The following is a 288,358-nucleotide window of genomic DNA, read 5'->3' on the forward strand; positions in this document are numbered from 1 at the left end:
GCTGCCTTGAATTCCATTTTGGGGGAGAGGTGGGATATAAATCCTATAAATAAATGAAGCAAGCAAGCAAGCAAGATCCCTATACCAATAAAACTGAATAGTTACACTACAACAAAAAAACAAACAAACAAACAACCCTCCTAATGTTATTCCTTGTTTGTTATGGTCACTATGTACACTCGTCCCTCCATGTTCACTGGGATTAGGGACACAGGACCCCTGTGAATGTGAAAAAACCTCAAATAACAAAAACACTGTTTTCACCTGAGAGAACATCTCTCTAGGAATCTCTAGGTCCTCCAGTGCAACTCTGTGGTCAACATCTGCCAGACATTGACCATTGAATTGTGCTGCAGGAGCCACAATGGCTTTGTGGAGTGTTCTCTTTATTTATCTCCAGGTCTTTCAGTGTGACTTTTGGTTAAAGTTGGCCATAGAGTTGTGATGGAGGACCTAGATATTCCTAGAGAGAACATATTAATAAAATCAGTGAATAATAAAATCTGCAAAAGTCTAAGCCGCTAATGTGGAGGGACGAGTGTAATTTAGTTACATCATCATTAAGGGAATTACAAGCAATCTGTTGTTTGTAACTCATTGCTTCCACACTCAGGACAATGCTGGATTAGACAGACCCATAGCCTGACCAATATAAGCCGTTTCCTAATTTTTTTTCCAGGCAGGTGTTTCTTTTTAAATTGCCATGCAGAACAGGTAAAGGTGACAACACTGCGACAAAGCCCTGCCTTGTACAGCGCTGTCTCTTTTTCCTGACCCTCCCTTCCTGCCAGTACTCAAATAGCACTTGAACAGGCATTAATCAGAGGAAGCTATTCCAAAAGGCATCAGCAGTTCCTCTGAAGTATTTGATTTGAATAAGCACCTCTATCTTTCAAGCTCAGGTCAAGAAAAGTTCAATTGTATTTCATTTCTCTTTTGCAGACAAGTGGTGCAAAGCAGATTTCCAATCAATTCAATACACAGGTTTGAGATAGAGGCAAACCATTTTGTAAAGATTCCAGGACCCTGTATATAGGTGTCTAGGTATAAACAGGGCTCTTTCTTTTTAAGTGAAAGCTCAAACGTAAAAAAAATTCACAGGGTACTCACTTTTGTACTAACATACCTCCATTTGATGTTCTAACTTGTTTAAAGTGTGCAATTTATTAATCTATGTAATTTACATTTGTTTCAGAGAGCCAGTGTGGCATAGTAGTTTGAACATTGGATTACAACTCTGGAGACCAGGGTTTGATTCCCAGCTCTGCCATAAAACCTACTTGGTGGCCTTGGGCAAATCACATGCTCTCACCCTCAGGGGAAAGCAATGGCAAACCTCCTCTGCATAAATCTTGCCAAGAAAACCCCGTGATAGAACCACCTCTTTTTCACAATTCTAAGGTGCTATATTATTCTAAATAATTGATTCATGGGGAAAGGCCAAGAATAATACTGATTGGATATTAAAATTTATCAAAATTCTTTCCAATTTCTGAGATTTCAGCTGAGTCTGTATTGTAATGGGTATTGTTTCCATTCTGTTGCTTCAAAAGTGCTAGAAATACTTTTTACAAACACCTAAACATGCCTGAAAGCAAAGATATTTGGCACCTATTACCACATTCTGCACTTCATCCCTGGTTCTGGATTATTATAACACACACAGGCTGGCATTCTGTTAGTGACATATACTGTACGTGTTTAAGTCACTCTATGCATGCAAAGCAAACGATTTGCCTTAGTGCAGAGCAGTGTTCTGCTGAAAACAGCAAAAGCAGAGTTGTGCACTGTGGTTGTAAACTACACATAGCACAATGGCCCCTGGTCATTGACATGTGTTACACAACATTACTAATCTGTGCAGGGCTGGCATAGCATATCTCCTTATGTGGACATTTATGTTACACCGAGGGAATGCTGGACTGCAGCCACAGCCTGATCCCCTCATATTGCTTATGAAAAAATATTTCTACACATTAGACATTTTAGGCAAATAGGTCTAGCAGACTAAAGTCTAATTTGCACTACAGAATTAATGCTGTTTGAAACCACTTTGACTGCCATGCCTCCATCCTATGGAAACCTGGTGTTTGTAATTTGTTGTATTACCAGAGCACTCTGACAGAGAAGGCTAAATCAAATGACAGATTCTGAAATTCCATAGTACCCATGGCAGTTAAAGTGATGCCAAACTGCATTATGTTTGCTTGCAGTGCAGATTAGACCAAATTGTGCAATCCTATAATGCTTATTCAGAAATAAGTCCCATTAAAGGCTTCTCAGTAGGTGGGTACAGGACCAGTACAAGTATCAGTGACAGTTGACCTCTTAAGCTGGAAAACACAGAAATGTGTTTGTTCTTCTGGACACTTTTACTTTCTAAAGTCCTGCTTGCTAAGTAAGGAAATAAACTTTATGTGGTCATAGGGAAGGCTTCCTATTAAATTCTTTTAAACACAAGAGTCCACTAACCCAGAGTAACTGAAGTATTGTACCAATCAAAGCAGAGTTCTTTAACTTGCATGTATAATGCAAATAGTTATTTTGCATTCTATTTCTGTTAGTCATTATGAAGGGCCAAAAGCTAGATGGGAAACTAGGGCTCTACCACCAAAATTCTTTGTTTTGAGTATGCAAAGGGATCTTGCAGCACCTTTGAGACTAAAGGTGCTTTCTGAACACCAGTTCACTCCATGCATCTGAGGAAGTAGACCTCTATGAAAGCTCACGCTACGCTTTTTCACAGTAAGCCTCAATGGTGCTACAGGATGCCTTGATATTCCTTGATGATCTGATATTCCAGGCTAACATGGCTATGTCTCTAAATTCTTCATTTTGTGATCACACTTTTTCAAGACAAATGTCACAACCATAAGGCCTAGCGACCAGCCCCAGGCAAAGTCATCTCTCTGCCTAGGATGTGAATGAAGTGCAACCCATGAGTTGTATTGGACTTCCAGGTGGTTACCCAAAGAACAAGTGGAAGGACTGGGCATCCCTACCAGCTGTCAGTGATACTTCAAATGTTGGGGAAATTAGCTTTGCAAGAGGCTTAGGTAACCTTTAGACAGGGGAGCACCATTATCTACTAGTATTAACTGAGAGGACTCCAGATTCTTGTTAAGTTAAGAAACTTAACAGGGATGCAGTGGTTTGGTGGTTAAGACAGATTCTGATGATTGCAAGATTGGCTGGTTGGTAGTTCGAGGCCCAAGTGCCACATGACGGAGTGAGATCCCATTACTAGTATCAGCTTCTGCCAACCTAGCAGTTCAAAAGCACATAAAAGTGCAAGTAAATAAGTACCACTTTGGTGGGAAAGTAACAAGAGTTCTGTGCAGTCATGCTGGCCATATGACTATGGAGTCATCTTTGACAATGCCGGCTCTTTGACTTAGTTACGGAGATGAGCACCAGCCCCTACATTCAACCATGACTTGATAGTCTTGTCAAAGGGCAAACCTTTACCTTTATCTTTACCTTAGAAATCTTTATTTGATATGCACAGTACAAAGACATACACCCACGCAATTCAAAACACATATATGCACAGCATACAGAGCTAACTGAAACTGAAAAATGAAATGAGTTAGTGGAGTCTTAGGTAGTGGATATAGCTATCTATCTGAAGAGAAGACTGTAGATAGGAGTGGATGAGTCTGAGGACACAGAACATACATAGAGTACAGGCACGTATGTGGGCTGGGCTGTGTTCATAGAGGCTAGGTTTGGAGGTCATATTCATGACTTGAAAGTAACCCAAGGCAATGGGATATCCAGCCAGCTAACAAGGGCTGAATGGCTTGTTCCAGGAATCTACAAAAGGATTCTGAATTGGTTGATAGTATTAATAAAAGCAACTATGGGTTCAGGATGGCCCTGGGAAAAGTACATGGAGAAGTTTGGCTAGGATTGCAACAGAGGGTAGGCAGAAAGGCTGGTTTACTTCTTTAGTAAGCATTTCTATGCCAACTTTCTCCAAAAAGGGACTCAAGGCGCCTCACAATGTACTTGGATGTTCACATGCCAAGGGAAGCCATTCCCTTTTTCCTGGGAACTTGACCTTTTATTGCTTCTGAAAGGTCATGGATCTCTCAAAACATGCTATATCCAAATATCACATCTCTGCTTAAAAGAAAGTGAAATGTAGCCCATGGTCTGTATGGTGTCCCACCCAATGTTCCCCCAGCACATATGTATGCAAAACATGTGCTCTGCCACTGAATACTAATATTCAGAGGATCACTTTAGAAAATCAAAACTCCCAAGGACAAAAGGTGAAATTGGATGGAAGTCTTTTAAATTTCTGCACAAGGGAACTGTTAGGTCACAATCTATACTGAAATGAATGAGTTCCTTCATTTCAGAATTTTGGCCCTTGATTAGTAATATACACTCATGTTGCTTGCATAAATTATGTTTGTCACATTAAGCCATTAGCAAGTTTTTTTTAAAGTGCCCTGTAGAGTGCTGAGCTATAATCGTATTTGGATGATTAGATTCACAAACTGTGTTTCCATCTGTTCAGTCAAACCTATGGGGAAATTCTGTCTGGCCTTTTCTTTAAAAACTATCAGCTTCCAAACACAAAGGTTATTTCAGGTGCATTGCTCCTCCATATTGCTTTCTGCTCACTGACTGTGTATGCCTCTTGCTCTGTTTTAAAAGGATATACAGTGCTACCTCGGGTTACGAATTTAATTCGTTCCGCGGCACCGTTCGTAACCCGATACATTTCGCAACCCGAAAAGGCGCTGGAAAGCCGCTAGCCGCGCTTCACATTTGAATTTCGCGCCGAAATGAATTTCGTAACCCGAAAAATCTTTCGTAACCCGGAACAGTTTTTTCCAATGTAACTTTTTCGTATCCCGGAAATTTCGTAACGCGGTCAATTCGTATCCCGGGGTACCACTGTATATGAATGTCAACAGAGGTTGCAGGACTTACAGAACACAAGTGAACAATGTTTTCTGAGAGTTAGAAAATGGAGAACACTGCACAATTACCATCTTCTTGATAAAGGGCTTGACTATTTGCCTTTTGAGCTAGCAGAACTGCCAGGTTAAATCTTCCTCTGACAGATGTTCTGAGTCTTCAGCAGTTGTATCAGAGGCCAGGAATGTAAACAGCAATTCACCTGTGTTGATCAAAAATCTCATCCAGTCAACCAGGCCAAGCAGAGAATGCATTCTAACACAAAGGTATTGTATTTGGGATTTCTCACTTTCTAGGCTGTTCAACATCAAGAATGGTTAACAAAGGGGGGGGGGGGGGGGAGGGGAGGAAAAATGGTCCCAAACATATTCACAAAGCAGACATTTGCTAATCACTGCAGCCCTATACAAGAGAACCCTCCAGCTTGGACAAGCAGTGTAGTGTAACAGTTACAGTGTTGGACTAACACATAGATTTAGGTCTAAGTCCCCAATGACCAATAGAACTCAGTTGGTGACCAGTCACTGTCTCTCAGCCTGATACAGGGTTGTCATGAGGATTAGCATAGGGAGGACTGAGAGGCTGGAATTTACCATGAATCATCATTCTGGGATGGCAAGAGGAGCAATCACCTTGAGCACACTGGAGAAAAGGTGGGATATAAATGTAATTAATAAGGATAAACATTTTCAGCACACTCAATTCCCACTTGCCCTTACAGTGCTTGAATACAAAGCTGCCCAATGCCAAAGTTAGATGGAGCACTAAGACATCTGGGGAGTACAACACAAAACACTGCCAAGTTAAGATGTTAGAACACATGAGTTCAAGTGCATGCTGAAATTAAAAGGGCCAATCTTAACACATTTCACTGGGCTTCTGAGGCCATGAAATGTTGTGAAGATATATTACTACTAATCTCTTTGGAGGAATATGGGAAAATAACCAAATAGCCATTCTGACCTCAATATGTTCCCAATATATTGAAAGATTATCTATAATGCTAAGAAGTCAAATAAAATTGATCATGGATTATTTTAAAAGCAATGTATATCACTTCTGCAGAAAAAAAATTTATTTATTAAAAAAATACAGCACAAATACTTTCTGTTATTTTCTTTAAAAAAGGGATTCCAATGTAAAAGTACAATTTGTTTCCATATCCGAATGATGGTGATAATTTACAAAATACGTATTTTTAAAAACCCACACAGCAGGCATGTTCTCTCCAGTTGTTTTGAATGTGTGTGGTGAGAGGATAAAAATGACCAGTCCTATTGACTTGGGTGTTATTCTTCCAGTCTGAACTTAGCTAGGAGTGGGAGGTGATCAGAAGAGTTGGTCTTGTTGGGAAGTCCATTGACTGCCCACAGATCTTGCTCAGATACCAGAGACAATCGACCAAGGAGATTCAGACTTCCATCAAAAACATATCCAGCTCCTGTAAGAGAAAGAAAAGGCTTTCAGGTGTGTGTGTGTGTGTGTGCAACATACAATATTGTGGACAATACTAGTGCGTTACATAGGCCAGAGATGTGCAGCTGTGGCTCTCCAAGATGCTTTTTGGCTCATAATTCCCATCAACCCCAGCTATGTTAGCCAATAGTGAGGAATTATGGGCCTTTCCCTCCTTTAATGTAGGACATTTTTGTGAACATTCCTGAGATGCACATCTCTGGGCACACCTTTCATTAATACATGCATATCTCAGTCCATTTTGAGCTGCAGACTTGATTGCTGAATTCTGAGATTTGCAGCTTTCCATATCAAAGTAGGTCCTACAATTTTTACAGGACTGACAGGTTTAAATTTTAACAACTTTGTGTAAGAATACCTGCTAGAGTGACATATTTCCCCTCCTGCCTGAATGGAGATCTGCTTGAAGACAATTAGTAACATTCCAGCACCACCTGGAGCCTTTTGGAAGAACTACTATTGCCAGATTGAATGGTTTAATTTTAATTTTCAAAAGAGTGCAGCCCAGACATCTTTTATTTGAAGCAACCAGATCACTTAAACTATAACAAATTGAGCACTTAGGCTTCACAATGCTTTCCCTCCTCCAAAGGAAGAAACAGATCAGAATATAACTGAACCGGACAGGAAATATTTTTTCTTACAGGTCCTTGCACTGCCATGTATAACAACAGCCTGAACCACAGAAAGTAACAGGAGTAATCTCTGTGCAATGAACAACTTCACTGGCTCATTACCATGGATCCAGCTTATGTTAAATGCGTAAGAGTAGGTCAGGTTCATTTATTTTTTAATCCATCTGCAACCCTAGAACACAAACATGTAGGGAGCTGAGTCAGTTCACATAATAAAGGCTATGAAACAAGGAACACTGGTCAGATCAGGCTGCAAATATGTGTGGCCTGTAGTGGCAACAATCCATTAGCTGAGTGCTAAGGCATGTTACAATTAGCATGACAGCTAGAGTGGAATTAGCTGTTTGTGCAATCAATATGGAAAATCAAGGCAGAGTTGGTGTCTGGCTCTTTTTCTATTTTCCAAGCAGCTCCACTGTGGTGGATTATTGGTACTCATCTTGTTGACTGCAACAGAATGAAGAGAAACAGGCAGATGTTTGTTACAAATTCAATCACCTGATTCCTTAGTTCTGCTGTCTTTTGTTGCAGAATAGAAGATGTAATCCACAGTGACTGCACTTCTGGAGTGGCAAGTTGTTACTTCTGGAATTCCACTTTCAGGAAAATAATGAGAGTAGACTGAAGACAACTGGAAACTGTGGTGCAAGTCCGTGGGTAATCTAAATTGGGGCATAGTGTTTCAAGAGTATCAGTCTCTGCTGCAACACAAGATTACAAATGAGGTATACTGGAGTTTCTGAAGGTTGATACATTTCCAGATAATTCTGTCCATTGCTGTGCTGTTCTATCTATATATAAATACAACATTCAAAGTTGAGAACAGTATGACTACAAAGGAGATTCTAATGTGCATGAGCCAGAAGTGATTAAAGGAGAATTTGTCATCAAAACAAGAATTTCTTCTTTTTCATACAAGTTTCAGTGTGATTATACATTCAATTACTGCATCTATCTATCTATCTATCTAGAAATTTTAGACAAAAAATTGACCCCCCCCCCCCCAAAAAAAAACCCTCCAAGTTGACTTTTCCACAGGTCAATGTAAGTATTGCACTTTAACTGTTATTAAAAAAGGAACCATTCCCTAGTGAAAGTGTAATCTGTACTGGAAGCACTGAGCACTCTCTCATCTACCCAGCCTTTAGTGTGAGCACAAATGCTTATGCCTGTTGGAATTTTGTAAGTTCTTTGACATAGTTTACCTTTGCTTCATCCTTTATATCCTTTGTTACATTCCTCTAAGTTTTACCCTCAACTTACCCAAGGGTCATATTAAAATCCATAATTTTGACCCCAAAACCTGTCCTCGACATATACATGAGGTCAAATGATAGTCAAGTAGATACGATATATTCTGGTTAAACTAGTGTGGGGTTTGCACCTACCACTAAGTCGCAGTTTAGCATTTTTATGGACAAAGCTAGAATTTGAATGCTCTTCCTACTTTCTCCACCCCTAGCATAGTGAGAAGGAAATCAGAAGTATATTATGCCCAAACTAGGACAGACTCTAATTACGGTAATTTCTTCCATGGTTGACCATGTAAAGCCTCTCTATGTAAAGACTAAACTATGGCGTAGCTTAATTACACCCACATGTCAAATTACATTATATACTGTAATTCATGCTTGTTTCATACAAGACCGTGTATGGCATTTAGTTATAGCACAAAATTATTTCTGAATTTTTCCTCCAACAAAACCCAAGTTTTCATGGACTGAAATCTGCTGACAAGACAGCAAATAAACAATTATCAAAAATTACCTTTTTGCTACAACTATGATCTCTTCTGAATTTTTTGCAATTTCTTCTTCAATCTCTTCTTTCGCTTAAAAAAAAAAAAGAGAGAAAAGCACAGTATTATAGGAAACTGTCTTATAATAGATCATTATTTGTCAATCTTTTCAAGTATTGGTCCAAAACACACTGCAGAAATAATCTAGTTTGAGATTGCTTCAACTGCCCTGGCTCAGTGCTAGGGAATCCTGGGTAGTTTATTGTGGCACAAGACCTCTCTGACAGAGAAGGCTAAATGTCTCACTAAACTCCATGTCCTGGAATTCCCTAGCATTGAGTCACAGCAGCGAAAGTGCTCTCAAACTTGATTATTTCTGCAGTGTGTTTTGGAACATTGTCTACAGTGAATGACAGCAAATATCTAGGGTCTCAGGTGGAGATCTTTCACATCACTTGTTGCCAAACTTAAAAACAGTAACAACAACAACAACAACAAAAAACAAACCAAAAAACCTAAATATGCCAGGAATTGGGTCTACATTAAGAATGGGCAAAGTGCAGCCCTCCAGATGTTACTGAACTACAACTCCCATCCATCCTTGCCAGAACAGCTAATAGTAAGGTATGCTGGGAGCTGCAGTTCAGCAACATCTATAGAGCAACACTTTAAGCACTCTTGTTCTGCATCAGTAGTGTGGAATTGTTTTTAGTCTAAGAGGTGAATTTCATTCTCAAGGGCCTCAAAACAAAAAAGAGGCATCTGAGAACTTAAAGCTCTTACTGCCAATAACTACACGTCGTGAGTCATTTCAACCTTTTAGAAAAACATTTTAAAAGTTGAAAAACTACTAAATGACAGTGTGATGGTGAAGGGATGTAACATCTGGGGAAGGTGTGGAGTGGACTGGAACCCCTAAAAAGGCTGCATTTGGATGCAGAGACCGAAGTTGCTCAGCCTTGTTCTATATGCTAAGGATGTGCTCTCCACAACCAATGGGCCCCCTTCACCCTGCTGAGAAAGCCCCACAGCTGTTGATTATCTACTCAACCCCAAACCTGGCCATGAGTTGATCTGCAGCTGCTTGGCCACAACAACAGTGAACCATATTTTCTGTTGGTTCTACTGAACTCACACCAGTCCTACAAACATCTACATGTGTTCCCAATACCTTTTTTATTTTTAGGTATGCGCTTCTATTAGCAAATACAATTATATGGTCAGCTATCAGCATGTATCAGCACAGAAATCTACCTTTTTCCTTTTCCCGTTGCTTCTCCTGCTCTTCATACACACAATCCTGAGAAATGCCAAGGCTTCGAGGCCAAATAGGGATAGTAAGTATCCTATTACCTCTTGGAGACCTTTCTTGGCCAGATACCTTTAAAAAACAACAACAAAGCCAAACAACAACATATTTCTTGATGGCTTATATAGCTTTTTACAATCAAGTTTCACCCTTACATTCTGAAAAGGGGATCCATGTTGATTTTCATCTTAAAACTATCTATTTAGGCTGACAGCAATATGCTGAAATGGTTGGAAGGACATTTTTGATTCCTATAATGCCTTGGTGGGCCAAAAGCAGTTTCTGGAAGTGAGGTGTTGAGCAACTGTAAACCATTTTTCATTACCAGAACAATGACACAAACCCCCGCCATTTCAGATGCTCAACAGCATTTAAGGTAAAAAACCTAGCTCCTTGGAGTCAATTTTGGGTTGGGAAAATATGTATTATTCTCAAATGCATTATTTATAAATGCCAAGAGTACTTTTTGGACATAAGCCCTATAGCAACCCAATTGTTTTACTTCTACTATTGTGAAAATTGTTATGCTTATTCTGATACAGTAGCTTCCTGCTTAGACAATTTTCAATTAAAGAACTTATATCCCATAATCACTTGGTTTTGGAATCTCTGGTGAGAAATGACCAATTTTTTTTAAATCCAGGTGTGATCAACATGTGGCCATCCCAGCTGTTTTTGTACCTGCTGAAATTGATGGTATGTTACTGAATTTTAGTGGCGCTTTACCAAATTAAACCGCATTTCCATGTTTAAAAAAAAGCTGCACAGGGGGACACATGGGTTGTTTTTGAGAATTACACTCCTAGAAACCCATGGGAAGCATGAGATAGCCTGTTCAAAAGCATTTGAGTAGAGTTTCCATATAGATACCCCTGATACTACAATAACATAATAGAGATTGTGGGGCTGTTCAGGCTAGTGCCCCCTTCAGATTTGCAGCAGCCACACACCCCAATATATAAAGGGCCCTGATATATGTGTGTTGAGTTTCATCTCATGAGTGGGGATTCTGACTGGACCAAGGTCTCCCTTTATGAAGAAAGCCTGTTGTCCAGATCTTGGAATTGTGTGGTCCTCAAGATCATGTTGAGTTCATGTTGAATTGCAACTCCCAGGAGTCCTAGTCAGCATAGCTAATGGTGAAAGATGGTAGGAACTGCAGCCCTGCAACCTCTGGGGGATCAAGTTCCTACATCTGCTATAAGCATATACATCTGTATACAAAAAGACCTTCTCTACATGGTGGTTGAATACACGGACAGCACTGGCATATAGTTGCTGTGTTTATTTGTGGTGGGCTATCCCATAAGGCCCCTTCTATGCTCTTTCAAAGGATGGAATGCCCTCCCCAGCATGTTGCAATACAATGAGGCAAATCCTAAGGATGGCACCAACTTTTGTTCTCTTTTTTTGTTGCTGCAGCTAATCTTCTAGCATTGGACAACTCCTTGCATCTCATTCTATCACTGCATCCTATCACACCATTCTCTCATTAAGCTCAGGATGGCATCCATAGGCTTAAATATGAACTGTGGTCTCCCTTATCCAACATTCTACCCACTACACCTTTGGCTTTCACATTTTCTCCCTCTAAATGAACAGTTTCCACCTTGTCTTGTCTACTGTGAAACTCCTGAGCCTTTGATGTAGAGGCTTTGCACAAATGAGGGAGGTTCTGGGATACAAATGTAACAGACGCAGGCCACATGGCCTTGCTAATACCCTATAGTTATGAAGCATACTCCACATTGCAGAAGGGGAACAGCTATGGTCAATTCCTTCCAGGGAAGGTCATCTGACACTACCAATCAACTCATAACAGAACCTAAAAAAAGCTTCCAAGGAACTCCAGGATTCTCCCAAACATAATTCTGAAGGTTCCTGCCATATACTCCACTGGTGTCGGACCAGTGATTAATAGTATTGTATGCCAGGTGCACTGGGCACCAAATTTTTTTTTTAAAACTCCAGCTTTATATAGGGGTACCTACTTTCCCTATAGCCAGTCCTTCATAATTCAGCTTTCCTTCCCTTAGGAAATTGTACAGTGGAGAGTGAGGAACGGAATTGAAGTCACCACAGATGACAAGGGGACAGAAATGCCCGTCTTCTCGAATGGCTACATTGGTAATTTCTGCCAGTAGCATGGCTAGTTGGGTGAGCTTTATGTCCCCACGTCTTGGATTATAGAGGAGATGTGTGTTGGCCACGCAAATGGCAGTGGTGGTCTTGCAATAAAACCGAGGCTGCAAGAGCAAAACCAAGCCCACGTTATCTCTGTCCAAGAGTGGGATGTTGTGGCGGAAGAATTCTACAGGATTTGATGAGAGGAGATTGAACTTGGAGGTCTTGAAGCAAGTGGCACAACCATCTGGTTTTCTGCCAGTTCTCATTTTGTATTCACAATGATAGCCTGCAAAAAGGAGAATAAAGAAATGGGGATGGGTAGCATTTCATGTTGTTTTTCATTTTGCAATTATGAGAACAACAACTTTTGCAATGGAAAAATACAGTACAACTGAAAAATTCAAAATGAACTGGCAGCATTTCATTTTCAACCTTTATAACTGTTTACAACATATTAAATTAATTTACAATGATGTATTTATTTTAACAATCTCCCAATGAAATAGGTTGGAAGATCAAGTTCTGTTTATGTATGTGTGCACCACCAACTTATTTAGTTACCTATTTATACTGCGTGAAGTTGAAGGCTTTCATGGCCGGCATCCATGGTTTTTTGGGGTTATGTGGCCCTGTTCTAGAAGATTTTCTTCCTGACGTTTCGCCAGCATCTGTGGCTGGCATCTTCAGAGAATGTTTGCCTGGAAAAAGTGGGTCTCACACAGTATACATAGACCCACTTTTTCCAGACAAGCATTCTCTGAAGATGCCAGCCACAGATGCTGGCGAAACGTCAGGAAGAAAATCTTCTAGAACAGGGCCACATAGCCCAACCCCCCCCCCCCCAAAAACAAAAAAACCAAAACATATTTATACTGCTCTTCTGCAAAACATTTGGGGATCTTATTTTAAAAGGACAAAATATATTGATAACAGATAATAAATAATAACCTGTTAATTATTTCAAAGGTAGTTTTAAGAATGCATCCTTTAATTCTACATTTTATTTAGTTTTATTTTGCAGATGCATTTCCATCAGACTCCATGTAGAAGTCATCTGGAAGTCAGGAACCATAATACCAAAAGCAAGTCGTTATCAAAGGAGTTGCTTAAGCACAGAGCCCTTAAAACGAAGGAATAATCACTGGGAGGCTATTCTGCACCTGATGAAATTGTTTCTGACAAAGTACAAATCGTTAAAGTGCTTCAGGATCCTATTATGTTTGCTATCCTGGACAAAAACATCAGTTATACTAGAATTGGGGGTAAATGGCTAAAAGCAGCAAAGGCAAGGCAAGGTAAACTGGGAAGGTCTTGTCTATAAACTCCACTTGATATAATCAAAGGAGTCAGTACATCCTCGATAAATACATACACATTTAGTCAGATCCTCTGTTTGGACTAACATTTATTCTAAGCAATCTAAACAATGACATATATAACAAACGTGTTATACCTAAGGCTTCCAAACTTGGCTTGATCTGTGTTCCATATTGGTTTTCTTGTACCTCTTGTAAACAAAGTACCTGTGGAATGAGACAGGAAATGGAAACACCAGATCAACCCCCGTAGCATCTGAATGCCTCTTAAAATTACTACACTAACAATTTTGGGAAGAAACTGATTTGTGACTTTGAACAACATTGTTACAAAGGAAACATAATGCTACAACAGAAAAGTATTGCAAATCAGGCAACATTACACAGATAAATTAATGCACACAACATTTTCAACTCTTAATTAATTTCAATAAAGTCTTTCTAAGTGCCTGCTTATATCTCCCAGTGAAATCAATAAGACTTAATTACCTTTAAGCATAATTTTTATGCACGTTTTCTTGAACTTAATGCCCAAGACTCTAAATCCTACACAGTGTCTGTCAATGTGATGGATCTTTCTCTTTTCTCCTCTATGCAGCCATCTGTGCTGTAAAAACCTGCTCCAGAGGTCTCCCCATGTAAAGGATTACAGGGGGAGGGGGACCCCCCTCCCAGTTCTGTCAGTGGAATGACACCTCTGGATCCAACCTGTTGTTTTCAGTTTATTCTATTGCTTATATTACACTGAATTCAAAGAAATCCATCTCCAAGTAAAACACATGGGATTAAAGCTTTAAGGGGAAAAGTCAAAGTCTATGTATAAATTGTGTGTTTTGAGAAATGATTAAACAAAGAGAAATAGATGGCATCATGTATATGTCATTACACTTTAAAAATGTAATGTGCAACTTACAGTCTGAAAAAGTTATATCCTGCTACACATGTACTGCTTTCATATTGATAGCTGGGGGCTTTCCACTTACATCTGCATCAAGCTGTTTGATCTCCGCAAGTATGTTGGGAAACCGATAGTTCCAAGTGAGTATGTGCCCTTGGCAGTGTTTATACAGGTGTGAGTTGTCTTCTAACAAGTCCTGGGAAAGGATGTTGTATGACATCACAGTAAAATCAAACCTTTCCCATGGGTATTTATTATCCTGATTGACTTGCGTTTCCTCTTCGATGATCTTCATTTTTTCACTTTGCTGATAGAAGTATTCCCAGTGTCGTTTGATCAAATCTGATAAAACACAACAAATGGGGGTTTTCTTTCTTTCTTGCATTAATATTCCTGGCTTTTAAATAATTATTTATCTGTGTGAGTATGTAGGAAATAAGTAGGAACCTGCTCAGTCTGCACCAAGAGCTCTTCTCCAGTGCTGACTAGAGAGAGAGAGAGAGAGAGAGAGAGAGAGAGAGAGAGAGAATCTTCCTAGCAGTGGCAACAAAGCTTAGACAAGTTCCTTTGGTGGACTACAATTTCCAGAACCCCTGTGGCCATGCTGGGAGACTCTAGGAGGTATAGTTCAACCATGTTTCCAAGTTCTAAGTATAATCTTATTCTCTAGTCACAGCTAGGAAATCCCAAGTTAACATTTAATTAAGTTTTCCTGTTTGCTTTACTGCATTTTTCTCTCCCATGATAAGCCCACCTGGAAAAGTATTTTTTTAAAGACAAGGTATACGTGCTTTAAAATAAACAAACTAGCAGAAACAACAGGTATCTTATTAACCAGGATGTCTAATAATTATGCAGAACCATTTGCTTCTTTTTACAAAGGAGGAAGCATGTTGATACATGAACTCTATGTAAAGGGACCTCGTAGTAGCTGAGACTAACAAAAAGATAGCAGTTGGTAGCATGAGCTTATGTAGACTTGAGTCTACTTCTTCAGATACATGAACTGTTCATTCACAACAACATTACCCAAAAATTACCTGCACCATAACTCCCACAAGTGCCTCACAGTTTAGTTCCTCACAGAAAAGACAGCTACTTTATTGCACAAAAGCAAAAGAGGTAGGATACCCTGGAATATCCATTCTATTAGCCTGGATTCTACAGGGGAAAACAAAAGGATCAGAAACTAATTGAGTCCATACCGTGACAGAAGAAACCTATTAGCATACGTTGGAAGAGAAAGATTCCCTTTCCCCAGACAACCACCACAAACTTCAATATCTGCTCTACAGGATTAGGCAAGAGCCCCAAAAGCAAAGCTTGTGTGGCAGGGAGAGATTGGGAGAGTGTCCCATTGCAGTGATGGGATGAAATTGGTTCTTTTGGGTTCTACTATCAGTGCAAAGAACCATTTAGAAATCTAGCACAATGTATGTAAACAAGATGAAGGTAAGGTGTGCTCTTGTGAACAGTATGTTCATGTGAGTAAACTAAATAAGTATGGTATATTGGTGAAATTTAGCATTGCTGGCAAACAGGTGGAAATATAGGAAAAATATTTACCATTTTAAAATTCTACCCTTCTTCCAAGGAACACAGGTACACAGTGTCTTCTGATTTTATTGTCACAACAATGCTGTGAGCTAGATTAGGCTGAAGAGATGTTCACTAGCCCAAAGATACCAAGTATGCTTCAAAACTGATGAGCCGAGGGCTCCCAAGTCTAAATCACAGAACTGGAAAAGGGCTTGTAGGCCATCTTGTCCAATGCCCTGTATGAAGTATTATTCACCATACTGGTTCTCTCTTCCCTAAGTAACAAACACATGTGCAAACACTCACACAAAGTTAACATTAAGAACAAATTATTAAGGCATTAAAATGCCCCAGTACCTCTTGATTTTTGTGTGCTTTCTTCACTAAGTTGAGGAGATGGTGGTGCTTCATTTGAAGAACAAGTATTCAATATTTCACTAGGACTGCAAATAATGTCCTGATCCTCACTATATTTTCTCCGTTTTAAAGATGGCTCCTCTTCCTCAGATTTCATCTTTGTAGTACACAAATGAATGGAACAACTCTGCACAAAGTTGGAGAATTGCCAGTTCCAAAACAGAGGAAGTCTCCAGCTCATAAAGCAATCCTGAGAGTTTACGTATGGATAAAAAGCCCAAGAATAATGCTTAGTCCTCTTTATGCACTGAAAAGATTGACTATTCTGGAGGAGGCTTTGAGCAGGATTCCAATGGAAAATCTTCTCTCTGCCCAGCCTCTGTACATGGCGGGACAGCATGGGATATCTAGGAGGGAAAAAAACAACATTAGTAAGGTTTCTTTGGTATAGGACATAGACTGTACATCGTAGGCAGGTTGTTATTTATATTTTGAATTCTTTTTCGTTGTAAAGCGCTGTGTAAAGTCTATGGCCCTCTATAAATAAAAATACTAACAATCAATAATAATAAGGAAAGTGCCCATAGGATTAGTTTGGTGGCATCTGCAGAATCTTTAAAGAGTCTTCTTTGAAGTATTGCAAAAAGGTATTGACAGATGACACTAATATCAGAATGGGATTTTTGTCAGCAAGTTGTACAAGCTACTGGGATATTTTTCATTTACAGTACAGATGTGGAACTTTTGGCCTTTTAGATAGTTTGGATTACAATACCCACAATCCCTTACCATTAGCCATCATGATCAGTGTTGTAGAAAAAATCATCTGGAAGGCCAAATGCCTTCCACCTTTACTGCAGAAAAACGGCAGCCTGTCAGTGCCTGTTTTTCTACTGGAGGGAAGCTGCAGCTGCCAAACCGTGTGGCTTTCTGCCGGTGGAAAAAGAACCAGCGAAAAGTGGGTTCTTCTCAAGCTGTGATGGTGGCGTAACAAGTGCGCCACTGGCGCACTCATAATGTAAGCCCCATGCAGACGCCATGCATCACTTATGTAACAATGGCGGTGCTCATGTATACAGAGTGGCACCACTGTTACGCCCTCGTCATGTGCGAGGGTTGAGGGGTGTGTGAGTGCGCCGCCCCAAGGCAGCCCTAGCACGTGACGAGGGCGTCACGAATGGGCCTTAGTTTCCTTTCAAAACGAAACCAGAGGTGAGGTGAAATGTATGGATTCAGTCCACATGGGTAATTTTGTTAAGCAGAACTCAATGTAAACAGTAGTTTTTGGGGAAAAATGAATGCGTTTTAGAGCAAAACAAGGATGAAGCCTCACTAGAAGTGAAGATGACTAAACTGAGGCTGTCATGCTTTGGATGTGTGGAGAAGATGGCAAAATGCTAACAGGGGACAGAGAAAGGCAGAATTACACAACACCTTCTTTGATTCAGTCTTCTCAGAAAAGGCAAAGGATGCTCAACCTGAGGATAATGGAGCTGAAGACAGATTAGAGGAATTTCAGTACAGAATAAGTAAAGAGATAGTAGAGGAATACCTTGTTAATCTAAATGAATTTAAGTCTGCAGGACCAGATGAACTACATGCAAGGGTACTAAAAGAACTGGCAAATGTAATATCAGAGCCATTGGCAATCATATTTGAAAACTCCTTGAAAACAGGAGAAATCCCAGCAGACTGGAGGAGGGCAAACGTTGTCTCCATCTTCAAAAAGGGGAAAAAAGAGGATCCCAACAATTATCGTCCAGTTAGTCTGACATCAATACCAGGAAAGATAATTAAACAGAGAGTCTGTGAACATCTAGAAGGCAATGCCATAATCACAAAACGTCAACATGGGTTTCAGAGAAACAAGTCATGCCAGACAAATCTGATCTCTTTCTTTGATAAAATTACCAGCTTGGTAGATGAAGGGAATGCTGTGGATATAGTATATCTTGATTTCAGTAAGGCCTTTGACAAGGTTTCCTATGACATTCTTGCAAACAAGCTTATAAAATGTGGGCTAGACAAGGTAACTGTTACATGGATTTGTAATTGGTTGACTGGCAGAACCCAAAGAGTGCTCAACAATGGCTCTTTTTCATCCTGGAGGGAAGTGACCAGTGGAGTCCCACAGGGCTCTGTCCTGGGCCCAGTGCTATTCAACATCTTTACCAATGACCTGGATGAAAGAATTGGGAGCATACTTATCAAATTTGCAGATGACACCAAATTAGGAGGAAGAGCTAATACTCCAGAGGATAGGATCAACATTCAAAATGACCTGAATAGACTAGAAAGCTGGGCCAAAGCTAACAAAATGAAACTCAACACAGAGAAATGTAAGGTACTGCACCTAGGGCAGAAAAATGAAATGCACAGATATAGGATGGGGGACACCTTGCCGAATGAAACTACATGTGAAAGGGATCTGGGAGTCCAAGTAGACCACAAGTTGAACATGAGTCAACAGTGCGATGAGGCAGCTAAAAAGGCTAATGCAATTTTAGGGTGCATCAATAAAAGTATAGTGTCTAGATCAAGAGAAGTAATAGTGCCACTGTATTCTGCTCTGGTCAGGCCCCACCTGGAATATTGTGTCCAGTTCTGGGCACCACAATTCAAAAAGGACACTGAGAAACTGGAGCGTGTCCAGAGGAGGGCAACTAAAATGGTGAAAGGTCTGGAAACCTTGCCCTATGAGGAACGACTCAGGGAGCTGGGTATGTTTAGCCTGGAGAAGAGAAGGTTAAGAGGTGATATGATAGCCCTGTTTAAATATTTGAAAGGAAGTCATATTGAGGAGGGAGCAAGCTTGTTTTCTGCTGCTCCAGAGAACAGGACCCGGAACAATGGATGCAAGCTGCAGGAAAAGAGATTCCACCTCAACATTAGGAGGAACTTCCTGACAGTAAGGGCTGTTCGACAGTGGAACACACTCCCTCGGAGTGTAGTGGAGTCTCCTTCCTTGGAGGTCTTTAAGCAGAGGCTAGATGGCCATCTGTCAGGGATGCTTTGATTGAGATTTCCTGCATGGCAGGGGATTGGACTGGATAGCCTTTGTGGTCTCTTCCAACTCTATGATTCTATGATTCTATATCAAGAGATGACTAAAGGGCTATGCAAACAGCCCTGAAGGGGCAACCTCCAGCCATCCCTTCTTCAGCCAGATTGAGGCTGTGGCAACCACACATTGCAGTCCTGATCTGGCCTTTCCAGGGCATGAAAAGGATTCACAAAAAGCAGTTCCTTTTTGTACCCTGGAAAGGGTGCGATAGCTGCAGCTATACGGCACTCCTTCCTCATGATATCGTGCAGGTGCAGTGCTAGAGTGCCATGATGCCACGCGCCATGTGGTGCAGAACGCGGTGTCATGGTACCCTGAGCTACTGGAGAGGGTGCAAGGACAACTGGCTCCCATATCCATATGGGGGTTGAATGCCCCAAGATACAGGACTTCTGACGCCTATTTGTACATCAGATCTCATATATACCAAATGCTGTACTTCTGCCCGGCCTCAGTTTTACTCTTGGTGCTTATTGGTAGAAATGCTGTCCTTAAGTATAGAAAACTGATCGCTTTTTAAATTATGGCTGCTAGATTTGAGGTGGCCAAATGTTGGAAACATGGGAATCTGTCTATTGAAGGCTGTTGGGAAAGGGTATTGAACCTATGGTTAATGGGAAAAATTTCCACTACAATGAGACTTTGCAACAGACATTCAAAACAGAAAATGTTTTATGAAGATTGGAGGCTCTTAATTGAATTTGTAAATGAACCTTCACACCTCCTCCAACCTCCGGAGTGTCACAACAATTTCTCGTAGGACACATTACAACTCAACGCAAAGACTGAACTGACTGAAGATGAATCACATCCATGAAATCCTGCAAACTAATGATTACTGAGTAACATCCATCCTATAGTTATTATTCTATTTGTTCTTATGTTGCCCTGTAATGGTTGCCTACCCTATAAAGACTTGAAAATCAGTAAAAATAATTTTTAAAAAACCAATAAAAACACCCCACATAATTAAAACAGCCCAGTTAAAAGAGTATTAAGATTGCATCATTTAAACAGCATACCTCCAAAGTGACCTGAAGCAGCTTTGGCCTGTCTATATGGGCCCTTACAGAGGTTAAAACACTCATAATCTAAAACACCTAAAATCTAAAATGCTATGGAAATGGAATGTATTTTTATGGGTTTGTCTTTTATTTTTGGAAAACTGATAATAAAAGTATATAAAAAATAAAAACCAGGTCAACACACACATACACATATCTACATATAAAATTATATATAATATAATGCATAATACACACACACACACACACATGTATTATATATATGTGTGTGTGAACGTATTTGTTGTTAACGGCCTTTGAGTTAATCTCAACTCCTGGCGACGCTATGGATGAGAGATCTCCAAGGTCCCCTGTTCTCTCGCTCTGTTTAATTCCTGCAACTCCATAAAACCTGTGACCTCCTTAATAGAGTCCATCCATCTGGCCTGTGGCCATCCTCTCTCTCCACTTCCCTCCACCTTTCATGGCATTATTGTTTTTTCCAATGAGTCCTTCCTTCTCATGAAGTGTCTGAAGTACAACAGCCTCAGTTTTGTCCTCTATGGCTTCCAGGGAGGTTTCTGGCTTGATTTCTTTGTCCTTCTGGATGTCCATGGGATCCTGAGCACTCTTCTCCAGCCCCACATCTCAAAGGAATGGCTTTTCTTCCTATCTTCTTTCTTCACGGTCCATCTCTCACATCCATCCATCCAGGGTAAGAGGGAACAGGATGGCTTGTAGGAATGTAACTCTTGTGCTGAGTTGTATATCTTTGCATTTTAGGATCTTTTCTAGTTCTTTCAGAGCCACCCTCCCCATTCTTCATCTTCTTCTGATTTCCTGACTGCAGTCCCCATTTCTATCAGTGCTTGATCCCAGGTCTGGGGATTCTTTTACTGTTTCTATGTCTTCCTTCTCTAGGCTGAACTTCTGTTTCCTTACCTTCAACATGAAGCCGCTTTCTTCCTTGGTCTTCCTTGGCGGGTGTTCCAGGTCTGTGAGGTCTTCTGCTAGCAGTATGGAGCCATCTGCCCTGTCTTAGACCGACCATATTCCTTCCTCTTATCTTCACTCCTCTTTCTTCTGTGTCCAACCTGCCTTTCTTACAATGTGTCCTGCATACAAGTTGAACAGACCGGGGCAGAGATGCAGCCTTGCCCGAGCGCTTTGCCAATGGGGAACCGTTCTGTTTCTCCGTGTTCTTTTAATAATACAGTTAGAGTTATATATATATATTAATATTCATACATATACACATATATAAACACAAGGTAAGCAGCGTTTGTTGCCTCCTTGGGATCCGTTTGGAGCCCCTCTTCTGCCCCCAGTCCTCAGCACTGGCTCTGGGGCCTGCGCATGACGGCAGTGTGCCTGAGGCCGCCCCCGGCCCCACCGTCCCGCTCAGCCTCACCTCCGGAGGGACGCCTTCCTTCTCCCTCGGCCGGCGCTGCTCTTCCTGCCGGCGCCCGCCCTCCGAAGGGGGCATCGCAGAGGGCCGCTCCGGTTCCGGCTCCTCTCCGCCAGTCCCAAAGGAGCGGGAACGGGAGGAGGCTCATGGGAGTTGTAGTTCCGCCGTCTTTTTCCGCATGTAGCTCATAGAGCTATACGTGTTGAAACTCGCTGCCACCTAGACTTCCGGGTTCGTTTAAAGCAGGCGTGTGGCGTTTTGCCATTCCCATCATGCCTCGCGGCCAACCAGCTTGGAGGAGGCTTAGCGGGACGTACTGAAGCAGTACTTGCCCATAGAGAATCACTGAGGGCTACTTGCCCATCGTGGGTTGTTTTCTTTTTGGGGGGGGGGGTTCAGAGGGAGATGGTCGTGATCTTCCTCTGAGCCTCAAAACATGCGGGGGTCTTATTTATGATAATGAGGTCAGAAGGAACCACGGAGACCATTTGGAAAAGCAAATAAGGGGGGGGGGCGGTCTAAGAAGCCATGTTTGTTGAGGGAGTTTCGCGAGAGCCGCCGCCATCTTAGTTGAGGGCGCGCGGGCCTTATCTCAAGCGACGGAAGCCGGGTCGGGCGCGATACCTCGGAAGTCTGAAGACGCCGTTTGTTCAGGGTTACGTCACCGGAAACGTCCCCGCCGCCATTTTGTTTGAGGGCCATAGGCCGGAAGCCGCGCTGAGGCGGCGTTGTTGCTGGCGCTTGGCGAGATGCCGCTGGTGCTGGTGTGCGGCCTCCCGGGCAGCGGCAAGAGCCGGCGGGCGGAGGAGCTGCGGGCGGCGCTGGCCGAGTCCGGCGAGGCCTTCGTGGTCTCCGAGGCGTCTGCCGGCGAGGGCCGCTCGGCGTTGCGGGCGGAGGCGGAGCGGCTGCTGGGCCGCGGGAAGGCGGCGGCGGTGGTGATCGTGGACGGCGGGAGCGAGGTGAAGAGCTTCCGCTACGAGCTCTTCTGCCTCAGCAAGCAGGCCCAGGCCCCGCACTGCCTGCTCCTCTGCCCCGGAGGCGCCCCTCGCCCGGACAGGCCTCCCTTGGAGCCCCCGGACGCCCGCAACCGCTGGGACCGGCCCCTCTTCGTCGCCCCCGCCGACCCCTCCGAGCCCTTGCCCCTGGCAGACATCCGCGCCGCCCTCTTCGAGCGCCGCCCGCCGGCCCCCAACCGCTCCACCCGGGCCCAGCCCCTCCAGGCCGCGGGCTTCCTCCACCGCCTCGACCGCCTCACCCACGACGTCCTGGCCGCCCTCCTGGAGGCCCAGAGGAACGGCGCCCAGCCCGGGCAGTTCGTCCCCATCGCCCTGGAAGGAATGGACCCAGGAGGAGGAGGAGGAGGAAGGGGAGCAGGCCCCGAGGTGCCCCAGGGCCTCCTGCTCCGCCGCCCCGTCAGCCTGGCCGAGCTGAGCCGGCTCCGGAGGCAGTTCCTCAGCTACGCCAAGATGAACCCCGGAGAAGGAGAGGAGGACCTGCCTCGGCTGGGCAGCATGTTTCTGCAGTACCTCAGCCAGAACCTCTCCTGAGGAAAGCCTGGAAGGGGGCCTCAAAATGGAAGAAAGACTGGAAGACCTCGCCTGAGGAAAGGGTTGAAGGCCTTGGAGCTGAGGAACGCCAGGAAGGGGCTCTCTAAATTGAGGAAAGACTGGAAGACCTCACCTGGAAGAACTCGCCTGAGGAAAGCTTGGAAGACCTTGAAGTTGAGGAGAGCCTGGGAGACCTCCACCTTGAGAAGTGCCAAGTTGGAGACCTCGCCTGAGGAAAGCCTGGAAGATCTCGATGCTGAGGAAAGCCTGGAAGACTTAAAAGTTGAGGAAAGCCTGAAAGAACACACATGACAAAAGCTTGGAAGCCCTCGAAATTGAGAGAGGACCTCACCTGAGGAAAGTGCAGAAGACCTCACTTGAGGAAAGCATGGAAGACCTTTCCTGGGGAACGCGTGGAAGAACTCACCTGACAAAGCCTGGAAGACCCTGGGAAGCAACAAGGTCTTTCCACTCCCCTTTGGGCTGCAACTGCACTGCAGGAATGATCCAGATTGACATCACTTTAAAGTGCCCTGGCTCCACACAGTGGGGTTCTGGGAGTTGTTGTTTTCTGATGCAGTGTTTTTGGCAAGTTACAGACCACCCGTTTGGGGCGGCCTGTAACTGGCCCTTTCCCCGCTGTATTGGGGCCTCAGCTGCCACAATGGCAGCCTCTGAGGCCCCAATCTGCCACTTTCCAGGCTGCGGGGAAGCGGCAAAAGGCCGCTTCCCCGTGGCCTGGAAAGGGGTGTCATTGGGGCTTCATGCCCCAAGGACACCCGGCAGTGGCAGGGATGCAGAGAAAGGGGCCGCTCAGCCCCTTTCTCATTTGCGTCGCTGGCGCAGCTGTGTAGAGGCTGCACCAGCAACGCAAATCCTGGAAGGAGCTCCGAAACGGAGCTCCTTCCAGGGCCGCGGAAAGGGTGCTCCAGGCACCCCTTGCGCAGCCCCACTACGTCACTTCTGTGCTGCCCCGGAGGTGGCGCGGTTGTGACGTAGTCATGGCAACACCCATGTGTATAGGGCGCCACATTTTCTCCGTGCGTACTAACCCTAATACGCGCTCTGCGCGTACTTTGTGCCCGTCTGTAACACGCCTTTGAGATTAATGGAAAGAGAGAGGTTGGTTGCATAAGCTTTTGAAGACGAGTCTCCTTCTTCAGATGCAGAAGAACTGTCACAAAGAGACAAGCATACTTTCTCTATTCTGTTGCCTTGATATTTCCATACTGGTTTCTCATATTGTATTGAAGAACTACAGCAAAGGGCTGTAATCCCTTGCCTTTCCACATGCTTTGCCTGGGTTGCATCCACACTGCAGGAATGATCTAGGTTGACACCGCTTTAAACTGCCATGGCTCCATGTTCCATGGCACTGGAACTTCTTTTATTGAAGAGTGGCATGAAGATGTTTTAAATTAATATTTTTTATCTATCATGTTTGTATTTGTATTTAAGTTCTTCTTGTGTGCCTTCAAGTCATTTCTGACTTATGGTGACCCTAAGATAAACCTGTCATGGGGCTTTCTTTGCAAGACTTATTCACAGGCAGTTTGCTTTTTAGGCTAAGAGAATATGACTTGCCCATGGTCACCCAGTGGGGTTTCCATGGCTGAGTGAGAATGTGAACCCTGGTCTCCCAGTGTCCTAGTCCAATGTTCAAACCACTATACCATGTGGGCTCTCTGTATTTAAATTGCTAGATTTTTATTCTGCATTATTAGATTTCTATTCTGCACTTTGAACCTTATGAGGTAGGCTAGGATGAAAAACAGTTCAGCCTTCAGCCAAAAGTAAAGAAAAAAACCAGGTGCAGGTAAGGCTGTTCCAGGGGCTTTACACATATGCATTCAAGTGTGTAGGTATTACTAGAAACTGGCAATTCTTGGCTTTCTTTTCTCTAAAAAAATGGATTTACATGTTAGGTGTGGATAAACTGTGCTCAATTCCTAAACAGAATTCAGTGGGAGTTCAATAGTTCTTGATCACTTAGGTCCAAACCACACTGTAGAAATAATCCAGTTTGAGACCGCTTTAACTGCCCTGGCTCAGTGCTAGGGAATTCTGGGAACTGGAGTTTTGGGAGACATTTAGCCGCCTCTGCCTGAGAACTCTTGGGACCTCAGTATGCTACAGTTACCAGGATCCCCTACCATTGAGCCAGGGCAGTTAAAGCGGTCTCAAGGTGTATTGTTTCTGCAGTGTGTTTTGGACCTAAGTGATCAAGAACTATTGAACTCCCACTGAATTCTGTTTAGGAACTGAGCACAGTTTATCCACACCTAACATGTAAATCCATTTTAATTAGTAGTTATGCAGGTGTTTGACTGGTTCTGCTTTTAAATTATCTTTCCAGCATTTATTTAATTCACATCTCACCTTTCTCTGGAAATAGAATCCAAGATCATTTGTAAAAATGTTAAAACAGAGTTATTGTTTTTTTTAAAAAACATCCTAATGTTAAAGACAAGTAAGTTCTTGTGTCATCACAAACATGATACCAATATGGTAACATCATAAATTAAGTATAATTCATTTAAAAACTTAATAAAAATAAAATCACAGCACCTATCCTGTTAAAAGACCTTTCTGCACAACCAATTAATGACTGTTCAGATGAAAAGGCGATTAACTGATGGTTGAAGGGGAGCAGAGGGGGCAAGCCTCACTTGCTGTGCAAGGGAATTCTGGCCTGTTACAGACAGCCAAAATAAAGCTGCTTCGAGTCACAGTGGAGGTATGGTGATTCAATGATGCATGCGTCCTAAGAGTCCAGAAGTCGCACCAAAGCCACGCTCCAGCCCTAAGGACTGGAGTGTGGCTTTGGTGTGGCTTCTGGACTCTTAGGACGCATGCATCATTGAAACACCATACCTCCACTGTGACTCGAAGCAGCTTTATTTTGGCTGTCTGTAACAGGCCTCTATAATCTGGGACCAGCTACTGAAAAGGCCTTCTCTTAGCATCCTGATCAAATGGGCCTCTCCCATTAGTGGGATAGAGAGAGCTGCCCCACAAGGAGCTTAAGCCTCCCTCGCACTGACTCCTAAAGAAAGAAGGTTTTTCAGATAATCTGAACCTGAACAATATAAGACTTTTATTGGTTATAAGCAGCACTTTGAATTGAATTGTGTTAGGGAAAGCAAAGTTACCATAATTTGCTCTTTTGGTGTTGCTGTGTGCCCTCAGGTGATTTTGGACTTATGGAGACACTAAGGTTTGAAGAAACATGCCAAGAAAACCCTGTGATAGGCTCGCCTTAGAGTTGCCATTAGTGAAACGACTTGAAGGAAAACAACACTCACACAAGGTACACCTATCACAAGGCTTTCTTGGCAGAATTTGTTCAAAGAGGTCACCCAGTGGGTTTCTATGGCCAAGCAGGGATTTGAACCAGGTGTCCAGCGTTCAAATCACTGCACCATGCTAGCTCTCTTACTCAACTCTTAAGGAATTCCAATCTTTATTTGTTTCACTTTTATCTTAATTTTCATTTCAAGCTATGGTCCTAATGTGCTTTTGTAAATTGAGGCAAACAAGTTGGATGTATAACTCTCTAAGGCCTCCTGCATTTTAAAGCTGAATACCTCTAAAAGTACATTTTACAGCAGTGAATGGCAATTTGGGGCTAATTTTTCTATCCCTTGAGCCCATGATCATCTGCTAATTTTCTGATGTAGCCTGGTTAGACCAGATTCTGTTGTGCCTTTGGCAAACTTTCTTTCAGTGCCAGCAAATACCACAAACAACCATAATGTGGACTCAATAGTGGATACTTTTCCAGTAGTCCTACAAATAGCATGAACATCAGATACCTGATGAGAAGTATGTTTACATTGGTTTTGTACATCTGTTCACTGCTTGTTTTGATATGTTTGTAATAACATATTCACAGGGTGGGATATAAACAAATCCTTTCTTTCTAAATAACATGGGAAGGTTTTCTTATGCGGGTTTGTTAAATTAAATGGTAATTAATTGTTTCACTGAGGCTTGCTTGGGAGTCCTTCTTAGAAATGGGTCCAGCAACCAAGCACATTATCAGCCTTGAATGAATTACTATTCCCCTTTTGTGTCAGCCGCTTCAGGCGACAGCCTCTTACCTTTAATTGGTTAGCCAAAATCTCTTTACCAAGAGATGCATCAAATTCTTCTCGTACAAAAAGAAATGTCAATGTATTCTCCATAGATAGATACGGCACCATCCCCTTAAGAAATCTATGCAATAACATTTTTAACATCTCTGCCTGATGAAGCCAGTGAAGTTTTGAAAGCTTACATGATGTCTTTTCGGCGTTTTGGTTGGCCAATGAAGATACTGCTCTTTTGAGGATTTTGTTGTATTTTGCTGTGTGGCCAACATGGTTACCCCTGAATATGCTATAAGTGATTACATACCAGTAAGGAAATAATATTAAATGAAAAATTGGGCTGATATTGTGAATACAAACTATAAACCATTTCAATATATGTATAGAAAAGGTCAAAGATATAATTCTATGTATGCTGGGGAATTTGACCCCACTGAATTAGGGCTTTTGAATAATTTTACTTGGCTGCAGTCCTGTGCACACTTACCTAAGAGTAAGCCCTCCTGAGCAAAGTGGGACAGCCTTCCAAGTCAGCATAGGCAGAACTGGGGTATTCATTCAGTTTCTATCTATATAATTAACTTATGAACCACAAACCTTATAGCCCTGTTGCTGCTCCGCATGTAGTTTGAACTTTAAATGAAGATATTGTCAGTGAGCAGTTAAGGTAGGATCTGTCTTCTGGAAATGAAATTGAAATAGCCATGGAGAACTGTTGAAGTTGTCATGGCAATACTGGCTGCTGTGTGTCAAACTCTGGAACCATTGTTGTTCTAATGTGATCTCACAATCCAAAACCAGGGGAACCCTGAGAAGCTCTACACATAGACATCCAAAAAGCAGGGCTATCTTTAATCAGCTAACCAAAATGCACAAAATACATAATGCAAGCTTTTTGAAGCTCAACTGGTGTCACCAGGCAAAGGTGTTAAGAATTGTACAGGAGAAAAAATTATACAATGACAATATTAGTCTCAAGGCATGCATTTTCTCAAGGTGTTGTTGATGTTCTTTGGAGGTATATCTATGTAAGCATCATATTTTGTGCATTTTAGTTGACTGATTAAAAAGATCACTGTTTTGTGGATTGTGGATGTTGTTGCACTTTGCAATATGGCCAACACAGCTACCCCTGAATATGTTCCCTACATGTAGACATGTATAAGGAGTTGTCACTGGGGAAATAATATATACAGCATTATATTTTATGCCATGCATGCAAAAACTGTTCATATGAGGGCAAATAACCCTTTCCTGTTTTGCTTCTCAGATTTATATAGATGCATTTATATATAGATCAAGTCAGAGGAAGGGCTATTGGCATTTCCTTTCCCTCACATCTAATGTTGGCTGAGTACATTATGAAGAGACTTTAACAAATCGCTTGATATAGTTAGTGGTTCTCAACCTTTGGTCCGCCAGATACTTTGGGCTTCCAGCTGCTGGAAATTCTAGCCAGCAATTTAGGAGTTCTGGAAACTCAAATCGAAAAGGATGGGGAACAATGAAAGGTTGGGAACCACCTTTAGAAGTTACCTTACAACACTCTTGGCACATATGCAGCCATGACATAAAATAGGCTAGCAACTTTTCCCCCTGTTGGGAGCCACATTTACTTGAGGTTTTTGCTGTTAGGGACTGAAGCCTGCACCCAGAGTCAACTTTTCTCTGTTCTTTTCACCATCTTTATTCTCTGATCTTCCCTTTCTCTCTCTCTCTCTCTCTCTCCATGTAGCACACTGCCAGGAAGACATTGTTCCTGCTAGGAGTACAGATTGATCCCTTTGGTTGCACACCTTGCTGAGAGTGACACCAAGAGTGACATTTGGGATGGAGTGGGCACCTATTGTCTAACTGTTTTAAACTCTACTTAGGGTGAGGCTAGCCTACTAAGTTACAACCTTTTCATCTCAACAACATCATGGATATCTCTTTATCAGGACTGTTTTCAGTCACTGACCCACATAATCTCAGCCTGGCATTCCTTCTGTTGGACAGAAGGAGACTTTCACTTGGAGAGCATTAAACAGGCTCTGAATACCCGGAGGAGACCTTTATAAGCCGATGGTTCTCTGTCACACAGACAGTGCTGTTCTCTCACTCGTGTGTTTTTCTCTTTCAGGCATTCTGGCTAGCACTATATTTTGCTATTTTGTTTTTGCCTTCCTCAGTTGTGAGCCGCCTTGAGTCCCAGTTTAGGGGGAAAGGGCAGGATATCAATAAACATCATAATAATGATGGTGATTCTAAGAATTTCAGCAGCAGGGTTGAAAAAGACCCGTTTATTGTCCAAGTCCAATGTTTTCCCTGGGTCGGTTCAACCAGGAGTAGCAGGGCTGCGTCCACACTGGAGAAAGAGCCCGGTTCGATGCGGCCCCGGCGCCCTCCAGGGAATCCTGGGAATGGTCTAGTCCTCCTTGAGGGCCACTGGGGAAGGAGGACGCGTCCAGGAGGAATTCCCCAAGGCCCTCCATTTTGAGCAGGACTGAAAAGCACGAATTGCTCTTTCTAGGAGTGTTGTTTTGGCTCCACAGCAAAGTGCCATCCCCGGGGCTCCCTGGCCTGGCGATGAGGAAGGAGAGCAGCCTCCATCTTCCCGCCCTTGTGTGGCTCCCTCCGTCAGAGAGAGAAGCTAGAAAGGGAGCCTAGTCCTTGGAGGAGGAGGAGGAGGAGCCGGAGGGGCTCCGTCAGGAGGAGGCGCCCGTGGGCCGGCTGCGCAGCGGAAGCGGCCGGCGGAGGCAGAAGCAGAGGCTCCCTTCTTGGCGGCCTGGCTGTTGGGCCTCTGCCTGGGGCCTGAGTCGGGATCCGGGCCCAGGATGCTCTCCTCCTGCTCCTCCTCCTCCTCGGTGGGCCGCTTCTACACGGTGACGGAGCCCAAGCGGCACCCGAGGGGGGGATACACCGTCTATAAGGTCACCGCCAGAGTGAGTGCCTCCTCCTCCTCCTCGGCGGCCCAGGGAGGGAGAAGGGAGGGAGGGATGGGAGAAGCCCGGGCAGCCGCCCTTGAAACGGCAGAGACAAGGCCCTGCCTCCAGGGCCCCCCTCGCTCTCCCCACAAAATGGAGGAGGAGCAGGAGGGCCGCTCTCCCAGGAATGTCAACCTAGGCTCCTTGGGCAGGCTCAAAATGGAGGACATGGTGGGATTCCTCCCGGACAGAAGAGGTTTTGGGATGTAGGAGGGTCTGTCCTCCTGGGAAAAGGAGGACGCCCCCTTCCCCAGGGGGACCAAGGCACTCAAACAGAGGACAAGGACACCCACGTTAAAAAGAAGGAGGAGGAAAAAGGGAGGGCAAGACCAATTCCAAGCTCAAAACACTCCCAGGAATGTCAACCCAGGCTCCTTGGGCAGGCTCAAAATGGAGGGCGGTGTTTTTGGAAGTGCCTCCTGTGGGCAGAGGAGGCTGAAATGGAGGACATGGCGAAGCTAAGGCGAAAAAGACTCCCAAGAAAGGTCAATTCATGCTTTTGGGTCCTGCTCAAAATGGAGGACATTGGGGAATTCCTCCTGGACAGGGGAGGTTGAAGTGGAGGACGTGTCCTCCTGGGAAAAGGAGGACCTCTGGCCACCCTGGTTCCAGGGTGTCCTAACCGTAAAGGAGGACAAGGCACTAAAATGGAGGACAGTCAAGAAAAAAATCTAGTTCCAGTACCAGTTTAATGTTCATGTCTGCAGCCTCTGTGTTTGCAGTTTAGGAAGGCACTAGGTCCCAAACATACTGCAGAAGTAATCCAGTCTGAGATTGCACTAGCTGCCCTGGATCAGTGCTGGGGAACCCTGGGAATTGTCATTTAGTCTGGCAGAGAAGCCAAAGCTCTCACAGAACTACAGTTCCCATAATAATACCCCAGCATTGAGCCAGGGCAGTTGAAGCGCTCTCAGACTGGGTTATTACTTCAGTGTGTTTTGGACCTAAGACTCTCTGGTCCTTGCATCGCAGACCTTTCCAGCTTTCAGCTTCTGTGATTCTGTGGTTGAGCATTGTAAATATCTGTCCTGAAACTGGGAATCCCGGGATTATCTTAGATGGAGCTGTGGCAGTTAAAGTGGAATCATAGCTCTATAACTGTGTAATGTGGAAGGGGCCTGGATTCTTCCCATTAGTAATGCTGGCTAGGGTTGATATGGTTTCTAAAAGAAAAGCATGGGGAGGGTTGCAGCTCCCCATTCCTGCTTTAAAACAAGAATGGCAACTTGTAGCTCTCCACTTGTTAAAATTATGACTTCCCAGAGCCATATCTACATGAAATAGAGAGAGGCCTCTCTTTGCCTCAGGCAGCAAATATATGGGACAGATTTTGCTCACCAGATGTTTCTGGGTTTAGTTCTATTTGCTCCTTCTCAGGGTTGGCTACTAAAGTGCATCTTGTGGGTAAAAATCTAGCATTATTTCACTTACAGCACAATTCTTGTGCTATAATATTTTGATTGCTCAAACTGAAAAGCATTTGCTTTCCAAAATTCTCCTTTGGAACGATTGAACAACAGAAACGATGCTGGCGATACTGGTAAACATTTTTATCATGCGTTGTAATGTTCATTCGTGATTTGTTTCATAAGAGTTCTTAAAATAACCGCTGCAGATAGATTGATATTATCATCATCCCAGTAATGCAGATGCAGCGATGGGAACTGAAGTTGGGAGAAAATGAATGATCTGACAGAGTGTTTCTTAAACCATTTAAACATTTGCTCCTTTCTTTGCTGTTGTTAGCTGCCCCTGAGTCAACTTTAAGTCATGGTGACCCTGTGGATGAGACACAGGTTGCTGTGAACTGCTCCTTTCTAAACCTACTTTATTTGTGTTAAGTATTTCTGTATCGCCTCCCAGGTCACAAGGGCTTCTGAGGCAATGAAAAAAGAAAACGATTAAAACCGTACAAATATAAAAACATTTAAAAAACACATTAAAATACTCTTTTAAAAACTCCTGAAAGCAGTCTAAAAAAAATATCCCAGAATTCAGTTTTGAAACAGTTAAAATAGCAATTTCAAACACTGAAAGCCACGTGGAACAGTACTGTTTTGGTTGCTGGCCAGAAGCTTAAAAGAGATGGGACCCAGCCTAACCTTCTTGGGTAGGGAGTTCCACAGTCGAGGTGCTGACATACAGAAAGCACTGTTATGTTAGCCACAAACTTAGGCCTGTTACAGACTGCCAAAATAAAGCTGCTTTGGGTCTCTTTGGAGGTATGCTGTTTAAATGATGCACGCATCCTAAGAATCCAGAAGCTGCACCAAAGCTGCACTCCAGTGCTTAGGAATGGAGTGTGGCTTTGGCGCAACCTCCGGACTCTTAGGACCCATGCATCATTTAAATAGCATACCTCCAAAGAGACCCGAAGCAGCTTTATTTTGGCAGTCTGTAACAGGCCCTCACTTTGTAGAGCAGCACTGGGTCCAAGAGCACCCTCCAAGCTATGGACCTGATCTTTCAGAGGGAGAGCAACCCTATTCAGAACAGGCTGTGATCCTAATCTCAGGTTGGTTTTCCTGCTGACCTGTTAACCCTGCTCTTCAGCTAACCAGGTTTCAGTTATATATGCAAGGTCAGCTTGCTTGTCCAAGATGAAGTCCTGGATCATACAACTTTGGAAGAGACCCCATGGGCTATCCAGTCAAATCTCCCTGTCATACAATAATACACAAGCCACTCCCAACAGATGGCCATCCGGCTTCTGTTTAAAAACCTCCAAAGAAGGAGATGCCATCACATTCCAGGGCAGTGTCGAACAGTTACCCTCAGGAAGTTCTTCCTAATGTTTAGGGGGACATTTCTTTTCTTGTAGTTTGAATCTAATGCTTCGTATCCTAATATCTCGAGCAGCAGAAAACAAGCTTGCTCCATCCCCAGTATGACATCCCTTTAGATATTTATATATGGCTATCAAGTCACCTTTTAACCTTCTCTTCTCCATGCTTAACATACTCAGCTCCCTAAGCCTCCTAGGGCATGGTTTCCAGACCTTTTACCATTTTGGTTGCTGTCCTCTAGCCACACTCTTCCCAGTCATTGACTTGGCATTAAGCAACTGTACTTTGTAGTCTGATGGGGTTGAACCAGAAGGAGGAATAGCCACGAGATGTCTCTCTCCCTTCCTCCATTGGCTTCTTCTACCTCCACTGCCATACCTCCTCCTGCCCGTTGTGATTGAAATACCAGCGCCTTTTGTTTTTGGCTGACCAAAAATCAGAGAACAAACAGCCTGCTATAAACAAAATTACAGGTCAGTTTAGCCTGAAGGAACTCCCAGTACTTAGCCAAAGCTAGCTTCATGAGGTTCTACTACTCAACAGGTGCTCCATTTTCTTCTTTAGAGAACAAAACACGCAGTTCTGGCAAAAACCTCCCTCTTTTCATCTCTCTTCCCTTGCATCAGCTATCTGTCCAAATGCAGCTTTTGCAGAGATCGTTACACAGAGTTGTGTCCATGCAGTCTACTACAGCTCTTAGAATATCCCAGGCAACAGGGCCAGTTGGTTGCTGAATTGTGTGTGTGTGTGTGTGGTGTAGTTCCCAAAAGTAACATTTCCAAGTGACAGCTCCATTGTTTTCAAGTCTGGGATTCTGGTGCAGAGAGACCTTGGTTGGCAAGTTATCTAGCACTGGCATGAGGATAAGAATAGATCTGGGCATCTCTGACTCTGCTTAAAGTCACATCCGGGAAACACTGCCAGGACCCTGGAGAGTTTCTTCTGAAATTAAGGTGGTTTAATATGGTAAAAAGTGGAGCAACTGTCTCCACAACTGCAATGCTAAATCCTTTACTAGAGAGCAATCAACTCACCATTGTTTGGACTGCTGCATTGAGGAAAATACCTTTGTCTCAGGATGCTATCCCACATTGGAACTTTGCTCCTCACCTTCCTGGAACCATTTTCATGTTTCAGCTGTCCCCTCCCTGAAGCCAGTGCCAGCACCATAACTTTTGCCCTGAGGTTACCTAGCAATTCTGTGATGGGCAGAATGAGAAGTAAAGAGTTACTGATTTACAGATACTAATATTTTTCACATAAATGGGTGAACTACCTCTGTAGCAAGATTGGAAACTTCAGTTAGTTCAAAACATGGCAGTGATATTGGTTACTGGTACATCTAGGAGTGATCATATTATACCAATGTTACATTCTGGCTGCCAGTTAGTTTCTGGGCAAAGTACAAAGTGTTGGTTATTACTTTAAAGCCCTACATGGTTTAGCTTACATATTTATGAGATTGCCTTTTTCTGTATAATCCATCCTATACATTCAGGTCCTCAGGGGGACTTCAGTAAGCCAGGACTAGGCTGGCAACTGCCACCCAGAGAATTTGTCAGAAAAGATTTGACAATTGAATTTAAACACCACTAAAGACCAGTCTCTTCTGGCAGGCAAAACAAGATGCATTTTAAATTATAAGTTTCAAAGTGTTTTTAGTTTTATATATTCTTTTAACAGGTTTTGAATGTTTTTAATGGATGTTATGTGTTTTTAACTGATGTTATATGTCTAATCTCTTGATATATTTTAATTTTTTGTTCCCTGTCTCAATCCATAGGGAGAGGCAGGTTACAAACAACAACAAGAACAACTACACCTTTTATAATGGCCCAAGCAGCATAACAAATAGGTTTCTGGGAGCTTTAGTCCAAGAACCTACTGTATATACTCAACTATAAGTCAACTGCATGTATAAGTCAAGGGCAGGTTTTGGGGCCAAAATTATGGATTTTGGTATGACCCATGGATAAGTCGAGGGTAAAACTTAGGGATATGTAACAAAGGATGTAAAAGATGAAACAAAGGAAAATGATGCCAAAGAACTTACAAAATTTTGGCAGACATAACTGTTTGTGCTCACCCTAAAGGCTGGATGCATGCAAGAGTAGAGATGGTTGATGCTTCTTTTTAGGTGCTCCCAGGATGCACAAAGTGTTTGGATTTTGCCTCTCTATTCAGAGAAAGGAGGTGACTGTGTGTGTGTGTGTGTGTGTGTGTGTGTGTGAGAGAGAGAGAGAGAGAGAGAGAGAGAGAGAGAGAGTAAGTAGAGGACTTACATTGACCATGGATAGTCGACCCATGTTTTTTGGGTCAATTTTTTGACCAAAATTTCTAGACTTATAAATGAGTATATACAGTAATGTTTTGAAGCTTTGGCCATTACAGTTTTATGGTACCTATCCCTATTCCATGCTATTCCTGCTTTTGCTATCACATTCTCTGTTAAAGAAGTAACAGCCAGGAACATACTTACAGTACGTGATTAACTGAGGTAAACTATATGTAGAGAAACTGCATTCTGTTGAGCTTTGCCCTTCATGACTAATGAAAAACAAAAACAAAACTTTTAATTCTTTAGAACAGACATGCAGATGAACAGTTACAAATATTAGAAATACTTGAAATATAATTCCAATTGTAGTTAAGAATGTGTGGGATACTTTAATTTGAAGGGAATTCACAATGAAATCCTAAGGATGATTAGTCAGATGTAAGTGCTCATGAACTCAGTAGTAATTACTACTGAATTCCGATAGGAAAAGAATTGGTACCTCAGATAGTTTGAATATTTATTTGAAATGAAATGAAATTTTCAAAAATCAAGTTGTTTAAAAATCTCTTTGAATCAAAATGATTTGTCTGTCTCAGAGCACTCAAGTATATATACTGATCTGAAGTAAGCCAAATGTAAGGTGTCTTAATAAAAATACAGTTGCCCCTCTGTTTTTGCGGTCTTGGAGTCCATGTCCCTCACTTGTTCGTGGAGGGGGACAAAATGTGGTGCGTATCTCTGGGTGTTCGCCGCCATTCAAGCCAATGGGGATTAAATAAAATTGCGGGTGTTGGTGGTGGTGGGTCCAGAACGGATCCCCTGTGAAAACGGAGGGGCGACTGTACTTTCTTGTTTAATCTGCATCCTTTCTGTTTATAAATAACCATCAAAGTGCAACCAGTGACAACATATCTGCTTTTGCTTTTCAGATTGTTTCACGAAAAAATCCAGAAGATGTCCAGGAGGTAATGTGTTTGTATTTTGAAAGTTGTTTTTGTTCACAATCTTGCTTTTATCTTCTTTTTAAAAAAACAGTTTTGACATTTGCAATAGTAATTCACATATGTATGGTGCAAACCTCTTCTATCTTTGTTACAAAAAAGGCTAGTTAGATGTTTGTAATACAAATGAAATTTGTAATACTGACAAAATTTGGTATATTTAACTTGAACGCTTGGGAAAGTGCACTTTTCCCCTCATAATATGTACTCAGTGTCAGTCTAATTAAACTGGTTTGTGTCTTTGTCTTCCATGCTAGCAGGGAGGATGTCATGATAATATGTTACATATCTTCTCCTGGTTCCCTCCATGATTTTTAAAAATGTCATTGCTCATTCTCTGCACACCCCAGCCTTACTGCATATCCATCTGTAGGTTCATAATAAACCATAACAGCTTGAACTGGGACTGTGCAGCAGAAAAAGGAAGTGAAAAGTCAGCTGGTCAAAGAGGTACTGTAAGGTAGAAATAAGTAGCAAATGCTTGCTTGCTGAGAAATTCACATATGCTGTTATTGTATATATTATTATCGTTGTCATCATCATCATCTTTATTTATATAATTGTAATGCCCATATTTGCCAAATACTATATAGACCATGAAAGTGATGCACTAAAATGGTAGAGGAAAATAAGGGAAAATAAGGCTGATAAAGGAGGATCAAGGTTAGAAACTTCGGAAGCTCCTTATATGCCAGATCACACTGTTTGTCTAGTTACACTACTTTGATTGACAGGTGCTGTCTGGAGCCTGCGGCTGCATCTGGACTGCAAAAATAATGTAGCTTGACACTGCTTTAGTTGCCATGGCTCAATGCTATGGAATTCTGGGATCTGAAGTTTTGTAAGATATTTAGCCTTCTTTGTCAGAGGGCGCTGATGCCACAACAAACTAGAAGTCTCAGGATTCCATAACACTGAACCATGGTGGCTAAAGTGGAGTCAAACTGCATCATTTCATTGATTCATAGAACCATATCACACTATGCTCTTAAAGTGCTACTATTCCACTTTGACTCCTCTAGCTGCCTCCTGTTGCATTCTGGGATTGGCAGTTTTAAGGAGGGGTATTTAGAATTATCAGGCAGAGAATCTGCCTGAGAATTCTAAATACCCCTCCTTAAAACTGCCAATCCCAGAATGCAACAGGAGGCAGCTAGAGGAGTCAAAGTGGAATAGTAGCACTTTAAGAGTATAGTGTGATAAACATCATAGAGTTAGAAGAAACCACAAGGGCCATCCAGTCCAACCCCCTGTCATACAGGAATTCACAATCAAAGCACCCCCAACAGACCTCCAAAGAAGGAGGATCCACCACTTTCCGAAGGAATATGTTCCACTGTCGAACAACTCTTACTGTCAGGTGGAATCTATTTTCCTGTAATTTGAAGTTTAAGGCCATGTGTTGTGTGGCCTTTATTTCCCCAGATTCTGGGGGAGGGCAGGTTTTTAAAAGGAATTTGAAGCACTGTAGGCAAGTCCAAAGTTTAAAGCTGGGAGAAGTAATCTGCAATAAAGAAATAGAGATGTTCTCTTCTCCCACTATGTGGCAGCTCCCTATAATAGGCATAGAGTGGGAAGCCCTTCAAGATGCCATACAGTTAGACTGTGGTAACAGTGTTCCCTATCTATCCCAGTAGCCATGGCACTGCTGAGATGAGGTGAACACAGTAGATTGAATCTTACTGTTTATCCCAACTAGAGTAGGCCCATTCTATTTAGCACTAAGCAAAATGATTAATGCCAATCTGTCTAACTATGACATTTGCATCACTTTGGTTGGAGGTTTTGGTGTATCAGACTAAGGGTTATTCCAACTCCTGTGACACTGGGTATTTTTGAAGATAGTTAGGGTATAATAATGTCCTTTTGTCTGTACCATGCTGTAAGGTATTACATAAATATTTCAAAATGCTGTCTTTTGTTTAATGAAAGCTGTATTACAGTGGTCCCTTCACATTTGCTAGGGTTAGGGGGAAAGGACTTCTGTGAATGTGGAAAAACTGCAAATAAAAAAACCTATTATTTTTACCTGAGAGAACACCTCTTGAGGATTTTCTAGGTTCTCCAGTACAACTCTGTGGTCAACATCTGCCAGAAGCTGATCACAGAATCATGTTGGCAGATCTACAAATGGCTAGAGAAGTATTTTCTCTAGGATCTTGCAGGTTCTCAGTATAAGTCTATGGTTAACCTCTGGCAGAGTTGCACTGGATTCCTAGAGATGACATATTAATTAAAACCACAAATAATCAAATCCGCAAAAGCAAAGCTGCAAATGTGGTGGGCCAGCTATATACTACGCTTCCCTAGCTTGGAGTCCTGTGGGTAGCTTGAAATTCCCATAGTGCTCAGCCATCATTGACTATGCAGCCTGGGAATGATTGGTGAACACAGTAGATTGCAGTCCTGTGAATCTAGAGGGAATTGATTTGGGGAAGGGTGTGTTACATAGACCTACATCACTGAAGTTAGGAATAATTTGTTGTTTGGTTGGTTGGCTGATTCACATGTTTATGGGAAGTGAAGTAAATTTTTAAATCTTATATTCTCTGTACTGTACTGTGAAATTTACCTGGTGCTATTCAGGTTAATGTCAGATTTACCCAGCAGTGCTGAAAGATCCTGTTTACTTTTGATTTCAGTGAAACAAATGTTTGTCTAGTAGCATCTACAAACCTTAAAATTTGTTTCAGTCAATATTCTTTGCAAAATGTGAGAAAACAGCAGTTTTGGGGTTAGGAGAATAGGTGAAGTTTGCTAGTAAGTTTAAATTTGCATGAAAATATTCAGCATGTTAGTCTAAATATTATTAGGTCAAAATCAGTTCATAAATGTGCATTCTAGAGCAAAAAATACAACAATCAGAAGTGTTTGCTTGGAAAATAACCAAAGGGGTTGATAGACTGGGTTCATTCCATTGCTGTAGTGTTTGTTGTGGTCCAGTTACATATCACGACAAGTCTGATGCCTCTGTGATGAAATATGTGGATTAGTATAGCATGACAGACAGACAGATAGACATATTAATTTATAATATAGAAGTTTGCCAGTGTAAACTTGCAGGAGTTGAGTGGATTTTGGATATGTGATGTTTAACAAATAAAAAGAGTTTGTTAAAGAAGTAAACATTATTGTTTTATTGTCTAAGAAATTGCCTCTGCTGTCTGTATGCAAAAGTAGTACTGAGTAAAGAAGTCTTCTCATGTTATGATGATGATGATTTATTTATAGCCCACCCAATCACAAGGAATCTGGGCGGATTACAGCAATAAAAATACATAGAGAATAAAATAAAATAAAACAGAGCGATGTAAGTCACAGTAATTCATAGCTAGGCCTGATGGAGTTGGGCCTGTCTTTTTCACTCCCTTCATTCATTCAGTTCTACTTATCTCAGTTCCCCCTTTATGTTTTTTTCTTTGAACTTCTCTTTAAGAATATTAAGAATATGACAAATCTGTGCTAGCAAATTAAAATGGGGCCCTGGTTTAGGTATGTTTTGATCTAGTTCATAACTTGATGCTCCCCTTTTACAAGGAGAATTCCAAAGAGAACACATCTGGAAATATGTTTTCTGAGGATCATATTTATTTTGTGAGCATAGCCATAGATATTCAAACACTGTTAACTTTTCAGACTGCCTATGACTACGGTAGTCTCTGAGTTAAACAACACTAAAAGCCATTTGAAGGGGACATTCATCTTTGTGTTTAGTTATTATGAGCCAGCATAACAAAACTTTGACACTCCTATAGATCTTAGTTTACAAAGTACGTAAAGTAATACATTTCTTGTATCCAGTTAGTGGTTCCCAAGACTTGTTTGCTCATGTGAGAGGACTTGTGTTGAATCAGACAAAATGCCTGCCTTATCTAGCATTCTGTTTTGCAGTGGCTAACCATCAGGAAGGCATGAATGTATCTCTCTATGAATGGATAAATACATCTCTTGTATCCCATTAACTGATAGATTGTTGTTGTTGTGTGCCTTCAAATCATTTCTGACTTACAGCAGCCCCTTCACAGGTTTTTGGGACAAGATTTGTTGAGAGGAGGTTTACCATTGCCTTGCTTTGAGGATGAGAAAGTGTGACTTGGCAAAGGTCACTTAGTGGGTTTCCATGATCTAATGGGATTCAAATACTGGTATCCCAGTGTCCTAGTGCAGCACTCAAACCACTGCAGCACATTGGCTCTCAGTAAATTTCATAGGGTTTTCTTTGGCAAGGAATACTCGGAGGTGGTTGGCCATTGCCTTCCTCTGAAATACAGCCAACAGGATCTGGTATTCCTTGGTGGTTCCCCATCCAACTGCAAACCAGAACTGACCATGCTTAATTTCTGAGATCCAACAGGATCTGTACATTTAGGGCATTTAGGCCTCTTTACTGTTGTTGCTATGTACCTTCAAGTCATTTCCAACTTAAGGTGACTCTTAGGGTGACCCCTATCAAGGGATTTCCTTGACAAGATTTGTTCAAAGAGGACTTGCCTTTGCCTTCCTCTAAACCCAAGAGAGTGACTTGTCCATGGTCACCCACTGGATTTCAATGGTTGAGTGGTTATTGGAATCCTGGTTGCCAAAGTCATAATCCAGAGCTCAGATCACTACACCAGTAACTGATGTACTAAGACATGTTGCCTCTGATACTGGAAGTGATATATAACTACCATGACTTGTAGCCACTGGTGACCACAATGCCTAGAGCTGGATCTGCATTGCAGAATTAATTGGCACCACTTTAACTGCCATGCTTCAATGCTGTCAAAGTAGTAGTAGTTTTGTGAGATAATTAAGTTTTGCTGTCAGAGAACTCTGGTGCGACAACAAACTACAGATCCCAACATTCCGTTGGATGGAGCCATGATAATGGTGTCAAACTGCATTAGTTCTGCAGTGTGGCAGCAGCAACCCAGGATGGCTTTAAATGCTGTTTTCAGAAGGCCTGTTGAGAGCAGTGTGTGTTCCTCTGAAATAGTTCAACCGTGCTTTGTTTGTAGAACTCCATTTCACTGGTGAATTGGTTAGCACCTTCCTTGCTCACTTTCTGCCAGCAGGACTAAGGTCTTTCTATTTAGGCAGGCATTCGACTTTTAATCATATGGTAGTATGCTGTTTAAAAGTGGTATGCTCTGTTTTTTCTTGTATCTTTTAAATTGTTTTTTTAAAATGTATTTTGAAGTATTTTAGCCATGTGTCTTTTCATAGATTTGACATTTAATTGTTTGTTTAAAATTTTGTAAAATATTTTTTTAGCTAAATATTTTTAAACTTTGGCATGTTACAGACAGCCAAAATAAAGCTGCTTCGAGTCACAATGGAGGTATGGTGTTTCAATGATGCATGCGTCCTAAGAGTCCAGAAGCCACACCAAAGCCATGCTCCAGTCTGGAGCGTGGCTTTGGTGCGACTTCTGGATTCTTAGGATGCATGCATCATTGAAACACCATACCTCCACTGTGACTCGAAGCAGCTTTATTTTGGCTGTCTGTAACAGGCCATGGTAAGTCGTCTTGAGTCATGTCTTGGGAGAAAAGCAGGGTATAAATTGAATGAATGAAAGAATGGGAATGGGAGGGTTTGTAAAGAGAAACAGTTGTTTGTCAATTATTCTAAAATTAACATAATAGTTTTGGGGGAAGAGAAGCTCTAAGTCCATTTTGACATTTCATGCATGTCACCTAGAACAGGTACACTCATTTAAATAACTGGAGCTGCACTTCAATAAGAAACTTTATTGGAAGCGACATTTAGAAACCACTAAAATCTCAGTTTATTAGACAGCTTAAAAGATTTTTCTATTCTAGAGGGGGGCAGTTAATACCTAAAGGTTTTTACAGCTATAATTATTGCTCAAATGTAGTATGGAGTGGAAATCTGGGGAGAGGATACCAAGTCAGATTTGGAATGAAATTAATTAATGAATACCTGGTGTAAACTACAGTACTGTACTTGGTACTAGGGAAAGACTTTTGTTGTTACTGTCTGTGTCTTATGTTGTTGTTGTTGTTGTTATATTTATTTATATTCCACCCTTTTCCAAAAACTGGGACTCAGGGCGGCTTACAATAGTAAAAAACAGTACAACTTTCATGTGTGCTTGTCCTTTAGTTCATTCTATTTATCTACTAATCTTTGGTTGTATTAATTTAAAAACTTGCATACTGTGCAGAATATGATAGCATCCAAAATTCACAAAATTGGAATACCCTTATTCGACAAACCAAAAATGTACAAAATATATTGTGCAAGCTTAATTGGGCAAAGGTGTTGAAACATACAAGAGAAGAAAAAATGATGATGGTATTAGAGTCACAGGCCTACATTTTGTCAAGATGTTGTTTTTGCTGTTGTCAGTTAAGATGGTGGGGAGGGGTATCCATGTAGGCAGAGACCACTTATCCCTTTGGCCATGTGGGCTCTGGGAGACAAAATGCCATAAAATCCAGGTAATTTATACTAGTGATAAACAGAATGATCGGGAGAAACCTCCAGTTTGATAAGGAGAATTCTTGAACTCTGAATCTGAGAAAATTCAAATTGAATAAAGCAGAAGATTACATAATAAAAAAATTGTTAAGAGTGGCACATGCTGTAATAGCATTGGGATGGAAAAAAAAACAACATTAGGGGGGGACTGGCCACAATTTATTGTAGAATAGCATTTATTTGATTATTTAAGGGAGAGAAAAGGGAAATATAATGGTGAAATAAAGGAAATGATCCAGTGGGACAAATGAGGTTGTTGGATTGAGAATGTTAAAGCTGAAAAGGGGTATGATGAAGTTAGGAAAACTACTAATAAGATATTCCACATCTTAGGTACTGGTACTAATTTACTTGATTATAGCCATTGGATGGACTGAAAAGTATGTCCTATAATATCATTAATATTTAGTAAGGATTTATTATATATGTTGTATAGTATTATGGACCATAAAACTTATAAATAAAATAAAATCCAGGCAATAAAATTTAAACTCCATTAACAACAGGGAAAAAAAGTAATGGCATCAGATTGCCATTGCTGCTGTCACTGCATAACAGATGTTGCTGCTAGCAATGAACATAGAAACATAGATGTACATAGGAATGTAGGAACATAGGTGCCCTTCAGATACTTTACTCTCTCACAAGCCGTATGTTGCATTATCTGCTTTTAAGTCATTTCTGACTTATGGTGACCCCTTAAGGGTTTTCACAGGGTTTTCATGGCAAATTTCTTCAAAGGGGGGAGGGGGTTTGCCATTGCCTTCCCCTAAGGTTGAGAGAATGTGACCTGCCCAAGATAACCCAGTGGGTTTAATGGCTGAAGGGGGAATCAAACCCTGGTCTCCAGAGTCGTAGTCCAACAGTCAAAGCACAACACCACGTGGGCTCTGTTCTACAGAAGTTACAAGTTGTCTTCCTCTGAGGCTGAGAGACTGTGACTTGCCCAAGGTCGCCTAGTAGGTTTTCATGGCTAAGCGAGGATTTGAACCCAGAGTCATGGTCCAGCGTTCAAACCACTGCACCACTAGGCAAGCAGCAAATGTTCAGGAGTGAAGAGCACTGTAGACCCAAAAATCTGGGGGAAGGCTGTATAGAGGATGTTACGATTCTTCTTCCCAAACAGAAGAACAGAGTTTCTTTGATAGTGGCAAGAACTTCTCATGTGATAGTGGCAAGGTTTGTAGTTTGTAGCTTAGTGACTGAAGCTAATTGCTCTAACTCTCTATGGAATGGACTTCAAATAACCCGGAGTGAGAATCAGTTGCCAATTGTTTTGTAAGCTTATATGTATCTCTTGCCACTAGTTTCTGCTTCCTCTCTTTGCAAATTTGAGAGATTTTGGTGGTGAGTATTCTGTCTTCAAAATGCTCTTCAGAGGCAGACCTGGTGACTTCAGTGGTTCTTACTTCAAAGTTAAGTGTGCTTAAGATTGTAGTCTTCTTTCCCCATCTTAGGTGGTGAAAGTCTAGATTAATAATAATATTAATGATGATGATAATAATAATAATAATAGGTAGAGAGATCTTGTAGCAGGTTTGAGACTAACTGAAAGAAAGAAATTGGCAGCGTGACTTCAGTCTGCTTCCTCAGATACATTTGGTGGAGTGGAAGCCAGGCATATATATGTCATTGGTGTGTGAGGATGTCAGTTTAAATTACAAATCCTTTGTGTATGGAAATGAAGTTACAGGTCCAGTTTTAACGATGGTCGTTAGTACAAATATGTTTTCTTTCATTAGTATTCTGTAGTTTTTGGTCTTGTCTTTTCTCTCCTCTCTTTCTATTGAATATGTGATTGTTGGGAGACACTGGTGTTATTATATATACAGTATTTTGTTTGTTCTTTTCTCACCTTTCTGTATCTTTATTCCTGGTTGGCACTACTTGTGACTTGCTATGCTGTTTGAGGACCGCCAATACTGGATTGTACCAGAACATGGAAACAGTACTCTTTTTGTACTACATCTCCCAAGTCCTCTCAAATGCCATGGCCAAAGGCCATGAGGGGGGGGGGGGGTTAAGAGTTAATGACGGACATTAACATGTACTAAATAACCTCTAAACTTTGTTATAGTCTTGCAAATACTATAAATACAGAGCTGCATTTCAGAAAAAAAGAGGAGATGGCCTTAATTCAGTTCTAACATAGGCTGTATGTGCACACTGAGGAAATATTCCATGTTGACACCACTTTAACTGCCATGGCTCAGTGCTATGGAATTCTGGGAATTGTAGTTTTGTGAGACATTTAGCCTTCTCTGTAAGAGAGCTCTGATGCCCTAAGAAACAAATCCCATGCTATGGAGTTCCCAGAATTCCATAGCATGGAGCCATGAAAGTTAAAATTGTGTCAACTTAGATTATTTCTGCAGTGTGGATGCAGCCATCCTGAAATATTCTATGTGTACTCATCTTTGCATTAATGGTCAATTCTGTTGATTGCTCTTTCCCGCATTCATATTTTTAAGATTTCATTTTTTCCAATCTTTTATGAAGAAATCTGGAAAAAGCTGGTGGGTTTTAAAGCCAATGAAATTCATATCCATCTTTACCTGTTTTTGCAAACCCACTCAAGTAGCAAAACTTGGAGTCTCATTGTGTGCTTGGTTGGATGTCACATAGTTAACAGACTGTGGTCCAAAACACTGCAGAAATAATCTAATTTGAGACTGCTTTAGCTGCCCTAGCTCAGTACCAAAGAATCCTGGGAATTGTAGTTTGTTGTGGCATCAGAGCTCTCTGATAAAGAATGTCTCACAAAACTATAGTGTCCAGAATTCCCTAGCACTGAGCCAGGCTCATTAAAGTGGTCTCAAACTGGATTATTTCTGCCATGTGTTTTGGACCTTTGTAATGGCCCACACAATGTCCAGGTCTAACCTGTTTTAACTAGAGGAGCTTTATTCTAGAATCTAGCAGAAGTCTGCCTCTGTGTTAATCTACTGAAAACAGAAAGAAGGCCTGTCATGTTGTTAAAGATACCATTGTTTTATTACTGGTATATTATTAGTGCCTTTTGAATACAAACAGTTGTTCAAATTAGTCATTAGGCATAAAGCATATTCACAGCACTTTGGGAAACCAGAGTTTGTACACTGAAAATATACTTTGGCCCAGATGCTGGGTGCAGAGTGAAACATTTTAAAGCCTGCCAGAAAAGATTTTGCCATTTGTCCATATGGAATGTCTGATGTCTAAAATGTGAAAATGAAGGAAAATTGGCCAGAGAATAGTTAGTGCAGTTTTGGTGAAATTATTTTACTAAATATCAATCAGCATTGTATATGGTTGGAGCTATGTAAAGTTGATTTTGTGTTTTGTGTACATTTCTGTCTATCTCTCTGCAGTTAGCCTCTGTGTCTGTCTCTGTTTGGCTGCATAGGCACTGTAGAAATAATACAGTTTGACACCATTTTAACGGCCATGGCTCAGTGGTGTGGAATTCTGGGAATTGTAGTTTTATGGGATATTTTGTCTTCGCTGTCAGAGAGCTCAGGTGCGAAAACAAACTACAATTCCCAGAATTCTATAGTATTGAGCCATATTGAGCAAAAGTAGTATCGAACTGGATTATTTCTGCAGTGCAGATACAGCCTTTATCTTTCTATCATCCTCACATAGACATATCACAACTCCTTCACTGCATGATGACCCAGATTCTGCACTTCTGGGCAGAGGTGTGTAAACCTTAGAAAATAAGGGATGGGGACACTATTTATCCTTCTCTCTCCCCCCCCTCCCCCCGCATTTCAGGAAAGGGGAAAAAACTCTTTAAATCCCAGTTTTCCAGGAACTTCACATTTGTATTTCCCCCAAATCAGTTTTGGACCCCTCAGAATTTTGAACTTGTCTATATTCAAAGCCGTTCAGTCCTGCAGTGAATTATAATTTTAATGTTAGTGTAATTACTTGTCAATTATGATATTCACAATAATTTTTAAATTAAATACAAATAATGCCTAATTTGTTTTTGCCTCTAAGAATCAGTTTTGGAAAGAATTTGCATTTTTTGAGGTGGACAGATACAAGAATGGAGATACTTGAGGTTGGAAAGTAGGACTGGAAAGAAGCAATTAAAAATATGCTAGTCTCTGAGCCCTTCACAACTAGGGGTCCAACAGATTTGTACCCATTCTCCATCCTTGTTTTCTATATTTGTATCTTGGGGAGTATATATAAGTCCAGGAATGAAAAAGTTGATGAACTGTTATTCTCACCATGTTTTATGTTTTTAACTTTTGCATGTTTTTGACTTAATTTTATATTGTTTTAGCTAGATGATTTTAATTGTTTTTAAATTTTTATTGTAAAGTCTTTAAGTTTTTGTAAGCTGCCTTGGGTTCCTTTCTGGGAGAAAGGCAGCATAGAAATGAAATAAATATATAAAATAAATACATCATCCCTCATTATTGGCTAACATGGCAGTTTAGATGTCTGTTTGTGTATTAACGATGCTTTCATGGGCACAGGTTCCCCAATCCAGATGAAATACTTCTCTACCATTACAAATAGAAGCTTTGATCTAATAATTTTGTAAACAAATCTTTAGTTTGCAACCAGTGTCAATGTTGCCTGTCTTTTTCTGTGTTCCTTTGTGTTGGACACAAGAGGTGATAGCATCTTTTCTCTTTCTAACAGAAAAACTGCAATTACTACCAATACTGATATGTAATGAGTATCATATATGTCACTTGAACCAAAATGATATATATAAGGGGAGTATGCATAATTCCTGTTTCTCCAATGTTTAATTTGTTTAGTGATACATTTTTAGCTCTGTTCTTATTGTCTGGTCCTCTTCATTGTTTCTTTTGGGAATATAACACTAGGAAAGTGTTTGTCATGCCAGGCAGAACATGTATCATTGTCCTCTTATGTGTGTCATCCATTATGAGGTACTGCAAACACTATCATGGTGTTTGCTACCTAGCTGTTCTGAATGAGTCTGAGATTTGAAGAATCGTAGAATATATGCATAGAATGTTACAGTTGCAAGGGGCCACAAAGACCACCTAGTTCAGCCCTCTGCCATGCAGGAATACAGTCATTACTCCATATCCACAGATTTTTTAATCCATGGATTCAACAATCCACAACTTGACAATATTTAAAAAAATATCCAAAAAGCAAAGCTTGATTTTACTTTTTTACATAAGGGACACCATTTCACTCTGTCATTGTATTTAATGGGAATTGATCATCCTCCAATTTTGGTATCCATGGATGATCCTGAAACCAAATCCCAATGGATACCAAGGGCCCGCTGTACATAGCTAAAGCAGTCCTGAGAGAGGGCCATCCAACCTCTGTTTAAAGACCTCCAAAAAAACCCCAAAACAGTTACAAACAAAAGCCATGTTTGTTGCACTGTTATTACTTTTGTCTGTATTTAAAGGTAACAATACAAACTTAAAATATAATATATAATTTGTTTCTTTCTTACTGTTACTCGATTGGAGATAGCACAGAACTGAAAGACAAGCTGCTTGCTCATGGAGAACTGGTGGCAAAGTGTCTGTAACACCTTATTAATGGAAAAGTTATTGGACAGGATCAACAGCCTGGCTTTGTGTCACACTTCTTTTAAGGAGAAAAGCTTACCCTTTTTGACTTTTGTTAATTCTTTAGAACACCCTCCTTTGCCACTGTTTCAATATTTGAAGTTTTGGAATTATGTTTTCTTATTTGACCTATTTGCTCCATGATATATATTGTATTCATTAATATTTCACTTTTCTCAGGGAATTTATGATTTTAATAAATTAAAAAAAACAAGCCTCCAAAAAAGGAGACTCCCCTACCCTCTGAGGCAGTGTGTTCCACTTTCAAATAGGGCTTTTACTTTCAAATAGGGCTTTTCCTTATAAAGTTCTTCCTAATGTTTAGGTGGAATCTCTCTCTCTCTCTCTCTCTCTCTCTTTTTGCAATCTGAATCCTTTGGTTTGTCTTTGGAGCAGCAGAAACCAACCTTGCTCTCTCTTCTACACGATACTGCTTTAAATATCTAAACATGACTATCAATCTTCTCTTCACCAAGCTAAACATGTCCAGCTCCCTAAGTTGTTCTTCATAGAGCTTAGTTTCTAGACCTTTAGTCATCTTGACACATTCCAGTTAGTTAATATCTTTCTTGAACTGTGGTGTCCAGAAGTGGACACAATATTTCAGACTAAAGTCTGTGCATGAGTAAATAGGCAAGTCTTATTTAGATGTTTGATTGAATATAAGAGGGCTTTAAACTGTGTTTGCCAGTCACATCCAGAATGTTTTTGTATATGCTGGCTCAACTTTGGGCACTCACACATTCAGTGTGAAAATCTGAAGAGGGCTTCTGAAATCCTATGCAGGTGTTTAGATAGGGTTAACCTGAACACGTGAACAAAGGCAGCAGGTTAGCTCTGCAGCTCCTTTGTTATTATTCTCTTCACATAGAAAGTAATAATCTGAAAAGAGGAACCATTAGTACCTGTGGCACTCTCTGTGTGATCAGAACACCGAAAAATCAAAGTTTCTGTGTTGTTCTCCACAAGAAGACAACAATGGGTTGTTCGCTGCTTCTCTTTTTAAATGTCTGAAGAGTTAGCCTAAAAGTGCTTAGAAGCCACTCCGCCATCCACCTTCACCTCGTGTTATTAGCTTCTCAAGAACAAAGAAGCTTCCTTGTATGTGCAGTTGTAAGTGCTATATCTCTGCAGACATTTTTGGTATTTTCTGGTATACAAATTGTTCAATGTAGAGCAGCCGTGTGGATTTATTTGGGCTCAAGCTTAGGGGTATGTTCCACCATCTTCCTCACGTTATATCCACGTGTATTTTATTTGTTGAGACATCAAAAAAGAGCTAGTAAGAAGGTAATACAGAACATTAGTTGAACACCAAAGGATCTTGGGGTATTGAGGGTCTTTTTCTTTCATGTAGAGATAGTGGATCTTCTACCTTGCTCAGAATCTATAATGTTTTCTTTGTCTGTGCCCTATCATTATCTGCCTTTTTATTTTTAAATGAATTGAATGAAATCTGTCAAGCTACCATAAATATTGAGAACCAGTGTGGTGTAGTGGTTTGAATACTGGACTTGGACTGTGTAATTCAAATCCTTGCTCAGCCACAGAAAGCCATTGGGAGATCTTGAGCAAGTCACATACTCTCAGCCCCAGAGAAAGGCAATGGCAAACCCTCTCTGAACAAATCTTGCCAAGAAAACCCCATGATAGGTTTGCCTTAGGGTCACCATAAGTTGGAAATGACTTGAAGGCACACAACGATAGTCTTAAATATTACAAGATGCCACCTGTGTATATGTAAATAAATTGAATATTTCAAAACACTCGTTTCTCTTCAAAAACAAAATAGAAGCAAATCCATTTTAGATAGAAAATAGTTAAGCCTTATCAGTTGAAGGATTTTTTTAAGGAAAGGCTATAAGTATAAAAGAATATATTTTATGTTTTATGTGATAAATATATACATGTAAGAGATATACAGATGTAAAGTTATATATGATTATATGGTTACAAAAGTAAGATAGATCGGATAAAAAGAGAATTTTTTTGGAGTTCAGGTGATTATATGTTTGTAAGTTGACAAGTTTATATGTTTAAGTGTGTGTTATGTGTTCTATGTGTAATACTTGTATTTATATATAAAATTAAAAAATGTGTAAATCAGGTAAGCCATGAATTTGAGAACTGTGAGAGTCAAAATGGTAACTTTTCTAATGGCAATTTTTTACTTCTTGGGTAAGAGACAAGTATGTGACAATGCAGTTCTGACTCTATACAGCAGTGATCTGGGTAATGTTGAGTTCATTGAGTGTATTACTGAGGCCATTTCTCCCCTAATGATGGTATAGGCAGATTTTCTGCTTCTGTGTTTTATTTTTATTTTTTTACTAGAACATTAAGATCTACCAGTTAGAGCTAGATACAAAATTGTGGCTTAGAGGATGGAGTCAGCTATCAGCTCCAGGGCTGGGGAACTTGTTTCCTTCCAGAAGAATGTCCATAAACCTGGCCACTAGAGGTAGGATGGGAGTTGTAATTCAACAGTTATTGGATGGCTATAGGTTCTCACTCTTTTTCTGCACCCCATGAACCACCACTGGGATATACATAAGTCTATATGTCAGTTACCAGATAGCAGGGTTCTTAACATGGTACTCCAAAACTGACTCATAGGACTGACATAATACTGGTTATAAGCAACCAGTTAGTACTTTTATTTTCTATATAAGAAATCACTAAGGCTGAGAAATAAGCATAAATAGAATAAAGCCAGACATGGTAGAACTTTTCTTCTAATTTTACACAACTGTTGGTGTGCTTGAACTTCTGTGTTGTTCACCCATCACTTTCTGAGCAACGATGATGCTTTATGTGGTTTGAAGGACTGTATTGGACACTTTACTGTTGCTGAATACACTGACTAATCTGGGGAAAGTGTAAAAGAGTGGTGGAAAGAAAATAGACCCACCCTGGGTCTATTTTAAGTTCCAGTGACAAAGACTTGGCTAAAATTTATTGCTTTAGCTAAGGATTTTAGTGACTTAAAAATATGTCTCCTAGGGTATGTCTAGTAAATTACCATGTTTGTTTCTGCCGTACTTAGTAAATGCTCAACTAGCAGTGATAATTGCTTCATGGGTGTGTTTGTTTTCTGTTTTGCTTCAGATAGTCGTTTGGAAGAGATACAGTGACTTTAAGAAATTGCACAAAGAACTCTGGCAGATTCATAAACACTTATTCAGGCATACAGAATTGTTTCCTCCTTTTGCTAGAGCAATAGTATTTGGTAAGCATAAGTTTTTTTAATTGCTAAAATTGTTGGGAATGATTGATTGATGAACAAATGTGGACATTGACAGTTGTTTGTTGTGCTAATGGAAGTTGGCTTTTGCTGGAAACACCTTACAGACTGATAAGTATGTGTGGGTGTGTTTGTGTTGTGTTGTGTGGAAATGAAATAATCACTGTTAAAAAAGTTATTTTCTCTTTCTACCTGTAATATAGTAATAATTGATTATTGCAGACTTACAGATGAAAGTGATACATACCGTGCAGAGCTGAAGATTTGTGCTAACACTTCTGTGAATTCAAAGTAGATGTAATTTGGTGCAATCTTTTTTTATCTCTTAACTCTGATTGCAATTTCAGGAATATTTCCCATTTGTGCAGATTCCCCCCCAATATGCATGATTTTCAAAATCACAGTTAACCCCAGATCATAGTTTGTAGTTGCAGACCTAGCAATGAGCAGCTGGCAGAGGTGGAGGGGTTAATATAAAAAAAAAAAAAAACAACTCTTGGACTACATACTTTTTAAAAGCCACAGATTTATTGTTATAGTTGTAAAGTGCTGGCTTGGCATAATCCAATAATTGAATGACCCACCTATCATCTGTGATAAGCCTCATCTTCTGATATGAATGTCAGGGGGTAACCACAGGGTAATAACTGAAGAAGCCCATTTTGTGAACTACCACTCTATGACTTCCCATGATCTGGGAGTTAGGCAGATCCTTGTACGTCCATAGTCCCTAGAGTGACCCCCCAACAGGATATGGAGGATGTACCTGTCCTGTTTTTTCTCACAAATAGATCTTGCTCCATACCATACTGTTAAAATTGTGAGAAAAGGGGAAAATTGCATATAACAAAACCTTGAAAATAGAGGGTGAGCAGGATGTCAGTTTCTGCTAGTGAGCCAGTGTGGTGTAATGATTTAACATTGGACTATGACTCTGGAGACCTCGCTCAGCCATGGAAACCCGTTTGATGACCTTGGGCAAGTCACATTCTCTCAGCCTCAGAAGAAGGCAAAATGCAAACCCTCTCTGAACAAACCTTGTCAAGGCTGCATCTGTACTGCAGAAATAATGCAGTTTGACACTGCTTTAACTGTCCTGAGGAATCCTGGGATTTGTAGTTGTGGCACCTGAACTCGGACACAGCAGGCTAAATAGCTCAGAAAACCACAAAGCCCAGAATTCTGTAGCATTGAGCCATGGCAGTTAAAGCAGTATCAAACTGCAATATTTCTGCAGTTTAGAAACAACTTGAAGGCAGACAAGAATAAAAACAGGAAGTCAGTCCAAGACTGAATACAGTAGTGGTTCCCAAATGTTGTTTTTCCAGATGTTTTAAACTTCAGCTCCAGGAAACTCCAGCCAGCTGTCAACCGTCAGGAATTCTGGGAGCTAAAGTCTATATCTGTAGGACAAAGGTTTGGGAATCACTGAAATACCCGAAGACCTTTGAGGCTCCCAAAGTAAGTCTCTGGGCAGACTGCAGCTTCAACATCTGGATTCCAGGTAATTCCTTGAAGGATGTTGATATCCATTAATTCCATCCTTACCAGCCTCCTGCTTGGCAGGATGCCTCCTGTTTCTGTAGCTCAGCTGCTGTTTGCTTCTTACATGATGCAACCTAGCTGTTGGCCCTGGGTGGAGAAAGCTGCTTCTTCTTTGTTCCTTCAGATTACTTTGCCTTGGTTGGCATCTTGCTTCTTGAATGATAATATAGAATGTCAGCGGTAAATGTTTAATCCCATTTTAGCTCCTTGAAGTTACAAGATCCTACTAAGATTAGTATATGAATAGTGGAAGATTCAATTAGCTGGGAGGATAATGAGTAAATAATGATCCCAGCTCCTTATCATAAGAAAATCAAGGAAGAAAAATGGGGTAGAGAGAATGGTTTCAACATGTTAAAAAGGGGGTTAGGAGAGTCTAGTAAAGGACAAGTTCTGTCCCACTGTTTTCATTTAATAAAGACAGAATGAAGGATTAACTAGACTCATGCATCACTTCTAGATAGCCCTAACCTTCTATCTAATGAAATGCTCCACTTAAGGCTGCCCATTTCCCTTGACAAAATTTCTGAGCCTCTTCCAGTTACAGTTCCCTTCTTATTAGTGTCCAGCACCTGACATAGCTCAATAAGATGATTCCAGCCATAGTTAAAGCCTGAGATAGTACTGAACAGAACTTAACTGTTACGAGGGTTATTGCATTTGGCCAGGGAATGTGATGCAGCTTTGACATGAGCTTTGTTATATCCCTTGCAAGGGTTTTTGTTCCTCTGGTGATGGTGGCTGCCTGCCTTTCCCCCTGCTAAATTCCATCAACTCTCTTTCCTGTTTCTGCCTCTCTCTGCTGCCTCTTTATCTTCAACTGCAACTTTGTCACCATCACCATTGATCATTCTCCCTCATTATTACTACCACTGTTGTTTTGTTATCATGGCAGTGGCTGCTTCCTACTCTTCGTCTTCGCTGCTGCCTCTTGGTCTTCATTGCCCCTTCTTCTTTCTGCTTCCTTGCTTCTACATGAGGCACTTTCCTGCAAGCCAGTCCAGCCCTGAATGCTGGAAAGAGCTTTGAAACTCCCAATATCATCTCCCTGGATGGATCAGAGTGAAGACTTAAACTTAAATGTTCAGCTCCTGGGACATCCTTTCTATTTGGTTCATTGATGGGCTGTCTTTCCCAGGCCTGTGAGAAAGACACAGGCTCATGCAAAGATCAGTGAGCGAAGGGAAACATAGTGGCTCCATGCTGCACTGCACTGTCCTTCAGCCTGCAAAGGGGCTGCAGGTAAGTCTCGGGTCCTGGTTTATGATTCTATTCTATTCTATTTATTTACTCTCCAGCCTTCCTCTCCGAAGGGACCCAAGGTGGGTCACAATAACAATTCTAAAAACATAGTACCATAAAACAATTTAAACATCAGCTAAAACAATATAAAATTACAAACATTAAAACCACAAGAAAACCACAGTACCCATCCCATATAAAACCCATCCCATGTCTATACATTAAAAGCCTGCCTGGACAGAGTCATTTTTACTTGCCGATGAAAGACAAGCAAAGGGGGGGCAGCCTTGCTTTTGATGAAAGGGCTTTCCAGAGGGCAGGAGCAGCCATAAAAAGGCTCTCCTTCATGTTCTCACCAGGCAAGCCTGTGATGGTGGAGGGACAGAGAGAAAGCCTTCCCTAGAAGATCTTAGGCTCTAGCAGGTTTGTATGGGCAGATATGGTCTCTCAAATAATCTGGACCTAAGCCGTGTAGGGCTTCATAAGTCATAACCAGCATTTTGAATTGTGCCCAGAAATGAACTGGTAGCCAGTGAAGCTGTTTCATCAAGGGAATTATGTGGTCCCTATAACTGCTCCCAATCAGCATTCTGGCAGTGGTGTTTTGCACACATTGAAGTTTCTGAACAGTTTCCAAAGGCAGCCCCACGTAAATGTGCTGTATTTTTAACTTTGTTAGCTGCCCCGACTGTTCTCAGAGGGGCAGGGTACAAATAAAAATTTATTATTATTTTATTATTTTTATTAAAGTGCATTGCAGTAGTCCAAACAGGATGTAATCAAGGCATGTGTCACTGTAGCCAGATCTGACGTCTCAAGGAATGGGTGCAGCTCGCGCACAAGTTTTAATTATGCACACCTGGTCCCTGCTGAAACCTGGGCATTCAGGCTCAGAGTGGAGTCCAGGAGCATACCTAAGCTGTGAGCCTGAGATTTCAGTGGGAGAGTAACCCCATCTAGCACAGGCAATGTCCCTATTCCTTGATCTGCCTTATGACTGACCAGGAGCACATCTGTCTTTTCTGGGTTAAGTTTCAATTTGTTTGCTCTCATCCAGTCCATTACTGATTGTAGACACTGGTTCAGTAAGGAGACAGCTTCCTTGGAATCAGATGGAAAGGACAGATAGAGCTGGATGTCATGTATATACTGGTGACACCTCACCCCAACACTCCAGATGACTTCTCCCAACAAAATGGAACCCTGTGGGACTCCATAGGCCAGTGGCCAAGGAGCTGAACAGGAGTCCCCCAACACCACCTTCTGAGTCTGCCTCCCAAGAAGGACTGGAACCACTGCTTAACAGTGCCCCTAAGTCCCATCCCAGAGAGGCGGCTCAGAAGGATACCATGGTCAATGGTATTGAAAGCTGTTGAGAGATCCAGCAGGAACACACTCCCCCTGTCCAGTTCCCTGCGGAGGTCATCGACCAAGGTAACCAAAGCTGTCTGCGTCCCATAGCCAGGTCTGAAGCCAGTTTGAAATGGATCTAGAAAATCCGTTTCATCCACAAACTCTTGTAGCTGGGAGGCCACCACTCACTCCAAAACCTTGCCCAAGAATTTAGAGATTGGCTGATAGTTATCCAGGATGGTGGGATCCAGGGAGGTCTTTTTCTGTAATGATTTCACCACAGCCTCGTTTAGACAGGATGGCAGTCTACCTTGCCCACTCAACCAGTCCCTCTCTGGTTGCTTTCATTCACCACTCCCCTTGCCCTCTCAGCCAGTCCCTCCCTGGTTGCTTTCAGAAGCCAGAAAGGGCAAGGATACAGTATGCATGTGGTGGTCCTCACTTCTCCAAGAACCCTGTCCACATCTTCAGGCTGCACAGATGGAAATTTATCCAATAAAACAGGATAAGCAACAAGAAACTCCCCAAGAGCCATCAGAAATCCATCCGGATCCATAAGCCTCCTGGTGCGGACCATCTTAATCGGCCCTCCACCAATGCAAAGGCTCTGTGTCCCAGTGAGTCTAAACCCTACCAGGTAGTGATCAGTCCATGACAACGGAACTACAGAGAGTTCCTCCACTCGCAGATCACTGTCACCCTGCCCAGAGCAAAAAAACAGGTCCAGAGTGTGTCCTGCTGGCACCAGATATTACTTGGGATAGCCCCATGATTGTCATGGCAGACATGAAGTCCTGAGCTGCTCCTGACAGAGCAGTCTCTGCCTAGATGTTGAAGTCCCCCAGGACAACAAGTAGAGGAGACTCGAAGGCCACTGCAGAAACCAACTCAGCCAGCTGAGGCAGGGAGAATGTTGTGTAGCAAGGTGATTGGTACACTAACAGAATCCCTAACCTGTCCCAGCCACCCACCTTTACATAGACACACTCATAGAGTAGACTGTGAGACAGGGCACCTGGTAAGGGAGATGGAATCCCGATATACCACTGCAACTCCGCCTCCCCACCCCAGGCCTCACCTACTGCTGTACAGAAAAAAGATGTAACACCTCCCCCCCCCCCCAAACCTTCATCCAGCCAGGTCTCCTTAATACAAGTCAGGTCGGCATGCTCATCCAGGATCAAGTCCTGGGTCAGATATGCTTTTCCATTCACTGACTTGGCATTGAACAGCAGCATTTTCAGCCCAAGGGCCCTGTTGCCAAGGCCATCCAGATTATTTGAAATGAGGGACAGCTTGGGAGAAAACACCCTGTAACTGTGAAGACAAAGGCTTTCATGGCCAGCATCCCTGTAACTCTCCCTTCTACCAGAAGAAAAGAGCTGACTCTCCATACCATATCTCCCTTGCCCATTATTGTCATGATGGCTACTCCATGGGTTACTTGTCCTCCTTATAACACATGTTTGGCTGGTAACAGGCAAGTTGTTTCAGGATCACAGTCTGTAGTAGTCCTCCAGATGACCAAGCAAGCAAACTCTTCCTTGGATGTGGGGTTTACAGTTCATCTTTCCCATCTGTGCTAGCTCCCTTCAATCCCAGCCAGCACCCAACTTATATCCCCTTTCCCAGGGGCAGGTGTTCCTCCCTGGCTATGTAATCAGGAACCAGCTGAGTGCTTGGGCCTTGATTCTGGCAGGGAGCAGCTCACAGAGTCCTCCAGGTAAGGTGAGGTTAGCAGCAGCAGCAGCACCAACAGGCAGGTGATAATAACTTCTTCCTGGGGTGTGGGGTTGGCAGTTCTTCTATCCCCACAATGTCAGCCAGCACCCAGCTTATATCTCTTTTCCCAGGGGCCAGGTGTTTTCCCTGGCTACGTAGCCAGGAACCAACTGAGTGCCTGAGCCCTGCTTCTGGTAGGGAACAGCTCAGAGAGTCCTCCAGCAAAGGTGAGGCCACCAGCAGCAGCAGCATCAACAACTGGCAGTTGGTAATAACCTCTTCCTGGTGTGTGAGGTTGGTAGTTTGCCTCTCCCCTCTGTGCTAACTTCTAAACATGCTTGCAAGCTGAAGGGACAGTGAAAATGGTACAGTTGTTGTGATAGCCATTCTTAGTTGTGAAACAACTGGGAAAATGATTTGCAATTTATACATAAGACAGGAAGAAGGAGGGCAATTTATACATGAGATGGGAAGAGGGAATTGTAAAGATGAATGGACTGTAGTTGATCAGATATCATTATATCTTTACTAGGCCTATACTACAGGCTAAAAAGAAAAAATTGCAATTTCAAGCCCCTTCATGCTCCCACAATTGCACTGAAAGAATCTACGTCACAGCTATGTTTCTATTCTTCAAAATGAGCCTGATTATTGTTATTTGTTGTTGTTGTGTGCTTTCAAGTTGTTTTCAATTTATAGCAACCCTGTGGTGAACCCATTGGGTTTACTTGGCAAGATTTGTTCAGAGGAGGTTTGCCATTGCTTTCCCCAGAGGATGGGAGCATGCAACTTGACCAAGATCACCCAGTGGGTTTCAGGGCCGAGCAGGGAATCAAACCCTGGTCTTCATAGTCATAGTCCACTCAAACCACTACACTACAGCGGCTCTCGATTATTGCTATGCTTGATAGTAAACAAACATACAAAAGTAAGAGCATGTGCAGCCTTGGTTCACAGCCTCTTCTAGAATGAAGAATGAACTATTATGAATATCAATTGCTCTCATTCTGTGATCAGTGCAGGTTTGTTTAGAGATTTTCTTGTGACAGAATATCTTGCCCTAAATTTAGTGATGTCTGGATAGGGCTTATTCACCTCTTAGTGCAAAGCTGGACTATAACTAGACTGTATGTCAGATGTGGCTACTGAATTGCTTTTGTGTGCAGAGCTAACATTTCCCATCCAGGTTCCTAAAATATAAAAAAGTTCAAATCTCCTTGTTGCAACCTTGAGATCTGAACCCAATGCTGGAGGATTCAAAAAGGGTTGGGGCAAGTTAAGAAATAGGTGGAAGGAAGCCAGAAAGTAATTTTTGTCACCTTGAAAGTCTTACTGGTTGGCATATGGGCCTGCTATCCCAGAGGTCACTGGGGCTGCATCTGGACCTAATAAATAATGCAATTTGACACCGCTTTAACTGGCACAGCTCAGTGCTGTGGAATTCTGGGATTTATAGTTTTATGAGATATTTAGCCTTATCTGTGAGAAAGTGCTGGTGCCACAACAAACTGGAAGTCCCAGGATTCCATAGTACTGAGCCATGCTAGTTAAAGCGATGTTAAACTGCATTATATCTGCAGTGCAGATGCAGCCTAGGAGAGGAGGCTCCAAAAGGCAGTTTTAGCCAGACTGGTAGACACTGTCTTCTTTTAAATAAAGACAGAATTGATTGCTCTCTCATCCCTTTCTTGAATCTTAGAAACATAGGTTTTCTGGATATAATCCCATAATCCTTCAGCTAACAGGACCAATGGGAGTTTTTGGAAACTGCAGTCCAAAACCCAACTTTTCCAAGCATTCCTCACCTTGGCCAGATACAATGACAGTTGATAGAAAAAGTTCTGAGATGGAAACACAGACATGGAGTAGACCTTGCAGTTCTTTATGGCTTCCCTTTTTGTAAGGTCTAGTTCTGCCCTAAGCAGAACTACTTTCACCTACAACTGATATTCATGGTAAGAATATAGGTACTGTTAGCTCAAGGGCTACCTTGTGAGGTATAGATGTCAAGTATATTGATCTCTGTGGTAGGTTTAAACCAAATCACTATGGCAGAAACGCACAGAATTAGAATGCTTAGATCAATATGCCTTCCCAGCCCAAACAGTGTAAGTATTGAAACTCCCTCTTCGAAAAACCTGGGGCTTGAAATTATGGAAAGCCGCCAAAGCGTTTCTAAGTAATAGTGCATTTATTTGTCTTGGATCCTCAACAAGGAGAAAGGTGGGATAATAATGAATGAATTAATTAGTAGTGTTGGCAACTTATCGCCCTCTAGAAGTTGTTGGACTGCAACTTCCATTAGTTCTAACCAGCAAAGGTGAGAGCTTATAGGAATTGCAATGGTAGTAACAACTGAAAGGATGCTATGTGCTAATAGTGGATATATTCTCTATGCCAGTGGTTGTTAACATTTTGTCCTCCATATGTTCCAGACTTTAGTTCCCAGATGTCTCAATCACTATGGCCAATGGCCATAGATGGTGAGAGGACCAAAGATTGAGAACCTCCAGACTCTGAGGACCAAATGTTGAGAACCATTGCTTTAGGCAGTGTTACGTATGTTGCTGAAATGGCTCCATTGACACCTAAGAGAGAGATATCATGCCTGGAAGAATACAAAGTTTGAGACTACCAAATATACTTGACTATAAGTCGACCTCACGTATAAGTCGAGCGTGGGTTTTAGGCTCAAATTTGTGGATTTTGATATGACCTGCGGATATGCCGAGGGTAAAACTTAGGGGCATGTAACAACAATGTAAAGGACGAAGGAAAAGAACACCGTTGATTCCAGCAAGCATGACAGTTTGTATTCTCCCTAAAGGCTGGATGAGGAGGGAACTGCAGTAAATGATGGTTGTGTGATGTGTGGGGGAGGTGACCAGGCACAGATAGGGCTAAGGAAACGTACACGTATCAAAAAGGATGAAAAGGCAAAGCTATGAAAATGGCAACTACATTAGCAGCAATTATAGCCTTTAACTTTAATATAACTTTGCCTGATTTTAACCCAGAAAATGCTGATAGACATACAGAAATGTCTTATTCAGATCCTTCAAATTATGATTCATCTTGCTGTTCCTTTGAGGGGAAGTGCCAAAGAGCTGCCACGGCCATCATTTTCCCACACAGGCATTCAAAAATGTCAGAAGTGGTACCGTGGTGGTGAGAGTAGAGGAGGTTGCTGCTTCTTTTAGGTGCTCTTGGGGTGGATTAAGCTCTCACTTTCACCACTCTACTCAGAGAAGGGGATGGTTCCTTTTTTGATAAGAGTTAAAAGTACAATACTTTGACCCATGGGTAAGCTGACCCAGGTATTTGGGATCACTTTTTTTAAAAAAAACTTTATTAAGAAATATAACAGACAAACAAAGAAAGCATTACACACAATTCTCGGCACACAACACACAACACATAACAAATAATGTACATTTTATAATATACAACACTATAAACCATACACCATACAAACTACACAGCTACAGAAATTTAAAATAAAGACTTCCAAAACCTGGTGTCCTGGAGATTTTCTTCCCTATCAGTTTTAACTCATTTTTATGTTTAGATTTTATACCATCCTTTAAAACTTATCACATTATATTTATTCCCAAGAGGGAAAATAGTAAAAGAAAAGCTGAAAAGTTAATATAATACTTTTTCCTTATCTGGCATTCAAGTAGGTAATTTCACAGACAGTTAGATTTCAGAACTTTTGACGATTTCACTTTACTACAAGACAGAGCTTAAGATATGAATAACAATTCTAGGATCATCACTAATCATGCAGAATAACTTATTTCTATCATATATTTTTAATATCCAGGAAGAAATTTCATCAGTTTTTTAACATTTTTGTAAAGAGAGCTTTTGAGTCCAATACTTGTCAAAAAATTTCATAACCGGATTCCATTTGTCTTCAAATTTTCCTAAAGAATTAAATTTAATTAAATAAGTTAATTTATCCATTTCTATTAAATCATACAATTTCCAGATCCAATCTAATACTTTTTAACAAAAATTTCCAGACTTACATTGTCTTTGTTGTGTGTCTTCAAGTCATTTCCAACTTCTGGCACCCCTAAGGCAATCCTATCGTGGGATTTTCTTGGCAAAATTTGTGCAGAGGAGGTTTGCCATTTTTTCAGAGGAGGCTGAGAGAGTATGACTGGCTCAGGGTCACCCTGTGGATTTCATAGCCAAGCTGGGAATCAAACCCTGGTCTTCAGAGTCATAGTCCTAAGACTCGAACCACTACTGCATGGCAGGGGGTTAGTCTGGATGGCCCTTGTAGTCTCTTCCAACTCTATGATTCTACACCACGCTGGTTCTCTCTAGACTTATATATGAATATATACAGTATTTCATGAGGAAGTAAGGGGAAGACCCATCCAAAACTGTAAAGTGAAGTTCAAGCATGGTCAGTGGGTATAAAATGCTATGGTGGGGGGAGTGGAAGAGAAAAAAGACTGGGGGAGGTTGGATGAAGTGCAGTGTCATGGAATAGGATGTAGCACTTAATGCTGCAACATGTTCTGGTAAGTCTAACATATTAAATAGAATTTTCAACTTTCACAATGCTTTCCTTCAAAGTTTTTCTGCATAGGAATCCATTAGAGACAAAGCAGTTATATTTTTACTTTTTTTCCTTCAGATGATCACCTTTTTTGTCTAGTTAAGTTTTTTTGTGTTGTATAAACAACAACAGGATGCTGGGGGAAATGTGCTCAAAGGCTGTATTATTTAACGGCTCTGTTGAAGTAGAGATTGTAAAATATTGTTGTTACTGTGGCTTGGGTTTACAATGATGTGCATGAGGAGTAATACTTTGGCAAAAATAATAGCCCAATAAAAGGGATAATGACTACAGGGAAGGAAGATGGCAAGACTGGGAAGTTTTATGTGTTTAGAATAGAAAAATTAGGGAGATGTGGCTGACAATCATTGTTCATCTGTTCTCTCATTTAAAAAATACAAGCAAAACCTGTTCTCCTTACTTTCAAAAGATTTGTTTTGAACAGAATGCTTTACAAAACTGTCAGGAAATTCTGCTTTCTGTATACTATCAGTAATTTTTTTTCAATTAGAAGTATATTTCATTGAGATAAATAGGTTCTTATTGTGTGCCTTCAAGTCATTTCCGGCTTATGGCAGGGTTTTCTTGGCAAGATTTGTTCAGAGGAAGTTTGCCATTGCCTTCCCCTGAGGCTGAGAGCATTGCACTTGCCCAAGGTCAGTGGGTTTCATGGCCAGCTGGGAATCTAACCCTGATCTCCAGAGTTGTAGTCCAGTGCACAAACCACTGTGCCACACTGGGCTGTACATTCATTCTCTTAAAAAGGTTTATACTGGAAGTCCAGTTCAAATCTAGAGCTAGATGCATTGAGGAACCATAATTAAGTTCAGCTGCTTTGTGGTAACATTTCAATAGTTCAAAAACATATTCTTTTTTTATCTGTAGCTTTTAAATGCTGGTTTCCAGTGTGTGATGAACTGAATTGTAAAATGTATTTTGACATCTTAGTGACTGTTATCAAATAGGCAACCTGAATGACCATGTGTCGAAAGGGTATACTTTAGTATGGAAGATATTACAAGCCATCTTTCTTCACCAGAGTTCTAATATCTCATTTAGTATTTTGTTTAATAAGAATGAACTCAGTGAGTTGTCCTATGTAGCCAAAATGGCATCTGCCATGGGCAGGAGGGAGATATTAGCTAACTTGAGGGAACGTTACCATTTGGCAGAAGTATAAAACAAAATAAATGTAAAGATGTGGGGACAACCTAACACAGCTGAACAAGAACAAAATATGCTCATTGGCCACAGAATTTGTGTGAATTCGCAGATGACCACTCAAAGAAATATGGTTACAGGTAAGCAACCTGTCTGCGTCTGTTGCAGAAACAAAATAAAAAAGAATTGATGAAAATGGACTATTCTAGACAATGGCATGGCTGGCTAGAAACTGCATTGCACATTCCAGTTTTTGTTGCAAAGCCACTTGTTTCTCCCTAAGCACCATCTCTGTGGCCTAAGCCCAGCCACATTTAGTGTATCCTGATCCTACTCGTCTTCACTAGTTAGAGGCTGCAGCTGTGTGTCTTTATCTCCCTGTTGATGGCCTTGTGGCTTGTAGGTGCTTTCTAAAGAGGTTTTTTTTATTGGGCAGTTCCATTGCCTAATTTACTGAATTTCCCAGATGAACATGATGATAGCAGTTTCTAGCTCTTTTGCTATGTTTTCCACTTGTTTCTTTTGGCCTTTTTCTTGGGAAAAATGTGTTAAGAAAGAAAAGTTAGAATAGCTGCACAATTTCCTTTGATTGTTAGCATTAGCCACCTTTTGTCTGGAAGCATCCTTTGCACCTTTAAGTGATTTGTGGGGGAAATCATGTAGACTGGTGACCATCAGTGCTGCTCTGTCACAGAATCAGAGGGCCCATTACCACTGTGAATTAAAGTGAATTGCTGATTGCTGTATATATGCCTCCTTCCCATTGGAAACGGTTTCAGATGCGACTCCAATCATTTGGAATCACTTGGAAGCAAGTCAAATCCAAACAAAACAAAAACGCTCTTTTCAAACACTAGCTTTTGGTGGTTCTTTTGAATTCAGAAGCATGTTCAATAAGTGTGAATGAGGGATCTGAATCTCATCCTGCCAAAGTTACACTCACTGGGAGCTGACCTCGTTTGCTTTTGGAAAGCTGCCTTTCCACCATCCTCCTCCACTGCCTCCACTTGAGCAGGAGACTGCGTGCCCCACTAACCAAAAGCTCGCCCGTTCGGCCATATCCGCAGCCACCTCAGTCAGGGGGCAGAGCGATCTCATTAGCTTTGCCAAGGACTTTGTTGACTTGGTGGGCTTCAGGGGGCAAAACCTGGGGAGGGGAGAGGAATGGTCAAAAGGGCCCCTTGGCTCTGGGGGAAATCCTCTGCCAGGCTCTGCCCTGGAAGGCCATATTGGACTCCTCCAGCCCTCCCAGCCCAAGATTCCTTGGGAGAGATGGGGGGAGGCTGTGAGAGGAAGAGAAGACCCCCCCCGCCAGCACTCTCTGGGGCCCCAATCCCACATGGTCACCGGCCTGGGCTGGACACCACTTCCTCCCTCCCCACCTCCCTCCTTTCCAGCATGGCTGTTTCTGTCTTCACCTCCACCTCGGGGTGCCTCTTGATATGTTCCAGCTTGTCAATATCCTTCTTGAACTGTATTGCCCAGAACTGTATGTAGTTGAGGTCTGACCAAACTCGAATAGGATGGTACAGTTGACTCTCTTCTTCCTCAGGGTTGCCATCTACAGATTGGAGCATCAGCAGGTGGCCCCACTCCATTCTCCCCAATGGTGGCGTATACATGTTGCCACACTGCCACTACAAACAGTGGGACTTGAGGTCCTGTGGATTTTGTTATCTGTGGCAAGGTCCAGAACTGAACCCCCAGGGATACAAAGAGCCAACTGTTTTGTGACTGCTCAATGTAATGCAGCCTAGAATTGAATTGGCTGTTTTGGCTGCTGCATCAAATTGTTGGCTCATGATTAGCTTGAGGTTTATCTCTGCTTTTATACTGGTAGCCATTCCCCCCCCCCCCCCCCCCCCCGGTGGAGCCTCCTAGTTTAAAGGAGATTCACATTTCTATACTAGCCCTACCCAGAGTAATCCTTCCTGAATCCACTACTTTCTCAGCCCCTACAAGAATATGTACCAGAATAATTGTTATGATGTGAACCATTATGGTGGATTGGTTAGTGTGACCTTGGTACCAATCAATCGGTCAATCTAATCATTTTCATTAGGACTGTAATGAGGATAAAATATGTGATGGGGCTGCTATGCAGACTGCACTGAATCCCTTAGAATAAAGGAAGGATATAAAAGCAGTACATTAATAACTGGTAATACACGAAGAGAAACTCTTGCCTCCCATTGACAAATTAATATGTATTTATTAGCTTCCTGATGGGAGTACTTGAAGGTATTAAAAATATATATTTTCTCCTTTGTTCAGGCAATAAGGTACATAGTCTTTTTGAAAAAAGCACTCATTCCCTCTATTTCCCATGTTCAGGCTATGAGAGCTGCTGTGTATGTAGCCACCCACAGGTAACAGGGACGTATCTACAGACTTAATTGCAGAAGCACAAAAAAAATGTTTAGAAACAAATACCTGGGTGTGGGAGGAAATGGTGAAAATGGCCTAATGAAGATGGACAGAATGCCTACTTTACTGTCGAGCTGGGGAACTGGAGAACTAGGAGTGTGGGATTGGAAATGGAATGGAGTGATGGGTCTTGAACAGAGATACATCATACTTGGAACATTTTGTTGCTGCCCCCCTTTCTTCATCTTTGTGTTAGAAAAACACATTAAACTACCACGAATTGTATTTTTTCTGTGTGTGTGCTATAGTTTTCCTTCTAATTCTGGGGATATTATTTATTATTTATTTATTTTATTTATTTATTTCTAGAGTATCTGTTATAGCTGCATAATGCCAAACCATGGTTTGTAGAGTGTCTATGACTTAAAATTTAACTGCATCTGGAATAATTGCAGCCCCTTCCAACTCTACGATTCTATGGAGTAGACCCATTGAATCAGTTGGAACTTACATAAGTGTTGACTCAACATTAATTCAGTCATTATATTCTTGTTCAAAATAACAGTTGGATTTAGTTCTATGTTTGAACCTATGCTACCCTACAAACCATGGTGTGTGAAGATTTGGCAAATACAGATATTGGCCCGTTACAGACGGGCGTATAGTATGGACTGGGTCTGTACTAGGGTTAGAAAGGGGCATCCCTTCCGGACACCCCAACCCTAGTACGGATCGAGTCCGTACAAAATGGCGGCATCTGTTCCACACGGGGGCCGCTATTGCTATGTCACCACTGCGCCGCCTCCAAACGAGGCGGATCGCTGCTCCAGAGGCTGCCGTTCTGGCAGCTGAGGCCCCGATCCGGCAGGGAAAGGAGCGCCTACAGGCCGCCCCAAAGGGGCAGTCTGTAACGCACCATCAATTTGAAGCTGGTATGCATATCACTCTTAGTAACAACTATGATCCTTGAATATCACACTGTTGACAAACCATGGTTAGGGCCATTTTAGTACCTTAAGAGATTGCTGCATTATAGTGACAGTAGTGAGCACAGTGATGTAGGAAGCAATGTATTCAGCAGATGGTGAACAAAAGACAATGAGCTTCATACTGTATGCTTGGAAGCTAAAGCCATACAGGAGGTTGTTATACACAGTGGGCCCTTAGTATCCTCTGGGGTTTGGTTCCAGGAACCCCTGTAGATACAATAATCCTGGATGCTCAAGTCCCATTAAATGCAGTGGCATAGTAAAATGCTGTCCCTTATTTGCTTTTTGGACTTCATTTTTTTAAAAAATATATATATTCAAGCTGTGGATGGTTGAATCCATGGATGAAGAATTTGTGGATACAGAGGGTCGACTGTATTGTTATTACAAATCATGGGTTGGCAAAGCGGTTGGATTTAACCAATAATCAGGTAGTGTATATAATAAAAATAAAATAAAAAGATGTAGTACTGTAAACAATATATGCTGCCAACTAAGAAGAGATTTATTTCCTTAGTCAACAATATCGCATTTCAAAAATGAAAATAAACATAAAAAGGATCAATAAAAAACAGAATATAGATTTCCCCCCCTTAAGACTTTATAATTAATTATGTTTCATTACACTGTTGAAGTATTTATCTTAAAATAAAAAGTACAAATGGCCAGTAGCATTTTTTTTTACAAGGATTAAAAAAAATACTAAGCTGTATAAAACTATAGCCCCTCAAAGGTCAGTAGGGCTTCCTCCTACAGGTCTGTGCCCTTGATGGCTGCCTAGTTGGCCTAATGATAGCCTGGATTCAGAAGGCTAAAATGAGGAATGAGTTTTCACAGGCATTTAAATTGATCTTGCTTGAGTTTTCCCTTAGTAGGATTCTTCATAGAGACTAGATTCCAACAGTCCTTGATTCTCTGGCTCTTACCAGACAGTCCTTCTTCTGCAACAACATACAACCAAAGAAACTGGAATTTATTAGAATTGCTGTTGGCTGCAAGTGCTGTTGCATGCCTGCCTTCATCCCTTACAAAATGGATGGAAAATTCTTCAGTTCCCACATTTGAAGTATGATGAGCTGTTATATTTGTCCACTGCTGTTACAATAGAGCCCCAACCACTACTGGATGAAATCCTTTGATGGGAAAATTTCATGCTGCTTTCCTGAATTTTACTCAGTTTTTTTCATCTTTCCCACTGGAAAAAGAGCAGTGGCACAAAGCATGGGGACACCACGTAAATGACATTAGAGTTAATGGCACAGGCTCCAGAAAGGTGAGTGTGAGTAAGAAGAAAGTATCACTGAGTACAGTGAAACATATACCCACATAACTAGGAGGTTTCCAAAAACTAAGAACATCCCACAGAAGATTCTCAAGACTAGAGTCCCCAGAGTACCTGATGACCTCTCATCATCCCAAGTCATCACGAACAGTGATGAGTCTATCATATCTGGAGGATGCCACATTAGGGAGAGTTGGTGTTGAGGTTCATTTGTGACAGGGAAGTGCTGCTCTAGAATGTATGTATCTAAAAGCAACCCTTAAGAACAACTCAAAGTACAAAATAGTAGCCATCTCATGGTGCATCTGAGCTGTAGAAATAATGCAGTTTGACACCATTTTAACTGACATGACCCCATCCTACAGAATTTGTAGTTGTAGTAAAGGTACCGGATTTATAGTTTTGTGAGGCACCAGCACTCTTTGGCAGAGAAACCTAAAAACCTTATAAAACTGCAAATCCCAGGATTCCATAGGATGGAGCTACAGAATTTAAAGTGGTGTCAACCTATATTACTTCTACAGTGTAGCTGCACACTTTACCAATGTGACAGAGCAATCCAGCTCTTCCCCAGCAGAAAAGCCTCCATAAACCCCAAGTCTTCACTATTTTCTTAACTGATGGAAATGATCTTAGATGTACAACTTTTGCTCAGCATTGAGTACCAGAAAAATGATGTCACTACATGTGAAGCTTCTGGAAGGAACATATTAACTGTCAGAGCAATGGTCACCCCATCTGGGTTTTAGTTAGTAAAATTATTTTTACTTCATTGCTTCTGTTAAAGTACTTTACACCATTTGGGAAGTAAATGCATTAGTATTAGCTAGTATTGTTTACTGTGACCTTACTTGGCTCTCGATCAGAGGTCTCTCTTGGTGTCTGCTACTGGATTTCTGTTTAAGAAAAAATACCACGGATTAAGTCCACTAGATAAGAGAAACATTGGCTCTCTTTTTGGACTGTGGTATACAGTGAGCCCTTGTTATCCATTGGGGTTTGGTTCCACGATCCCCCTGTGGATAACAAAATCCATGGATGCTCAAATCCCATTAAATACAGTGGCATAGTAAAATGGTGTTCCTTATATAAAATGGCAAAATCAAGGTTTGCTATTTTAAATGTATATGTTTTTAAAATATTTTATTTTTTATTAATTATTATTCAGTAATATAGTTCATTACATATAATGCATGATATCTTAAACAATCATATGATATTGTACAATTCACCTATCTATTCTTGTTTACATTTCATACCTTTCAATGTTCCTTGTTGTTTTCTCTACATTTAAATATCCCGCCTTCCACCCTAATCATTCTTACACTCCTTTTTGTTTGGTGTATTACTTAAGCATCTTAGAGCTGTGTTCTTTAAATTGTTCTATTTAAAGAACCCTTTCCTTTTAAATTTACAGTTCAAATCTGTATTCGAAAAGTATATAATAAATTATATACATCATTATCTGTATGCGTCCATTCGTCTGCGCACATTAAAAAAAAACCCATTCATCTATTCGTTATACATATTTTTCCGGAAAAAAAGAAAAGTTAACTTGAATAAACTACTGATGCAAGACCATTTGTTACAAAATGGTGAATTTTGAAAGTAACTTTTCCCCCAATACAAGCGAAGAGTTCACTAATGATGTTTGCCTATTCAGTTTCTTTACATTATTTCGTATAACTAGTAACATAAAAAGGAAGATGACCTAATATGAGTATAACCCTAAACATGTATAAGATAAAATTTGTATGAGTTATTTCACCTGAATAAATACAAAATTGCTGTAACTGTGTGTTTAGAAAGATAGGTGTTTAGACTTCTTATAGCTATGACCAATAAATTTTACAAAAGTTGATTAAAGATTCCCATAGTAAAATGCTGTCCCTTATATAAAATGGCAAAATTGAGGTTTCTTTTTTGGAATTTATATATTTTAAAAATATTTTCAAGACATTGATGGTTGAATCCATGGATAAAGAATCCGTGGATATAGAGGGCCCACTGTATATGCAAATATTACAAAATTAATTCAAAAATTTATCTTATGACTACGTAGACCTGAACTGAATTAGGTCCTGTATGGTACCATTTGTATTATGCAGCCAATGGGAGAGGAACATGCAGGTAAAAGGGAAGTTGGGGGAGCTTTGGGGCCAGAATACGCTAGGGGCAGCCCAGAGTATTCTGGCCAGACTTTCTCCAGATAGAAGGGGCAGTAGGCTTTACCAGAAATGGTAAAACAATAGCCTTTCATTTCTTCCAGCAGTGGGAGTTTACTGTGGGTGTAGTGCTACTCAGTGAAATTCAAGTTCCAACTCTCTGTCCCTAATATTAGCTGAGTAACTGGTGCTGTTGTCTGTATCAGAAGATGTAGGCTGTAGCTGAGTACAATATGGGTGAGCATCCATGTAATGTGTGGAATTTGATAGACATATGTTAGTGTCTCTTGGCTAATCAAGAGTGTTGCTTTGCATCTCCTTGAAAAAGATAGGGCCTTGGATTCTGCTAGTGACTGCCAGATTATATCATTTACTCAATTGCAGAACACAAGATTCTGGGGACATTTGAGAATGGGAAGCGTGAAGCTTGTTGATGTCTCCTGAAGCGATTTTGTGACTTAGTAGACAGAGACCGCTCTTCTCATAGGGGGTTCTTCAAGAAGAAAAAAGCTCAATTATTTCTCAGAATGTTGATCTTTTTATGTTTCAGGGCGATTTGAAGAGAGTGTGATTGAAGAGAGAAGACAGTGTGCAGAAGATTTGCTTCAGTTTTCTGCCAACATCCCAGCACTCTATAACAGCAAACAGCTTGAAGATTTCTTTAAGGTTAATACTTCTGAGCTACTCTGCTTTTCCTAAATTATTCCACTTGGCAGTAGGAGTGAAGTTCTCATTCTACTTTATGACAGTTGATAGGCATACTGTTAGACATAAACATCAGGAAAGTATATGTTAACTGTGATAATGATGGAGTATTAGAAAATGCTTAAGGCCACTGGCCACCCATGTTTTAGCTTCCATTTTCCATCTGCAAATGGGATTGGTAATGATTGGCCTCCCAGGGTTGTTTGAAGGCTGAATTAGAAGGCTTGTAATGCACTTCATGGGGGCTTCATAAATTGGCAGGAAACTTGAAGGCTCATATAATAATAATAATAAATAATAATAAAAGCTTTATTTTTAGCCCGCCTTTCCTGGAATCAAGGCGGGTCACAACAGCCAAAACACGATACAATCAATATACAAAAAATTAAAATGCAAAAAATACAAAATCTCACAATATCTTAACAACAGTTAAAATCCAGTTAAAATTTTTTTCCAACTAGCACAGGATTACAAGAACAATGAGGAGAGAGAAGGGGGCAACATGGAATGTTAGGGGTAAGCCTGCTGGAACAAAAAAGTTTTAAGCCCCTTTTTGAAGTATTCCAGGGAGGTGGCTGAGCGGAGCTCATTCGGAAGCGAGTTCCAGAGGATGAGGCCAGAGATAGAAAAGGCCCTCTGAGTGGTGGTAGAATATCTTGCCTCTGGGACACGTAACAATTGCTTCCCAGCAGATCTGAGTGTGCGGGGCGGAATATATGGGGAGAGGCGGTCCTCCAAGTACCCTGGGCCCAAGCCATATAGGGCTTTATAGGTAATAACCAACACCTTGTATTGTGCCCGGAAGCGAATAGGCAGCCAATGGAGATCTTTCAGAATTGGTGTTATGTGATTGTTCCTGGAAGAGCCAGTGACCAGTCTTGCTGCCATGTTTTGAACCAACTGAAGCTTCCGAGTATGGTACAAGGGTTGCCCCATGTAGAGCGCGTTACAGAAATCCAAACGAGAGGTTACCAGAGCATGTACTACCGTTTCAAGGTCTGCCTGGCCCAGGTAGGGTTGCAGCTGGCGTATCAGCCTAAGCTGATAACAAGTGCTCCTGACCGTCGCATCCACCTGGGATGTAAGATGGAGCGACGAGTCCAGAAGCACCCCCAGACTGCGAGCTGAGTCCTTCACGGGGAGCGTGATCCCGTTCAGGACAGGTGGACAAACAACCATTCCCGGGCCAGGAGAACCTATCACAAGCACTTCCGTTTTCTCTGGATTCAAACTGAGTCTGTTTTCCCTCATCCAGCCCATTACCGACTCCAGACAGGCATCCAGAGGAGAGATGCCATCCCTGGTCACTGCAGCAGCTGGAGGCACAGAGAAGACTATCTGGGTGTCATCAGCATACTGATAACACCGCGCCCTGTGTCTCCGGATGATCTCACCCAGCGGTTTCATGTAAATGTTGAATAGCATGGGGGACAGAATGGCTCCCTGAGGGACACCAGATGTAAGTGCCCTCCTATCGGAGCACACGTCCCCCAGCTGCACCATCTGGGACCGACCCGAGAGGTAGGAACGGAACCACTGGAGCACAGTGCCACCAATTCCCAACTCTCTCAGGCGTCCCAGAAGGATACCATGGTCAATGGTATCGAAAGCCGCTGAGATGTCTAAGAGCACTAACAGGGATAAGCTACCCCTGTCCATGCCCAGACGGAGATCATCGACCAGGGCGACCATGGCAGTCTCAACCCCGTAGTCCGCCCGTAAGCCAGTTTGAATGGGTCTAGAAAATCAGTTTCATCCAAGATCGATTGAAGCTGGATGGCAACCGCCCTCTCGATCACCTTCCCTAGAAATGGCAATAGCGATACCGGCCGATTATTATGCATCAGGGGGTCAAGGGAGGGCTTCTTTAACAATGGTTTTACGATAGCCGTTTTCAAATTAGATGGAAATTTCCCATCCCTGAATGATGTGTTTATTATTCGGCGTAACAAGGTAGTTACCACCGATCCCCCCTGAGCCGCTAGCCATGAGGGACAGGGATCGAGAGAGCAGGTTGTCCTCCTAACACTTCTAAGGATCTTGTCCACATCCTCGGTACTTACAGACTCAAAGTGATCCAGTCTAATTGAGTCCACGGAAGCTCTGGAGACCTCTACACTGGTTTCTGACCCAACAATGGCATCGAGATCAGCCCTTATCCGAGAGGTTTTATCCACAAAGAAGTTGTTAAATTGGTCACAGCAGGCCTTAGATGGTTCCAAAATAGGGTTCAGGGAGGAGGGAAACTGCGTAAGTTCCCTCACTACTCTGAACAGCTCTGCTGGACGTGACTCCGCGGACGCGATACGCGCAGCATAGAATGAGTTCTTTGCTGCGTCTATCGCCTCTCCATAGTCCTCCAAAAGGGAAGCTAGGAGAGCCTTGTCGGCTAAGTGCTGGTGTCTCCGCCATTTGCGCTCTAGTCAAACAATGCACTTTGCACACTAAGGTTGCTGTGAGTCAGGGATGGTGGGAGTTGTAGTCCCACACCTAGAGGACCATGGGTCCCTCTACTTCTGTGCTAAGCAAGGAAACAGTGCACATGTAACTGAATTGGACAGTAATGAAATACCATTATGAGCAAAGCAATTATTCCTTCATAGCATTAAGTAGGTCAGGAGATCTTGATGTTTTGTATATCACTTAGTATATTTTACACAGCAGTATGAGCAGGGTTGCGAATAACTGGCTCTCTTATAAGTCTCCCATTTATAGGGTCACTATAAGTTGAAGCTAACTTGATGATACGGAACAACATCAAGAGATTCTGTGATGGAGCCCAGGAAGAAATTGATAACAGGATTGTTTGCTAATAATAGGTGACTAGAACAAGAAAGTAGGAAGCAAGGAAGAATAAAAAGTGCAAGAAGATTCAGATTAGGCAAAAGAAATGAAGCAGCAAAATGACTGATAGAATATTGAGAGGCCATCTATTCATTGCAAATATATTCTTATACACATGGATATCACCAAATGGTCAATACAAAAATCAGATAGACTACATGATTGGAAGCAAAAGATGGAGAAGCCATTCTTGCGCCCAAAACTAGACCAGGTGCTGACTGTGACACAGATCATAAAGTATTTATATCAAAAATTAGAGTAGAGCTGAAGAAAAACACCAAACCAGTCATGATACCAAAATATATTTTGAGCAACATCTCTACAGAATTTACAGACAGTGTAAGAAATATGTGGAGTTGAAGGCTTTCATGGCTGGCATCCATATTTTTTTGTGGGTTTTCGGACTATGTGGCCATGTTCTAGAACTGGTGAAACGTCAGGAAGAAACTCTTCTAGAACATGGCCACATAGCCTGAAAACCCCATAAAAAACAATGTAAGAAATAGACTTGCATTATTAAGCATAACTGAAAGGGAACCAAAAGAACTATGGTTAAAACTCAGGGACTTGGGGGCAAACAGACAAGCAGGAAGGTGCAGCTTGAAGCAGCCTCTTCTGAAGATGGATTGGGACCACGGCAACCAAACATGGTCCTTGAAGCTGACCATCTGCCTTGAAGCTGACCAAAAAGGAGTGGATTCGACCCACTCCTTTTTTGGTTGGAAAAAAGCCAGCTTTCTGTGCCCTGTTTCAAGATGTTCCAGCGGTGTGCATCATGTAAATGCCACACTGTTGGAGCATCTTGAAGCTGCCTGTGTTGATGATGCCCGGAAATTTTTTTTCCTGCCTGTCTGTTCAGGCTTTTTGTCAAGGAAGAATACAGAAAAACACTATCGGTGCCCAAAAAGAAAGAAGAAACAATGGATAACAGATGGAACATTGCAAGCAGTAAAGGAAAGACAAAAAGCAAAAGTAAAGGGAGAGAGGAATAAAATCAGAACCATGAATGAAACTGTTCAAGGACCAGTCTGTAAGGACAAAGAGAAATACTGTTTGACAGTGGAACACACTCCCTTGGAGTCTGGTAGGGTCTCCTCCTTTGGAGGTTTTTAAACAGAGGCTGGATGGCCTTATGTTGGGGGTTGTTTGCATGGCAGGGGGTTGGACTGGATGTCCCTTGAGGTCTCTTCCAACTCTATGATTCTGTGAAGACTCAGTCAGAGAGGTCACAGTCCTGAATCTGAAAGACCTAAGCAGAGCAGTGAAACATGGGTCTTGGAGATGTCTCATCCACATGAGTTGAGGCTGACATTAACAACAACAACAACAACAACATTTGCTCCATGGTGATAGACTAACTTTCCTTCCAGAGAAAGGTCTTGTGCATGTGGCAATGGCCTGAAACAGATGGGCAGACGGGGGTGGCTTCGTGGCATTTACCTGAGGCTGCCCAAGGCAGCCCAAATCCAGCTCCAAAAGGAACAGATCTTTTCCATTCCTATTTGGAACCTTGGGAAGAGGCGTCTTTGGGGCCGTAGCATGTTTTTGGTGCAGCCCAGGGCGATTGGGCTTGGCCATGCCAACATAAGGCCATCCAACACATTCATTCTGAATAGGAAGAATCTAGAACTTTGGATCTTTTTCTAAGCCTTCATCATCTGGTCACTTTTCTTATTGCTCCCTGCCCAAAAATGAAAGTTGAACAAATTCACAGTAAATAAGTGGAATGATAATATCTCTTGTCTGTTTCTCTCTTTCTAGGATGGAGAAGTACATGATGGGTCTGAGCTGATTGGCCCTGCAGAACCTCTTTTAGATTCTCTGACAGACAGCTTATCTATCTGCAGTTCTGAAGGTTGGAATTTGCCTTGTTTTGTAATCTTTCTCACCACAGCAAATAATATGCTGAGTGGTAGGATGGTCAAGAAATTAAACGTATATTTTGTTATCCTTATCTCCTCTAGATGGCAGCATTAGCATTTAATCTATATTTTTTTGATTCATGCAAGCATCTGAAATTTCTCAAATCCATTAAATGGGAAGACATCTTCTCATCTTCCAAAGTTGTCTTTTTCTATATAGGATAAAGCCTATTACATTGATACTTATTCAGATTATTTGTGGAGTTTTCCCTCTAGAAGATCCTTTTTAGCACAGCAATTCTATTTATTCACTTACTGTATTTCTGTATTTCTGTATTTCACTGTCATTCAAAGACATAGCTGTGTTAGTCTGGAAAATCAGTATGCAAAGGGATCTTCCAGCACCTTTGAGACTAACTGAAAGTTAGATGTTGATAGTATGAGCTTTCGTATTGTTGAGCCTATTTCCTCAGATGCATGTGGGATTTCATAGGCTGGGAGCAGCCACCGAGCAGGCCCTCTCCCTTGTTCGCACAAAATGAGCCTGAGAAGGTAGTGTGATATTTTTTTCACAGAATGAAACATATTTTTGTGTACAGTTTTCATTAAATTGCATACTTTTGTGTGATTTTTAAAATATAGTTCACATTTTCTTCCTGGTGAAGTGCTGCAAGCTTCAAATATTTATGAATCTTGATAGAAAACATACTTCTAGAATTTTTTTATGTTCTGGAAGTATAGGTTTGGTAAATTCTCAATGAAATGAAAACTGAATTAATTTTTCATATGTTATTAAAGCCAGCAATTCTGTGACAACTGAAAGGCTAAAAAAAGACTTGTTACTGGAAATGTGGCAATATTGGTAGGAGGTGAACCTCCTTGGAGATCATTCAATAAATGAGGCATCACCACTGAAAATTGCTCTCTTAAGTATTTTACTGGCTTATATCATTTGAAGAAGGGTTTCAGAAAGGCCTCAGATCTGGACCATGGAATCCAGATATGTATATCATGGAATAATCTAATATAAGGAAAGAGTTATCCTTCAGGCAGACCCTTAACTATAAAGGTACTACCCACTGAACTCAGTGGAACCTTTTGCAAGTAAACATACATAGATACTGCTGCAAGTCTATAGTTTAAATGGTTTATTTACTACAGCTCTTGGAATTTCTCAGACTGCGTTTGAAGTGCTTAAAATATCCCAGTATCTTTCAGTATCACAGATACATTTAATATATTGTTTTGTAAATCTTCAAGTCGCTTCTGACTTACGGTTATCCTATATTGGGGTTTTCTTGGCAAGACTTATTCAGAGAGGGGTTGCCTTTGCCTTCCTCTGAGACTGTGAAAGTATGACTTCTCCAAGGTCACCCAATGGGTTTCTATGACTGAATGGGTATTTGAACCCTGGTCACCAGAGTCATAATCCAGCACTCAAACCGCTACACCATGCTGGCACCTAGTAAAGCTTTAACCAACAGTGCTTAAGCCTTTTTTCACAAGGTTGATTTTACTTTACTCTTATTAGTGAATTCTCAGCTGTTAATCATGTAATGATGAACGCAAGGTGAAAAACTTGCACATTTAAGGAGGGCAACCTGCAAAAGATGACAAAGCCCAGATGGAGTCAGTTTACCTGCTGTGGGTTGACACAACCCATTTGATCAAATATCTTGCTTTTTCTTTTGTTCCTCTCTTTGCAAACCTTCATGGTTTGGATCTTATTGCTTGTAAATTTGTTGCTTTATTATCTATCACACCTGATATGGCAAGAACAGATTAATACTGAGGCTCATGACTTCAACAATTGGTTGAGGCCTTTAGAATACAGATAGCCTGGACTTTATGAATTTAAAATATATATATTTCTTTGTAATATGCATTCATCTGTCAGTCTTTCCTTTTTTGATTCTGAGCTGCAATAGATTTCTTGTCCAACTTCTTCCTGACTTTAATTAGTGTAATCTCAGTACTTGTTCTCATTTATAAAAAAACCATCAACTTTCTTTCCACGTACTCTCTCTCTTTTCTTTGTTTTTGAAGCTCGGAAGGATGTTGGCGTCCTTGATGATGTTACACATAGCCAATCAGAATATGGAGGTAAGAATAAATGGAATGAATTGGGAAGTCCTTGAATGTTTCTTTCTTCTAGGGTTTAATGCAAACAGGGCAATTGTGGCATTTCTTGTCGCTTCAGAGATGAGCTGAAACCTTGAACTGCACTCCACGCAGTGGAGTTTCTTTTGACTAAGCACATAACCTGGAGCCAGTTTTGTAACTGACAAGACGCCCACACGAAAATGGTGTTTTGTCACCAGTGTCCTTCAGCACTGAAATCTTAACACTTGAAACAGTAGTCCTTCACAGGGTGCCTGTTGTGGGAGTGAAACTTGAAGGAACTTTGATGATGAGGGAGAGCTACACAATGGAAATGAGTTGAAGGAAGGCTGAGCTTTAAAAAATTGATTTAGGAGTATCTTTTGGTTGTTCTTGGTTCTTGGTTTGATGACTGCTTGTTTGTCTGTTCTTCTTTCTAAGAGAGCTTTGGACTGTAAACCTTCTACTGATGTATCTGGAGCCCAGTTTTTAAAAACTACACAGCAGTTTAGGGTGTTGAAGGTGCCTCACATACATCCTCTCAGGTCATCCTTAATGCTGACCCTTACGTTGGTGTTATCACTGCTAGATAGTATTGCAGATTGGTATGGGTGTGGGAAGACTGGGCGAGAGCAGGCTTGCTTTTAACACAAATATAGAAAGCTGCTTTTATTTATCCATATTGCTGTAATACAGATTGAGCTCCCTTGAGTCTCTGGAATTCTGAAATCCAAAATACTCTAAAATCCAAAACATTTTTCAAGGGTGGCTGAGATAATGACATCTTGCTTTCTTGTGGTTCAATGTACACAAATTTTGTTCTATGCACAACATTACAGTGGGCCCTTGGTATCTGCTGGGGTTTGGTTCCAGGAACCCCCTGTAGATAACAAAAGCTGTGGATGTTCAAGTCCCATTGAATACAGTGGCATAGCAAAATGGTGTCCCTTGTATAATAGGGCAAATTGAATGTTTCCTTTTTGGAATGTATATGTTTAAAAATATTTTCAAACGGTGGATGCTTGAATCCATGGATAAAAAATCTGTGGTTACAGAAGACTAACTGTATTAAATGTATATCTAAAATTATTTTCAGGCCATGTATATAAGGTGTATATGAAATACAAATGTATTTTGTGTTTAGACTTGGGTCCCATCTCCAAGATATCACATTAAGTATATACAAATATTCCAAAATCTGAAAAAATCAAAAAGCCAGAACACTTCTGATCCCAACCATTTCAGATAAGGGAGACTCAACTGTGTGGTGTGGAGGCTGGGGCATGTAAAAATAGGTGGAGGATGGATGCAGCCACAGGCCAATTGTACGATACCACTAGTTTAAGAGATTCTATCTCAGAATAAGAAGGCTGGACTTGAGGAGTTTTTAGTGTACTATGACTCCATTCTTCTTTTACTCTTCAGGTTTCTCCAGTGACAGTGACCTAATTTCTTTGACTGTGGATGTGGACTCTCTTGCTGAGTTAGATGATGGAATGGCATCTAACCAGAATTCTCCCAGTCGATCCCTTGGCCTCAGCTTTACCTCTGAACCTCCAGCACAAGCCTCTGCCTTTTCAGATCACGAATGGAGCAAACCTGATGGTGAGAGAGAAAGCCGTGGTCTGTTTACTGGGAGCTTAAAGGCCAGGCTTGGCAGGAGAGACTACCTGGACAAAGCAGGGGAGCTGATAAAGCTGGCCTTAAAGAAGGAAGAAGAAGAAGACTATGAGGCTGCCTATGGTTTTTACAGGAAAGGAGTGGACCTGCTCCTGGAAGGTGTTCAAGGTATGATCTATTTCTTACTTTTTTTTTTTTTGCTGTTCTGAAAGCTGCTTTTTAGTGTATTTAAGCCTATATCAGCAAAAATATTCACAATCATTTGCCTCCCACCAAGCAGAAATGTTTGCATCTTCATCATGTTGATAGATGTTAGGCTGTCTCCAAGCTTGGAAATGTCAGGTTTTTTTAGACTACAGCTCCCAGAGTCCTTCAGTGAACCAGGGTCATTGAGCAGACTTTCTAGGGAATTTTCAAAGTTGTAGTTAACAACATTTTTTTCCAGAGCTTGAGTTCTCTCATAGTATGTACTTTTTACCTAAATAAAACACCAGAACTTGCTCCACTGCTAAAACATGCCTGGGTTTAGAACCTATAGCTGTTTCACTGCTCATTTTGTATAGCCATTTCCCATGGCTGATTTTTTCCCGTGCCATGTGATAAAACAAGCTATGAGAAATTTGGTTCCAGAGAGCTGACCTTCCAGACACCACAGACAGTGTAGAATATACCTTATATACTCAACTATAAGTCAATCTCATGTATAAGTCAAGGGAACATTTTATGGCCAAAATAATGGATTGTGACATGAACTGTGGATAAGTTGAGGGTAAAACTGAGGGGCGTGTAACAAAGGATGTAAAGGACAAAACAAAAGGAAAACACCACTTCCCTCCTTCCTTCTCCCTTTCTGGACTTCTCCTGACTACCAAACACCACTTCTTTGGTGCTGGAGGAGAAGATTTTGTATTATTTTGTATTTTGTACTATCTTGTATTATTATCTATTGTTTTATATGTATTTTATAGCATGTATGCCATTGGCAGGTTTCATTTTTAGCGATTTTATTGTTTGTGTGTACAGTGCTGTGTAAATCTACAGCGCTATATTATAATAATAATAATAATAATAATAATAATAATGGTTTTAACATGGGATTGAGAAGGGAAGAAAAGTGGAGGGAAATGGTTGTTCCATGGTGAGAGAGATCCAGAGGAGGAGGAGGATGGGAAGGGAAGGTTTTAACATCTGATTGAAAGGGGAATCACCCCTTTCACACAGAGACACACACTCCCTGCCTCAACAGCTCTTTCAGAAATCACTGCTGAGGCACAGAGAGTGGGGCATCAGTGTGGAACATCTATCAGGACCTTTCTAAACATTACTACTGTATTGACTCGTATATAAGTCCATCCAGGATTTTAGGGTCAATTTTTGGGCATATATTTTTTCAAAAAATTTAGGATAGGGTCACCATAGGTTGTAGCTGACTTGAAGGCACATGAAAACAGTGCGATAAGAAATTAATATGCATTCACGTTAATTAGAAAACCTTCTATGTCACTGACATGTATGAGGCTTCAGATGGTTTTATTCCCTTTATTCTTGAGACTTGAGAAAAGTATATTCTTGCTTTCTCAAAACATGAACAAAAGGGGACTTATTTCCCCCCTCCTACACCGCTCTTTACAATTTTATTACATTGATGTGACATTAAAAATAAAAAGCATGCAAATGTCGATGTAGTGGTGGTTGAAACTGACAATAAAATTGCAGATTTGTATTATTACCACTTGGTGGCACCAAGCAAGTATGATTTGATGCTCTCAAATTTCAGTGGCAGCTTACAGGGAGGGAAAAAGTAAGTAGGAAAAAAATTCCTCTGCTATTTTGCTTTTGCCCTGTTAATGGCTTGTTATATCTATGGATTTGAGAACACTCTACTTCCAGTTTCAGAACTCCCCCCATTCCTTTTTACTCTGTTTATGTCATATTCCTGTTGTAGTTTTTAATCAGAAGTTAACATCAAGCTTGTTTAGTAGTTGAATTCTGAAGAAGCATCTCATGCATGTTTAAAGTTTCTGTAATAAAAAGAGATCAGTTTTCATATCCTCCTGAATGAATTGCACAATGACTGATGCTTGCATCTGAAAGGAGCTGAAGGGGTCTAGGATAGTAGGATACATGTTCACTGGCATTTAACTTCCCAGCTCTTGCTTGGCTTGTCTGTACTTCTGTGAGGTTTTCATTTGATTCATTGATAGTTTGGTATTAACTGGATTCCATAGCTGCAACATCGTAGTTTGACACTTTTACACAGATTGGTATCAAGTATTGTCTTTGTAGCTCAATGAACATTTATTGTTATGGTGTATGGAATTCTGTTAGCCTTTGGGGAATCTTCATGCCTTTCACCAGTTAATACAAGAGTGGTAGAGTTTTTATGCTCTTAGCTGGAGGCTCTGTGTACTGTAGTGTGGCTTAGTAAGGTTCATTTGGTTTGGATATGGAGAAGAACCTTCTCTGTTGTGGCTCCTACAATTTAGGATGGTCTCTCCATTGAGATTGGGCAGATTGTTGGGTATTTCTTTCATCAGACAAAGACTGATTTCTTAGGCATTTTTTGGATTACTAAGATTTTTGTTATCTCTGTATTTAATGAATTAATTTTAATGATGTCTAGTGATGTTATTATTGTTGTTTAATTATTTGTAGCAACTGGTTTGATCATATCTGTACTTACTGTAAATCACTGTGATCTTTTTAAAATGAAAAGTAGAGTGAAATGTTTTTAAACAAATTAAATAACATTTTAATACTCTATCTGTCAAATGAAAGAAAATAGTGTAAAGTGAGAAACAAATCTGAGATACTGCCAGAGCTTGACATTCCCCCTCCCCAATATTAATGTTTGATTCAATGTGAGCTGCTGCATAGGAAAATTGTTTGAAGGTGTGCATGGAAACATAGAAAGCTGCCATATACTGCCAGACTATTTGTTAATTGAGCCTCATATTATTTACTCTGACAGGCAGCAGCTTTTTGCGTTCTTTCTATCAATTGCTGTGTGAATGTTTTATTTGGACCTGGGATGTTTTCTGCCAGTGGGCTACAGTCTGTTTCCTTAATATGCTTTTGTTACAGATAGATATTTTGAATTGTAATAGATGTTAGGTGTGTTCATTGCACTTGCATATTAAATACTACAGATGTGCACTGATCACAAGATTTGGTCAAACTTGGTGGTTCCAAAACTGGCCTAGTTTGGCTTGGACTGTTTTGAAGGTCCAAAATCTAGGTCACCACCCACTGACTATCATTAGAAATCACCTTTTTTATAACCTTTGTAACCTTTTTTCTGTATGGGAGTAGTAGCCCCTGAGGAGCAAAATATGACTATCAGATTTCTGACAAATGGATATTTTGTGTTATACCTTTAAATTTGATATACATTGAAAAAAAATTAAACTGCCAAGAATATATTTATTTCATGGCAGAATGGGAAGAAATGTGTAGTCATAGTTCCTTCTTTTGAAGGGATCAGGTGCTATTAGGTTCAGAAATTGTTGTACAATGGCAGCTGTTACATTTTGATAGTATTTAAAAGAAGACACATTTTACCCCCAGTTCTGAGTGTGCACCATTGTTCTCAAATTGTTGGAAGTGATAAATTTAATTCAAAGAATAAAACCTGTACAATTTTCCATGTATAGCTGTTACATTTTGTAAAAAGGGATTGGCTTCCTGTTCCATCTTTAAGTAATTTTATTTGGACAGTTTATGTGAAAATGGAGGACATAATAGTGGTAGCCCCAAGGTAAGAAACTTTCAAAGTTTCGGGAAGATGGGTGCAGGAATGAGGGAGTTAAGTGAACTGAAAACCAGTTCAAGGCTTTTAAAAAAGTGACTCTTGGTGGCATTGATAGAATGGATGTTAGAGAAAGGACTCAGGCAAAGGCTTGAGGTTGGAAAAATTCCTTACTTTTCCTTTATCATAAGGGCAGTGGGATGTTGGGGGTGTGCTGTACAGTATTTTTTAATACAGGCATTCCCCTCTTTTTAAAGACTCCTTTTTGGATGTTCAGTTGTTTCCCTATCTAAATTATAGCCACGTACTGCACTTTTGACCCAGGTCTGCGCCACTATTCTATGTGCTGTTCTCCCCCTCCCCCATCAACTTGGTGCCAGTCAATTTCACTTTTTGACAGTGTTTTGGTCCCTAACCTGTAGGATAACCGGGGACTTCCTCTATGTGTTAATATGTACTGAATTTGTTTTTAAATAGTTTTTGTGAGTTTTTCGGGCTATGTGGCCATGTTCTAGAAGAGTTTATTCTTGACGTTTCGCCAGCATCTGGCATCTTCACTTTTTAATTGTTTTAAATTAATATTTTTATCGGATTAGTTGTTTAATGCTTTTTAAACATTTGTACTATATATTGTTTTAGGTGTTTTGGTTTCACTTGTATTGTAAGTTGCTTTGGGTCCCATACTGAGAGAAAGGTGGGTTATAAATTCATTCATTCATTCAGTCAGTCAATAAAAAAGTTTTGACTCATGACCAGTGTGATGGGGGGATTCTGGAAGCAGCAATCCTGAAAGTTCTGTTTTTGAGCTCTGGCAAAAGCAGTGTAGGCGATGTTGGCAGCGGAATAGAGGGAATGGATTGCACAGTGCTCTGTGAGTGTTCAGGAGCACAGTAGCAGGTATATATTGGGTGGAGAGGAAGCAGGCAATCTGGCCTGTTACAGACTGCCAAAATAAAGCTGCTTCGGTTTTTTTTGGAGGTATGCTATTTAAATGATGCATGCATCCTAAGAATCTGGAAGCTGCACCAAAAGCTGCACTCCGGTGCTTAGAAATGGAGTGTGGCTTTGGTGCGAGCTCCGGACTCTTAGGACCCATGCATCATTTAAATAGCATACCTCCAAAGAGACCCGAAGCAGCTTTATTTTGGCAGTCTGTAACAGGCCACAGAGGCAGAGAGGCAGCTGTCCAGAGCTAAATGCTGCACTTACCAGGTAGGTGCATGCTCCCTAATCACAAATAGGAGTCTTGTATTTGTGGAGCACAAGATGAGGTATTCTCTTAGGCTGACTGGGAATGAATTGCTAGATGGGTAGACAGTGGAGGTAGGTGATGGGACCTCACAGACCAAGGAGTTGAGAACAGACTTATAGAGATAGGTGAGTGTCTAACTTCACCAGATCGAAAACAGTCCCTGTGATGGTGAGAGGGACCACACTACAAAGTGACAAAGGTATGCCAGGAGTTCTACCTGAAGCATCTACACCAATCTCATTTTGATTAGTCAACTCTCCTTACTCACGGATTATTTATCCGCAAACTCAACCATCCACAATTTGAAAATATTGAAAAAAAATGTAGATTCCAACAAGCAAACTTTGATTTTGCCATTTTCTACAAGAGACACAATTTCACTATGCCATTGTATTTAATGGGACTTGAGCATCCATAGATTTTGGTATCCATGGGGACTCCTGGAACCAAATCCCAGTAGATACCAAGGTCCACTGTACTGTAATGTATTCTATGTGAGGCTGCATTTGGAAACTTTTTAGAAACTTCAGCAGGTCCAAAATGCTGTGACCTGACTACTGACTGGGACTGATTATAGGGAACATATTAACTCCCTTGTTGAAATAGCTCCACTGGTTACTGGCCTGTTTCCAGGCAGAATTCAAAGTACTACTACTTATGACCATACTATCTGAAAGACCGTATCTCTGTGTATGAGCTAGCTTGAATTTTAGGATCAGCAGGAGAGGGCTTTCTCTCAGTCCCAGTACCATCACAGTCACATTTAGTGAGGATCAGCAGGAGAGAGCCCTCTCAGTTGTGGCCCCCAAGATGTAGAACTCCCTTCCATATGAGGTTTCGATGGCCTCAACCCTGCTGTCTTTTTCCTGGTATGAAAATATCTTTTTATTTAGGCAGGCCTTTGGTTTTTAACTATTTGCACCAGATGAAATTTTTAATAGGACATGCTTTACCTCTTCTATTATGTTTTAAATGTGTTTTTTTTCCAAAACTGTTTAACTTGTGTGTTTATAAGTAGTAAAAAAAAAAGAGAGAGAGATTGATAAAGGTAGATAGGTAGGGAGCTCAGAGAGTAAGATGCACTCTGCTTGCCAGGTGGGCACAGTCTGGATGGCAAGCAGGATTGGTGTGGTAAGCAGCATCTGGTTTGCCAAGGGTTTTAGGTAGAGAGACCTAGGTTTGCAGGAGGCTGGTAAGCTGAGGCAGCTGGTGATGGTTGGCAGGCTGGAAGAGAGAGGTGGCAGCTGGGCATGGAGGAGGTTGGCAATATGAACAGACAGTGGAGAGTATCAAATGCCAGGAGCAAGGAAGCTTTAAACCTGTGAGCCAACATCTCTAGGATACCACTTTGTTTTGGCATCAGATGCGTCAACAGTGTGATGCAGCAGCTAAAAAGGCCAATGTGATTCTAAGCTGCATCAATAGAACTATAGTGTGTAGATCAAGGGAAGTAATTGTGCCACTTTATTCTGCTTTGTCCTCACCTGAAATACTGTGTCCAGTTCTGGGCACCACAATTCCACAAGGATGTTGACAAGCTGGAGCATGTCCAGCGGTGGGCAACCAAAATGGTGAAAGGTCTGGAAACCGTGCCTTATGAGGAGAGACTTAGGCAACTGGGTCTGTTTAGCCTGGAGAAGAGAAGGATGAGAGATGATATGATAGATAGCCCTGTTTAAATATTTTAAGGGATGGTACTCTAGAGAATAGGACCCGGAACAATGGATGCAAGCTAAAGGAAAAGAAGTTCTACCTCAACGTTAGGACAGTAAGAGCTGTTTGACAGCAGAACACACTCCTTCAAAGAGTAGTGGGGTCTCCTTTGGAGATTTTTAAACAGAGCCTGGATGGCCATCTGTTGGGAGTACTTTGATTGTGAGCTCCTGCATGTCAGGGGGTTGGACTGGATGGCCCTTGGTATTTCTTCCAACTCTAGGATTCTTTGATTCTAGATGGGCACACTGGAATAGAGAGTTGGTCAGACACCTAAGCTTTTTTTAAGTCACACCCTTGCCATTTGGGCATAGTCCCCCCATAGCTTGCAAGGGCAACACATTAAGGGACTGAAGTGACCTGTTGACTGTGGCTGGAGTGGCAGCACCAACAGGACATCTAGAAATATAGCTGGAGGTAGGCAGGTGAGTAGCTGGTGGTGCAGGTTGGGAGAGCCAGGAGGTAGCACTGGTTGTGGTGGAGGAGGAAGAGGAGGTAGTGACATGTTGCAAATTTAAGACACCAGGGTGGGTGCTAGGTGCAAATGACCCTTACATTTTTGAGCCACCGCAGACAAGATGCTGTTTGTAGGGGCCTACAACTTCAGCAGTAGAGAAGCAAAATACTTTCCTGTTAACTTGAAGGAATAAGTGGCTGTTTGGGGACGAGTAGGAGTGAAGAATATCTCCAATAAGCATCTCGTATTGACAAATCTTGCTTTAGGGCAGGAGTGAGCAACTCTGGAAGGCTAGGTGGCTGTATTAGCCCTTGGCGGGATACATCTGCTCCTGCAAAAATACCCCTCCCCTGCCAATGCCTGTAGTGGTTATGGTGGCATTTTCACCATGTTTTGGATTTCCAAAACAAGCCTTTCTTGGGTCTAAATTGGTCTAAGGGTCCTGCAAAATGTTGTGGCAATGCAACTCATGGCTCCAGGGGACATTTTGGAACATTTCAGGGCAATTTAAATATTTTTTGCAATTTTTTTGACCTCTGGGAGTTCCAAGGGAGCCTCCAAACATTATGAAAATGCCCTCCATACCCCCTAGAGTGCATTCTGTGAGGCATTCTGAATTAGTTGCCTGGAGTCCACAAAACAGCCCTGGCATCCACATTTTGCCCACCTTTGCTTTAGTGTAACCCGAAATCATTCACTAACTATATTCAGCTCTCTCCTGCAGTTCAAATATTCTATAGCTATGTGGAAGGGTTCTTTTTGCAAAAATAAGTCAATGGTTCTTTATGGACAGGAGTGAGGTATGTAACTTAGCTGCTCTTTGCTACTTCTCATCCTGTTACACCTATTGTCACTAGCGAGCAGGATACTCCATACCTAGTGGTTACTATGAACGGTGTTTCTAAGTATGGCTAGGTCCAGGCCAGTTTACCTTCTGAAAAGTGGGATAATTGTAAAACCACACATGATTGGCCTGCTTAGATGGAGGTGGTCTGGATTGGAAAAATTTATGTACATTATCCATGGATCCTTTATACATGGTTTCAATCATCTACAGCTTGAAAATATTCAAAAAATACTGTATACTGTATATAAATTCCAAAAAGCAAATCGAGATTTTGCCATTTTATATATGGGGCACTATTTTAGTATGCCATTACATTTAATAGTACTTGACCATCCATGGATTTTGGTATCCATAGTGGGTCCTGGAACCAAACTCCAGTCCAGTGGATACCTAGGGCCCACTGTAAATTGTTGGGATTTTATGTTTAACTTTGAGAAGCTTAGACAGAGATGGAGGAGCTGCTGAAACCTCCAGCTCCTCTATTTAAAAATAAAATTAATGTTATGTACAAGAATGTGGCTGAACAAATCCAATGTTTATGTTAGTCCCTCTTGAAGATAGTTCCATGAGATGTCTGCAACAATTCTACAGCCATAAGCATCACCACATTAATAGAGATGATTAATGTTGTTTTTATGTATTTTGCTTCTGTCTTTTTTTTAATTGTGTGTTTTGTATTTTAACATGTTGTACCCTGCCTCGAGTCTTGAGAAGAGGCGAGAAATAAATAAATAAATACATTTATTATTGTTGTTATTGTTAGGAGTGGCAGTGGTGGTGAAGGCTGATTTGCCAGGCTTGGACAACTGTAACCTTTCAGATATTGTTAGCATACAGGTCCTGCCATCTCTAGAGAGGATAGTTGACAGTGGGGAGGGAAGAACAAATCCCTCTCTCTCACCCCTCCCTCCCAATGTATGCAGCACTGAGATCCTTGAAGAAAGGGATCCTTAGTCCAATTATAAAAAAGTTTATCATCCTGAAGGGTGCTTACTTACATGACTTTAAAAGTGGTTGTACAAGTTCATGGAGGGTGGGGCTATCATTTGCTACTAGTCATAAATGACATATATCCCTTCCCATACCAGAAAAATGTTGTTCTTTAAATCCGTTGTTGGGAGATATGAGTAGGTCCTGGGATGTACCCTTTTCACTTGCTGCCCCTCACTTCCCCCATAAACACGAGTCATCACTTCTTTAACCAGTTTCAAAACTGAGTTGAAGAGTGAAGACCATCCTGTTCAGAAGCGTTCCCAGGCATTGTGTGACTATTATTTGTTATTTGATGTTTTTAATATGTTGCCTGCTTTACTTTATCGAATCCTTTCCTGTATTGTTATGTATTATTTATATGTATTATGCTATTATTTCTTAGATTGTACGCCATGGGCAGGCTTGCTTAATCCATTTTATTGTTTATATGTACAGTGCTGTGTAAATCTACAGTGCTATATAAATAAAGCATTATTATTATTATTATTATTATTATTATTATTATTATTTTGTGTCTTGCTTGTGGGCTTCCCATAGGCAACTGGCTGGGCAGTGGGATTAACAAAATGTTGGACTCCATAGGTATTTGACTGATCCAGCATGGCTGTTCTTATGTTTTCACAGTAATTCCTAAAGCCATGCTTCTTTGTGTTTTGAACCTTGACCATCTTGGTAGTCAGGAAGGAAATGCCAGCTATCGAGAGAGCTGGATGCCTAGCATATATTTATTTATCTACTTATGTATTGACAAATGATTGGTCAATTAGTTGTTGTGCATTAGCAAAGTTATGTACACTATAGCCACTATAGCCTATAAGCAATTGTCCAAACAACACTGGATTGATTATGACTTGGGAGATGTCTCAAAGGTCATTCAGCAAGTACAGCAAATAAGGAAGTAAAATGTTAAAAGAATGTTATATTGTCATACTTTTGTATCCCCAAGCAAAAGCCCTTCGAACTTCTGAACACACTGGAGCGTGTCCAAAGATGGGCGACTAAAATGGTAAAGGGCCTAGAAAATATGCCCTATGAGGAACAACTGGAAGCTGGGGAAGTTTAGCCTGGAGAAGAGAAGGTTAAGAGGTGATATGATAGCCCTGTTTAAATATTTGATGGGATGTCATATTGAGGAGGGAGCAAGCTTGTTTTCTGCTGGTCCAGAGAACAGAACCCGGAACAATGGATGCAAGCTACAGGAAAAGAGATTCCACCTCAACATTTGGAGGAACTTCCTGACAGTAAGGGCTGTTCAACAGTGGAACAAACTCCCTTGGGGAATGGTGGAGTCTCCTTCCTTGGAGGCTGGATGGCCATCTTTTGGGGATGCTTTGATTGAGATTTCCTGCATGGCAGGTGGTTGGACTGGATGGCCCTTGTGGTCTCTTCCAACTCTGATTCTATGATTCTGTGATATTCCAGCCAGATGTGGTATGGGTGTGTATCTGTGTATTTTGATTTGGATTCAGCTGCCTTGGGTCCCACCCTGGGAGAAAAGCAGCATCTAAATGAAGTAAATAAATAAATTGCTAGGCATCCAGCTCTCTACATGGTTAGCCTTTCTTTCCTCAGGCTATTTTACATTAGCTGTCCCAAAGCCCATCCTTGCTATACTAAGGAAATAGCGAGTTTCATTTTATAATGTTGATTAATCTCATGCTCTTTCTCATACTGTGTTATTATGTAGTATTTATCCTTGTTGTTGCATGTATTACCAACTTTATTTAGAAATAATAATTAATTTTTAAAATGGAGAGAAAGAGATATGTAATATGTTTCTCTCCAGGTATGAACTTTAACAATGTGACTGAAAAACACTCCATCCTCATATCTTTAGGGTTATCTGAGCACAAATACATATGGTTATTCCCCATTGACTGGGAGAGAGCCACTGTGATTGTAATTTCTTCATCACATGAAGAGAGTCCATGAATGAAAGCATGTGTTACTATTTTCTCTTCAGATCATTCTTCAGAATTGGCCCTTATGGTTTTAAAATCTCTGCACAATCCAAACAAGGGAAACTAAAGTGCAAAAAACAACAATAATATGCATATCTCTTTGGCTTTATCCTTTCATCCTGGGCTTAGTTCGACCAATAAATGTTGGTTATGGAGCCAAGCTTCTGAAGATTGCCAGATCTTCTGAGGCACAGAACTGTCTCTTGTGGCCAGAGACATCACCCTCAGTCAACAGAGAATTTGAAATCCTTGGTTAGGCTATGTTGTTTTTGCCTACTCTCTCTTGTCACTTTCTGCTTGCAGGTCTTTCCAAGAAAACTGATTTGCTTGTCACTTCAGGGCAAAAGTAGTCCTATGCCAGTCTCTTGTTGGAGGCTGGGAAGCTGCTATCTGATGACTTCCCAAGGCATCAGAACAAGAAACCTCTTGGCTCAAGTTCTGTTCTTGAGGAGGCTCCAAGTGAACAGAGCTGTGTCCAATGAAATGACTAGAGAGCAAGACCAGCCAGTTGACATTCTTATTTCTCCCTCAGCTTGGGAATGGCCCAAATGTGTTCTTTTTCATCTTTAAAATCTGCCCTAACTTAAAAAGGATAGATAATAATAGCCTTCTCCAATGTGATGCCCTTGAGATGTGTTGAACTACACCTCCCATTATCCTTTAGCCATCCTGGTTGGTGATGAAGGGCACTGTAGTTCAACACATTATGGGGGGACCAGGTTGAAGAAGGCTAGATAATGTTCTTCATTGTCTTTTAGAAATAATTATATAATATCTGTGCAGACAGTATCTCTTTCTCTCTGGTGAAGTGATAGAATATGGATATGGATGCGTCATAACAACAAGAGAATTGCCTTCTGACTGAGACAAAAGATGGTTGGTTTCACTGTTTTGTTTGTATCCATGACAAGACACATGTATGTGGTATTCTCACAAGAAAGTTCCTTTGTTTATCTCCAGTATTTGGTATTCAAAGATTGTGGATTGATGGGGGTTCCTGGGGAGAGGAATGAGCTGTAGTATTCAAGATACTTCTTGGTCATTCTGTAGCATGCTTTATTTTGGATGACTGACAGTGCTCTTTGACTGAGACAGCATCATTTCTTCCAAACTTTACTCATCTGAACCAAGAAAACAAAACACAGTATAAAAAACTTTCTGCAGTATTTCCAGAGCTAGATTTGCCAGAGAAAGCATTTTAGAAATGACCTTGCACTGGATCCACAATAGGGTTTTCACTATGACAAGAAGCTATGATGGCTACAGTAATCTACAGTTGCAGTATGTTTCTAGCCCATTACACTTTCCCTGATCCTTGCAAGTGGCAACCATTGAAATAGAAAAGGAAGAAATGTGAACAGGATGCCATGTCATGGCTGTTTTTTCTGAGCTACACATGCTAAGGAGATGTGTCTGCAATGTCAACACATCACTACATTATGTCATGAGATTGAGGCTTCAGTTTCACAACACTAAGGTTGGTTTGGAGTAGGTAGACTGATGTCCTCAATGTGCTTTGTACTGTAACTCCCATAATCCCTGACCATTGCTGTGTCAGCTGGGGTTTATGGGATTTGTCAGACAAAACATTTGAAGGGCACAAGGTTGCCTTTCCCCCTAGGCTAAGTGGTGGTGCCTTAATCAGAGATTCACATTGATTCTTGTGGCCTGTCTTGACTTCCCCATATCCAGGATAAACTCTACTGTCCAAATGCATCTGAGGAAGTAGACTTAAGTCTATGAAAGCTCATTCTGCTAACTTTTTTCTTTATTTAGTTTCAAAGGTGCTACAATATTTCTCTACATACTGATTCTACTGCTATTAGTTCATTCTGATCCTTAGTTAGGGTCTGTAGGGTAAAAACGAACAATCTTAATTCTGACTTGATTCCAAGTCAATAATAATAATAATAATAATAATAATATTTTATTTATATACCGCCTTTCCAGAGATCAAGGCGGTTTCACAACACAACACATATAACATATTGTGATAGTATCTTTGTTAGGAACTGAATGACTATAGGTAATTAGATTCTATAGTATCTCAAGGGGACTTTTTGTGAAGATAGAAGTAGAGGTGTTTTTCCACACTGAGTCTACCCCTACATTTGTACAGAGGTTACTTCTGATTCAGTACAACATTACTACCTTTTACAGATTGGGTTGGCATAAAATTATAATGTTTGGTTTATTAAAAGTACACTTTATTCAGAAAATAATTGCAAATTAAATTTACTTATTTTTATTTAATTATGAATTCAGTTATAGGATCCTGACCTTCAAGAGAAGCAGGCAAAAACAATAAAACCAGGAGAAATGATCAATATTAGTAAAACAAAGTTTGATTTTTGTTGTCCTCTAGTCCTCCATAGCATCAAGCAGACATAAAGCACTCATTCCCATTAAAAGAGATGAGAGGAAAAAAACTAAGACCAGGAGTTACAATGATATGATGCTGTACATAATCTTAAATGAAAGTCTTCTTGTTATATAATTTTTAGATATAAATTTCGGGAACTAATGTATGAATAGCTTGTCACAAACAAACAAGAAGAAAATATTCAAGAATCCATATTTCCAAGGTTTTTTTTTTAAGAAACCAAAAGCTTTGGGGAAAATGGGTGGACAATCCATTTTCCTTGCCCTTCAATTCTTTTCTGATTCTGATCAGTTCATGTCTCTGCAGTGAATGTCATAAGAACACATTGATTCTGCCTGAATTTGTATGGCTGTGGTTCATAGAATCATAAAATTATAGAGTTGGAAGAGACCACAAGGGCCATCCATTCCAACCCTCTGCCATGCAGGAAATCTCAATCAAAGCATCCCTGATAGATGGCCATCCAGCCTCTGTTAAAAGACCTCCAAGGAGGGATTCCACCACTCTCCAAGGGAGTGTGTTCCACTGTTGAACAGCCCTTACTGTCAGAAAGTTCCTCCTAATGTTTAGGGCTATCATATCACCTCTTAACCTTTTCTTCTCCAGGTTAAACATCCCCAACTCCCTAAGTTGTTCCTCATAGGGCATAGTTTCCAGAACCTTCACCATTTTAGTTCACCCTCTTTTGGACATGCTCCAGTTTCTTCACATCCTTTTTAAATTGTGGTGCCCAGAACTGGACACAATATTCCAGGTGGGGCCTGACCAAAGCAGAATAGAGTGGCACTATTACTTCCCTTGAGACTTCTATTGATGCAGCCTAAAATCGTATTGGCCTTGTTGGAAGGACACGACCTGCCCTTTCTGTAAAATGGATGCTGCCAGTCCTGTCTTTGATCAGCGTGCAGAGCATTCTACGGTCGGCACAACCCTCCAGGCCCATTGATTGCCCTCTGCTTTAGCGAGCAGCCTCCTTCTTAATTGACCCCTTTCTGGGTAAGTCCTTGAATGAACTGTGTGCCACGCGGTAACATTGCCTTCCCTATTTTCAATGTTTAGTTGCAAGAGAGAAACCTTTTCATAATTTATTTTTCTCCCCAAAGAGTGGCTATCAAAAATTTCTCAAAAAGGGAATTTTTTTTCATGTTGATATTACCTTATTTCATTGTTTTGTAAGCTGCCTGGAGCGTTTGACTGGGAAGGGGGGGAAATTTAAGTAAAAATATCAGCCACAGAATCTGTGCATGTCAAAGAGTGGGGCAGGCCACTTTTGGTACCTCCCAGTTACATTGGGTTAGAATGGACTACAACTCTTACCATCCCCAACCAGCATGGCCAAAAGGCTGAACATCACCTGCCTCTTTTGTAATAGGCTACTTATTCCTGTTGCGGGGTATTCTGGGAAGTATCTCAGTTCTCACACAGTTCTGTTTGAGCTACTATATTTCCCCTGCAGCAGTTTGCACATGGAAACACCTTCAGTATCAATGAAATTTGGTCCAGTATGATAGCAGCAAAGCTCATTCTTAGCTTCTTTTATGTTGTTTTTTTATATATATAATGAAAAAGCAGTTTGAAATTAAAAAAAAATCAGGCACTTCAGTATCTCCCAAGCAATGTAGAATGCAAATTATTCTCTTCCTGAAGCCTCTATATGTAAGTTGTGTTAGTTATTCAAGCTGCCATAGCTCGTTTCCCAGGATCAGGCATCTGCTGAGTTCTTCTTTGTTGTCTAACAAGCTCCTCTCATGCTACCCTGATTCTTGGCCATCTCTCTTTCCCTCTGAGCTGAGTTGAAAGCTCTTCCAGAACATAATGCAGGAGGGCCTGGAATCCTTCTTGGTCTTCTCAGTTCTTCTCTCCCACTGTTTTGGGGTTGTCTGAACAGGTTCAGAGTATGGCTCTGGAAACAGATTCCTCCTGTTTCTGTGGTGCCTAAGCTGGAAGATAGAGTGCTTCTGGCACCATTTTGTTTTCTTGCCGGAACTAGGAAGCTGTTTTTTCTCCCTCTGTTTTCTTTTCTTCACGTTGAGCAAAATCCCAGATTTTTACAATTCAATATGAACGCATAATTCACGAAAGAAAAACAAAACAATCTCTTGCCAGTTTAGCTGCTTCCGAATGCCAGCCCAAAGGAGGCCTGAAGGATTCTGGAATATATTCCAGTTTGGATTTTGAGAATAATACAAATGAAAGAAGGAAGCTCTTTCTCTCTGGAAAGCACTAACTCTGTTCACAACTAAGCAGCTACATGAGCAGGATTGATTAGGAATGACCTACCTTAGTGGACAGAAGAGCCCTACTAGATGAGATCAAAGGACTCTCTAGTCTGGCATCCTGTTCACATAGATAATTATGGGAAGCCAACAAGTAGCACCTTACGGGTCATGTTGCATGCTACTGGTTATGAGAGTCATACTGTTCCCCCCCCCCCCCCCCCCATATTGGAAGTATATACAGTGGACCCTAGTTATACGCTGAGGTTTGGTTCCAAGATCCCCCATGTATAACAAAATCTGTGTATGCTCATTAAATGTAATGACATAGCAAAATGGTGTCCCTTATAAAAAATGGAAAGTAAAGGTTTGATATTTGATATTTTTACCTTTTTTGAACATTTTCAAACCGTGTATGTTTGAATCCGTGTATAAAAAACCCGTGTATAAGAATGGCCGACTGTATAGTTCTCATAACTATTAGCCATAGGTAACACTGTTTTCCACTTCATTGGCCTCATTCAAAAATAATTTTTGAAATAATAGTTCAGAGGATCTTGCAGATTCCAGGTGTGATTAAGACGTACTGCCAGAAACAGAAATAGGGAACTTTCAGATTATGCTGCAATATATGTGGAATTTAGCATTGGATTCAAAGGATGTCGTTTTCTTTTTTTCCCATTTGTGTATACAAGGCAAATGGATCTCTCTAAGTAAAAGAGGCAACAAAAGGGCTACTAAGAAAATATAGTAAAGAAGAATATGAAAAGTGTGGATTAATCTTTGAGATGAGTTAAATGCACAAGTAGTTAAGATGCACAAGCAAAACGAAAGAACAGTTGGTGCTTGAATGCAATGGGTGGATGTTTCTTTTATTTGCAATAGTACGTTTCAGAACAAAGTGTACAAAGTTATTTAAGGCTTGTTAGCTATGCGTGGCAAGAGCTATAGTGTGGAAGACAATTAATGGTGGTTGTTCAATAAATAAGGGTTGTCTATGTAGTATTTAAACCCTTTACCCTTTTAGTAATGGAAATCCTTCAAGATTTGGCTGTATTTCCACATAAACCTGTTCAGGTTTGGAGAGCTTGGTCTTATGAATCTCAGAGATACTTATTTATTTATGTTATATCCTTGTATTCATCTTTGGGACGTAGTGGCTCGGTAGTTAATACGCTGACTCTGATGATTGCAAAGTCAATAGTTTGAAACCCAAGTGCTTTGTGACAGGTTGAGCTCCCGTCACTAGTTCCAGCTTCTGCCAAACTAGCAGTGTGAAAGCATGTAAAAGTGCAAATGGATAAATAGGTACCACTTCTGTGGGAAGGTAAGAGCGGCCCATGCAGTCATGCTTTCCATGGAATTGTCTTTGATGATGCTGGCTCCCTCGTCTTAGTAACGGAGATGAGCACCGTCCTCTACAGTCAGACACGACATGACGATCATGTCAAAAGGGAAACCTTTACCTTTCCCAGCAGAGAAGGCCCCATCCTCCTGAACCGCGGGTAGTCCCTCCCATTAGCTCCTGTAGGCAGGGAATATAACAAAAGAAGCCATGCCCAGCCCCCCAATGGGAAGGGCTACCTCCCCTTAGGGAACCAGTCTTGTTTCTTGCCTTGCTCCTTGCAGGACGCTTTTTCAGAGCTAACCGCTTCCTAACTTCGGATCAAGAACTTCCTTAAAGCTTCTGGCCTTTTTACACTCCCTCTACCTTGGCTTACTCTCCTGTAGCCAAGCCATGGATAAAAACATCGTAGAGGAGGCTGCTCAGGCAGCGAAGAACTCACCCCTCTCCCAGACCTCCCTCCATTCAGAGCAGCTGGCCAGGGAGCCGGATGCCGAGTTGCAGCCAGGCGAGGGCTACCCCCTCTGCGTTGGTGCTGAGACTCAGGCCTCGCGCCCAGCTCGCTTGGGGCCAGGCTGCCGGAGGCTGGCCAGACCTTGACCCAACAGGGGACGCCAGGGGTGAGTACACCCGTTCTCCTCCATGCCCTCCGCGAGTCCCCAGACTTCACCGACCTGGTCAAGTCTGTTTTCGCCCAAGAAGCGGCCTCTTACCTCAGAGGCGCCTTGTCTGGGGCCAGGATTCCAAATGCCCCCCAACCGGCTCCTCTTGTGACTCCTGGTGGACCCTTCCCTTCTGACCGCTCAGGCCAGGGATCAGAGCTTTCCGGGGCTGCCTCCCCTTTTGGTGGGGTTACCCAGGGTCCTCATCCTCCTCCAGCCAGGGACCTACCGGGTCGCATCCCTCCCACCTGCCCAGCGCGGCAGTCGCCCGGGCAGCTGCCCAGCTCTTCCCAGGTCTGCCTTGGGTGGCTCCTATAACGCCCCAGATCTTTCCCTCTCCACAGTTTTTGGCTCCAGGAGTCTTGGTCCCAGGGGTTGGGGCATCCATGCTTCCACCTTCGCTGTCTTCCGATACCGCCTATGGCGGCCGCCATCTTAATACAGATACTGGCAGCGGCCATCTTGCCCACGTGGTCGGGAGTGACCTTTTTCTTAGGGCGCCTGGTGGCAGCCATCTTACCACTTTCGGTGGGGGCCGCCATATTGCTCCCGCCCAGGAAGGCGGGCCTCCTCGTGAGCCCACCTCCCCTGCCGGCACCACCAGCGCTGCGAGAGCCTCTCATGATCACCCCATCGGAGACAAACGGGGCTGCGGCGACCAAGAGTCACCTCTCCCGCTGTCAGACTCAGAGGCCGATGACGTGCCAACTTGCCCTGCCAAACAGCCCAAATCTTCCAAGGGTGCTAAAGCCCTGCCAGCCACTCCTCATGGAAACGATGAGGTGGTGATAGTCACCAATGACATCGAGGAGGGCAAGCTTTCGGGCGAAGAGCTTGAAGAAGAGTGGAAGGTGCCCCAGTCCTCCGCTCGCCTCTTCCGCTTCGATGATTTTCCCAGACTACTTAAAAAGACCGTTAAGGCCCTGGGCATTTCTGCCCTCCCAGAGCCACAGCCTCTCCCTGACGGCGACCTACCCAGATTGGGGGAGGACTTGTTCCCTACCCCCACCCCATCTAGCCTGGAGATTTCTTGCCCTGCCAATTTGATGCAGGTCATCAGGGATGAATGGCAGAAGCCAGCCCTTTATGGGTCGTATCCAGGAGTGATAAAAAACTCTACAACTTTCCCCACACTGTCATGGACAAGCTCCAAGTGCCCGTGGTTGATGCCCCTGTTTCTGCCCTTGTCTCCTCTACGATTTTCACTAAAGATGGGGAGGACAGCCTAAAGATCTCCGAAGATAAAAAGGCTGAGTCGGCTTTAAAAAAGGCCCACAAAGCCATGTCCATAGCTATCAGGGCGGCTGCTGCAGCCTCCATAGTAGCCAGGGCATCCCTCCAGTGGTCTCGAAAGCTGTTAGAACAGATCCCCCTTCAGGATACCCGACTTAGACAGAGCCTTAATAAGATTTCCCTAGCCTCGGCCTATACGGCTGATGGAACCCTAAATGCAGTACAACACTGTGCGAGGGCCCAGGCGGCAGCAGTGGCTGTCCATCGCCAGGTCTGGCTAAAAAACTGGAACGTGGACGCTAAGTCTAAACCAGTGCTTTTCAATTATTTTCTGTCATGCCCCCCCTAGGAAGAAGAAAACATTTCGCGCCCCCCGCGCGACTGTAAATAGTATCATTTGTCTATAAAATTGTTATAAGTACACCTCTGCATAACATACCTTTACGGAGCCTCGCGCCCCCCCCTGGGGGGCCCACCCCACTATTTGAGAAGTACTGGTCTAAACAGAACCTAGCATTCACCTTATTCCTGGGAACTAAACTTTTTGGAGAATCCCTAGACCAGGTTCTAGTTGAAGACAAAGATAAAAAGAAAGCTCTTCCAGGGGGGTGTAAGGGACAGGATCCTAACAAGTCTAGATCCAGCCGCCAGTTTTTTCGGGGCTCTAGGGCCCCCTTCCCCTCGTCGTCCTCCTCCCAGTCCAGAGACTCCAGATCCTTCAAACCGCGATGGGGAGAGTCCAAGTTTCAACCTAAACAACAGCGCCAGTCTGGCTACTCCAAGTGCCAGGGAGGTGCCGCCAAGGGGCTGAGGTCTAACCAACAAGCCTGACGGGGCGCCTCCAGTAGGGGGCAGGCTCCAGGACTTCGTTTCGACTTGGGAGGGTTCCACTTCAGATCAATGGGTCCTAGACACCCTGAGGTTCGGTTACAAGATAGACTTCTCCCACCGACCTCGAGATAATTTCATTCCGTCACCCAAGTCGAAGAACCCAGAGAAACACCTCCTCCTACTGGAAGCCATCAGAGAGCTGCTCCGATTGGAGGCGATAGAGCCTGTTCCCCCCTCACAGAGGCGAAGGGGCTGCTATTCCACCTTCTTTCTGGTACCAAAGAAAAACGGCAAGTGGAGAACTATCCTCAACCTCAAGGGCCTCAACAAGTTCGTCAGACAAAGAGGTTCTGTATGGAGACCCTACACTCCATCCTAGAATCTATCCAACCAATGGACTTTCTGGCTTCGCTGGATTTACGGGATGCTTATTTCCACATCCCTGTCCACTGAGATTTTCGACGCTATCTCTGTTTCACTTACAACAACCAACACTTTCAATACAGGGCCTTGCCCTTTGGACTTTCCTCGGCCCCCAGGGTCTTTACCAAAGTCATGGTGGCCTTGGTAGCCCACTGGAGGGGACTTGGCTTCCATGTCTACCGCTACTTGGATGACCTCCTGGTCAGGTCGAGCACCTTCCATCAGGGTCAGAAGGACGTCGACCTTGTCCTCAGATCACTGGAACTCCACGGCTTCCTGGTCAACCGAGACAAAAGCTCCTTGGTTCCAGCCCAGCGTATCCACCACCTGGGTGCCTGGATGGACACATCAGAGGGTCTGATCTCCCTGCCTCAAGACAGGTCGATCGTCAAGACAGTTCATCTGGTCCTGATACAGCCCAGGGTCCGTCTGTCGATGCTTGCTCAGCTCCAGGGGTTGATGATTGCCACCATGAATTGCCTACCATGGGCTCGCTTCCACGCCAGACACCTTCAGTGGCTCCTGCTACCTTATCAAGAGGCCATAGCTCACTAGGTCTCCCTGATGGTCAAGGTTCCCCAAGAGGTATGGGATTCACTCTGGTGGTGGACTTCCCCAGCCATTCTGAGAGGTCGGCCCAAATGGAAACCAGACCTGTTACAGATCACGACAGATGCAAGCCTGAGGGGATGGGGAGCCCACTGTGGCTGCCTCATAGCCCAGGGGAAGTGGTCCAAGGACGAGAAGACCAACAGCATCAATTGGCTGGAGTTGAGGGCGGTCCGACTGGCTCTCCAGGCCTTCTCCTCGGAAGTCAGAGGGGCTACTGTGCTAATTCGAACCGACAACATCACCACGAAGGCTCACCTAAACTGTCAGGGCGGCACGAGGTCGGAGTCCTTGATGGACAAGTCCAGACTCCTGTTCCAATGGGCAGAAGACAACCTCCTGAGCCTCGATGCAGAACACCTGAAAGGAGAACTCAACTTGAGGGCCGACTGGCTCAGCAGGACGGATATAGACCAAGGAGAGTGGAGCCTCCATCCAGAGGTCTTCCAGGAGATTGTGATCCTCCTGGGATGGCCTTAGATGGACATGTTCGCCTCACCGGTGAACGCCAAGCTGCCAAGGTTCGTCTCGCGCTACGTGACTGAAGGCGCTGAGGCTTTCGACGCTCTCAGCCTCAGGTGGTTGAATGCTCTGGTCTATGCATTCCCTCCCATCTCAAGCGCAAGGTGAGCGCAAGGTAAAATGGTGCATTTAATCTTGGGTTTTTAATGAATCTGCTTTGTGTTTTGATTGTGTTTGGTTAGCTCAGTCTTAGTGTTAATCGCCCTGAGTGCTAGTTTTGAGAGAAAGGTGGGATAGAAATCTAATGCATAGAAAAGCAAAAAAATATTTGCCACAGGCTTCTAGATTGGCCAGTTTGAAAGATACCTCATTGTGTTAGCTACTGGACAGTGCTTAGGCAGGCATGTGTTTGCATGTTTCCATTACCATAGGATCAGCTCCTTTAATCTAATCAACAGAGGAAACACATTTTCATTATAAGAAAGGCCCTATTGTGGAACTGAACTTTCATTTATAATACTGCACTCAAAACACTCTTTTTCTGAGAAATAGGGGAAATAGGGGAAAGTGCAAAAAGGTACCTGTATCAGCGGGTAGACTTATCTGAGCAATATTTTATATCATGTGACCAAAGCAATTTCTCTCTTTTGCTCTGTCAGCCTCCATATACCAGAAGCGTCTAATCTTTTTTTATGTGATTGGCATTTATTGATGATCAAATTCTACTTTCCTCAAATGGCCTCTCCTGAATAAATGACTTCCACATTGAGGGCGCCTCGTCCTGCGCTTGCCATTGTCAAGCCCTAAAGCCTCTGCTGTGAAATTAACAAGCAGAGTTCTTTATTGATAAAACAAATTGATTATTTCAGTTGCTTTTGAAGCCTACCAAGGAAAGTAGTTGACACGTAGCAAAAGAAAATGCAATTTCTCCTCTTGCTTTCAATTATTGTGCTTTATCGCTTTTTGGCTCATTCCACAGTAGTTTTAAGAATTAATACCCCTTACTTACACAGATAGAATGCCAAAGCATTAATTTTACAACAGCTGTGAAAGGGGGAAAAAGAAACACATTTTTATGTTAAGAAATAAATAATGAACTTCTCACATCCTCGCAGTATTTACACCTCACTTTCCTTTCTGGAGTAACTTCATATGGGGAAATGTTCTGGACCAAATGGATTATGTAGTAAAGAGTGTATTGATGACATGCTTTGTTTGACAACTGAAAGCTGTAGTACAAGAGAAAATGTCATTTGAATGAGTGTTCATTGAACTTTTTTATAATGTTCCACAAATCTCTTATAATGAAAGTCCTAGACAGAAAGCACTTTCTTCCATTTAGGAATATGTGAATAACCTCAATGTAGATCATTACCTACCTACCTATGTAAGTATGCAACTCATACATGTAGGCACCATGAATAGATGATGCCTATGAAACTCAGTGTGACGAGATATGTAGAGGTTCCCTGTTTTTATCTGAGGAGATTTTCAAAGTATGTTTTGTGCACAAGATCAGTTTTAATATTACTTAAGTAGAGTTAAGTATACAAAAGCTTATGCTACCAGCTTCTTTCTCTTGTACTGAAAGGTGCTGCAAGATCCCTTTGCATGCTTATCCACACTATTATATATGTTAACTGTGGGATGCACAAATGTCATGCCAGTGAGGTTGTACCAAGTACAAGTGCTGCATGTGAATCCATCCTTGGTGGTGCAGGGAAAATACATTTCCCCCCCTCTTTTACTGTATTTACCCTTTGGTGACAAAGGAGAGTTCATTTTGACCTGACTAGCTCAGGTGCTGGCACAAATAGGAGAAACATTAATTTTTTAAGATGCAAGTTAGTTTGCAATGAAGGAAGCAAATGGCTAGAAAAGGCTTAGAATGCTGTTATGTGTTTCATAGTTGCTGTATAGTCTCCCCCCGCTTTTTCTTTTTTAATATTCTGTTTGCAGTAACGGTGAACAGAGCATCTCAAAATAACCACTTTCACATTGCAACAAACACATCATCATTTGCTTAAAAAGAGTTATAATTACAGTTGACGAAGCATGGCCACCATAAAAATGCATTAGTTTAGCTTGACACATTAATTACCTGTTTTTGCAGATGTTTTTATGTATTGTTGTGCGAACAGTTTACAAAATAATTACAGGAAAGTCATATGGAAAACAAGCTAAGGGGGTGGTTTCTCGCCTAAATATTTTCATTCATGTGAATTTGTGTGAGGCACAGCTGCTGTATAGCAAATGGAAAGAGAGGGAGAGAAGAGGAATCTCGAAGGGTTTTTATTTGAAGGTCTCTGTCATCAGCATTACCACACTTTTTATATCTTTCTTCAGAGGAGGCTATTTTTTTAAAACATTTAAAACGACATTGCTCCTTTTTAAAAATTCTGACTGATTTAGGTGAAAAAAACTTTGATCTTTATCAAATGAAACACAAATATCTGCTGGTATCTAGGAAAACACCTAAATAGAAAATGAATATTTTGTTTGAAGTGGGATGACCTTGCATGATCTTGCTGTAAAGAATAATTAAAAAGCTTTAATGCTGTTAACACTTGTATTCCTAATGTGTTTTCCTCTAGTAAAAGAACCCTTAAAGCATTAAAAAAAAATCCCAAGGTGTATTTAGAAATAATGTGGGGTTGAATGCAGTACTGAAGATCTCAAGATTTTGTTGGAAATAGGAATTCTAACATTTGAGGATCTTTAACGATTTCTTTGTTTCTTGTTTTGATGTTTCTGTAGTGGCATTCTGTAGAGATATCAGGGATTTCTTTGGTATGTGTAGTGCATTTAAAATTTCAAACTCAAAAGAGCATTGGTATTAGCAACATCTATGTATAGATTCATTTAAGAGGAAGACAAATGTTTTTCTTTGGTTTTATAGCTGATAGCTCAAAAACTATGAACCTAAAAAAGTTAATATTAAATGTTTTTTTAAAATCTGTGTGTTCATGATTGTGCAATGTGTATGGATAACAAAAGATTAAATGTCTAAAATTTAGTGAGTTGTGCAGAGGCAAAGAATCGTGGTTTAATCTTGAAAATGTAGCTAAGAAGTAGAAAAAGAGTGAGAAGAAATTAAGAACACCATACTCATGATGTCAATCAGGAATTGAAAATCACATGCCAAAATTGGTATTCCTCTGATTTTTGGATTCCCATTGGAGAGAATGGGAGAAAGAAGAGCAAGCGTATGAGTAGTTCTGTCTATAGCAGTCTGTCTGTTACATCAGGAATAGGAACCACTGGAGGTCTGGATCTGTACCTGCCCCATATCCATCATCCCCCTGCATGCTGAATGCATTCATTTTTTGAAACCCAACTTCTGGTTTTCTCAAAATGTTCTTTCAGGCCTTTCAAAGGTGTGCCCCCCAAAACATCTTTGGCTCTTTGAAGGTTTACCTTTCCTCCCCCCCCCCCCCCACGTCCCCTTGAATAGTTTCAGGTCAGACAATCTGGGGACTGCACAGAACAAACCCTTTGAAATAATCATAACCATAAAATCATAGAGTTGGAAGAGACCTCAAGGGCCTTCCAGTCCAACCCCCTGCAATGCACACTCAAAGAACTCCCAACTCTCACCTTGATCTATAGTGTGTGTGTGTGTGTGTGTGTGTGTGTGAGAGAGAGAGAGAGAGAGAGAGAGAGAGAGTACAATCAATATATTTAACATATTCTTGTTTAAAAATACAATATCTTAATGTGTGGATTTTTTTGCTGTTCAGTATTTTGTTTTGTTACCTTGAATTTTATTGCATTTCTTAGTCCAGATCTTGCAATAGAAAAAAGAAAGAAAGAAAAAAAGGCAGTCAACAGGATGTTTAATTAAGAGAATCCATCACAAGTAGAAGGAAAACCATATATTCAGCTATTTCTGTTATGTAGTATATTATTCAGTCAATGTGATAGGAGTCAGCCAGCACTGCTGCCCAAAAGGATTCACCCACAATCTTCCAAGAGTGTGGTTGTTTCCAACTGTCTTGATGCTCATAGCAGGTGGTGTCTTTCATGTCAGTGGAGCAGAAAATGTGTTTAGGGCTGTAAGTTAGGCTTTGGCAGAGATATTAAATGATTTGAACCTGTTTTGGAGATAGGTGTCAGTGCTTTGGGTTGGTTGTTTAAAGCTTGGACTAAAACTTAGAGAGCATTTGCTGAGCTAGTGATATGGAAACCACTAGCCACCACTGCATGTTGCCATAAGTGTGACATGTGATTCAAGAATGTCTCTTAAAACCCAGCACATATTTTCCTACAATTACACATGGATAGGTGGTAGGTAGATGGGCAAATTCAGATTTTTTCCCCTACTATTACTCATCCTCATGTTGAGGAATTAATAATAAACGTATGGTTAATTCCTCTATGCTGTAGAACACATTTGGGAAAGCATTGCCCTGAGCAGAAAATGTAGAAAGAAAGAAAGAAAGAAAGAAAGGTGAAAATTTGCAAAGATGTTGGTCTTATAACAATAAGTATTCTCTTTTGGCACACAGGGGAATCAAGTCCAACCCGTCGTGAAGCAGTGAAGAGGAAGACTTCAGAATATTTGATGAGAGCAGAAAAAATTTCCAGCCTGTATTGCCGACCCTCCTCAGAAGATGGTTCAACATCTGGGGTAGGTTCTGCTTTATTTCCAAAGTAATTTAACTGTTCTTGAGTTGTGTGTCCCAGGGTATACATATACATGTATTTCTGCTGTTCATATCTGCTTGCATGTCCTTGTAATTAACGGGAAAAAATGAATTATGCCAAAGAAACAAATGGAACAAACTATGGATGATCTTCCTGTCCTGTTTGGCTCATCAGGAATAATGTTTATCTACTCACTGATTTTCTTAGGAAAGAAGAATATTATGTTAAAAACTGATAAATAATTATGAAGTCTAAATAAACAGATGAAAAATGAAATTAGTGTTACAGTAGTGGCAAAATTATCTGTAGTTTCCCAGCAGAGAGGGTGCCTGGCCTCCTGAATTCCGGGGGTTATGTACCTCCCATTTGCTCCTGTAGGCAGGGACAAAAGAAGACCGGCCCCTATATAGGGAGGAGCTCACCCTCCAGGGCCTCAGTCAATAACAAGCCGAACGTCTCACGGTAAGTACCCAACGTTCATTTTCCTATTTAAGAAGGTCTTCTTAATAAGAAGAGAACAAGGAATTTGTATGTTGCCATTGTTAACTACCTCAAATACATTTTTGGTGGGAAAATGGGGAATCAATCAGTCAATCAATCAATCAGATAGATAGACAGATAGACAGTTAGGGAGTTTTCTCTAACCCAGAATTTCAAAAGGTTGCATACTAGAACAGAGGTTGGTCTGAGCATTGTGGCACTTCTAGCAGACAGAGCTAAGTTTGCATTTGTAGAACTGGAATCCTTGCTCTTAGATTTGCTCTTCAGGTCCAAGCCACTCTTTAACAAATCTTGACTTTGCCCTCCTTCAACAACAGCAAAAAATATAAAAATGAAATAAAAATAAATCCCTGAAGACCTTTCTGTTCTTAGCTTAGATGTGTTTTATTGCAGTCACACAAAATTGTGTGTGATTGTCGATGACTGCTCTCATGTAGCAGATGTTAAAAGTTGCAAACTTCGTGTCTGTTTACATTTGTATCATGGAAGGACAAAGAAGGGCAAATGAGTCTTTCATCTTACTCTCAACAACCCCAAGAAAAGTCGAAGGCAGCTAGTTGCTGAGAACAGGGAAAGTGGAGGGGATATTAATCTGATTTACTGAATGGCAATTAGTGCTCTTTCTATTTTTGATTTGAACTGTTTTTCCATGGCAAGCAAAAAACAAAAGGAAGGAAATCTCTTACTGGGTAGAAACAGTCACATAAGCTTTTGACAGTAAAGAAACTTACCATTGGGGTGGGAGGGTGCGTCTTGGGGAGCTGCATGGGGCTTGTGACTTGGAATTTGCCAACCCATGTCCTAAAGGAAAGGAATCTTCTGATTTAACCTTATTATTGTGATTATAGGCAAATGTAAAAACAGATTTTCACATTTCTGGACTTTGAAATCATTTGCTTGTCCCATTGATGCAAAGAAAAGCTTTGTATGAAACCCAGGAGAAGATTATGCGCTCACCTCAACTTTTTCTTCTCTTCCCCTTTTCCAAAACATCTGGCAAGGTCAAAATTATCTGTCCCTGTTCCATCCCATCATATGTGACCTGTGTGAAGGGAGTGTCATATGACTGCTAGGAGCAGAGGTGCTCTTCTGCCTACTCCCAGTGTTAGCCATCCAAATGGCGCTGTCCCCAGACATCTATATTCCGTGCAGATTTTGATTACATGGAAATATGTTTGCATAATACATAAGTTTTCTTGATGCAGACAGTTCATACCAATTTGTGGATCACTGGCCTAGACAAGTTAGTCACCATTTTGGAAGTTATTCTTTTAAAAAAAATGAGTATTACTTCAGCTTTTCCTAGCCCATTGTTCTCCATTGTTTTACATTGCAATTCCCATTAGCCAGAGCTAGCAATGCCAATAAAGGTTAGGGGTGGAGGGAGCTATATTCCAGCAGTGGGTAAGGATATTTTCTGATGTATTTAAGATGAAGATTTCCATAGAACATTACCTTTGGCTGCCCTATACTTCTGCAACTCTGTTTAAATTTCTCTTCCCTCATGCCTAGAGTTATGGGTATGGGTGGTTTTTTTCAGCAGTGTTCTTGAGTTTTGTTGCATGCACAAAAAGCAGGGAAAACTGTCTAAATTGTGGATATATATATTAATATTCCTTTTTGCTGTATTTCCATTTTCAGTGTCCCTGCAATTTATTTACTCTCAACTTCTTCTTTTTTCTTTTTTTTGCATTAAGGACAAACAGCAAACTTCTTTCATCTCCCCTCTCTCTGATTTATGATAAATTTAGTTTCCTTCAGCCTGGCATTTGCTTCAGCAGGCAGTCTTCCTTCAAGTACCACCCTGATTGATGTTGTAATCTTTGATATCTTCCATTAGCCTCCAGGATCACTAAGTTCAAGGCCCTCTTGGAACCTAAGGAGCCCTGCCGAGGAACTGAAGGCCTTTAGAGTCCTTGGGGTGATTGACAAGGTAATTCTTCAGTGTCTCTTCAAGAGTTCAGTCATAAATCGACTGCATGCTGACATTCTATCTTTGAAGCTGTGGATCTTAAGGATATGAAACAAAGGGGGAAAATGACTCAAATGCATCTGCACTTTAAAATAACAAAAGTAGAAGGAAAAAAAGGCTTTTATCTAAGCAATTCATGTAAGGTCATGCAAAATATATTTGAGGTAAAGTATAAGGCACATGTTTGGTGCCATTCTGTGAGAAGAGAGCTGGTTTTTTTTTTCTTCTTCAAAAATGCCCTGGTTATTTTGCACTTGCAAAAAAGAAAAGTGCCAATAAGTTACCAGACTTCTCACATGAATGACAACTTCGAAAGAACATAAGATAGAAAATTGTGCAGCCTTATCTCACAGAAAAGATGGTACCCACCTCCTCACCCATACAGCAGTGCAAATGCTGATAAATGGCCACTTTATATAGATGCCATTGTGAGGCTGGAATTTGTTCACTGAGATGGATATTTTAGTATAGTCTTATAGATAGTAAGCTGAATTCTTGCTCATGGAATTATCCCCAAATTTACACTGATGACCTGTTATAATCATTTTCATCTGTCAGCTCCTGTGGCAATAATTCAAACAGGTTTCCTGTAGAAGTGTGCAGCTTAAAGGAGGCCCCTAGGAAGACTGAGGGTTTGATAAGATAAGCATGCCAAAAAATAACTGTTCCAATGAAGACTGTTGAAAGCTGCCTTGCCTTCTGGAGATGCCTGTGTTCAATTTTGGAGAACTAATGAATAGGAAACTAATATGGCTTTGCATGTGCTAACCCCCCTTCCCTCCCCAAAAATACTTGCATCTTTTTTATTTATGTATCCTGGTCCTAGATAAATTATTTCAAAAAAGGAAGCTAACACTATGAAGGTTACATAACACAAACATAACACTATGAAGGTTATTTTGTTCCCTGTGGTCCAAAGCACACTGCAGAAATAATCCAGTTTGATACTGCCTTAGTTGCCTTGGCTCAGTGCTAGGGAATCCTGGGAATTGTAGTTTACTGTGGCATGAGAGCTGTCTGACAGAGAAGGCTAAACGTTTCACCAAACTACACTTCCCAGAATTCTCTATCATTGAACCAGGACAGTTAAAATGCTCTCAAACTGGATTATTTCTGCAGTGTGTATGAAACCTATGGTGCCAAGAGACCGAGGAATGGTTGTTTACCTTATAGAAGACAGTGTATGACCAAATAGAATCATAGAGTTGGAAGAGACCGCAAGGGCCATCCAGTCCAACCCCCTGCCATGCAGGAAATCTAAATGAAAGCATCCCCGACAGATGTCCATCCAGCCTCTGTTTAAAGACTGCTAAGGAAGGAGACTCTACTACACTCCGAGGGAGTTTGTTATATAATGCCTAGAAATCAAAACTTCTCTCAAATTTGTTAGCTTCATGGAACTTCCGAAGTACATACACTTTGCAGTAGTGACTTGGCAACCTTTGCAAACTGCATTGGAACGTATGAGTTTGTGCCTCAGGGCTCTCATTCTCTTCAGATTTTGGTCTGTCAGGGTGGGAGGCAGAAATGCATTTCTTTTCCTAAGTAAAGCTGGATCCTTGATTCACCAGTCTTGATCTTCTAATTTCTACTAGAATTGTAGAGGAAGGAAAGTCATCTGCTCCTTCTGTGTCACTTTCTCCCCAGCACTGAAGCTTATTCAATAAAGGAACTTTTCACAGACATGATGGTTCAGCGGTTAAGATGATTGCAATACCAGCAGGTTGGCAGTTCGAGGGCCAAGTGCTATGTGACAGCATGAGCTCCTGTCACTAGTCCCAGTTCTTTCAACCTAGCAGTTCAAAAGCATGTAAAAGTGCAAGTAGATAAGTAGGTATCACTTTGGTGGGAAGGTAACAGCGTTCTGTGCAGTCATGCTGACCACATGATCACAGAGTCATATTTGACAATACTGGCTCCTTCGGCTTAGTAATGGAGATGAGCATCACCCCCTAAAGTTGGATACAACAACCTTGTCAAAAGGGAAATTTTTACCATTACCTTTTTAAGAGGTAAGAAGATGCGGGGAAATTCAACTTCCACTAGCCACCTTCAGTATTCTTTCTTCTTGAGCCAGGTGGGAGTCATGCGGCTCTCCTAATGTTGTTAGATGGGATTTCCCAGCTTTCCTCAGTGCTGGCTGTGTTAGTTAGGACTACTGGGTCTTATAGTCCAGATACAATTTTGTAAGAACATACATTTTAGTATCTTAAGCCAGTGCCTATTATGTCTGATATGAGGGACCAGCCAGGTCCCACCACCACCACCAGTGTACCAGGGACTGGGATCTTATTTGTGTCCACTGACTACAACTATTACTATTTTCCCCCTGGAAACCTGCCATGGACTGGCAGCCAGTGTTCAGTAGCCAGCTTTGTCCTAAGCCAAGTCACCACAGCACTAACACTATTTGAAAAGACTCCTCCATATCCTAGTGTCAGAGTCATGGTTGGAACAGGAGGATTTTCTTTGTGGCTGCACCTAATTTAAATATCTTCTTGCAAAGGGAGACCTGATTCCACCTCATCTTTAATAGCATTCCATTACCTTGTGAAGAGCTCATTTCAAAAAGAATTACCTCTGTTGAAGAACTGATATCTTTATGATCTTTATTACTTCTGTGAAGTTTTGGCCACTGTCCCTGTCAATTCAAAAATAAAATAGTTTCATATTATTATTTTTTGTTTTTGTTTTTAGTATACTTGTTGATTGTTTACTTTAAAACAGGGATGTTTGTCTGATATGTCACATATTTTTCTTGAAGCAGGATATACATTAAAGCAGGATATACATTTTTCAAGTAAATGGGTAAATAAAAATGCTCCCTGGTTTGCAGTGGCAAGAGAAAATTTACCCGTCACAAGTACATTTGAACTTGCAAGCTCTGAAAAGGTCCAGAGGTTGGAAGGAGTGAGGCCCCTCCTGATCATAGCTGGAGCATGTATAGAGTTCCCTCAATGATGTGACATCAGGCCTAGGGCTCTGGATTGGGGTGCAGTTATGAGTTCTTTGGGAGAAAAAAGAATCGTATACATATATACATATATGTTGCACATACCAATACATACATACAGATAGATAGATAGATAGATAGATAGATAGATAGTTGATTGTTATAACAGAGTCAATGTGTGGACTCAAGAATAAGTAGCAATTTCTCTTTCCATGTTATGATGTGTGATGCATTAAACTTGAAATACCAGGATACCTTTCAGTATTGTCTTTCTGCCGGAATTGTGAACTTCAGGGCACTTACATTAGAATCAATTTAGTTCCATTTCCTTCAGTGGCATGAGGTCAGGTTTGTAAGTCAATGTCTTTTCCCTTTTCATCTGCTTGCATCTGCTTATAAAGGTCTGATCTGGTCTGGTGTTTCTTTCTTTGCATATTTATTAAACAGCCTAGATGTGCAAGAGCAATTTGACCAGCTGATGATAGCTTTCAGCTGTGTATACTTTGTAAATCTGTAAGAAGATGGGAGAGTCCAGGAACTACTTAACCTCGTAATCCTGCACCAGGAGGGATGGAGCAGATAGCTGTAAGTCTTGGGGTGCGGCCATGTGTGGGATTCATCCATTGTTGGGCACTGACCAGAAATGTTTGTGTAGAGCAAAATGGAGCTAGACTACTTCAGTCAGTGAGACAGTGAGATGCTGGCAGTCAGCAAACTGAAGGCAGTAGTCACTGCCTTCTAGGCCAATCTTGCAAATAAAAGAAATGGACCCAAGATCAGCAAACACAGAAGGGCTTGCCAGCCTTGTGTGTGCTTTCTCTTAACTCTCTCTTGCTGGCAAAGAGGGGGGGGGGAGTGGGGAAAGAAGGCACAGCCAGCTAATGGAGATTTCTGCCTCCTGGAAGTGATCCATGCTGCAGATGTTTAGGCAGGTGGTATAGTCCAGGATGTGGCCAGATGGTTACCCCAGATGGAACCAGTTCATCTAGTTCTTTGTGGTTCTGCTAAATTTTAATCTGTTTGTAGTAAAGCTAGAATGGTAGTAGTATTTCACAGCAAAGTTGGGAAAATTGCTTTTGGTAAAAATGAATATAATGACATGCTGTAGTTATCCATAATGGAGTAGTGATAAAATGGTGTTCTGGAACCCTGAGCACCATCCTATTGATGCTCAGTCATGATGGCTTCAGTGAGTCATTTCTTTGCGTCTTCTTAAAAGTAGCTTTCCAAGTTCTGAATTTTGTCTGTGTGTAAGAGACAGACCGATGACAGAGGACATTCCCTGTCAGTTTCCATATTAAATTTGCATTTGGATTGTTGATGCAATGCACAAATAGTAGACTCCATGAGGAGATCAGTTTGTGTGACAGAAATATGCTTGTGTTGTTGCCCTCATGTCTGAGGGAATAACATGTTCCCGAAGTTAGAAACTGGCCACTACATGTTTAGACGAGCCTTTCTTTAAGAAGGGAATGTTATTAGTGTATCTTTATGCTACAAAGTGTAGTGTATCGCTACACTACAGGCCTTACCAAATGAAAACCACACAGGGTGAGCGGGATTCCCAGCAGACAATGGATCATTAAGTAAATGGATACCCTGTAGGCCTTGCCATTCAACAACAGAACAATACACAGATTAACATGCAAAAACAGTCAACCAACTGTATATATATACACTCTCTTCCATTCTAGCATTCTCTGAAGATGGCAAAATGTCACGAATAAACATGGCCTCATAGCCCGAAAAACCCACAAAAAACTTACCTATAATATTGTTGCCTAAGGGATCCTGACAATTATAATTTGGGGAACAGACTGCTAATTCTCTGTTAACAATTCCTAGTTTTCACATATGAATAGTTCTTGGGGTTTCTCAGGCAGAAAAAACTAATATGGTCCCCGTCTTTGTTCTAAATACCCCAAAGGCACACCATCTGATCTTGGAAGCTAAGAAGCATTAGTACTTGGATGGGAGTCTGCCAACAAATACCATTTGTTGTACAGGGTATTGTAGACCATGTTTCAGAGAAAGGGGCTAGCAAAATATCACCTGAGTATTCCTTCTCTGTGGCTGCATCCACACTACAGAAATAATCCAGTTTCACCCCAATTTAACTACCATGGATCAGTGCTGTGGAATTGTAATTTGTTGTGGCACCAGTTTGCTCTGATGGAGAAGGCTAAATATCTCACCCAAACTACAGTTCCCAGAACTTTATAACATTGAGCCATGGCAAACTGGATTATTTCAGTAGTGCTGATGCAGCCTAAGAAAACCCTATGGAAATCCATGGGGTTGCCAAAAGTTGACAGGCAACTTTAAGACACATGCACACACTTTTTCTCCTTCTTCACAACAGATCTCACAGATCTTCCCTAATTAAATCAGCAGTGTCCCCCAGGTGCTTTTAAGTAATTAAAAATAAATGGGAAGATCTGATTACAGATTTCCCACATATTTGCTTTGGTTCTCAGAAATCCAAGTTTGTGAAATTCCTTCCAGGTGTTACAATCTGCCTTAAAAAAAATTGGTGTCATGAAATCCCCTGAAAAACTTGTGTTATTTTCATGTTGACTTTTAGCAGGAGGAGGCAGCACTGTGGCTCATTAATTACAGTTATAGTAGTACCCTTGTGTATTGTGCCACTATTGATCTATCTTTTTAAAAAATGTACACATTTAACCTTTTAAAATTGCAGGTTTAATTGCCTACTTTCTGGGCGCTCTGTGTGGTATGCAGTAGGATGCTAGTAATGTTTATGTCAAGATGTGCTCAGAAATTGGTACATTGTGCTTGAGTCAGTATTTCAGAGCTGGAGGGTAGGATGCTTTTTGCACTACAACTTCCAGGCCTGTCAGCATGATCATTCAAGGACTTGTAGACCAGAAGAGTAACTTTTCTAAGCTCTGAAGACTTTGACCTTGTTCTACCTCCTCTTGCTACTACTGAGCCATCTTGTAGAGTTTTGTTCCCCTTCCATTTATTTTCTGGCTGAATGTCACACATTTTTCAGTATTTAAAAATTGAATCATCTATTTCCTCAAAAGAATCTCTTCCATCAAAATTGTTGTTAGCACTTGGCATCCTTAGTCAACAGCAACAGGAACTGCTTCTTTCCCCAAACTGAGAGTAGAGGGGAAGTGCTCTGAGACTCCCCAGGAAACAAAACCTGAGTGACATACCTTGATCTCTTTTCCACCCCAATTTTGCTCATAGCTCAGAATTTAAAGTAAACAGGAACAGGAACTAAAAAGTATTTAGTTATGACTATAAAATAACTCTGAAGGGATGCAGTGGCTTAGTGGTTAAAACGCCAGTTCTGACGATTGAAAGATTGGAAGGTTGGCAGTTCGAGGCCTGAGTGTCTCATGATGGGGTGAACTCCTGTAACTAGTTCCAGCTTCTGCCAACCTAGCAGTTTGGAAGCATGCAAATGCAAGTAGATAAATAGGTACCACTTCAGTGGGGAGGTAACAGCATTGAGTGCAGTCATGCTGGCCACATGACCACAAGAGTTGTCTTTGGACAGTGCTGGCTCTTTGGCTTAGTAACAGAGATGAGCATTGCCCCTACTAGAGATCCATGTCAAGGGACTACCTTTACCTTTATAAAGCAACTCTAATCTCACATTTGTCAAAACTAGCAGAGATACTTTTTTGATACCTTTTTAAAAACAAATCTAAATGGAACACAACAACACATAGTATGAGTTAGAACTTGAATCAAGCAGTATTCCTCCTCCACTGTTGAGTGGGATCATACCCACATAACTACAACAGTAACTATACCCGTTCCTCCACATTTGCAGCTTTGACTTTGCAGATTTGATTATTCATGGATTTTATTAACATGTTCTCTCTAGGAATATCTAGGTGCTCCAGCGCAACTCTATGGTCAATTTTAACCAAAAGTCGTACTGAAGGACCTAGAGATTCCTAGAGAGAATACTTTACTAGGCATTTGTAGCTCCTCCAGCACAATTCTGTGGTCAATGTTTGGCAGATGTTGACCACAGAGTTGCAGTGGAGGACCTAGAGATTCCTAGAGAAGTGTTCTCTTAGGTAAAAACATAATTATTTGCAGTTTTTCCACATTCGTGGGGGTCCTGTGCCCCTGACCCCAGCGAATGTGGAAGGACAAGTGTACAGATGCTGTAGTTTACACTGTAAATGGAAGGAAGCTATCCATCACTTAGGGGCTGTATCATCTGGCCTTTCCAGGGTGTGAAAAGGAGCCACAAAAAGTGGTTCCTTTTTGCGTTCCAGAAAGAGTGCCATATTCGCAGAACTGCAGCTTTACGACACTCTTTCTGCGCTACATCATATGGATGCAGTGCCAGAGGAGCACTGTGACACCGCATAGTGCAGCATGTGGCATCATACCACCCTGAGGGCAGAGCTGGGGCGCATGTCATGTAGACACTCCACCCTGACTCAAACCCCCCCCCCCCCAAGCTGGCTTTTCAGGCCATTCTGAATAGGGCCTAAATTACAATCAAAAGGATAGTTTCTTGATTTGGTTTTGCAAGAATACAAAAGCTTGGAAGTAACTAGTTACAATTTTTTTTAAAAAAATCCCCCCCCAGCATTGATATAACAGTGAAATTTTGATTGTAATTTAGTGAGGAATAGCTTCCTTCCATTTGCAGTGTAAATACTTTTTTGGTGTTTTACGACTGTTCCTGTTTACTTTAAAAAAGTAATTTCTGAGCTGTGAGCAAAACTGATTGAAAGGTTGGGGAGGAAAGAGATCAAGGTATGTAGCTCAGGTTTTGTTTCCTGGGGATTCTCAGAGCACTCGCCCTTTACTCTCAGTGTGGGAAAAGAAGCAGTTGCCCTTGTTGTTGTTGCTCCCACCATCCCGTCCTAAACAGCCACAGCAAACATTGTTTCTTTGCAGCTACCAGTTGTTTGAGCCTAAATAACCCAAAGGAACCATGATCTTGGAAGCTAAGCAAAGCAAGATCAGTCTTGACATACAGATTGTTCTTGGGGTTCCTCAGGCAGAAAAAGGTAACATGATCCCTGTCTTTCTCCTAAATACTCAAAAGGCACCCAGTTCCATCTCATCTTGGAAGCTAAGAAGGGTTAGTACTGTACTTGGCTGTTAAACCGCCAACATATACCAGGTACTGTAGGCTATATTTCAGAGGAAGGAACTGGCAAAACCACCGCTGAATATTCCTTGCCTAGAAAATCGCAAGGGAGCCCTGGTCACGCAGTGGTTAAATGTCTGTACTGCAGCCACAAGGTTGTGAGTTCGATCCCAGAGGGCTCCAAGATTGACTCATCCTTCCATCCTTCCATAAGTCAGTAAAATAAGTACCCAGCTTGTTGGGGGCAATTAGCTTACAGACTGTAAATTGCTTAGAGAGTGCTGAGTTCACTGATGAGTGTTATAGAAATGTACATGCTATTGCTATTGCTAAAACCCAATGAAATTCATCGGGGTCACCATAAGCCGACAAGTAACTGATAGGCACATACCCTCACACAAACCCCAGTTGTTTGCTTTGGCAACACCTTTTCCTGCCTGGTGAAGAGATGTCTATTTCCAGACCAAATGAGAAATTGTTTCTTCAAAACTTTTTTAAAAAAAGATAGAGATCTGTTACTAATATGAAGCAAGGAGGGTGGAATTAAAAATATGTGTTTTGAAAATACACAGTGGGGCAGGTGGCTGGGCGGGTGGGTGAAAGAGAGGGAGCTAAACCGCTTGTCTAAGTTGATAGAATAATTCCATTCTTGTTTAACCGCCGTCTGAGGAGATACATTTATTTGTGGCTTTGAGTTCATCCAGTTGTGTCCCTTGTGACCTTGGCAGGGAGTTGAATAAGGTGACTAATGGCTCACCATATTCCCTCTTTCGGGTGGCTTGCCTGTTGCCTGCCTCTGGGCCTGTGACTCCCCTTCTGCCGACTTCTGCAGTATTCCTTCTGTCTCTTATCTTGGTGCTTTGATGCATATGTTCTGAAGGTGGCCACCGTGACTTGGGGTGGCAGCAGATGGTAACCCTTCAGGCTGCCACCAGCTATGCTGGTGTTAAGTTGGAAACTTTGCTTTTGATGAAGAGTCAGCAGTGCATATGAAAGAGCTCTTGCTGCAGAAGTATCTTTTAATTAAAAAAATTAGCATACTGAAACAGTTGCTAATTTTTCTGTGTTTAAAGGTTTCTAAAATCAACTCTTTTCTTTAGGCTAAGTAGCGGTTATTTACCAGCTTTTTTCCTTCCCCCCAGATGATGATGATGATGATGATTAAAGTGAATTTATTTACACATACTGACCTATTATTTTCTTTTTTGGTAAACTGAACTGCTAGCTCCTATTCAAAATACTGTCAAGCATTTTCAGAGGAGGGTTAGAGTGGGCTGAAGATGGGGTGGAATTGAGTGATTTTTGTCCACAATATTGCTCTGAAACTTTTATGGGGAATTAAGACTGCACACTTGCCTGAGAGTAAGCCTCATTCAGTTTAATTTGGGAATGACTTCTGAGTAAACATCTATCATCAGTACTATTTTTCTTATTTCTTTCAGGCAGATACCTCATGTACAGAGATGTTAGAATCACAACACTTGTACTGTATTGATTAACTTTGGAGGTTTAAAAATGAAATAGGATTAAAAAAAAATCACAATCCTGCCCTCCTCCCAAATTACCATGTTCCTAGCATCTTAGATATTATAATCTTCCCTTGCTGTTCCATTTATAATAATTTGTCCTAATTTGCATTCATTTTTGGAGCTTTTATACTGCTGACTTGGAGACTCAAACTAGTGTCAAAGTACAAAGACTCCTTTGAAGGCACTGACTTGGTTTTTCTAGTTGTACTTTTTCATCCTGATCTACATATTTCACTTTAAAGCATTTTGAAAGGTTTTAAAAAGAGGAATTTGCTGAAGAGTGCTGCTATTGACCACAGAGCCATGTAAAGCAGGGGTGGGGAAAAATGGCTCTGGAGCTGCATTTGGCTCCAAGGCTGGTTTTTTTTTTTTGGGGGGGGCGAGCATTGCTCCTTTTCTGCCCCAGAGATGGTGTGCTGTCTTTCCTGGAAGGCTCTAGAAGCAATGGATCACTTTCATGGACAATTTAACATTAAGGCACCTCACTACTTTTTCAAAACGAGAAGTGGATTCCTGGACACTCCCCCAATTTGAGTGGGATTTGTGCTAGTCTGTGCTGCCCTCAGAGGGTCCGGGGCAAAAGGTAGGCTCCCAGTAGAGGTTACTCACTTGTGATTTAATTGTAAGGTGCCTAAATACCCTAAAGCAGTGCTTCTCAATTATTTTCTGTCATGCCCCCCTAGGAAGAAGAAAACGTTTCGTGCCCCCCGCGCTACTGTAAATAGTATCATTTGTCTATAAAATTGTTATAAGTACACCTCTGCATAACAGAGCCTCGTGCCCCCATTTACGGAGCCTCGCGCCCCCCCGGGGGGCCCGCCCCACTATTTGAGAAGTACTGCCCTAAAGGCACCTGGGAGCTAAGTTGAGTCAGCCCTGGTTATTACTTGGATGGGAGACCTCCAACAAATGCCAAGTTAGAAATAGACTAGATTTTGACTGCAGTCTTAAACATAGGAAGTAAATCAATTGGAATATAATCGGTTTACATTATTAAGACACTTATATTTTACTTTGTATCATTTCATCTATATTCCACATCTGTCTCACTGTGGGAACCAAACACAGTTAAAATGATAAACAGCCAGATTAAAAGTTGTCATTTAAAACAGTAAAAAAGGCCGTTATGATGTAACGATGATAAGCACTTAGAGCACCCCAGTTAAAAGACATGATCTTTGCCTTGCTGGAAATAATTTGCAGATGGTTGAGAATTCTGTTTACTTCATTTTTTGATAAGAACTGATTCAAAGTATTAAATTTGGGAAAACCCACATCCTGATAGACAAATGGATGGATGAATGATATGGTATAGAAAGTAGTCCATGGAAAACATAGCTTTGGAAAAATTTCCACCCCACATCTTCGTTTAGAATTCTGTGTGTATGCTGTAAGAAGATGCTTCCTGATTTGTGAAATTTTATATACTTCTCATTTTGTTGTATTTTCTCTGTAGTTAGATGAATAAGCAAGAGCTGACAGTGTCCACTGATATACCCCTGATCCTTTCACATGGGGTTCTTCCTTGTTCTTTCTGTAACAAGTGCCTCTCCCTTGTCATTAAGCCATGATACTAGATGTCTACATAGTCCCCCCCCCCAACCCTTGTAAAAGTAATACTTTCAAGGTTGACAAGAATGAGTTGGGTTATTTATAGGAATTCCAAGGAAAGTGCAGCAAAAAAGCCTAATAATGGGATGTGGCCTCTGATCAATTTATGGCCTACTGTTACTGTTAACAGTATGTACACTAGCTAGATTTAGATAAGCAAATACGAAGAATTAAAGAGAACATTCATTTAATTGTATTGTCCCAATAATGATATGGTATCAAAGGTAATTATTTCATGACAGTTTGGTTACAGCAGTTGTTTTATCCTGAAATGAAAGTCTGTGTTGGGTGCTTTTGATTGGGAAGATGATCATATCAAATTAATCCAAATTAGATTTTTGTCTTTATAAAGGTGAGCAAAGCCATGAGCAGTGTTATTAAATTGGTGTATTCTTGCCTACAAATGATCTAACACTCTTGAGGGTTAAAGAAGTGATTATTTTGTCCTTTATGCTTCTCTACTGATTAGCCTAGTGTTGGTATTTTTTAAAAAGCATGCTTCGTTTCTTATGATCTTTGTGTATGCAATGATAATATTAATCCAGAGTCGTAGGCCCATTCATTAAGAAATGACTCTAAAATGAGGTTGCTTCATGTAAATTTGGAGAGCTGCAGATGCTGCGTGCAAACATTTCTTTTTTGAAATTAGCCGTATGGCTAATAATTTCCAAGTGGCTAAAGCTCTTGTTAACAGGAGTGCTGGGGTGTTAAGAATGGCCCTATAAATAACTTTAAGAAGGGAAGTTGAAGGTGCTTCTTTTTAAAGACTATTGTTAACTAAACATTATTGCTAAACAGATGGAAAGCATTCACCAGCCTGATGTTTTCACTCTAATTATATTATCTCCAGTCCTGTACGGCTCAGTTGAAGAGGTGTATCCAGGGGCCAATTTATAATCATTTAACCAACACCTGTTTGGGAGAAATTGACAGTCAAAGGGCACATTAAAAAAATCACATATGTTCTTGTATTTACTGCCTCAATGTGAATGTTAGCTAGTTGCAAGCAAACTTGGTCAAAAAGACAAAGTCCCTGGGAAAACTGATGCATCACTTTCTAACCATCTTTATCTATTTTAATTTGGCATGTCTTCTTTTTCCCATGTTTTGTGGCCAAACAGGGAGACCACAACTCAGTTTTCTTGCTATGATTTATCTCATCACTTCCTAGTGTGTATTTAAATAACCCCGCTTTACAAGCCTTTATAGACGGGAAATTCACCAGTTGCACGGCTTAAGACCAACTCTTGCAAAAACATATTTAAATATTTCATTTTCATGACCCCAAACTAACACATGGATATATGAATACTGTATCTATTAAAAAAAACATCCACAGATTGTCCATGTCCATGTATAAGGAAGGCCAGTAGGAAACTCCTGTGTTCCCAATGTGTGGAAGGCAGTGGAGCTGAATGAGGGGGAAGTGACAGAGGAGGCACAGACCTTGAGTGCAGCTGCACATTTCCCCTTTGACCTTAGAAATTTTACTTTTTGAACTACAATTCCCAGAATCCCCCTGCAGCCAGTGGTCATGTTGCCAGGAAAAAAGTTACTTTTCCAAGCTCTGTTTCCTCTTATGAAATACATGTAAAAGTTCTCATGTAATACAAACTGAACACCCCAGGCTAAAATATATGGAATCTTGTTTAACCTGAAGTGCCCCTGATCTATTGAAATCAAATTCAACAAAGTTCTGATTCACGAAACATATAAAAAGTTCTATTAAAAATGATTCCCTCCTCATAGATAGACATTATTCCCCTTCCATGTAGAACTAGTTCTTCATATGGAAAGGAAACAAGAAAGCCAAGACATTATGTTTGGTAGTTCCATGCATAACCAGCATATAGGTTTAGAAGTCTGAGGCAGTATCCTTCTGTGCTGATGCACATCTTGTTGACTTCCCATAGGCATTTTGTTGACCAGTGTGGGTTAGGCCTGATAGCTTGCAAACAGGATATGATCACAATAGCATCATCCCACTTGTGTTCCCAGCAAGAGTTCCTTTGTAACGCTGTTCAAATGGAGATTGTCACTACATCTTGTTCACACAGTTTACATTTAGAGTTCTTCGTATATTTAGGAAGAGAACAAGTAAACATTGCTTGTTACAGTATGTAAAAGGGTTTTGTGCAAACTGGACCGGATCAATGAAGGGATGTTGCAGTTTTGAGAGGGTATCTTTCGAGGATGTCATATGATTTAAGCAACAACAGTGCATCATATTTGATCCATGTCAGATTTATGAGTGAATTAAACCTGCAAATGAATAAAGAGTTCTGAAGGGGAGGAGCTCTTATTTGAATGCTCAGCAATTTTGTCATAGCAGGCACTATCCTACAAGAGGCATGTCAACTTTTGCTTCAACAAAAGATGGCATCCCACTTTCAAGGTGGACCCTATTATGACACAGCAGGGAATACCTCTTCTGAGCCAGCCATTCATGCATGTCATCTATGGTGCCCATACGTTAATTAAAAATCATAAACTTCTGTTTTAAAATATCTGTTTCTGTGTTAATTGGAGATGCCTTTTAAATTGGTCAGTCTGATTGATTAACAATGCAATCTGAATTTAAAAGTGCATTTCCTGGAGGAGGCTAGAATAATGCAGAAGTTGTTCTGATGGCAAAAATGTGCTACTCTTGACTGATCTCAGAGATTTGCTGATAGAGCAATCTGTCAACTGATTTCAAAGATCTGCAGTGCTGCTTAAGATCTGCTGGCAGAAGCGCTGGAATGCAAGTAGAGAAAAGTGGGCAAGGGGCAGGCCAAGTTATGCCCCTTTCTGTGACTTTTTCATCTCTTCTGCTTGCTGAAGAAGTAGAATGAAGTTATGCCACTGTGTCGATATTCTTAAGTAATTTCAAACTTCCCTAGGCTTGGAGGGGTTTGGATTCAGCTCCAGATAACACTGTGGCTTACTGGGCTTTTCACCATGTCAAGACATACAGAGGCATAGGTCCACCTTATCCCCTGTGTCTCTCTTTTTAGGGGGCATTGAGAAGGTTGGTATTGTCTTCCGCTCCCTGCAGTGACTAAACCTCCCCATCACTCCATATCACCATTTAAATGTTGCAGCTCCCCATGGCCATACAGTGGCAATAGAGAGCATGGGATGGGATTGGAGAAGTGTCTGGCTGTGTCTCTGTAGCCAAACATGAGCCAATGACATCATCTGCTGGACCTCACGAGATTTCAAATGATGATGGTCTGTGTCTTACTATAGGGATGTAGCCAGGTACTTCTCTAATGCCTCCCTCCACCAGTCACTGAATAGCTGTGAGTGAATGAAGGGCTGCAGAGCCTAAATGGTGAGTCATTTATGCTTCACTGTGCAGCACAAGATCTCAGCCTTATTAAGATAGGAGTGGTCTACCAATGCTAATCCAAAATGCTGGAGGGGGTGTGAAGGTAGGGGAACCTTTATACATATGTGGTTGGATTGTCCCTTAGTGTATGAGTACTGGGCAGAAATTTTACAACTGATCTCCAAGATCACTAAACAAAGTATACAATTATCACCACTCATGCTACTGTTCTCCATTTTTATGAATGAAAATAAAGTCCTGCAGAACAGAAGAGTGCAAAATAAATAAAGGAACAAGGCAGAGGTGCCCTTTATCACTTCTGTTATTTATAATGTGCCTGGAAATTCTTTGTAATAAAATAAGGGAAGATAAATCAATACAAGGTGCAAGATATAAAGGAAAAGAAATGCGTATTAGAGCATATGCAGATGATGTTATGTTGGTAGTGGAGGACCCCGTAGAAAATATACCTAGGATACTAAAGATAATAAATGAATTTGGAAAATGTGCAGGATTCAAAATAAATAAGGATAAATCTGCAATAATTACAGATAACATAACAAAAGTGAAGCAAGAAATACTTCAAGAAAAAATTGGAATTCAGATACAGAAGAAAGTGAAATATTTAGGTATACAGATTACGACAAAAAACAGTGAACTGTTTGACAATAATTATAAAGTGGGATGGCAAGAAATAAAGAAAAATATGGAAAAATGGTCAAGACTGCAATTATCTTTATTAGGCAAAATAGCAATTGCTAAAATGTGTATACTGCCGAAAATTTTGTTTCTATTTCAAAATCTGCCAATAATTAACAATAATACAATTTTTAGTCAAGGGGGAAAAGATTTAAGGAAATTCATTTGGGCAGGGAGGAAAGCCAGAATAAAATGGAATATATTGATAGATGCAAAAGAAAGAGGAGGTTTAGGCATGCCAGACCTAAGACTGTATTACCATGCTTGCTGAATGGAATGGGTACTAAGTTGAATACAATTAAAAGATGAGCAATTGCTAGAACTAGAAGCATTTAACTTGACATATGGCTGGCATGCCTATATGTGGCTGGGGAAGGTGGAATTAAACAAAGAATTTAAAGACCATATATTAAGAGGAGCCCTATGGAAAATATGGATAATATACAAAGAAAAATATATAGACACCTGCCGGACTAGATATCACCACATGAAGCAGTACTGAAAAAGGGGAAACTTGAAGTGAAAGATTGGTTAAGATATAAAGATATTCTAAAAATGGAGAATGGAAAATTAATAATAAAAACAAGGGAGGAACTGAAAGCAGAACGATATGACATCGATTGGTTCTTATATTATCAATTAGTAGAGATAAAGCAGATGAAAAGCAGTATGGAATCTCACAAATTAAGACAGAATTAGATTTGATTATATTGGACAAGAAAGGAAAAAAGATTTCCAAATTTTATAAATTATTGCTAAAACAGGAATTAGAAGGAGAACAGATCAAACATTGTATGATTCAGTGGGCGCAAAACATAGGACACGACATTCAATTAAAAGGGTGGGAAAGAGCATGGGGAGAAGATCTGAAATTTACCCTTTGTGCAGACATAAAAGAAAATTTCTATAAAATGATGAATAGATGGTATTTAACACCAAACAGATTAGCAAAAATTTATAAAAATGACAATGGGTTGTGTTGGAAGTGTGGAAAAACTGTGGGTAGCCTTTATCATATGTGGTGGACCTGTCCAAAAGTGAATAAATTCTGGAAGGAAATACATAAGGTGACACAAAAAATATTACAAATAGATTTTCCATTATCACCGGAAATGTGCCTACTAAATATGGTGGATAATAGTGAATTAAGACGGAAGATAAAACCACTTTTATATGTGTTAACCTCAGCTAGAATTATACTAGCCAGATATTGGAGAAGTAAAGAGATCCCTAGTATAGAAGAATGGTTGGAGAAGTGCTTGGCGGTGGTAGAAATGGATAGTATAACGATGGCTTTGAAAGATGAAGATATGGAAGAAAATGTATCTTGGAAAACACTGATAGAGATTTACAAGTTTGGGAAAAATTATAAAAGTATTAGGAAAAGGTAAGCAGATTAGAAGAAGTTAAGATAAGAATGTTTTGTAACATGAGCTAGAAAAGAACATTGATGATACAGTCTTAGTAATTAAGCAAAAGTCTCTAGATATCCTCGAATTTTAGCAAAATTTGATGGAAAGATGTCTTTCAGGATCCCTGAATATACCTTTTATCTATAATTTTCAGGGCCTTATCTGGGTTATTGTCTTTATTTATTGTTGTTTTGGTGTACTGTTTATTGTCATGTTTTGTTTTAGAATGTATTAATAAAATTTAATTACAAAAAAAGACACTATGATCATTTTTAATTGCTTGTTTCATTTAGGTTTTGCTTGTAATGGACACTAGAACTCAGGAGACATTTATACTTAAGGTAAGTCACTACTTCCCCCTTAATTACTCAAGGTGTCAGTAATGCTGTATGTCATCTACCCACTCACCCTCTTGTAGTTCAGGCTAGTAAATCCAGAGACGTGGGAGTGGCTTTGTTTCTTATATTCACTGTTAAGCCTCCACAATAGGTCAACAGGTTGTAATGTTGGGAGCACTTCATCACTCTGCTTTACAGGTTGAGCAAAGGAGGGGGAATATCACAATCAGTATTTAATGTTCTATTTGAAATCTTTTTGATTGAAATATACTACTCAGCAAAATGAAGGGATTCTTCACTGGTTACCAGAACTGGTACTAGGTGGATGTGTTGCTATTGCTACCCATCTTATAGTATGTTTTGAGGGTGTGTGTAAATCAAGATTCAGAGATCATTCTTACATTTCTGGAGGACATAGCTGTTCTTTCCCTGTGGCTACATCTTATGCCATTCTGTTTGTGTAGAGAAGCCAATTCTATAGTTATTCTCTGCATCATTAATTTTTACCTGGAAAGAAAGGCAACTGTCTGTGGTTCCTTACCAATAGGTGGCACTTCATGAAGTGATTTAATAACATAATAATGGACCTGTTGTCAGGAACTGTTTAGGATCTTCAGATATTTCACCTGTGCAGTGAGTTATTGAACTGAAGGAGGCAGCTTTTTTGATGCAGTATCCTCAGAACTGGAATAACTCTGCTCACTTATGCTGACAGTGGAATCTATAATGCAGTTTCTTGTTTTTGTTAACTTTTGCTCAAACATTCAGGTGTGGATATATTCCTGTGTCTTTTATTGTTTTTTGAACTTGACTTGCATTACATAGTCATTTCTCCTCATTCACCCTTGAATCTTAACTTACTCTTTGATTCTGACTACCGGTTTTGTTCCATGATTTTTAGATGCCACCATGGCCCAGCCTTGATACCCATGTGGTTTTCTCCCTTCATATAGACATTCCCAGAGTGGCACAGGATGGAGTGGGTGGGTGGGTGATGTCAGAGAGGATGAGAACAAGCTCATACTGTGACCTCATGATGGTTTTCCAAAGGTACACAGGGGTGCGTAAGAGAGCTCTGTTCCTTCCGCTACTGAATTCCCCACGTTGATAGAGAGGTTTTGATGAAGGAATATGACACTGTTTGGCAAGACACAGTTACAGTTATATGACTGCAAACTCCTTAGGGATGGGAACATTTATGGAAGCATTTCTTTATTGTGCTTAATATTGCAGTAAGCAAGAACATCAAACGTGTGGCTACTGCCTAGAGTGACAGCCTTGTGTCACTTAATTCTCTCACTCCTTATGACATCTAATAAATCAAAATGTGCACTGAATGAAGTGGTGCAGAGATGGGCACAATGATAGTGTGGTGATATCATTTATTTATATTTAATTTTTTATTTATTTTATTAATTTCATTTGTACGCTAGCTTTCTCCTACAGAGAGACCCAAGGCGGCTCCCAGACAGAATCAATGAAAAAACCTTCACAATAAAAATTTAATAACAATTAAAATCACCACATAAAACAGTATAAAATAATTTAAAAGATGTACAAAAATTTTAAAAGATAGAAAATGCGTCCCAATAAAAAGCCCCCCTGCTTACATATTAAAAGACTGTTTAAACAAAAAGCTCCCCGCAAAACAAAAGCAGGGAGGGGGCCAGCCTCCCTGTGGGAGGGAATTCCAGAGATTGGGAGCAGCCACTGAGAAGGCTCTCTCTCCCAAGTCCTCACCAAGCAGTACTATGATAGTGGTGGGACTGAGAGAAAGCCTTCCAGTATAAATCTTAAAACTGTGGCAGGTTTGTATGGAGAGATACAATCTTTCAGATAGTCTGGACTTAAGCCATTTAGCACTTTCTATTTCAGGACCAGCATATATCATGTTTACTGTTTGTTTTGTGTTAGATGTTGGTTGGAATAGAAGAGAAGGAGACACACGACTGTTTTTTGTGTTTTTTTTAGTGGAAGCCTCATGTCTTTTATAAGATTTGCTTATGACCCAAGTGAACTGAAATACAATTTGGTTTGCATGTCCACCAGCAGCAAGGCTTCTTTTATGGCTCATTTCTGTGTGTATGCCACATTTACAAACCATAACCTTCTTCTGGGAACAAATCATGTCACCTCTTTCTTTATGTCTGATGGAAATGTGTGCTTACTCCAATCCATAAAAATGGGGGAGGGATGGATGCCATTGGAATGTCGGTGAATTTAACAGTTTACTTTAAAACTTAAAACACAGCACCACCCCTAAAAAAGAGGCTTCTTTAAAATAAGGGTCATAGGGAAATAACTGAGTGTCATCCTGATGACTTGGTTTGTGAGAGATTCTAATGAAAACATTGACCCATGTAATTGATTTTAATGGCAGCTTTGTGCCATCTTCTGTTCTCTGGATGTGCGCCAGATGCCATCAGCAGGGCCTCAGGGGACTGAGGGGCATAGAGCAGCAGATGAGTGGTTTCTCTGAAGCCTGGAGTAACTCGGATAGATTAGTTTGGTTGATAAGCACAGAGCACAGCATGCTCCAAAGGCAACTGAGGGTACAACTGACCTTTTTGTTCTCTGTCAGGGTCTAAGGAAAAGTAGCGAGTACAGCAGGAAGAGAAAGACCATCATTCCCCGCTGCGTGCCCAACATGGTGGCTCTGCACAAGTACATCATCTCGGAGGAATCGGTGTTCCTCGTGCTGCACCATGCTCAAGGTTGGTCTGCAGATTCAGATACATTGCAAAAATGGGTAGGTGGAGGGAGTGGGTCTGCTGTTCAGTCAATGATTTCCAAATATTGGAGGACAGTCTTTCAAGCCAGAGGTTTAGGAGCTGCACAGAACACAGCTGCAAAGTACATAAACACATGTTTCTGTTTTCAGTTGCTTTCTTTCATGTGTTCTTCATTTTGTGTCCTTGACACTTTTGCATTTTGTGATCTACCAGAGTTCCTTTTAGTCCCTCTGAACAACAAACCATGGAGTACAGGAAGGGGCAGTTGCCTTCCTATTTTGACCTCCAAACAAAGCTTTCATGTTATTCTTTTTCAGAGTGGTTGAATGGATTCCAGCAAGGAGAAATGTAAAGTACTCCACTTAGAGAAAGAGAAAAAAGGCTCAAATATAGGATACGTGACACTTAGCTTGACAACAGTACATGTGAATGGGATCTGGGAATCTTAGTAGACCACAAGCTGAACATGAGTCAACAGTATGCAAAGGGATCTTGTAGCAATATGCAAAGTATGCAAATGAATCTTCTTTGTGACTTACTGAAAGAAAAAAGTTGGTGGCATGAGCTTTTGTAATCTTGACTCTACTTCCTTAGAGGCAGGCATCTGACATGCATCTGAGGTAGCTCTTGCTATGAACTTCTTTCTTTCAGTTAACCTCTAAGAGAAGGGCTACAAAAACCTTTTTTATACTGTACTGATTTTCCATACTAACGGCTATTTCTGTTAATCAAAAAGTGTGATGCAGCAGCTAAGAAAGCCAATATAATCCTAGGTTGCATCAATAGGAGTGTGCTATCAAGATCTATGGAAGTATTGGCCCGGATCAGACAGGCCTTTGCAGCACCCTCGTCACGTGTGAGGGTTGCCTGGTGGGCGGAGCTCCCACATGCCCGGCAACCTTAGCATGTGATGAGGGCATCGCACTGCGCCGCTTCCAGATGGGACGTCGCAGCTGCAATGTCACTGCGCCGGTTCTGACACTTTGCAGTGTTGCAGCGGTGTCACAAAAAGGATCCGCTTCTGGGTGCTCCTTTTTTGCTCTGCAGCCGGGCTGTGCAATTTGGTTGCTGTGGTGCTCCTGCGGAGCAAAGAGAGGCGCTGGGGAGGCGCCTCTTTTTGGCACTCTGTACTGCGCCAGTAATGCCATTCTATTCTGCTTTGGTCAGACCTCACCTGGAATACTGTGTCCAGTTCTAGGCACCACAATTTAAGAGGGATATTGCCAAGATGGAATGCATCCAGAAGGGGGTGACCAAAATGGTGAAAGGTCTTCAAAGCATGCCCTATGAGGAGCACCTTAGAAGGATCTGGGGAAAGGAAGTTTTAAGAAGTAACATGATAGTCATGTTTAAAACATTTGAAAGTATGTCATATTGAGGGAGGAGCAAGCTTGTTTTCTGCTGCTACAGAGACTAAAACAGAGCAATGGATTCAAGCTACAGGAAAAGAGATTAGGAAGAACCTCCTTACAGTAAGAGCTTTTTGACAGTGGAACACACTGCCTCAGAGTGTCATGGAATATCCTTCTTTGGAGGTTTTTAAACAGAGGCTGGATGGTCATCTGTCAGGAGTGCTTTGATTCTGAGTTCCTGCATGGCAGGGGTTGGACTGGATGGCCCTTGAAGTCTCTTCCAACTCTATGATTCTATTGTTATGTCAGTGAAGCAACAAAATAGATACTGTGCCACGATGGCCATGGGCTGGTTACTCTAGTCAAAATAACACCATCATATAGCACCCTTCACACCATTAATAATTGTTTAGAAGTTCATTTTTCAAGTGAATAGCTGCCTCCATCTGGGTGGAAACTATACTTTATGGGGGCCCTTGGAGTAGTCTTCTATTGGCCATGCTCACTGGAGAATTCTGAGAGGTGTAGCTCCAAAAAGTACCTTTTCTACGTTTTGCAGTATATGATGGTCAGAGGCCCCCATCACCTCTGGACTTTGGCTCCTCCATTTTTTGAATGTTTAGCCTGGGAAACCATTCTGCCTAATTCTAAAGTGAATCTTAATTGTTAATAATGGTTGGTCTGAATTTAAACTCAATTCTTTTAAAAAAATGACCCTCGTGTTATTTGTCCATTAGTCATCAGAAAGAATTTTGTTTCCCAAACTGGATAGAGATTATTTAAACCAAGGTGGCGAAGCCTTTGGGCCTTTACGTGATGTTGGAATACAACAAGTTGAACATGAGTCAACAGTGCGATGCGGCAGCTAACAAGGCCAATGCGATTTTAGGCTGCATCAATAGAAGTATAGTGTCTAGATCAAGGGAAGTAATAGTGCCACTATATTCTGCTCTGGTCAGGCCCCACCTGGAATATTGTGTCCAGTTCTGGGCGCCACAATTCAAAAAGGACATTGAGAAACTGGAGCGTGTCCAAAGGAGGGCGACTAAAATGGTGAAAGGTCTGGAAACCATGCCTTATGAGGAACGCCTTAGGGAGCTGGGTATGTTTAGCCTGGAGAAAAGAAGGTTAAGAGGTGATATGATAGCCCTGTTTAAATATTTGAAGGGATGTCATATTGAGGAGGGAGCAAGCTTGTTTTCTGCTGCTCCAGAGACTAGGACCTGGAGCAATGGATGCAAGCTGCAGGAAAAGAGATTCCACTTCAACATTAGGAGGAATTTCCTGACAGTAAGGGCTGTTCGACAGTGGAACACACTTCCTAGGAGTGTAGTGGAGTCTCCCTCCTTGGAGGTCTTCAAACGGAGCCTGGATGGCCATCTGTCGGGGATGCTTTGATCTGGATTTCCTGCATGGCAGGGGGTTGGACTGGATGGCCCTTGCGGTCTCTTCCAACTCTATGATTCTATGATTCTATGAACTCTCATTGCCCTTTAACACTGGCTGGACTGACTGCATTTATATTAGCTGGAATCCAACAATGGTTGGGGAGCTGCAGGTCCCTTCCCCTGGATTTAACTGCAATTTGAAATTAAAGATAGGTTTTCAGGGAAAAGAAAAGAAGGCTACTCATTTGTGGTAAATGCCCTAGTTCCTGTTATGGTTTTAAAATACCTAATATCCAGTCAAGATACTTTTAAATTTCACTTTTTTAAAAAAAAATACAAGAGCTTTTGTTGAGTTTCTACAGTTACACAGTTGTTCTGATCTGAGTGTTTTAAGAAAATAGCCAGTGGCATTGCATAGGAGTTCAAAGCAGCACCACAGAGTTATGCCTTCACTGTCTTTAGGAAATGACTGGTATGTTCAGGGAACAGGTGGCAAAGAATAATTACCTTTTGATTTCCCCCATACTAATAATACATGGATATAACTGCTCTGTACATTTAATTATCCCTTTTGTTTTTGAACAGAATGGAGGGTTTAAATTACTGTAAAGTGTTCCTAATATATATTTTGAAAAACCTAAACTTGTTTGAAATGGAGACTCAAAAAAAGCCCCCTATCAGAAAGCTCTTGTTTGCCCTTGGGAAGCTGAGAACATTAAGAATGCAGTGAAGTTTAGATCACTCCTTGTTCATACTGCCCTTTTACATAGCATGGGCACTGTGTTACAAATTGCCACACATCTGATTTATTATTATTATTATTATTATTATTATTATTATTATTCTATTTATTTATATTCCACCTTCCTCCCAGTACAAGGACTCAAGGTGGCTTCATGATTAATGACCTGCACCCAAAATTCCTCATGTGGACATGGTGCTGTGTACTGCCCGCTGTGCCATGTACCACCCCACTCTAGAATGTAGACAGGGAATGCTTTGTGCAGTAAATATGTGTGAACTTCACCCTGGACCATTCTCATATGCAAATATTCCCCAAGGATGCAAGGTTTTGGCCCCTTATACCTGGTACTCTTGTTTTTTGTTTTTTTTAATTTTGAAATATTTTATTACTTAAAAACAAAACAGAAAAAAGACACCATCAAATACACATAATACAAAAACAATGGAAAATAGACAATACATAAACAAAACCAAAAACAAAATACATATTGATATCCCTACACCTAGTGCCCTACACACTAAACTAAACCTAAACAACGACAAACATTTAAAATCCCTTCCCTTCCTTCAAGTTGAAGATAACTTTTTATGAACTTTCTCTGTTAATCTTTTCCCTTACTTTGTTACATTTGTTCAAACTATACCTTACATGTTACTTCCTGCATTATCAAAGAGTATCCATTATCATTTCTCCATACATTTGTAAATTAATACGATACTTAATAACCACCTTATACTCATCAATTTTCCTATGTTTGAATCCTCTCTTTTTCCATTTCCCCCCCATACTTTACACCCCTACATTTCCTTGTTGTTACTGTTTCCTTTATGTATCTACAGCTATATCTTCTTGATGTTGCTTATGACTCTTATATCAGTATCATTGAACACTGTGTTATATAAAATAAAACAAACTGATTTTTAGCTCCTAACATATTTTCCCTTCTGAGTTCTATTTCAGTGTTTTCTTTATTTGTTCTTTACAATGTTCTATGATAGGTGCCCATATGCCTTCCCACCTAGATTCTTCTCCGTTTCTCAATAGATTTGTAAGCCTATCAGATTCTATCATGTCAAATATTTTCATATACCAATCTTTTATCTGCAGATCATCTTTACTCTTCCATTTTCTTGCTATCGTCATTCTTGCGGCAGTTATCATATAAAATATAATTTTCCCGTAGTCTTTTTCTAGTTTTTTATTTTCTGTCATACCCAATAAAAAGAATTTTGGTTCAAATTTAATTTTTGTATTTAATATATTCTCTATCTCCTTATGAATTTGATTCCAGAAGTTTTTAATTTTCTTACATTCCCACCACATGTGTATATAATTTGCTTTTTTACATTTACAATTCCAACAATCTTTTTTGTTATGTTTGCCCATCTTACCCAATATTTCCGGGGTTAAATACCACCTGTGCTGCATTTTTAAATAGTTTTCTTTCACATCCATACTTAATGTATACTTCAGCCTAATTTTCCAATTTCTTTCCCATTCTTCCAATAATATTGGTGTTTTTAAATCCTGTGCCCATCTTATCATATATTGTTTAACTGTTTCTTCTTCCATCTCTCTTTTTAATAATAGTTTATATAGTTTGGCAATAATATGTTCTGTATCCTCGGTTATTAAGCATCCAAATGCTGATTCTTCTTTTTCTATTTGGTGTTCTTTATTGTCTAATTTAAATCTTTCTATTATTTGTCTGTATAAGAACCAGTTAACGCTGAATCCTTCTTCTATCAGTTCTTCCATTGTTTTGATTTTAGAGATTCCTTCTTCTAATTTCAACAAATCTTTATACCTTACCCATTCCGTTTCCTTCATCCTCTCTCTCCTGAAAAAGGCCTCATTTATCGAAGCCCACACGGGGATTTTAGTTATGAAAAAGGGTTTATATTTTTGCCAAATTCTTAAGAGGGATCTCCTTAAAAAGTGATTGTTGAAATTTTTATTTATCCTAATTTGATCATATAATAAATATCCATGCCAACCTACTACATTATCGAATCCTTCCAATTGTAAAATTTTTTCATTTTTAATTTGTACCCAGTCTCTAATCCGGGCCAGACAGCATGCGTGATAATATAGTTTGTAATTAGGCATTCCTCCCCCCCCCCCCCATTCTCCTTGTTATCCTGTAGTACTTTAAATTTAATTCTTGCTTTCTTTTTGTTCCATATAAATTTGGATAATTCTTTGTCCCACTCTCTAAAAGGTTTATCATTATTTATAATTGGGAGGTTTTGAAATAAAAATAGTAATTTGGGGGTAACACACATTTGGATTGCTGCAATTTTCCCCAAACAAGAAATTTGAAGACACCCCCCCCCCAGCTCTTTAAATCTTTCTTTATATTGTTCCATAACGGTATGTAATTGTTTTTGAATAGATCTGAATTTTTTCTTGTAATGTTTATTCCCAAATATTTTACTTTATTTTTGATTTCAAATTTAGAGAGGGTTTTAATCTTTTCACAGTCTTTCTGATTTATATTGAGAGGTAAGATAGTTGACTTTTCCCTATTCAATTTCAGACCTGCATGCTTCCCATATTCCTCTATTGTTTTAAGTAAATATGCTATATCTTCTACTGGTTTGGATAATATAATTGCCAAATCATCCGCATATGCTAATATTTTATATTCAAAATTTCTTATTTTTATACCCGCAATTTTCCTGCTGCGTCTAATTTTATTATTTAGTATTTCTAGAGCGTTGATGAAGAGGAGAGGGGATAAGGGGCAGCCCTGCCTCGTGCCTTTACTGATCTTAATATTTTTAGTCGTTTCTCCATTAATCAACAATTTTGAATTTTGTTCTTTATAAATTTCTTTTATCCATTTTGTATAATTTTCGCCTAATTCCATTTTCTTTAATACAGCAAACATAAATTCCCAGTTTAAATTATCAAATGCTTTTTGGGCATACCTGGTACTCTTGGAGGTAGGTGAAAAAGGAAATGTCATCCATGGTTTCCCCACCCTTTCAGGTTCTGTTACAGATTAAGTAGGAAGATTGTTGAAGTCAAAGAGGGAATGGATCTTCTATGGCAATTATTTTTACCTACACTAATCTTATTAAGAAAACCCTGTGATAGGGTTGGCTTGTTATTGTCACTGTGTTCCTTCACGTTATTTGCAACTTATGGTGTCCCTAAGGAGAACCTATTATGGTTTTCTGGGGCTGAGAGTGTGTGACTTGTCCAAGGTTATCCAATGGGTTTCCATGGTTGAGTTGGAGAATCAAACCCGGGTCTCCAGAATCATAGTCCAAAACTCAAATCACTATGCCATGCTGGCTCTAGTGTTGCCTTATGGTTGCCATAAATTGAAAATGACTTGAAGTCACACACAACAACAACCTTTAGAAATATCTCTGGCACAGATAGAGAAGGACAGCAGATTTCCTTCCTGTGTCCTCAACATCTTTGGGTGACCTGTCTTTATCAATTATTTATTCCATTTTTATATGCTGTCCTTCTGAAGTAAGATCCAAGGTGGGTCACAAAAAGAATCAACTAAAACCAGACAATAAAATTTAAAACACAATTAAAAATAATCACATTAAAACCATAGCTTATAATAGTATAAAACCATTCAGAAGCACACAAAGTTTAAAAATAAACATCCCCCCATAAGAAGGCTCCCTGCAAGCAATTACCGTATTTTCCGGCGTATAAGGCGACTCTTTAAGTCTGCCTTATGCGCCAGATTTTTACCCCAGAGGCAGGTGAATGGCATAGCCACCTCCCTGTCTCTGGGGTCCTTGCTGGGTCCTCTTCCAGCCAGCCGGCACTTGCGCCAGCTGGAGGGGCCTCTCTGGAGGCCAGAGAGAGGGTCTGCGGCAGCTGGGCTCTCATGCCATTTTTCTTCCAAAAGGCGGCAGGGAAGCAGCTCCAGAGCCAGCTGGGCCGAGTAAAAGAGCCGGCCCCTAACTCATCGGCGCTGCCGCCGCCACCGCTGGGGATCCTCCAATCCTCCAGCAGCTTCAGAAGTCCCCCGTGGAAGCCGCTGGCGGAGCGAAGGATCCTGGGCAGCGGCGGCTTTCGCAGAGGACTTCTGAAGCCGTTGGAGGATCGGAGGATCCCCGGCAGCGGCGGCGAGGAGTAAGGAGCCAGCTCTTTTCCTCGGCCCGGCCGGCTCTGGAGCCGCTTCCCCACCGCCTTTTGGAAGAAAAATGGCGGCGAGAGTCCAGCCGCCGCGGATCCTCTCTCAGGCCTCCAGAGAGGCCCCCTCCAGCCGGCACGAGACCCCCTCAGGGGAGGCCAGGGATGCTGCCGGCGGGTGCCTTGCGGGTCGCCTTATACTCCCCGTTGCCTTATACTCCGGAAAATACAGTATTTATTAAAAGCCTGCAGTATATTAAATAAAGTTACTAAGGCCCCTTTCAGACAGGCCAAAATAAAGCTGCTTCGGGTCACTTTGGAGGTATGCTGTTTCAATGATGCATGCATCCTAAGAGTCCGGAAAATGTGCCAAAGCTGCGCTCCAGTCCTTAGGACTGGATTGTGGCTTTGGCATGGCTTCCAGACTCTTAGGATTCATGCATCATTTAAACAGCATACCTCCAAATCAGTGGTTCCCATCCTGTGGGTCGGGACTCCTTCGGAGGTCGAATGACCCTTTCACGGGGGTCGCCTAACACCATCGGAAAACACATATTTGCATGTAGCAATGAAAATAATTTTATGGTTGGGGGTCACCACAACATGAGGAACTATCTTAAAGGGTCGCGACATTAGGAAGGTTGAGAGCCACTGCTCCAAAGTGACCCGAAGCAGCTTTATTTTGGCCTGTCTGTATGGGGCCTAAATTGTCCACAGTTATCCTCCAAAGTCAGATAAGAGTTTGAAGTCAAAATGCATGAAAAGCTCCTTTCCATCCTCTTTTCTTCTCTCACAGTGCACCTGTATTCAAAAAAGTTTTTATGTTAATTTAAACCACAGTTTTGCTGTTATATGTGTACTAATACACTATGGTTTGGCACTCCCCACAAACCAGGATTACAGATGATGAGTTGATACTGGCTTGTGTTCTTTTTCTGTATGGAGTATTTAAACCAAAGATGGGAAAGGAATGGACTGCAAGTCCCATGCAGGCCCTGACCTCTACTTTTGTGGCTTCACAAAGCCTCTACCATCCCCAACCCCCCATTTAAAAACTGGCACAAGTTATAGAGTGAATTTTGGTTGAACACTGCACCCATCAATGTCACTAACTTTCCATGGTGGTGCTAGTGTGTGTTCCTGTGAAGCAAGAGGCTGTGCTGATGGCAGTGCTTCCATGTCGGACAAATAGAAGGTAACAACAAAAAAGGAAGAGCAAGAAATCTCATACACAAGATCCAAGAAATCAAAAGGAAATTTAAAGTGTGGGGAATACCCTATGATCAGCAGGGAAATAAATTATATGACCAAGGAGAAATAAAAAGACTATGAATGCTATACACTGAAGAACTATATATAAGGATGACAGATTCATTCAAGGAACAATTATTTGAAGGTGAACCTACAATTTTAGAAAGTGAAGTGGTAGATGCACTCAGAGCACTTGAAATAAATAAATAACCAGGAACAGATATTATACCAATAGAGTTGCTTCAGAGGTAGCGTCTGTCAACAAATATAGAAAATGAAACAATGGCCCATAGATTGCTCATGCTTAATACACATTCCAATCCCCAGGAAAGTAGAAGTTAAGGGACACTTTGATATTAATAACAGAAAGAGAATCTGAAAGAACAGGATTGGTGGGGACAGGGAAATCAAAATGATAGGGTAAAATTCAAAGCCATAGCCATGTTAATATCCCTTTGCATAATGGTATGGTGGCGCCCTGGTGGTGCAGTGGTTAAATGACTGTACTGCAGCCACTCACTCAAAACCACAAGGTTGCAAGTTCAATACCACCAAAAGGCTCAAGCTTGACTCAGGCTTGCATCCTTCCGAGGTCGCCAAAATGAGTACCCAGATTGTTGGGGACAATTAGCTTACAGTTGTAAACCACTTAGACACTGCTAGTTCAGTATGAAGCAGTATATAAATGAAGCTGTTTTTGTTCAAAACCCAAGTGCAGCATGATAGGGTGAGCTCCTGTCACTAGTCCCAGCTTCTGCTAACCTAGCAGTTCTAAAGCATGCAAATTCAAGTAGATAGATACCACTTAGGTTGGAAGGTAACAGCATTTGGTGCAGACATGTTGGCCACATGACCACCAGAGTAGTCTTTGGACAACACTGGCTTAGTAACAGAGATGAGCATTGCCCCCTACAGTTGGTTATGACTAGACATTCATGTCAAGGGACTACCTTTACTCTTTTACCTTTAGTCTTTTTTTATTTCCACCTGTACCACCACTCTCCTCTCTTTTATTAATTTCAGAATGCATCCAGTGAAGCAGCTGCAGAAATATTAATGCCAAAGCATCCTTTTAACTGGAAATATGGATCAGCATTGAAATCCCCTCTTAGTGTATCAAAACATCTTAGATCAAACAGGTGGTGCCTCCCCCCCCCCCCCCCCCCATCTTGGTCACAATATATTTAATGGCTTGTTAGAAGTGAGAAGATTCATAGAGTCTGTTAGCTTTGTCACAAAGCACTTGGCAAGATGTAATGTGATTGAAAGCCAGTTTGAGGCCTCACTACTACTTAGCAGTGTCAGTACCAGAAATGATAGAAACAGATGCTTCAAAATGAATCTTTAGGGAGGTTGTATGTGTGTGTGTGGACTTTGATGGATATCAAAGTTTAAATGGCTGTTGGAAAGTGTCAAATCTTTTTAAAAATAAACAAGCTGGAGTTCATATCAATTTGGAAAGTTCTCAAGAAACTTCAGAATGAAGATGTTTCCTGTTAGCAGGCTATAATACTATAACAGGACAATGCTTTAGTAGTATTATTTCTTTCCAGTCAAAAGTCTGAAGGGCCAGATGTACTGCCAACCATACATTTTGTTGCAAGCATGTAAAACTGGCAACCATGTTTTTCCCCTGGCTTTGAAAAGAGATATGGAGCAATTTTTGTTAATTACTCATTTTTGACAAGGCAGTCTTTCTTGACATATCAAAAGAATCCATCATGCTTGTTAACCCAATCCCATTTTTTTTTTAATTTTGCCTCCAGCACCACAATTAGTGCTTTCTCCACTCGGTAGAGGTTTCTGCACTTTCTGCAAACTATCTTCACAAAACTGCTATCTTTTTTCTTTGTGAAGCAAAGCAAAGCAGTGCATATATACACATGCAGACGCACACTACTGAGCAAAACTGGTAGAACTGGCTGATTAAAAAGATCTAGACATCCAATTTGATTCTTCTAATTTTTACATGTCCAGGCAATAAGGCAGTAACTATCATGGCTTAGAATCATAAAATCACAGAACTGGAAGAGACCCCTGAAAGTCACTTGGTCTAACCCAATGGTCTCCCAGAATCCCAGGCTATTGGTTAACATGGCTGAGGCTTCTGGGAGCTGAAGTCCAAAATCGCTTAAAGGGCACAGTTTGGGGACCACTAGTCTATCCCCTTGCCATGCAAGAGACAACCAAAGCAGAGAGATAGTCACCTAACTGCTTGAAAACCATCAAAGAAAGAGACGACTCTGCAGCCTCTAAGGCAGTCTGTTTCATTGTTGAACAGTCTGTACAGTCAGGAAGTTCTTTCTAATTGGGTTTAGCTACCCAATTTTTGTGTTTCTATAATTAGTGCAAAACCCTTTCTTCAAATGCAACCAGCAGAAAATACATTGTCATCTTGCAAGTGAGAGGGGAAAAAATGCAATTTGAAAGAAGAAAAAAAATGAGGATTTGTAACCTTACCTTTCGTCATAACCTCTATAGAAGCCTTTCTCTATCTTTTTTACCCTGGAGGATGCCTTGAAATGATTTTCAGGTCTCAGAGAACTTCTGTATAAACATTATTTTACCTTTAAAAAGTTTATTTTATTTTTTTAAAATCACAATCTCTTACAGAACATCTAGTGATCGCTTACAGGAGCCTTGAGGTCAAGGAACTGTGATTGAAAACCCTGCTCTGTTGCATGATACATAGGCATGACCCTGACCTGAATCCAAATTAGAGGTGCTTGGATTGCACTAGACCTTGTATCACATGGCTACTCAACCATCTTTTTTCTTTATGAAAGGCAGCTATGGTTTGACTGTGGCTCAGTGGTTACGATGCCAACTGTGATAATCACAAAGTCAGCAGTCTGAGACCCAAACGCCGTGCGACGGAGTGAGCTCCCATCACTAGTCCCAGCTTCTGCCAACCTAGTAGTTCGAAAGCATGTAAAAGTGTATGTAGATAAATAGGTACTACTTCGATTGGAAGATAACAGAATTCCATTCAGTCATGCTGGCCACATGACCATGGAGGTCGTCTTCGACAATGCTCGCTCCCTCGGCTTAGTAACAGAGATGAGTACTGCCCCCTACAGTTGGACACGACTTGACAACCTTGTCAGAGGGGAAACCTTTATCTTTTTTCCTTTTAGACTGGATTCTGAATTGGATCACAGCTGCCCCAGGAAACAGGGGTTTCACTCTTTTCCCTCTGGTATTTTTTTCAACCTGATGCTTGTAGATATCTTCTCTGCAGGACCAACAGCAGCCTCAGGGGACAATTCTGGAAAATAAAATTGGAGGGTATGCCCCTGCATGATGTAGTGGTTTGAACGTTGGACTACAACTCTAGAAATCAGGGTTTGATTCCCTGTTCAGCCATGAAATCCAAAGGTGAATCACACTTAGCTTCAGAAAACCCTCTGAAACTTTAGGGTCTCTATAAATCAGAAATGACTTGAAGGCACACAGCAACACAATACCACTGTTAACCTTACCAGACTCTCTTCCTCTCTCCCAATATTTCTTCTGTTCAGCCTTTGATACATAGTAGAATATTCTGTTGCAAGTCTCAAGTGTCACATATGGTTTGGTTTTTAGAATTGATTAGAAGAGGCCTAGTAAAGCTGTGGTTCTCCAGATGTTGCTGGACAATAACGTCCATAATCCCAGTAGGTGGATAGTCTGGCTGAGGTTGAAAGGAGCTGGAGTCCAACAGCATTTGGAGGTCCCTGAATTAGAGTCTTAGAACATATATTATGCTTATATTCATGCGTATGTGTTCTGTCATAATTTTGACCAGTAGGAGACAAAGCTGAAAACTTATAGAAACTCCTTTGCATCAATTGATTCCTCCACCTCCATAATTTTACATAATAATGAATGGCCAATAGTGCCAGATTTGGGTAATGCATTTATTTGATCTTATCTGTCGCAGTGCAAGATGGGAAAGATTATTAGTGTGTCATTTGTAAAGACATAATTATATACTCAGATGGAAATATTGCTCCTCTGTGACCTATATTGGGCTTTTTGAAAAAGAAAAGGAAGAGAAGAGGAAATAGAATGGCTTATTCTTTTTCTCTTAACATGCACAACTATAAAAAATGTCTCCATATTTCCTTTGTGATGTCTTTCTCAAAATATTTATAGGTAGGTCAGTCTGTTCTACAGATATTCATTTTTCCTTCATTTCCATTGTTAACTTCTAAAGGCAGTTGTGTAGAAATTTTCTTAAACTTTTGGGAGTCAGTCGATAAAATAATAGCTTTCAGCAAGCAAGTGAAATTAACAGAGTTTCATTTGTAATGGTGGCAATTATTTTTAAAGCACAATTAGTGAATGTTGCACTTTGTAGAACAAAACACAGGTCCCATCCCCAGGAGTTTAAAATATAAATGTAAATGTGGGGATAGTGACAAAAACAACAAAAGAAGCAGGGCTTGGAGATGTCAGAGACTAGTAGCTAGATACAAGTAAATGCTAATCTTTAAAGCCTTGGATATGAGTCCCTTGGAAGGGATCATAGCTTCGTGGTACACCATCAGCTTTGTACATAGAAGGTCCCAAGTTCAGACCTACTATCACTAGTCAATAGAATCAGGTAGAAGGTAGTGGGAAGCCACTGTCAGCGAAGGTAGAAAATATAGGCTAGATAGGCAACTGCTAGAAGATAGCTTTCTGTCTTAGGGCTCGTCTATACCAGCCAGAATACTCCAGGCTGTTCCTAGATTATTCTGACTCTGGAGCTGCCGATGGCCATCTGTCAGGGATAGTTTGATTGTGAATTCCTACATGGCAGGGGGTTGGATTGGATGGTCCTAGTGGTCTCTTCCAACTCTATGATTCTATGATTTCCTCCACACTCTGTAGCAATGCTGGGTGGCTGTCTACACAAGTGTCTCTGTTGTGTTTCCTGGTGGTATTGCTGCTGGCGTCAGTGGCTCCCTCTGAGGTCAGAAATGAGGTGCCCAGCATCAATCGCATGGAATGGCTGGGTGCCTCATTGTGATCTCAGAGGGAACAGCTCACACCAGCAGTGGCACTACTGGGCAAGACAGTGGGAACCCAGGTGTAGACACCACCTGATATTGCTACAAAGTGCTCTGGGCATTCCTGCAACATCTGGAGCAAAAGGTAAGTTTTTTTTTTTTTAAATGTTTTAAGGGAGTGATAGGGCAAACAGGGATGGGGAAAGTAGAGCATGCAAACCTGGGCCTCTTTATGGTAATACTCTTTGAAGCCCCCCATCTCCCTCCAAGTTTAAAAACTGCATTTTTTCCAGCCTAAATCTGCTTCCAATCACTGAAACTTCCACAAAATGTGCATTTTGTGGTAGTTTGGGCCCCCTTGCCCCCCACTACTGCTACTTCATGAAAAACTTTCTTCTTTGGCCAGATCCCCAAACTGGTGGTGGTGTTATGTCATTTTGACTGTCCCAGGAGTGATGTTGCTGCCTACTAATAATAATAATAAATAATAAACATTTTATTTGTATACCGCCCTTCCATAAGATCAGGGCGGTTTACAGCAGTTAAAAATACACAGTATACAGGCTAAAACCATATCAAAAATTACATAAATCACACTACAGACAAAACAAAAAACAAAACAAAAACAAAAACCAAAGCCCCCGGGTTAGCCAAACCATTGCCTGTGCGGCCTGTGCGGCGGGGGGGCCTATAGGGACTTAATCGGGGAATGCAATTTGAAACAGGTAGGTCTTCAAGTCCCGTTTGAATTGGGCCAGGGAGGTAACTGAGCGGAGCTCTATGGGCAGCGTATTCCAAAGGGCCGGGGCGGCGATGGAAAAAGACCTCCTAGAAGTGGAGGATAATCTTGCCCCGGGAACCCTAAGGAGTTGCTGCCCAGATGTTCTGAGGGTGCGAGGCGGAATGTACGGGGAGAGGCGGTCCTTCAGGTATCCTGGGCCCAAGCCATTTAGGACTTTATAGGTCATCACCAGCACCTTATATTGCGCCCGGAAGCGAATGGGCAGCCAATGGAGGTTTTTTAAAACCGGTGTTATATGGCTGGCCCTGGACGTGCCAGTGACCAGCCTAGCTGCCATGTTCTGCACCATTTGAAGCTTCCGGGTTTGGTATAAGGGCTGTCCCATGTAGAGTCCATTGCAGAAATCCAGTCTCGAGGTTACCAGGGCATGTACCACAGTTTCAAGGTCCCTCTGGGCCAGGTATGGGCGCAGCTGGCGAATAAGCCGAAGCTGATAGCAGGTGCTCTTGACCATCGCATTCACCTGAGTAGTCAGGTGAAGGGACGAGTCAAGAAGCACCCCCAGACTGCGCACGGAGTCCTTCACAGAGAGCGTGACCCCGTTCAGGACAGGTGGAACCACCGTCATTCCTGGACCAGGGGAACCTATCACGAGTACCTCCATTTTCTCTGGATTCAGCTTGAGTCGGTTTTCCCTCATCCAGCCCATTACTGACTCCAGACAGGCCACGAGAGGAGAGACGCCATCCTCGGTCACTGCATCAGTCGGAGACATAGAGAAAATGATCTGGGTGTCATCAGCGTACTGATAACCCCGCGCCCCATGTCTCCGGATGATCTCTCCCAGCGGTTTCATGTAGATATTAAATAGCAAGGGAGACAGAATGGCTCCTTGAGGGACCCCAGTTTTAAGGGCCCTCTCATCGGAGCACACGTCTCCCAGCTGCACCATCTGGGACCTCCCGGAGAGGTAGGACCGGAACCACTGGAGCGCAGTGCCCCCGATTCCCACCTCTGCCAGGCGCCCCAGAAGGATACCATGGTCTATGGTATCGAAAGCCGCTGAGATGTCCAAGAGCACCAACAGGGACACGCTTCCCCTGTCGATGCCCAGACGGAGATCATTGACCAAGGCGACCATGGCTGACTCAACCCCATAACCCGCCCGAAAGCCAGTACTGGGGTGGGTGTGGGAATACCCTATTCTAATGGGTTGCCAACTATAGATAGGGAAGGAGCATCAAGGGGGTAGGGATGAATGTGTCAATAATTATAACTAAGAGCTTGGAAACATTTACTGTTTTGCACTACATCTCCCTGGATTCTTCTTCGTGGTCTCTGCAAATCACACAAATGGGTTATTCTGCACCTGTGCAGCAAAGCTCGGAAACTTCCAGAATCTCTGGGCAGAATGTAATGTATCTTTCTGCAACTTTTTGCAGTAACTCCGCCCATCTCTATAAAAGGCCCCTGGTGGTCCGCTCTCCTTCAGTTCCTTCATTCCGCCGCGTCTAGCAGCTTGAGGAACTTCGCTGATATTAGCTTTTGGACTGAATCTCTGGCTACTGACTTCAGACATCGCTCTTGACCATTCCCTTCGGACTTCCTTTGGACCTCTTCATACCAATTAGACGGACTCGACCTTGGACTGGTAACGGACTTTTTTCGGAGGACCCCTTCACATGGTCTCCTTCAAAAGGTGCACTAAGTGCGGGGTTAAGATCCCCATGTCGGATGGCCACGATAAGTGCGTCCTCTGCCTTGGGGAAACCCATATTCTGGGCGCCTGCACCCATTGCAGAGCCATGACTTCCCAGGCTTTAAAAAACGGGGACCAGAAGCTTAAGTTTTTCAGGCGGGAGGCTCTAGGGAGCCTGCCCAGTCTTCCTCCACCTCTGCATCGGCCCACTTAGAAAAGCTGGACAAAGCTTCTAAAAGAAAGCATGGCGACAGGTAGAAGCCCTCTAAGTCCTCCAAGACAGATCAGGACTCTAGGCGCACTAGATCGGCTTCCCCACCGCCCAAGACTCGGCGTAAGGGACCCCCGAGTACAGTCTCGGTGCCTCCCCCGGTCTCGAGGCCTACTGCGACACCTGTTCCAGAGGTAGTTTCGGGCTCTGTTCCTCCTCCTCTGGAACTGAGGATTTTGATTTCGTCCCACCTGTCTGTCCCGGACAAGGACCTTCAGATTGTGGACTTGGGCCAGAGCTCTGAATCCGAGGGTGAGATCCCGGACTCTGACGCCCCACTCTCGCCTCAGAGACACAGGCAAGGCTCTCCGTCTCCAACCTGACACAGACACCGTCGAGCTTCCCCTCAACGTAGAGACAGAGCCGCCCTCGGCGCTGAGGCAGATGAAGCCCTAGTCAGTGATCCCGCACAGCGCTATCACTCCGATCGTGATCGCGACCAACCCAATCGGGCCCTCTTCGACACGTATCCCGGTCTGATCTACGACCACCACACGGGTCAATATCTGCTTCCAGTTGACCCGGGCCATCTACGACGCAATCTGCCGGGCCCGACCAGAGTGAGGCCTCACTCTCCGCAGTATCGGACCTCTCTCTCCAGGGCGGACGAGACGGACAGGACACACCACGTCAGTTGAGACCTGTCTCCCTTAAGCTGGGGTGCCAGCAGATCTCCTTCAGGGTTGCGCTCCCATTCCCGCTCTCCTTCTCCACTGATGGACACTGACCAGCCGCTGTCCTTTGGGGTTCCTGATGCACCATCTCCCTCAGATGATGTCAGGTCCTTCTCGGACAGAGTCATCCATATGGCTGATGCCCTTAAGTTGGAGGTCGCTCACTCGGAGGATGACACCCTTGACCCCCTGGAGCGTCGGATCCACGGTTCGGCACCAGCTCCTCCTTCTCTAGCTTTCCTTCCATCGCTTGAGAAGATTGCTAAAAGGTCATGGGATACACTGGCTACCATCTCTTTGACCTCGCGAAAGATTGAGAACTTACATAGGGTCACACCGTCGGGCCCATCTTGGCTTTTCAGTCATCCTAAGCCAAACTCGGCAATTGTGGAGGGATCACAGACCTCTTTTGCTGGTTGCCCGTCTTCTTCCCCTATAGATAAGGAGAGTAGGAAGATTGACGGGCTAGCCAAGAAATTCTACGCGGCAGCGGCATTGGACATCAAAATTGCCAACTATGCCGCCTGTATGGGCGCTTACGTCCAGCTCTTGATGGAAAAAATGGACCCTATCATCAATGAGCTACCGGACGATGAGAGGAGAGTCATGGCGGCGCTTCGCAACGAAGTTCATCTCGTTGGAGAACAGCAGATAATTTCGGCCAGACACTCCACAGACTGCCTCCAAGATCCTCTCGGGTTCAGTGGCCCTCTGACGTTATGCTTGGCTCCGTTCATCGGACTTGACTCCCCAGGCCAAGTCTGCAATTGAAGATATGCCCTTCGACAACTCGGGTCTCTTCAATAAGGAGACTGACGAATGGCTTAGCTTCCGTTATAGGATGAAGACAGCTGCCAGAAAGCATTGGATGTTGGCCTCTACGTCTAGAACACCCCGACAGAGGTACGGTAACCAGCGCACTTGGTACCAACAGAACCAGCAGCGTTTCCAACAGCAGGATCGCCACTTTCAGCCTCAGGACAGGCCTCTGCACGGCAGACCTTCCCAATCCCCGTCATCTCATCAAGACCGGCGACTTCCATCCCAGCCCAGATTCCAGCAGGGATACAAGAAAAAGGATGCAAGAGGCAAGAGAAGGTTTTGAAGTCCCCCCACGCACTTCGTCACTCCATCCTCGGATAAATTAGGGCCCTTCTTTGATATCTGAGCCTCTATCACCACAGACTCTTGGGTTTTGAACATCGTCCGGCGGGGTTATGCCCTTGAGTTTCTGGAGCTCCCGACTACCGGAGCTATTAATTCCACCGTCCCCTCGGACACCCTTCTCAACGAAGTGCGCTCTCTCTTAGAAAAGGGAGCTATTGAGCCCGTAGACCCTTCCCGGGCCCGACAGTGCTTCTTTTCCAGATACTTTACCGTCCTGAAAAAGACTGATGGGCTCAGGCCAATTCTGGACTTACGTCAATTGAACTCTTTTATTGCATACAGGCGTTTCAGGATGGTAACTCTTGCTTCTATTCTACCACTCTTGCAGAGAGATGCTTGGTTTGCCATGCTGGACCTGAAGGACGCTTATTTCCACATCGCGATACAGGAACAACATCGCAGATTCCTCGCATTCGCCATAGGTGTGGACATCTTCCAATACAAGGTCCTGCCGTTTGGTCTTTCATCAGCACCAAGAGTCTTCACAAAGTGCATGGCCCCGGTTGTTGCCTATCTCAGACAGAGGGGAATCACAGTCTTCCCGTATCTGGACGACTGGCTGTTCACCGCCTCATCCAAAGACACCCTGTCACAGCAGGTGCAATTTGCTCAGAAGCTCCTGGATTCGCTGGGCCTTCAAGTCAACCTGCAGAAATCAAGGCTCACGCCTTCCAAGCGGATCGATTTCATAGGAACGATCCTGGACTCAGAGGCCTCCAGGGCATACCTGCCCCGACCCAGATTCTTGTCACTTTGCACAGCTATCCGGGCTTGTCTTGGCAGGCGATGTTTGAAGGCTCGGGTCGTCCAAGTGGCCATGGGTCACTTGGCCTCCACAACCTTTGTCACCCTATGGGCAAGACTCCACCTCAGACCTCTACAGTCTTGGTTCCTCTCTGTGTTTGATCCCATGAGGGACTCTCCGGACAAGGTGCTCACCCTTCTGAGGAAAGTACAAAGGTCGTTACGTTGGTGGCTCCAGCCCGATAACGTTTGCGATGGCATGTCCTTCGTGACGCCACAACCAGACATCACGCTGATGATGGATGCATCGCTCCAAGGCCGGGGAGCCCATGTTTCAGGCCTAGCCATCAAAGACAAGTGGACACAGGCAGAGGCCGACCTGCACATCAACGCACTGGAAATGCTGGCGGTCCAGAAGGCGCTCAGAGCGTTCCAAATGCTCCTTTCCAACAAGGTTGTCCTTCTACTCACCGACAATACCACCACGATGTACTACCTCAACAAGCAAGGTGGCACAAAGTCAAAGACTCTGCTAGACATCACCCTCCGCGTCTGGGACTGGTGTATAACGCACAATGTCCTACTGCAGTCCATTCACCTCCCTGGGGACCAAAACGACCTGGCGGACAAGCTGAGCAGGTCTCCATCTACATGCCACGAATGGAGGCTCCACCCGGAGGTGGTCGCCTCCTTGTTTCGTCATTGGGGTACGCCTACAGTGGATCTCTTCGCCTCACCCCTGAATGCACAAGTCCTGGCGTTTTGCTCTCGGGTCCGAGGCTCGGGTTCGCTGGGGGATGCCTTCCAGTTCAGATGGACTCAAGGGTTGGCCTACGCCTTTCCCCCCCACTTTCCTCTCATCACGAGAGTCCTGGCCAAGATAATGTCGGATGGGACTGATGTAATTCTGGTCACCCCTTGGTGGCCCAGGCAACCGTGGTTCGCTCCGCTCTTGCAACTCTCCAACCAAGACTTTCTCCAACTCGATCCCCGGCCCGACCTCCTGTCAATGCACGACGGACGGATCCTCCACCCTGATATGATGTCTCTTCCATTGGTAGCATGGAGGATTCGGTACTGATGTCGCTACCGACAAATGTACAAGAGGTTCTGCAGGCTGCTCAGAGGCCCTCCACACAGAGGTCCTACCGTTACAAATGGGACAAGTTTAGGACCTTCCTTGGGGAAAAAAGGTGTCTTTCCTGCACAGGTATCCATTCCAGTGGTTCTAGAATTCCTTATGTCACTTGCGGATGCTGGCCTCTCTTTAAGCTCCATTAAGGGCTATTTGGCGGCCATTTGCTCCCATTATCTGTTTAATGATAAACCATCTTTGTTTAGAGACCCTCTCATAAAGAGGTTTTTGAAAGGGTTTAATAATTTGCATCCGCCTTGCTCTAGTCCTGTGCTGGCCTGGAGCCTGGATCTTTTGTTGTCTTGGCTATCAGTCAAGCCCTTTGAGCCTATGGCAACTGTGGACTTGAGACTAGTAACTTGGAAAACAGCATTCCTAGTGGCCTTAACATCCGCCTGCCGGGCTGGTGAACTCTGTGCCTTGTGGGCAGACCAACCTTATCTTCGGTTCCACAGGGATAAGGTGGTTCTCCGTACCGACATCTCCTTCTTACCTAAGGTGGTGTTGGCCTTCCACATCAACCAGGACATTGTGTTACCAACGCTTGCCCCGAACCCGTCTTCTGACGAAGAACGTTGGATTCATGCCTTAGATGTTAGAAGGGCTCTTGCTTTTTACCTTGATAAGACCTTGGGTTCGAGAGCCTCTAATCGACTCTTTGTATGTTATTCTGAGGCTAAGAAAGGGATGCCGGTTTCCCCTCAGAGGTTCTCCAAATGGGTAGTAAATGCCATTCGCTTGTGTTATGAGTTATCTGGGAAACCCTGTCCCGAACGGGTTCGGGCTCATGCAACTCAGGCGGTAGCGACGTCCTCTGCTTTTTTAATGGTGGTCCCCCTAGAGGATGTCTGCAAGGCTGCAGTGTGGTCTCAACCTTTGACATTTGTGAGACACTACAGGTTGGATGCCAGGGCCAGGCAAGATGCAGCCTTTGGGAGGGCAGTGTTACTCTCTGGTTTGCACTAGTTCTTGCTCAGGACTTTGAGTGATTTATTGAATGTTATGTGTTAATAAAGTTGATGTTTTGCGCTTCACAGACACTCCCTCCTCCTTGACTTAAGCTTGCTAGTCTAACCCATTTGTATGATTCGCAGAGACCACGAAGAAGAAGGACAGGTTGCTCACCTGTAACTGTGTTTCTTCGAGTGGTCATCTGCGAATTCACACAAAACCCGCCCATCCTTCCCCACAGTGTCTCTCTCGCTTATAATGCTTGTTACCGCGATGCTTGCGGCTCATTCAGAACTGAAGGAGAGCGGACCACCAGGGGCCTTTTATAGGGATGGGCGGAGTTACCGCCAAAAAGTTGCAGAAAGATACATTACATTCTGCCCAGAGATTCTGGAAGTTTCTGAGCTTTGCTGCGCAGGCGCAGAATAACCCATTTGTGTGAATTCGCAGATGACCACTCGAAGAAACACAGTTACAGGTGAGCAACCTTTCCTTCCCCTACTTGCATAGGCAGTAGTCATGTTGGCTGGGGGACTTTTTTAGGTTTAGAATTTTAGAATCTTAAAAATCACAGAGTTGGAAGAGACCACAAGGGCCATCCAGTCCAACCCCCTTCAATGCACACTCAAAGAACTCCCAACAGATGGCCATCCAGCATCTGTTTAAAAACCTCTAAAGAAGGAGACTCCACCACACTCCAAGGCAGCGTATTTCACTGTTAAACAGCTCTTGTTGTCAGGAAATTCTTCCTAATGTTTAGGGGAAATCTTTTTTATATAGTTTGAATCCATTGTTCCATGGCCTTGTCTCAAATAAATTCTCAAAGGTTATTGCCAGTGGCTCTGAAATTATTTCTGCCAGTCACTGTACAGAGAGAACAAGGAGAGCTGTGTCTGGGAGGCCATTTTGACTGGGTGAGTTTTTCCAAACTTGGGTGAGTGTGTTTTTGAGGGAGTGGGGCTTCTGTGAGTCACTGGGGACAGAGCTAGGAGCCTAGCTCTTTATAACTGCTGCCAGAGGCTTTAAAGCACAGTCCCTGAACAGGGAGAACATGGAGAGCTGTATCTGGGAGGCCGTTTTGACTGGGTGAGTTTTTTCAAACTTGGGTGAAGTTTCACAGTCAAGGAAGAGTCAGAGAGTAGAGCAGAAGGTGAGCTGGGAGCTGTGTTTGAGCAGCAGAAAACAAGTTTGTTCCGTCCTCTGTATGACATCCCTTCAAATATTTAAATATGGCTATCTTGTTGCCTCTTAACCTTCTCTTATACAGGCTAAACATACCCAGCTCCCTAAGCCACTCCTCACAGGACGTGTTTTCTTTCATAATTTTGGTCGTAAAATTATAGAATCAAAGTTGGAAGAGACCACAAGGGCCATCAAGTCCATCCCCAGCCATGCAGGAAGATACATGCTATTGAGCCTCAGTTTAAAAGCCTACAAAGTTCATTCTGGTCAATGTTGTAGTCCCACAAATGTTACTTTTTCAAGCTATAGCACGAAATATAGTTCTACTGTTTCTACATCAATTCACAAGTTTCTTTTTAAGTCTTCCAAAAGGGAAGGGAAGGGAAGGGAGTGAAAGATGGGAGTTTTACATGCTTTTCTTAGCATGCACATGTAGCACATTATATGCATTCTTGTGTTCGCTTTCCCTATTATACTTAAATTTCATTTTTTTCTTGTTTCTTTGTGTACATGTTGTATATCACAACATGTAGAAATGTGCAGAGGCCACTATTAATTGTGTTCTGGTTCATGTTGTGTTTTGGAAGTGGATGTTTTTTTTTACATTTATCTTAAAATGTGAATCAAATAATTTGCTACCAATCTCTACTTAAGGAAAGATTTTAAAATTTAGTAAATATGCCTACCTGCATTTGTAAACTCAAAATATCTTCAGATTTGTAATTTATAATTGCAGTCAATTATCAATAAGTATGCTTACCATAACTTTCTAATTTGGGATAAAATCAAAGCTAACTTTTTTGCTTGTATAAAGCAAGACATAAGATAGACCTAAACTAAAACAACAACTGTTTTATATTCCAGAAACTGGTGAAACAGAAGGCTAGTACACATGTAATGTTAGTTAACAAATTAAGTAGGATTAAGGGATGAAAAGCAGACTGTAGTAAAATATCTTCCTTTGCTTTAATGCAGTGGTTCTCAACCTTCCCAATGCTGCGACCCTTTAATACAGTTCCTCATATTGTGGTGACCCCCAACTGATGGTCTTGATTCCTAAAACCATTGGAAATATGTGTTTTCTGATCGTCTTATGCAGCTCCTGTGAAAGGGTCGTTTAACCCCCAAAGGGATCGTGACCCACAGGTTGAGAACTGCTGCTTTAACATGTCTAACATACAAATCCACTTCTTTCTCTCACCGTGGTTAGGCAGTACATGGAATACATCTAACCTTGGTTACTTTCTTTTCTCTGTAGGAGGCAAACTGTGGTCTTATATCAGTAAGTTTTTGAACAGGAGCCCTGAAGAAAGCTTTGATGTCCCTAAATCTAGAAGATCCAGTTCTACCAAAATACATTTGCATCAGGCAACTCCTAGTCCCCAAGATGGTGGAGGTAGCATTGATTCTAGAGGAAGCAATGATGGGAGCATGCTGAAGGTTTTACCGCTGAAGACCAGTCTCACTCCAAGTTCTCACGATGGTAGTAGTAACCAGGAAGATGGCCAAGAAAATTCTCCTAAGTGGATTGATTCTGGGTCCAGTTCAGAGGAAGAATGCACTACAAGTTATTTAACATTATGCAATGAATATGGACAAGAAAAGGTTGACCCCAGTTCATTAAATGAGGAGCCTATCCTGAAAGCAGATGATGACATTCTCACTACCAAAGAGTCAGCTGGCTTCCAGGCACACACTGTTGTTGTCAGTGGGAATTTGGGATCTGCATTGACATCTCAGGAAGTAAACATTTTTGCTGATGATGCTGATCCTGAAAGAGCCAGCCCTACTAGAATATCAGAATCGCTAAGTAAATCTAAGAACAGCCCCATGGAATTATTCAGAATTGACAGTAAAGACAGTACCACTGAACTTCTGGGGCTTGATTTTGGAGATAAACTTTATAGCTTAAAATCAGAATCATTAAAACAGTTTTTGTCTATGCCAAATCGAGAGAAAGGCCTTGATGCTATAGAAAATGAATTGGGCCCTGCATGTCACGATACGATCAGTAGGGGTTCAAATGATTCTGTGCCAGTGATCTCTTTTAAGGATGTAGCCTTTGATGATGTCAGTAGTGTGGATGAAGGAAGGCCTGACCTTCTGGTGAATTTACCAGGCATAATAGAGCCAACAAAAGAAACTATAGTGGATGGTCCTTCCAAGCCGATGGAGCAGAATGGAGACATTTTGGAAAACAAACATTTGGAAACCCCAGATGTCTTGCAACTGAACAACAGTGCAGAGCCATGTAAAGTGCTTGAGCAAAAGATAGACCATTTGGCTGGAGAAGATACAAGAGGGCAGCACAGTGACAACCAGGAAACAGTCAGGACATTCCATATGACTACCAGTGACCCAACTGGATGTGGTGATAGAACTCATTTTCAAGGGCCTGGAATAGGAGCATCTTCATCATTGGATGCATTCAGCAGGGAAGACAGGTGGTTGACATATAACACGAAAGTGAGCACTAAAGTATGTAAACCAGATATAGACAGTGAAGCTCTTTTGCTGTTTTCTGATCATATTGAAGACTCCCAGAAAGAGGACACGGTTCCATCTCTGTTGCACAAAGCAGAAAGCAAAGAGTCAGATGTGAGAGTCCGAGGAGAGAATGAAATACACCAAATTTTTCAGGACCTTGATGAGAGATTAGCACTAACCTCCAGGTTTTACCTCCCAGAGGACTGTGTTCAAAGATGGGCAGCTGAAATGGTTGTAGCCCTTGATGCCTTGCATCGAGAAGGAATTGTGTGCCGTGATTTGAACCCAAACAACATCTTATTGAATGATCGAGGTCAGGAACTTCTGCAAATGCATTTCTTTTTATTCGCTGTTGCTTCCAATTAACTGAGTAGGCGTTTTATCTTGTAATTAGTATCTTCATTTCCTGTCTAGAGCTTCATTATCAGTGCAGCAAATTCACCCCCAGTAATAGCTTCTAGTACTTAATGATGCCATTATTCTTAATGATACTGTTTTTAGCTACAAAAGGAGTAATTACAGTTCACTTCTGCAGAAAATGGAAGGGAAAAATGTTTTGATTTCTCCTGTCGTTTTGTTTTTAGGACACATTCAGCTAACGTATTTTAGCAGGTGGAGTGAGGTTGAAGATTCCTGTGACAACGATGCCATAGAGAGAATGTACTGTGCCCCAGGTTAGAGCAATCACCTCAAATGTTTCACTTGGAAAACAGATTAGCAGCTTTCATTTTCTCATGGAGCTTTCATCCCATCCCACCCTCTGTTCCTTGGGAATACAAGCTGTTCAATATCTGCTGGCATTTTAAAAAAATTTTTATTGTTTAAAATGTTACCTTGGAATCTGACATGGTAATAGCAAAACATTGCTTAGCAGGAGAACCTTGCTATGAATGGTAGCTTTAACATGTATGCAGAATGTTACTGAGACTTTTTTTCATTAATTTCATTTTTTCACTGGAAACAAACTTCTGTGCATAGGCCGTGGAAATGAATAGGAGTAAAAATGTATAATGTGAAAACCTCCTTTGTGTGGATCTACAGTGCATCCAGGCAAATATTCTTACATAGATCCATAATGCAACCAGAGACAGATAAACAGGGAGTGCAAGAAAACACTGTAACAATATCATATTTTCACATGTTTAAGTTCTAAAGAAAGCTTGTTATAAACCTGACCTATTAATTTCAGTGGAAATTATAGACCCTTTCACATGTTCTCTAGTTAAATAGAATAAGCATGTAAGGCGTGGGTTCATCCCTATCCCTTGCTACCTCTGTTGCTCTTCTTATGTCTAGCCTGCTTTGTGGAGGCTGTCTTCTAGATCATTTAGATAGCCTCTGTTGATAGATGCTCTTCAGACCATCACTTTTCATTAGAGGAGAGCCATAGAAGCTGGGATGGAGAGAAGAGGAGCTAATGTAATCTCCATCCTTATGTATTTATTGTAACTCTTTAGAGTACTGTACATCAAATAGGGCTTAAGTACAACTGATGTAGTTTGGATTGAACAGGAAGCAAAACTGTGTAGTTCTATCAGTCAGTTCAGCTTCAGAATGATGTGGTGAATTGTGGAAAAATCAGGAAACGCAAGTACCTTGCGCTTTCTGTTTCTGTGATTCTCACTAATCTGTTCCCCTCTACAAAAAAATCTCATCACAGAAAACTAGACATCTCTGCTGAACTAGTTTTCTGTGTGCAGGGAAAGTTAGCATTCAGTAATATAACGTCACCTCCACAATCTGATTTTATACACTGTTAACGCACAAGTTTAGCACCTTAGGTAATATTGAGGCCCAGGCTATGTTCAATACAAATCTTCTGCTGGGAGATGGGCAAGTTTCTTGTGAACATCATCTCCCAGGTTGGACAAGTTCCAAACGTTCTGCTCTGCACAGCCCTTTGCAGAGCTACCCTTAGAACTATTCTGGACAGTTAGGTGGAAACTTTTAATGTTGCAGAATTTGAAAGCTTGCTACCCAGAATTGGAAGTCAGAAGGAAGGTTCCATTCTGTGTTCTTTTCTAAAATCTCCCTTCCAAGGAGAAGGTTGTGAAAGTCATTTGTGACTTGGGTTTGTATAAATTATTTGTTTTTGTGTTTGATACCATTTGCCCTGGTTCCCAATTCATTTCAAATACCAGTTCAAAAGTCCCAGAAATGGCCAGCGTCTCCACATAGGGTTGGGAGAGACTTCTACTTGCCAGAATTGACAGCACTGGGCTAGATGTCATGATTGTTTGATTCAGGATAAGGCATTTCCTGTTGCCTTTATAGCTTGATGGAGAATATTTGAAAGGACTGGTTCCTTACATCGGATTCTGCCCTTCATTGAGATCTTCAAAGAGTTCTCTACTCCACCTCCCATTACTATCTAATATTAGGTCCTCATTGTCTAATGAATGAGTTCAGACCATTCTTTTTCATCTGTTTTTTATAATGGGCAATATACGGGCATTCTGCTGGTGGAACAGAGGCATCCCAGGAGAACTGAGGAGGCTTCCTATCTCCTCTTTCCACTGTAATTGCCTGCAATTGCTTGTGTGTCCCCCAAACTGATCTTGATGGGGTGATTCCCTCATCCCCTAATCTACAATAAGTTTCAATAAAATAAATAAAATCCAGTAATATTCAATCAAATGCAAAAAAACAAACAAACAAAAATCAGACCAGAGTACTGTTGGCTCTCCATAGCCATGGAATCTGCATCCATCAGCTACCCACGGTGTGAAAATATTTAAAAAACCACCAATAATTCTAAAAACAAGCCTTGATTTGGCATTATAAGAGACACCATTTTAGCAATAGCAATAGCATTTATATTTCTATACAATTGAACAATACAATAGCATTTACATTTCTGTATTCTTACCAGTGAATTTAGCACTCCCTAAGCGGTTTACAGTCTGTAAGCCAGTTGTCACCAACAAGCTGGATACTCATTTTACTGAACTACAAAAGGATGAAGTGTCGGATCAAACTCACAACCTTGTGGTTGCAGTACTGGCATTTAACCACTGTGCCACTAGAGCTCATTGCTTTACTATGCCACTGAATAAAATGGGTCTTGAACATCCACAAATTTTGGTATCCACCAGGGGAGGGTATGGAAAAAAGCCTCAGTGGTTACCAAGGGCCCACTATATTAGCCATGTTAAATAATGCAAGTATATGAACATTTTCATCCTAGTAGATTACTGTGTGGACTCATCCACTCCTTTACTAATAGGGAAATTGGAATGTTATTATCCTTTAGATTTCCCATTTCTTTGACTTTTGCCATGGGCATCTTGCCAAAAGTAAAATAAAACGTGTCTTAGGGTAAAATATACAGTGCGCCCTTGCTTTACGCGGGGAATCCGTTCTGGACTCCCCCGCGTAAAGCAAATACCGCCTGTGCACGAGCCCCATTTAAATGAATGGGGCTCGTGCACACAGCGGCGCAGTGGCACACATGTGTCACAGGCACACGTCCCGTTAGGCCCTATGGGACATGCTGGCCCTTCTCCCCGTGCGGCTTTCAGTGTATGCTGAAAGCCACGTAAAGCGCACCAGCATATGATGCGGGCGCACTGTAATAAGAAAGGTGAATTTCTTGAGAGTATATATTGACCAATTAATATATAAATACCATTTGTGCTTTAAAATGTCCCTGCAGATTACTGTAAAATGAATGGATACATGTACATCTGATACAAACCAGAGGTATATTGATCCTCCACCCCTCATCCCCTCCCGTTTACTGTTTATTTGAAGCCAATTATTAGTTTTTATCCTATAACCTTGATTGTTGCTTTCCATTTTGCTACAATGTTATGGTGCTGTGCTTATTATTTAGCCTTCGGCCATAAACTAACATAAAAATAAATGGCACAACAGTAACATTTATAGATCTAGATCTAGATATTATGCCTTTCTAGTGTATAAATGGGCATACTGGAATACTTCAAATGAATATAAATACTGAGATAAAATCAGTATAAATGGCAGTGGGTTGAACTGAATGTCCCTTGTGGTCTCTTCCAACTTTATGATTCTGTAATTCCAATAGAATTAATAGATAACCAGTGCTAGATGGATAAAATTTCAAGGAATCAAAAAATCAAGACCAACCTCAGAATTGTATATAGCAGAGGTAAAAAAACAAAATTCCCTTCCTCCTCAATCAGACCCTTGCAAATACGATATCTTACCCTTCTCCTGGATCAGGTATGGACAACATGTGACCCATGGACTATTTATGCTCTCCACCCCATTTTCCCCTGTTGTGGGAAACATCAGGTGGTTTGTTGGCAGCAATTGGGAGGATGGGGCTCCTCATGGGTCCTGGGTAAGCCAGTATATTTCCTCATGAATTGAACAATAGAATCTGGTGGCCATGAGTGGAGTGAGTGTTCCATAAAAAGACTTCCATATCAGGGAAAGATCCATCCAGATTAAAATACAATCATAGAATCATAGAATAATCGAGTTGGAAGAGACCGCAAGGGCCCTCCAGTCCAACCCCCTGCCATGCAGGAAATCCAAATCAAAGCATCCCCGACAGATGGCCATCCAGCCATCAACACATAACTTCTGCTAAAAACACATAAATAGTTAACACACACAGCATCAGCTTAAAAGAACATATAAGATCAATATATATTAAAACAAATAGTCCATGGTTTAAAATTCATAATTTTAAATTCAAAATTTAAATACCCTGGATAGGCCTGGTGAAGAGACTGATCTTTAATGCTATTTTAAACTAGACAGCCTATTCAGCTGTCAAAACTCTTCTAATAGGTCATTCTACAGTCTAAGGGTGGCTGAAGCAAAAGTCCTCTGGGTGACAGTTGCCAACCTAATCCTGGCTGACTAGACTATATGTCCTCCAGAGGACCTGAGTGTAAGAATTGTATTAAATAGAAGGAGGCAATCCAATAGTTGACCTAGACTCGAACTATGTAGAGCTTTAAAAGTAATAACCAACACTTTGTACCTTACCTGAAAACTAATTGGGACCTGATCGTTTTTAAGACCATCAAAGACATCTGCCATCACATCTTGGGGCTAACTATTGGGACACATGTTGATGTGCTTTAACATGTTTAGATTAAATGCTTTACCATGCAACTGAAAGTAGACCTAGGTGGCACAAGGCTGGCATGCCCATTAAACAACAACAAGCTTATAATTGGGCTGGTACACTGTGTGTCAATGTAGGTAATTGATTTTAATATTGGTGTAATAGGTTCATTCCTAGATATACCAGTAACCAATCTGGCTGCCATGTTTTGAACTAACAGAAGTTTCTGAACTTGGTACAGAGATAACCCAATGTACAGCTCATTGCTGAAGTCCAGCCTTGAGGTTACCAGCACATGCAACACAATATTTAGGTCCTCCAGCTCTAGGAAAAGATGTAGCTGACAGTTGAAACTGGTAGTAAGCACTCCTGGCTTCACATCTATCTGGACTGACATTTGGAGTGACAGATCCAGACGTACTCCCAGGTTGCAAACAGTCTTTCAGGGGAAGTGTTACCCCATCCAGAATTGGTTGACATACTTCCAAACTGAGGCGAGGACCCTTGACAGTGAACATCTCCATCTTGTCTGGATTCAACTTCAGTTCAGTTTTTCCTCATCAAACCCATTACCTTATCCGGGCATTTATTCAGAGGAGACACACTATCTTTACATGAAGTTTGAATCATGTACAGTGGGCCCTTGGTATCGGCCAGGGTTTGGTTCCAGGACTCCCCACGGATACCAAAATAAGTAGATACTCAGGTCCCATTAAGAATACAAGAATAGTAAAATGGTTTGCCTCATATAAAATGGCAAAAACAAGGTTTGCTTTTGGAATTTGTTATTTTTGAATATTTTCAAGTCGTGAATGGTTGATATTGTGGATATAGAGGACCAGCTGTATTTGGGTGTCATCAGTATATTGATAGCAATGTACCCCATGTCTCTGGATGATCACCCCCAGTGGTTTCATGTAAATATTGAACAGCATTGGGGATAGAATGGCACCTTGCCATATAACAGCTCTTTTTCTTGAGGAGCAGCTATCTTTAAGCACCATCATCGAAACTACTGAAGTACGGTGCCTCCAATTCCCAAACTCCTCAGGCATTCCAGAAGGATACCATGGTAGATGTTATTGAATGCTTTTGAAAAGTCCAAAAGTATCAACAGAGACATACTCCCCTTCTCAATGCTCAGGTGAAGATTGTCCGCTAAAGTGACCATAAACAGTTTCAACTCTATATCCTGCTCTGAAGCTCATTTGAAATGGTTCTAGATAACTTGTAACATCCAAGACTGCCTGGAGTTGAGACCCTTGTTAAATACCATTTTATTTCCTCTGTAGTGAAAAGAGCCAGTGTGGTGTAGTGGTTTGAGCACTGGCCTATGGCTCTGGAGACTAGGATTCAAATTCCTATTCAGCCATGGAAACCCACTGGGTGACCTTGGGCAAGTCATGTTCTCTCAGCCTAAAACAAAATCAAAAGACAAATTTCTCTGAACAAATGTTGCCAAGAAAACTTGATGATGGGTTCACCTTAGGGTCGCCATAAGTCAGAAACGACTTGAAGGCACACAATACACAGTGAGGTGAAATATGTCCTGGGGCTTTTATTCCAATTTAATTCACAGATTACATCTACAGACTTTCAGTGCTTAAAGTTGTACATGTCTGTGTTGTTTTGAGTCGTGTATATGAGTGACCAGATCTCAAGGCACTTTAGTTACATTGTACAGTACAGCTATATTCACTGAGGCTGCTGACATTCATGCACACATTTGTATACTCTGTTTCCAATTTACATTTTTGTACTGGTTTCCTATTACTGCAGCAAGTGTTCTTTGAAGGTTAAACTTTCTAGAAGCCTGCAAATATATAATGGCTCATCAAGACAAGGTTGCCTATTGTTAATTTGTGTCTTTGGACTTATCTACACCAAGAGCTGCCCCAGATTCTCTTCATTACCTCTGCACTCTTTAGCAACACTGAGCGGCTGTCTACACATGTGTCCTGCTGTGCCACTTGGCATGCACAGGTCACTCCCACTGAAGTCAGAAACAAGGTGACTAGCTTCAGTCGCATGACTGGGCACCTCATTGTGAGAATCTCAGTGGGAACAATTCATGGCTGTGGCACTGGGCAGCAAAAAAGGACATGTGTGTAAATAGCTGCCAGGCATCCCCATGGAGTGCTCTGGATTTTCCTGCAAAATCCAGAGCAAAAGGTGAGTTTATAAAAGCTGATTTAAGCAAAGATTGGGCGGATATGGTGTGGAACTGGCCTTCCCTTGTGAAGACAGTCCACACTCGAACCTTTATCTTACAGAATCCTGAAGTTTCAAGTCTGATGAGGCACCAGAGCTCTCTGACACACCAGGCTGAATACCTCACCAAGCTACAAATCCCAAGATTCTATACGATAGAGTCATGACAGTTAAAGCAGTGTCAAACTGCTTTAATTCTGCTGTGCACCAGGTAGTTTCAGTCGACCTGTTTGCAAAGGCAGGTGCCTTTTCATGTTGCACTGATTGGGATACAGGAGAAAGGGCCCAGACCATACAATCTTCTGCTGCAGGCAGTGACTGAGATAAACACACAGAGAGAAGAGAGGGAGACTGGAGACGATGGTGGGTTTGTCAAGAATTACCTTTTCCCTTACCTACATTGACACACAGTGTACCAGCCCAATTATAAGCTTGTTGTTGTTTAATGGGCATGCCAGCCTTGTGCCACCTAGGTCTGCTTTCAGTTGCATGGTAAAGCATTTAATCTAAACATGTTAAAGCACAACAACATGTGTCCCAGTAGTTAGCCCAAGATGTGATCGCAGATGTCTTTGATGGTCTTAAAAAAGATCAGGTGGGAAAGAGACATGGCACTTAAAATGGAACTCTGTATGAATGTAGTAGACTTCCAAATACTACATATGGTCAGCCATATCCATGGATTCTTTATTCATGGATTCAACCATCCACGGCTTGAAAATATTCCAAAAAGATGCAGATTCCAAAAAGCAAATATTGATTTTTATGTTTTATTTACGGGACACCATTTCACTATGCCATTGTATATAAGAGGACTTGTGCATCCATGCACTTTGGCATCCATGGGGTGTCCTGGAACCAAACCCCAGAGGATACCAAGAGCCCAGTGTACCAGATTCCAATAACTCATGGGCAGGCTATCACCTAGGAGTCACAGCTTGATTTGGCACAACAGTCCTCCCAAGCTGAGGAAATGTATCTGGTGTAAACACATTATGAGAGCCCTATAACTGCATAGGTACACTGCTTCAATCCCACTCCCAGAAGCCAGTTGAGGGTGAAGCTCCAGTCTGTGTAGACTCTAGGATTGAGTTACCATCTGTAAGCTATGTCCTTGAAGTTCATTTGTTGCGTCTTTAACAGTTATTGCTCCACTCTAGAAACAGTATTGCTTTTCTTATCCCAGAAAAATAAGATAATGCAGATGTACAGAGTACTGTTTTTATTAGTCCAGCTCAAACGTACACATCAAATACTAACCTTTACTGAGATTTTCTTCAGAGATTGGAAGGAGGACCAGAGATTGAGAATATTACTTTTTAAAGTGGGGGATGCTGAGAGTTGTAATACCTCCAAAAGTAACATGTCCGTGTCTGAGTTTGGTTCTAGGACTTCCATGGATACCAAATTCTGTGGATGATCATAGTACAGAAGTGTTCCTTATATAAAATAGCAAAATCAAGGTTTGCATTTTGGGATTTTTTTTAAAAAAAAAATGTTTTTAAGCCGTGGATAATCTGGCAGAATCTATGGATAGGGAGAGCCAATGATACATAAACATGCTCTTGGTGTTTGTAATCGGAAAAACCCCCCACATGACTTAGAAAAGAAAAATGGCACATCTCTCAAATTTGCTTTTCCATAAACAAAGGCTCCGTCTGGTTTGGAAACATACATTTGTTGGTAAAGCGTCTTTGGCCCGAAAACAGCTTTTGTCAAGGGAATGATTTCTCAGTGTACACCAGTAGGTGGCAACCTACTATTAACTGATTTCAGTGGTCACCTTGGCCCAGAGTTTCTCTTTGCTGCATTAATGCTCTAGATATAGAAGAGCATTGTGGTAATTAATTGTGCTCATCTGCTCTTTCAGTTACACAAGTTATGGCGGATTCTAGCTGGGGTCACCCATTCAGCCATTTCCTCCTAGTTCATAGGATGGGCAACTTAATCCCATTTAACTTGACATCAGTGATCTCTTGACATCGGGCTGGCCAAATAAAATGCTTGTTGCCTAGATAAAAAGTATTTTTCCATTCCCTAAAACTGAAAGAGGCATGGTTAATTTCAAAATTCATCCCAGCAGTAACAATAATGTTATGTGTTATTTTTCTAAAACATTTGTATAGTAAAAATACCCAACAACACTGCAACTGTGTGTTGGTGGGATTTACTCTGATAAGAGCAGAACTTCATGTTATCAGTGTAACTGCCAAAAATGGTTCTATGGTAAATTTCTCTTCTCTAAATAGTGCCATTATGTCATGACACTGAATGTAGGAGTAGGTGAGAAGTTCATTTGAGGTTTTTTTTTAAAAGAAGAATTTGCAATATATTTGCAAATTTCTTCATATTCAGACTAAAAAGAACTTGTGAGAAAAACTATTCAAATATGAGAAAAAGCAGAATAGAAAGAACTTAGTCTATCCAGGTCCAGGGCTTTCAGGGCTTAATTCTTAAAAGCTGTCAGTTGAAATCAGCTATTTTTACTCAACTATCTTAGGCTGCTGCCACACTGCAGAAGTAGTACAGTTTGACATCACTTTAACTGTTGTGGCTCTATCCTATGGAATCCTGGGATTTCTAGTTTGTTGTGACACCAGAGGTCTCTTGACAGAGAAGGCTAAATATCTTACAAAACTATAAACCCTAGAATTCTTTAGCATTGAGCCCTGGCAGTGAAAGCGGTGTCAGACTGCATCAATTCAGCAATGCAGATGCAGCCCAAGGGCCAATTAGGGCTGCTACCTGTTTTCTTCCAAGAGGCTCTTTTAACATCTACAGTACATTGCACGCAGTTGTCTCCATGGTTAGAATAGTGCCATCCAGGAAATTTTGCAAATGCAGATGAGTGAGGGAAATGTAGTTGTTTTTGAAGAGTTTACAAAAATTCATGATTCTGATATTTGGAGTGGAAAGAACTTGTGAATGGGGGGGGGGGGGGGGCAAAACAAACCAGAATGCCAGAGAACATTTAACCAGCCAGTGTTCCCTTCCCTAACCAAGGGGTTCTTTGTTCTCTGCAGCAACTGTGGCTACATCTGCACGGCAGAAATAATGCAGTTTGACATTGCTTTAACTGCCTTGTCCCAGTGCTATGGAATCCTAGGATTTTTAGTTTCTTGTGGCACCAGAGCTCTCTAACAGAAAAAGCTAAATATCTCACAAAACTACAAATCTCAGAATTCCTTAGCATTGAGGCATGGTGGTTAAAATGGTGTCAAACTGCATTATTGCTGCAGTGCAGATGCAGCCTGTGTCTCATGAAATAGTCAGATATGCAAAGCAGAGGAGGAGGAAGAAAACATTCAGTAGTAGTTTTTGCTGCAATTGTTAATTAGGAAGAGACTGTAATTTAAGCTAAAGTTGTGAGTTATGTTGTTGACTGATAACCATAATAAAAGTAAAAAAAAAACTTGAATCAACTTGTTATAGATAGGATAACAATAGCACATTTGCAAAAACTGTACTTGAAATGTGCCATGTTATCTGACAATACCGCGTTTCTAGATTCTTGGATAGACTGTGACAAACTGATGGCCCAGAATTCCAATCAATAACAGTTGGTAGACTGTGAACATGAAAATAGCATTGCACCATCTTAGAGCTCATCCTTTGCATCCAGAAGGTTGACATTTCACCCCAGTGCATCTTCAAGGAGAATCTGGGAAAGATGCTCCCATCTGAAATCTTGGAGAGCTGCTGCCACACAGTGTAGATATGGGAATTGTGTAGGCTGTAGAGGTTGTTGTTTGACTGCAATGCCCAGCAGCCCTAGTCAGCCTGGCCAGTGGAAAGTAATACAGAGAGTGCAGTTCAACAGCTGCAAGGCTGCACAGTTTTCCTAAGGAGAAGAACATAGGACTCAGGTGTGGGAATCATGCCACCCTTCAAATGTTGCTTGACTACAACTCCCTGCATTCCTCACCATTGGCTGTACTGGCTAGGGTTACTGGGAACTGCAGTTCAATAACGCGTGGAGGACTGCTATCGATGTTGCACACCTCATTATTAGTGATGCTGTTTAGGGCTTCTGGACATCATGCTCCCTACACCAACTAGAGGTGAATGGTTGGATATACATTAACCTCTTCAATGGCAAATGACTAACCAGTACAAAAACATAAGCAGCACATGAGTAGTTCCAATCACATAGGGGTAGCTATGGCAGGATACAGACCACCTGCACCCGCCCCTTTCCCCGACGGATCGGGGCATGAACAGCCACAGCGGCAACCCCGGAGGCCCCAATCCGTCGCTTTTCCAGGCCTTGGGGAAGCGGCAAAACAGCAGCGGGGAGAGAGAGAAAGGGGCCGCTTGGCTCCTTTATCTTCCGTATCGCTGGCATGGCCATGTAAAGGCTGCGCCAGCGATACGCGCAGTGAAAGGAACTCTGTTTCAAAGCTCCTTTCGACGCCACTGAAAGGGCACCACAAGCGCCCTGTAGCGGCGCCAGCACGTCATGGCCACACCTCGCCGTTTGGACGCAGTGCGGCTGTCATGTCAAAATGGCGGCGTCCATGTAGACAGGGCGCCGCCATTTTGACGTACAGAGGATGTACTAAGGTAAGGGAGCGTCTGAATGGTGCGCGCTCCCTAACCCTAGAATCCCTGCCACACTACATTTTGGCGGTCTGTATCCCGCCCATGTTAATTTATGGCATCAAAACCATGAAGTGTTGTGTGGCACTTTCAGTACTAAAGCATTCATTATGACATAAACTTCTGAGATTACCCCCATCTGACCTTTTGTACATAGTTGTTACTCATAGCATTTCATGCATCTTGTGAAGGGGACTGTTTTCATTGAAACCTTATGGCACAGCAAATGTGCTGATCCTTAAGGGCCACAAGAAGCTTTGTTGTTCAAACTGATATTCATTTTAAAAAAATCACACACACACACATATACAATTTATATATATTTATTATAAATTAAGTGTATCAAAGCGGGTAGTGTTTGAATAAAAGGGCAAAGTTGTCCTGATCTCATGATGCAAATGTTTCACTTCTGTTTAAACATCCCTTTGCTCCGAGTGTCCCCTGGGAATCCTTATCACATATTTGAGCTAAAAAAACATTAACCACCTGCCCTGTGCTTTGTAATATCAGCAACCGATCTTTTTATCTCTTGGTTAATGTGCCTTAGTATTTTGAAAGGGGGAGGAGAGCAGGAGGGAAAAATTCCAGTAACAGATTCGATCTACAGGGACAGAAAATTTTGAGCAAATGCCAAACTAGCAGGGGGGCCATTATTCTGCTCTATAAATAAGTTTGAAAAAAGAAACAAAAACACACACACTTACACACAAACCTTTTAAATCAACATGTTTTGGTCTAATTGAGGGGAAGACAAGAAAAGATAAATTTTGAAATGCAAATGATCACCTTCTGTTATTGACATACATTTTTTTGCTTGCCAAGTTTATGATCTTGAATTTTAAAAGAGTCATTGCCAGTGAAAGAAGGCAAACGGCAGAAGCTGCTGCTGCTGTTGGCTCACAACTAATCTGAAGTTTATAAAAGTGCAATTTTAAATAGATGGGTGAGTGTGTGTGTGTGTGGGGGGGAGTAACCATTTCCTGCAAGGAATGATAGCTGACTAAAGAATATCTTAAATGTGCAATCGATCAACTTTGCTTAACTTGGTGCAAAATTGGATCCTGCTGTCACCCAGCATCTCTCTGTAGTTCTAGGGAAAGGGCTTTTTCTGGTGTCTGCCACCTTATCCTACAGCCACAGGCAACATGGATTCAACATGGGACCTTCTATCTACAAAGCATGTGCTGTACAATTGAGATATAATTCTTTCTCCTTGTCCCCAATATGCTTAATATCTCTCAACTTTCTATGAGGCTGTTTTCCTCTTTTTTTCACACTTTTTTTTTTTTGCTGCAGCTGCCAGCTACCTAGAGGAAAGTATGTCTGAATGTATACAAAAAACTGTGAAATATCTACAACTTTTCTTTATATGTCTAGAATGATAGGATAGGGCTTGCATGCTATGGCAAGGTTGTGTGTTAATGTTCCCCCCATGTCCATCAAATGACCCAGAAGAATGACTTAGAGCTCTTCAGCCCTTACCTCTTAATGCCTTGGAAAGCTCTTGAAGAGTGCTGTTGTTATAAAGTCTTTTAAAGCTTCTCGCTGCTCAGCAACAAATCTTCCTTGCTTCCAGTGTTGTTAACACCCGGAGTCTCACCTTGCTCATGTTGACATTTCAGAGAGGAAAAAATGATGTTGTGGAGAAAGAGAATTTTATTTGTATAAGTAGTTCCAAGAAAATATACATATAGTGTTGTAGAAGTGTTGAGCTTTAATCATGAATCCTGTGCACATAGAGAACTTCAGTAACTGGATCAACTGAATGCATAGAGGGTTGACTCTCCAAGGGAATGGCGAGCTCTGATAAGCAGGAGAACTTCATTGCTTGAGGTCCATTCACACTACACAATTGTTGTTGTACGCCTCTAAGTAATTTCCAACTGATGGTGACCCTAAGGCAATGCTATCATGGTTTTTTGGGGGCTGAGAGAGAGTGACTCACTCAAAATCACCCAGTAGATTCCCATGGTGAAGCAGGGAATCAAACCCTGATCTCCAGAGTTGTAGTCCAATGCTCAAACCACTACACCATGCTGGCTACATAATTATAATGCTATTATTCCATTTTAACTGCCATGGTTGTATCCTGTGGAATTATGGGGTTTGTAGTTTAGTTAGGCACTGGAGTTATCTGACTGAGTTAAAGTGGAATAATCACACTATAATTGTGTAATGTGAATAAACCCTTGGAATGCTGGCCATCATTTTACCCTATTCTATACTGTATACTCACTTGATGAACAAATGTATGCTTTACCCCATTCTTTCTTGCATTAGAGCACACGATCTGAATGTTGTATGTATGTATGTATGTATAGAAAGAAGAGCTTGGAAAGTTACTTTTTTTAATTATAACTCTTTGGGTCCCATGCCAGGAGATAGGCAATTTATAAATTAAATTAATTTAATAAATAGAAATCCCCCTTCCAAACCAGCAAGTCACTGGTCATGCTGTTTGTCAACTCTGGAAGCTGTAGTCCAAAAAGTAGCTTTTCCAAACTCTGCTAAAAAAAAAAAAAAAGGGGGGGGGGAGATTAGTTATTTTTCAATATAATTGGAAGTAGCCAAGAAGGGCAGGCTGGGAATGAATGTTTATCATCTTTGATAACACAGCGCTAAACAACTTTGTCCTTTTCATATTGCCAGATGGCTTTAAAGGAAGTGTTAAAATCTATCTTGGAGTAGCTAGCAGGAAGAAAAAGAAAGATCCTTACTATCACTGTTAATCTCTTTGAACACAAGGAGGATTTCTCCCCTTTTTTCACAAAGCAGAAATGAAATGTTCCTTGTATTTCAGGCTTTTGTTTGTTATGGTCAAAAGTTTCTTGGTTTCTTTTTCTTTTTTAAAAGTCACGTGCATATGATTTGCTTTTAAACCTAATGATGAAGGTTGTCTTTTCAAAAGAAGGTTCCAAAGCATTTGTCCAGTGCAAGATAAGGGAGGAGCATGAAGCAGTGCAACTAGTGGGAGTCAAAACCCAAAGAAGATCTGGAATCAGAATTATTCCTGGCACAATGGCCTTGTTCTGATTTCAGCATGCCAAGCGCTTGGGAAGGTGCATGGTCTTGTTCAGGCCAAGACCGAGGCCAAGGATGGGTTCCAGGTTGGCAGTCCATAGGTCAAGGATAGCAAGAATGGAATCTTGAATGATAGGAAGGTAAGATGAGAGCTAGAGGGAGAGAAGAGATTAAGGCAGAAGTTCTCTCTCTCTCTCTCTCTCTCTCTCTCTCTCTCTCTGTGTAAGTAAAATGAGTTCTTTCAAATGTCCAGCAAGGTTTTCTTAAGCAAAGAAGGGGGAAAGTCAATGACGCCTCTTAAAGCTATTGGGTTTCTGTGCTATCCTAGCCTAAGGCTTTTGTTTTAGAGGTTGATAATAGCATGGGAAATGATGGATGTATTACTGTCACTTTGGATATGAACATAGGAGGAGAGCTGAAACTGAATGAAGTGCAGGCTGCTTTAACAAGGAGGAACTACCCAACATAGACTCCCTTGCAACAGAAAATGTGGAATAATAATATATTCTCGGCCTCTCCTTAAAAGCAGAAAGGTACAAATTGATAAACAGGAATCTTTTTATGCTACTTCCCTATCCTGAAGAATAATAATGAGCTTGCTAATAAAGCATTGGAAAAAAAGAAGTGCAGAAAGTTACAGGTTCAGTCCCTTGTGTGTTCAGAGAACAAAGCTGGGAATAGCTTAGATCCTGGAAGTGAACTATCAGTAGAGATGTTGCAAGATTCAGTAGCCTGGTCTGCATTGGTACATCTCTTTGTATGCTTGTGTGTCAGAGTTTGGAAAACTTTCTTTCTGGAGACTACAGTTACCAGAATTGTAGCCCAATGGCTATGATAGCTGGGGGATGCTGGAAGCTGTAGTACCCAAAAATAACATTTCCAAGATATGATGTGTATACACATGTACATGTATTTGTCAATGAAGAACTCTTGTACTAGGGATATGAGCAACTGCCATATCTTGTAGAAGACATCATTAACCCCAAGAGACAGTTTTCATTTTGTTTCCTGAACTTTTGGGGCACAGTGAAAAGATTTTGCACTTTTACTTGTGTACATCTTCTGTACATCGAGTGGTAACAATGCAGTTATATCCATTTCAATTCCAGATTGTAACACAACAAAATGTGGAGAAGTCAAAGGGAAGTGTCTTTTATTCCGCCTCGCACCCTCAGAACATCTGGGCAGCAACTCCTGAAGGTGCCTGGGGCCAGGTTGGCTGTTACTGCCAGAAGATCCTTTTCCACAGCTGCCCCAGCCCTTTGGAATACGCTGCCCATGGAGCTCCACTCATCTACCACCCTGGCCCAATTCAGGAAGGGTCTTAAAACCTTCCTATTTAATCAGGCATTCCCCGACTAAATATCCTATGGGCCTCCCTCCTCTCTCGTGGCCGTGAGGTTGGGCTAAGGGGCTTTTTATTGTTTTTAAGGATTGTTGTTATGTTTATGGTTTTGGCTGTTTTTAACTTTGTATGATGTTTGCACTTTGCTGCCTTTGTAAGCCGCCCTGATCGTTTGGAAGGGCGGGGTATAAATAAAAATTTTATTTTATTTATTATTTATTTAAGTGAATACTTCTGCAGGGAACAGTAATTATGTCTGGAAGATACCTGGCAACATCAAAATACACGAAATAACCCACTGTATACAAAGGGGCTTATAATGCTGCAAAAGCATTAAAGAGTTGGATCAGAGAGGGACTGTAGATCAGGAGTGGAGCATATGCTTTGTATGTCAAATGTACCAGGTTGAGGCCCTTGCACCTTCACTTGGGCCAGGAAAAATGCTTACATGAAATCCTTTGGACCAAAAAAGGACCAGTGGCCATCTGACCTAATTGTTTGTAATTGGTCCAAATCCAAATATACCAGATTTGTCTCTGAATATCCCTCACCATTGCTTGTATCCACTAAGGAATTCAGAGCCCTGCCAGAAAGAATTGCAGTAATAGGAAACAACCCTACTGGTCACTTAAGTTTGTAGGTCACTGGTGTTTACTGTACAAATGACTTGGCTGATGTGATTGCAATGGCTTCATTATTAAGAATTGGTATTTGGGTTTCGATTAATGGCATGTTAAAGCTTTCTTTTGGTGTATGAGGAGAGCTTTTTCTTCATGTAGAATCACATTTAGCTGGCTGGATTGTGTATCACTTGAAAGCACTTCACCATCTATACTTTTCTAATTTTCCCCTGTGATGCACTTTGTGAGTAAAAGTAACCATACTTACTTGATATACTGTACTGAACCTATTACTAGCAATAGGCTGCAGGGGAAATAATCTGACCCATTCAAAGGAAGGCAGAGTGTACAGCAAATGATTTCCTGCAGCCTTTTCCTTGATTAAGGAAAATATCTTCCTTTAATTCTGAAAGTGGAAATGGCCATCTCTGAAAGGCCAAACCACAAAAATGGAGACACTAGGAAATGGAAAAGTAAAATAAAAAGTCATTAAGAAAAAGCATCTAAGCTCTATAGTTCTGTGCAGTATAAGGTATTATTCCAGTATTGTTTGAGTCTTGAATCTCATTAAAAGTGCCCATGGGCTTTGAGAGTTCCCATAAAATTGGATAACTCTAAATATAAATGAAGGGGCATCCAGAGCCTTGCCTACTGCTGACATTGCCAGCTGAAGGCATAAAAAAGAAAGCCTGGCAGCCTACACCTTCTGTGATTAAGCAGCTGTCCAAGGTTGAGTGCCTGGAAGTTGCATGCATAGAGAACACCCCCTTCTAATCCATAGAGAGCATTCCCTTCATATCACATCAGAGATGCCCCCAGAAAACATACCCCATTTTCATTTCTAGTTGTCTCCAGATCCCACCATGAGCAATATCTGTCAGTAACTTCACTGTCATTCCAAGATGCATCATTTCTTATATTTTGGTTTGTCGCTTATCTGTCTTAGAACCTCAAGATGGGCCAGCAAGGTGAGAGAATAATTAAAAACACATTGCTAAGTTGCTAAAACCATGTCATCTTTTGTTGCTGAGAGACAAATGGTTTCTCAAGGCTACTCAATGAGCTCCATAATCCTATCCTTTCACCATCACTATGTGCACTTAAGAGATGCTCCTGTACAAGTCACTGAAAATATCTTCTTGGGGGCATGCTCCTACCTCTGCTGTGCTAGGAGGAGTGCATTTCTCTTCACATTGCATTGTTGGAGAGACATAACAAGAAGGGGCAGCTTTGTTTCAATAATTTCATAAGGCAGGAAGGTTTTTTTGTGCATGTGTGTATGCATGTATGTGTGCCTGCATACACAAGTGTGTGAAAAGATATTAAATCTTGATATTTAACTGATATTCCTATTAGAGGTGCATATTATTATATTCATAATGATGTGTGGCTGTGCTGAAAAAATATGGCAGCCCGCAGTAGCAAGATAATAATCTTAATAACTTCAGATATGCTCTATCAGCATTATAGTATCTTTGTAAATATGCATTTGAAGGTGTACTTGATCCTTGCATTTTAATTGCAAATGTCTTTGATTCAGAAGTTGGTGTTGTCTTTGAAGAAACAGAGGCTTGTGACTGGTGGAGTCTGGGCGCCCTTCTCTTTGAACTCCTTACTGGGAAGGTAAGGCAGTGCTGAGAATTATTTAGTAAAAGATTTATGGCAAGGGTTGTTTACATCTTAATTTACTTAGGTTCAAGATGTAAGCTTCTATAGCACATTGAATTCTCCAGCAAGCTAAGGCATTCAGAACAACTGATGGTGTTGCATTGTCTTGCTGCGCATGGCAGAGGGACAGATTTTTGTTCAGCTCAAGAGCTTGAACAATATAGTTTGTGGGCTCCATCTCCAGGAGGCTCACACAGTCTCCTAGCCAGCATGGATATTTATATGTTGCACCTCTGTTTGAGATTATGATAGGTTGGGTTGAATAACATGTCTCATTATTTCTGGCCATTGCCATTTTCCTTTGGAGATGATGGGAGGCTGGGATGTATGTGAAGATTGAATCAAGACAAGTTGTCCACTTATTGTGGTCTGTGCTGCTTATCCTATCCTTTCTCATATAAACTGAATAAGAGAGAGAATTCACCTATGTAAGCACTCCCCAGTTTTTCACCCTCAGTTCCCTCCCACCCAATTTCTCACAATCCCTTCAGTGAAAAGCTGCCAAATATTTTTGAGTTTTCCGTATAGGGCAAGTTGGTATCTTTAATACCAATATTTAGTTAGGATATAGTGGTCATTTTGGATTTAATTTTTAAATCAGTGTTGCAGGGCATGTATGCAGAAGCCAGAATACTTCAGGAGTAGCCTGAAGTATTCTGGACCCCAAAGCTGCCCTGAAGTCCCCCCATTACCTGGGCACTCCAGAGTGATGACAAGTAGCTGTTTGGATGTACGTTGTGCTGTGCCACCCACTATTGGCATAAGTTGCTCTGAGGCCAAAAATGAGCCACCCAGCAACATGGCTAGGCGCCTCACTCTGACCTCAGAGGAAGTGACTTGCAGCAGCAGGTGGCACAGCATGACGTGTCAGAAACAGCTACCTGTGATCTCTCCAGAGGGCTCCAGATCTTCTGGGAAGATCTAGAGCAAAAGGTAACTTTTAAAAATCCATATTAAGGATGGTATATCACGGGTTCAGTACTTAATTGACCATATATAGTCTGGACAGTTCACGCCAGAACTGGGGACTGGACCCTGCGTCATCTGGATTGATCACAATCATGATGCGGGGATGACATGTTATTTGTCCCTTGTGGACCACAGCCTAAGATACGTTCGTAGATCATTTTCCAGGTAAAACTCCAGTCTTTGACTGTCAAGGGACAGTAATTCTAAGACAGGATTGAATAATGTCTTTGGTGAAAGGCTCTCATCATCTGAACTTGGAGGGTAATGTTCTGAGACCTTATCTGTGCCTTGAAGTCCTGACTAATGCCAGCACTAGCTTTATTTAGTAAAAACATGGCTAAAACCTTTGGGGCCTAACTGGTCAAAATATTTATGAACAAGATTTTAAATTCTTTTACTCACAAGATATGAAGAGTTTATTATTTTTAGTTTTTTTCAGGGGTCCATTTAGAACCAAACTTCAGAAATTTCTGAACCAGGAACTCTCATTAACTCTCACTAGATGAGAGTTAAGAAACTTAGCGTACAGATAGGGTGAAATACCCCAAGCTTTTCTAGTTAATAAAAGAGCCATTGTTTGAGCATCTTGGGATGTTTCTCCTGTTTATTTTGTAGAATTCATCGAATGCTCCCCAGTTTTTGATTCTTTGGAACTGTTTAACCTTAACCAGATTTTAACTTGTTGACTTAATGTTCTTTTAGACTCTTTACATTTATTTTTATTCTTTAATCTGTTAATATTAATTATACTTGTATGCTGCCTTGAGATTTTGTGATATAGGGTCGGATATAAATATTCAAATAGCTAGCCAGCTAGCCAACTGTCTTTGTCTCTCTATAAACAAAGACCATCTGGGCTTACAATGAGTGAGGGTTTTTTAAAGATCTCAATTCCCATTAGCAGCCCTATAAGACATGGAAAGGTCCTATTGACCATTTTTGCACTGACTTTTAAAAATTGATCACCTGCTGTCCTGTAATTTTGATGGGGAAGCAGAATTGAGGGTGTGGTGTGGCCCTCCAGTGTCCCATAGGGGGCTGATGCCCACCCCGCAAGTCCTGGATAGTGCCTACCCCTGTTTTAATTATATTCCTAGCACAGATACTGGACATCCAGTGGACCAGAGTCCCAAACCTGCCTGTGGAAACATTCTTTGATATTAATCACTATCTTAAAAGAAAAAAAATGATTGTAAACTTATAAGAATGGTAGCATGCATTGCCCATTTTCCTCATCATTCAGTTGTCTTACTTATGCATCACATTTCTTGTTGGTTGACTCTAGACTCTGGTTGAGTGCCACCCAGCTGGTATAAATACCCATACCTGTTTGAATTTGCCAGATCACATCTCAGAAGAGGCCAGATCACTTCTGCAGCAGGTAATTCCCTGGTTCCTTGCCCTATGTTCGAAATATACACTTTATCAGATGCTAATGAATTCAAATCTGAAAGTATACTCCGAGGTCTGTAGATTGGCTTGGCGGGATACCTAATTCTGCATCTTTCCACACCAGAAGCTCCTCATCTTTGTTTAGCACTTCAGAAAGCACAGAAGCAGATAGAACTGCACCTATTCTTTAAAAGCTGGAAAGGTATCAAAGTATTGACAAATGAATGGTTAGTGGAGTGGTCTACAATAATGATATGCCCATAAAAGTCTGTGATGTCCTGGGTCAGATCCTGTGTGGCAGAGTAGAGCATAAAAGTTCTGCAGCTAACAGTATGCTATGCCTCTGCTCTAAACCTCCCTCATGCTATCTCACTGTTGAGCTTCTGTACTCCCTTCCACAACTAATTGGTGGCTGAATGAGAACAGGGTGGGTTGGAGAAATGCTTGGCTATGTTCCTATAGCCAGATGCAGATCAATGACAGTATCTGCTGAGATCTGCCAAAGTCTTCTGGAGGCCTCTGGATGTAATAATTCTGTGTCTGGCTACAGGTATGTAGCCAGACACTTTTCCAGTCCCTGCCTCTTCTTTAGCCACTGAATGGTCATGGGGACTGTACCACCTAAGCAATGAGTGCAGGCAGGGGGCTTTGGTTGTTGTGGAAGGAGCAAAAGAATACCAATTTCTACTGTCACCAAACACACACACACACACACACTGGCTTACCTTGTGTTTATGTCTGTGTATGTTACTAAGAAGATGCTGGCCATAATGTCTGTGGACCATTTTTGTAACCAGGTAGAAATGGATGTATGTCAGACATTTAAAACAAAGGTGGATGACCTTTGGTCCTTCAACCAGGAGTCTTCAATTTCTAGAAGCTTCAGACAATATATCCAATTGTAAGATATTATGGGCATTGTAATCCAAACTGTCTTGAAGGTCAGAATTTCCACACCCCTGTTTTAAAACCTGATTCATCCTGGAAAGAGGTTAAGGCATGATGGAGAATAAGAACCTTTTACAGCTGCAATCGTGGAATATAATACAAGTCTGAATTTACTCCAAAGTCCAGTGATTTCACTGAACTAGTTCTTTAAAAAGAACTGCTGCAGTGGTGATCCAAACCTATCTCCATGTGCTATCATGATAAATTCACCCGTTGCCTAACTTGGCTTGATTAAAAAAACCCCACTTACTTGATTCACTCCTCACTGATTTCCCCCCTCAAAAGGATTTGAAAATAAATGGAATTTTACCACTGACATCTTTGAGACCTTTTATTAAAGAAATACATAGCAACACTCAACTCCTCTGAGACCATTAAGCTATTTCCCTCCTCCCCAAGTTCAAAGTCGCTTGGGTTGAACAGGAAGCTGTCCCAGCCCTTGGCTGCACGTGGATGACTTTTGGTGGAAGGGTCTGCTCCATTGGCTAGTAAATCAACCTTCTGTTGTATGTCTATCCAAGGAAACTACCATTCATTCTTTGAGGAAGTTTTGGCAGGAAAAGGAAAAAGGGGCTCTTGGCATGGCTAGTCATTTGTCATTGTGATTTTCCTCTTCCACCCCCTCACAGGTTCCTTTAGTCAACCCATCACTAAATGCTTAGGAGAGGAACACTGTGCAGACACATGCCAAATGTGTCCTGTGACACAGCTTCCAAAACCAGTGACCTCATTAAAAAAAAAACACCAAAAAACCTTCTCTTTATCTACCATTCAGAAATATTATTATTTAATTTCAGTTGTAGAAAAATTTTAAATGAAGTGCTTAAGGCTGTCTGAACTGGCACTCTGTCTACAAGGTATTTCTCAAAGGTTGTCCCAGCCAGCATAATAAACCAGCGTGTTTTCTATCCATGTAGATCTACTGCAATTTATTCTGCATTTGCTTTCAGAGATTAAAGTTCTTTTTCTTGCAAAGGGGAAAACCTTCAGAACATAAATTTCTTTGCCCTTAACTTCACCACCTGCTGTCACTTGTTACATTTTTCCAGAGGATGGCAGAGTGACAGTGACTGTGACTGCTTATCTGCCGGCTCATGTATATTCACAAAGGAGGCTTGTTTTGCTATCTGCCTTATCTTTACCAAGGGAGGTTAGGAAGATTTTAAGTGGCGGAGCCAACTTAAGATGTGCAAATGAATACATTTTATGGGGAAATTTCTCACTTTGATTATTAGGTGTATGCGTTTGAAGGCATGTGCCCCAAAGAATGCAGAGTACTCCTAAATGACAATTGGAGGTAGGGTGTTGCATTATACTTTAGTCGGTCCTTTAGAGGAAATCCAGAAATGAAATTATTCTTTTGAACTGTTTATTTAGAATGCGACAGTCTCATAAGATGGCAAAATGTAAACTTCGGCTCCTTTATCCTTGGTAAATATTTTCATGCCTCTTTGCTGGTTACTTCCTTTCAAGCAATCATTCTCCATCAGAATTTGCAGATATGAAGAGTCTGCTTCACTTTCTTCATATATTCATCCCTCTTGTCTGAATATATTGTAGATTTTTTCAGTGTAAAATAAACAAGCGACTTAGTTTTCATAATGTTGCCCATCATCTGCTCACTTAAAAAATGTTGGAGAGATTCTGAGTACCTCTTCACATTCAGGGTTTTTTATTTTTTTTATTTTTTGAGGATGTGCAGCTAAGATTGCAGGTGGGGTTTAGAGTCTAAGAAATAATTAACAGATAATTTAAGAAATAACTAAAGAGCTGATGCACTGCAGTAGTAAAATAAGAATTAGCATACAACCAGTGATTGTGAGAGAAAAGTGTTAGTACTGCCTTGGTTGTCTAACTATATTGGTAAAACTAGACTGTGAGAAGCCAGGAAGCAGCCCAAATGACACAGTGCATTACCCTGGTTTTCTTATAAAAGGCATTGAGTGTGTGTGGTCTTTGTCTTCTTTTTATTACACATAGTAGTTAAGATGTTCAGATAATCTGAAAATGTTCTTGTTCTTAATATAAAAAGATGTGTTGAAAGAGCATGAACCCAGTGAAAAAAACTGTCAACCACTTCAAAACTTTGCATATTTAAACATATTATTTTTGCAAAACAAAAACAAAACAAAACCCTTTTTATGTGTGTGAAAGCAGAAAACTCTATTGTGTACAAAAGATGGTAAAAACATTAGCTTTGCATAAAACTGGAATCTTGAAGAAGGGCATTATTTTGTTACCTAAATGACAGTTTTCTTCAGAAAAGTCCACAACTGCAACCCCCCCCCCCCATTAAAAAAACAACAACAGCAAGAGCACACTGTATTAGAAGAAATTTAAATGTGGTACTTGAGGCTGAAATTTAGCCATTTGGCCCTGGTAGAAGGTAAATCCCCCTCCCCCTGTTGGTATGCTGCAGCAAGTGCAACTTGGGATGTTTGGTTGTTTCTTTAAATTCCAGGAGCGGGGATCTGTGGTCCTCCACATGTTATTGGACTATAACTACCATCTGCCATGACTATTCATGAAGCTGGCTGGTCAAACATCTGGAGGGCTACATGTGCCACCTCTGTTTCAATTCTTGAGCTATCTACTTCCCTAACTATATTTTTCTTCTAAGCTTTTGCAGTTCAATTCTGGGGAGCGTCTTGGTGCTGGAATTGCTGGAGTGGAAGACATCAAATCTCATCCATTTTTTGCCCTCATCGACTGGGCAGAATTAACAAAGTGAAAGATTCCATGAGTTTTCTGCCCATGTTTATGACTTTTGACAGATACTTTTTTGGCCTGCTGCCATTGTAAAACCCTTCATATGTCTTGGGCAAGGATGAATAAAGCTGAGAATTGGGACAGCAACACACAAAAAAAGAACTGTTTCAACCAGAATAAATGACTAGGCAAAAGTCAGGTGTGATCTACACTACTGAGCACTGAAATCAGTCTTCTTGGAGGCTGGAAAGCAGTGAGAAAAAAATGATAGAACATCAAGAACATCCCATCCCACTCTCTACAGTGTTTTGGAAACAAGTGACATTGTAGTGTCATACATTTCCTTAACCTTTTGCATTATTCCATCCACTTGGGGTTGAGATGGAGAAGGCATGAAAAGCAGAAGATCAACACAAGAGTAAAGTTTTTGGCAGCAACACTATTCTTGCAACTACATCTAGTTCCTTAATGTGGAATTGTATAAAACACACATTTACTCCTTGGGATTGCTTATTTTTTTAAAGTGATGATAGTGTGAAACTGCTATTGTACATGCCAGCTCCTATTATATATGCCAGTTAAAAACAATTCTTCTCCCTTTTTATAGCATGAAAATACTTCTTCCCTTAGCTAGGTAAACCTGTGATAGGTAGGAAGCTGTGGAATGAGAAAAGAATAACTTATTAATGACATACACAAAATAAAATACTATGGTGCCTCAGCAATCTCCATGTGAAGAAGAAATGAAAACTCTCATAGTATCATGCAATGTAACATCAAAATGACTGCATATCATCTGCCACAAGATCAAGGAGGGTAATCCTGCTATTGTATCTTGTGTTTTATTGTTGGTAATGTTTGTTTTAAAGCACTAACTCTTTAACCCCAAGTAAATTATGTCTTTTAACTCACTACAAGGCAGTAAGTTTTCTCTCAGCCAGATACTGATTGCATTAGTAATTTAACTTGGACCAGTGCAGAATAAACATATGTATATACGATGCTTTAAGACAACACTGAGCTGCCACATTTTGGTTATTCAGATGTTGTTGGGCTGAAACTCTTGTTGGCCTTAACCAGTGTAACCAACATTGCAGGAGGGTGAGAATTGTGCAACAGCACCTGGAAGACCACACAGGACATTTTAGGTTTGATCTGTACAGGACGGTAAATCTGATAGTACAGAGTTTTTGAGTCTGTAGAATCTCAAGTCACCGGTGGGGGCCTTCAACATTTGGATGCTTTCCCAAATGAAAAACTTTTTGACCATGGAAAAACTGGCATATATCAGGCAGGAGAAGGTAATGTGGGGTAGTGGTTTGAGTGTTGGACTAGGACTGTGGGAGACCATGGTTCAACTCTCTCCCCACTTAGCTATGGAAGCCTACAGGGAGAACTTGGGCAGGTGACACTCTCTTAGCTTCAGTGGAAGGCAATACCAACCTCCTCTGAATAAATCTTGCCAAGAAAACCTTATGATATAGTCTCCAAATATTGGAATTGACTTGAAGTTACAAAACAATAACAGTCAGGCAAGGAGAATGTTGTCCAGCCTGTTTCCTGCTGCCTTTGCTTTCTAGGGAGCAGGTTCTCATGTTTTTCTTTTGTGTTACTTTTTGTTTACGTGGGGAGTGTTCAGCTGTGAAGAGCCTCACTGCAGACTGAAAGACCATAGGTACAAGAACTCAGTATTTCATAATTTTATTTGCATGTGCAGATAAGCATTTGTTTTTGAAAATGTCATTTTGTCTGTTCCCAGATTCCACTGTCACTCAGTTTCTTTGTTGGGAAACAGTAAATTTGTATCTGGTTTTGTTGTGGTACTGTGTATCCCTCCTAAGGAGGAGACAGCCTCCAAATAAAACGGTTTAATTGAAGGAGGTGTGTCCTATATTAAATTGACATAGAGCGGGGGGTGGGGGGGGGGGAGACACAGGATCCCCAGCCAGCATGGCCAAAATAAAAATTCTCTTTTATTTGTCATGGGCAAAATGCACAACTGAAACAAGTGGGATTTCTGCAAGAAGTTGGCTGCATTTTCCTTAAAAGCTGCCATTCTTATTGAATTGAATTGCTTAGACCTGTTTCAGAAGGATTATGTCCCCTGACTACTCATCTCCTTGTCCATTGCAGTTATGGTAGATGTGCCACCAGAACTTAAGAATATGCTGGTAGTTTTTCTGAGTGGAAGGAGGGAGGAAAGAAACACCAGGAGCTCCAAATGTTGTTTGGGAGAGGTTAGTCAGACACCCTACAATAATATTTGCATTAAAAAATAAAGATACTTTAAAAAAATGTTTTATCAAATTTATGGACTGTTAAAAGAGTATTCCAGTATCCCATTCATGTAGTATCCAAAAGTATGACATGAGTCATGGTCCCCAGCAACTGATATACAAACACGTACTGCCACTCTTACTGGGGGGAACATAGATTATTTCTGACTAGCAACTCCTGATAATGCCTCCTTGAATTTGTCCAACCTCCCATTAAAGCCATTGATGTTGGGGGCACCACAATTAACTTATTGTAGTGAATTCTCTAATTTGTGTTGTGTGCAGAAACGTTATCCCCAGGTTCTAGTGTTAGCATGACAGGGTGAATTTCTCTCCCCCTGTGCTTTCTGCATAATTTTATACACCTCTCTGGCATTCCTCCTTATTCACACACTTTCTGAGCTAAATGGGGACCAGTGTTGCCTCTAAGAGATGCTCTGGCTATGTCAAAAGGATTGGCAGAACCGCGAACTGTCACACTAAAATTCTGATACATGTACCTTGCATATTGATACCTCCTTCAGTCCCCTGTCAGATGCTGGGAAGCAATTTCAGCTTTGTAAGCCCAAACTGTTTAAGAGTACTTTCCTGAGAGTACCTTGATGTTCCAAAAGCTATTGGGTCCCAGGACAGTACAAAATAATAATAATAATAATAATAATAATAATAATAATAATAATAATAATAATAATGTAATGTGCGTTTAGGCTTTCTGTCCTCAGGGCCAACATTGCTTTGTGCCAGATATAGCTTTTCAGAAGTTCTTATCATCTGAGCTGAAGAATCTACTCTAGTTAGGATTGTCAGTTGGATTTAGGAAGGAAGGATGTCTCCTAGAATTTTAAAGAGAATCATACCATGGAAGAGAACTGTTCCCCTTCTTTTACTAGGGAAGCATTGGTACCAAGGATGGCAGAGAGGAGTAGATCCAAATTAAGTAACTGGTGCAAGTTAGAGACTTTAATATACCTCATATTTGGGGCTGGCCTCATCCATTAGAATGAGGCAGTCGCTTCAGATAGATGGTTGAAGGCAACATGTCAGCTTCCTGACCCATTCCTCTTGAGATTCCTGTCCATTCCCTCCTTGTGAAGCATAGCCCGTTCCCTAGCTTCCTATACTAGCCTGCTGTTTGTCAGTGCTGTGAAAGATGTAGTCTTGATGCCAGTGTTCAAGGAAGATTCATCTGCCAGTCCAGTTGGCTTCTGTACATGAAGCGGTGAGGTAGCACCATTTCCTCCCATTTCTTGTAGGCACCAGCAAAAATGGTCTTGAGGTGGTCTTGTTCATTTTATAACCCACCTCTCTATGACTAGCACCAAAACAGCAAATTCACTTGAACACTCATACAAGGCACCAGGTTGCTTCTGCACAACTATGTATTAGTATCTCCTTGCTGTTTTTCCTTTCTTTCTTTCCCTCAGCTTTATCCGGAGAGCAAAGGGCACATTCCTTTAGAAAAGGAGTTTTCAGGCTTTTCAACAACTCATTCTGCTCATCCTAGTTCAGATGGTAACCTTAGTGTTTTATAAGTTTCCACCCCATGTGCATCTGAACAGGCTGCATCTGTTAGCCACCAGAATGGGATATTAACATAAAATGGAAAAGGAAAAGACTTCATTGAACCAAAGGAAATCTGGAGGCTCTTTTTCTTCCTCTTTTGAAAATGTTCTGCTCCCGTTTTCCCCTTGTCTCTCCCTTGTGATAAAAACACAAACCACGGGACTGTAAAAACACTGTAGGCTGCAAGCAGGTCACCAGGAGAATTACTATGATGGATGGCCATCCAACAATATTACATCATTCCCCAAAACTTCGTTTGAATGAAAGTGTCCCATAGCTACATAACAGGAACTTGTCTCAGGTAAGCCAGAGCAACCACTTCCCGTGCTGAGAGGTGAGGAAATTTTTAAAGCTGAGAAAAATATAGAGCTTCCTTCTAGCAGTACCCTTAGTACAGTTTTGGAAGAGGATCTCATTGTGAACGGAACTGTCCATAGACTTTTATTGGTGTACAAGATCCAGAGTTTGAAAAGGTTACTTTTTTGGACTGTGTTTCAGTGACTGGGGCTTAGGGTGTATCCATAGTCCCAAAAAATAGCTGTTCTGAGCTTTGTGAAGATCATTGGCTGTTTCAAAATATGGTTTTGTTCTTTTTTTTTTTATGATCTTTTTAAAATTATTTTGTAGGACTTTTTTTATAAAATAGTTTCCAAAATAAGATAGCTTCTAAACCAATGACAGCCAAATAATATAACAGTTTTTAAAAATACATTTAGAATATATTAATAAAATAGCAGTAATGATAACTGTGCTAATATATGCAACATCTGAAAAAGCATTTGAATCCAAATTTTGGGGTGGTAACCGAAAAGAGATACAACATGGGGATGTTTAGCCTGGAGAAGAGAAGGTTAAGAGGTGATATGATAGCCCTGTTTAAATATTTGAAGGGATGTCATGTTGAGGAAGGAGCAAGCTTGTTTACTGCTGCTCCAGAGAACAGGACCTGGAACAATGGATGCAAGCTCCAGGAAAAGAGATTCCACCTCAACATTAGGAGGAATTCCCTGAAAGGGCTGTTCGACAGTGGAAAAAACTCCCTCGGAGTGTAGTGGAGTCTCCTTCCTTAAAGGCCTTCAAACAAAGGCTGGATGGCCATCTGTCGGGGATGCTTTGACTGTGATTTCCTGCATGGCAGGGGCTTGGACTGGATGGCCTTTGCGGTCTCTTCCAACTCTACGATTCTATGATTCTAAATGTTGATAGCCTGGGGGAGGGGATCAGTTTAACAACAACAGCAATTCCAGAATTTTTTTGGTCTGAAACATACTGCAAATAATCCAGTTTGAGACCACTGTAACTGCCCTGGCTCAGTGCTGGGGAATCCTGGGAATTGTAGTTTATTGTGGCACTAGAGGAAGGCTAATGTCTCTCAAAACTACAGTCCCCAGAATCAAAGGCCCATTACGTTCCAAGAAGCCTTAGGGCAGTGATGGCGAACCTATGGCACGCGTGCCAGAGGTGGCACTCAGAGCCCTCTCTGTGGGCACATGTGCCGTTGCCCCAGCACAGAGTTTGCCAGAGTTTGTTACTACAAAGCCAGAGGGACATGGCACTTTGCAATGGGCACTCAGCCTCTAAAAGGTTCACCATCACTGCCTTAGGGGGTTCTATGGTAGGCAGTGCCAGCGACTCTGTTGAAGTTCTGGTTAATTTGTGGAATAACAACATCACCAGAGCTATAGACATGATTGCTCCCAAGCATCCTTTCCAACCCGCTAAAAACCGTAACCCTTGGTACACTGAAGATCTTAAATGAAGCGGGTTGGACAATGACTAGAGAAGCGTTGGCTGAAATCTCAACTCATATCTGATAAGATACTTCATTGGACTTTTCTTAGGCCCTATCAAGTGGTGATAGATACTGCCAAGAAATCTTTCTACTCTGCATTTATCGCGTCTGTGAAATCTTGTCCAGCTGAGCTGTTCAGGGTGGTAAGGAGTTCAACACAACTGCCTCCCACCCAGAACCCTCTATTAGATTCAACCATAGCTTGCTGTGATGCTTTTAATGATTATTTCACAGATAAAATCTCTCGGTTAAGAGCTGATTTGGATGCCAACTTTTAAGTCAGAAGCAATGAGAGAGGCATCCAATGCCTCCGCCATTACTGTTAGACTGGATCAATTTGAGTCAGTAAGTACTGAGGATGTGGACAAGCTCCTTAGTAGTCTGAAAAAACCTACTTGCTCTCTCGACCCTTGCCCATCCTGGCTGACTGGCTGTCCAGGGGGATGATACAGTCAAGCTGATGCTGAAAAATATAATCAATGCATCCTTCAGGGAGGTTACCCAGCCTTCTTGGTTGCCAATCAACTACAGGCAGTGTCGGATGAAGCCGATTATCTGGACCCATTTCAAACCGGATTCAGGGCAGGTTCGGAGTTGAGACAGCCATGGTTGCCTTAGTCGATGATCTCCGTCTGGGCATCGACAGGGGCAGTGTGACCCTGCTGGTGCTCTTAGACCTCTCAGTGGCTTTCGATACCATCGACCATGGAATCCTTCAGGAACACCTGAGAGAGTTAGGTATCAGAGGCATTGTTCTACAGTGGTTCCGGTCCTACCTCTCAGGCAGATTCCAGATGGTGGCACTGGGAGCCTGTTGCTCTTCTAAAAGAGAGCTAAAATTTGGCGTCCTTCAGGGCACCATATTGTCTCCCATGCTGTTTAACATTTGCATGAAGCCGCTGGGCGAAATCATCCGGAGACATGGGGCAGGGTGTTATCAATACGCTGATGACACCCAAATATATTTCTCTATGTCTCAAACTGATGCAGTGACTAAGGATGGCATCTCTCCTCTGAATGCCTGTCTTGGGGTGGTAATGGACTGGATGAGAGGAAACTGACTCAAGCTGAATCCAGGTAAGATGGAGGGAGTCGTTATAGGAAACCCAAGCCCAGGTATGGAATTATGTCAGCCAGTTCTGGATGGGGTCACACTTCCCCTGAAAGACTCTGTCCGCAGCTTGGGGGTGCTCCTCCACTCGTCACTGCACCTGACAGCTCAGGTGGATGCGACAATCAGGAACACTTGTCATCAGCTTCGGCTGATATGCCAGCTGCGCCCCTTCCTGGAACCGGGAGACCTTGAAACAGTAGCACATGCGCTGATCACCTCTTGATTGGACTTCTGTAATGCACTCTACATAGGGCTACCCTCGTGCCAAGTTCAGAAACTTCACCTTGTACAAAATATGGCAGCCAGGTTAATTACAGGTTCTCGTAATGATCACATAACACCGATTTTGAAATCCCTTCACTGGCTGCCAATTAGTTTCCGGGCAAGGTACAAGGTGTTGATGATTACCTTTAAAGCCCTACATGGCTTGGGTCCAGAATACTTAAGGGAACGCCTTCTTCCGTCTTGTCTGTCTCGCACTCTAAGGTTCTTGGGGAAGAATCTACTTCAGCCAATAAAATCTAGGCTAACTTCAGTCACCCAGAGGGCTTTTTCCATCGCTGTTCCGAAGCTATGGAATGACCTGCCGAAGGAGATCAGTGACTGTTACAGCCTTTAAGAAGGTTCTTAAGACAGATCTCTTCCGGCAGGCCTATCCTACCTAGTTCCTCTCCCCGTTTACTGTGACTTATGTCACTCTATCCACCAATTCTTCTCTTACATTAATGAGAAGAATTAAATTAAAATTAATAAAAATTATATTCTTGCCTCCAGAAGAAGAGCCCTCCCTCCGTCCCAACTGTCATCATCAGACCTGGGAGGGAGTGAAAAAGACAGGCCCAATTCCATCAGGTCTAACCGTGAATTTCTGTAACTCACATCGCTCTCTTTTATTTTATTGTATTTTATTTATTGTATTGTATTTTATTATATTATCTATATTTTTATTGCTGTAACCCGCCCGGATTCCTTGTGATCGGGCGGGCTATAAATAAATTATTATTATTATTATTATTATTATTATTAAACCAGATTATTTCTCCAGTGTGGATGAAGCCTTTTTAAAAATGATATTAGCATCCTTTTACGGATTGAAAAGTAAGTGGTATATGAAAAGTACAGTTTAGTCAGGGCGCACTTGCACTATAAAAGCACAGTGATATTATTCCACTTTAACTGCCAGGGTCCCATTCTACAGAATCCTGGGGACTGTAGTTTGTGGAGCACTAGAACTTTCTGGCTGAGAATTTTAAAGGGCCCTCCCTAATCTGCAACTTCTAGGATTCTACAGGACAAGACCAGAGAAAGTACAGTAGAATAATAGCACTTTAATTCCATTGTATGAATGGGTTTTCAGTTACAAACTGAATTCCATTTTTTAAAAAAATTGTTACCGATTGAACTACCAAGTCCTAAGTGATATGGAACCTCTTTGGTTTTGCCACTTTTTTTCAAAGTGGGAAAAAACAACAGAAGAAACCATCAGGGTTAGCAGAACAAAGAAAATCATTTTATCTCATCTAATCATCCATAATGTCAAGCAGACATAAAGCATTTGTCCCCGTAAAATGAAATGAGAAAAGGATACAAAGACCTGGAACTGCAGTGATCAGATATAGTATATTCTCTTCCTGTTGTATAGTTTTTAGAAATAATTGGGTGGCAGTAAAGGATAGGGCAAACCCCCCTCTGAATAAATCTTGCCATGAAAACCCCATGATAGGGTTGTCTTAGGATCACCATACATCAGAAATGACTTGAACGTACACAACAACAAGAAGTGTATGATCACCTTTTCTTAAACCCTTTATTTATCACTCTAAAAGAAAATACTCCAAAATACAAATTTTCAGCCCCCTCCCCATTTTCATTTTTTTCAGGAAATAAAGTTTAGTTAGCTCCTAGAGCTGTTTCCCTGACATTTACAATTTTTTTGTTGTTGGCTGCTGCCACATTGCAGAATTGATGCAGCTTGACACCACTTTAACTGTCATGGCTCCATCCTATGGAGTTCTGGGATTTGTAGTTTGATGTGGCACCAGAGCTCTCTCACAGAGAAGGTTAAATATCTCACAAAACTACAAATCCCACAATGTCATAGCATTGAGGCATGGTAGCTAAAGTGGTGTCAAACTGCATTAATTCTGCAGTGCAGATGCAGCCATTGTCTACTTTCAAGTCAACTTTGACATATGTCAACCATATCCTAGTGTTTTCTTGGCAAGATTTGTTCAGAGAAGGTTTAACATTGTTTTTCTCAAAGACTGAGAGAGTGTGTGACTTGCCCAAGGTCATCAAATGGGTTTCCATGGCCATGTGGGGATTCAAACTCTGGTCTTTGGAGTCCTAGTCCAACACTCAAAGCACCAACCACTCTGGATCTCTGAATTCTAAAGATCCACCCCTAAATGCAAAGGCTAAGGCGGGGTACAGACTGCCGCTTTGCGGCGCTCTGCCGCCGCCGCCAGTTGGTCCGCGGGGGAGCCGGAGCCTTCACACGGCCCGACTCCCGCGCGGACCGATAAAGAAGCTCCAAAATGGAGCTTCTTTTTTCGTCGCGTTTGCGACGTAGCGAGGCGCCAGGGGCGCGCTCGCTACGTCACAAGCGGCGCGACGCGTACGGACGCTCAGCGTCCGATACGCAAAGATGGCGGCGCCCATGTGGAAGGGGCGCCACCATCTTGTACGGACACAGTCCGTACTAGACTCAGGGGCGTCTATAAGAGACGCCCCTTTTTTAAAATGGGACGTCCAGAGGACGTCCCAACTGCCGGTTTGTAACCGGCCTAGGATTGCATATGATGGTGCCATGATATTTTAAGTGGAATCATCTTGCTGCCACTGGCTGCATCTGCACTACTGAAATAATCCATTTTGACACTACTTGAACTGCCATGGCTCAATACTATGAAATTTTGGGAATTATTTGCTGTGTCACCAGGGTAGAAGTCAGAACACAATAAATTATAATCCCCAGCATTCCATAGCATTGTGTCATGGCAGTCAAAGGAGTTTACTGCATTGCTAAAAGACTGACTTACCCCTGATGCACTGAAGGCTCTTTTAGGATAAAGTTGGGTATTATCATACACAAAATGTCACTGATGCTACCGCCCGGCAGAATCCTGGTTAACTTCCGGCTAAAAGCTGTGCTCAGCCAGCCTCTTTTCAAAACCGGGAAGCTCCCAGCTTTGCAAATTGGTCGGCTGAGTGTGGCTTCTAGCTGGAGGTTAGCCAGGCTGCACTCAGCCAGTGGCATCAGCAGCATTTTTCGTATAATACCCGAATTTATCCCAAAAGTGACTTCAATGCAGCAAGGGTAAACTGGATTTTTTAAGCAATGCGGTAAACTCCAAAGTGGTGTCAAACTGGATTATTTCTGCAGTGCGAATCCACTCATTGTGAAGTGTAAAAGGGCTTTTGGTTTGATTTTTAAAAACAAACAAACAATTAAATTGGATATGGGGTGCTTTGTAACCTTTCTAGGAGGTGAATTACTGCTTCTTAAGGCAACCCATCTTTTGGGATGTTCCAGGTAGCTTGGAAGAGTTAAAGGCTCAAAAATTGCCTGAGGAAGAGGATTGAATGCTGGTCAGGGCCTGTACTTTGTCTACTCCTCAGCTCAGGGCATGATGTGTGAAATCTTTTGTAGATTATGTGGACTCAAAGTTGGCACAGCATACCTGCAAACAATCCTCCATTTGACTTGTAAATCAAGTATTTAAAATGTCCCTACTAAGGTGTGCTGGGTGGCACATTTTGGAATAATGACTGCTTAGGGCTACTCCCCTGAACAGAGACCTACCAGACTAAATAAGATGCAAGGGAAGGAGAAGTGTAATGATTTCATGTTCTTGCAACTGCAGTGTCATTTATTTTCTCAAGGACAACAAATGGGAAGCTGAAGAAACAGCAGCTTCCTCTTTGGCAGGATTTATGATAGTGATTTAAGTAATAAAATGAGTGCTTATTTGCTTTCGTAGCCATCGATACTTTATTAAAAGAAGTTGTAACAGCTCTTTAATACTGCTATTGTGAAGGAGACAGTGGGTAATGTTCAATCAGGAAATGTCTGTAATCTAAATGAGAAGACTTTAATGCTCCTTTTCTCACAACTTCCAAGCACAGACAGTTCTGAATGGTGCAACCAAACACCAAGATAAAAACTGAACTGACTGTGTACACTCCTTGGAGTTTTAAGTATTTCAATAACTTTCATCTCTTGCAGTGTTTTACATACTGGGTCTCAAAGGGTGGAGGAAGGAGCAATGCTTGGGAAAGTTTTTGGACTACGTTCCCCAGAATCTCCCAGCCAGCATGGCCATTGAGATTCACTTGGTGATTTCTGAGGAACTGTAGTCTCCAGAGCGAACTTTTTTATGCTCAAGGATGCAACCTCCACTGGTCACAGTGTTGTTTTTTACTCACTTTGAATATCCTGGAGAACAACTTCTTATTGGTTGGCACTTTGCCACAAATTGAAAAGGAGGAAGAAGTTCTGAAACATGAAATGTCCCCCAACCAGATTTGGCATCAGCATTCGTCCTCAAAGGCAAGGCACTACTGTGTTCCAATATGCTGGAGGCATCAGGCTAGTTTAAGGAGCCCAGGACAAATTGTGTGGCAGAGAAGAACCTAACTCTGTTTTTATTCAGTGAGAGTGATAGGTGGCTTATGTCAGTAGGACAGTGAAGCCACTCTGGATTTTAGCATGATCTTTAATGGAGTGATATATCACTGCTGCCCCACATTCATTATTTGCCACTTGAAGTGGTTGCCTCATTTTGCCTGATGGTAGGCTTGCTCCTGGACAGGACCATATATAGTTTTCCAAGAAACAAGGAGAACAATATAGTTAGATGGTGGCAGTAGTTTCAGTGAAACTACTGGCTTTTTTTCTGCTCAGGATGAATTGCATTCCTCATATCCTTGCCTCTGGGCCAAGAAGGACTATGTGAGTACAGAAGAGATAATGCTCCCAAGCTTCTGTGGATGGGTGACACAGCTTACGGCAGTGCTCCAGCTGTTGGGGACCGGGGGCCTTCATCCGCCAAAGGCAGCTCTACCTCCATCTTCTTGGCCAGTGAAGTGCTCAACAAGGATTAAAACCCCTGCTGGAGGGTTGATCTGGCCTCGTGTTGGACATCGGCAGAAGGACAGAAAAGAGGGAGGGCATTCACCCTGATTCTTCTGCAGCTGTAAACCCAAGATCCTAGGTTTGGCTGATCTGGGAAAAGCCCTTCTGGGGGAAGTAAACCACACCGGCCAGCTGGCAAATGATCTGGCTAGGGAAGCCTAAAACTGAATTAGGGGAGGGCCAGCCAAGAAAACAACAGATGTCGTGATGGTCAGAGGCTCTTTCAAAAAATCGGCAATGCAAAACCTCTTTCTAATTTGACTGGGGGTTAATAAGCGGCGTATTTCTGGATGGTCTGGCTTTGGCAATGTGCAAACTTCTGAGCAATTCTCTTCCCCCAAATATGATGGAAAGGCAAATTAATTGAATTATAGGCACTAATATGCAGGAAACTGTTTAGTTGAGCATTTTGTCCAGCAAGGTTTCCTACAACAAGGGCAGGAAGCTACTGCTCACAACTCTGCTGTTTCTATGTATCATTTATATGTATCACTTTGAAATCTTTTTGCAAATGTCTTTAAGGTCTGTACTAGAATCACTTTTACAGCAATCTCAAGAACACTACACTCTTCCAATACCACTGTACACATCTCTTGCTATCTGGAGAAAGGCCAGTTCTCAACCATCTTGAAAAATCATGAGACAGAGAAAAGGAAAAGACAATGGAAGAATTGTGATAGGATTCCCAGCAGTCTCTATAACTAGGGTTGCTGCAAGGGTTGCTTTAAGGCAATACCTGGACTTGACCAAAGACTCTGTGATATTCAGGTGATGCACAAGAGGGCTAATAAAAAGCCAAAAATGGTCATGTAGACCATGAATAGTGGTAGATGGTGACTTCCATATCAGCCCTGGATGTTAGCTGAGAATTTAAAGACTGTATCAAACAAGCTGAACAAATTTGGGGCATCAGGCCCAGTACTTGGATAGCTTCAGTGAACTTCAGACTAAATTCCCAAGTGCTCCACTGGGATGGAAGTGATCAGCCTCCACTGCCCAAGAGTAAAAACAACAACAACAACACACACAATCCCCAACATGGAAATACAACATATAAACATAAATATTTAAAAATGTCAGCTAACCACTAGTAGTGTCCTTCTAAAGGAAACCAAGCACTGCATCTCTAGAACTTCCCACTCCTCAGAGATGTTTGTTGAATGGGCAGGGATGACACAACCATTAAGTCAGAGCAGGGTAGTTGCTTCAGGTGGCAAATCCTGAATGGTGTTGAAGGACTACTCCTCTATGTTGGAGGAATGTAGCTGAATGATGTCATCATGGTGCCCCATCACGGCTATGATGTCCCTTACAGAGAGCTAAAAAGAAGCTCCTTTTTGTGGCTTCGTTTTGCTCCCTGTGGAGGCCATGGCATACAGTTGCCATGGCCCCAACTCTGGGCAAAAAGGGACGGCATCCCACTGCCCATCTGTACAGCTCCGTAGTCCATGAGTGGACTACACTCTGTGGAATCTGAGGAGTCTGACATAGAGGAGTCGGAATTTGAAAAGACTCTGGCTTCAGATGAGGGCTTCATCTCTGAATCTAGACAACTAATGGCAGACATAACTGATGTTTAACTTTGGGAAACTGGGCCCACACTTCAGCCAGTATTAGGAAACACCCTGATCCTTTACAGCACATTAACAGGATTGGAAGCAGCACTGAAGGTGGCAATGTCTCTTGCAGAGGCTGAAATAAAAAAATGCATCTCCAGGTCAGGCAGGTCTCACATCTTCCAGCAGCTGATAGATGTTTTCTGGTTTGCAACTGTTTGTCTACCAGACTTTTCATACTCCTTGTGCCTGTGAATTTATTTTGGATTCTTCACCTCTGGACTTTCTTTTGTTTTACATCTCTTTGTCTTTCTCTTTGGTTATTGCGATTGCTGGCTTTTTGTAACCGGATTCCTGAATGTTGGGACATTGCTACTTCAACTTCAGGGAACTCCTTTGATTACCTTTATATGACCCAGACTGGCTTCATTCACCTGCAACAGTTTTATTATGGCTTGCCTCCCCTGGACAACAGGGCAACAAGACAACAGGAGACAGAAGTGGTGACAATCAGATCAGTCAATGCTTTTGGGAAATGGCTCTCCGTGAGTTATATACTGAAGTGTTAGTTTAAAAGGTTTAGTTGATTAATAGGCAGAACCTATTTTTAACTCACAGGAGATTGGTTTTCCATCTTTCCCATTGATCCTCTGGACATTCTTGCGAAGTAGGCCAGGCTGAGAGTTAGGGGCTGGCTCACGGTGATGCAATGAGCATCACAGCTGAACAGGGATGTGAACTTGGGTCCTTCCACTCCTGGTCCAATGTTCTAACAAAAATATTGGTTTTGTTGTTTGTTGAGACTATTGTGGTCTGGTGTGTTACTGTAATAGTGAATGACAAAGATTTTCCTTCTTAAAGTGGATTTCCTTACTTCTTTCCTTTAAATGGCCAGTTCCAATACTTTCTTAATTAGCTCAAAGATGCTCTTCTTGAATTTTTGGTAATATACAGATGCACTTCATTTTTAATCAGTTAACCGATTAATGAAGGAATGAAGGCACACATAAAAAAATTAGATGTGCTGGAGGCATTCTAGTTGGAGATCCACTCCACTCAGAGATCCAGGGTAGAAAGGTATGCAAATGGACAGGCAACACACACGACTCTTTGCCTGGAGCATCAGCATATTAGTTTACACATACACACAGAGCTTGGCAAAATCATTTTGGACTACAGTACCCAGAATGATCTGTCCAGTATGGCCCATGGCATTATGAGCTGAGACTCTGTGGGAGTTTAGTCCAGAAAAGTAACTTTGCCAAACTCTTTCTTTCCTATTTAAAACTTATCATCATCCAATAAATATTGGCTTGAGCTAATGCATCTATGCCTAAAAAAAGAAAATAAAGAGAAAGCCAGGCTGATGTTATCACTAAAGATGCTGGAACAGACTTGGGATAGCTATATTCTCATCTCTACTTAGTTTTGAAACTCAGTCACACTTGAGCCAGTCACTTTCTCAGCTTTGCCTACCTTGCAAGGTTGTTGTGATGATGCAGCTAGGGCAGCAAGCCCTGTATACTACTTTCACTCCCTGAAGGAAAGATGCTATAGAAATATAATAATCATAATAAATAAATAAATAGTATAGCCAACTAAGTCATTGTTCATGTATTTTAGAAATATGTGATGAAAACAAATGCTTCCCATCCTGACAGAGAACAGAGGCAGTAGTTTGCAGATAAGTCTATTTTTCCACAAGATGTATATGTGGCAGTACAACCTCATGCATGTTAACTCTGAAGTAATTCCACCTGAGTTTATTCTGTCCTCCACAAAAAAGCCAACATGATGCAGCACTTGGAATATTAGAATGGTACTGGGGAAACTTGGGTTCAAAACCATAATCAGGCAGAAAATACAGCGGGTAACCTTGGACCAGTCACACACTTTCTCACCCTAATCTACCCCACAGGTTATTGGGAAGATAAAATGGGAAGGAGGATTTGTAATACTGCTATGAGCTCCTTGGAGAAAAAAAAGGCTTATAAATATAACTATGGGCCTGAACAGACAGGCCAAAATAAAGCTGCTTCGGGTCACTTTGAAGGTATGCTGTTTAACTGTTGCGTGTGTCCTAAGAGGTCGGAAGCCACACCAAAGCCACTCTTTAGTCCTATGGACTGCAGCACAGCTTTGGCACAGCTTCTGACCTCTTAAGATGCATGTGTCATCTAAACAGCATACCTCCAAAATGACCTGAAGCAGCTTTATTTTGGCCTGTCTGTTCGGGCCCCAAGAAAGACAATAAATGTATAAATGGGTGCATTGTGGGCTCTAGTTCCATGCCAATGTTTTATTGTTCAAATTTATTTCTTTAGGAGAGTAAATGATAGATTAGGAGCATATTTGAGGAACATCTCTCTTTGTGCTCTGCAGAGAACAGCCCAGGATGCCCACAGGCTCACCTTATAGTATATATTAGGTTTTTGTGAATGAGAGGTTATGATTTCTAGAGAAAGTCCTGCTTGGCACTTATATGTGTGCTTTTCCATGTGCATTTGCAGATGTCACATGAATGTGGAGAGAATGGCAAGCCTTATTGCTCAAAGCCCTTCTCAACCAAGCTATCTTTAGGTGTGTTCCCCTTTCTCCTTTCTTCTACTCCCTCCCTCCTTCTTGTCTTTTGTCTCCTTCAGCAGTTGGAGTCAGAATGCCCAGCCAAACTGGAGAGAGCATGGTTGCTGTTCCAGACCCCAGATGCCAATATGTGGCGGCATCTGGTTCATTGGCAAGCATCGCAGACAGTTGTGTTGTTGGCGGCTTGTGAGCCTGTCATGTGGCTTATTTTGCTGTTAGGCACATTGATTCTATGAGAAAATGGTCTCAACTGAGGGAACAAAGAAAGTGTGTGTGTGTGGAAATTACATGCATTAAAGATGCAAGTGTACAAAGCAAGGTGACTACTGTCTGATCCTTTACATGTTCTTGCTTCACTGCCTGTCCCATCCTGATGCAACTTGTGTAACTGTACCTCCTTGTGCAGCTACTGTTTTTCAGGTGCCTTAAGGCATGGAACTCCTTGAAAGAGAAACACAAATAGCTCTAAATGTTGAGATAAATTTCTCTCCTTAGAGGCCATGTGTTTGGCTTGGGAAACACATGATAACAGCTTGCTTTATAAAGGTGACATTTCTAATGAAAAGCTGCATACTAAAAATACTAATACGAATACTAAAGAAGATAGCTATAAACACCACTTGTCCGTGTCTTCAGATAGGGATGAGTCTGTCGTAACAAAGGCAACCTCTTTGTGGGATGAAACAAACTTTTCCCTTGAACTCTTGGCATTTAAATCCCTGTGACCCAGCTAGATATGAATAAAGTACTTTTGAAAAAGTGCAGAGAAATGCCACCCATGTTCAAGGCACAACACCAAAAATGTCATTCTTCTCAGGGAAGGTTTTATTGTGGGGAATTGGGGGGGGGGGGGATATCTATTTTGCTTTGTTCATCTTGTCTGCCTAAAGAATTTTTCTCGCCAATGAGGCAGCAAGGACCTCTATGGAGTATGTTTGTCCTTGTTCACAGTATGCTACGGAAAGGATAACTAGCTCATTTACCAAGACTGGCATGAAACATGTGCTTTCCCTATTGTTGCCCAGCATAGGATGTCTGGCCCTGGCAGAGAGATATTGATATGGAATACATTGGCTCTCTCCTCTTGTAGCCTATGGAACCACAAACCTTGCATTCATTCAGCTGCTCAGCATGTTGGTTTGTGGGCAATTTTTTTTTTAAAAAAATCAAAAACCAACAACCCTGAAATTCATATGGTGTTGCTACTCATAGATCTCTCAAATTTTTTTACAAGATGTAGGGAAGTACAGGGATGGCTCCAGACATTTTGGTGAGCAAACCCCACCATGCATTATTTACACAACTCAAGGCATATTGTATAGGAGACTAAGCAAGTTATTCTGGCAGCTGAAGCAGAAAATCCCATAAATAAGTTTCCCCCTACCTGGCAGTAAAAAGACAATTACAACAAAGTAAATAAATATTTATTGTCTTTTATGATATCTGCTGCCTGAGGCATCTGCTTCATTCTACTTAATGATAAGGACAGATCTGGGGAAGCATAATATTAGTATAGGCCCATCTGGTCTACCAGTCTTATGGCCAGAAACTGGTCAGATGGTTAGGATTCTTTGAATGGCATAATGAAAAATGGCAGCTATGTTGGGTGAAGTAGGGAATACAAGTTTTGTGAATTTCCTATAGCATCCCAAGAGGTATTCTTGGTGGATTTGTGTCCCTCCAATGCACAAAGGACAGTGAAGCCAAACAGTAGTGCAATGGACAGGGTGGGTTCAGTTTCTCCTTCACATATTTCTAATGATGTGAAGTCAAAAGCCTCAAAAGGGCTTACAAGATTGTTGTGTGGGGCACCCTTGTTCAGAGGGAAACTCTGAAATCAAGCTTGTTTAAAGAAAATTCTTGGTTCCATAGAACTCCTGTTTGGTTCTTGGCAGTAATTCTATGGAACCAATAATTTTAGTTAAACAAGCTTGATTTCAGAGTTTCCCTCTAGCTTTGTCTCTTCATTGTCGTTGCTGATCTACTGCCTGATGGGGGACCAGGAATCAAATTAACATTAACTGTCACAAATGTTTCCTAGATGGACCTCCCCCCTTCTATAAGGGGACTTCCTCAGAGATGCACATTTGAGTAATCTGACTTGCAAATTAAATTTATATTTCAATGACCAAGCACGATACAAGCCACGACTGAGAACAATCAAGTGCTATGACAAACAGATTTTTTTACCCCTTCTACATATGTCCTAAATGTGTCATCTCTTTTCACATTAAGATCTTCTTATATATGCTGCCTTAAACCTCTTTCTTAATTCCACACGGACTGGTACACCAGCAACATCTTGATCGGCATTTTGCTATCAAGGACAAGAGATCTTCTGTGGCCGCTAGGGCAAGCCCTACCACTAGACAGAGTGAGGCACCTCAGACAGTAGATTTCGAGTTTCACAAAAGAACATCACCACCTTAGATATTTAATTTGTTATTATTGTATTTTACTGCCAGGGAAGGGGTAAGACACATGCATTTTTCAGCTTTGAAGGACATAGTAATTGTCAGCATGATGTAGTGGTTTGAACGTTTTACTCTGGAGAGCAGGATTCAAATCACCACTCAACCATGAAAACCTACCAGGTGATCTTGGGCAAATCACACTCTCTCAGCCTCACAGGATGGCAATGGTAAACCTCCTCTGAACAAATCTTGCCAAGAAAACCCCATGAAAAGTTCACCATAAATCAGAAAGGACTTGAAAGCACAGAACGACAACAACAACAAAGGATACTGTACACACGGAGGGGGTGTTTTTTTTGTCCTGGACAGCAAAATGTGCACCTATGTTCTTGGACTCACTACTTCAGGAAGCCTAAATTACACACTTACTGATGGCCTTCCACCATGTTGTAAAAGATCCTTCTTTTACAGCAACCATCTTTAAATTGTTCAGGTATTGCCTGATCGATCCTCTCACTCCCACAAACATTAATGTTTCATCCCTTCTCTACTTCCTCTTTTTTTCTCATTCAGTAAATTACTAGCAAACGTTGTGCTTTTCAAAGTACATTTAAACATAAAGAGCTGCAGTCCACAGTCAATTTGCTGCTTAGGACATCTGTTAAACAGGTTGCAAAAGCAGAATTAAGTAGGTGGGAAGCATGGCTTGAGCTCTAAGCAAAAAACAGTAACCTCTGATTCTCAGGTACTTGCACATATACACACAGGACCTCCAAAGACAACTGAAACAAACCACTGATACATGTAAAGTTTTTTGGACACAGGAATCAGGAAGCTAGACAAGAACTTCCTTATTCAAAATGTGCTTGCCATAAAACAAAAACAGAAAATCAAGCATAATTTCAGGATAATACTTTTTTCAGGCTGACCAAAAATCAAAACACAAAATTGTGTGCAAGCTTTCAAGGTAACATGTTTTCACGACACAAAGTAATGAGATAGGGGATCATAGCTTAGAAGGTTACTTATTTATTTGGTCATTGGTTCATGTTACTCCTTGTGTTTGAGAAGTAACCATTTCCATTACTAACTGCAATACTGAAAAGTAACTCATTACTTTTTGCACTGCCTTTTACTTTTTCATTACCTTCTGCTACCTTTTTGATGGGGGGAGAAACTTAAGGCTGATAAAAGAATAGCTTAAAACATGAACAATTTATTTCAAAATCAAGTCATTTCTGATTTATGGTGAACTTATCATGGGGTTTTCTTTGAAAAACTTTGAAAATAACTGGACACTATTACTTGTTACACTAGTAGCCTAATCTTGATTTTGCTCTTTTTACTTTTGAAATAAGGCTTTGTTACAAAACCATGTGCTGTAGTACCTCAAAAAATGAACAATAAATTATTACAACTGTCTACATTGCTGGTACCTTGTTATCACCAACATCTGTAGGGAAAAGGAATGCAGTGTGTTGATTTTGAAGAGATCTGTTGTCTTGAAAGCTTTGACACAATTTTGTGCCTTGAGGCTGTTGCTGAAGTTAGGCACATAGCCTGAAGATTTTGCAGAAAGGAAATAATGCTTTCTCCAAATGTACACCTTGTTTACATATGGCTCAAGGGATGGGAAAAGATTGTTTAAGATGCATGAAAGATTCTCCTTGCATACAATTTTCCTTGCAATTTTGTTTCCTTTTAAAAAAAGGTCTGCACTAGATAGCAACTGATAAGATGCAAATTTATTTATTTGAAAAATTTCTTCCATACCTTTCCAGAAAAAGTCTGAGTTGACTAAACAGGATATAAGTGATATATATAATATCAACGAGATGTATAGCAGATAAAATATAAAGAGTTTAAATATACCACAGATAATCAAACATTTGAATTTTTGTTTTAATTACCTTTTTATCTTCTGTTCATACACACACACACACACAGAGAGAGAGAGAGAGAGAGAGAGAGAGAGAGAGAGAGAAGTGGAGAGTTGAACAGGATGGCCCTTATGGTCTCTTCCAGCTTATGATTCTATGATTCTAAGTGTGGCCCTGTTCACTTTTGATTCAGGCCTCTCTCACTTTTGGTTTTGACTCAGCTCACTTGAAGTATGAGCCTTCTGACACATTAACACTGAAGATATCCTGGCCTTGATAGTAGAAAAATTTCCGAATCCTGCCATACCCCAGGCTCCTCTATACTTACTGATACCTTCAGTCAAAGAGTTTCTGGGAGGACTGCAGGAAACCAAAAACTTCTCGAGTCCAATCTGAAACTGGACTGGAATAAGTGAGCCAAAATCATACAACCCCTTATGTCCATAGGTGCTCTAGGTTCTAAGCAAACATTTGCCTGAATAAGGATGCATCTACACTGTAGAAATAATGCAGCTTAACTCCACTTTATCTGCCATGGCTCCGTCCTCCAAAATCCTGAGGTTTGTAGTTTTGTGATGCACCAGCACTCTTTGGCAGAGATGTCTAAAGACTTTGTAAAACTACAAATCCCAGAATTCCATAGGATGTGGCTTCAGCACTTAAAGTGGTGTCAAATTGCATTCTTTCTACAGTATAGATGTATCCCCAGTTGTTAGTTCAACTATCATCTATATAAAGCTCTTATGGTACTCTGATCTTGTGTGCGTGTGTGTGAATTGGCAAACTGAGGTCCAAAACACACTGCAGAAATAATCCAGTTTGAAACTGCTTTAACTGCCCCGGCTCAGTGCTAGGGAATTCTGGGAACTGTAGTTTTGTGAGATATTTAGCTTTCTCTGACAGAAAGCTCTAGTGCCACAACAAACTACAATTCCCAGGATTCCCTAGCACTCAACCAGAGTAGTTAAAGCGGTCTCAAACTGGATTATTCTGCAGTGTGTTTTGGACTTGAGTGAGTCATCATCAATTCGGAAGGTTACTTTTAAAAAGAAATTAGTTAGTTTCAAGCCTCCCAATTGTTCCTGTTACAGTTTTAAAAAATTAAAAGCAATTATTTACTTAACTCTTTCTCAAAGTAACTAAATAGTCATTTGTAGTTACTAGAAAAATTCCATTCATCTGAATGTTTTTCATTCAGCACAATGAAGCAAAGTATGAGCCATTACTTGAACCATGTGATATTTCTCCTTCTTCATTCAGTGCAGCCATACACAATATTGTGCTTTGTTGTTGTATACCTTCAAGTCCTTTCTGACCTCTGGTGACCCTAAGGCAATCCTATTACGGGGCCTTCTGAGGCTGAGAGTGTGTGACTCACTCAAGGGCACCCAGTGGCTTTCCATGGCTGAGCAGGGAACTGAACTCTGCACTCCAGAGTCATAGTCCAACCTTCTAACCACTACACACACCATGCTGGCTCTCATTGTATATATGTATATGTAGTTTAAAAATTACACACAAAGCAGGGATACCTGTGTTGGCCTTAAAATAAATCCCGGAATCTATATTATAGTAATACCTTTACAGGGCCAATAAAAAAAAAAGGGGGGGATATTGTGAATCTTCAAGATTTTTGGATCATTTCATCAAGCAAAATGTTATGAAAAGCAGGCTCAGTGGGGTGAATGGGCAAGATTTGATCTTATGGCTCTTTAACACTGTGGAATTATAGTGTTATGATGTTAATTGAATTGCCATGGATCCATCCTATGGGATCCTGGGATTTGTAGTTTGATGCAGCAGCAGAGCTCTCTAGACTCCAAATCCTATGATTACATAGAATGGAACAATGACAGTTAAAGCAGAATCATAGTAGTACACAATTGTAGCGAGAAAGGGGTATCTGTCATGCAGTCTGCATATTATCTTGAATATCCTGGGTCTGACTCTCAGAATGGCCCCTTTGATAACACAAAAATCAGGCAAGTTTGAGTCTCCATTTGGAAAGTTGAACTCTCCCCCTGTCAACTCAGAACTGCTTCCATCTTGTGCAAAGTTCACAGGCTCCTTTTGGTATGGAAGAAGCCACAGCTATACTGTAAAAGGAGTAGAGTTGCTTCTCATCAAATTACAGTAACAAGGCGACTTAGTTTCTACCTTTGGTACTGGGGAAAAGAATTAATTACAAAGAACTTGTAATGTTTGTTGACTGGTCACTTCCAAGCCCCAAAACAAGCTTTATTTTCTTTTTTTCCAGGTTGAAACACAGATCAGCTTTGATATTTGGCAGCCTCTCTGCTGTCCATTTGAGATAAGCTAACAGGAGTAGTGAATGGCCCCTTTAGGAGTTCCACCCATTACATTGCTGGAGCTCACGTGAGCCTTTTGTGTGTTTTGGTTTAGCTTTTCTGGCAAGCTGCATGGAACCTCTGGACTGCCTTGTGGCCGTCATTCCAGGGATGGCTTTCTGACCTGCCCTGCTGTTTCAGAGCAGCCTCTGCTGCAATGCCAGCGCATGTTCGTCCCCTCTCTCTCCTCCCTCCCACCTCTCTGTCACATTGTTGGCACAGGCCTTGGAAATGTAGTATCTAAAATTAAAGATTTGTATCCGTTTTGGAAAATCTGAGCTGACCTTTGTCCCTCTAATGAGGAGAGGGTGGTTACGAGGAAAGACTTGGCTCAATCCAGGGCAATTAGGAAAAATACAGTTTGGAGCAGCTTGTCCAGGGAGGCGTTTTGTGAATACAAGTTAAGGATTTTAAAAATCCCTAATCAAGAGCTCTTTATTCATTATGTTGTTATTATTTCTCTCTTTGTTTACAACTTTGGGATCCTCCTGCCTCAATAAACTCAAGGCAACACACAGGGAACAAACCAGTTTCATCCTCATTACAATTTTCTGAGGTAGGCTTGGATGACAGAAGATTGTGGTTCAATACTTTGGTTCAATACTCTGCTTCACACAATGGCTAAGTTGTTGTCTTTGTCAAGACCATATCGGACATGAGAACAATCCATTTCTTCCTACTGAAGTGACCCAGCCACTAGCATCCTTTTGCTTAGGCTTTTTGAACTAAAACATGGTCCTGCTGGCTGGGCGATTCTGGGAGATGTGGTAGAATAAAATAAAAATTCCAAATGCTGGAGCCTGGAAAAAAGCATAAAGAAAAGATAACCTTTCTAAGCTCTAAACATGATGGGCTGCCACATTTGAGGGCCAGACGGCTTGTCCCGTATAGGGCTGCCAGTTGTCCTTTATTATTAGGGTTGTCCCCTAATTGAAGGATGTAAGGCTTTCCCTTTTATATAGACTGAATGAGATGACCATGATGATGATGATGATGATGATGATGATGATGATGATGATGACGACGACGATATCCTGTCCCTGGGGGGTGTGGGTTTTTCATTGTGACAGAATTGTGTGCACCATGTAATTTATGAATGTGGACAATACTTTAATTTTACAGAGAAACACGTGGGTAAGGTTTTTTAAAATGAAAGTGCACTCAGTAAATAAAATAATTTAATATGTTACAACAATAAAATCAACTCTGATTTCTTTTCACATCATGGGAATTTTTAGCTTTTCCTAAACACATGGGTATATTAAGTATACACAATTCTTTTATTTGATATTTAGGTAGAACACGAACTTGTTAATAGCCACCTCCTCACTGTCAACCCTGCATGCCTTGAATGTCATCTGTCCCTTACTGTGGTTTTGGAAACCTGGCAACACTACTAATAGCCATAGATACACTTACTCTCTATGAATTTTTCTTATCTGGAGTTTGGATTTTTTGGGGGGTGGGAGGATACACCTTCCAGAATATACAATGGCCATTGTGGTAGGGAGATTCTGAGGGATGTAGTTCAAAAAAGTAATATTTCCTAGGTTCTGCTCTAATTTCCTTTTAAAGCCATATATTCTGAAGTCAGACAGGGTGAATGTCACAGTCTAGAGGGTACATGGGACAGTGTGCATTCCTTCTGGCAGGTCCAATGAGGCATACCTTGTCTGATTTGTTCATTTTCTAATGTCATCTGTAATTTTTTCATACCACAATAACAATGACATTAAAAAAAACCAGGTGAGTGTAGTGGCATTTGACAATGTAGGTTTTTTTTAATCTGCAAAGTATGGGGCATAGCCCTGCCATCATGCTGGGTGGCATATGCTGCCATGTTTTTCCCCTGCCAGAATAGACTACCATTTGATGTTGACAGAAATCATAAAGCTAAACACACCCAGTCTCACCTGATTTGAAAACTAAGGAAGGTTGGGCCCACTAAATACTTAGCTAGGACGGCAACAGGCAATACTCAGCATCTGCAGGTGGGGCTATGGAAGAAGGGTCAGAACTGAGAAAATCCAGCAAGGTGGACCAATGCTCTGAGTAAGTATAAGTGTTTAATTGTTGTTAGCTACCTTCAAGTTGAGCCACAGTTACCCCATGGATGAGAGATCTCCAAGTTACCTATCTTCAGTAGCCATGCTCAGGTCTTGCAGACTCAGGGCCATGTCTTCCCTAGTTGAGTCTATCCATCTAGATTCTAGAATGTGATTTTCCTCTTTTCTTACTGCCTTCTATCTTACTAAGCATTATGGTCTCTTCTCGGGAGTCATGTCTTTTCATGAGAACCAGCATGTTGTAGTGGTTTGAGTGTTGCATTACGACTCTGACTATCAGAGTTTAATTTCCTGCTTGAGCATAAAAACCTATTGGCTGTCCTTGGGCAAGTTACACTCTCTCAGTCTCAGAGGATGGCTATGGCAACTCACTCTCAAGAAACGTGCCACAAAAACCCTACAATAGGTTTGTCTTAGGGTCACCATAAATCAAAAATAACTTGGAGGAACACATCATCATCATCATCAACAACAACATGTATTCTCATGATATGACCAAAGTACAACAACCTCCTCAGTTTAGTCATCCTGGCTTCTAGGGCAGAGTGCCAGCTTGATTTGCTCTATGACCCATTTATTCATCTTTTTAGTAATCCACTGTATCTGTAAAACTGTTCTCCAGTACCACTTTTGAAACGAGTTTTCTTCCTATCAGCTTTTTTTTTTTTACTGTCTAGCTTTTTATAGAGATGGGGAATATTATGGTGAAGACCATCTTAATTCTAGTATTTAGTGATATATCTTGACACTTCAGGATCTTGTCTATTTTTTTCATAGCTGCCCTTTCAAGACCTAGTCTTCTTCTGATTTCTTGACTGTAGTGTTCACTCTGGCTAATGATTAAGACAAGGTATGGGGAATCTTGAACTATTTCAGTGTCTTCAACATCTGCTTTAAAGTTACGTAAATCATCTCTGGTCATTATTTTTGTATAAGGAAGCCTCCTATAAATAAATAGTCCAGGGCTGGGCAAATTTTGTATTTTGTACTCTGGCTCTCACCCTCTTTCATCACTGGTGCTGGATAATTTAATTGCATTTAAAAAGGTTTATCATTAGGTTTTTAGCTGTATTTTTTTCAGTCTATGCTGTAGGCCATCTTGAATCCCAAATTGGGAGAAAGGAGGGATAGAAATTAATTTTAAAAAGTCAAAAATTCCCTACCCCTGCAGTAGTCCAAGTCATGTTCATCTTTTATTTGTGTTGATTTGGCTTAGCATTTTTCCTTTATTTTTTTTTTAAAACACATGTGTGTTTATTGGAGGCCGGTTAAAAGGACAACATATGGTCTCTAAACGTACAGCATAGAGATAAATAATCATAATTTAATGTCAGATTCAGGCCTAAATCCTACTGCTATTCTCAACCAAATTCCACTCATTGAATCAGTGGGATTTACATAAGATGCTAACTTCCAGCTGTTCTGATTTGGCAGGGCAGCCCCGATTAGATCTCTGCCACCCTACTTTTTCAGCTGATTTTAAAATGCTCCAGGTTTTCTCTCCTTTTTCCACTCCCCCCCTTTTGTCCTTAGCTTACTTAAGTTGCTGCAGACTGAGTTCAAAGTGCAAAAGTGTTTTGCACTCAATTAAATAAGCAGGGGTTTAGGAGAAGAGGGGGTGGAAGTTTGCCCTTCCATGTAAACTGAGGCAAAAGCAAATTGCTGCAGCCTCTCCTAGCTCATGTGTTCTTACTTGCTAATAACTATCTTGCCCTCATTCTGATATTCCTTGGCCACATGTGTTCTTGTTTCCATCTGCCAAGGATATGTAAGACTCACCATTCAATAACTGTTTTTAATGAGTCTGCTTTATTTGAGACTACCAAAAGGATCTAAAATTTAATCTTATCATAGGCGGGATACAGACGGGCAGGAGAAGACGTCTTGGAGGTGTATTCTGCTGAATACGGAGCCTCCAGACCGCCCGCCCCGGGGACGTGCTTCAGGTGTTGGGGCTTCCACACGGGGGGCAGTGCAGACGCCTCACCTGGGTCCGTTTCGGACCCGTAGCTTCTATACCGCCGCCTCGGAGGACGCCGCAAAGAAAGGGGCAGCTTCTGCACGGGCGGCCCAAACCGCGGCTTTTTTTCCTTTGCCGGCTGGCGGATGCGCAGCTGCGCAGCTGCAGCGCTCAGCAGCGGCGGCAGAAAGCCTATGGGCACATTTAAAGCGCCCAAGCCCCTTTAAAACTTTTTTCCCCGCCCTGCCCAAGAACAAAGGTGGCAGAGGAGAACGTGGTGCCCATCCTGCCATCATGTGTCATTCTGCACAACATCTGTGAGACCAAGGGCAGGGTCCTGGATGAGGGCATGCGATATAGGCGCCGTTTTGTGCTGCCCACCCTGGCACCAATCACAGAGGCTCAAGAGAAAGAGAAGAAGAAAGCAGGGGAGACTGTGAGGAATGCCCTGGCAGATTTTTTTCTGACAAGGAGAATCTGAAGGATGGCTCCTGTGCCATCATCTGTGATGTCAGAGTGCAATGTCCTGTAATAGCATAAGCACATGAATAAATGTATCCCATTATCCACAGTTTGAGTCTGCCTATCATTCCTGATCTGTGCTGTGGGCATGTTTTGCCACGTGCCTGAGGGGGACACACACAAACACACACACACAAAAGGTCTCCTGGCGCCTGTTTTCCTGGGTGAAAAAGATACATCAGCTCCAACTGCCAATTGCCCCTTTGACAATGTATCAATCCCCCTCAAATTCAAGCTTTCCTAATGGCTCATTTGAATGTATCAATAGGGCACCCAGAGGGCATCTATTGGGGGAGAGATTCAAACTGCTCCTCTGAAAGCTTTCATTGGCCTAGGACCACCTTGGCCTAACGGCCCTGAGCCACAGGTGCCCATATATACCCGTGCGCAACTGTGCAAGACCCCAGGACGGCGATCAAGATGGCAGCGCCACGCAGGAGGGTCCCGGTCCGATTCGCCTATTGGACCGATGAGGAGGTCGGGATCCTCCTGGACTCCCTGATGCCACAGGCAGCCGCTCGAAGGGTGATGGCCAGCACCAACAAGCCGAACCGGGGGTATTTTCTCCAGGCATCCCGTGCCCTCGAAGAGCGAGGGTTTCGAAGAAAGATGCATCAGTGCAGAGTAAAGTTTAAAACTCTGAAGGCATCTTTCTTCGAAACCCTCAAAGACTTCGGGGAGCACCCCCCGGTTGACAGGTGGCCACCATTCTTTGAGCGGCTGAAGGACCTGTGGGTCAGGGGAGATCGGCCCAGACCGGAAGATCGCCGTCCTCCAGGTAAGTCAGAGCTCTTGCCATGCCCTGTCCTACCCTCCTTGACCCTTCCCTTGCCCTCCTCTCCTTCCTGCATGGTGCCAATGCCATCCCTCCTCTTCCCTTCTGCAGGCGTGCGGCCGAGGCGGAGGCGGAGGGAGGGAGGGCACCGTGCCAGGTCGCCCTCTCCACCATCCTCGGGGGACGAGGATGTCCCCGAGGGTGGGCCACAGCCAGGACCAGCTGCTGTGGCCCCTCCGCAGCCAGAGCAGGCTCCTCTGGCGGCAGGTAGGTCCCTAGGGTGAGGGGTGGGGGTTGCCTGACTGCAGCCCCCACGACACTTGTGCCCTCGTCTGCCATGCCAGCATGGTAACTTGGGCCTTTTCTTCCTCTTTTGCAGGGCTTGAAGTCCTTGCTGCTGTTGCCGCCGCCGAGGAGCCTGGCCCGAGCCGCCGCCTGCCTGGCCAGGCAGAGGACTTGGCCCTGGATGCCAGGGCCATGGATCGCCTGCTCCAAGCCCGGCAGCAAGGTAAGTGTGGAGGTTAATCCAGGGAAGGGAGCGGGGGCACCCAGAAACCCTGCCTGTGGGAGTGGGTGATGGGCTCCACAGGCTGACCCTAACCATCCTCTTTCTTTTCCCCCCACAGAAAACCGGACGGAGAGGAGGCTCTCTGCTATGGAGGCGGCGATCCAGAAGCTGGGGGAGAGAGTGGAGGCCATAGAGAGGAACCAGCTGGAGATCCTCCGCCGGCTGCCCGCCCCACCGCCTCCTCCCCCTCCCTGAAGCAGCTTCCCTCCCCTGCCCCCTCTGCCATCCCCCCTTCACCACCACCCTTTACCATCCCCCTTCCCTTTGTAAATATTGTATATAGAAAATTTTTTTATTGTTGTTATTAATAAAAAACTTTATTTTAAAAAAAACTTGTGTGGTTCATTATGCGCAACTGCGGCAGTGTGGCTGTGAGTGTGAATGTGACAGCTTAGGCGCAACTGTGCAGTCTAAAGCTAGGCAGGAGTGCTGGGAGGTAGCAATGTCTAAACTCTGTCCTTCCAGGCGTTTGGACTTCATCTCCCAGAATCCCAGAGCACAGGGCAAGGTGGCTGGGGATTCTGGGAGATGAAGTCCAAACGCCTGGAAGGACAGAGTTTGGACATTGCTGGTTTGGGGACCAGTGAGCCAGGCCTGGTGGGAGGAGAGAACAGGAAGGGTAGACTAGAGTAGATAGGGCTGGGAGGGAACACATGCCCTGGGAGGCGAAATGATGTCTTTATGGGACATCATGGGACCTAGTGCCTTGTCAGTGCTCCCTGCCCCTTGATCCCAGGCCCCCTCTAGTTGCCCTTTGCCTTTGGGGGCGGGGTGTGGGCGGTGGGACTGCCACTGAGTCACTGAAGAGGCTGGAGGATGGCCCAGCAAGAGGCTGCTCAGACAGTTCCACCTCCATGGCAACTCCCTGCTCCTCAGCTGGAAGGATTGCTCTTGCTGGGGGCTCCTGCTGCCCTACTCCTTCCTCCACGACCCTGGGGACAGCAGCCCTGCCTCTTCCACCCTGCTCCCTACGTACCCTTCTGCGTCTCGGGCCACCCTGCCCTCCCCTCATGATCTCCAGCATTTGCCCCATCAGAACAGTCTGGGCTTCCAAGGTGGTGTTGAGTCGCCTCTGCTCCTGGTCTGACCTGTCTATTGATCTCTCCTGGTTCTGAACGGCCCTCTCTTGAACTTCCACTGCCCTCACTTGCACTTCTAGGTTCCTCTCTTGAACTCCCAGTGTCCTCTCTTGAAATCCTAGTGCCGTCTCTTGAAATCCCAGTGCCCTTTCCATGAGCTCCCTGCGGGACTGTCTGCCCCTCCTCACGGGTGGCCAAAAACGGGGCTTTTTTTTTTCCTTTGCCGGCTGGCGGGTGCGCAGCTGCGCAGCTGCAGTGCTAAGCAGCGGTGGCAGAAAGCCTATGGGCACATTTAAAGTGCCCAAGCCCCTTTAAAACTTTTTTCCCCGCTCTGCCCAACAACAAAGGTGGTCTCCTGCCAGCTGGTGATCAGCTGGTGTTGGCATCCTTGTCCGCTTGCACTTTGCCAGTGTCACCAGCATCATAGATGCCTCCTCTCCTTTGGTCCCCGCGCTCCTGCTGAATCTGCAATGCACAGCTACAGCTGTCTCTGCTGCCACCGCTGTCCCCATGCCATCCCCCATCAGCTCCCTTGTACATATGTAAATATTTACAATTTTAGGGTTTTTTTATTGTTAGGTGAAAATGGCACAGGAATGTGTATAGGGGTGCACTTTAAAGTCCAAACTTTCCAAGCAGCGCATGCGTACATGTTGCTCTAGGGTTAGGGTTAGGGTTAGGGTTAGGAGTCTTAAAATGCGCTGCAGCTGTGCTGCAGCTTCCACACCTGCATGGCAGCGGACGCTGCAATTAAAGCCTGACTGCAAACTGCGCATGTTCCAAGACCCCAACTCATTATGCGACGCAGCAGACACGGAGCTTTTAAATGGGCAACTTAAATTAGCGGCGTAGCAATTCTGGTGTACCGGTGCAGCAGCTCTCATGGCTTCTTCCACTTCTCGATATGTGTCAGCATTCAGGTAGGACTGCTCCAGTTTCTGCAAAATGTTTGGCTGGGACCATATAGCTATGAGGTCAGCTGTCTCCGCATGAGACCAAGACGTCCCCCTGCCTTTTTTCGGGGTGCTGGTCCTGCCTGGTGGCAAAGGGGAGCCGCCGCACAGCTGTGCCAGGAGCAGCCGAACTGTGCCCGTTCCCAGGTGAAAATGGCGCAGGAATGTGTGTAGGGGGTCACTTTAAATTCCAAACTTTCCCTTATCACTTTCTACAACCAAAACATCCGCCGGCAAAACTTACAACTTCCCGCGATTCTAGCAACGCATGCGCACAAGTGGCTCTAGGGTTAGGGTTACGAGTCTTAAAATGCGCCGCAGCTGTGCCGCAGCTTCCACAGGTGCATGGCAGCGGACGTTGCAATTAAAGCTTGACTGCAAACCACGCATGTCCCGGACCCCGACCCATTATGCGACGCAGCTGACACGGAGCTTTTAAACAGGCAACTTCTATTTGCGGCGTAGCAATTCTGACGTACCGGTGCAGCAGCTTACATACGGAGCTGCGCACGTACGCCGCAAATCAAAAAGAAGCGGAGAAAAGCAGCACCTTTTTAATGCCGCCTTTTCCCGCTTGGGGCGTGCGGGGGGCGTGTTCATGACGGCATTCAGGTAAGGGCCGTCTGAAGGCTCTACCTTCATGACGTCATGAATACACCCCTTTTTGCCCGTCTGTATCCCGCCTTTGTTTCACTAAGAAGCAGTCACAGAGGGTGGGACTCAAGCAAGAGGATAAAATTCCTGCCTCTTAGTCACCTCTGCTGGTGAGGCTCAAATTATGTTGGAAGTTGGAACAAGCTTAAAAACTTGCCAGGAACCACCAGTTGGTGGATAACTGCAGTTGCCACATCAACATTCCACTAGAAAGGTAGAGACATACCAGATCTTTTGTTTTGGAAACTCGTAATAAAAAGGACTATCCCTAAAGAACCAGCTCTGTGAAGGATGTTATGGAACAAAGGCCTGTTACAGACTTCCAAAATAAAGCCGCTTCGGGTCTCTTTGGAGGTATGCTATTTAAATGATGCATGGGTCCTAAGAGTCTGGAGGTCACGCCAAAGCCACACTCCATTCCTAAGCACTGGAGTGTAGCTTTGGTGCAGCTTCTGGATTCTTAGGATGCATGCATCATTTAAACAGCATACCTCCAAAGAGACCTGAAGCAGCTTTATTTTGGCAGTCTGTAACAGGCTAAAATATTTCAATTAAGAGACATGCCATGTTTATATTTTTTACCCTGCCCCTTTGGGTATTTTAATTGAGCTTCAGAGTAAAGTTATTTGAAGTGTGTGTGTGTGAGTATTCTGTTGTCTGCTGCCTGAGAATCCACATTCTTTTATTTTCTAACTCACATTTCAATAAGGTTACCACCTTCTTCTGGCATGATCATTGTGCCTTTAATACAGAGGTGAACAAAGTGCCACTGTCGTGTGGTGGTTTGAATGTTGGCTCTGGAAACCAGGGTTTGAATCCTTATTCTGATACGGAAATCCACTGGCTGACTTTAGGCAATCCATGAAATTTCATAGGGTTTCCTTGAGCAAGGACTACACAGAGGTGGTTTTGTTAGTCCCTTCATCAGGCTCAGAAGAAAACAAAGGCAAAGCCTCTCTAAACAAATTGTGTCAGAAAAGCCCCATGATAGATTTGCACTAGGGTTCTCATAAGGTCAGAAACTACTTGAAAGCGCACAACAAAGAACAAACAAGTATAAAGTGCAGTCCTCCAGATGTTGTTGGAATGCAAGTTCTGGCAGCCCAACCAAGCAGAACCAATAGCAAGAAAGGCTGGGAAATGTAGTCCAGCAACATCTGGTGGGTCACACATTTCCCACCTCTGCTTTAATAGCTGCCTTCGTGTCATTTTTCTTCAAGACGAGTCTGACTTATGTAGACTCTTTCAAACCCTTTTCCTGGCAAAATTTCTTCAGATGAGGTTTGCCATTGCCTTCCTATGAGGCTGAGGTCTTGCTCAACTTAGACAAGGTCACCAAGTAGATTTCCATGGCTTAGTGGGGATATGAACCTTGGTCTCCCTGAGTACAAGCCCAAACATGCAGTATTCAAATCACTATACCATGCAGGTTCTTTGCACAAATGGAAACACAGTAAGGAAAAATCCAACAGCTGAAGCTCCTTCATCTGTCCTTATACTGTGATAGAGACCCTGTCTGCACAAGCCAGAATATTCCAGGAACAGCTCAGCATATTCTCGCCTAGATGCTGCTCCAGTGTCCTCCAGTTACAGAGCCCTTTGTTGCAGGGTTGAGTGGCTATTTGCACATGCCTTCTGTTGTGTCACTTGGTGTGGCAGTGGCACATTGCTCTCTGTGAGGTCAGAGTGAGGTACCCCAGTGTTGATCTAATGGCCAGACACTTTGTTTTGACCTCAGTATGAAAATACAATGTAGTAGTGTCTAGATCAAGAGAAGTAATAGTGCCAAATTATTCTGCTTTGGTCAGGCCCCACCTGGAATATTGTGTCCAGTTCTGGGCACCACAATTCAAAAGGGACACTGAAAAACTGGAGCATGTCCAAATGAGGGTGACTAAAATGGTGAAGGGCCTGGAAACCATGACCTATGAGGAACGACTTAGGGAGCTGGGGATGTTTAGCCTGGAGAAGAGAAAGTTAAGAAGACATATGATAGCCCTGTTTAAATATTTGAAGGGATGTCATATTGAGGAGAGAACAAGCTTGTTTTCTGCTGTTCCAGAGAACAAGATCCGGAACAATGGATGCAAGCTACAGAAAAAGAGATTAATTTCCTGACAGTAAGGGCTGTTCAACAGTGGAACACACTCCCTCGGAGTGTGGTGGAGTCTCCTTCCCTGGGGGTCTTTAAACAGAGGCTGGATGGCCATCTGTCGGGGATGCTTTGATTGAGAGTTCCTGCATGACAGGGGCTTGGACAGGATGGTCTCTTCCAACTCTACAATTCTGATTCCAGTGGCCACATGAGGTGGCACAGAATGTTGTGTGTGAGAACAGCTGGTTGGCACCTCAATGAAGGGCTTCTGAGAGGTATATATTTTTAATATATTAGTGGTGTAATAGTTTGAGTATTGGACTATGACTCTGAAAACCAGGGTTCGATTCTCCACTCAGTCACGAAACCCACTGATTGACCTTGGGCAAATCACATGCGCTCAGCCTCAAGGGAAGGCAATGGTAAACATCTTCTGAACAAATTGTGTGAAGAAAACCCCATGAAAATTCCACTGTAAGCCAGAAGCAACTTGAAGGCACACAACAACAAAAACAAGGAGGTGCTGAAATGGGCCAGCTGTTGTCTGGATTGTTTGCACCAGAACTGGGGTTTGGACTGTGCACGTACAGACTCCCCACTGAGAGGATAGGATGAGGACATTTTATTTGGCCCATGCAGGCATGACCAAAGACACAAGTATCTTGCTTGGAAACAAAGGTTGCAAATGACATAAATCAATGTCAGAATTTACAGTGTCTTTCACACTCCAATTTTATTATTATTACATGTATTATCAGAAGAGAGCCAGTGTGGTGTAGTGGCGACTGTGCTTTACCAGAACTTGAGAGGTCCAATTCCAAATCCCTATTGAACAGTTAAACTCATTATGTAAGTTTGGGAGGTGAAAGTAAATGCCGTGTTGCTTGCAGCACTGTGATTTTTTCATACACTGCATGTTTACTTGGAAGTAAATCACATGGTTTCAGTATAATTTTCTTTCAAGTAAGCGCACACAGGCTTGCTTTCTATATGAGTTAGCACACCTTTAATAAGCACTGCTCTCATTCAACAGGCCATACTTAACATAAATCCTAAACAACTCTGTTTATGTGTGGGTCATGCTGAACCCATTTTCCAAATCAAAAAGCTTAGAACTGCAGACTCACATTATGGTTGCTGTGGTGGGGAAAGAAGCCTGGATGAAAGAAGATGGTATCCACCTGAGGGCTTTTAAACTGAAATCAGCAGTCTGAAAGTCAGGATGAAAGCCAGGCACTTGAAAAAGTTTGCTATAAGCAGAAAGGAACAGGAAGTATAAAGATGGAAAGGGGGTTAGATATGGAAGAAGAGCTCAGTGGTGGGCTACAGGCTTTTCATGGAATCATAGAAGCATAGAATCTTAGTTGGCAGGGACCACAAGGGCTGTCTAATCCAACCCCCTGCCATGTAGGAATACACAACTATAGCATTCCTGAAAAATGCCATCCAGCCTCTGCCTAAAGACCTCCAAAGATGGAGAGTCCACCGCTGAGGTGATCTATTCCACTTTTACAGTTCTTACAGCTCTTACAGTTTTTTTAAAAAAAAATTATTCCTAATGTTTAGGTGGAATCTCATATAATTTGAATCCATTGGTTTATATTCTGGTCTCAGGAGTAGCAAAAAGCAAGTTCATTCCATCTTCTACATGACATCCCTTTAGATATGTAAAGCTAGCTGTCATGTCACCTCTTAGTTGTATCTTCTCCAAGCTAAACCTATCCAGTTTCCTAAGTTGTTCCCCTTAATATTTGGTTCCAGGCCTTCAGAACTGGACACAGTAGTCCAGATGAGGTCTGACCAAAGCAAAACTGAGTAGCTATAATACTTCCCTCAAGACAGGTCATTATACGGTTAATGCAGTCCAAAATTGCATTGGGGTTTTTTTGTGTGTGTGTGGCTGCTTCATTGCACTGCTAAATCATTATGTAGAGAGATCTTGTAGCACCTTTGAGACTAACTAAAGAAAGAAGTAGGAAGCATGAGCTTTCATAGACTTATGTCTACTTCCTCAGATGCAGTCTATGAGGAGGTAGACTTAAGTCTACAAAAGCTCATGCAGCCAACTTTTTTCTTTAGTTTGGCCCGGTACAGACTGGTGCCTTGCACCAGCCTGGGACCGATTTTAAGGCTCGGGAGAGTGGAGTGTCTGTATGCTCCCAAGTCCTACCATGCTGTCCTGGCACCATCATGGCTCGCCCCCATCCACACGGGGGCTGCCATGATGACGTACGTGTGGTGCAGCATCCAAACAGTGCCGTACCATGTGGATGTTATCAGCACGTGCAAGCATGCCAATGGTGCCTCGCATGCACCCTAAAAAGAACCTGCTAGGAGTGGGTTCTTTTTAGGGCTCTGGGAGGCCACACCATTTGGTTGCTGCGACCTCTGTCAGAGGCAGAAAGGGGCAGCATCTCGCCACCCCTTTCTCTCCATCTGTCAAGCCCCTATGTCTCAAAGGTGCTACAAGATCTCTCTACATACTGATTCTGAAGACTAACATGGCTATATCTTTGAGTTCTACCACTGTTAAATCATGTTTAGTTTGCAGTCTATGAAGATGACTTAGATCATCTTTACATGTACTGCTTTCAACCTGACTGTCACTAAGCCTACATTTGTGCATGTCATTTTTCCTGCCAAGATGTAGTACCTTACATTTATCCTGATTGAAATTCATTTTGTTAGTTCTGGCCCAGTTCTCCAATCTGCAAAGTTCATTTTGAATTCTGATTCTGTCTTATTAGCTATTGCCTCCTAATTTGGTGTCATCTTTGGCGGGGTACAGACCGCCGCTTTGCGGCGGTCTGCCGCCGCCGCCAGAAGGTCCGCGGGGGAGCCGGAGCCTTCAGACGGCCCGACTCCCGCGCGGACCGAAAAAAGAAGCTCCAAAATGGAGCTTCTTTTTGCGTCGCGTTTGCGACGTAGCGAGGCGCCAGGGGCGCGCTCGCTACGTCAGCAGCGGCGCGACGCGTCTGGACGCTGTGCGTCCGATACGTAAAGATGGCGGCGCCCATGTAGAAGGGGCGCCGCCATCTTGTACGGACGGAGTCCGTACTAGGCCATGGGGCGTCTAAAAGAGACGCCCCTTTTTTAAAATGGGACGTCCGGAGGACGTCCCAAATGGCAATGTAGAAAGCCCCATTGACACCTAATTTAGTGTTCATGTAAAAAGCCCCATGTTCAATCCCAGGCACCACCAGTTAAAGCAATCACATCACAAGTGATGGGAGTTAACTCTTCAGAAGAACTGTTCCCTGTCCATGTCGAAAGCATTGGGCTGGATAAATGAATAGAGTAGGAAAAGAAGGCAGGGTCCTGTACTTTTATGAAATGTGGGGAAGAGCAGACTTCAGCAGGTTTAGTTGTCATGTCCACTTTCCCACCTCAGTGCATGTGCTCTCTTTCCCTATCCCACTTCAGCATAGTTTCATCCTCCAGTAATCTCCAATGTGGCACCTGTTTACCTGCACTTATTTGCAATGGGTCAATACGGATCTCAGACATCAGAGAACGATGTTTCCCATTCTGCCCACCCCCTCCACTAACTTGACTGCGTGCTTGGGCGGTGGAGGAAAATCTGTGGGGTCCCATTTGTGCTGGGGGTTGCACAGGGAATAGCCAAGAGTTGTGTGTCTTCCTTTACCTAGCATCTTGATGTGTGATAGACTGAAATAACCTCCCCCCACATGGCACCAAACAGTATGCTGGCTGGGGATGATGGGAGTTGTAGTCAGCACATCTAGAACACGCTAGGTTGGTCAAACTGAGCTAAAGGATGAAAGGTAGCAGTAAAATGTCCTCTATTTGAGATATTTTTAGACAACCCACCTGACAGCCAGTACACAGTACTGAGCTGACAGGCCAAAATGCTAAAGCAGTATTTAAAGATAGCTTCTGATGAACTGCTCCCAAACCTTGGGCAAGTTACTTTTGTTGAGTACAAAACCTACAGTCCTCCAACCAGCATGGCTACTACAACTCCCAGAATCCTCCCACATTACCTGGCCTCTGGCCATATTGGCTGGGGGTGGACGTTTCTGGGAGCTGCACTTTACAAAAGTAACTTTTCCAAGCTCAGCTGCTCCTGCCCATTGATGTAGTAAAGCGAAGAACTCTCCTAAAGGAATCTCTCTCTCTCTTTCTCGTTCCCAAAGTTTGATTCAGGTTGAGGTATATTTGAACCCACCACTTTTTCTGTTTGTTTGACAGACATGACAGCCTGTCCTCATTATTATGGAAAATATAGGGTTGGTGGTAATTACTATCTGAATATGAATGGGTGCTGAAGTGGGCACTGCCGGTTCTGGCCTTTCTTTGACAAGGCATAACTTTCTTCTGAATTTCTGTGTTAATTAATGCTTATTTTTTAAAAAACCACTTTAATTGGCAGTAAACACCTCAACTTTTTGTACTCATTAAAATGCAGCCATTGATGTGTGATGGATTTTTTTAAAGCTTAATTAACTTTTCTTTCTGTATATGTAACCTATAATAATGACAAACATTGAAAACTGCTCTCCCTCAGCTCCCCACTGCCATATTGCTATCACTTCAAGAAAAGGCTATAGAAGCAGAAAACATATCCTGACTCAGTTAGGATCAGATGGCATTTGGAAGATCATCGCATAAATGCTTAGTGAGACATGAATAGATCACACACTGCCTTTGTATGTGTGACACCTGCCACATCAAGAGTCGGAAGCAGGACCTCCAGATTTGAAAACCTTGGCTCTCCTGTACACTTGAACTACAAAGCCATAAATTTTGAGTCAGCAAGTAAAACATAGCTGAGCTTGGAAATGTTCCTTTTTTGGACCATAACTTCCCATGCTGCATGGGTAATTGTAGTCCACGAAAGTAACATTTTCAAGATCTCTCCCCCTGCTCCCCCCAGTTACTACAGTTAGCTTTCTGTATTCATGGAGTCCTTATCCATGCTATGAAGCATCCAAGGTTTGAAAATATTAAAAAAAATATATAAATTCTGAACAGTAAGCCATGATTTTGCCATTTTATATAAGGGACATCATTTTACTATCCATTCTATTCAAAGGGATTTGGACATCCATGGACTTTGGTATCCAGAGGTGGGGGGATCATGTAACCAAACTCTAGTGGATACTAAAGGCCCACTGTAACAGGAGTAGTTCTTGAGGTACAAGGTCTAAAAACTATCTCAAAGTGAGAGACCTTTTTGAGATCAAAATGAGAGACCAAAAAGATGCACTATTCTATTCTGCCATTATATTCAGTGGGACTTGAGCATGCATGGATTTTGGTATCCACAGTTGGTCCTGGAGCCAAACCCCAGTTATCTTTCCCTAAACTGCCAATCCCAGGATTCCATAGACTAGAACTATGACAGTTAAAGTGGAATAATAGCACTATAATTCTATAATGTGAATGGGCCCCTGGTCTACAATGACCTCCTTCTGGTCCCACTCCTCTCTCAAGCCTTTATCCTCATGCTGACCTCTCAGAGATGTTCTCTCTTCCATTCTTTACATCGAATATGGATTCAGATGGCTAAAAGCCAGACAGCAGTACCTTAAACTTTAAGGAGTGAGGTTGTGTTGAGGGTCAATGTGATCCTTTTTGCATCTTCCAGAATCTTCGCAGTCTGTACCAATTCACTTGGCAAAGAGTGGAAGTGATGTTTGAGTCACATCTGGGCAGTTCTGTTTCATGTATGTATGTATTATTGATTTATTCAGTTTATATTTAATCAGTTTATAGGAGCCCTGGTGGCGCAGTGGTTAAATGCCTGTACTGCAGCCATTCACTCAAAACCACAAGGTTGCGAGTTCAAGACCAGCAAAAGGGCCCAAGCTCGACTCAGGCTTGCATCCTTCCGAGGTCGCTAAAATGAGTACCCAGACTGTTGGGGGCAAATTAGTTTATTTGCTAATTGGCTTACTTGCTGTTCACCGCTATGATCTTTGGAATAGCGGTATATAAATAAAACAAATTATTATTATTATTATTATATTCAACCTTTCTCCTGGTACAGGATCCAAGACTTTATGGTGAATTAAAACAATGTACAGCTGAAACTTATTTGATATAAAAACACAAAACACAACAAAACACACCATAAACTAGTTCTTTGAAAAACATTTCAGCATAAACATGAAAAACACTTCAGTTTTTAAGTTCTATGAAAAATATTTAAGCTTAAATATGAAAAAAAACTTCTAAAGCTTAAAATAGTTTTTAACAGTTTAAGGCTGCATCTGCACTGCAGAAATAAGTTGGTTTGGCATCACTTACACATAAAAACAGTAAAAAGAATATAACATCACAAACTCCATTAAAAGAAGCTTCCTTCATAGTAAGTTATGAATAAGTTTGAGACAGTATTTGGGGCTATTTTGAAGTGATTCCAATGGCTTTGTTGGGCCAAAATGGCCCCCCGAACTCTATTATTAGCCAAAAATCATTTTTGGATAATTTTTATTTAAATTGGGGCTGAGTGGGGTCAGGAACCCACCAGACCACATACACCCCAAATGCCACATAATTTTATCTACTGACTTAAAAATATTACCATGAGGTATTTATGTGAGAGCTCATGTGGTGCAGTGGTTTGAAAGCTGGACTGAGAATCTGGGATACCCAGGTTCAAATCCCATTAGGTGACTTAGGGTGAGTCACACTATCTCAGCTTTGGAGGGTTTGTTCAGATGGGCAAACCCTATCTGAACAAATCTTGCAAAAAACAAAACAAAACACATGAGGGTCTTCATAAATTGGAAACACCTTCAAGGTACACAACAACAACAACATAAATATTTTAATAAATCAATAAAAATATCTGTATTTTTCAAATATTATGTATGAAAATGTACATTTAAATCTCTATTTATAAATATGTATTTTTGAACACATTTTCTTTCAAAATACATATTTCTGAACCTACTGAGCCCTAAATCAGACATTTCAAAATGCATTTTGAAACACATCTTGGTGGTGGTGGTGGTGGGGTTGAGCTGAGAATATTGTGGAAAATGTGAAATCCATCAGCCCATTAGACCAGGAGATATGAATCAATTCAGTTTATACAAGAATTAGCAAAATACTAATTCCTCAAGCATCCCTAGCTAGAAAGATCTTAATGTAGGCTGAGTGAACACTTACCTAGAAAAAACTGCCTTAACCTCTGTTATGCACATATTAGTTATGTCTAAACTAGATCACTTTAATCTCTCCAATATGGAGATATCTTGGAAGATGAATTGGAAATTTCGCCTGGTAGAGCATGGAGCCCTTCAGGTGCTCTGCTTGTACAACGGATGGGGAACAGAGCTTGGAAATAACTTGCTACAAAGAATAAGAGGCAATTGTAATTAATATTCATTTGAAAAAACTCATACATAAATATATAATTACAATATCATTGCAAGGTCATAATGGTTAACATATCTTTTCCTGTGTAACTGTAACTGTTGTGAGTTAATGTTTTAGTTACAGGTTGTGTGTAGTCTCACTGCATAGGTGTGTGTATTTTTGTTTCATGGGCCAGTGGCTTTTAGTGCTCTCATTTTAAAAATTATTTAAACGCAACTACAGTATGACCCCCATATCCATGGGAGCAGTATACTTACATATATCTGGAAAAATATGTCCTCTCTAGGCATTTTCTAGGACCTCCAGCACAATCGTATAGTATGCTTCCATGGGAAGTCATTTATTTCAGTAGGGTTTGCTATTATTTGCAGTTTTGCTTTTGCACAGTAAGTCCAGGAATTTTTACCCTGTGGATAGGAGGTCGTACTATATTTGAATAATGACAAAGCATATAAATACATTTTAAAATAACAACAACAACAACAACCAACTACTTTAGGGGACTTGGGACTACATTGCAAATGAATTACTTTTTAAAGCAGGTTTCTGAGCTGTGAAGAGGAATTGGATCAGTATGCCACCTCTGTGTATTCTAAGGTTGGATAATCAAAATGAATATTTCTGTGACCTAGAATCCCTCATTTTCCTGTTGATTCTTCACTGACGAACAACTTTGAGAATGGGAATAATGTTCATGTATTAAATATTTCCTATAGTCTTCAGTTTCCTTGCTATCACTTTGACTTTTGCAATCACTGGTCCTTTGCCTTTTATTCATCTGGTGGCAATTGCTTTCTAGAAGGCTGTGTTGTGTTACTGCCAATGTTAGAATCATTACTATATCTCACCTCAGGCCTGGATGGAATAGTTTGCTTTTGTTATTGTGACAGACATAAATCTATGTATTCATGGCAATTCTGTAAAGTGCTTGGTTAAGAAAAGGGAATATGTATAAATCAAGATCCATACCTTGATTCACTACTGGTCTTGTTCACCCAAAATATGTCAGGCTCTATTACATATGACTGAAGTCTGCATTAATAATGGAATACGTTAAGTCTATTGTCACCTTGACCTGCTTGAGACTACTCAGTTTGTCTTCCAACAGTCAGTGTCTTGTCATTATCCCAGCCAATACCATTTAGGACAAGGACTGAATCTGCTTGTAAAAATTTCCTATGCACAATGTAATTTTAATGCCAGCTGACCATGGACTTTGGATAAGAGTCACTTTCCATTCCTGTACTGCAGACAAACAGTAATGGGAAACCAGATGCAGCATACAGAGCAGAGACGGCCAACTTGCTATGCATGTGGCCCTGAATTTTAACCCCAAGATATTATATTCTCTGCAGATATGTTGCTTTATGATATACTACTATGATAAGGTAGATTGTATGTCTAATTTCACATATCATGCAAAGTACGTGCAAGCAGACATATATGACAAACAGCAGGGCTACTTTACCATTAGGCCTAGTGATGTTGTAGCCTCATCCAGTATTTAAGTGAGCCTTTCAAGTCAGCTTTGTTGTTGATGTGTTTCTTCAAGTCATTTGTGACTTATGGATATCCTAAGGTGAACCTATCACAAGGTTTTCCTGGCAAGATTGAATTTGCCATTGCCTTCCTCTGAGGTTGACAGTGTAACTTGCCCAAAATCACCCAATGGGTTTCCATGGTCAGCAGGGATTTGAACCTTGGTTTCCCACAGTCCTAGTGCAGCACTCAGACCTCTATACCATACTGGCTTTCTTTCTGCTCAGCTGCTGTACATGGTCTGAGGAAGTGCTGCCATTTTGTCTTTCATCTCGGGTAGTAAAGTTGAGCTGGCCTTGATGTCTGCAGTGGTAGTGGTTGACAGCTTCAGGGATCAGAAGACAAGAGCTACACTCTAAAGACTCTTCTATATTGATCTAAAGAACATGGAGTTCCAAGATGACAGCTTCTTCTTCTTCCTTTTAAATAGTTTCTGCCACCTTTTGTAGGGGCTGTTTGTAGTGGTTGCTTGAATCTGCACTAGGGGTCTTTTTTTTAAAAATTGACCTCTTTTGGTTTTTCCACTTTATTTAAAAGGTTAATCAGATCAAAAGTACAAATTGTGCATGTGATCTGTTGCTGTTTTAGCATCATTTTCCTGCATCCCCTCTGAAAGAGAGTCAGGTGGGTTACAGACTGCCGCTTTGCGGCGGTCTCCCGCCGGCGCCATTTGCTCCGTGAGGGAGCTGCAGCAGCCACACCGCGCGGCAGTGCCTCTATGATGTTGCGAGGTGCCTGGGGCGGACTCACGACGTCATAGACACCGCGCGACGTCCGGACGCACAGCGTCCGATACGTAAAGATGGCGGCGCCCGTATGAACAGGGTGCTGCCATCTTGTACGTATTCTATACGTACTAGGGTTAGGGGTGTGTGGAAGCACCGCCCCTTCCTAACCCTAGTACGTATAGAATACGTACTAAATGGCGGTGTGTAACCCGCCTCAGTAACTGTATGAGTCAAAGCAATCAGGGATCATGTTGTGAAAATGATAAACTCAATAGTATGGCATTTTTTTGACAGATTAGACATTAACAGGCAGGCAACCTGTTAAGCTCCAGATGTTTTGGACCCTGCTTATCTCTGCCAAAATAAACAAACAGGCACATTAAAAAAAAGAGGTACACTTGGTTAAGGTCTTCAAAGATTGGTAGTTTTATCTATCTATCTATTTTAAAGTATTCATTTATTAGAGACAGAGTAGCATAGTGGTTTGAGTGTTGGACTGTGACTCTGGAGACCAGGGTTTGATTCCCAGCTCGGCAATGAAACCTGTTGGGTGACCTTGGACAAGTCACATGCTCTCAGCCTCAGGGAAAGGTAATGGCAAACCTCCTGTGAACACATTTTGTCAAGAAATCCCCATAATAGGGTCGCCTTAGGGTTGCTATACGTAGGAAATTACTTAAAGACACATAACAACAATTTTGTTTATTACTTCTTACCTACCAGAGCAGGGCAGGACTGAAAAATATAAGGCTGAGCATGTATAGGTTTAGAAATATTCAAATGACCATCTAAATTATCTGTATGTATGTAGTCAACAATAGGTTTTGTTTTAGCTTCCCTGTTTCAGACTATCTGGCTCAATAAACCTCATTCAGTAGTTTAGAGCATAGTTGCATTAACCCACATTAATGTGCAAGAAATTTGCTCAACCAGTATTTTTTTTTGGCTGACTTTTCCCAGTCCATACTTGCCAGACTAAGAACTTTATCACACTAGGGTGCTATGATGTCACAATCACATTAGTGTTGGAAATGCAAACATACTGGTTTGTGGACAGTTATTTTTGCACTTTAAAAGTGCTATGGTGCTGCTATAATCCTGGGCTCTGTCTTCTACATGCCAGCCTTCACAACCTGTCCTATGCCATACCTAGCATGCCTTTTGGTTTGCAATTTTCAATTGTGCCATCACAGCAATTGATTAATTGAATGAATGAATGAATGATTTTTTTGAACTAGTCTACAATATCAAACCAATTCATTAATTAAAAAAGAAAAGAAAATGTTAAAACAGAAAGAAAAATAACCTGCTTGGGTGGGGAAGAGGAGCATAAATGCACTCACTCACATCACGTGACTTCCTGCATATCAGAACTTACCACATGTGAATCAATACTGGAAAAGCAGTGCAATTGGTAGATACTGATAGGTTTTGCCCATCAAGGAAAACGAGCACTTGAGGAATGGATGTAAGATGAAGTAGCTACAGGACAGGCACAGTGTTGTGTGATAAACTGTGATTCTGCTTTGGCAGCCTTGTGTGATAAAAGTCCTAAATAATTTACACTTTAGAACTTGCAGGCAGATTGTATCTACCATCATAGTTTTAATAATAGTACAATAATCCAATAATACCTCATAGATTCCTAGCTTTCTGGAAAGAATCTGAATCACTGATGGCCCTAAACTCTAGTCCATACCACCTGGTAGACTATGAAACTAAGACAAAAATGCTCACAATTGAAAAGTGCACATAGACAGCCCATACATTTCAAATTTTGCACAAATTACTACTTAAACATACATTAGCCCTGTGGGCGAGGGGAGAATATTTTCAAACAATGTGTAGCATTTTAAAAGTGTACTAAAAATAGGGGTTGCATTTCATCCCATGCCAAAATGACAATGGAACCAGTCACGAACCAGACATGGAGACAGATAAAGGAGAGATGGATGCCAGTTGCATGAGCCTCATTGGATTGAGCAGAATCTTATTGAAAAGAAGGTGAGATGCTAAGAGCAACATTGTACACTTATGTTCTTAGCATCTCCTGTTGACTTCAATGGGATTTGTGCTGCACAGGAAAACTTTCCACTGCATTGTGGGTTCCTAGTCACCCACAGACAAAATATGGATGTATACTAGTGAGCAAAATATTGTTGTCTCAAGTAAGTCACTTCACTGGAGAAAAGTAACTATGGAGGTGTGTACCAAAGCCTGGGAAATGTTGGTTTAGAAAAGCAAAACGCTGACCCTTTGCAAACTCCTGGGTCACAAACAGGCTGGTGTAATATTTAGCTGTTGTTGTTGAATTTTCCTTCTAATGCAAAATGAAGGAGAGCTTGCCACTTTTCTCAAATTTCTCCCATGATTGAGAGATGAGCGAGCCCAGTAGCTGCAATATCCTACGGCTTTGGCGATTCAAGGATATGATGACTGGGTAATAATGCCCAATTTTACACACTTCAGATCCATTAGTAGCAATTACCTTCCCTGAGGTGTTTTGAGTTAGTTTTAGTGCAGCATTCTTGCAGTTGGTGGATAATGAGAGTAATAATGTATACAGCATTTTCAAGTCTCTCTGTTTTTCGCTGCAATAATGCCATTAGGATGGCTATTTAACAAATGTGTTTCAGAGTCAAAGTTAAGATTTTTGTTAACAGTCCTCTCTTCAACCTCCGCCCACCTCCAGCTTGCTGTCTCACCATGTTGTTTCACAACAGCTCAGTTTTCCTTTCAAAATGCAAACAAAGTTACAAGTTGGGATCTGTGATTTTTTAAAAATATTGTTCCCAGTGGTACAAGAATTGTGCTCTCCCTCCTGAGGGCAGCTTTATATTTATCTGAGTTTGCACACTTAAGTGGGAAAGAAGTTTGCTGTTTCCTGAAAACATCAATAGACATTTTGATATTGATGAAACTGAAGTCAAAAGTTGGATCATCGCTAAAGCAATTCTGTTGCCAACTATGTTCAGTTGGAAAGTTAAATCCAAAAGCACAGGGCTATAAATTGCAGTAAGAAAGAAAGTACCTAAGACCAGAAGTTGAACCGTGGCGCTTTGCATTCAACTTACACTCTTGTCTCTGCTGGCAACATCACAAAAAATATAAGATAGTTGGACCAAAAGTCTTTCTAATCCAGCACCTTCTCACTCTGGCAAGGTTCATAATCAAGCCACAAAGTAGGGTGGCTATATACTTCAGTTTGCAGAGTATGGTCTTCTATTTCAAGGGCTGTCACATCTTAGAAGCTTATCTATCAGATGACACTGGCATATTGCAGTTGCATTGTGTTAGTACTGTCCTTGCCTAGAGCTCATTGCATAATGTTGTGGCTCTCCTGATGTCATTCAGTAAGCTCTTGTATCTGTTGGGGTTTGATTGTGGGACCCCCCACAATCCATGGATGCTCAAGTTCTGTTATATACATTGGTGTAGTAAAATATAAAATGGCAAAATCAAGGCTTGGTCTTTGGAATTAAAAAAAAAATCAAGCCATGGATGGCGGAATTCATGGATAAAGAATCTGTGGATACAGAGGGACGACTGTACGGTGCTGTACTACTTTGAAGTAATTTGGTTTTTCTCCCCCCCCCCCCCCCCACTTGAAACAATCAGTAAACGAACCCATATCCTGATATGGTTTAGTAACTAATATGGGTGCAAATGTAGCATTTCATTTCATTGAGATATTAGGAGCATAGTGTGTGTGTTGTTGGTGTGGTTTCATTGCTTCTACTTTGGGGATTCCTCGAGGATCTGCATTAACAAAAAGCCAGACTGCCTCTGGTGGCTGGGCTGGGAGGACACCAGGAGTTCCCAAGAATTCCCAAGGGAACTGCTGTACATTTGTTCTCTGTGCTCCAAGATATATTTTGTTCACATTACAGTATTTTGAATTATCTTTTTAAATAAGGGGAGTAGCACAATAGCACAATTCCAATGTAATCCTATTAAGGATTAATGCCCCGAGGAATTAGGAAAAGTTTAAAGAGAAAATAAAGAGTAAATATAGAAGTGTGTGCGTGTGTGTGTGTGTGTGTGTGTGTGTGTGTGAGAGAGAGAGAGAGAGAGAGAGAGAGAGAGAGAGAGGTGTTGGTTCATGGGAAAAGGCATAGGAAAAAATGATGGAAGTGGCATGGTGTGTATTCATTTTACCAATGGGACTGGAGGTGGTTCTCTAATAGTATTGCTATGTAATAGCACAATTACACTGTTATGTCTCTTCCTTTAAAAAAATGAAATACCAACAATAGATCAGGAGGTGGAGCAAATAGGGTGGTATAAATAGTTGCTGTTGTTAAGTGCTCTCCAGTCAATCTCGACTCATGGCAACCTGTGGATGAGACATCTCCAAGCCCTCCACTTCTCTGCTTAGGTCCTGCAGACTTATGCCTTTGGCCTCCTTTATCGAGTCTAACATCTGGCATGTCGTCTTCCCCTCTTTCTACTGCTCTCTACCTTTCCTAGTACCATTTTCTTTTCTAATGATTCATGCCTTCTCATGATGTGGTCAAAACAGGACCCCCTCAATTTAGTCATCCTGGGGGCCATTCAGACTACACTTTACCCCGGATCAGAAATCAATTCTTTCACATGAAGTTCATATTGGTCCCGAATCTCCCACAAGCGAATCAGAGGCTTGCACAAGCGTTTCATGGCAAATGCCCCTTAGTGCGGGTCATTTGCAATCGGGGCAAAAGCCTTCTTTTTTGAAAAAAAAAAAAAAAAACGGGTTCTGCTGAATATGGCCCCATTCTCACTGGCACTTTTGCGCTGGAAGGAACTGGGAGGTTTTCAAATTTGACAAAATGTGCGCATTCTGGTGCCTGGTTCTTTAAAAAAAAAAAAGGAGGGGGCAAGCAGACTTCCAATTGCCCAATGAGTGCTGGAAACGTCACCTATGACGATCATGGAACTGAAATTTGATTGACAGCAGGCATCTTCATTTTAAACCTGATTTCTCCAAGAAGGCATTTCGGTTGAAATACCCCTGATTGGTAGTCAGCACTTGCTTCTGGAGGGATTCGGGGAGGGAGAAACCGAAGCTTCCCAGTTCCTTCCAGCACAAAAGTGCCAGTGAGAATGGGGCCCTGTTTCCAGGGAGAGTTCAGGCTTAATGTGTCCTAGAATCTATTGGTTTGTCTTCTTGGCCATCCTTGGTATTCTCTTCTCCAGCACCACATCTCAAATGAGTTTTTTTCTGTCTGTTTTCTTTACTGTCCAGCTCTCACATCTGTACATAGTGATGGAGAATACAATGGCTTGGATGGTCCTCACTTTGGTATTCAGAGTGATATCTTTAAAGATGTTATCCAGTTATTTCATAGCTGCCCTTTCCATTCTTCTTCTACTAGTTTCTTGACTGAAATCTCCAGTTTGAGCAATATTTGATCCAAGATAGGAGAATTCCTTGACTATTTTGTTGTAGATCTTCTTTTGTCATGGCATTGCATTTCAAATGGGAGAAAACAAACATGGCAACTACACTGAAGCACAAATGCAACCCAAAACAACTGAATAGTGTGACACTCACCTAAATCTGGATTAAAAATCATGAGCCACAATAAGAAGGAAGAGCAGAGACCTTGAAATTGCCCATTAGTAAGCAGATTTCTGCAACTTGGGTGCAGCCACAAATAATACCCTCTTACAAAATCAACCAATCTAGCAGCAATTACCCATGTCAGGATGCTGAGAACAAACAGCCTTTTCACCAGATCTTGTGATGTGTGCTGGATGACAATGAAGGATGCTGCTCTTTAGGACCCAAGCCATTGAAGGCTTTATAGCTGATAACATCAGCACTTTGAATTGTGCTTAGGAGGGCAGTGGCAATCTATGCTGTTGTTCTAAAAAGGACATGAATGTGCTCACTCAGCTATGTTTCAGAGAGCACTTTGACTAGCATTCTGGGGCAACTGAAGCTTCTAAAGGCACTCTGAAAATCAGAGCTTGATAAAGTTACTTTTGGGGATTACAGTCCTCGACCTCGCCAACCAGCATGTCAAATTATTCTCCTACCCCCCCCCCCCACAAGAAATACCAAAAAACCCTGTGATAATTGACTGTTTCATTAATAGAAGGATTTTTCATGTGTAAAGGATACCATTTCTTGTTGAAGAAGAAAATTTGAAAATATCCTTTACGTCCCTGACTTGATTGGGCAACAGGGATCCTCATCCTGATGGACACAGATAGTTGTAGTACTTGAATGCTTATATTAGTTTTCTAGTTTGGGAATGGGAAGTCATTTCGAGGAAAATGTCACTGCATTAAAATCAGTGTAACTTCCGAATGTGATCCCAATTTGGAAGAGGTAAGTCGGGCACCGGAGGCAGTGTGATAAACTCCTAAACCAACACTACAGTGATTGTAAATCACATGGAGGGGATCTTGCACAAAGTCCTTAGACTGGAAAGTCCCAAGCTCAGCTATGTCCTGTGGCTTGCTGGGTAGGTTTTGGCCAGTTACTATCTTTCTGCTTAACTTAGCTCAGATAGGTATTGTGGTTGCAAAAGACAGGTGAGAGGCCTTAATATGTACTGTCTTCTGTGTCTTGGAGGAAGAATGATATTAAACTGAAATAAGTAATCAAATACTCATTCCCTGAGTCTATACCCCAGAGATCAAAGCTTGGACAACTTGCTTTTTTGAACTACAACTACCAGAACCTTACAGTCAGCATGATCAGAAGTACAGAAAGAAAGAAACATGGCAACAGTAGCATCTGTGGATACCACATACAGTACATCCTCCTTTTGTGAGTATGTACAGATGTATGTATGTACGTATATATGTATACACACACACACCACATACAGTTGGCTCTCTGTATCCATGGCTTGGGGAAATACACACACACACACACACACACACACACACACACACACACACACACACACGTAAACCTTGATTTTGTCATTGTATATAAGAGATACCATTTTACTATGTCATTGTGTTTAATGGGACTTGAGTATCCATGGATTTTGATATTCACCTGGGGTGTGTGTGTCCTCGAACCAAACCCCAGTGGATACCAAGGGCCACTGTATGTGGAAAATTCATGGAAACTAAGGTGCGTTACAAATGGCCATAAGGGACGTCCTCAGGACGTCCTAGGTTTAAAAAGGGGCATCATTTCTTGATGCCCCCAAGCCTAATACGTCCTGAGGACGTACAAGATGGCGGCGCCCCATCTACATGGGGGCCACCATGATGGCATCACGAACGTGCCGCCATTGCGCCACGCGAGGGCACTTAATGCGCCCTTTCGTCCGCGCAGGAAGGAGCTCCGAAACGGAGCTCCTTCCTGGTCTTGCGTCGCTGGGCGCAGCCTTTAGATGGCTGCGCCCAGTGACGCAAGGGAGAAAGGGGCCAAGTGGCCCCTTTCTCCTCTTCCCCGCCGCCATGGGATGTCCTTGGGGCTTGAAGCCCCAAGGACACCCCTTTCCAGGCTGCAGGGAAGGGGCCTTTTGCCGCTTCCCCGCGGCCTGGAAAGCGGCGGATCGGGGCTTCAGCGGCTGCCGCTCTGGCTACTGAGGCCCCGATCCGGCGAGGAAAGGGGCGGGTGCAGGCCGCCGCTTTTCGGCGGTCTGTAACCCTCCTAAGAGTTCTTCCTAATGCACTACATATAGAGCTTACTCCAGGATGAGGCATGCAAATATAACATTTTCCAAGGGAATCTGATATGGTAAAGTTCCCTTGTCATCATTTTAGTGATAAACCTGGGGAGGGGATATACATTGATTCCAAGCACATATCCCACAAATGTAGGTCTTTGAAAGTACAAGCCTGGTCATCCCATCCATTAAGCAAACATTTGGACTCCCTGTTTAAATGTTAAATGTTTAATTCAGAAAGTCTAAGAAGCAGGGTAACAAATGGGTTCCAAACTCAAACGTTTGAGATACAAGCCTGTCACCCAATTCATTAGAGAAACTAACATTTTTTTGTTCGCATGTTAAAATAATGTATTAAAATTGTAGTTTTAATTCAAAAAGTCTATGAACAGGGCAATGAACAAGGTTGTGAGCGTGCTCTTTGAACTCGGTATGGGTCGAAACGGCAAGAGTTTTTGTTAACCCACTGAAGTGCTCAGTAGAGACAGAAGTTCCTTGATGTTCCAACAGGGCTGAAGCCTTTGCTTGGTCACCTGAGGGAATCCACTTATAACTCTATTACCTGGCAAATTAGCAGAGTGATTCAGTCAGGTATATTTATCACGAAGAGAACTGAAGATAATTAATACACTGCATTGAATGCAAATTGCACCCACAGCACTTATCTCATTTTCAATTAGCACAAACGTTACAGCACTGCAGGCTTGTTATGGTTTTACCAGGAGCTGGGTAATTAATTTCTGTGAGCTACATATCCGACACCTGATAATGTCGTTTATTAATAAATGTCACCCTAGGTATCTGTTAGGAGAGGTAAATAAATTAAATGTTCAGTTGTCTGCCCTGTGAGAATCTCTTCTTACACCTCAGCTGCATCTTTCCCCCTGTTTGTTTATCAGCCAGAATGACTGCAGAGATTACTGTTGATCTTATCCTTTTTGTTTTTAACTGTAATCTGTAAGGTTGCCTCTTTTTTCCTGGCAGAGATCCTACTACTGCATGTTGATCACAATGTCAACAGGTAGAATTATTTCTAGAATGATGGCACAGGGATGAAGAGAGCCTTCACTGGTTGAACAGGGCTGGCCTAAGACATTTTGCTGCCTGAGGAAGAATAGTAAATTATATCCTTCTTCTCCAAGGACCAGAGAACCCAAAGCCAGACAAATTATTTTGGGACATGAAGTATAAAATCCCACAAGCACTTCTCCCTTTTCCCTATCTCTGGAAGTAAACATATAAAACAACCTAGTAAATAGGCTATTCCATATTGAGCTAAAGAAACAAAACTTTTCGCAGTATAGGTTCTTGAATTTTTCAATTATTTTGTCAGTTGTTTTTACCTCCACTTTCCCCACTCTTTTTAGAAATTTGTTTCTAGTAATTTCATGAAGCTGTACTAGGGCTCTCTCAGAGGTCCCCCTCCTTTTTTTTAAACGGAGGCATAGTTTGCTGAGGTTGCCCTATGGTTAGAAAGACAAATGTTCTCCTTTTTATTTTTTAAAATTATTTTTTGGCTTTTTTTTTTTTTACTGTGCTAAAGTGCAAACATGTGATTTCATCAATATGCTATAAGTGAAGGCTGATTTTATTTTGTTCCACCATGGGTACATCTACACTGTGGAAACAATGCAGTTTGACACCACGTTAACTGCCATGGCTCCATTTTACAGAATCCTGGGATTTGTTTTGTGAGGCACCAACACTGTTTGGTAGAGAAGGCTAAAGACCTTGCAAAATTATAGATCCCAGAATTCCATAGGATGGAGTTACAGCAATTAAAGTGGTATCAAACTGCATTATTTCTACAGGGTAGATACATCCTACGTGTCAGAATTAAAAAGGATACACTCACTCAAGGGTGGGAATAAAATGTTGCAGCTGATACTGGGAATTACTGCTGTATAGTCTGGGAAAACAGAAATACTGTTTGGCTGTTTAACCTCCACCCCGAGAAATACAAGAATAAACACTGAGGCCTCCCGAAACATTTATCCTGTCTAATAACTATCAATTTACTACTCTTCCATGGTAATCCAATTTTTTTGGTATAAATCTTTATTAATTTCAAAACAACAAATTGGATCTTTAAAAACCCCCAAATACAAACACATGTACTAAATAGACTAGTAGACACATATTAAATACATATTATTCAATACATATACATTCACATACAAAAATAACTCACATAAAAACATTACCTCACATCTTACATAACTGGCATTTGCATTATGCATTTTTAAAGAATTTTTGTTGATGCCTAAGTGGCTACAAAGTAGTAAAAACAATACCAACACCAGCAATATTTGAATCTATTCATCAAAGAAGCAAGAAACAAAATCTGTAGACAAGAACATCAGTGTAATATATGTAAGTAAAGGAAACGATGAACCAGTGATGAATAGAGCATGATATTGTGAACACTTTAGAAGCCTTAAGATATTGCTGGTATTGCTTTTGAGCAAGTCATGTCACGCAGTGCAGAGAGTACTCTTTGGTCAAGATACTACATTGTGGAGATGATGTGTAACTTTATGTTCATGAAGTTGTCCAATCCCTGATCAACAATGACTGGGTCTGCACAGGCAAAAATACTCCAGGAGCAGTCTGGACCATTCGAAGCTGTCCCAATGTCTACCTGTTATCTGGGGGCCCTCTTTTGTGATGCTGGGCAGCTGTTTGCATGCATGTCCTGCTGTTCTGCCTGTGCTGCCACAGCTGCTGTGAGTTGCTCAATCTGAGGTCAGAAAGAGGCAACCAGTGTCAATCACATGGCAGGACACCTCATTGTGACCTTAGAGTCATTCACTGCAGTGGCAGCAGGATGTATTGTAAACAGCCACCTATCATCACTATAGAGCAAAAAGAGCAAAAAGTGAGTTTTTAAAAACTTGTTTTAAGGGAGGTGGTATATGGTAGGTTTGGTGCTGAACTGGCTGGATGTCATTGGGACAATTCACACCAGAACCAAGGTTTGGGCCCTGCATTATCCATGGGAATGGATGGCCTGTGCAGACAGGGCTGTTATTTCTTTAGTGAATGGTGGCATTGTGCAACCAAATGCACAACCAAAAAGACAAGTGCATCTGCATGTGCAATGTGTTTACACCTCTGTGCAGGCCTATGCACAGTACTCATGTACATCTATGTGCAGTGCACAAACATAGATCTTAGCACTACATGCACAGCTTTGCTTCTTCAAATGTGGACTGACTATGGCTGTTATTCCTTGAACAAAAATGTGTCGTGAACTTCTTTAGGGAATTTATGCATGTATAAGACAACAGGATCTCATCCATTGTGCAACTTGCTATTAAGTAATTGTGGATTTTTAAATAATAATAATAATAATAATAATAATAATAATAATAATAATATTCCTCCTACGCCTTTCCCTGAAGTGTGGCCAACAGGCATTCTACCTTCTGCTCTCCCAGCCCACAAGCTTAGCCAGGCCTGCTTGGCTCTGTATTTGGATATAGGATTTGCAGTTAAGTGCTTCTTTAGAAAGATAAAGTCAGTGCTTGAAGGATTCTGTTCTAAAAATGCCTTAGTTGGATTAGTGATCCCTCTCCAGACAAGTCTACGCATTTTCAAAGGCCAAATGGCTCACGAGTATCATTTAAGAGTCATTTACTTCATGAAAGATGACGTATAAAACCGGCATTTAAGCGGCAACATAATATTCATGTTAAAAAGATTAGGAGACATGGCTTTATGTGGATTTTCTCCTTCCCTCCCAGGTATACTGGATTCTCTGGCTTTGGAGCTCCCAAATGCATAATAAAATATATGTTAGTAGCCCCAGGCAATTTTCTATCTCTTCTAATTAGAGACTCACTAGCTACTGTATACAATATGGTCTCCTATTTGGCATTTAGCCCAGCCATATTTGTATTGGCTCCAATCCTACTACTGTTACCAGACCCCCTAGCCAACAAGATCTTAGCAAGCCACCAAGGTGGCAGGGGACTGCTTCTTTGCTAAGATGCTCCTTGAGGCATAAGCCATTGTATTGAGGGTAATATAATGTCTTTTTATACTTTCCAACCTAAATGTGATTTCCACTTTGGAGAGCCTACCAGCTGCCTCCTTTTTTTTTTTTTTTTTAAATCACAGACTTTAATTGCCTTCAGCTGCCTTACAATCCAAAACCAACAGGTGAAATTTCTCCTATCAGTGCATTTCTATTTTAGCAACATTTGTCTCTCTATCTCTCTCTCTTTCTGACATCTGATTTGTTTATGTCTGTGTGCCATGCAAATGGGGGCCTAAGTATCCTAAAAGCACCAGATCTTGTCTGATCTTGGATAGTCAGCCCTGGTTAGTACTTCACTGTTGACTGTCAAGTGCCGTATGCTATATTTCAGAGGAAGGAACTGGCCAAAGCACCTTTGCGTATTCCTTACTTAAAAGGCTTGTCTACATCAGAGAAAAATGCTGTACTCATCCTGAAGCAACTGCTGGAAATCTTGATGATGTATGACTACTTCCAGGGGGGATTCATGATTGTTTGGGTTTTTTGCCCTTACGCCAGGTTTTCTGTGAACTAAGCAAAGTTGGGGGAAATCCCGATGTTTCCAGGAAATCCCAGAGTGACCGCAGGTTCTTTTGGCATGTGGACAACTGGATCAGGTATGTTTCAGCTGAATCCAGTTTCCAAACACCAAGAGCCCTGCCATCTCACTTCCCATGCTGAGCAGTGCAGGGAAAGGGGATGGCCTGTTTTTGGAGGAGCTGCCATTACTTCATTGTGGGCAGGAGCTCTGTGTAAAGCCTGTCCAGTGTGCAACTGCATCTGATGAGGTCTATAACAGGCTATGGACTCCTTGCAGAATTCTCCTGCACTATTTAACATAAAAAATAATCATTTTTCAATGTGTCTTTTGCCCCCTTCTGATTTTTCCCCAAATGTTTAGCCTTTTTTGAGAGTCACTGTGGCCCTCAGAGGTTCTAGGGTGCAGAATTTGACTCCTAGATCTGCTGAAGTTGTCCAGTCATGATTTAAAGTATTTTTACCCCACTCTGTAGTTGAAAACAGTAAAGGAAGCCACACTCTGAGTTTATAAGACCAGAACAGGGTTGTTGACAACAGTCATGCCAGTCAAATCTGATATCTTTCTTTGATAAAATTACCAGCTTGGTAGATGAAGGGAATGCTGTGGGTATAGTATATTTTGATTTCAGTAACGCCTTTGACAAGGTTTCCCATGACAGTCTTGAAAACAAGCTTGTAAAATGTGGGCTAGACAAGGTCACTATTACATGGATTTGTAATTGGTTGACTGACCGAAGCCAAAGTGTGCTCAACAATGGCTCCTTTTCATTCTGGAAAGAAGTGACCAGTGGGGTCCCACAGGGCTCTGTCCTGAGCCCAGTGCTATTCAACATCTGTATCAGTGACTTGGATGACAGAATTGGGGGCATACTTATAAAATTTGCAGATCACACCAAACTAGGAGGAGTAACATCCCAGAGGACAAGATCAAAATTCAAAATCACCTGAATAAACTAGAAAGCTGGGCCAAAGCTAACAAAATGAAATTCAACACAGAGAAATGTAAGGTACTACACTTAGGGCGGAAAAATGAAATGCACAGATATAGGATGGGGGGCACATGGCTGAATGAAACTATGTGTGAAAGGTATCTAGGAGTCCAAGTAGACTACAAGTTGAACATGAGTTAACAGTGTGATGCGGCAGCTAAAAAGGCCAATGCAATTTTAGGATGCATCAATAGAAGTATAGTGTCTAGATCAAGGGAAGTAATAGTGCTACTCTATTCTGCTCTGGTCAGTCCCCACCTGGAATATTGTGTCCAGTTCTGGGCACTACAATTAAAAAAGGATGTGGAAAAACTGGAGCATGTCCAAAGGAGGGCGACTAAAATGGAAACCATGTCCTCTGAGGAACGACTCAGGTTGCTGGGGATGTTTAGCCTGGAGAAGAGAAGGTTAAGAGGTGATATGATATCCCTCTTTAAATATTTGAAGGGATGTCATATTGAGGAGGGAACAAGCTTGTTTTCTGCTGCTCCAGAGAACAGGTCCCAGAACAATGGATGCAAGCTCCAGGAAGAGATTCCACCTCAACATTAGGAGGAACTTCCTGACAGTAAGGGCTGTTCGACAGTGGAACAAATTCTCTTTGAGTGTAGTGGAGTCTCCTTCCTTGGAGGTCTTTAAGCAGAGGCTGGATGGCCATGTGTCAGGGATGCTTTGATTGTGATTTCCTGCATGGCAGGGGTTGGACTGGATGGCCCTTGTGGTCTCTTCCAACTCTATGATTCTAAAAGAAAAAGCAATGAGGAAGCAGGGATGAACCTCATTTCTTTAAATTAAACAGTAGTTTTCAAAATGATTGTTCAGAACCAGTTCAGCAACAGGAAAAGCCCAATAGTTTCGATCTTCCAGCAAAGCCAGAAGAATGGCTTTGCTTCCCATTTCTCTATTAAGGTCCATGAAAAGGCCACTGCTGGGTAACAGTTGGGAGTAGAGCTTGATGGAGTTGATTTTTTAAACAGTGCTGAGGGAGAGGAATTGCTTCTTGTTACACAAAGCAAGGTTGGGGGGGGGGGGGCATCTGGGAGGGCCCCACCAAGGAACAGCTGCTCGCCTTGCTGGGCAGGCCGCTTTGCTGCTGGGAGCCGTGGCAACGCTGGCAATCCCTCCACTCTGATTGGTTACGTGGGGTGGAAGGGGCTGGCCCTTCCGCTCTGCACCGCTCTAGGCAGGGCGGAGGGCAACTCGGTGGTGGGGAGTTCCGGTCCTCCAGGGCAGCTCATTGGTTGAGCTGTCCTGAAGGAGGAGTCTCCCCACCCACCTGATGGGCCGGGGCCAGGGCTTCTATATAGGCCACACAGACTGGCCTCTGCATCATTCTTAGATCGCCTCTCCCACCCACCCTCCCTCGGGTTTGTGAGTTTAGTCACAACTTTGGTGCGGCAGCATAGGCCATGGATCTGGTTGGTGTGGTACCAGGGCTAGGGAGCACGGGTTTGGGAGTCATTCGGGACCCGGGGGCGAGCAGGGCATACGTTGTGGCCATTACGGGGGCCACAATGCGAGAGCGCCTCCCGGTGACTAGGGGCTTAGAGAATAAGCGAGCGCCTGGTGTCATGGTGGCCAGTTGGCATTCCTTAGCCCCTAGGTCATCCCAACACCTGGTGGTTACTAGGCATTATGCTTATTAAACAACTAGGGGGTTGTTCAATATCTCAGAACCTGACCTTATGCTTTTGGCCAACCCTACCAATTGTTTGCTGTGGTTAATAAAGTTGTGGCCTTTCTTCCAGCTTGGTCTTATGTGGTCTTTTGCGGCGGCCTCCCAGGCAATCATCAGCTTTACTTTAAATGTTGGGGAAATTAGCTTAAAATTGCAAAAATTAACTTGAGTTTAGGACTGTTGGCACCTGTGTATACTGGCTATAACTGAAGAGGAGTCCAGTTCTGGGTGAATTAAGAAGGTTTTATTAAGAAATATGCAAGAGTACCATCAAACACACTAAAGTAATTCAAACAGACATAACATCCAAAGCTAACTGAAATGGAGGTATGAAAATCAGATAGTGGACTTTGAGCGGTTTGAAGAAGGTGATATTTACCTTCCTGGAAAGCAGTCCATGGAAAGTAGAAGTGGCTCAGACTGGGGTGTGAGACCAACACAGGTCATCTGCAGAGTGCAAACTAGGGACTAACTCTATGTGTACAAACGTGTGCTTAATTATATTGTTTCCCCAGGAATTGACCATGGGATTCCAGACTGGATGGTGGTTTCAACTTTAGGGTAACAAAAACATTGATTGGATGAAGACAGCCCTAGGTTGGATGGATAGGAAAGTTGGCTGGAAACATGGTAAGGGTTAGGCAGAAATCTCTGGCTTACTGCTTCGGTGCAATGAGACCTATTTTGTCTCTCAAGAGGAAATGCAAAAGAGTTTAGGGTGAGGAAGTAGTCAGCATACCCATTTATTTTTGATCGTAACATTATCTGGATCACGTACATACCTTCGGGTCATTGCTCCTTTCTCATGGGAACTCCATGTAGTGTTCCAAGAAATATTAAAACATGGAGACTTCAATTACAGGACAGGCTATGTAGGATGTGCTAACATTCTTATCTCCCTGTTCTACACATTGCTGGAATACCTGTTTCTTCTTTCCTACCCAGCAGTTTTTTATTTTACTAAATCCTCCCTGTTGGTTCCAGTCAGGGCAGGAGGAAGGAAAGCAAATGTGCTACATGGCAAAGTTGAGGAAATTGAACTTCAATGAAACAAGAGGGTTTGGATCAGAGTTATCTCTGTCTTACCACATTTTGAGGCCTGTCACCAGCAGAAATATAAACACTGGTAGTTGTACATTTACAGAACTTTTCACACTCATAACTTGTGTCTCTAGGGAAGTTGTGTCTTCCATAAATCCCACCACTAGTGGGGCTCCTCTATCCCAATTCTAAACCAATTCATCTGGTAAGTCTGGGGGCCAAGATTTCCATGTAAATATGCTCAGGAAAGTATTATGTTTCCTGTTTAAGAGAAGTAGAAAATTAAAGGTGCTGAATGTTCTAATAATATAAGAAAAATTAATAGATAATTATGTTTTGCTCATTAAGTTAATGTATGTAAAGAGATCTTGTAGCACCTTTGAGACTAACTGAAATAAAGAAGTTGGCAGCATGGAGTTAATGACACACAGACTGTTGATGTCCAAGAACGTAACTTTAACAAGCTTGCTAAGAATGACTAGGACAGCAGTATTATCAGTTGCTGGTAAAAACCTATAACACACAATCTCTCCCGGTTCCAGTCCACGTGTGATGTAAAAACTGTTATTGATTTTGATAATAAGAAGTGCCTCCGCTTGTCATCATGCCAACATTTTTGTGATTTATCTCAGTAAACAGTTGGAAGAATCTGAGTTTTCAATGGTTGATTTCTTACATAATTTTTAAAACATCATATTATATTAAGAAAGAAAGACTAATGGGTGAGGGGGAAGGACTTTGCATTAGCAAGTGACTGGGGCAAAATAAAGAAAGGTTACCTGTTTGTTTGTCAACAGGATGAAATAAAGAATAGTAAAAGAAAAAACCTTCTGAGATACCAGTCAAAGGCAATCAAATATGTATTTAATTAAAGCAAACATAAAAATTAAAGTTACATGTCGAATCAATAAACAACACTTTTTTCTACATGTATTTTGAACAAGACAGATCAGAATCTTGCATGATGAAGACATAACGTGTCATAATAATTAGGAGCACAGACAAAGGAACAGCTAATCAACATGCAAATGTATGCAGTTCTGGCGATTCAGATGAGGCAGATTTCTACCTCCTTTTTTTTTTTTTGCTTGATTCATCTTCATTGCTAATCATCTGAAGGCTGCCAAATGTTCACTGACACTAATGTATTATAGGTCAAGAGAGGCAGGTCTTCACCTATTACCCCCACAAACAATATGCTTTCCTTCCCTGTTTCCTCTTCAGGATTTTCAGCAATTACTGCCAGATGCAATCAGACTCCTTGAATAGGAGCAACTGGGGCTTGTTTGTGGCTTGGATTCATTAGAATCAGGAGGATGAAGAAAGGAATAAATTACTTAATTGCACAAAAAAGTTGCAGCCAAAGTGATGGCGAGAGAAGCTGATTGTGTGGATGTGTATGAGGCCACTCTTGGAATGGAGGATCTTAGAATAGCTGGTAGTTTGGCCCGGCAGATTCAGACAGACTTGGGTGTCCTCCAAAACAGATGGCTCCACATACCATCTATTCTTCCCTTTGTCAGGTTTTACCATTTATTTGATCTTGTTCGTCTATGATGCTGCTTGTATTAGATGTAACACAAATATGCATTCAGATCATACCCATTTATTCTTGCCTCCCAACTTTCATTCTTTCTGTCTTTATCTCTCTCTCTCTTTTTGTCTTTTTGATGAGATGATCAAGTTGAACAAAGCCCTTGTTGTCCCGCTCCTGAAAGCGCTGCAAAATGTGACTATTGCAACTAATGTGCATAGCCAGATTTGCCCTTAGGGTTTTAAGGATTTGTGACTGCGCCTCCCTCCCTCCTCCTCTTCCTCATCCCTGATGATGCATCAATTTTACACAAATGGAGGAACACTAATCAAACAAAACAAGTAAGTGTTCCGAGGCTTCCAGTGAAAATTAACAATTGCATCTACTTAATCAAAATAGCTACTTTCCTGATTCTTCCATTGTGACCTCTTCTTAAATATTCTCTTTAGGCTTCACTCCATGTGTGTTGATTGTGGGTGGTCTTAAAATCTCTCTCTCTCTCTCTCTCTCTCACACACACACACACACACACACACCTCTGTGAAGTCATCTATCCCTGGTAATAATTTTTTTATCATTATTACAATGTTTCTCTTAGCAGTCTATACATATTTCCCTTTTAAAGAATAAGCAGGACTTCTTAAAAACATGCTCAATATTTATGTTTGAAATCTTTCATTTGGGAATAATTTGTCAATCAGTAATTTAATTTCTTGGCTCTTTTAAAAGAGAAAATGTTATTTTATTTTAAAGGGCTGAATATAATAATTAGATTTAACTTTTGTTGGTTGTTTCTCAAATGTGTATAGTTATTTGTGGGATTTTTCTTTGCTTATTTATTTATTTATTTATTTATTTGTTGTGTGACTTCAAGTTGTTTCCAACCTATGGCAACCTTAAGGTGACCCTCTTGTGGGGGTTTCTTGGTAAGCTTTGTTCAGAGGAGATTAGCCGTTACCTTCCCCTGAGGCAGAAAGCATATGGCTTACCCAAAGTTTCATGGCTGAGCAGGGAATCAAACCTCTGTCCAGTACTCAAACCACTACACCACACTGGCTCTCTATTTATTTACTGAATTTATAAATACTCTGTATTGGAAATTTCATAATGGGGTGCCATGGATCAAAATGAGGAAAGACAAAAAGTTATAATGTAATCAGATATACAAATAAAACAGTGACTGTCATGTGTTAGTTTGGAATACTTCTTTTAAAAGACATGTCTCCAATGGAGACCAAAAAGAAAGAAGTAGGGACGTGCCTAAGCTCACTTGGAAGGACATTCCACAGATTGGAGCAGGCACACTAATGGGGCTACTTTTCATAGACTCCAAGTGGATTTCAGCCCATGTGGACTCTCTGGGAGTGTCTTGCGATATTAGTAGCTAATCAGAATCGTATGGTTATATACTGGCTAACTTCAGTCCAGCAGGTTCAGAAAGCTTTATTCAGAAAACTATGCTGTTGTTCACAGCATAATTATATTGTCAGAACTGAGGTAATTTCAGTTACACAGTATATTAAGTGCACATGGCAATTCAAATGGTTCTGTGTGCTTGCTCCTCATTCATCTTCTAACCATAACATTCCTGTTCCCAGGCCTGCTCCTCCTTTCCTCTCTGGTGTTCCCACTGAATTGACTTTGGGCTTGTCTACACAATTAAAATATTACTAATTCAAATAGAATACACTGTAATCTGTCCAGAAGGGTGTTGGAGGAATTTGGGGTTTTGTGCCCCCCCCCCCCCAGCTGCATAACCCACTGAAAAAAGGATTTACAGGTTTTGCTGGACTATCTATGAGGATATGAATTATCAAACATGTGGCTGTCTGTCTACTTCTTGTGGTTTTGCATGGATTCTCATGGCTGTGCATTTTTGGCAGAGGGAGGGTGAATAGATGTGAATTCACAGAGGAAAGTGAAGACAATTAAGCATCAATGTGAATGTATGAAACTTTGCAGCATTTTGCATAATGTGGCCCCTTAACAATGCATTTTTCCTTCCCTCACATCTGCTCTTTAATCAGCTTCAAGAAAGATAAACAACTTCTCCACCCAGCATCAAAATTTGTGTAGCATAACCTATCATCCAGTATCACAAATCTGGCCATACATTACGGATGTATGGCAGGCAAGTTTATCAGGTCCAGAGTTCTTTAGAGCTTTGTACATTAGCACTGAAATGTTACACTGGGCCCAGTAGTAAATAGGCAAACTGGATAGAACTTTGTGTTATGTGCTGATATGGCAGAGCTGTATCCAGACCTTGTAAAAGTTATATTTTGTGACTAGAATTTCCAGAATCCTCCAGCCAGCATAGCCAAAATTTGGGCAGGTTTTGTATACTGTCTTTTATGTGGTTTTTCTTCCTTCAGTCTATAGTCATGATGTATTCAAGAATCCTAGTATGCAAAAGGATCTTGCAGCACCTTTGAAACTAACTGAAAGATAGAAGTTAGTAGCTTGAGCTTTTGTAGACTTGAGCCTATTTCCTCAGATGCATATGGTAATAGGCTCAAGTCTACGAAAGCTCATGCTACCAATTTCTGTCTTTCAGTTAGTTTCAAAGGTGCTGCAAGATTGTTTTACATACTGATTTTTCAAACAAACATGGCTGTGTTTTTGAATTCAAGATGCAGTGATGCTGAGGTCTTTACTGAGGGCCTATTTAAATATACAGTTGTTTCAGTTTAATTGGCACAATGAATCCTTTAGTACCTTTAACTCTGTACTGTTTAAGTGAGAGGACAGTCATTTTATTATTATTATTATTATTAACCTTTATTTATGAAGCGCTGTAAATTTACACAGCGCTGTACATGCAATCTTTTTAGTTAGACGGTTCCCTGCCCTCAGGCTTACAATCTAAAAAGACATGACACAGAAGGAGAAGGGAGTGGTGACGGGAAAGGGTAAGAGGTCCAGCAGTTCCTCTCTACCTCCGAGGCCTGGACCAAGGCAGATGGACTGGAGGGAGGGCTTGGCTCCAAAATGGAAGGTTAATCATTATCCAGGGAAAATACATACTCACAAGTAGGATAATACATATACAGTACATAGCAATACAGGAAATGGATCGATAAACAGCCAACAACAGAACATCAGATAGTAAGCGACAATTATGCGATGCCTGGGAAGGCTTCTCTGAACAGGATGGTTTTCAGCTCCGTTTTGAAGCTGGTTAAAGAAGTGATGGCTCTTGCTTGTGGAGGAAGAAGGTTCCAGGAGTGAGGGGCAGCAAGTGAAAAGGGGCGAATCCGAGATGGGGCAGAGGAAATCCTGGGCTGAGACAGGAACCCTTGACTACCAGAACGGAGGGCCCTGGTGGGAAGGTGAGGAGAAAGAAGGTCTGATAAGTAAGGAGGGGCCAGTCCATGGAGGGCTTTGAATGTCGACAGCAGGAGCTTATACTGAATGCGGAAAGGGAGAGGGAGCCAGTGAAGGGATGCCAACACAGGAGAGATGTGGTCAGAGCGGTGGGTGGAAGTGATAATGCGTGCAGCTGAATGCTGGACAGAGATTAAGGGACGGAGGTGAGAAAAAGGAAGACCAGCCAGGAGGACATTACAGTAATCAAGTCGTGAGACCACTAGGGCATGGACCAGGATCTTGGCAGTAGAGGCGGAGAGATATGGTCGGATTTTGGCAATATTGTACAAAAAGAATCTACAAGCCTTGGCTGTGGTCTGGATCTGAGGGATACACGACAGAGAAGAGTCAAAGATAAAGCCAAGACTGCGGGCTTGCTGGACTGGTTGAATGGAGATGTTGTCCACAGAGACAGAAAAGGAGTGTTGAAGGTTGGGGTTAGGAGGAAAGACAAGAAGCTCCGTCTTGGACATGTTGAGCTTCAACCGCCGATGGCGCATCCACTGCGAGACAGCTGTAAGGCAAGACGAGACTTGCTGTTCAAGCCTTGGAGAAAGGTCAGGGGCAGAAAGATACAGCTGGGTGTCATCAGCATACAGATGGTAGGAAAAGCCAAAAGAGCTGATGAGTTTTCCTAAGGACAGTGTGTAGAGAGAAAATAGAAGGGGACCCAGAACAGAGCCCTGGGGAACTCCAACAGATAAGGGAACAGGAGAAGAAGTCTGACCCCCTGCAACTACTGCAAAAGATCTGCCAGACAAGTAAGATCTAAACCAGTCGAGAACAGAGTCTGAGAACCCAAGGTCAGAGAGTATGTCAATTAGGAGACAGTGATCAACAGTGTCAAAGGCTGCAGACAAATCGAGAAGAATGAGAACAGAGTAAAGGCCAGTTTTAGATATATTGAAATATTATGCTGAAGTAACAAAGAGAGGTCAGCAAGGTTACTAGGCCATTTTTGCGTTTGACTACTAGTAGTGAAGAGCAGACATCACCTCACTTGTCTCAGAAGATTCCTCAGGAACTTATGCTGATGGTAAACTGGTTCGCCATAGCAGATTCTATTACCTCCTTTGTTTTGACATATTTAATGCTTCCTGTTATCATTAATTCTTCCCCTCTGGCTGTATTTTCCTGTATGTGTTTTGTCTTCCAGATGTCCAGTGGTTGACTATTTTGGTAACTCTTGAGTATATATTTTGTTTTTTGTTTTTAATTGTAATGGAAACCCTTCCAGAAGGGCCAACGAACATTTATTTCACAGTTCACTTTCATATGAAAAACAGTATTAAATTTAATATCTCCAGCAGAACAGGAACAAGAAGGAAAAAATAGGTTTTTTTTGAAAAAAATTGATAAATTGACATAGTGGTTAGGTGGCTGATTTCTTGTTAATATATCATACCTGATTATAGTTGAAAGGCAAACACAACAACTGAAAATACAAATTCATGTTGTTATTTTTTTTGGAGGTCTGAAATAAATTTATGTTTATTTTGGCTATACCCACAGGGTCTTGTGATTTAAAAACAAAGGCTTTCATGGCTGGCATCCCTAGTTTTTTGTGGGTTTTTCAGGCTATGTGGCCATGTTCTAGCAGATTTTCTTTCTGACGTTTCGCCAGCAACTGTGGCTGGCATCTCTGAAGATGCCAGCCACAGATGCTGGCGAAACGTCAGAAAGAAACTCTGCTAGAACATGGCCACATAGCCTGAAAAACCCACAAAAAACTATTAACTGTACAGTCCTGTGTGTGCCTACAGGGACATAACCCTCATTGAGTTCAACAGTTCTTTCTTCCAGATAAGAATATGATGATTCCAGAGCAAATCTCTTTATTAAAAAATCATATCAGCTAGAATGCATTTTCTAGTGACATGCTTTATGATATCGATTCTACTTTTTTGGAGGGGTACCACAGCTTTAGTAGTGAGGTAGAAAAACTCTCCAGTTCAGCTTGGTTTTATTTATATATTTAATTGGCCAATTTAGACATGTCCTTTGTCTCACAAGAAGTCTCAGGAAGCATGAAATGGATTCTGTTCCTTGATCATTCATATTATGGTACTTTAGATTTTCTTTTCCTGTTCATATAATTATTAAACCTTATCCTACATTTCTGTGTATCATATGGCCACTAAGAGCCATTGATTTAACAAAAGAGGACCTACCATTTTAAATCTCTAACTAAATTGGAAAGTGTATTCCCTATGATTTATCAGTTTCTTTCATAAATGTTTTCCCCAGAGACATATGTCTCAGCAATCAGCCTTGCAGTTTAATCCTGTGTTACTTTCCAATGACTGCAAGATATATAGGTGAGAAAAATCATGTGTTATGGCAAACATATGTTTTTCACCACTTGGAGGAGCACTTCTCTTCTATAAAAAAAGCCAGATGTAATATCTAGTGTAACCCTTGGCCTCTCACTAATCCTGAATCTTTTAAAGTCAGTACCAACATGGTTGTAAATTGTTCTGGAAAGGGCATCTCTCATCTCATTACACTAATAGGACTGCTTTTCTGGGGGTGGGGGGAAATTAACAAACATTTATCTCTGATTTCTCCCAGACCTAATTGACAACTGTACATTTCCAGTGCAATAAGCTGGTAAAGCCCTAAGGCTATATTTTGATGTACTGGCTACACAATGATAAAAATACAAGCTGGGAGATCTCAGATGAAACATGTTCCATGACACACCTAAGAAATTCTAGGAAACCTCCCTTTATTAATAGCTGTTTTGTAGCTGATAGCAAAATCACAATAAACTTGCTCTTTCCACTGCTTTTCTGGATTACAAATTGCCATCTAGAGATGGTAGTGGTGCCATTTTTTTAAAAAAGGAAGAAATGTCTAAAGAAGCTCTGTACAACAGGGTGAACAAAGTGCAACCCTATGTATTTGTATAGTCTTTGAATCCTGCAGATCCCCCAGCTGGTCCTTTTCTGGAAGAAACAAAGAGTGAATTGCTTCTCATAGGAGGCTCCAGGATCAGCAATTCACATTTAAAATGGTGGCAGCCCACACCCTGTACTGTTAAATATTTTTAAAATAAAGTTTTTCAGAACGAGAAGTGGACTTCCAGACACTTTACTTTTTTTTTCCCTGGCACCAAACAAGATTTTTTTTTTATTAATACAATTTGTGTTACCCTTGGAGAGTCCAAGGAGTAGAAAATGGTCTCTTTGACCAACCAGAATTGTACATTCTTGCTGTATATTACTATTTTAGAATCAGAATTACAGAGTTGGAAGGGACTGCAAGGACTATCCAGTTGAACCCCAGACATGCAGAAATGCACAATTGCAGCACTCCTGAAAGACACCTATTCAAACTCTGTTTAAAAACATCCAAAGAAGGAGATTCCATCATTTCTGTGACAGTCTATTCCACTCTTAAACAGCTCTTACAATCAAGAAGTTCTTCCTAATGGTTAGATGGAATCCTTGTTCTTGAGTCTTGTATCCATTAATTCGTGTTCGTGGAGCAGCATGAAACATGCTTCTCAACTACAACATAACATTCTTTCAGATATTTATAACATGCTACCCCTCAGTCTTCTCTTCTCCAATCTAAACATACTTGGCTTCCTCAGTTGTTCCTGAGAAATCTTGGTTTCCAGAAATTTGACTGTCTTGGGGCACATGCAGATTGATTTTAGAGACCAGAAATCCCAGATTTTGTTCCTGTTTTTTTTAATTATTATTATTTTGGAGATGCATAGATATTTTTTTTGTAAAATTCCATAATATTGTCTGTCATTTGATATGAATAGAAACTTTGTATAGCAGCTGCCCAGGTCAATTTATTTTAATCCAGTATAAAACCAGAAAGAACAGGAACAAAATCTGAGACTTCTCAATCAGGTTGTACAGAATGTACCCTTGGTTGCCCTTGTCTGGACCCATTCCAGCTTGTTCATATTGATTTTGAACTGTGGTCTCCAGAGCTAGGTACAATATTCCAAACGAGGTCTGGGCAATGCAAAATAGAGTGGTACTATGACCTGTATCAAGCTGAACACTATACTCCTGTTGATGCAGCCTGTAATTGTGTTGGGTTTTTTTTTTGGCTTCCACATCAGTTTATTATTATTAACCTTTATTTATAAAGCGTTGTAAATTTACACAGTGCTGTACATACAGTCTTTTTAATTAGACGGTTCCCTGCCCTCAGGCTTACAATCTAAAAAGACACGACACAAAAGGAGAAGGGAGTGGTGGTGGGGAAGGGGATCAGGTCCATCGGTTCTTCTCTCCCTCTGAGGCCTGGACTAAGGCAGATGGACTGGAGGGGGGGGGGGGGCTTGGCTTCTTAATGGATAGTTAAAAGCAGGCATCCTGGGGCAGAGAGGGGCTCACCCCTGGGATTGCTTCGCTAAACAATATAATCTTTAATTCAATTTCAAAACTGGGTAGAGAAGTGATGAGGTGTGCACATGGTGGAAGAAGGCTCCAGGAGTAAGGGGCAGCAAGTGAGAAGGGATGAATCCGGGAGGGAGCAGTGGCAATCCTACACTAGGACAGGAGACCTTGACTACCAGAGCGGAGGGTACGAGTAGGAATGTAAGGAGAAAGAAGTTCAGATAAGTAAGGAGGGGCCAGTCCATGGAGGGCTTTGAAAGTAAACAACAAAAGCTTGTACCGGATGCGGAAGGGGAAGGGGAGCCAATGAAGGGAGGATAAAAGAGGAAAAACATGGTCAAAGCGGTGAGCGGATGTGATAATACGTGCAGCTGAATGCTGGACAGAGATTAAAGGATGGAGGTGTGAGAGAGGAAGCCCTGTCAGAAGAAGGTTACAATAAACTAGTCACGATACGACTAGAGCATGGACCAGAGTCTTGGTAGTAGAGGCTGAGAGGAATGGACGGATCTTGGCAATGTTGTGGAGAAAGAATCTACAGGCCTTGGCGGTGGCCTGGATCTGGGGAATAAATGACAGAGAAGAGTAAAAAATGAAGCCAAGACTGTGGGCTTGATGAACCGGTTGAATAGAAGTGTCATTGACAGAAACAGAAAAGTAATATTGAAGGGTGGGTTTAGATGGAAAGACAAGAAGCTCAGTCTTAGACATGTTGAGCTTCAAGTGCCAAAGCCACATCCACTGAAAGATGACAGTCAGACAAGAAGAAACTTGCTGTTCAAGCCTCATCGAAAGGTCAGGGGTGGTGAGATACAGCTGAGTGTCATCAGCATACGGATGATAGGAGAAACCAAAAGAACTGATGAGTTTACCTAGGGACAGTGTGTATAGAGAGAACAAAAGGGGACCCAAGACAGAGCCCTGCGGAACTCCAACAGATAGGGGAACAGAGGATGACGTCTGACCACCCGTGACCACTGCAAAAGACCTTGGTGATTTATGTTTAGCTTTTGGACTACTAAGATCCCTAGATCCTTTTTACATATACTATTGTCAAACCATGTGTCACCCATTCTGTATTTCACTTTTCCTACTTAAATGTAGTACCCTACATTTATCCCCATTGAATTTAATTAATACTGTTAGTTTTGGCCCAGTTCTCTAATCTGTGAAGGCAATTTTTAAGGCCAAATATGCACAATGTGCCTCCCATTAAGGTGATTATAGCTCATCATGCATTGTGGCCTATGAGGCACATGACATCTCTCTGTTTTTCATAAGTCTTAGGCATGCATGAAACCAAGATGTTTAGCAAGACACTGGCGCGTTACAGACCACCTAAAAGCGGCGGTCTGCCGGCGCTGCCGGTTGCTCTGCGCGGGAGCCGCAGCGGCCAAACTGCACGGCTCCCTCATGGAGCAAAAAGAAGCCCCCAAATGGCGCTTCTTTTCATGGCGTGCTAATGATGCTGCAAGGCATCAATGGCGCACTTGCAACATCATTAGCACCACGCGATGTCTGGACGCTATGCGTCCGCGACATCAAGATGGCGGCGCCCATGTGGATGGGTGGTGCCATTTTGTACGGACCTAGTCCGTACTAGGGTTAGGGGGGTCAGGAAGTGACACCCCTTCCTAACCCTAGTACGTCCTGGGGACGTACTATACGCCCGTCCGGAACGGGCCTCTGTGACATATCATATAAACTGGAAGAACCACATTGTCCCCTATGAGCCTGCAGGATCTGCAGGGATTCCCAGACACAGTTGGTGGGAACACAGGAGAAGGCCTTCTCTTTGACTGCTCCCACATTTTGGAGCTCCCTCCTTAGGGAAGCTAGGATGGCTCCATCTTTGCTGTTCTTTTGACAGCAGGTTTAGACCTTTCTTTTCCAACAAACTGTTGGATTTCTAACAAGCAAAGAGCTGTTTATGATTCTGTACTCTTTTAAATCTTTGTGTTACAGTCAATTTTTAAATGGTTTTAATTCTGGTGTTATTTAATATTGTTTTAATACTGTTTTAATCTTACTTTTGTATGTTTTCATTGGATTTTCTGCCTTTTAAATAAGAAGCCTTGAGTCCGTGTCTGAAGGAAAGGTGGAGGGGGTATATAAATAAAGTGATGGATGGATGATGGGTTGAATTTGCCTTACTGAGTCACACATTGTGTTGATTTGTTTTAAGAGCTATTTAACTTATCTTTCTAAAGGGGAGAACATCCAAACTATTGTAGTGTAGAGGTTAAGGCCTGAAACAAACAGACTAAAAGAAGCAGCTTCCAGCCACTTTGGGGGTATGCCGTTTAGATTATGCATGCCCTCAAAAGTGACCAGAGGCTGCTCCAGCACTGCTATCTGCTCCTTTGAACCAGATCAAAAAGGAGTGGAAATAATCCGGCTCATGGTGGCACCAGTCTGGGACCATGGTGGCAGCCGGCTTTGGAAGCCTGCAGTGTGGTCTCTGTGGTCCTGGCACAATCACAGCTGGAGTGGCAGAGGCTGCTGTTATGGGGCTGTCTGCTTTGCCCCTAAGATATTCGGTTGGGACTTAGGGGATATAGTTTGCACTAAGCTGTCTCTGTTCACTCCACTGTGGATGAACTGGTGGGTCTAGGGGATGTCATTTTCTCTCAGGATGACCTACCTCACAGGGCTGACATGCAGATAAATTGGGGAAGAGAAGAGCCATGTATGTTGACTTCAATTCCCTGGAGAAAATATAGGCTATCAATTAATAAACAAACATATGTAACTTTTTTTTGAAAAATTTGTAAGAACTGCTATGGAGTTGAGGACCCAGGATCTTGTGGTTGTCTGAGTGCTGAACTATGACTCTGGGAGACCAGGGTTCAAATCCCTGCTCAGTCCTGAAATCCATTGAATGATGTTCAGCAAATCACACTCTCTCAGCCTCAGAGGAAGGCAGTGGCAAACTCTCTCTGAACAAATCTTGCCAAAAAAAATCCCCTTTGCAATAGATTCACTATAGGTTGACATATGGTAGAAATGACTTGAAGGCAAACAACAACGAGATACACTAATTAAATTCTTATGGATGTATTTATTTACTTAAGAATTGCATCAGTATATTATTTTTTTGATTTTTGAGCTAAAGGAAGTGCTGGAAGAGAGACCTGCTATAACTTCCTACTATATTTTGTGTGGATATTGACATTTTAAAAATCTTGTTCAGTGCCACCGTTCCCCCCATTAGTGCTTTAGACCCCCTTCTTCCAGTTACTGCTTCTGTTTCCTTCCTAGGTGACCCTACCCAATACAGGTGTCATATAATGAGTGGAATATTACAGTGAAATGTAGTCAATCACATTTGGTGAAGGGATGACCTCATTGAGGGCAAAAGATGTCAATAGAGGGGAAATGGTGAGCAAAGCAACTGAACATTTTTACAGGGAATGTAAATAATAAATGAACAGATAAGTTTTTTAAAAAAACTTTCACAAAGCTCTGATAAAGCAGAGTCCCAACCACACAGACAGCTCTGTTCAAATCCAAGTAAAGCTAACTAGAACTTCCCTTCAGATTTTTGCACTCAACTGGGCAAAACTGGAAGCAGGTTGTAGGGCAGGAGATACACAGTGTGCATGGTCCTGTGCCCTTTATGCATTTCTGCATACCCTGTTTAAGTATACTGCTTGAAACAGTCTTAAGTAATCTTCCTTCTGGCTAATGGATTGGCCAACTGACTATGTTGCTTGAGAGGAGACATGTTGTTGCCAGAATCACCAACAGGTGGGCTTGCTTGACTAGTGGAGTATATACTGAGAAGGTTTGGCTTCATGACTGGCACTTAGTTCTTTCCCCCATCATGCCCTCATTTTCCATCTCCCAGTGAAAAACAATGCCACCTGGGATATCTTTCATCTCCCTCGAGAGACCTTTTTGTGGCAGAGACTGATAATGAGGGTTACCAAGTTTGTTGCTTTGTTCAAAGAAAGATGTCATCCAGTGCTTATGGCTGGAGATGGTTGCTCAGGAAGGTTTCTAATTCAGGGGTCTTAATTTTTGTAAAGCATGAATTACAAGAAGTCAAAAGAATGATGCAAAGAGCGTTTAATAATGCACATTCACAAAAGAAGTGGTGTAACGACATTAATTAGGCAAGTCTTGCGTAAAGATGCAGTGTAATTATATATTTGAGACAGTTAATTAGGGAGCTACTTGGAAATTTCAGTGAATATTAAGGTAATTATACATAAATACTATAACCATTAAGACTGCACCCATAATGAAAGCAATAACTAATTACATAAATAACAGCATACTTATGTTTTTACATTACCAACACCTAACAATACTTCCTCTTTCCCCCTCTCTCCCTTGCCACGCAAATGACAAAACTTCATTTCCTATTTCAGATATTCTTGCAAATTGTTAGGGAAACAATGAACTTTCGTCCTGTTTTCTTCTCTCCCCTCCTCAATGCTCCCAAACACCTGTGGCTGTGAACACCTCACTGCATGGAAGAAGAGATGCTGTTTTGATGAATAGCGAGATTATCCTAAAAGCTTTCATCTCAGAAGTTGCCGAGTATTCTTGTCTCTCACCACAGCCTCTGGCTCAGTGAGGCAGTCTCCTGTGTTCTTCTTCATGATCTGAAGAATGTAGGCTGCTGTTTTCTGTTGAGGACATCCAGTTGACAGTAGAGACTCCATTTTAGAGTCCCACTTATCTGCCTGCTGTTACCTGTCCTGGACACAGCCCTTGTTCTGATAGATATTGGGTAATTCCTTCCAGCACTATTGTCACCACTCTCCAAATCTCCCCCCCCCCCCCCAACACCATCATTTGCTAGGAACAAAGGATGGCTACTTACATGTCACCAAGAAAGAGGGTCAAGGGAGGTCACAGATTTGCATAAAAATTGCATATGCTAATTTACATGGCTACCAATTTAAACCAAATTATAATGCATCTCCATAGTGTGGTAGACTATGACCAGTTGACCTATATATCTTCTCAACCTGCTGATTGTGTGCTCACTGGTGATGGGGAACTTCAAACCTCCTATTCTGTTTTTGTACATACATATATATATCTTTAAATTGGTTTTGGAGTATAAAATCTTTCAAACAGAGAACTGTCCTTTGGAAAGTAGGACACATGGCAATTTCTTAATCTACTTTTCTCCATGCACACTCCATCCATTAATCTTCTGCCTGTTCTAGCCTTCTTTCTCCAGTAACATATGAAAAATGCATAGAAGCCAGAACCTGGAAAGGTTACTTTTTTGGATTCAAACTCTAAGACACTCCAGCCAAGGTCTACCTAGTCTAGATTCCTGTTTTCCATCAGGTTATCATGGGAAGTCTCCAAACAGGACAAGGCACCTTGGAAGTAGCTAGTTACAATTCATTTCTCCAATAATATAAGCAATGGCCTAAAATCAAAACAATCTTCATAAAATACCCCCAAAGCACTGTTGTCCTGCAAAGTAATGTTTTTGTAAACTATACAAATTAATGGTGGGATCTCATTCTCTGGATGTATTCAGAAAGAAGCTGGACAGCTACCTACTGGGGCTGCTTTAACTGAAGATCCTGCACTGAGCAAGGAGTTGGTCTTGACAGCCTTTTCAACACTATGATATTTTAATTCTATGATTCTATGATTCATCACACTGTGTTGCTTCACCAGTGGCTAAAACCCCTGAAAGAGACAATACCTTGTACCTGTTTTACATTGATATAATTCCATTAAGTTTTGTGGAGTTAGTAGTAACTTTTGATTTACATTGGGGTGTGTGAGACTAAAAAATTATGGTTGTGCCCTTCAGTGGTGATGTATGGGCAATACTTAACAGTGTTCAGAGCAGTTATAAAGGAGGCAGAAGAGCAAAGCCATTCAGACAGCCAAAATTCAGGCAATGAAATTATTCAATAGTGCCTCTATGCTCCACAGTGGTTTTTACAATATAGTAAATCAGGTTTGACCAGAAGCTAGAAGAAGACAAAACTGGGATTTTAAAAATTATCTGATGGAACAATTTGCTACAATACTCTAGAGAGGAGATGGAAATTGTGTTGGTACCTCAGATGTGAGAATCTGAACACAACACAGGAGCATTACAATTGCTTGCAGCTTGGATTCCAGACTGTCAGAACCAAGTGTAACACAAATGATGATTTTAGTATTCTAAAACACAATATATTAGTACAACAACAACTACTGGTAGGGCTGCTACTATACTGCCTGGCTGAAATGAACTGGTTATTTTCTTCCCTTCTGCTTGTTGCATTTTTGTTTATAATGTTAATGTTATTTTGTTTGAAAATGATTTTATTTCAATTTTACTCTGCCTTCAGAAAATACTGTATTTTGACACATAGCTCATAAATCCCCAACATAACAAACCGTGAGTGTTCTATTTCTTCTCCTTTGTCTTCCATCTCATTCTCTCAGATCGCCTGAGGGCACATTTTAAAATAAATCTCTCTATTTGTGTGTGTGGAAAGGACTTGCACGATCATCATTACAAACCAGTAATGGGATAAGAAACATACAGAAGAAATATCTCCAGTGCTCCGAGGTATTTTCTGTGGCTGATCTGCTTTGTATTATTGTCTACTAGTTATAACCAAGGGAAGTAGTGGCTTAGTGGTTAAGATGCCAATTCTGATGATCGAAGGATCGGAAGGTTGACAGTCCGAGGCTTGAGTGCTGCATGATGGGGTGAGCTCCCATCACTAGCCCCAACCTCTGCCAACCTAGGAATTCAAAAGCATGCAAATGCACCTAGATAAATAAGTACCACTTCCGTGGGAAGGTAACAGTGTTCGGTGCAGTCGTGCTGGCCACATGACCACCAGAACAGTCCTCGGATAATGCTGGCTCTTCAGTTTAGTAATGGAGATGAGCACCACCCCCTACAGTTAGTTACAACTTGACATTCATGTCAAGGGACTTCCTTTACCTTTAGTTATAACTACTATGCACAAAATACATCAGTTGACAAAATGTTTGATGAAAACACTACTATTTTTTTATAAAAAAATAAAAAAAAATTCTGCCAAATCAGCCCCTTCAGTTTTCTTCCTTGTTGCTTGGCATTGGGAAGGGTGGTGAAGGACTGGAGAAACAGAAAACATAGAAATAATGCAATTTGACACCACTTCAACTTCCATGGCTCCATCTTACTGAATCCTGGGATTTGTAGCTTTCTGAGGTACCTGCACTCTTTGGCAAAGAAGGTTAAAGGTCCTGTAAAACTACAAATCCCAGTATTCCATAGGCTGGAGCTACAGCACTTAAAGTGGCACCGAACTGCATTATTTAGTCAAATTGTAAAAGAAACTGCAAAAGAAAAAAATAACAGCAGTTGTCTCTGGAATTCCTTATTTGCCCATGTGTGAATAGCAAAATAGAGATCAAAGAAGAAAGCTGATAAGCTCACTCTAACAGGTCCTCATTGTATGTTAAAAACATAATTTATAAATTTGGCCACCAAAAAGTAAATCACAATAGAAATAGTCTGGTGAAAGCAAGGAAGGAAGGAAGGAAGGAAGGAAGGAAGGAAGGAAGGAAGAGACAGACCCTGGACTCATTTTGAAAGATATTTTCTACTGCCCTTTTATTTTTGCTTTCACATGTAAGGCTTACCGGGCCTGGTTGTTTAATTTCACATACACATTCTTTTAGTGCTGGTGAAACACGTTGAACTTCTCTTCTTTTTTGTGGTGTAAGAACATATGCCTATTCTTTCCATGCTGTTTCTGACTCTGGCCCCAAATTTTCTATTAAAAAGGTAATGTCCACAAACACATCTACTTCATTAGCTGAGCAATACCTGTACCTATATATAATCTCCAGTACCAAAAGTTGGAAAATGTCCAATTGCTAAAGAACAAGATGAGTAGGAATATATTAATATGGCATAATTATGGCACTTGGATACCACTTTAACTGTCATGGCTTCATCTTGAGGAACTGTAGGATTTGTAGTTTTGTGAGGTATTTAGCCTTCTCTGTCAGATAGTTCTGTTGCCGCATCAAACTAGAAAGTCCAGGATTTTGTAGCATGGAACCATGCTAGAATGCTATAATTCTGCAGTGTGGATACAACCTAGGAAGGTGCTACTCTACTCATGGCCTGCCAGGGGGACTTCCCACAGGTAACTGGTTGACCAGTGGAATCATTTAGCATTCTGCAGACTAGAATGGTGGGGGGCTAGAAAGCAAATTGCCTCTTTACTGATACAGATTACAATGATTCCACATGGTCATTGTGTTCATAGTTCATTTCTGGTGGCCAACTTTCAACTTATGAGGTTCTCTGGACTTTGTTAGGCTGATCCTTGAATGGCAGATGTGTTGACCATCCCTTTAGCTGACTCACAGCCTTGACAGCTAGATAGAACCTTCTAGAGCAGTGGTGGCAAACCTATGGCATGCGTGCCAGAGGTGGCACTCAAAGCCCTCTCTGTGGGCACACACACCATTATCCCAACACAGAGTGCCCTAGAGTTTGTCACTAGAAAGCCAGAGGGATGTGGCACTTTGCAATAAATAAGTGTGTTTTGGGTTGTAGTTTGGACACTCGGTCTCTAAAAGGTTCGCCATCACTGTTCTAGAGCTTGCTATCAAGTTCCCATGGTTATCTTCATGCCAGAATGAGGCAGTATAGTGGGACATTGTAAAGGTCTTCTATTTATTTGGGTGCCATCTGATGACACCCAGCATAAGAGCAGGAAGAAATGGGCCTCATCTGCACTGCAGAAATAATGCAATTTGACACTGCTTTAACTGCCATAGCTCATTGTTGTGAAATTCTTAGATTTGTAACTTTGTACAATATTTGGTCTCCCTCTGTCAGAGAGCTGTGGTGCCACAACAAACTACAAATCTCAGGATTCCATAGGATGGAGCCATGACAGTTAAAGCAGTGTCAAACTGCATCATTTTTGCAGTGCAGATGCAGCTGAGGAATGGTCAGTTTCTGAACATTTAGAGTAGAATGGACAGAATGAAAATTTTAACTTTTAGTTACAACTTGCAGTATGTCATAATCAAAATCACTGGGACTTCAGTTAATGATGATTGCATCCAGTTGATTTCAGTGAGCCTGAAATACTATAATGTCTGGATCTAACATTGTTGAAAGCCTGCTAGTTTCTGTGGCTTTTTAACAAGATCTAGTAATTCAATCTGCCAAGAGAGGCCAAATACCTGCCGAGCAATATATATAACCATTGAACGGTAATTGACAGAATTCATAGCTGTGGATAACAATTGGCTTGCCAGAGCTTTAGAAGCCAGACATCCTGCTTACTGATTGACAGTCCTGTTGACAGCAACCTAAGTCAAAGGTTAACCATAAAGTATGGCCCCCCTGGACTAAGAGGGGATGTTTTTTCTGACCCTATAATATATAGCAGTGGTTAATATATCATTAACTTGCAACGCTATCATGAGGGAATGAAGGCACAAAGGGCTTTATCTCCATATTTTATATTTTTAATGGCAATTAAAAATTGCTCAACCATTTCAGACTTTCTTGATGCAAAGACGGTTAACAACCTACCTTACACCTTCCCTGGCCCTGGCAAATAATTGTTTAGGTCTTTGCTTTTCTTAATCTGGGTTATGCAGCTGTATATTATCAGAATTTTGTTGCTAATACAGCTTTCCTGATTTATCAACAAAACAGCAGGTAAGGCTGTCAGTAAATAAAAATGAAGGACACTTCCATGTTGAATTCTGTCCTCTCTTTACTTCTCTGTCATTGCCAAGAGTGAAAGAAATAATAGATCATAATTGTTTCAGAATTATTTTGTAGGTGGATTTAATCTTGAAAGCCTCACGCCTGCACAGGGTTTTGAAGCCATTTTAGTTATAGAGAAGATTTCCAAAACACAGCTAATAAGTAGGTTAGGAATCTAGCAATTCCTGGAGTTTTCAGGGAGGAGAACTGTGTACAGCAGGAGCACTCAGACTTACCTGGGGGAATTTTGATGGCTATGCCATTGATGTCCACCATGATGGGCTACCATCTTCTTTGCATGCTTCCTTCTTCCCAGGTTTCCTCATGGTTTTCATAGGTTTGGGAAGTAGTGGCCAAGTGTTGGAGTGAGGAGGTACCACCCTGATGCCTGATGTTGAAGAAGATGGCTTTACTGTGTCTGGGGGTGTGGTGTGGAGTGTGGGATATAAACTCAGGGGTTATTCAGATGGCAAAAATAATCCAGGATGAATCCAGGTCAAATTGCCACTGTTCACATGCATCCTGAACACACACCGATTAAGTGGGGGTGGGGTGGGAGTGTGTGCCAAAAAATCCACTTAACTTGGGATAATCAATACTGTTTTCCCCTGAGTTTTTAAACAAGATTCACATTGTTGGTAGTGTGAATAACCAATGTGAATAGATCCGGGATTAAACTCTGCATGCTGTGAACATATTTTGAATGCATTTGCATCATCAACTCCATGTTTATTTGAGTGCTTGCACATGTGAGCAACCAAACGCCCTGAGATGCACATAGATGCAGTTCCATGGTATGAATAACAAACCCAGGATGAATGAATGAAGTTATTCCCATTGTTCCACTAAAACACCATCATCTCTGAATGATCCTTCAGGGAACCTCTCCCTTGCAAGGGAGTCAGGCTTTAACTGCCTTCTCACCCACTCACCTTTTGCTGTTATGCCCCGTTTGATTAAATTGTTAATGTATTCTCCAGCCATAGTTACTGCTTTTCAGCTATGTACATTACCTTGTTACATCTTTAGTGGTGTGGCATCCAGAAATGGGTGAACTGGGGTTTGAACCTATTATTCTGGTGGTAGAGGTGATGTAAATTTCTGACTTTATTCTTCTCAAACCTGAAGGAGATGGGAAACTTTAATAGCTCTTCTTGGCTGCTCTGTGAAACAAGATAATTTCATTGGCTTGTCTCACCCAAGTGAGCTGACCCATTTCCCCAAAATTCCCACCTAACGATAAGAAGGAGAATATAGACTCAAATGATGTTGGGTGATGGTATTTGCATGACTAAACACAGGCCATCTTCTTTGTTATAAGAGAGTTTTATTACTTTATGTTTTCATGATTCAAAGACACAGAGAGTTTAGGGTAGAAAAAGATACAACTGACCTGGACTTTGCCCACTTCCCAGAAACTTTGCCCTATGGGAATAGCTGGGGAGAGCCACCACTTTTGGGAGTGCTAGACTCTCAGGGAACCTGGATTTTGAAGTGAATCTTAGATAAACTGGCAAATAATCTTGAGTCCTAGATTGGGAAAAAGGTCAGAAGAATGATAATGATGATAATGATGATGATAATAGATAATTTTAAACACACTTAACTGGGAGTAAATCCCATTGAACTCATGTAAGCATGTATAGGATTGTCAGCACCTTATTTTCCATTAAGACATGGAGTGTACACCCTATTGGTGTGATCCAAACCTGCTTGCAAATAGAACTATTTATGACTTGATCCCTGGACTAATTCATGTTCCAAACAGGGTTATCTTGGCAAATTTAGTTCTGAGGGAGTTGCCTTTGACTTCTGAGGCTGAGAGTGTGTGACTTGCCCACACTGTCCTACTTCACATTAAAATATAATACAATCTTAAATAAGCCTACTCAGAATTAAGGCAAAGTCCAGAGGCTTTATTCTGAGTAGACTAGTTTATAGCCAGGTCTTTGTAATGTTTATGCAAAAGTTATGCTTGTGGTGAGGTTTACCTCGGAATAAACAGGACCATTAGCCGCACACCTTTCCAATTCAGAGTTTTCCAGACAGTCAGTAAGGGAACTAAAAGGGGGAGTGGAGGAACTGCATTGTAAAGATAAGCACAATGGGACTGATTTCCCTATTTTTCCAAGTATGGATAAGATTTCATTTTCTTTGCCTGCATGACAGAGACCCAAAGAAAAAAGGTAACATGATAATCAGTTATAAGCTTGAAACCACATAGATCTTGTTTTTATGGAAGCAGAATTAACAGCAGCATTCCCGGGTTTTAAGACCCTGCCTGCATGGTTGTTGACATAAAGTATGTAATCCTGCACATTGCATTTTCCTTTGAAGTTCTTGCCCTGTCACTTCATTGGCAAATTATGTGAAATGAAAATTCCCAAATTTCACAGCACATAAAAGACTTTTTTCAAACATTGAGAAACCAAAATCCCATATGTTTAATGATGAGTCTTTCTCACATCCCTGTCTGATGGTAACTCAGTTTAGAGTGGAGAGGAGAGGCATATGAGGTAATGTCCCATTCAGAGGTGGGACCTTCCTTACGCTAAGATGACAGAAGACCACACAATGGCAGTGAACCTAACTGGCTCCTCAGTAGCCATCTCCTTGTTATCTTTTGCTTTGGGTCAGGAGGCTGGGTTTTCAAGTGCACTTGGCCTCACAAAATCCAATCAGTCAGTCTCCTGCTTCATTTCTTGATCCTATGCCAAATTTACCTACAAATCTTTGATTCCACTCTGTTTCTTATTTATGCATTTCAATCACCTATGAATAACAAGAAGTCCTGTTTTGATGCTAAATTAATGGGATGGGCGGGGGGTTAAATTTGGTAGGCAACCTGGGGGTTTGCACTGACAGAAAAGCAGGATATCAATAGCTTGTAAAACACAAATACAACTACATAACAGCTGCACCAGTCCATTTGTGATCTATTTGTGCTTTTGTGAATGAGGTTTTAAGAGTTCAGTAGCACGAAGACTACAGCTGCAATGAATAAATCCCATGAAGACTGCTAATCGTTTTAAAGCAAGGTCTTCAAATATGATTTCAGTTTTAAATCCCCAGTGCAGACCAATTGCAGTATGTTCCTCGAATCATAGCAAGAAAGCATTCTCTTTTGAGACACTGATCATGTAAACAATGTTTGGATGAAAATATGCATTATATAGTTTTTACTGAAAGCGTGCCATGGTCGATTTGTATGAATGGCTGTGTTTTATCCTCCCAAAAACTGTGAAATTTTTAATTATCTAAGTTCTAATTAAGCTTTTATTGCTTTTGAAAACAAAAGCTTATTTTATACATGCTTCATGGTAAGATTTTCAGATGTAGTTAGCTCACAGGCAGCAACTTATTATGAACATAAAGTGAGAATACAGTCTATAGCTTTCCTTGATTTTTGTGGCTCACACAGTTCTCCCTACCTACACACTGGAACTTCCACAAAATCCAGTTCTTCTACTTAGAGTACCTATCCTAAATTCATCTTGGCTCTTTGGCTTCATGTATATGACATGTGCCAAAGCAAGGATGAATAAAGACTGGTTTGTTCAAAATTACCTGCCAAGGAGGAAGGTGCTGACTGAAAGGGAATTTTCTGCAGTATTGTGTTTCTTTTTTTCCTGATGGGCTGTTGGCTGGTGATGCTTGCTAAGGTCTACAGACAGATTTCTTGGACAATGATATTATGGAAAAGCCTGGATGTATTGCCAGTCAGAACCCAACCAAAGAGTTAGGCACATTTTTTGAATGTTTCAAAAGAACTACACAATAAGGTTTTTGGCAGCTCCATGGTCAGATCATTGCCTTTTGTAATGGAAAATAAAACAGATTCCTGAGAGCGTATATTCCTTTTTGTTTTGGAGTGATGTAACTTTCCTGTGCTCTACTTTCTGGAAAAAAAAGTTGATTCCATCTTAGAAAAGAAAATCATGTTTTCCTTGGTTTTCTATATTTCATAATTTCACTTGACTAGTTACATTTCTCATTTTCCTGTTTGCATTTTTTTTAAAAAAAAATGGTGTGCAACAGTTTGTGTTGCTAAGGCCCCAAAGGAGTGGTGGATCGTTCTCTGTCAAATTATTTTTTCCAGGAAACAACCCTCATTTCTGTGGTCCATCAGTGCATGTGGACTAGTAGGCCCCTAGCTTAAACACCCCTACATCTAGGCTGGGGTGGGTGGATCTGATTTCCCTCAAATAATCAGGCATCAGGGATCTAGGCTACTCAAAGTCTCAAGTGTGACTGAATCCCCAGAGGAATTATCAATCAGATGTGTTCTGGGTTATAGCCACATTTGTATTTGCTTAATAGGGTCTTCTACATTTCCCCCCTTTCCTTGATATATTAATTTTATGATTTAAAAAATTGTATAATATTTCATTTAGTATTCTGTCATCTTCACAGTAGTTTTATTATTAACCATTTATTTTGGTGGTGTTCTTCATTATATTATGTGTCATACGGATGCAGTGCCAAAGGAGAGTCATGAAGCCACCCGCCGTGTGGTTAGGTGCACAGTATGATGGTGGTGTCAGGGCAATGTTGATGCATGCACCGTGCAGATGCCACACTCCCACTCTGCCCTGAGGCTGGTGTATAACGCCAGTCTATTCAGCCTCTCAGTCTTACTTGACCAGCAGCAAAGGAAAGGGACCTAGTGTAGGCTTGAAGACAAGTCAGGCTCTTCTTCTGTTCAGCAGCCTAGCCCAGGAATGGAAAAAAACAAAGGAGAAAAGGTTATCCAGCCCCTGAGAGAAGTATAGGCTGAAGATCTGACCCAGACTCTTGTCCTCAGGTGCAGTATTCCCTCAGATGTAGCTATAATCACAATCTTCACAATGCATTAAATGCTCCCTAACTGCCTGGCAAGGAAAGGTCAGAGGAGACACTGATGAGTGGAGAGGAAAAGCTAGGCATCCCAGCTACAGCAGTATTGTGGAAAGGCTGTCTAGAAAGGAGTGAGATGGAGCCATCTCTTACCTCATTGCATTAACTCAGTTATGAAAAAAGGAATACCTTTGCAGACACACTGGAGTTGTGAAGGACCCACCAATGATGAGGTGAGCTCTGGATCATCTCTCCTATGTAGAAAGTTCAGGACCTGAGCTTCAGCCATCAGGTTATGCTTTGTCCTCCAATGTTTCATCTGGCCATTTGCTTTCATCTAAAACAGGACCAGGGAATAAATGGCTCTCCATCTGTTGCCAAACTATAATTTCCGTCACCTGTAGACAGCACAGCCAATGGAGATTATAAGATATGTTGTGATTCAAGAGCCTAAATCCTGATTTTAGTCCTGGTTAGAACAGAACTAATGCAGAGATACTGCATTTCTCAAATGCTCAAAGAGGGCAAAAGAGTATGGGGCAAAACAGACTGGCCACACCTTTGCTCTCAAGGTTAGGGCCACCCATATACCATGCCCCCAACTCAGCCTTTTCCCAGTGCAAAAAGGAATGGCAGCAAGCTGCTCCTTTTTGACCTGGGGAAAAGGTGGCTTTGCTGCGGTGGCAGCATTTTCTCAGTGTTTCTTTGGTGCAGCGTCTGGAAACACTGCACCGCTGAAATGCCCTGGATCTGCAGCATGTGTGGTCAGCTGTGTGGCTTTCCAGCAGACTTGAGGCGTGCTGCTATCTGAACACCACATCCCCAGTGCACTGGGAAGCCAGCTGTTTTTCACCATCTGTTTTGCCCCTATGTCACATCAGTGGGTTGGATGAGAATTTCAGTTCAGTCTTGTTCCCATATTTACTGAAATTTGCAAATTTCTTTGTATTTGGAATGAAAAGAACTGGACTTTAAAGAACTGGACGTTAAAAAACACACAATCAAATGCAGTAGAAAATTAAATTTCTGAATTCCCTAGCTGCTCAACCATGAAAGGTACAAAAGTTCTCTCCACTTTTCAATCTGGTAACCTCATTTACAAATTTCTTTATATTCACCATGAAATAACCTTGAGTTGGGGAAACATGACAAGTTTTTCTTTGCTTCACCGAGTCTTTATTCTGAATTTGCAGCCTGATTTTTCACATGTCCAGATTGGGGTGTAGGTGGAAGGATCATTTTAATTTTGGATTGAGGTTTGATTTGACTTCCTGCACCATAGCACAGCTCTTGTAAGAGGTCATTTTCCATTGTAAGGCAACTGGTGTAATACAGTTGACTGACATCAGATAAGCTTGGCAAACTGGTTCCAGTGTACATATAGAGCAGAAGGCTTCTCTTCAGCATTCATTTCCCCCACCCATTTTTTGGCCAAAGTCTTTTAATGTAATGTCCTTTAACATATGGTAAAGCAATGAATGAAAATACTGAAAAAAACAACTGACCATCTTTTGCTTGATTGGACTGGACAGAGCCTAATTCAGTCTTACCATCAGTGCAGGTTGGCAGGTATCACATCTATGACTTCCCTGCAATAGAGTTTAGGAGAAAGAAAGTGGATGTAGCCAATCGGTTGAATGCTGTGGCATAGTTGGAAAAGACTATAGTTTATCACATGAAGGAACCATATTGCTGGCAGGCCTAGATTTGTTACAGTTTCTACAGCTGTCTGAGTCTTCCTGCCAAAGCGTGTGCTTTTACAATGGCGTGTTCCTGTTTGTTTCTTTCTCTTCCCTCGTACTGTGCAAAGCCCACACAAACAGGGAAAACTGGCAATGGGGGTAGTGAAGGGGTTGGGGAGAGTCTTGGTGATTATTCATAAAGCATTCAGTCAAATGAAACGGGTAAATAACACTCCAAAGTAGCGCCCCCCCCCCACCTTTCTGTGATTTCCTTTGGATTGGCAATGCTGAATGTTTTTTAAATTTTAGTAACAGTGGTCTTAAACAGTGTTGGAGGTCTTGGTTAAGTTAAAAGAATCAAATGCCAGGGCTGATTGGATTATCTCTTCATACATTTATGCAACTTGTGAATTTCCCTCTTGCTCGGGCTCTTGGGGCAAGATACATAAATGCAAAACAAAACACAATAAAATCTACTTCAAATGCACTTAGAACAACAAACTGATAGTGAGGCTAAAAACAACTTAAAGCAGTTAAGACTAAAATATTAACTATGATTTTTTTTAAAAAAAACCATAGAGATAAAAACAGGTTTGGGAAGCAAGGAAGCAAGCAGTAACATGGATAACAGGCTAAGAATGAATGAATTAAAACATACTGTACATATTCTATATCAAACGATCTTAGGGCGGCATATGAGTAAAATCACTGTAAATGAATTAAAACAATCAAAAACAATGAGAATATGTAAATTAAAAATGTATTAAATACATTTAAAGAATTAAAACAGGCTTAAAAGATTAAAAATACATTTTGGTTCATGTATACACATGAAAACAAGCAACTACTAAGGCTGCATCTGTACTGGAGAAATAATCCAGTTTGACATCACTTTAACTGCCATGGATCCATGCTGTGGAATTTTGGGATTTGCAGTTTGTTGTGGTTCTGTAAAATCAAGCGAGCCCATAAAATGTGTTCATCGTTCTTGAGATATTATTTTGTAATTTCTTGTTTCTTCTTGTGTTTTTTAAATGTACATTCAAAGGTATTTGAGATATTCATTATATGAAAACAGGGATTTCTTAAAGGTAGCAGCATATGTGTTGCACATACACTGCAGAAGTAATCCAGTTTGACACCACTTTAACTGCCCTGGTTCAACGCTAGTGAATTCTGGGAACTGTAGTTTTATGAGACATTTAGCCTTCTCTATCAGAGAGCTCTGATGCCACAAGAAACTGCACTTCCCAGAATTCCCTAGCATTGAGCCAAGGCAGTTAATTGGTGTCAAACTGGATTATTTGTGCAATGTGTTTTGGTCCTCAATCTTAGAACTAGGGCTCACCTTCGACTCTACTCTACATCCATCTTCCGCCTATAGGCATGTTGGCTTAAATTAATCCTGAACCGAAAACCTTAGTCGAGCAGAAGTCCATTTCCAGTTTTGAAAGGCTTGAGGGAATCTGCAGCCTGCTTCCAGGCAAAATCACACCTAGAATCACAAAGCTTCAAGAACTGGAAGAGGAAAAATGGTTTATTTGTTGCAGCTCTGTTTACAGCTGGGAGGCATCAGGACCAAGGAGCCAGCTCTTCAAAAGTCGCCTTGATGACCACATGTATCCCATACGTTCCAACATTTCACAGATGAAAACTGGGAGACATGTGGTCAAGCAACATCACAGCGTGGTCAAGACAGCAAAAGTTATTAATGAAAAAAATACACAAGCTAGGAAAAGCTGCAGCAGTTCACTTTGATTTGCATTCAAGAAATCAGAAGAAAACTAGGAATGGGTGTGTGTGACTATGAAAGAACTAGACAAGCTCTTAAAGTGCAAAGACATAAAACTGAACACTAATCTTAGTATCATCCAAAATGTGGTATTTGACCCCACTTCATCATGCACAGGTGTGATAGCTAGACAAGTGAAGAAAGCAGATAGGATGAAAATCAGCTCATTTGAGTTGTGGTGTTGAAGAGTGCTGAAGATCCCAAGGTTGGCCAAAAAGACAAACAAGTCCTTGAACAGATCAAGCCTGAACTTCCCCTGGAAGCCAAGATGACTAAACTGAGGCTGTCGTACTTTGGCCACATCATGGAAAGGCATAGGTCATTAGAAAAAGCAATAACACTAGGAAAGGTAGAAGGTAGTAGAAAGAGAGGGATGGTTAGACTTAATCAGAGAGGCCAAGAGGCCGAACCTTCAGGAGCTGAGCAGAGATGTTAAGGATAGGGAGGACTTGGAGATGTCTTATCCACATGAGCTGAGGTTGACTTGAAGGCAGTTAACAACTACAGCCAGGAGAGGCAAGATCCACTCCTGCTCTCCTCTTTCCCCCTGCTGAATTTATTGAGCACAAATTATTTTTACCTTTTGAAAAAAACTTGAGGACAAAGGGAGAAAGTGGAGAAGGAGAGGGAAAGTGGGACATTTTAGTAGTAGCTGGAAAAATGGGAGGACAGAGGATTAATCAGGACTGTTCCTGCCAAACTAGATGTCTGTGCCTAAGGGCCAAAGTTGCCCAGAACACGTTAAACTCCATCAACAGAATTAAACCAAACAAGCAATGTGGAAGACATGCACAAAGCATTGGGTTTTGTGGGTTTTTCTAGCTATGAGGCCATGTTCTAGAAGAGTTTATTCCTGACGTTTCATCAGCAGCTGTGGCTGGTATCTTCAGAGAATCCTGGCATGGAAGAGAGTGAGGTATGCACAATGCACAAAACATTTAAGAAACTTAGGAAAGTACAAGATAAATATTGCATCAGTTTTCTCAGGGAGGATAATGCAAAGATGGGATGTTTCCCTACCAAGTTTTCATCATAATGTGTTAAAGGCATGATTGCTGTTGTAAGAAGAGGTTGGATCCGATTCCTGAGTCATACTTTGAGTAGGCCTACTGAAACCACTGAGACTTGTCATTCATATGTTAATCTTAAATCTCATTGATTTCAGATGGCTCTATTTCTACGAGCAAACAGCAATAGCAAACAAACAAAATTTTGATTTTTTTAACCTTTTGACCTGAAATAGTTCCTTCATTGTTTGAAAGCACAGACAATATGGTTAATGAAAAATGCTTGCTATTCATATATATATATATATATATATATATATATATATATATATATTCATTTGTAAGTTGCAGCAACAAATTAATCAAAACTTGCAATTAGTAACAAGCTGCTATTTTAATATGCTCCCAGTACTTTTCTCTTGTCTGAATTTGATCCCATCAAAACTGGAGAATTTGTGCCCTTTTCCCATGCCTGGAGATAACCCACAAAAACTGGGCACTCACAGCCAAATCCTGACAACTCTACTGTTTTTATTTTTTTTTTTATTTTTTTTAGCAACCTCACAAGCGCACTCAGCCCTTCCAAGATCACCCAAGTCATAGAATCATAGAATCACAGAGTTGGAAGAGACCACAAGGGCCACCGAGACCCACCCCTCACAATAAAAACATCCCTGACAGATGGCCATCCAGCCTCTGTTTAAAGATCTCCAAAGAAGGAGACTCCACCACATTCCAAGGAAGTGTGCTCCACTGTGCTATTTTAATGTTGTTGTTGTTTTTAAAAGTATTATTTGACTTGGGATATATATCTATATCTATATCTATATATCTCCTTACCTTTCTGTAAGAAAACCTTTTACAAGTGGCTTAAGGAACCAAACAGTCATGCAAAATGCGATCTGTACCTCTGTCTTCCATCACCCAAAGGGAGGGTAGGAGCTTCTCTCTTTTGCCTGATGCCATGGAAAAGGGCCTTGCTGCCATCTCCCCATCTGATGAAGCTGAGTAGAATGGTAGCAGATGGACACTGGTTCTTGGAGGGAAAAACTCCCAGAATCCCACAGCCAGCATGGCCACTAGCCATTTTGGTTGGGAGATTTTGAGAGCCGTAGTCCAAGAAAGTGACTTTTCCAAGCTCTGTCTGGAACAGTGGAACAAGCCCTGCTGTCTAAGCTGTTCCCTCTGATTTTTGTTTTCATGTTTTTGTTTTTCCATGTTGTGATTTTTAAACTTTTTCTTTTTTGTAAGCTGCTCTGGGAATTATTGATGGGAGGGAGATAATTCAAGCAAGCAAGCAAACAAGCAAACAAGCAAACAAGCAAAAAGGAAATCTTGTCCAGAAAAAAATTGCCTTTGTTATGGCCTGTAGCTCAGCAGGTGGCCATCTCTCTTTAAGGCAGTAATCCTATAATAGCAAACAGGCAGCTTTGTGTCATTTCTGTCCATACTGAATCTTGGGCTGAGGCCTGTCCCTACCAAATGGACCTGAAAAAAGCCACGGGGAGGTTTTCTTTTAATTAAAAAAAATTGATCCATTCAGGAGCTTGGAAAAGTTATTTTATTTTATTTTTTTAATCTACAGCTCCCAGAATTGCTTAGCTAGCATGGTCACTGGTTGAGAAATTGTGGGAATCGTAGCCCCCAAAAGTAACTTTTCCAAGCTTTTAGGTCCATTTTTCTAAGATATACTGATTGCAATAGTAGTTAAAGATTAGAGTTAGCTTTGGCAGAATACTGGACTCTAATACTACTTACATACTTTCATTTAAACTTTTCCAGCTCATTATGAAATGGACAGCAGCGCAGCCAGCATAATTTGAATCCCAGTTACCTAGGAAGCAAGACTATCACAATTAACAATGGGTATGTTGCTTACCACACTCTGGCTGCATCTTTTAGTCAAAGATAAATTGACAGTGGCCATTAGGGAAGCGTGTGTGTCCTTTAAGTACAGACAAGGTTTCATATATTCCAACCTACGTGGATTTTTTTTCACACACCTTTACATATTTATTCAAGACTGTTGGTTTCACAGCAAAGAGATTTAATCAAACACTGCAAAATGTTGTGATCTCAGAGCATTTTCTGCATAACGTTGTGTCAGGAGGTAAGTACTGATGTACAGCATAAGGATCGCTTTTGTGTCTAATTTTAAAGCCTCCCCCATACACGTTGCAAACATATTTGAGGCTTGCTGGTGAATTCTACCTTCCATAATCTTTAGAACAGGGTATGGGCAGTTTTTGGATGGTCTTAGTTTACTTCTCAGATCATAGAGAGATCAGGGCAAAGCAGGGATCTCAAGGTGAGAGAAGGAATCTCAGGACAAGAGGGTTGACTTGGAAACAAAGCTTTTAAAAAACTGTGGACCTCTGATGTCCAGAACAGCCACTGTAGATTCTTTATGAATTCACCTGGGCACCTCCTTCCCTCCCTCCTCACTATGGCCAGCAGAAAGGAATGATCAGTTTGGGAAAATACTGATCACGAGTCAAATTATATGATATCATTATTGCTATTATTTTATTTATATCCCACCTTTCTCCTGATATTGGGACTCCAGGCACTTACAATAAATTTGAAAAGAATACAAATATGTTAAAATATAAAGTTAAAAGACAATTAAACAATTTATAAAGCTAAAAACATTTAAAATGTTAATGTGCATTAAAAATTCTATACAAACTTTAAAATCTGAATCACACAGCAACCAACCATTGTCAGCTTGATAAAGCCTGATGGCACAAAAGTATTTTTGTCTGCTGCCGAAAGGAGAGAGGGGTGGAACCATCCTGGCCTCTCTAGGGAGGGAGTTCCAAAGTCTGGGAACAGCCACATTGTAAGCCCTCTCCTTTGTCCCCCCCCCCCAAACAGGAATGTAGCCAAGGGGGGGGGGAAGTCCATGGGGTCTGGACCCCCTTCCTTCCATTAGATACAATGACTGGTGTGCACCACTGTGCCACCGCACCCAAGCCCCATTATAATGGTGGCACTTAGTCTGGACCCAGCCCCCTTCCCAAAATCCTGGCTATGTCCCTGCCCCTAATGAGCCTGAAAGAGTGGCGAGACAGAGAGAATGGCCTGTCCAGATGATCTTAGAGCTGTACTGGGCTCCTAAAGGAAGATACAGTCCTTTAAATAACCTGGATTCAAGCAGGGGCAGCACTAGGGAGCTGTGTGGAGTGCAGACCAAACCAGGTGTTCCTCAAACATCTGCCTTTTGGCAGAAACAAGCTGTGACATTTGTCTGCATCCCAATCATCATCATCATCATCATCATCATCATCATCATCATCATCATCATCATCATCATCATTTTTTATGTGCTCTTCCCATGGATCAATGCAGGGGACAACGACAACGAACAGACAACATAATTTAAAACACATCAGTTTAAAAAGATAAATAAGATATACACATATTAAAACAATCCATATTTAAAATCCATAATTTAAAATTCATTTTAAATGTTGAAATGATGGTGTGAGTGGGGTGAGGCTCAGGGGAGGAGAAAGGAGAGGCCCCCATTTATTTTAATTAAATTTAAACATTCAGATTTTTCTTTTAAAAGTATCTAACCATTTTAGTTCCTTTTGAGAGACAAGAAAATGCAGAGTTAATTTTCATATTTTTTTATAACAGCAGTTAACTTATTTTGGGGCCTTGGATCTTCAAATATTAGAAATAACCTTTTAAAAAATAACTTTCCTAGTTCTGCTTTTTATAAACATTTATTTTTTACACTCTCATCTTCACATTTTATCAGGACAAGGCTATCTTCAAACTGTGATGCCTTATTAAAGAGAAGGAAACAGCTTTATTTTGTATATGAGCAATGAGCAATTCTTTATAGGAAACGGAAGGCTTCTTATGCAGGAAGTAGGAATTAAGAGAGGCTAACATACTTCCACTGTAAGAAGTAGGGGCATTTGTCATGGAAGACAAGGGGAAGTTATATTACCAGTTTCAGTTCTACAAGGATAGGATGAATGAACTTCATTTTAACAATGAGTGCAAAGGGCAGTCATAAACTTCTTGTTTGGCTCACACCAAGACAACTTCCTGTACTAGACTAGTAAAGACGCTAAGAAGAAAATCTAATAAACCTAAGTGGCTGGTTATGGTGGTCTCATTGTTTCCCTCTGGAGGAAGTTTCAATTTTGATAGATTTCAGCTTTTCTTCTTTGGCAAGTTCAGACTGCAGTCCATTGCATGCTTAAATTGGGAAAAAGCACTACTAAATGTAGGACTTTATCACACGGGAGGCAAGCGTCCTCTTCCCATCATTAAATGGACATTAAATCCCATCAATATCCTGCAATAACGGGATTATTTTCACACGACATTTCACGACATTGCAATTATCGGGCCATTATCTCATGAACAAAGCAGCAAAATTGCTCCACTTTTTATTCATGGGATTTTCCTGTGAATAAAAAGCGATGCAATTTTGCCGCTTTATTCACGGGATAATGACATGATAATTGCAATGTCGCAAAACGTCGTGTGAAAATCATCCTGTTATTGTGGGATATTGACCAGATTTAATGATGGGAGGAGGATGCTTGCCTCCTGTGTGATAAAGTAGTAGTCCATAGTAAGAACGTTGTCAAAAATTAATATGTCTACAATCCAGCTGCACATCTTGGTCTAAATCCTGTTAGTCCCAACTAGAGCAGATTCACTGAATCAATGGTAACTTGGCAAGTCAAAACTTATGTAACTTCAGCAGTTTCAGGGCTCTACTTTAGTTAGAACTAGAATTCAAGTACTTTTCTTCATGTGTGTAATGTGCCTAGTAATAGGGCACATGTGTGCTAGTGCAAACCCATGAATAATAGATCAACTTGTAATGCACAAGTTGTGTTCATTCTGAAAGAGTTTTCAGTATACTAAGAAATATCAGGCTGATATATTTTCCCACCATATCACAGTGGGGAGATCACCCAATGAGAAATTAGTATATATGTTAACACGTACATGGAGACGTCAGCGGCCTGGATCCTATTGCTAGTCCCAACTGGAGTAGACACATTAAAACAATGGGATTTATGTATGTGTTGACTCACAGGTCAACAATTGAGTCAATGGCTCTTTATCCTTTTTTCAGGGGGATGGCTGACAAGTTACAATGCCAACTAAGCACCATATTGAGGTAAAACCTTTATTCTTCAGCCTCCATACCTAATGCCACCTAGGCATTAAAACTGGAACATGTGTTGCAAAGCAACATCAGAGTGTGGTCAAGATGGCAAAAATATTAATAAGGAAGAATGCTCAAGCTAGGAGAGATTGCAGCAGTGTGTTTTCGCCTCCCCTGATCGGAGAAGTCAGGATTCCACCTTCTTGTGTCATCTCAGCCTGTCTCGTCCCATCTCATCTCATCCCATCTTGCCTCACCTCCTCTCCCCCTTGCTGAATGAACTGACTGCAAACTATTTTTGTATTTCAACTCAGTTGGCTGAGAAGTGGAAAAGTGGAAGGAGGAGAGAGAAAGTGGGACATTTTAAAAGCAGCCGAAGAAGAGGGATGGGAGAGGATTAACTGGGGTTGTCCCTGCCAAACTGGGGCAGTTAGAGGGCATGACATCAGGAGAAGGCTGCATACAATCAAGTCCACTGTTTTATTACTATTCCAGACTGCTGTTCTATTAGTGCGCTGCAGAATCTCCATTCAAAGCTTCCCATTAATAAAAGTGTAGAACCTAGTACGCCAGGGGAAATGAGGGCAAGGCAACCAAGCAGAGGGCTCAATCAGGCATGCATTCTTCTGCATTGTTATAAAGAAGTATATTTATTTAAAAGTGATATTTAGAGAAGAAAAACAGTCACTTGCAATGTAAATAAATTCATCTCATGCCAGACTTATAGATTCCTGGAGGAAATTGGTATCTAGGACGGTGATCAGAGCTGAAGAAAGACAGAGCAATGCAGTGCCTAAACTCAAGTGATAGACACAATTAGAGCAGCCATATTGAATCAAATGCAACTTACGCAAATGTTGAGTTTTGTGTTTCACAGTTATTAAATGAGTCTGTTCTAGTAGCTGGGATAGATTTAGCCCAGATTTTTAAAGAAAGCTGGAAATTTTGAATATCCAATGATTATTTGTAGAGAGTTTTTTAAAAAAAACAAACAAACACTTTTGTTGTGTGTTTTGCTCTTGAAATGCTCCGTAATGAAGTATTCATATCAGAAAGTTCCCTCTGGCAAGTCTTAGTTTTGCCCCCCCCCCCACCCCAAGTGAATGAAAGCAAAAGTCACTTACCAAGGAAAATTAACTCAATACAAGGTAAATCCATAAATATTCCTAGAAGAAACTGTGATCTTAAAGTTCCAGAAAATAATCCACTCTGAGGCCTGAAATAAACACATAGCATGACATTATAATATAGAAGCTGCATCTGCACTGCTGAAATAATGCAGTTTGACACCACTTTTCTTGCCATGGGTCAAAGCTATGGAATTCTGGAATTTGTAGTCCTGTGAGATATTTAGTCTTCAGAGAATTCTGGTGCCACAACAAACTACAAATCCCAGGATTCCATATCATTGAGCCATGGCAGTTAAAGTGGTGTCAAACTGCATTAGTTCTGCAGTGCAGTTTCAGCCAGAGACCAAAATCCAATGATTTGTTCTTATTCTAGTAGACCAACCAAATCAATGTGACTTGTGCTGATTTATCATGTTTCTATTAATTCAGTGAGTTAACTCTCACTAACAATTGGATTTAGGCCAGAATTTTTAAGAAACTTAGAAATCTAAAAAAATTAAACTTCAAACTTTATTTTCAGTGAGTTTTTAAAATGAACCCAAATACCTTTGGGTGAATATTTGCTTTTTTTTTTTTTTGTTTGTTTGTTTTTTTAAAAACCACTAGAGTCCAAGAAGAATATTTGCTTTTGAATAATCAGTACATTTCAGATTCTCCCCCACCTTTGAAAATCTTAGTTTTGGTTAAAAAAATAGTTTCAAAGTTTTGCACATGTAATTACCTTTTTAAAAGATTTTTATTTTATAATTCCTGTTTAAGGCTGCATCTGCACTGCAAAAATAATGCAGCTTGACACTATCTTAATTGTCATGGCTCAATGTTATGTTACTCTGGGATTTGTAGTTATGTGAACTATTTAAAAATATAGGACCCTGGTGGTGCAGTGGTTAAATGCTGGTACATTTGGTAGTGGGCCCTTGGTGTCTGCGGGGGGATCTGGAACAGCCTCAACAGACGCCCAAAGCTTGTGGTTCCCACTGCTGCAGTCAGGACTGGAGAGTCCGAGGCTGGTGCTCCAGAGTGCTGCTTCCCCAGGGAAGGTTTTGGGGCCTTTTTGGATGACCTCGTGGTCCCTTTCAGTTCTGTCCCCGCTGAGGCTTCGCTGCTCTGCTTCCTGCCCTTCCAGGCTTCACCATGCTGGGCCACAGGAGAAGGATGAAGAGTTGGAGAATGAAGAGGAGAGGAAGTGAGGTAGGCTTTGGGTGGGGGGAGGAGCTGGGCCCCAGAGCACCCCCCTGGGAAGCGGCACTCCGGAGCTCTGCCTTTGGACCTTATTTCCTCCTGGATCTTCCTCCTCCTCCTCCTCTTCCCACCACCTCTTCCACCATCACCTCTTTATTCTCCCTCCTCTTTCCTGCTGCCACTGCCTCTTCCTTCCTCCTCCTCCCCTGCCCCCCCATGGGCTTCCCATCTGCAGATGCTGGAATCCGCATAGGGCAAGTCCGTGGATACAGAGGGCCTACTGTACTACAGCCACAATGTTGTGAGTTCAATCCCAGGGCTCCAAGGTTGACTCAGCCTTCCATCCTTTTGTAGGTCAGTAAAATGAATACTCAGCTTGTTGGGGGCAATTGGCTTACAGATTGTAAACTGCTGAGAGAGTGCTGAGTACACTATTAAGTGGTAGAGAAATGTAAATGCTATTGCTATTACTATTTAGCCCTCTGTGTCAGAGATCTCTGGTGCTAAAACAAACTGCAAATTCCTGGGTACCATAGCATTGAGCCATGATAGTTAACGAGGGGTCAGACTGCAGTGCAGATGCAGCCTAAGAAAAATGATAGCAATTTTAAAAACCTAACTATTTTGATGCTCCAGGATGTATAATTGTATGTGCAAAACTTTGCATTTATGATGGGATTTTGGCTAGAGAGCCTTGGGTAACCACTAGAGTCCAAGAAGAATATTGAGAACCTGGAAAATGTCCAGAGAAGGATGACGAAGATGATCAAAGTTCTGGAAACTAATGAGGAATGACATAGGGAGTTGAGTATAGTTTGGAAAAGAGAAGACCGAGAGATGACATGTCAGGGACTAGAATATGGACCAGTGGATTCAAATTATAAGAGAAAAAATTCCACCTAAACATTAAGAAGAATTGGTTTACTGTAAGAACTCTTCAACAATGGAATTGTTGGGATGGTGGACTCTCCTTCTTTGGTGGTCTTTTGGATGGACATTTTTCAGGAGTGCTGTAGGTGTGCATTCCTACATTGCACTTGCAGTCCTTCCAACTTCAGAATTCTGTTATTCTATCTAAAGCCTCATTCAGCTGTGATGCTTTAGAACAGTGGTTCCCAACCTTTCTAATGCCACAACCCTTTACTACAGTTCGTCATGTTGTGGTGAACCCCAACCATAACATTATTTTTGGTGCTACTTCATAACTTTAATTTTGCTACTGTTATGAATCGTATTTTCATTGTTACAAATTGAACATAAGTAAAGCATAGTGATTAATCACAAAAACAGCCTCAGAGGATGGCAATGGCCAACCCCCTCTGAGGAAACCTGTCCAGAAAGCCCCAGGATAGGTTTTCTTTGAGCCTTGGGCATGAAGCCACACTTTCTCAGCCTCAGGGGATGGCAATGGTCAACTCCCTCTGGAGAAACCTGTCCAGAAAGCCCCAGGATAGGTTTGCCTTGAGCTCTGGGCATGAAGCCACACTTTCTCAGCCTCAGAGGATGGCAATGGCCAGCCCCCTTTGAAGAAACATGTCCAGAAAGCCCCAGGATAGGTTTGCCTTGAGCCTTGGGCATGAAGCCACACTTTCTCAGCCTCAGAGGATGGCAATGGCCAACCCCCTCTGGAGAAACCTGTCCAGAAAGCCCCAGGATAGGTTTGCCTTGAGCCTTGGGCATGAAGCCACACTTTCTCAGCCTCTCAGCCCTTTTTTTGGGAAGTGGTGCTCTGAGGGGGGCCCCTGGTGACCCCTTTGAAACTGAACCCCAGGTTGGGAACCACTGCTTTAGAGGGTTATAGTGAATATACATCGGGATAATAAGTGTTACTTCTTCATATGCTTTGCTTAGCTCTTTTGAGGGACAATTAGATGTAGATATTTATTTATTTTATTTACTAGTTATTTAATTAATTATTAGCTCACTTTCCCCCCAACATAACAGAGTTTATCACACTGGAAAATAAATGAGATATTAGTGCTATACAGTCGGCCCTTCTTATACATGGATTTTTTATACACGGATTCAAGCATTCATGGTTTGCAAATGTTCAAAAAAAGTATAAATTTCAAATATCAAACCTTAATTTTCCATTTTTTATAAGGGACACCATTTTGCTATGCCAGTATATTTAATGGGACTAGAGCATTCATGGATTTTGTTATCCACGGGGATCTTGGAACCAAACCCAGCATATAACAAGGGTCCACTGTACTACAGCAATATCCTGTGAATATTGTGCAATTATACAACATTTTTCACACGATGTCATCGTTATTGCACAATTATCCTGTGAATAAAGTGACAAACCATGCCAATTTTTATTTTACCGATTTTCCCACTTTATTCACAGGATAATTGCACAGTACTGATGACATCACACACTGTCGTGTGAAAAGGGTCATGTTATTGCATGATATTTATGGGATATCGATGGGAGTGTAGTGCTAATATCCCGTTTATTTTTTCCAGTGTGATAAACTCCATCGGATTCAAGGCAGCTCACACCCATAAAACAAAGTGCAATTTAAAAATAATAGCTATTAATATAAGAATTAAAATTAAGTTTCATTTAAATTGGTTGTTGTTGTGTGCCTTCAATTCATTTTCAACTTATGGAGATCCTAAGATGACCCTATCACAGGGTTTTCTTGGCAAGTTTCTTCAGAGGGGGTTTGCCATTGCCACATTCTGAGAGAGGGATTTGAACCCTGGTTTCCAGAATTAAAACACATAATTTAAAAACAGTTTAACTATCGAACAGATATAATACAGTGGTACCCCGGGATACGAATGCGCCGCCTTACGAAATTTCCGGGTTACGAAAAAAATCCATTCAATTAAATAGTTCCGGGTTACGAAGGTTATTCCGGGTTACGAAGAAAATTTTTGGTGCTTTTCGGCGCGATTTCGCACGAAATCGCGGCTTTCGCTATTAGCGCCTATGGGCTTTTCGGCTAGCGAAAGTTTCCGGGTTACGAAAGCGGCGGCGGAACGAATTAATTTCGTAACCCGGGGTACCACTGTAAGTCAAAGAAATAAAGATATAAAAGCAAAGTAAATGTACAGCTTGATCCACAGCAGTAGGCCATCTTCTTTCCATTGCAGTGGATGTAGTCCAAGATAACTTTGTTTAACACAGTTTATAGTCGGAATACTGTGGCCCATGGGCCATGTGTAGGTAAATTGTTCCTCCCAGAAGTTTCTGGTGCTTTTATTATCCTTTGACTTCCTCACACTTCTGATTTTGGGAAGGAGCCTTGGTGGAGTTACTTAGTGATGAGAAACTGGCTACTGAATTTCCAGAATTCCCTCCTTCCTAGTTTGGTAGATGGCAGCTTAAAGACATGCACTTAAAATGATTTTAAGATACAATAAACCTCACAAATACCACCCCAGTCAAAAGACCATGCAAAGCGTGTGTATCTACTTCGGCAGTCCCCAGGTGAGGTTGGATGAGAAAGCTGAATTTTGCCAAAAATGACAGATGAAGCATGGATGAAATCTTTTGAGTGCCTACATATGATTTAATGCCTGTGCTACTAGAAAGGGCTGATGCTGAAACTTTAATTGTGCCTGTCTGTGCCTGTTTATATGTTTGGGCTTGCAAAGATGATTTTAAAAGTATGGTAAATGCACAGGAGGCCTTGGCTCTGTTATTCTACCACCCCTGGCTCAAAAGGAGCACAGTTTGACAAATTATTATTATTTTTTAAAAAAAGAATACCACCACTATCACCACTCTGACAATTATTTTTTGTACATACATGCTTCCCCACTCCATTCTACTTTCTTATCTGGGTCACTTACTGAAACTGGTGAGATGTTCCAGCATCCTGTCTCCTGTGAATCTGGTTTGATTCCTATCTTATAGTTTAATGGTGGCATTTGGAAGAAAACATGGGCTGTTGTGGGGGAGGAGGTGGGAGAATAAGATGAACTCAGTGTTTGATCTACTAGTATGTACCTTAAGAGCAGCACACACACATACAGATGAAGGTATCAGCTGGGTACTGCCTACAGTTATGTCAAACAAACTATGCATTGAAGTGCCAACTTTGCTTTTGTGCTGTGACACTGAATGCTGCCAAAAGTTATTTAAAAAGCTTGTGTGAACTAGCAATGGCAGCTATAACTATCTAAGTTATTGCCTGGCAGCTGAAAATGCTCCTTCGGTGCTGCTGGCAGAGTGTGTGTGTGTGTGTGTGTGTGTGTGTGTTTTTTTCCCTCCATTTGTTTGTTCATATTCTAACAACTGAAGCCACCCAACGCAAGCAATGGGAGTGATACAGCAGAGGGCCATGTGCTCCTACAAAAGAGGCAGCCGCTTAGCAAAGTCAATGGAGAGTCTCTCAGGCAGCTGCTGATACAAGTCATATTTCTTTTGGATCATGCCCCAATCTCTTTTCCCCTCCCTCCTTCCTATGGGTCAATGTGAATCCAAGAAACCTTCGATGAGCGGATGGCAAAACGGCAAACATACACACACATGCACTCACAAACAACACCAAAAAAACCCCTGCAGCTTTTCTGTGTTATTTCCATGTTGGCTCTGAATGAACGAGTACAATATAGCCAGCTCCGAGGCCTTGCCAATCCTACATCTGCTCTCTAAAACCTCCAGCAAATAAGAATTACTGTGGGCTTGTTTAACCAACGCTTACAATATACACACGTTTCCTTTTTTCCCTCTTTTTTGCCGCTTCTATCTGCATGCTGGTGGCAAAGGTTTGAGAGATAATGGAGAATGATACCCATCAGGCGCTCGCTTGCTTTTCTCTCTCTTTTTTGGAAGGGGGGTGCAGGGTGGGGGCAATCGCAAGCTAGCCTTGTCTGCTGGCAAGTAAATCAGAGATATAAAATTTATTTCATTGTCTCAGGTTTCTGGGAAAGGATCTGCCCTAGGTTGGGTGGCTGGCTGTGTGGGTTTTTTTTCCTGTTGAGTTTTCTCTGATTCAGCTGCCTGTTAAATAATTCATATACCACATGAATTTCGTATTTTAGGAGGTACTTTTTTGTTCACCATCTTTTTGTTTTCTTGTCAAATCAAACCTTGTGGTGTAGTGTGCTGTTTAAAAACATGACAGGATAAGAGTATACTCTGTCATGATATAAGTCATTCTTTTCTTCATATCTGTCTCTCTACACACATACACACATGAAGATCCTATACTGAAACTGAAGTTTGCCAGCAATAAAGAACATTCTAGAGTTACAGAAGATATCAGAAAATCAGGACTGCTGATTTGGCATTAGGTATCTTTCACCTAATGCCAGATTGTTTGTTAAGCAGTCTTAACAAACTTGCAAGAATAATCATGATCACATATATTTTGGTAACAACTTATTTGAAGAAAATGTCTTTCATGCTCACCCAAAGAAGGGATTTTTTAAAGTACATCTATGTCCATTTCCCCATGAGATAATTTAAATAGGATCTGAACCTCTTTCATTTTACTTGTGCTGGGTTAGAGCCAGGATGGAGTAGTAGTTTGCGCATTGGCCAATGACTCTGGAGAACAGAGTTCAAATCCTGACTTGTCCATGAAACCCATTGGGTGACCCTGGACAAGTCACACTCTATCAGAGGAAAGTGATGGTAAACCTCCTTGGAAGCAACTTGCCATGACAGGTTCACCTTAGGGTCACCACAAATCATAAACAACTTAAAGGCACACAAAAAACAGCAACCACAAAATCCTGCATACCACTTAGAGAAGAAATGAAATCCACATATTCTTGCTAAGGAATAGGGTTTGCTTCCATGTATCAAAGTGATTATTTAAGGAAATAAGTTATGGAGTGGTTATGTGGAATTATTTAAAGCTGAGGTGATCCAGGGAAATGTGGGTGGACTTATGTCATGGGTCTCACTTGGCTCTTCCCACACTCCATATTCCCAAGGCTGTACCTTGGAATGATGGGCAGATGGAGCTCCAGCAGAATATGAAATAAAGCTGCTGAGTAGAGTTGCCAGATAAAGACTGTCCCAAACTCTGCTTTCGGGGCCAAAACCTGAGACCTAGCAATGATCCCTTGTTATGCAGGGCATTATGATACAATAAGCATCAAATGCAAATATTCTATTTAATAAAAACCCTACAAGTCTAACAAATAAAGAAAATATATACATATGCTTTTGAAGGCAATGCTTTTGCTCTGAGATTCCACCTTCTGCCCTGAATCTCAGCGAAGAGACCTCAGGTCTTGAGATCTGGGAACTCTGAGACAAAATAATTTGGAGAGCCTGATGGAGCTGTTCTAGGCAAATGCCACCAAAAGTTATTTAAAAAGCCTATCCACCTACACAAGACATCTCTGGTCCCATTGACTTGTAGAACTGAGAACAGTATTTCAAGTACTTTACACTGAGATCAAATTCCATTGAAATTGTGGGGAAGAGAGAGGTGAAAGTCTAGAAAAACAAGAGTATAATATGTGAAGCACCAACTCCCTCTATTCTCTCAGTCTTAAGAGTAAGCACAAAGAGTTATGTCTGCTAGACCATTGTAAGTTCTTTGACATTGTTTTGCTTTCCTTCATTTTTAGATCCTTTGCCATATGCCCCTAAATTTTATCCTCGACTTATCTACGGGTCATAGCAAAATCCATAATTTTTGCCCCAAACCTTGCCCTTGACTTATACATGAGGTCAGCTTATAGTACAGTAATTACAATTTGGGGCTTGGGCTGAAATTTTGCTTCTGCTGAAAAATAACTTGAAAGTATGGATCTTATGGCTACAGTGGGCCCTTGCTGTTCACTGGGGTTTAGTTCCAGGATCCCTCCCTCCCACTGTGGATATCAGAACCCATGGATGCTCATCCCATTAAATACTTTGGTCCCTGGGCAATGGCATCTATTAGCTGATCCATAGCATGGCGCTTGGGTGGCACAAAACCTATCTTGTTAACATTCTCACATGTATTTAAGGGCCCAGGGAGCATAATGGCTAACAGCAAAATGGCTAACAGCAGTCTTCCCCAAGTTGTTGTGCTCCAGATGTTTTAGTCTACAGTTACCACAGCCTCTGAGTGTTGGGCATGCTTCTTGGGACTGGTGGGAACTGAAATCCAAAAACACCTAGAGCAGTGGTGGCGAATCTATGGCACACGTGCCGTTTCTGGCACACAGAGCTCTCTCTGCTGGCAAGTGCACCTGTTCCTCCTCTTCCCTGCCTTCCTGTGCCTTTAACTGGCTTCCTGAAGCCAGTTAAAGACAGAGAAGGGGGCGGGCGAAGAAGGAGCAGGTGCATGCCTGTTCCTCCCCCCCCCCCCCTTGACTAGATCCCAGAGCCGTTTAAAGGCAGAGGAAGGCAGGCAGAAGAAGGAGCAGGCAGGTTCTTGTTCCTTTCCTCACTCCTGTGCCTTTAACTGGCTCCTAGAGACCCGGTGTGGGAACACCACTGAGTATGGGCACTTGGGTTTTAAAAGGTTCACCAGCACTGATCTAGAGGATGCTTTTAAATGGACAGAAAAATTAGATGTCTAGAGCATCTGGAGAGATAAAGGATTTAGATCTTTTCTCAACCCTACTAGGAGACAAACTGTTTCACTGTATACCCAATGAAGCATCCAACTTGCATAATCAGTGTATTGCATGTTCATTCCCCAAGTTTAGAAGATCATGAATGAGCTTGGTAAAGCCCACGTTTTCAGGAAATTACAGAGCACACCTTCTTTCCCAAAATTTGAACCCAGTTTAAATCACTAACACTGAGATTTTTATAGAATTCAATAAAGCAGCTTTGAAAACTAAAACTGCTTCTACAGTCTGTAGGTCCTTTTTGTTATGTTATCACTATGCCAAGAATATTTAATTCTTCTTGAATTAAATAACTTTTTTGTTTCAAATAAAAGTGCAGGCGGCTCACATAATACATGAGTCCATATTATGCAGCTCCAACTTTATGTGAAGACTCCCTCCAGGCTGTTCACATTATTTATTTATTTCATTTTTATGCTGACTTTCTCCCAGAAAGGGACACAAGCAGCTCACAAATAAAAACATTTTAAGTTAATAATAAAAAAATGTAAAGCAATTAGAAACATTAGATAAAAATAATATAAAATTACATACATTAATAAACAAAAACAAACCATAACTATTTTGTACTGTTTGTGCTATCCTGTGTTCACACTACCGCATATTCAGCATTGAGTAGCTCCTGTTGATTGGCTTGTGCTGTTTTTTGCTCTTGCTGGTCATACCACTGAAGTGGTTGTGCTGGCAAAATGGCTGTGCTCTTGAAGTGGTGATGAAGTGATTGTGCCAATAAAAAAAGTGCAAGAATGGTGATGCTGGCAATCCAGATAAGCCAAAGAAAATCCATAAAGTGCTTTCTTTCAGTGAGAAGGTGAACGTTCTGGATTTGATGAGGAAAGAAAAAAAATTGTGTTCTGAGTTTGCTAAAATGTACAGTAAGAATAAATCTTCTGTCAACAAAGTCATGAAGAAGGATATAGAAATTCATGGTAGTTTTGATGTGGCAGATCAAAATGCAAACAGCACCTCAAACTGCAAACATCCAGAGTGTTAATCAAGTCTAGAAAAAATGGAGAATGCCTTAAAGAAATGAACAGAAAATGTGTTCCCATTGACAGCAAGATACGGAGGCAGAAAGCATTGAACCTGTATGGCCATACCGTGAAATGAATTCCATCAAGCCATTTACTGGTAGCATGGATTTGGGGATAGGCATGAACTTAAAAATGTCAAACTGACTGGAGAGGCTGTGTTTGCCAATGAAGAAGCTGCTGCCACATTTCCAGAAGAGTTTAAGAAGTTGATTGAGGAGAAAGCATACACCATCCAAAGCAGGTGTTCAGTTGTGGTTAAAATGGGCTCTTCTGGGGGGAAAATGCCCATTAAAATATACATTCATAAAACTGCAGGGCATAAAGCATAAATGACAGATTAGTTCTGGTTCTGTGTGGCACCTCTGCCAGGCATAGTGTACCAACCAAGGAACCCACAAGCTCTTAAAACAAAACAAAACAAAAAGCACCCACATGATTTATCTGTCTATTTTCTGGAAGCATAATAGGCAAGTGTGGGTGACCACCATCTTGCTTAATAAATGGTTTCACCAATGCTTCATACCAGAAGTGAAATTGGGACAGGAAGGTTTGCCATTTAAATTCCTTTTAATAGTAGAGAATACACTTGGCCATCCTGAATCTGTTTGCTATGAAAATGAAAATCTCAACATTGTTTTCTTGCTTCTCAATACAGTTCACTGATTCAGCCCCTTGACCAGGGCATAATTTGTATTGTCAAGGCCATGCACACTCACTGGTGTATGTGGCCTTGAGTGCATTGTAGCAGAAATTGATGCAGACCTTCTATGGGTCTCATGCAGTGCTGGAAATCCTTCACTATTGCTGACACCCTAACATTAATCAAAGCTGGAATGTATGAATTAAAACCAGAAACTCTAACTGCCTGCTGGAAGAACTTATGAAGTGACGTTGCAGAGAATATTCATGTCACCCCAGGAAAAGTTAGGAGAAACATTGACACAGCAAAACAACTTGGTGGAGGATTTTCTGACATGCTGGGTGTGGAAGTGAAAGAACACATCAAGTGCTATGAGGAAATGTTAACCAATGAGGAACTTGTTAAGACCTCTGAAGAAGAAGAGGAGGAGGAGGAGGAGGAGAAGGAGAAGGAGAAGGAGAAGGAGGAAACAGAACTAGCCATGTGGACATTAGAGAAGTTTGTCAAAGTTTTTCAAATTGCATAGACATTAAAGGACAAAATTATGGAATATGATCCTTGGATAGAGTACAGCATTAAAATATCCTCTATGATCACCTCAGCATTACAGCTTCTGCAGTAACATTTTGATGAATTTTTAAAAAAACCGAGACAACTTTCCATTATGATGTTCTTCCAAAAGGTTTCTGCAAATGAGGAACCCCAAACATTGACATTGTTTGCTCCTGTAATTGACATCCTACCCTTGACAGCATCTGCTCCCAACACTGACATCGAACCATTCACCTCATCCTGGCACTACAATACAGGACCACCTTCTAATGACCCTCTTTCTGATCACATTTCCTCTTTAGAAGATATCTATATATCATAAGGTCAATACTGACAGTTTTCGTTGGCTATGATTTCTCAGTCATTCATTTCAGGTAAGAAAAACAGTATTCCAGATTTTATGCAAAAATTGTATTAAGTGAAAGGTCCCAGAATGGATCCCTCATGTAATACGTGGGCTGCTTGTATTGTTTTATTGTTTGTAAATTGCCTGGATTATTTTATAGAAAGAATACGTGTAGAGTAGAAATCTTAGAAATAAATTAGTAATAAACCTTCAGTCTATTACCTGTTTTAGTAATAAACATAAATTAGTAATAAACCTACAGAAATAAATTAGTAATAAACCTACACCCACATTTTACCTGCTGTATTACATTGTTTTTTTCTTTTACTAGTGATGCAGTTAAGCCTGCCCTTTTCAGAAATTCTACTCTAATTATGAAGTGAGTCCAAGTCTTTCTGAAGTTCAGGTTCAGTTCATAATTAGTTTGCTCCTGGCCCTAGACTTTCCCATAGCCACCTTTTTCCTGTTCCTACTAAAATTTACATGGTGGTAGTAAATAAAATGAGTTAATTGGGGTTCATTTCAAATTAGACTCAAATATGTTTATTCTTGGGTCCATTTTGAGAACTAGCTCTCATTAAACCGCAGATTTTGACTCCGAGAAAAGTGTGAGGCCTCCATATCAATCCTTTGTATGCCAGGACTCCAGAGCAGGACAGTTTACTAGAGATGCAGACTCCACTTCTCTCATAAGTTCTGGTATCCACACCAGAATGCTTCTGCTTCCTTCTAATGAAGGCCAGAATATCAGGCCTTCAACTGTGACAGGTATGGACAATGTGCAGGCCTCGCACAGTCCTTGGGGATCCTTCTTTTGGCAGCCTCCAGACTTGCTCTGTCCTTGCCCTCTTCCTCCTCCATAATCATTTTGGCCTTTTTTCCAGAAAGAAATCTGCTGCTTTGTTAGGCTTATAGGAGAACTATAAGGAGATGGCAAAAATTATTAGTGAGGAAGAACATATAAACTAGGTGGAGCTGTTGCAATTTGCTTTTGCCTGAGTCTATAGGGAAGGACAAGATTACACTCTTTCCTCTTCTCTCCTCTACTCTCTGCTGAGTCAATTGAATGGAAACTTGTTTTTCACTTTGAACTGAATTTGCACCAATAGACATAAGCTGAAGACAAAGGGGGAAAGTGGGAGGGATAAGAGAGAAACTGGGATATTTCAAAAGCAACTGAAAAACTGGGGTGATAAAAGATTACTTATGACCATCTCTGCCAAATCAAGACAAATGGAACATTTCCTAGATGAAAACCAGAATGCATGTGGTCAAGCTACATCAGAGTGTGCTCAAAATGTTAAGTTATTAGTAAGGAAGAACACATAAGTTAGGAAAGGCTATGACAGTTTGCTTCTGCTTCAACTCATGGGGAAGAGCAAGATTCTGGCTCTTCAATGGAATCTGCCCTCACTGAGTTGTGTGTAAACTACTTTTGCACTTTGAACTCAGTTTGCATCACTTGAAGTAAGATGAGGATGAAGGGGAAAAGTGGAAGGAAAGGAGAGAAACTGGGATATTTTAAAAGCAGATAAAAATGTGAGACAGCAAGTTTTCCTCTTGGTAAGTTACAATGGAAAGGACAAGATATTGGATCATATAATTAAATTATAAGAAGAAATTTACGATTGACAAATGAGAAAATAAGTTGAATAAGGATATAAATAAAATCCAGATGTGCAAGTTGGAAGTCACTTCCATATTTTTTTTATCCTGTAACACTTATGAGTACATCAGCTTCCATCATCCTTGGGAAAGGTACATCAGAGTGAGCAAAGTGTGGCCACAGGCTGCATGTACCCCAGAGCTGTTCCTATGGCTTCCAGGGGTCAGTTTCTTTTTCTTGCCAAAATGTTTTTTTCACATTTTATTTCTGCTGTGATATGTCCCAAAACTATTTCAATGGGGGTGTGGATGGCATTGCCACCAGATTTGGAGCCCACCTGCACCATGGGGTCAAAATTAAATGTTTGCAAAATTTTTCAAAAAAGGGGGTTTTCTGGCCTCAAAATACCCCCAAATGCCTTCTAGGGTCTTAGGAAGACAAAATAAAATAAAATAAAAATACCCCTATGATCTCCTAGAGGGCATTTGGGTCACATTTTTTTGTGATGGGGGTGTGGCCCTCCAAGTTCTTTGGGAGAGCCAATGTGGTCTCATCTTCCATAGTAGCCCACCACTATGGTATATGCTTCAACCTTCCCATCAGTTATCCCTTACTCTTGCCTATATAGAAGGAAGGTAAAGGTAAAGGTTTCCTCTTGACATAAATGTCTAGTCATAACTGACTGTAGGGCAGTGGTTTTCAACCTGTTGGTTGCGGCTTCTTTGGAGGTCGAACAACCCTTTCACAGGGATTGCCTAAGACCATCAGAAAACACATATTGCTGATGGTCTTAGGAACCGAGACGAAAATAATTTTATGGCTGGGGGTCACAACACGAAGAACTGTATTAAAAGATTGTGGCACTAGGAAGGTTGAGAACCACTGCTGTAGAGGGTGGTGCTTATCTCTGTTATAAGCTGAGGGAGCTAGCGCTGTCCAAAGATGACACTGGTGGTCATGTTTTAGGTAAGGCAGCCAACACCAACTGATATAGCCAAATCTGCTAACCACTAGCCTGTATTTGAAGCAAACTGTTGCTTGTTCAGTGAATGACATACACACACAAATGCACCAGCATTTGAACCTGGTTTGTTTAGCAATTAACTAGAGTTTGTTTTAAATTGCAGCTCATTTCTTTTCTTTCTTGGCTGCATGGGGTAGGAAAGGGAATGAGGTCAAGGAATGGTTGAACCCAGTGTTGTATGCAGACTTAGAGGCTGTACATACGGGCAGTGGGACGCCACCCCTTTGTGCCCCAGATGGAGGCCGTGACACTGCAGCATCTGGAGGGAACAAAAAGAAGCTGCAAAAAGCAGCTTCTTCTTGCTCCCTGGAAGGGGCGTCATAGGCGTGGTGGCACGCCATGATGACGCTGCTTCTGTGCTGTGCTGTGCCAGTGGCAGTAGGGCTTTGAGTGTGTGTACACTCAGCCCTTACACTTTTCGATGGTCAGTACAGGGTCATAGTCTGTTTTATATGCACAGTCCTAAATCATGGTTTGTTGTTACAGGAAAACTCAATCATTGTTAAAAGCATGGCTGTCTGCCCCCTTCACTGTCAGCAAACACTTGGAGCAAATAGCATTGTGGAAAACTAGCATTTGTTTACATTGACTATTGAATTTCCCTGGGAAACTATCCTTTTTTTGTGGATTGGGAGATGGTGATGTAAAAGATCACCACACACCATGTTGTCGTTAGCCTCATTTTATTTTAATAAGAAACTCAACAAGAATATTAAATAAATAAATGGAACAAATAGAGTAACAACAAATAGAAGAGACTTCTGGCATTTGCCTGCCAAGACAAGGCACTGACAGCTCACATTTCAACATGAATTCTTATTTTTCTTTCCTGAACAGGTTGTGAAAGCAATGCCTCCTCTTTGGCAATGCAAACGGGTGCCTTGGATGTCATGGAAATGTTGACAGACCTTCTCTGTTACAGCACGAGTGGCACCAGTAAAAGAGCGGGGGAACAGATGCTGCCACCACTGCCCCTGGTGGGGGAAAGACGAGGAAACAGAAGGGCATTAGAGTTGGTTGATGGCAAATTAATCCTTTTGTACTAGCAGCTGCAATGAGTGAGATGTTAGCATTCATGCTTCGGTTCTTCCAGTGCACCAAGCCCTGGTAGAGATGGTTGGAAGAGACGAGACAATGAAAGGTCACCAGTTTCAATGGAATAATAATGGGGTGAGGTGGGGAGGGTGTGTATGAGAAAAGCATTCATGGGCATGTTCTGTGAATGTATGAGACCCCCCTCTTCTTTTCAACAGATCTATGCAAGCTGGGGTTCTTCATGTAGGTTTAGGAGTGTCAGGTATATGTAGTTTCTTTATTGGTGTGGAAAAGACATGAGTACTTAAAATGTGTGTGTGTGTGCGCGCACATTTCCCCCTTCTAATGTTTAATGCTTTGACAGCCCAGTGTCCAAATCCAATCCATGTGCAGCGAAATCTCTCTTCTGATTGGCAAAGAAAGAAAAGAAAAGAGTCTCCTTGTTCATTTAGGAAAGAAATAAGGAGGTCAGTCCTGTGTTTCAGAAGAATATGGTGATATTGGCGAAGGATCAGTAAAACAGCAATCTCATCTTTTGGTTCCAAACAATTAGACTCTCAGCGTGATGCGTCGGATTACAGATGAAGACTGTGTGAAAGATATCAGTCAAGGTTTTGTGGGCTCTGTTCCTTACCTAATTTCTTGCAATTCTTTGTGGAAACTTGGAGGGAGATGTACAAACAATGGTCTGTATGTGCCAAAGTTGGCACCCAATGATTCTTAATGTCTGAATAAGAGCCATTCCCCCCCCCCCTTCCACCACCTCCTTTCTTCAAAAAGAGATGCTGCCAAGCAAGTAGTTGCTTTTAAAGCATTTACAAATGGTAATGCACCAACAGCTGGTCTCAGTCCAACTCAGCTATTGTAGGGATATTTTAAAAGCCAGGGCAGAGAGTTTGAAAACTCCTGCCAAACTCCCAGGGAGAGTAGGGGAACATTTTACTAGAGCAGGAAGAATGGAGGAAAGAGAGAAAGTTGGTTTACGGTTTCTTCGAAAGATCTGCAGTTTATCCTATTATGTTCAAGCCTTGCCTGGCATACTAGAAAGATAGATGTTGCTTGATCTGTAATGCTTTGTCTCTAATGAAGAACTTGGGTGAGAAGTGCTGACAGACAAGGAGCCTGCGTAAAGCCACTGAGAAACAAGGGGGCACTATCAGATGATAGGATGCTACTGGTTTTGGGAACCTCAAGGTATGAAGGATAAAAAATGCCCGCCTTCTCAAACCTAAAGGGGAATCTTCCAAATCTTGCCCAAAACAATCGAATGAGAACTGAGCATGCTCCATGGCTGTTGAGCATTGTGTGAAATAGCAAAATGGAAAACTGTTGGTTGGGAGGGGATAGAGGATGGCATAACCTACTGGAAAATGGCATGGATGGACGGCACTCTAAACCAAAGATGGATGGATGACACTCTCAACCAACTATGAGTTGGTGAGAATTCATTGCAATATTTTGTTGTAGAATATTCAAGAATGGGAATGATAGATTGCTTATATGTATATTTCAATTTTCTCATCCTTTTAACAGATAATATTACAATTGACAACTGATTACAGTTAACAGCTGGATCAAGATGGCTCATACAGCCTGAGTCCCCCTTATCTGAAATGCTTGGGACCAGAAGTGTTTTGGATTTTGGAGTTTTCTGGATTTTGGAAAATTTGCATATACTTATCTTGGAGAAGGGACCCAAATTTAAATGTGAAATTCATTTATGTTTTGTCAACACCTTATACACATAGCCTGAATGTAATTTTATAAACATTATAAAAATTATAAATTTTTAAAATATCTTTGTGAATGAAACAAAGTTTGTGTACATTGATCCGCTGGAAAGCAAAGATATCATTACTTCAGGCACCAATGTGGACTATTTTGGATTTTAGAATATTTTGGATTTCAGAATTCTAGACAAGGGAGACTCGATCTGTATGTATATTTAAAATTTGTCATCCATTTTACAAGTTATACTGCAATTACCAACCAGTTAATATTTACACCTGGATGAATGAATGAAAAGACCCCTATTCATTTCCTGTTTTAGGGATGATTTCATGAAAGTGGCATTTTCTCTTTCTATGTGTTATGAAGATAATTTTGTATCACTAGTAAAAATGCTGCTTTGAATGCATTGTCTGACCAGGTAGATGGATATAGGTTCTTGAAAAGAATCTTGAATTTAATGAAAAACTTTCCTAGGTAGCATTTCTTACTAAATTCTGATTTTAAGTGATAAAAATATACATTTCCATATCTCTTTAAACATTTATTTTTTAAAAATGCTTAACCAATTAGTATGTATACACACACATATAAATTAATTCTCACAAGGGCTTCATGAATTTGCATCTGGCAGGATTTGGAATTTTTGATGGCTGAATATCCTCCTGAAAGAGCACCCATATTTCCAGCTATTAATAAATATTTGGGGATTAAAAATAACCACAGCAAGTCAAAAAATAAGTGGAAAAATTTTGGTGGCCATTTAACCATGAATATACTGATTTAAATCTTTCAGTGCTGTGAATCCTTTCCTTGCTTTCTGGAGACATCTGAAGTGATGCTCTGCACTAATACCAGGAAAATCCCAAGTCTAGAAGGTTTGTAACTTCAGTAGTCATGTATAACTCGGACATTATCGTTGCAGTCTTTAAAATATATATGTATACCATCACTTTAATACTCACATGCAATTTTTCATGGAAATTCTTTAATTCCCCCCACCTACAAAAGTCAATTTTATATCTACAGTTACATTAATTGTACCTGTAACACATAAATGTTGGAATGTGTAAGAGCCTGATCCTCTTTTAACTTCAGTAACTGATCATACGATATGCATCTGAGGAAGTAGACGTGTACGAAAGCTCATGCTGCCAACTTTTTTCTTTCAGTTAGTCTTAGAGGTGCTACAAGCTCTCTGTACATACTGATTCTACAGATTAATACAGCTATATTTTGAGCAATCATAGGATTGTTACCCAAATCTTCTCCCCAATGTCTTAAAACGGAAGTGTAGCACTATATGTTGTTTAGTGAGATATTATGAATGGCAACAAGGCTCACAAACGTATATGTCTCAATTAAAGACTGATTGTATGTTACTATATTTAGACAAATAATAATTTTTTCAAGTTTTACACACATAGACAGCATGGATGATGAAGATGCCAGCCACAGATGCTGGCAAAATGTCAGGAATAAACTCTTCTAGAACATGGTCACATAGCTTGAAAAACCCACAAAAAAACTAAGCATGGGAGATGTTTAGACCTTTAATCAATCTTTTTTCATTACA

At 41.5% G+C, this 288,358-nt stretch overlaps 3 protein-coding genes across 13 annotated transcripts; 2 read left to right on the top strand and 1 right to left on the bottom strand.

The window, feature by feature from the left end:
* Window positions 1-5,969: 5,969 nt before the first annotated feature.
* LOC149310604 (RNA 2',3'-cyclic phosphatase ANGEL2-like) lies at window positions 5,970-21,946 on the bottom strand. Of its 5 annotated transcripts, none has more exons than XM_089529282.1 (9): window positions 21,810-21,946; window positions 16,331-16,737; window positions 14,520-14,776; window positions 13,674-13,743; window positions 12,085-12,506; window positions 10,039-10,165; window positions 8,814-8,877; window positions 7,545-7,708; window positions 5,970-6,376 (listed from the first exon to the last, which is right to left on the bottom strand). In XM_089529282.1, the coding sequence occupies exons 2-9, from the start codon at window positions 16,728-16,730 to the stop codon at window positions 6,225-6,227; spliced, it is 1,656 nt and encodes a 551-aa protein (XP_089385408.1). In that variant the 5' UTR covers window positions 16,731-16,737; window positions 21,810-21,946; the 3' UTR covers window positions 5,970-6,224. The 5 variants fall into 5 exon arrangements, with proteins under 5 accessions (XP_089385408.1, XP_089385404.1, XP_089385405.1 ...); XM_089529278.1 differs by lacking the exon at window positions 21,810-21,946 and adding an exon at window positions 21,341-21,743; XM_089529279.1 differs by lacking the exon at window positions 5,970-6,376 and adding an exon at window positions 6,394-7,218 and having other exon boundaries at window positions 21,810-21,890.
* Window positions 21,947-22,533: 587 nt separating this feature from the next.
* On the top strand, window positions 22,534-23,446 carry LOC149310605 (protein KTI12 homolog). The gene has a single exon (XM_089529283.1). It carries the CDS (start codon window positions 22,556-22,558, stop codon window positions 23,351-23,353), a length of 798 nt encoding a protein of 265 aa, XP_089385409.1. The 5' UTR covers window positions 22,534-22,555; the 3' UTR covers window positions 23,354-23,446.
* A 6,575-nt stretch (window positions 23,447-30,021) lies between these two features.
* Window positions 30,022-179,158, top strand: LOC149310606 (inactive ribosomal protein S6 kinase delta-1-like). 7 transcript variants are annotated; one of them, XM_089529284.1, is made up of 16 exons: window positions 30,022-30,368; window positions 36,404-36,439; window positions 51,637-51,757; window positions 70,725-70,840; window positions 75,485-75,578; window positions 77,632-77,688; window positions 79,111-79,473; window positions 104,949-105,070; window positions 107,429-107,521; window positions 124,469-124,516; window positions 127,095-127,227; window positions 150,891-152,432; window positions 152,704-152,793; window positions 170,521-170,603; window positions 172,903-172,998; window positions 176,578-179,158. In XM_089529284.1, exons 1-16 carry the CDS (start codon window positions 30,261-30,263, stop codon window positions 176,686-176,688), a joined length of 3,213 nt encoding a protein of 1,070 aa, XP_089385410.1. In that variant the 5' UTR covers window positions 30,022-30,260; the 3' UTR covers window positions 176,689-179,158. The 7 variants fall into 7 exon arrangements, with proteins under 7 accessions (XP_089385410.1, XP_089385412.1, XP_089385411.1 ...); XM_089529286.1 differs by having other exon boundaries at window positions 176,587-179,158; XM_089529285.1 differs by having other exon boundaries at window positions 170,524-170,603.
* Window positions 179,159-288,358: the final 109,200 nt, after the last annotated feature.

Source organism: Sceloporus occidentalis, unplaced genomic scaffold, assembly GCF_023333645.1.
Source record: "Sceloporus occidentalis isolate IW3139 unplaced genomic scaffold, rSceOcc1.0.p SCAF_6, whole genome shotgun sequence".
NCBI classification, from domain to species: Eukaryota; Metazoa; Chordata; class Lepidosauria; order Squamata; family Phrynosomatidae; genus Sceloporus; species Sceloporus occidentalis.

What these genes read in the sequence shown, in the direction of transcription:
- LOC149310605 (XM_089529283.1), top strand. Translation starts at nt 22,556, where the DNA reads ATGCCGCTGGTGCTGGTGTGCGGCCTCCCGGGCAGCGGCAAGAGCCGG.
- LOC149310604 (XM_089529282.1), bottom strand. Translation starts at nt 16,730, where the DNA reads ATGCTGTCCCGCCATGTACAGAGGCTGGGCAGAGAGAAGATTTTCCAT. An exon ending in AAGGACTGGCTATAGGGAAA is followed by an intron (nt 10,166 to 12,084) that starts GTAGGTACCCCT and finishes TGTTTTTTAAAG; the next exon opens with GTATCTGGCCAAGAAAGGTC. An exon ending in ATCATAGTTGTAGCAAAAAG is followed by an intron (nt 7,709 to 8,813) that starts GTAATTTTTGAT and finishes GCCCCAATTTAG; the next exon opens with ATTACCCACGGACTTGCACC.
- LOC149310606 (XM_089529284.1), top strand. Translation starts at nt 30,261, where the DNA reads ATGCTCTCCTCCTGCTCCTCCTCCTCCTCGGTGGGCCGCTTCTACACG. An exon ending in CATCTTATTGAATGATCGAG is followed by an intron (nt 152,433 to 152,703) that starts GTCAGGAACTTC and finishes TTTTGTTTTTAG; the next exon opens with GACACATTCAGCTAACGTAT. An exon ending in TTGAACTCCTTACTGGGAAG is followed by an intron (nt 170,604 to 172,902) that starts GTAAGGCAGTGC and finishes GGTTGACTCTAG; the next exon opens with ACTCTGGTTGAGTGCCACCC.